The sequence below is a fragment of the Drosophila miranda genome, chromosome 4 (genome assembly GCF_003369915.1).
Source record: "Drosophila miranda strain MSH22 chromosome 4, D.miranda_PacBio2.1, whole genome shotgun sequence".
Taxonomy (NCBI): Eukaryota; Metazoa; Arthropoda; class Insecta; order Diptera; family Drosophilidae; genus Drosophila; species Drosophila miranda.
In genome coordinates this window covers 1,777,222-2,065,579 of record NC_046677.1, presented here as the reverse complement: position 1 = coordinate 2,065,579, position 288,358 = coordinate 1,777,222, and the positions used below count along the sequence as shown (strand labels likewise).

The following is a 288,358-nucleotide window of genomic DNA, read 5'->3' as shown; positions in this document are numbered from 1 at the left end:
TCGATTAGTAATTGATCTCTGAAGAGTGGCGTGATTCTGGTGCGGCTGGATTCTAGTGCGGCTGGATTCTAGTGCGGCATCTATTGTTTTATGTTCAACTTCCAGTTTAGGGTGTTTGTTTACATTGCCTGCAATCGGCTACGCGTGGTCCATTTCGAGCGTGAGATTGTTTATGAGGGTTCGAAGCTGAGGGTGTCGTATTGTTTATAGTATTGTGGGTGCAGGGTAATAGACATAGACAAGGGTATGCGGAGCATGGACTATAGATATGTCAATATATATATATATAAATATATTCATATTTTATTGTAGTAATTTTATATAAATAATAATATTTTATATTTTAATATAATACTTTAGTTCATAGCTGCCTTTTTTACCATTTACTATACAATTCGATCAATTTAATTTTGTATTTGTAAGCCTCTATATACCTTCAATTAGGAAAGTTTAACACAAAGTCTGAAAATAACATTAAGAACGATTTTTGAATGTATAGAATGTACGGAGCACCATGATTTACACCGTTATTTTTATTAGAATAAAGGAGAAGGATATCTCTAACTGAACTTATGCTGGCACCCGCTCAACCGAAGGAAAAAGGGGCCACTGGGATACCCTGAAAGGATTCCAAGGAAGTGGTCGTTGGTAGGGGGGCTCAAGAGGGACACAAGGACATCTGTGATCCCAACTATTTATCAGCCTCAGCCCCGTTTCGCGTGGAATAGTACTCTAGTACCTACTGATTCAGTTGTCTAGCGTTTTCTTGTCGACCGCACGCTCAAATCTTAGTATTTAATATCTTATCCATGACGATGCAGCAGCGGTTATCGAACGGTTCGCGCAAGACCACTACCCCCAATACCGACGAGCTATAGCCAAAAAAAAACGTGCCGCCATAGCCGTTCATCCATCAGCTTGCTAAATTAATAACTTCTGAACAAATATAGATATTTTCATGAAACAAACTGCATTTGAAAGAAAAATCTTTCAAAATTTAATCTGCTTCACAATAATGTGATAAAGTTGAACTTTGTTGCCGGTGCATAATTAAAATGCTCTATTTTTTTTTTTTTTTTTTTATCGATAAAGTACTTTTTATGCTGGTTTTTACTATAAAATATTATTTTTTATTTAATTTTCAACTTAACCTAATTTAAATAAATTTAATACAAGAAAACTATTTTTTTTTTTAATGCTTGGTTTTTTGTATTTTTGTAAAATAATCCTCTACTTCCTGTTTAGTGGGAGGAATATCTAATAAACTTATCATTTCTGAAGAATAACTGCTTGCCGATTTAATTTGTGATCTCACATATCTAATGAATGAAATATGTATATGGATCTGAAGAGGCTGAAAACCTTTTGAAAAGGTCTTGGTTTTGCTTAATTCGTGATGTCTTGCAAAGATTACAAAAAATACAGGAATATGAATATTCCTGTATTTTTTGTAATCTTTGTTTCTCGTTTCCTGGGCTTCCTCTGACGCCCAGAGTCTCCAATTGGTAGACTCTGATGTTCAATTAAAATTTGACCATGTGACAGAATATTATGATGCGTGGGAGTTAGCTTCTTTTCAGGATATTTTTCCAGTAACAGCTTTGCAGTCGAGGTATATTCACCAAACTTGCGGGTATTTATTATACCCGATACTCAAAATGAGTATTGGGGTATATTAGATTTGTGGTAAAAGTGGATGTGTGTAACGTCCAGAAGGAATCGTTTCCGACCCCATAAAGTATATATATTCTTGATCAGCATCAATAGCCGAGTCGATTGAGCCCTGTCTGTCTGTCCGTCCGTCCGTCTGTCCGTCCCCTTCAGCGCCTAGTGCTCAAAGACTATAAGAGCTAGAGCAACGATGTTTTGGACCCAGACTTCTGTGATATGTCACTGCTACAAAAATATTTCAAAACTTCGCCCCGCCCACTTCCGCCCCCACAAAGGACGAAAATCTGTGGCATCCACAATTTTAAAGATATGAGAAAACCAAAAACGTAGAATTGTAGAGAATGACCATATCTTTAGGACTGCGGAATCTGAATTGGATCGTATTATTATTATAGCCAGCATCAAGAAAACAATTTCATTTTTTCTCGCCCTGTCTCTCTCTAACACACACGTAGCATAGGCGGCTTTGCTTAGAGTAAAACATTAGCGCCTAGATCTCAGAGACTACAAAAGCTAGAGCAACCAAATTTGGTATCCACACTCCTAATATATCGGACCGAGACGAGTTTGTTTCAAAATTTCGCCACACCCCCTTCCGCCCCCGCAAAGGACGAAAATCTGGGGATATTCAAAAATCTCAGAGACTATTAAGGCTAGAGTAACCAAATTTGGTATACGCACTTCTGTTAGATCTCACTATAAAGCGTACATCTCAGAATTTCGCCCCACCCCCTTCCGCCCACACAAAGGACGAAAATCTGTTGCATCCACAATATTGCACATTCGAGAAAACTAAAGACGCAGAATCATAGATAATGACCATATCTATCAGATTGCTGAATCTGGATCAGATCAGATCATTTTCATAGCCAATAGGAACAAATCAATTTGCAGTGGCTACGCAGCGCCCGACGTCACGCTCAGACTGATTTTCTGTCTCTCTCGCACGCACTCTTTGTCGTGTCGTTTAATATTAGCGGCGTCTGCCGGAGGAGAGCCATACTGACTTAGTATCGGGTATAACTGTAGAGTTGCGGTGTCCGCAGCAGCTCACAACGTTCCGCCTCGTTTTTTCTTTGCAGTTTAAAATATTTAAAATGACACCCAATCTTTTGATAATGTCAATATCCACCCCAGTAATTTCTGCAGAAATTTCGTTTTTCCCAAAGAATGTCCGTGATGAGTTTCCATTGTTTGTGTTTCCAAATCCTTTTTTGGGGCAGTCCACCTCCAGTGATAGTTTGTCTAGAATTTTTCTTGAATAATTTTTTCCTAGTCTTTTGTATTTCGTTGGCTGGCGTGCTGTTGTCACAAGATTCCTCGGATTCTCTCTCTCGCGGATTGGTACATACAAGTTTTAAAGTTAACTCCATACATCTAATTCTTGCTTGCAAAATCTGGTCAGAGAGATAGGTAAAGGGCGAAATACTAGCCTGCATATTCATTCATAACCAACAACACAATAGAGGCAGCGCGAAATGGAAAATTACTCTAATACTGAGTGTACCTGAGCATATGGATTCATTAGTACCTAACTTTTGACCAGTTTTTCAACTTTGACTGCACTTTACAAAAATATATCCCTAAATTTTCCCAAGATTTTTTTCGTATATGTTCTTTGATCTATTTATTACTTAAGTCTAAAAGCCCTGTGACGGCCCATATTTGGATTGACTTATTTGTGTGCACAGTGCGGTAGCTTATCTGCATGCAAGGGAATAAATGGGAATAAAGAGAAAGTTTTCGACGGGAGAGCGAGCTTTGGGTTATCTTGGTGGGTTATCTAGCCCTTGTGCTTTAGAATGGGATGAAGAGACAAAATCAAAGCTCAAGCGCTGGATCATTCGATCCATGGAACTAAATTGTGGAATGTCAGTTTGGTGGTACGGCGAGATAAAAGAAAAGAAAAGAATAAAAGGTTATACAAGTTAACCACCGACACTGGGCGTGTGCTGACCTAGCATATCAGCGAGGTCCACGACCAGAGTCATAGGTTTGGCGGATGCAGCTGCAGTAATTCAACACCACCCACAAGGCGAAAGTCAGCGGTTCCCACGGGTGCCGAACATCTGCCAGCGACGTTGAAGTTCTTGGAACGGCGGCGATCGCTCTGCAGCGAAGGCAGCGCCGCGGCAGCACTGTCCGCGAAGCCGGCTGCAATCATAGCTTTTAATTTCATTAATAATTAGTCTTAAGTTTGAATCCGAATAAAGCGCAGCGTATCGCTCGCCTCGATCAATTAATTCTCATTCATAATATTCGGTCAGCTACCGCTACCGAATTCAATAACTATCATAACTCCAATATTTGATACCACTCAGCTAGCTAACGCTTCTGAGGAATTGTTCACTTAAAATAATCAATAAATACCTAATAACAGCATACTCGTCGTGTTTCGGTGTAATTTAATAATTGGCGCCCAACGTAAAAAGAACCAAAGAAAAATTTTTTTTGTGTGTGAAAACTCAAACAGAAAGTGAAAAAAAAAAAAAATAACAATAATAATTTTTCTTTTTGTGTGTGTGGGTAAAACAACAAAGAACACAATAAAAAAAGAGACGAGAGAAAGAGAATCTTGCATAAAAAAAAAAAAAAAAAACAACAACAGCACAAAGACTGCGGCGAGAGACAAATATACTCTCCACTGTCCCCTGCACCTCCAACGCGACGACCGCGGCGAGGGATACCTACACGACCGAATATAAACACGACTGCTGCGCTGGATATATCTAAGTTAAAAAACATGTAAGTGATTTGAAAAGTGAGAATTCCAGTAATAAAGTAAATTTCAAATAAAGTAAAAATAAAACTAAAACGAGTGAGTTAGAGAATTTTCATTTCGGTGACCATTCATGCCGTAGTCCTACAATAATTCTGTTTAAAACCGAATGGACAGAAATAGACTAAACAAAAAACAGAAACGACACGAACTTGGTGCCAGAACGTTAGCAAGTTTGCTTGGGGGATTCATTGACCTACAAGTACCTGACCAAGTTGACCAACCCGCTGCGTGCAGCCAAACCGAAAAAACAGATATGGACGCTGAACATCTCAGAGCTATAATTGACACGGCCGTGCAAAGCGCACTCACAGTGCAGGCGCGAGAGAACACTAGGAGGGAGGACGCCCTTAAACAGGAGTTTCAGCAACAGATAGCATTAGTAAACTCTAAAATAAAAAACTCACCTCCCGCGGTACCCTAGGTGAAAGTCTATAAGGATGTAGAAATAACCGACGGGGTCCTTTGCGATGAGCCTCTCGACGCAGTGAAGTGCGTCCCTGAGTTCCACGGAACTCAGGAAACATACGTAGCATGGAGACAGGCGGCCCGTGCCGCATACAAAATTTTCAAAAGGTATGACGGAAGCTCCCGTCATTACCAGGCCATACTCATAATCCGGAGTAAGATTAGGGGCCCAGCAGATGCGGTCTTGGCATAATTCAACACACCGTTGAATTTCGAGGCCGTCATCGCAAGACTAGACTTCACATACAGCGATAAGAGACCCATACATGTCATTGAACAAGAAATGGGCACGCTGAGGCAAGGTGGGATGTCGATTCTACAGTACTATGATGAGGTAGAAAAGAAACTTACCTTGTTGACCAACAAGGCCCACATGACCTACGACATTAGCTTGGCAAAGGGCATGTGCGAAAAGTTCAGAGGCGACGCACTCCGTGTATTCATCTCTGGGCTGAAGCGTAGCTTGACAGACGTACTGTTCTCCGCTCACCCCCCCGATTTGCCAACAGCCCTCGCATTGGCACAGGAGGTGGAAGCAAACCACGAAAGATACGCTTTCGCAACAAGCTATGCTAGGGGTGTGGAAGAAAAGGGACGCTCTGACCAACGGCAACAAGGCCGTCAGAATCAGCAATCCCAAGGCACGAACCAGTCCAACCAGAACCACCAGGGTAAAAATCCCCATTATAAAAAGCAAAACGGCAACTATAACGCCGATAGAGCTCAGGCCGGTGGCGAAAAAGCCCCAGAACCTATGGACGTAGACCCCTCGTCCTCGAAATACAGACAACCAACGAACTGGCAGAAATTTCAAAATCAGGGTCAAGGCCAAGGCAGCAAACGCCCCGCCGGTTCCGATCGTGCAACTGGCCAAAGGCGGCAAAAGATAAATCTCCTAAAGGCAGTTGCTGAACAAGAGGCGAACTACGCACAAGTAGCACAGGAAGCGGTAGCCGAAATAGACGACGGCAACGACTCTGACATAGATAGCGACAACGCCAATTTTTTAGGGGAAGGTCCCTGCTGCCGTTCATTCGGCGCAGAATAGCAGGGATAGACATGTCTTTTCTAATCGACCCGGGTTCGGCCAAAAATTATATCAGACCAAACGAACGCCTAAAGAACGTTACCCCTGTCGAATCCCCTTTCGCCGTGCACTCCATTCATGGCTCAAACAACATCACGCAGAAATGCAAGGTACCCATGTTTGGACACGACACCTTCTTCTTCCTATTAGATTCCATGACTACATTCGATGGGATCATAGGTCTTGACCTACTAAAACAAGTAGGGGCAGTATTGTGTCTTGATGAAGGCACAATAAAAACGAGGTGGAACGTTGTGAGTTGCTGCGGACACGCAACTCTACAGTTATACCCGATACTAAGTCAGTATGGCTCTCCTCCGGCAGACGCTGCTAATATTAAACGACACGACAAAGAGTGCGTGCGAGAGAGACAGAAAATCAGTCTGAGCGTGACGTCGGGCGCTGCGTAGCCAGTGCAAATTGATTTGTTCCTTTTGGCTATAAAAATTATTTGATCTGGTCCAGATTCAGCAATCTGATAGATATGGTTGTTATCTATGATTCTGCGTTTTTAGTTTTCTCGAATGTGCAATATTGTGGATGCAACAGATTTTCGTCTTTTGTGGGGGCGGAAGGGGGTGGGGCGATATTCTGAGATATACGTTTTATAGTGAGATCTAACAGAAGTGCGGATACCAAATTTGGTTACTCTAGCCTTAATAGTTTCTGAGATTTGTGGATGCCCCAGACTTTCGTCCTTTGCGGGGGTGGAAGGAGGTGTGGCGAAATTTGGACACGAAACGGTCAAGGTCCGATATCACAGGAGTGTGGATACCAAATTTGGTTGCTCTGGCTCTTATAGGTTCTGAGATCCTTGAACTCATATTTTGCAATTGACAAAACCGACCATGAAACCTGTGTGTTAGAGAGAGACAGAGCGAGAAAGAATGAAATTGTTTTCTTGATTCTGGCTATAATCATTATACGATCTGGTTCAGATTTTGCACTGTAGAAGATATGGTCATCCTCATCGATTCTGCGTTTTTGGTTTTATCGTATCTTTAAAAATGTGGATGCCACAGATTTTCGTCCTTTGTGGGGGCGGAAGTGGGCGGGGCGAAGTTTTGAAATATTTTTGTAGCAGTGACATATCACCGAAGTCTGGATCCAAAACATCGTTGCTCTAGCTCTTATAGTCTTTGAGCACTAGGCGCTGAAGGGGACGGACGGACGGACGGACAGACGGACAGACAGACAGGGCTCAATCGACTCGGCTATTGATGCTGATCAAGAATTTATATACTTTATGGGGTCGGAAACGATTCCTTCTGGACGTTACACACATCCACTTTTACCACAAATCTAATATACCCCAATACTCATTTTGAGTATCGGGTATAATAGGTGCAACTTTGGAGGCGCTGCAGTACCTCAAATGTACTAACGTCAACCACACTAAAAACGAAGATATTCAAGCACCACCTGCGGTGAAAGCGGATTTCCTAAAAATGCTTGACCGCTACCAAAAGGCTTTCGCGGACTCTAACGAGTCGCCGCCTTATAACACAGCCGTAGTGGCTACAATCCGTACGACCGACGAAAACGCGGTCTACTCAAAGCTGTACCCATATCCCAAAGGTGTCGAAGATTTCGTAACTTCAGAGGTCAACGATCTCTTACGAAATGGCATCATCAGGAAGTCCAGATCCCCATACAACAATCCAGTATGGGTAGTGGACAAAAAAGGGACGGACGAGAAGGGCAATAGGAAGAAACGCCTAGTAATCGATTTCAGGAAACTGAATCTAAAAACCATCTCCGACACATACCCTATGCCGAGCATCACCATGATACTGGCAAACTTAGGTAAAGCTAAGTACTTCACTACTCTCGATCTCAAATCAGGATACCACCAGATCACTCTGGCAGAATCTGATCGGGAGAAAACGGCATTCTCAGTTAACGGGGGGAAGTACGAATTTTGTCGACTCCCCTTCGGTTTAAAAAATGCCTGAGGTATTTTTCAGCGCACGATCGATGATGTTCTACGGGAACAAATCGGTAAGTCGTGCTACGTGTACGTTGACGATGTCATCGTCTTCTCTGAAAACGAGGCGGATCACGTCAAACACGTTGGCTGGGTATTAAAGAACCTTCATAGTGCAAACATGAGGGTGGCCCGCGAAAATTCACAATTTTTTAAAGAGAGCGTCGAGTACCTCGGCTTTATCGTGACTAAACACCGCGCAAAAACGGACCCTGAAAAGGTGAGAGCCATTCAGCACTACGTTGAGCCCAAAACTGTATTTAGCGTCAGATCATTCATGGGTCTAGCCAGCTATTACCGTTGTTTCATTAAGGATTTCGCAGCAATCGCGAAACCAATCTCCGACATTCTGAAAGGAGAAAACGGATCCGTCAGCAAGTACAGGTCAAAAAAGATCCAGGTACAGTTTAATGAGGCCCAACGCAACGCGTTTGAAAAGTTAAAAAACATTTTAGCCTCGGAGGACGTTGCCCTCATGTACCCTGACTACCAAAAGCCATTCGATCTGAACACAGACGCCTCGGCTTACGGCATCGGAGCCGTTCTGTCTCAGAACGGCCGCCCAATAACAATGATATCTCGATCATTGAAGGATAGAGCGAGAACTGCTAGCTATCGTCTGGGCCTTAGCCAAACTGCGGCACTTCCTCTATGGTGCGAAAAATATTAACATATTTACCGACCATCAGCCACTCACGTTCTCGGTATCCGAGAGCAACCCAAATGCCAAAATAAAGCGCTGGAAAGCGCGTATAGACGAAACAGGGGCCAAGCTATACAAACCAGGCAAAGAAAACCACGTGGCCGATGTTCTATCGCGCCAAAACGTTAACGCCCTACAAAACAACCACGAGGAGCCGGAGTCCGATGCGGCCACGATCCACAGTGAGTTGTCCCTGACCTACACAATCGACACGACTGACAAACCGTTGAATTGCTTCCGTAACCAAATAGTGTTGGAAGAGGCTCGGTATCCGCTAAAAAAGAACTTTATCTTATTCGGCGAAAAAACTCGCCACTTGATAAACTTCACCGACAGGGAGACCTTAGTGGAGACAGTCAAGTCTGTCATCAACCGAGGCGTAGTGAACGCGATTCACTGCAGCCTGCCAACACTGGGCAAAATCCAGCACGAAGTGATAAAGGCCTTCCCAGCCACAAAATTCTGGCACTGCAAGAATTTCGTAGCTGACGTGTTCAACGTTAGTGACAGGAGAGAAATAATCACCAAAGAGCATAACCGAGCCCACAGGGCAGCGCAGGAAAATGTCAAGCAAATAATGACAGGGTACTATTTCCCTAAAATGTCCAAACTAGCCAACGAGGTGGTCCTAAATTGTAAGGTTTGCGCAAGGGCAAAGTACGATAGGCACCCAAAAAACCAAGAGCTCGGCCAAACGCCGATTCCCTCACAGGCTGGAGAGATGTTGCACGTTGACATCTTCTCCACAGACAAAAAATTCTTCCTAACCTGCGTAGACAAACTATCCAAGTTCGCAATGGTGCAACCCATTGCATCCAGGACAATAGAGGACTTACGACCCCCTCTACTGATACTAATGAACGTCTTCCCCAGGGCAAAGCAAGTCTATTGCGATAATGAGCCCGCTCTTAAGTCCGAGACCATAAGGTCTCTTCTTCTGAACAATTACGATGTAAACATCGTAAACGCACCGCCACTCCACAGCGTATCGAACGGCCAGGTGGAACGGTTCCACAGCACCTTATTAGAAATAGCCAGGTGCCTGAAAATCCAAAGAGGAATCGTAGACACGGTTGACCTCATCTTGCAGGCTACTGTCGAATACAACAGTTCCATTCATTCGGTAACCGAGCAAAGGCCCAAGGATGTCGTAACCACCGCTTCGCCGGAATGCATCCAGGGCATTGTAAAAAAGATAGAGGAAGCACAGGTTGAGCAGAATGCTAGGCTAAATAAAAACCGGCAAAACAGGGTCTTCGAAGTAGGCGAAGGAGTCCTAGTAAAAACCAACCGCAGGCTAGGAAACAAACTTTCGCCCCTCTGCGATGAAAGAACGGTTGAAGCGGACTTGGGGACAACGGTCCTCATCAAGGGGAGGGTGGTCCACAAGGACAACCTCCGTCGGTAATTTATAGTTTTAATCCCTTTTTCCATTTTCCATTTTAGGCTTATAATACTGACACTTTCACTATTGACCACTTCGACTGCACGGGTAACGGACTACACGCACGCGAACTACATTCCCATCATGGACGGCGACATACTGCTTTGGGACCAGTACGGATACTTACGACACTCGACTAACCTCACCGACTACAGATCCATGACCGACGAGACAATGAAGTTGACAGACTTGTTTCCACAATCTCACATGAGGAAGTTGTTGGAGATAGACACAGGACACGTACAAGACATGCTAACTGCCCTCGACATTCACCATAGAAGGGTAAGAAGCCTTGACTTCCTGGGGACAGCCCTTAAGGCTGTAGCGGGTACGCCGGACTCACACGACCTTAGGAACATAGAACAAATACAGACGCAGCTAGTCACTGCAAATAATAGACAAATCGACATTAACACCAGGACGCAAGAAAAAATTAATCAACTCACGGACACAGTCAACAAAATTCTGAAGACCGCAAAAGACCAACAGGTGGACACGGGTCACCTGTTCGAAACCCTCACTACGCGCAATAGAATGCTAATAACCGAAATGGGGGCTCTCATGCTCACCTTAACTCTTGAAAAAGTTAACGTAATTAACAGACTTAATGAAGGTGTCTAATATTAAGATAGATCGTAAAGAAAATATCATAAATTTTGTAATCCAATTCCCTATTGTAAGCAAGCTGTGCAGGAAAATCACCATCTACCCAGTCGCGCACGACGGGCTGGTACTCCAGCTACAGGACAACCTGGTAGCCGAATGCAACGGGAAGGTCATGGCCGCGACAAATTGCACCCAAACAGCGACAGCCACATTCTGCAAGGGGTCAGAGAACGTTACCTGTGCGCAAGGTCTCCATTCAGGGGACATCGCTCACTGTCAGACGCAACCAAGCCACCTCGACCCTGTCACTGTGGTTGACGACGGCATCATCATCATAAACGATCATAGCGCCACCATCAGCTACGACGACTGCGCTGCAATAAGGGTCCATGGAACAAACCTCCTCACGTTTCGTTCATATGCCACCGTCGACAACGCTCGATTCCTAAACCGAAACAGCATTCGGAATCGAGCCCCTGCCGTAGCGGCGGCCGCTCGCCTAAACATTAGCGGCCACGACACAACGCTTAGCCTGCCCAACATCCACCGGCTGAGCGCAGAGAATCTGAACTTTATCAATGAAGTCAGGGGCAGCGTTGCCATCAATACCACCTCAACGATATCACTCGGCCTAGTGATAGTGGTATTCGCCTTGAGCTCGGGAACATACTACTTCGCAAGAAGACGTCGCATCGCTCTACAAGTCTCCGAAATAGTTCAGAGCTATGACGCGACCGAGGGCGGTCGATCTTGAGAGGGGGAGCCCACCGACACTGGGCGTGTGCTGACCTAGCATATCAGCGAGGTCCACGACCAGAGTCATAGGTTTGGCGGATGCAGCTGCAGTAATTCAACACCATCCACAAGGCGAAAGTCAGCGGTTCCCACGGGTACCGAACATCTGCCAGCGACGTTGAAGTTCTTGGAACGGCGGCGATCGCTCTGCAGCGAAGGCAGCGCCGCGGCAGCACTGTCCGCGAAGCCGGCTGCAATCATAGCTTTTAATTTCATTAATAATTAGTCTTAAGTTTGAATCCGAATAAAGCGCAGCGTATCGCTCGCCTCGATCAATTAATTCTCATTCATAATATTCGGTCAGCTACCGCTACCGAATTCAATAACTATCATAACTCCAATGTTTGATACCACTCAGCTAGCTAACGCTTCTGAGGAATTGTTCACTTAAAATAATCAATAAATACCTAATAACAGCATACTCGTCGTGTTCCGGTGTAATTTAATAATTTACACGTGTCTGAAAAAAGAAAAAATTGAGATCAAGAACTCGTCGAAAGTAGGGTGCATATGCCAGGCTGCCCAAGAAATTAAGCTCAGTGTGCCGAAAAGCCGAAAGATCAGTGATTCTCCAAAGATAAACCCGGTTTCAAGCCCCAAAAGGTAATTACATAACCCCCCCGCTTTGACATGTGGCTGATACAATTTTTCTTCGCCAAAAGAGGTCTGAGCTTTGCCAGTCGATGTCGGCCTTTCTTCAGTGTAATTCAATATTGACGAAAGTTATCCAACGGAGGTCAAACTTCTGCCGCACAACGAAAATTTGCGATCAACCTTTTTTATACCCGATACTCAAAATGAGTATTGGGGTATATTAGATTTGTGGTGAAAGTGGATGTGTGTAACGTCCAGAAGGAATCGTTTCCGACCCCATAAAGTATATGTATTCTTGATCAGCATCAATAGCCGAGTCGATTGAGCCCTGTCTGTCTGTCCGTCTGTCCGTCCGTCCGTCTGTCCGTCCCCTTCAGCGCCTAGTGCTCAAAGACTATAAGAGCTAGAGCAACGATGTTTTGGACCCAGACTTCTGTGATATGTCACTGCTACAAAAATATTTCAAAACTTCGCCCCGCCCACTTCCGCCCCCACAAAGAACGAAAATCTGTGGCATCCACATTTTTAAAGATACGATAAAACCAAAAACGCAGAATCGTAGAGGATGACTATATGTTTTAGAATGTAAGATCTCAACCAGATCGTATAATTATTATAGCCAGAATCAAGAAAACAATTTCATTCTTTCTCGCTCTGTCTCTCTCTAACACACAGGTTTCATGGTCGGTTTTGCCAATTGCAAAATATGAGTTCAAGGATCTCAGAACCTATAAGAGCCAGAGCAATCAAATTTGGTATCCACACTCCTAATACATCGGACCTTGACCGTTTCGTGTCCAAATTTCGCCACACCTCCTTCCACCCCCGCAAAGGAAGAAAATCTGGGGCATCCACAAATCTCAGAAACTATTAAGGCTAGAGTAACCAAATTTGGTATCCGCACTCCTGTTAGATTCCACTATAAAACGTATATCTCAGAATCTCGCCCCACCCCTTTCCGCCTCCACAAAGAACGAAAATCTGTTGCATCCACAATATTGCACATTCGAGAAAACTAAAAACGCACAATCATAGAAAATGACCATATCTATCCGGTTGCGGAATCTGGATCAGATCGGATAATTTGTATGGCCAAAGGGAACAAATCAATTTGCAGTGGCAACGCAAATGTCTCTCTCGCACGCACTCTTTGTCGCGTCGCTTAATATTAGCAGCGTCTGCCGGAGGAGAGCCATACTGACTTAGTATCGGGTATAGCTGTAGAGTTGCGGTGTCCGCAGCAACTCACAACGTTCCACCTCATTTTTACCTTGGCAGAGGACATACAGTTGCATCTAAAATTCAATGTCGTGGCCTGGATAGGCACAGACATAACCATATCGGATGTCTTCAAGGAAAAATGATTGACACCCACACACCCACACACACACACACACACACACACCGCAGTCTGCGCCGCGGATACGCGGAGTCCCAGCTGGCGGTGGTCAGCTTGCCCTTCTCCCTGGGCCAAGCGGTCCTGAAAGGCGGCAAGGTGAGGATCGGCTGGACCATATGTAGGATCCGGGAAAGAGATGGACTCCCAAGGTGCTACCGATGCCTGGAACCCGGGCATATCGCTCGGAACTGCAAGAGTACAGTGGACAGGAGTGGCTGCTGCATCAAATGCGGGGAGAAAGAGCACAAAGTTGCCGAATGCAAAAAAGAGCCTGCGTGCTTCATCTGCTCAGCAGCTGGAAAGAAAGAGGTCACGCACCAGGCAGGCACTAAAAACTACCCAGCCACGCGAAGCGGGGTCGGCAAAACCAGGACGACATGCAGTTGATTTAACTCAATCTGAATCACTGCAGGGCCGCACAGGATCTCCTGACGCAGACGGTGCGCGAGCTTGGCTCTGAGGTGGCACTCCTCAGCGAACCACATAAGGTGGGCAGCAGCAGCGATTGGGCCACGGACCTTACTGGCAAAGTGGCCCTGTGGCTCTGTGGCGTCGACGCGCCACAATTGCGCGACACCAAGTCGGCAGACGGGTTCGTCCGAGGGTATGTAGGCGGCATATGGTTCTACAGCTGCTACCTGGCACCGAGCCTCTCACTGGAGACTTTCAGCCGCATTATGGACGAGCTGAGCTGCGATCTGCGAGGACGGAACAACGTCGTAGTCGGAGGCGACTTCAACGCCTGGGCCCTGGAATGGGGGTCCTCCCGTACAAACGCCAGAAGCCGCACGGTGTTGCAGGCTTTTGCCTCTCTGGACGTCGTCCTTCTGAACGAAGGGTCCCAACACACGTTCAGCAGGGCCTGCCCTGCTGTCGATCATCGATCTCACCTATGCCAGCAGCACGCTGGCCCGGCACGCCCGATGGAGGATCAGCGACGTATACACTGCCAGCGACCACGAGGCCATACTATGCACCCTGGGCACCCTTGCCCGATCGAGAGGTACCCCGTTCCGGCATGGGAAGGCGTACCGCCAGGACACGCTGAGGGCCCAAGCCTTCGAAAGCGCCCTTGAGAGCTACTCTGCAAACGATGCAGACGGAGCCAACGATATGGCGACCAAATTGGCGGACGCACTTGAAGGCGCCTGCGACCAGAGCATGCTACCGAGAGGGACGTTCCGGAAGCACAAGGATCCTGTTTTCTGGTGGAGCGAAGCGATTGCGGTTCTCCGTAGAACCTGCCACCGGGCCAGAAGGCTGCTCCAGCGAGCCAGAGGCACACCGCGCTTGGCCCGATGCAGCGAGACCTACAAAGCGGCGAGGAAGGATCTGAAGACCGCCATAAGGAACAGCAAGAGGGAATACTTCCTTAAGCTGTGTGATGCCGCCGAAGAGGACCCCTGGGGAGGCGCGTACAGGATGGTGGTGAAGAGGCTGAACGCGGGCAGCAAAGCCCCAACAGATCCAGAGGCACTGGAGGGAATAGTCAGCGCACTGTTTCCTCGAGGACGGCAGATCCCTAGCTCCCTGCGGTTCGAGCATAGCCCGAGCGACATCTGCGAGGTTACGGAAGCCGAGGTGTTGCAGGCAGGCAGAAACCTGATACCTAGGAAGGCTCCGGGTCCGGATGCGATCCCCAACAGCGCGCTGAAACTGGCACTTCTTCTACTCCCGAGGGAAGTTGCGGGCCTTTTCAACAAATGCCTCCAGGAGGGGACGTTCCCCGAGAGGTGGAAAAGGCAACGGCTGCTACTATTAACCAAGCCGGGCAAGCCGCCAGGGGTGGCCTCTTCCTACAGGCCCATCTGCCTTCTGGACTCCATGGGAAAGGTCTTCGAAAGGGTGATCGGTGCGAGGCTGAGCGCAGCCATCGAAGCAGCAGGCGGTCTCTCCCAGAACCAAAACGGGTTCAGGAAAGGGAGGTCGACGCTGGACGTCATCTTGAGGGTCGTACAAACGGCGGAGGAAGCCATTGCTGGGACTAGGTGGAGAGGCGGAACCAAGTTCTATTGTCTGGTGGTGACACTGGACATAAGGAACGCCTTCAACTCGGCCGACTGGACCCGGACGCTGTAGGCACTGAGGTCCTTCAACATCCCGGGCTACCTACTGAATATAGCGCGCAGCTATTTCAGCAATAGGGTGCTGACAATGGACACGTGTCAGGGCTCTAGGGCATACGAAGTCTCAGCCGGAGTCCCACAGGGCTCCGTTTTGGGACCTCTGCTCTGGAACGCCATGTACGACGGGGTCCTACGGCTCCCGATGCCAGCCAGCACTAACCTGGTGGGTTTCGCTGACGACGTCGCAATAGTGGCGGTAGCGAAGGAACTTGCCGCAGTGGAGGAGCTTGCCAACGTCACCATACAAGCCGTTGAGGCGTGGCTAGCCGCCGCGGGGCTGGAGCTGGAAGCCCAAAAAACGGAGGCGGTCCTGATATCCAGCCGTAAAATGGTCGAGACCGCCAGAGTGCAGGTTGGTGGGACCGCGATCCAATCGCAGAGGTCCATCAAGTACCTAGGAGTCCTCATCGACACGCGCCTGTCCTTCAAAGAGCATCTGGAATACGTCCACACGAAGGCCGGTGGGACCGCGGGAGCGCTATCCAGGATGCTGCTAAACACCAGAGGGTTAAAGGAGGGAAACTGCTGACGAGCGTCGTGACGTCGCAGATGCTCTACGCTGCACCGGTGTGGGCAGAAGCCGCGAAGGTGAGGAGCTACATGCGAGGAGTGGAGGCAACGTACAGACTGTGCGCCATTAGGATCGCGTGCTCGTTCCGGACCATCTCAGACGAAGCTGCGTTAGTCATTGCCGGGCAAGTTCCGTCCAGGGAGCTGATAAGGGAGAGGAAGGAGATCCATGATGCACATGGTGGACAGTGCAGCCGAGGTACGCTCCAAAGCAGAAATTAAGGACGCCGCCAGAAGGACCAGCATAGACAGATGGCAGACTCGATGGGACCACTCACCCAAAGGCCGATGGACCCACACCCTCATCCCAAGCATAGCATGCTGGGTTGAAAGGAAGCACGGCCAGGTGTATTTCTACCTTACCCAGGCACTGAGCGGACATGGCTGCTTCCGCGGCTACCTCAAGCGCTTCGGCCACGAGACAGAGGACTGGTGCCCCGAGTGTGGCACAGGCATAGAGGAGGACGCTCGCCACGTCCTCTTCGACTGCCACAGGTTTGACCTCGAGCGTCAGACATTGGAGACAGCAGCAGGGTCTAGGGTCAGCACCGAGACTCTGGTGCCGCTGATGCTGGCAGACCCGAAGGTGTGGGAAGCGGCCGCGGAGTTCGCCTCTAGCGTGATGCGAACGCTTAGGTCCTTGGAGAGAAGGCGGAAGGAGCAGACGGAGTAGGTGCCCACGCCACTGCGAAGCAATGCTTTGCGGCAGTACCGCAGTCCGCGGGGCCCCTAGTCCCAACAGTACTCTTGCCCGTTAAATTAAGTTAAATATAAATTGTATAGTATATATTATAGAGCAAATAAATAAGTATATGAATATAAAAAAAAAAAAAAAAAACACACACACACACACACTGGGATGGGATCGTTTGAGCGTTTTTCAAGTGCGGTTGTGTTTATCACGAGCTCCAAGTTTTCCGGCAAAAAAATCCGCGCCACGCCTGGCAACTGAAAGGAAAGCTGTTAAGAGCAGGTCACTGAAGCTTCGGTACGTACTGCGTATGAAATCCGCCCTCGCCGACAACCCGTTCTGTTGCAGGGGCATATCCAGTGCGCTCCGTGCAGGAGGGGGAGAGGGGTGAACTCTTGTTTGGCGCCTTCCGCTATACACATTGTTGGTGGAGTTGAAGCAAAACAATTTTCTCACTCAAATTTTTCTTTCTTTTTCTGTTTACGGTTCTCGCCGGGAGCCTCCCACTCAGCAGCTGATCACTGAGCTGCCAGTAAGGTGATCGCGCAGGGTGGCAACTCGGACGGTGTTGCCGGACAGCCTCGTACGGAACAGGGCTGCCGGAGTGCCGGAGCAGAGTTACGCGCCAAACGAAATTTGAAATTTCAAATTAAAATCGACCCCAGAATTAACTGGAACATCGAGCAAGTGGAATGGAGGAGGACGAAAACCTGGGTTTCATGAAGGGCAGCAAGCTCGCCCGATCGCCGGCAGCTGCGTCAGCTCCAGGAGCAGAGTTACAGAGCATGGACCCGGACGCCCGGGAGACCCCTAAGAGGGTACGGGACCCAGCCAGCCCAAAGAGTTTGCAAAGAAAAACGCCGCCTAAAAAAAGCAAGGCCTGTCAGGAGGCAACCTGCCTCGAAAACCTCCAAGAGCTGGGAAATATCTTGGATGAAGTCCATAGCAGAATGATGGATAAGAATACGCGCCACATCAACATGGCAACGAGAAACATGTTCGTGCGAATGAAGGAGCTTCACACGAGCATCAATGAAGCAAGCCAAGCATCAGCAGCGGGCAGAAGCGTCAGGCAGGAAGCCCTCGACGCCGCAGTCCTGTGCTCAAAATGCTCACAGAGCACTAAGAGCATGAGCATGGACAAAGAGCAGCAGACAGCGACAGTCTGGAAGAAGGATGCCGAGGCGCAAACGGAGCCGTGGCGTAGGCTAAGCCAGCCACTGGTGGATCCGGGGTCCCCCCCCCCTCCCCCCACGCGCCCAAGGCAGCCAAAAGGCGCCAAAGCAACCAGGAGGCCGCAGAAGAAAGCCCCGTTGCCGCCACAAGAAGACGTGGCGACGCCCAGCGTTATGAGCCAGACTAAGAGCCCCGAGATTCCGGTCAGCGGATGGAGGGTGGTGGCCAAGAAGACGAGGGCAGCTAAGAAGCCGACATGGAAACCTCACCGCCCGGACGCCGTGGTCGTCGAGGCGAAAGGAAAAACCTACAGCGAGGTGCTGGCCCTGGTCACCCGGAGAGAAGACGGTCAGCTTCAGGACCTGAGTACGAGCGTCAACAAGGTCCGCCGTACCGCAAATGGTAACCTGCTCCTTGAGCTGAACAGAGGCGATACAGAAAGCGCAACAAAGATAAAGGAGAGCCTCGAATCGGTACTGGATGGAGTAGCGGAGGTACGAGCCCTTTCCGAAGACACGAGGACGAGGGTGCTAGCGATCAGCGACCTGGACCCGCTAGTAACCACGGAGGACCTTGTCAAGGCCTTAGCGGAACAATTTGCCATCGAAGCCGACTCGGTGAATGTGAGAAGCCTACGCCCATCATACCGGGACACCCAGACTGCCGTAATTGGACTGCCGAGCAAGGATGCTCAAGTGGTCCTCGGCAAGGGCAAGGTCAAGGTGGGATGGACGGTATGTAAGATCAAGGAGAACGACTCGCAGCCTAGGTGATACAAGTGCTTGGAGATTGGGCACATTGCGCCAAACTGCCATAGTGCAGTGGACCGAACTGGGTGCTGCATTCGCTGCGGCGTCAATGGGCACAATATAGCAGACTGTCCAAACAAGGCAACCTGCTTCGTCTGCGCCGGGAGAGGCCGAGAGGACAGAGGCCATCAATCGGGAAGCCGGCAGTGTCCCTTCTCGAAGCTAGGAGAGGTAGCCGGAACAAGAGGATGGAAGTGATCCAGCTCAATCTGAATCACTGTAGGGCCGCACAGGACCTGCTCCTGCAGTGAGAGAGCTCAAATCGGACCTGGCCATACTCAGCGAGCCGTACAAATCAGGTGACAACGAATCCTGGGCGACCGACAGAACAGGGAAGGCATCCCTTTGGGCGTGTGGAGGCGATCCCTGCAAACTCAGCAATGTGCTGGCAGGAGACGGATTTGTGCGCGCGAGAGCTGGCAACCTATGGGTATACAGCTGCTACCTAGCGCCCAGTCTACCCCTCGAGTCCTTCGCCCGAATCATTGAGGATCTAGCTGAAGACGCAAGAAACCGCGGGGCAATCCTAATCGCCGGGGACTTCAACGCGTGGGCACACGAGTGGGGCTTCCAAGTCACCAACGCAAGAGGCCGAATCCTGCTAGAAACTTTAGCATCGCTAGACCTAGCGCTGCTGAACTAGGGCTCCCAGCAAACCTTCTGCAGGGGTGGCGCTGGGTCAATCATTGACCTAACGTTCGCGAGCCTTTCGCAGCTGCGCAATGCAAGGTGGCGAATAGGAGACGTGTACACCGGAAGCGACCACGAAGCCATAGTATGCACCATTGGCGAACGCCCCAGATCCAGCAGGTCAAGCGCGAGGAGCAAAGCCTACATCGTGGACACGCTCAACACCAGCGCTCTGGCCAGAAGCCTCGAGACGTGGGAGGCCCTCGGCGACACAAGCGCCAACGAATCGGCCAACCAGCTCGCCTTGCGAATGGAGGAGGCCTGTGACAGGAGCATGAGACAGCGGAAGCCATTCATGCGGCACCACGAGCCAATCGTGTGGTGGAACGCCGACATCGACAGGCTCCGGACAAGGTCTAAGGGCCAGACGAGCCATGCAGAGAGCGCGACGCACGACTCGGTTCGACACATCGCATGAGGAGTATAGGACCGCCAGGAAGGCACTGAAGCATGCAATTCGGAGCAGCAAGCGGGAATGCTTTCTCCAGCTCTGCGAAACAGCGGAACAAGACCCCTGGGGAAGGGCTTACAAAATCGTTATGAAGAGGCTAAGTGCCGGGAGCAAGGCGCCAACGGATCCCAGCACCCTCGAGGACATAGTGCACACCCTGTTCCCAAGCGAGCAACAGAGGCGTCCAGGCCCCTTAGAAAGCGACGCACCGATCACGGGCATCGAAATGATCACGGAAGCGGAGATCCTGGAAGCCGGTAGGAGCCTGCCCAGCAAAAAAGCCGCAGGCCCGGATGCAATCCCAAATAGGGCTTTAAAACTGACATTGGCACTACAGCCATCCGCCTTCGCCGAGGTTTTTAATAAGTGTCTGCTAGAAGGTACCTTCCCCGATAGGTGGAAGATTCAAAAGCTACTGCTGCTCAACAAGCCAGGGAAACCACCAGGTGAGCCTTCCTCGAACAGACCAATTTGTCTCCTAGATAACGCGGGGAAGGTATGCGAAAAGCTCATTGCACGTAGGCTCAGCCGTGCCATTGAAGATGCCGGCGGCTTGTCGCCCAACCAGTATGGCTTCCGGAAAGGCAGATCAACCCTGGATGCCATTGGCATAGTCACCAACATAGCGGAGAATGCAATAAGTGGGACTCGCTGGAGAGCGGGCCAAAAGCAGTACTGCCTGTTGGTTACCCTAGATATAAAAAACGCGTTCAACTCTGCGGACTGGGGTAAAACGATGGAAGCCCTACGGAGGCTACGGATCCCGGAATACCTCCTGAGAATAGTGGACAGCTACCTCAGCGAGAGGGTGCTGCTGTACGAGACGAGCGGAGGGATAAGATCATATAAAGTAACTGCTGGAGTCCCGCAGGGGTCGGTGCTGGGGCCGCTCCTGTGGAATACGATGTATGATGGAGTTCTGCGACTGATCCTTCCTGAGGGCACGACGGTCGTGGGGTTTGCCGATGACGTCGCCATCGTAGTGGTAGCCAAGGACCTTGCAGCAGTTGAAGCAGCTGCAAACGGGGCAATCCGTGCCGTGGAGACGTGGCTCGCCATAGCGGGATTACAGCTGGCGGCTCACAAGACCGAGGCTGTTCTGATTAGCAGCAGGAAGAAGGTGGAGACGGCCCGAGTGTCGGTCGGCGGACACGACATTACATCGCAAAGGGCGCTTAAATACCTAGGAGTTATGCTGGACACTAGGCTTTCATTTAGAGAGCACTTGGAGTACGCCAACACAAAGGCCGCACAGACTTGCCGAGCACTCTCGCGAATCCTGCTCAACACCAGGAGGCCAAAGCAAGCAAGGAGGAAGCTGATCACCAGCGTCGTCTCCTCTCAGCTCCTGTATGCTGCCGCAGTGTGGTCCAAAGCGACGAAGGTGCCGAGCTATATGCGAGGAGTCGAAGCAACGCACCGCTTATGTGCCATCAGGATCGCCTGCGCGTTTAGAACCATATCCGACGACGCAGCACTGGTCATCGCGGGACTAGTAACAATAGCAGAGCAAGCGAGGGAAAGGGCCGAGGTGTACGAGCTATCTCGCAGGGACACCCACAATCCTCCCACCGGAGTCGAGAGAGAATCACCCAGGCACGAGACCGTCAGGAGGTGGCAGATGAAGTGGGATTCCTCGACTAAAGGTCGCTGGACCCACCGGCTTATTCCGGATATCAAGCTGTGGTTGGAGAGGAAGCACGGACAGGTGGACTTCCACCTCACTCAGATGCTGAGCGGTCACGGATGCTTCAGATCGTACCTGAAGCGATTTGGACACGAAACGGAGGACTGGTGCCCATCATGTGGTCGAGGTATCGTGGAGGACGCTCTCCACGTCTTCTTTGAATGCCACCCTTTCGAGTACGAGAGGCGCCAGCTAGAGGATGAGCTAGCCACCAGCATTAGCGTCGGAGGGATCGTGCCGCTCATGGTAGCGAATCTCAAGGCGTGGGATGCCACCACTAGGTTCGCCGCCACTATAATGCGGGAACTACGGAGAGCAGAGAGGGAAAGGAAAGTGTCGGAGGAGTAAGGAGGAACGGCTGTGCGAAGCAATGCTTTGCGGCCGTACCGCATAGCTACGCCCCATTACCCCACCAACAAACCACAGTCCCAGACCCTCACAACTAGTTGCTAACCTTATATAAGTACTAGTATTAAAGCAGAATAAAAGTAATTGAATACAAAAAAAAAACACACACACACACACTGAATATAACCGTAGCTACTATTGTTATTATTATTTTTTTTTTGCATTTAAATTTTGTACATTATAATCCAGCTAAGCGGACACATCAATGCATGCAGGCCTGTTGCAGCGATGGAAAACCAACCGTAAGCTACCACTAAAGGTAAGAAAAACACCGATTTGCTTATAATTTTATTTGTTCCTCTAATATGTTCTCCTCTTTATATATATATAAAAAAAACTCCTAGAATTAACTTGCTGTAACTTTAGATAAATAAGATGTTACGAAGATTTGAGGTGACGCTGAGGATGGTTGTTAGTTGGAGTGGAGTTAAGATATGAAAATATACTGAAGATTGGTCAACATTAAATTGGAGTAGAATAACTATACAGGGGTATTGGGAAAGGGGGAACATATAGGGGTTTAAGGGTTAACACAAGAAATAGGTGAGCAGAGTTAACATGGTAGGGTGGGTAAACGCGGAGATTACAAGACCTAACTCCGTGCCGCGATGCATATGGCACTATTGATTTGATTTTTATAACACCTTACGGCCAGGTTAGCACCAGAATCTCTTGTATGTGTTTAGCTGGAATAACTGAAAGATCCCCCCATCCGACAATCCCTAGCCGAAAGATCCCACACAGTGCTAACCATAACATCTATGCAAGTTGTCTAGTTTGTGGAATGCGTCTCAAAAGTTACCACACCAGAACACCGGGACACATTACAGCCTTTTCTGCGCTTTGGAGCCGTTTGGCTTCAATACCGATTTACCTGTCATAACCTCGCACGAAAAACGGTCAAAATATGATTTTGTATGGGACATACACCTTCGACATATACACCTTTATCGTGACCGAGCTCAAGCCTCTATCAGGGTTAGCGATTCTTTGTTGAGTACGAGCACAGCCTGGTTAGTCCGCCCTTGTATCGTCTCTACTTTCGGTAGGCTTAGATTGCACCTCTGCAACATCTTGAGGATGCGCTTGAAGGAAGCTGCCACCCAAACTCTGGCCATAGTTGTGCAGGGCACTTCGCTTACAGTTATGTGCACTTACAGTTATGTTTACGGCATATATGTTAGTGTTTGCATGTATCAAATGATAAGGATGAGCCTGAAAACGAACACCATTCGTCCATTTTTTGGAATATAGATATACATTTTCTTGGGGTTTTTTTTTTTTAATTTTGATGATTATGTATAGGGTGTGAATATGAGATTTTGTTGCATATTGTTTTGCCTACTCGGCAACCTAATCCACCGTGGTTTTCAAATTGGTTTGAAGACGGATGTAGTTTTTACGGACTTCAGCAAGGCATTCGATTCTGTGAACCATGCTCTGCTTATTCAAAAGCTCTCTTTATTAGGGTTCCCAACGAATCTTCTAGATTGGATTTTGTCCTATCTCTCTAACCGTACTCAACGTGTTTTGTTTTCTAACGTGTTGTCAAATACTGTTAATGTTACTTCAGGTGTGCCACAGGGAAGTCATCTGGGCCCGCTTCTGTTTATTTTATTTGTGAACGACCTTCCTCAAGTTATAACATACTCTACTACACTAATGTATGCTGATGATGTCAAAATCTGTCTTTCTTACTCTGATTGGTATTTGCACACACGCCTTCAACTTGATCTAAGTGAACTACTATTGTGGTGTTCAACTAATCTTCTTTTTCTGAACCTTTCCAAATGCAAACTTATGACATTTTACCGTCGCGCTCCTCATTTTGTCTCATATGTTCTAGGAAATCATGTCCTTGAGCGAATTTCGAGTTCAAATGACCTCGGAGTCCTTTTTGATCATAAGATGTGTTTCAACACCCATATAGCTGCAACTGTAAATAAAGCTAAGGGTGTTTTAGCGTTCATCAAGCGTTGGTCCAAGGAGTTTGACGACCCGTACGTTACGAAACAACTGTACATCTCGTTAGTACGTCCTATATTGGAGTATTGTTCTTGTGTGTGGAGCCCGCAGTATAAAGAGCAGCAGGCTGTTATTGAATCCGTGCAAAAGCAATTTTTAATTTTTGCCCTTCGGAACTTTAACTGGGACTCGGGTAGAATCTTGCCACCCTACCGGTCTAGGCTAAATCTTATTGACCTGCCGTCGTTGCACCATCGCAGAATATGCAATGGCGTAATGTTCGTGCACAAGCTCCTTCTTGGGACTGTTGACTCCCAAACTCTCTTGGGTCAGATTGACTTGGCCGTTCCATCTAGACCTACCCGTACTTTTAGGCCTATCCGTCTACCCATATGTAGGTCTAATTATGCTGATCATGAACCTTTTAGGGTTTTATGCCATAATTATAACTCCCTCTGTCAAACCCTATCCCCTGAACTGTCTCTTAAACTAATTGCATGCAATATTTATAATCATTTAAATTTAGCTAACTTTTAACTTATCTTTTTCCGCCTTTAGTAACTAAGCACCATTATTAACAGATAATTTGTTAATTTAATAAATAAATAAATAGTAATGAGGTTTGCTAATTATTATATTAAGAATATGATAACTGATATCGGAGATCTCTAAGCGACTCCGTTATGCAGAAGAAAAGTGTTATTGCATGTAGTCCAATTTTGTCAAAGGCTTTATTGAAGTCTAATGTTATTATTGACATATGTTGTCTGTGTCAGTTATCAGATGATATACGTACGCTAGATTGTCTGTAACTGATTTGCCACGTTTGAAACCTACTTGATTTGTGTGTATATGTTTGTTTGTAGTAACAAACCACCATAACCTTTTGGTTATGATTTTATCTATAACTTTTGCGAAGCAAGAGTTTAGAGAAATCGGGCTGTCGCTTGCTCTGCCCGAGGCAGTGCAGTGTATAGCTAAGGCAATATTCTAGTTTACTAGCGTCTTCCCAATCTAAAGTCGGGGGAACTAAGCCAGGGCCATGGCTAGAGGTGCCTGGCGGTCGGGACCCACGTGACAAATATAGAGGCAGAGAAAGAGCAAACACGGGTTGGAATTTCAGCCCAAATTCCGGTGGAAAGCGTGACTGCTACCACCGGCGGGTACGGGGAGGAGCAATTCTCTCTGCTTGTCGCCAACACCTAGGACATGGCGGGAGCAGGCCACAACTGACGTAATACGCTATCGCTGTCGATGCAGACTCGGACCTGGAGGGCGTGCTATCTTTTTTTTTATTTTATTTTTTTTTTATTAAGCGTTGAATCCGTACATTGCATATAACGTATCCTAACATCACTGGTAAATAATATTGGGGTAGCCAAACCTAATGCTAAATGCGAGAGGAATTACAAAAAATATAATATTATAATATTGGGAGGGAAACTTAGAGTTGGCCAATAGTTTTGGCAAAACCCAATCTCTTCAACCGCCTCACAGGCCTGGCAGGTAGTAATCGTCTGGCGAGCATACTATGGTGTCTAATTAGCCTGTCACTGTATGGTGTGGCTGGTGTGCCTTCCAATCTGCTCCTCTACTGTATGCAGATTCAAATCCCGATGTAGGGTGGAGCCGCGCACGTACCAAGGGCAGTTCGTTATTTGCCTCATGGCGCGATTCTGCAAGACCTGTATCCGTTTATAGTTCGATTTGGCAGCTATACCCCAAATCTGCACACCGTAGAGCCAGATCGGGGCTACACAGTGAACATAAACTGCTCTTTTGGCTCTCAGTGACATGGTGCTTCTTCTTTGCCCACATTTACGAGCCGTAGCTTTCAAGTGTGGACCAAAAGTAAGACGCTTATCAAGGGTGATACCGAGATACTTTGCTTGCTCTGGTTGGGCCAAAGTTACGCCTTCAAACTTTATGGGTGGGGTGTGGTCTATGAGCGCTTTCAGGGTGAAGCATGGATTGGTGGTCTTCAGTGGGTTGACTTTTAAATTCCATCTTTTGCACCAAGCTGCCAAAGAGTAGAGGTACTCTTGGAGACCATCTGCTGCCTCAAGGCGGCACTTGGAGCTGTAGAGCAGTGCTATATCGTCCGCGTAGGTAGCAAGCAGAGCCTTATGGGGGGCCTCCATATGTTGCTCGCTTGGGAAGGGTAGATCTGCAGTACAGATAGAGTAAAGCAGCGGGCCAAGGACGCTGCCCTGTGGAACTCCAGCTCTCATTTGGCAAGGTGTTGAATGTGTGTTCCTGAACCTGACCATAAACTGACGTCCTTCCAAGTATGATCGTAGGACACCGTAGTATGGTGCTGGGAACAGTTTTTTAATTTTGCTCAGTAGGCCGATATGCCAAACTCTATCGAAGGCTTGCTGCATATCAATGAAGACTGCATTGCAGTATTCTAGATCATCATAGGCCTGTAGGATGTGTCCTGCCAATCTGTGGACTTGCTCCACTGTGCCGTGTCCCTCCCGAAAGCCAAACTGGTGATCCGGCAAGATACGGCATTCCTTGTTAATACTACCAAGACGATGGGCAAGAAGCCTCTCCCATACCTTAGATAAGGAAGACAAAAGACTTATTGGCCGATACGACTCAGGGTCGTCCTTCGGTTTTCCAGGCTTATGGATTGTTGCTATCTTCCACTGCTTAGGGAAAAACTGCATCCTTAACATGGCGTTAAAAATGAGCACTATGTAGAGTATCGCCCGAGTAGGCAATGCTTTCAGTGTGGAATTGCACACTCTGTCAATGCCAGGAGCCTTCTTCCTCGGTAGGGACTTGATGACTTCAACAATCTCCTCAGCCCTGGCTGGTTTAATGGGTAAGGCCATTTGTAGAGGTGTTTGCAGACTATCGTTTGTCTCTTTGTACTGCGCCTCCGTGGCGAATTGGTAATGGGTGAACCTGTCCCCTAAATGATGTGCAAACGAATTGGCCTGCTCTTCTTCGTTTCTAGCAAGTTCACCGTTGGGACACCGGATGGGAATCTGTCTGAACGGTTGTCTCTTAAGAGACTTAGTGGTCTTCCAAAGCGAATATCCAGCATCCACGGTGTAATCCATGGAAGCAAGCTTTTGTTCAAAGAAGTTGCTTCGAAGTTCTCTCAGGGTGTTTCGAAGTTGCTTGGCAGCCCGGTTCCATAGAATTCGGTCCCATGGGTCTTGAGATCGGATTGCGCGTCTTCGAAGTCTCCTTTTTTGTGACAAAAGCTCTCTGGCCTCTCTTGTAAGAACTATTCCATAGGCGGCGCTTGTCGGAGGATGCGAGGGCGTTGAGGCAGCAGCAGCCATGTGTATACTCTCTGTGATGTTATCTACAGCCATCTCGATATCTTCCTCAGAGTTTAGCGTGACGTTCAGTTGAATCGACCTCTCCAAATGTTGCCTAAATGCGAGCAGATCAGTGTGCTTGGTGACTAGATGAGGGCTTGGATTTTTAATCTGTTTTAATGCTGATGACTAAGGCCAGATGGTCGGAGTCCAGATCCCAGCTCTGACTTATTGTTGCTCGAGAATCCGGAGGGACGGCGTGTGATTGAGTACATATGGGTACCTGGTTGGTGATCCAGTTGCAAGGATCTTAGCGCCAGTAGCAGAGATGGCTTCCGCTAGCTCTCGCCCCCTAGGGGAATTGTAAGTGTCTCCCCACAGCCAGTGTCGGGCATTCCAGTCACCACCAACCAAATACCTTTGCCCGCAAGCACGGAGTGCATCGATGTAATGTCTTTCCTCAATCCTGACTCTGGGAGGGCAGTAAATGGCGCTGAACTCCACATCGCCCAGTCCTGTGGCTACTTTTACTGCTGACATTTGCATGCTGCGTGTCTCAATGACCCTTTGTGGAAAATGACGAAGCGAAGTCTTAACTAAAACCGCAACTCCACCAACGCTATTATTATTCCGCGATGGCTTGAAGGCTGGATAGAAGGCATATCCATGTATTTTTACAGCTGCCCCTCTTTTAATTCTGATCTCCGTCAAAAGAAGAATGTCAACGCTATTCTTTTGCTTTCCCTGAAATGCCGTTAGCATTCCAGATGAGAACCTTTAGTGGGTTCATTGAGATGCTGAAACCTTGTTCTGGAGCTGAAGATTAGATCCAGCCCATTGCTTAATCGTGTTGCTGTTCTTGCTGCTGTTGCTGTAGCCACATAAGAAATTGCTGCTGCTGTTGGAGCTGTTGTTGCCATTGTTGAAATTGTGTCTGCTGATGTTGTAGCAGTGCCTGAACTTCATATGAATTCTGGCTATTCAATCCTTTTGGCTGATGCGCTTGTAGACTATGAAAACGACGCTGAGCAGGTGTAGCAGGTATTGCATTTGAATTACCATTTGCTACGGCAGCGTAGGAGGCTCCTGTATTACTTCTAGTGCCTACCAAAGGTTGGTGCTGAACAATATTTCGCTGGTGCTGCTGTATTGTTGGTCTATTAGCCCCCTTTTTGTGACTAGACTGCAAGGTAGGAAACTGTTGCTGGTCTCCAGGAAGTGTGGTAGAGTAAGCATATGCCACTTGATTATTTAAGGGGACATGACCCGTCCTGTTCCTTTGTAATTGGCATCCTTTGTAACTGGCCATATGGCTTCCAGAGCAGTGAATGCAGGTTGGCTGTGCATCTAGGGGGCGTGTGCATTGTGAGGTTTGGTGATTTTCACCGCATCTGGCACAGTTCTCGGCGGCAGTATTTGGCTGTGTGGCCGAAATCCTGGCATCGACGACATTGAGCAATCTCTGTGGATTTTCGCATCCTTTCAATCCTTATTTTTTGGCGGCAAAGGGTCTTGACTTGGTAAATTTCGTTAATTTTTGCACAAGGCTTAATATTAATGAAAAAAATATTAAGTTTTTCGTCCTTGTTAGTCCTTGAGCTTGGATTATGGATGTGAAGGACCTCGAAGCCCAACATTTTAAAATCGGCGGTAATATCATTGTTTAGGGTGCTATGATGTAGGTCTCTTACAACAATTCTATGAGGCTTTTCAGTCTGCAATTGGTATGTGTGGAATTCTATTCCAATGGCATCGAAACAATCCACAATTGCTCTATAGGTATCACTGTCTTTGGGGAGGATTCTGACCGTTTCCCCCTGGTTAGCTTCGACGACAACGTTATTCAAATTTGCAACGTCCTTTATGACATCAAATAAGTCATTTAAGTTGCTAATATTGACAAATATTTGCGGTGGTTTTGGAGGGCCTTTAAGCTGATTACCAGAGCTCGTTGATTCTCCTTGAAGACACTGGTCTGTATTAACTGCTTCATAAAGGTGTTCATCCATTTGGTCATTTCCAGCGTCTGCATCTACATTCATCCGAACTTCCTCATTATTACTATCACTTGGGATGTTCGTGTCAAGAATGGCAAATCTGTTGTTGGTGTTTGCCTGTTGGCTTGTAGTGGGGGCAAGCCCAGGTCCCGGCCGCCGCTCCCTCGTTTAGATTTAGAATAGGATGACAAAGTCTGATCGTTTCTTCTTTTGCCCGTTCTCCGTTTTTGAGCATCCAGAAGTCGTTCGGCAGCAGTGCGAAGTGTTTTTGCCTCAGTGTCGTCGGGGCATGTGGATATGGAGTTTTCTTGGCTATCAAAGCTTAGTGCAGGGCAGATACTGCTTATTGTAGCAGTTGCCATGGTGTAGGTGGTGTTGTTGGTGGCACTAGTGAATGTTACTGTTGTTGTGGTTTCTGTGCATGTAGAGCGTTCAGGTAATTTGCCTGATATTAGAAGCATTCTCTCATGATCAGTCCGCTTATTTCTAAGCCGAGAGTCAGATGAACTATTCGCATTCATTATACCGTAGCTGATAAGCGAAGTTTTTATTGCCCCTCTTGTGCGGCTGTGCGCAGACTGAGGGGAATGTCTTGCCCGAAGGGCAGTGAATACAGTTGTAAAACGTTCACAAATGTGTTTTTTGTTTTTGTCCAATTGCCGACACCGCACAAAGCAGCACCCGAATTTATGATGTATGCTATTTTTAGCACACAAGAGAATGCTCCGCTAAAGCAGAATAAAGAAAACAACTTTGCACAAGCGCGACACAACCGATCTCTATGAAAGTTGATTCGAGACTCCGGCGTGCTATCTATTAGCAAAACCAAAGAGGAAAGCCTTCTCCGCTCGCCGGAACTAGGTACCAGCTCCTTGCCTAGTGAAGGGCCGAAGCGTTCCAAGTAGGGATGAAGGCGAAAGCTTAGTACAAGACTGCCTTCAAGTCTCCCAAGAGGAGAAATCCAAGCTAGCCTGGGCTGAGCAAGAGACACCTCATTGTGGCTTTGATTGACCGCAATGACCAGAACGGGAAGATGACGGCGGCGCAGTGGAAGCTAGTCCATGCGCAGCCTATCGAATCGCTCTTCTCGCGAATATAGGACGACCCCAGCGCTCCCATGCCAACGTAAGCGAGGAAAAGCCCCTTATGGCAGCTTCCTGCTACATGGCACGCGACAGGTCCGCTCCACCGGAAGAACTTTGTAGTCTGGTGACAGAAGCCGGCTCCAAAAATCTCCAACTTCTCGTTGGCGCCAACGCCCATCACAATGTGTGTGGAGGCCCCGATATCAATGACTTTAGTCCCTCCTAAACTTTATCTTATCCACTAACTTTGACGTAGCAAACGTGAGGGAGGAACACACCTTCGAAGGTCCCACCTCGTCAAACGTGCTAGACCTAACTCTCGTCACGGGAAAGAGTACTTTGATTTCTGATTGGAGAGTCCTCGAAAGACCATAAGTACATTCAGTTTAAGTGGGGATTCGAACACTCTTCGAAAATAACAGTCTATTGAAACCACCGGAACACAAACTGGGTAAAGTTTAAAAAGACAGTTACTTCGAAGCTCGCGAAACCGGGCTCATTGAAATCCGCGGAGGATATAGAAAAGTTCTTAAAGAGCCTATCCAACGAGTTACTGATCGCCTAAAACGCATCGTGCAAACCCTCGAGAACGAAGAAGAGCTCCAAGCCACTCTGTTGAAACCGAGATCTCTCTCTCCAAAGGAACAACCTCACGGAATTCTTCAAGATCGCCAAACAAGAGAACGAAGATATTGTCAATGAGGAATATAAAATCCTACTTAGGAGCTACAAAAGTAAATACGTAAGGAACAAAGGAACTCGTGGAGGAACTTCTGCTCCAACATCGAGAAAGTGCCTAAAACTACTATGTAACGACCCAATATTACGATACCCAGATTTTACAAAGCCCTTTATTCTTAGGACAGACGCTAGTAATGTAGCCATAGGAGCAGTCATATCACAGGAAACGCCAGGGTCAGACAAACCGGTGTTATTCGCCAGCAGAACCTTATCGGACACGGAATATAACTAGTCCACGGTTGAAAAATAAAGCTCGAGATCATTTGGACAACAAAATACTTCAGGCCATATCTATTCGGTCAAAGATTCACGATCCGTACAGATCACATGGTTAATGAATTTCAAAGAATACAACTACGACGTAGAATACACAAAGGGCTCTCAAAACATAGAAGCGGGTGCACTAGGCCGAGTAGCCATAGAAGCGAACAAAATTAACGTCAGCATGACAAACCCAAACGAAGAAAACTATATCAAAGTATCGTAAAATCCCTTGTACACCTTTAACATAAAAATAATATTTGTGACAGGGGAAAATTCCTCCACAAAAATACAAATGACCTTCGGAAATAAGATAAGAAGAATAATTACGGAAGTAGCATACACCACAGAGTAGTTTGAAGAAATATTAAGGAATATACTAAAACCACATAAATCATATGCAATACAAATTTCGGACGGAAACTATGTACTACTTAAAGTAGCCTACACTAACTATTTCACGAACAAGGGATTATATAATTAATCCGCTGCAAGACAAACATTAGAGACATACCATCAATAGAAGAACTAGACGCAGAAATACACGAATATCACACTCAATCTAACCATAGGGGCATCGAAGAAACCTATCAACACCTCAAAAGGTCGATTTACTTCCCTCAAATGAGACAAAAAATCTCAAAACTCATCAACAACTGCGACATTTGCCAGACTTTAAAGTATGACAGAAGCACACAAAAAATTAAATACATAGAAACAGAATCTCCTCAATGCCCACTAACGATAATACCTACCGATATCTATAACATAAATGGCAAAACCATACTGATAATAATAGACAAATTCTCGAGATTCGCGGCAGGATATACAATCCCTGCCAGAGATTGCCTAAACACAACTAGAGCCCTGAGAACATTCATTAATACAAGCGGAATCCCAAAATAATTGGTATTCGATCAAGGTGCGGAATTCTCAGGAAAAATCTTTAGAGACTTTCAATTCAATATACAAATGCACGTAACTTCCTTCCATCAATCCTTGAGTAATTCCCCAGTAGGAAGACTCCACTCGTCCTTAACGGAAATTTACCGAATCATACTAAACAAAAATACTACGTAGAAGTTACCCATAGACCATGACGACATACTCTCCGAAGCCCTGATCACATACAACAACGCGATCCACTAAGCTACTAAACTATTACCGTACGAACTTTTGACTGGACGGACTCAATAACGAACACGAGTGGCTCAGAGAGCTCAACGCGTACAGAGAAAGATTATATACACAAGTACAGGAAAAAACCCAGAACCAAAAAAGGACCAGAAACATTAAACTAAATGAAGACCGCCAAGAACCAGTACCGACCCAAACAGATGACATAATATTTAGAAAAGAAAACGGACGAATCAAATTAACACCTAGATTCACAAAACACGTGGTGCTAGGAGAACTCGGACTAACACTGATCACTAACAGAAATCAAAAATTTCACAAATCAAAAGTTAAAAGACTTAAGAAGAGACCATCATAATAACCTAATCATTTCATCTGACAGATTTCATGTCTGCTGGATAGTAGCACAACCCTTCACCATAACCCAACCCAATCCCGGTACTCCATTTGCGAAGCTAGAATTAGGGGAAGCTAGAGTGATACAAACTTATAAAATTTTAAACCATGAAATCGAGTGAAATCGAAAGAATGCATCCAACGATACTTGACATTGATCCCTAAAAGAAGAGAAAAAAGGGGATTGATCAATGGATGAGGCAGCATTGTTAAAATAGTTACAGGGAACTTGGACGCAAGCGACGAAGAGAAAGTAATAAACAAATTTGATACAATAAATAGAGCCGAGGAGGAGATTACAGCTAACATTAAACAACAAAACCAAGTAAATAGGGAAACGACAATTAGGCTCAAAAACATATTCAAAGAGCAGGAAACAATCAATAGATTTATAAATAATTATAAAAACGATGTTTATTCGAAGCTCTCACAAGAGCACACCGAAATACACTTGTTACAATGCATAAGTCGCATCAACTTCAATATCGACGTGTTGTGAAATCCTCGATACGAGATTTCAATGTTGAGCAGAAAATGCTCTGGGGAATCTTTGCGTTTAATAATGTACTACACGATATAGACAATTCGAGATTTATTCATTTGTACTCCAATCAACTTAAACTTTAATCGTAATCGCGTATAGGGTACAATTTACAATTTCACTCTCTCTGTAGGTTTAACCCTTAGAAAACCGTCCATGCCGCCCCCAATACTGGGACCAGTATTAGAAACCAAAGGATGTCACATGTTAATGCTTGTGAATAAATAAAGTGTTCGTTATGGTACATGTATGGTCGAAAGGAGCTAGCAACGGTGGTAGGATTATTCTGAGGTCTGTGGCAAAGGTAGCCGACATAGTTTAGAGACCGATCGTTTGTATACGCCTGATGCTGTTTTCACGGTTGCGACTCTGACTAAACTGTCAGCTCCAGGGCGAACTTCTATTATCCTTCCCAGTTTCCACTCGTTGGGTGGCAGTCGGTCATCCTTGACAATTACTAGATCGCTGACTTGTAGATTGTCGGTTTCATGTTGCCACTTTGAACGGGCTTGAAGATGTGATAGCCAATCCGAACTCCAACGCTTCCAAAATTGCCGGATCATTTTCTGTCCTTCCAGAAATTGGACTGAGTGGTACATCCCTTGTCGTTACATCCGGCGGAGCTAATAATGAATCTCCAATAAGAAAATGTGCCGGGGTGAGGACAGATAGGTCCTCCGGCTCAGCGCTTAGTGGACATAATGGCCTGGAATTTAAACAGGCTTCAATTTGTGTAAGCACGGTAGCAAGTTGTTCGTAGGTCATTTTATATCCTGAAAAGGCTCGATAGAGATGTGTTTTGACAGACTTTACATTTGCCTCCCAAAGGCCTCCGAAATTAGGACTATGCGGTGGATTAAAATGCCATTGGACGTTTCGGGCCGCTAAAGCAGGTATAACAGTTGTGGGTAGCTCTCGTTTAAAATGTATTTGCCAGGTTTGAAGAGCCCGGTCGGCACCAATGAAGTTCGTGCCGCAGTCGCTAAACATGTGTTGACAGTAGCCCCGACGCGCGATGAAACGTTGTAGAGCCATGAGAAAGTGTTCGGTGGTTAAGCCCGTGACCGCTTCCAGATGAATTGCCTTTGTAGCCAAACAGATGAAAACTGCGATATACGCCTTGTAGTTTGTGTGTCCACGGAATCTGGATGCTTGAATTTCGAACGCGCCTGTATAGTCCACTCCGGTGGCGATGAATGCACGAGTTGGCGGATTGACTCTATGTAGGGGAAGATCGGCCATCAATTGTGCTGCTGGTTTCGGTCGGTGACGAAAACATCGGACGCATTGTCGAAGAATGCGTTTGACAGTTTGTTTTCCGTTGACTATGCAGAATTTGTGTCGAATAGTGGCCAGCGTTAATTCGGTGCTGCCGTGGAGTGCGAGGCGATGGGCATTACGCACGACGAGATCGGTAAAATGATGATGATTGGAAATGATCATTGGTTGTCGCTGGCTTATTGAAACGTGCATTGCATTTCGCAGTCGACCTCTGACTCGTAGAATTTGTTGGTCATCTAGAAATGGGGATAATTGACACAGTTTGTGTGTGCCCGATAGTGCCTTGTTTCCCTTCAACCTCAAGATTTCTGTCGCGTAGACCTCCTGTGGAATGCTGCGAACGAGAATTAAAGCGTTGTCGAGCTCCTGCACACTCAGTGGTCCAGACAGTTTGTCACCTTTGGCTTGCACGTTATGTATAAACCGTAGAACATATGCCATGACTGATATTAACCTGTCGTATGAGGAAGAGTTTTGGATGAAGGTTTCTGGAGCCTCCGAGACTTGCACAGCATTTTGGAACAAGACTGATGGCTTCTCCTCGATTATAGTCCTGTCGATGTCCTGACTGGGAACTCCGTTTGCCGGCCATTGGCTTTCCGGCTGCTGTAGCCATGATGGTCCAGACCACCACAATGGATGTACTGCTAACTCTTGTGGTGTTAAGCCACGAGTTGCGCAGTCCACTGGGTTTACCGCATTAGGTACATGTCTCCACTGAGTCGATGTACTATGCTCCAAAATCTGTCCAACGCGGTTTGACACAAAGGTTTGCCATCGGTGGGGATCTCCATTTATCCAAAACAATACGATAGTAGCATCTGACCAATAGAAGGTTGACATAGGTGGTCCTGCTGTGCGAAGTTGGTCCCGGATCCATTTTTCCAGTTTAACTGCCAGCAGCGCACCCGAAAGTTCGACTCGTGGAATTGTGATCGGTTTCGTGAGTGTGAGTCGACTGCGTGCAGCTAGCAAATGAGTTTGAATCTTTCCGTTTGGTAGTTCTGCACGAATATATGCACATGCTGCATACGCCAGTGATGATCCATCGCAGAAAACATGTAGCTGTAATGACGCAAGCTCGTGGATGTTGAAGCGCAGCCATCGTGATACTTGAATATGCTCGACATATGGCAAGTTCTTTATGAATCCCTGCCATCTATCAAGCAGTTCGGTTGGCAGCGGTACATCCCAGTCCAGTTGTGCTAGGCTGCCATCGTTGCGTTTGATGCGGGCCATCCATGAGTCCTTGAGTATCGCCTTCTCGGTCATGACACAGGGCGTGATGAAACCTAAGGGGTCGTACAGTCGGGCGACTGTGGAAAGTAAAGAACGTTTAGTATGTGCGTGACTGATTTCAAAATTTACCTTGAACCCAAAATAGTCCTGATGTGGATGCCAATAGAGACCTAAGGTTTTAACGGGATCTTGGTACTCAAACTCTAATAATGTCTTAGGAGATAAATGGTCTGGAGGTATGTCTTGTAGCAGAGAAGCGTCATTCGCAGACCACTTTCGAAGTTCCATTCCTGCTGATCGTAAGGCTCCGATCAATTGATTTTGAATTTCTAATGCTCCTTCGCGAATGGAAGATCCGCTTTGTACGTCATCAACGTATATTTCATGTCGAAGAACCCTTTCCGCGAGTGGGTATCGGTCGCGTTCATCCTGTGCCAGTTGATGTATGACGCGAATGGATGTGTAAGGAGCTGAAGCGGTTCCAAACGTAATTGTGTTGAGAAAATACTCAGCTACCTGGTTGTGTTCGTCATGCCAAAAGATGCGTTGATATTGCGAATCCTCTGCATTCATGTCAATGCATCTATACATCTTCTGAATGTCGGCAGCAAAAACAAAACAATGGAAACGCCAATTCAGGACCACGCCGGCTAGATCGTTTTGGAGCGCTGGTCTGGTGCATAGGACGTCATTGAGCGACTTTCCGTTTGTCGTTTTACAGGAGGCGTCATATACTACTCTAACCTTAGTAGTGACACTTTCCTCCTTGAATACTGCGTGATGAGGCAAGGTGCAACATGTGGACTCGATTCCATTCTCCTTGCTAATGAAGCAATGCTGCTGCTCCTTGGTTGTTACTTTGGTCACCTGGCCTAGTTGAAAGTACTCATCCATGACCTCCGAATATTTGGCTTGCAGCTCCGGCTGCCGTTGGAATCTTCGTTGATGCATTTGGAATCGATTAATTGCGAATTGACGTGATTTGCCGAGCACCTGCGAAGGGTCAAACAAACGCTTAAGTGGTAACCGTACCAAATACTTGCCGTTCAGTTGACGGATGTGAGTTCGTTTAAAATGCTCCTCGCACCATCGCTCTTCTGGTGTGAGCTGTTTTGCAGAACCGAGATGCTCCATTTCGAAGAATTTCTGAACGAGATTCTCTAGTCTGTTGTGGTGACATCTAATGGTGACAGCGTGTGAGCGTGTGGAAGTGGCTCGACCAAAGACTATCCAGCCAAGCTGGGTGTGCTGTGCAATTGGTTGGTTCTCCTTTCCTCTGCGGATATCTGAAAGCAGGATCTGTGGGATTACGTCCGCTCCCAGCAGAAGATCAATCCGTTGTGATTTGTAGAACCTGGGATCGGCGAGTTCTATTCCGTTCAAATGAGGACATTGCTGCAATTTGATGGATTGTGAAGGTAATTGCGATGTAAGCGTTTTAAGTATAAACGCAGTATCAATGGTAGTACAAAACTGTGAAGTACAAGAACTTAATGACAATTCTGTAGTGTAGGTACACCTGTTCTTGGAGATGGTCTCAACTCCAGCAATTTCTGCCGAAATTGGATGCCACTTGAGGTTAAGAGCCTGCACTGTGTGCTCTGTAATGAGGGTTCCTTCCGAGCCGGAATCCACTAACGCACGTACCAAAGCTGATTGGCCAGTGTGGGGGTTGTGGATTGTGACCAGGGCCGTGGCCAGAAGGACAGTGCTGGGACCGTGATGCGTTGCCGTAGCGGAGACTAGTTGCGCAGAGTGTGTTCTCACAGACGAGTTGGTCGCTGCAGACTGTGGATGACCACCGGAACTTGTGTTGGGAACCACTGGGAGAGGCCCTGCAGTGCTCTGAGTAGGAAGTGGGGTCCTAGCGTAGAGTTGCGTAGGTGTAGCCCTGCCAGACGAGTCGCTCGTTGTATACTGCCAGGAGTTACCGGAACGAGCGCTATGGAAGGCTGCGTGGGGGTGTGTAGCCACCAGAGCAGGAGATGGGAAGTGTATCAGTGTATGGTGTCTTTGACTACACTGCGTGCAGTTCCTTTTACTGGTACATTTTGAAAGTCCATGGGAACGGCTCAGACAGTTGAGGCATGCCTTTGCATGATCGACGATGGCTTTCCTTGCAAAGCAGTCCTTGGACAAAAAGTCCGGGCACTGCCGAAGATTGTGACTGTCGCTACAGAGCGGGCAGCGAGTGTGCTCGGCAGCCGCAGTCGTGGCGTGGAAACTGTTGCCCTTGTATGTTACGTTGCCAACTGACTTCTTCGGGGGCCTTTGGTTGACAGGCTGCGGCACAGGTGTCCGCGTCGTGGAGTGGCCTCGATTTTCGAACACATCGATGCTGACGAGACGGTCGTTGAGAAATGATTGCAGCTGAGAAAATGTGGCAAGTTCGGCAGAGCTACCGAGATGGACTCCCAAGCTTGCAGTGTCGCGCTTGACAGTCTGGAAGCGAGATTATGAGCCATCCAATGCTGAATATCTAGGTTCTTGAAAGCATTGAGACAAACCGTCGCAACATTAAGCATATGTTTTATATCAGCAGACTGCTCCTTTGTCAACTGTGGCAAGTCATACAAACCGTTCATATGGTACATAAACTGCAGCCGTTTGTTGTCGTATCGCTTGAGGACGAGACTCCAAGCTGTTGCATAGTTATTTCCCGCAAGCGCCATCTGCTGAATATCCTCGTTGCGATCCGAGGGAAGAGCTTGCTTCAGAAAATGAAACCTTTGGACGTCGGACAGTTTCTGGTTGTTATGGATGAGTTGAAGAAATGCATCGTGAAATGCCGGCCAATCCACAAACTTGCCTGTAAATGTCGGTACAGGTAGCTTGGGCAATTGCACTGATGATACAGATGGATTTGCTGCCTCTGAATTCTGCTGTACCGGTGGTGCTCTTGGACATACATTTTCGTAGGCCTCTGATATGATGCTGAATGCCGTTGTATAGTCTTCATCAAAGCGAAAGGCCACTTCGCTGGACACATAACTATCCGTACTTGGACATCGAAGTATTAGTAAACGGTGGTGATTTTGCTCAAATTCACCTTAGAACCGTTGCAAATTTTGTAAGCGCGTTTGAAAATAAGCTTTTATTTTCCGATCTGCGCCATCCTTTCCGAAATTACGCACCGTTTGATTAACCTTCGCAATGAGGGCTCCTCAGCGAACCACATAAGGTGGGCAGCAGCAGCGATTGGGCCACGGACCTTACTGGCAAAGCGGCCCTGTGGCACTGTGGCGTCGACGCGCCACAATTGCGCGACACCAAGTCGGCAGACGGGTTCGTCCGAGGGTATGTAGGCGGCATATGGTTCTACAGCTGCTACCTGGCACCCAGCCTCTCACTGGAGACTTTCAGCCGCATTATGGACGAGCTGAGCTGCGAGCCAAGTACCACGGTAGTCGACACTATATCGAGGCCCCACGGTGTTACATAAACACATGAAGGGTAACTATGTTGCCTCAGAATAAACCAACGGATGTGTTTACCCCAACGCTCAGCAATACGACACCACCGAAGACCAGCAACAAGAATGCAGACTCAGCTTTCTTGACCGACCATCGCTCCCAAGTAGGCAGGGTAAAATAAACTTGCAGAATAAAGACCACTCTTTAAACTTAAACAAAAGCGGACGTTTATTTCAACCAATTTTAATATAGCTACCACGGATTTAAACTCCACTGGAAAAGGACCACCACGGCACACGGATATGGACATATACATAACTCGCGCGGCCGACATTGAGATGCGGTACCGGTTCCCCCGCTCGCTGACCATCTTCTTCACCCTTCTTCCCACGAGCCGGATTTGGGTTTGCGCGCGGGCCACCACCGCCTGCCACTCCTCCCGTGGGATCGGCACCCTCTGTACCGCCGCCGGTGCCGAGCTCTGCCGCTGCAGGGCCGGCCGCTTCGGTCCTGCTCGGGGCATGATGCCTGTCATTTCAAGGCCGTGCGCTCGGTCGTCATAGGCATCTCTGCTGCGGGCCACATCCACGGTCCGCGCTCTCATGTCTCGTGCTCTTCGTATGACCGGGGCTCCGTCGTCGGGTTCGTCGCGTCCGCCTCCACCATCGCCATCGTCGTCGCCGCTGCCTTGGCTGCCTTGGCTGACCCTGCTGCTGCCCGGGCGTCCGGCGCTGCTGTTCGTGGGGTGATGGGATCTCACCATCCTCAGACTGTGGAGTTGGCTGCCACATCCGCTCTTCTTCAGCCTCTGCCTGCTGCAGCCGTCGCTACTATTCAGACTCTGGTTCCGCGGGCTGGGATTGGATCGGCCCAGGCAACTCGCCTGCGGCCGGGGTTTGCACCCCCACGGCCTCCGGGTCTGGCGGTGGCTGCCAACTGCTTTCTTCGTGGATGCTGCTGCCACTCCACCTCCGGCTCCGCGCGCTGGGACTGCATCGGCCGCAGCACCGTGCGAAATGGTGGGGGTAGCGGAGCCTCGTCGCTCTCCTCGCTGGACTCCTTTGTGCTGGACTCCTCTCCTGCATCCTGCGCCGCATCGCCAGCGCCGCCTCCAGCAACCGACGGATACTCTGCTTCTCCTTGGGGGTTCCCTGAATGAATCTCCGCCGCACCGTCGCGAATCTATCGCGTAGGGTCACGGGCTTCTTCACGCTCACCCTCGTGCTAGGCTCTGCGCTTTGGTGCTGCCGCCACTTGGCGCGTTTCGGTCTCTCTCGCATGGTTATAACGGTTGTTCCGCTCCGACTCACTGCCCACAGCATCGTCTCTCTGCCGGCTGCGCTCTGTATCGGCACCTTGCCCCTTGTTGTGTGATCCCCTCTCGTGATGGGTGCATTCGTGATCTCTTCTCTCTCCGCTCGCTATCCGTTTACGCCGTGCTCTATCGTCTGTTCTTATCCATTCTGTTGGATATTGTTGTATTCTCGCCGTGTTTCTTGACTTCTTCTATTGATTCGCTGTATCAATTTTCCATCTTTGATGGACCCACCCCTATCCCGTTTATATTTATGTTTTTTTTTTTGTATTTATGTCAATATATATATTTTTTTTTTATTTTCTTTTTTGTTAGTTTATTTTGTATCTTATGTTTTTTTTTGTATCCTGTACTCATATATATATATATTTTTTTTTTATGGGTATCGGTTTATTTTCAATAATTTTTTCTTGGACGTTGACATGCAATGACTGGATCTTGCAAGAGGCGATGCAAGTGTTCAAGTGGTCCGTCTGACACCAGGAGAAAGCTGTTACGCGAGCATGCAGGAAATATAGCTGTTAGACTAATGTTCGAGGAAAATTAGCACTAAACTTACTAAGAGAACTAGGCATGCATTCAAAATACAAACACCACTACAATCACTTATTACTAGAAAGGTGTGTAATGATTAGTAATTTAATTAAAGGAAGTGAATTAGTGGTGGAGGGAATTATAATCCGAGCATAAGACCCCAAACGGTTCATGCAAGGAATAATTCGATCTACAAAGTGGAAGGAACAACGGTATAAAACTTATAGTAAGTCTAATAGGAACCGTGAAGTTTATGCGGCTCAACAGATCAGGGCTGTCTATGTCACCCCTGATCAAGTTGTGCATAAAAATCACACCAAGCATTTTTCTACGGTTAACTAAGGATGGGAGGTTTACTAATAGCAGTCTACTAGAGTAAGATGGGAGTCTCACACCTTCATCCCAGTTAAGGCCCCGCAGAGCAAAGAGTAAAAAGTTTTTCTGTACTGATTTTATACGGTCCTGGTGTACTTTGTACTGAGGGCAACATACACAGGAGCCGTATTCTAGGATCGGACGAACAAGCGAGGTATATTCATTTGACCACCTCTTTATAAACCCAAGCACGCCCATGGCCTTATTTACCATGGTAGAAATGTGTTCGGAAATATTTAACTTGGGGTCTAACATAACACCCAGATCATCCACCAGGGTAATTCTCTCAAGAGAACCACCAAATAGGGTATAGGGAGCCAACAAAGGGCTAGAACGATGAAATGTCATAACTTTGCATTTCGAGGCATTAAGGTGTAACAAGTTTGCACAACACCATGACTGAAAGTTATTGAGATCGGATTGCAAGCGAGAATGAAATGAAATGTCCTTGTACTGGACACAGAGTTTAACATCATCCGCATACATAAGTACTCGAGAGTATGTTAATACTGAAGGCAAGTCATTAATAAAGAGTGTGAAGAGAAAGGGGCCTAGATGGCTGCCCTGTGGTACTCCCGAAGAAACCTTTACTGGTAAAGAGAGGGAGTTTTTGAAGAGGACTCTTTGAGACCTGGAACAAAGATAGCTAGAAATCCATCTCAGGAGGTTGGGCGGAAACCCTAAAAGATCAAGTTTATGCGCTAAAAGGGAATGGTTTACAGAGTCGAATGCTTTACTAAAGTCGGTGTAAATAACATCCGTCTGTAATTTACCTTCAAAGCCTTTAATAATGAAAGAGGTAAACTCTAACAAGTTCGTGGTGGTTGATCGCCGCCTTATAAATCCATGCTGAGTTGGAGATGTAAGTGACTTGCAAAGATGTTGCAAGTGCGGAGTTAAAACCTTCTCAAACATTTGGGAATAGCGGATAACTTTGATATACCTCTATAATTTTTTGCATCAGACTTGCTGCCATTTTTATGGAGGGGAATCATAAACGATTCTTTCCAGATCGGGCGGAAGCAAGAAGACTCGATGGACAGGGTGAATAGCTTAAGCAAGGGTCCACACAGCGCCTCGGAGCAGTACCTGAGTACACAACTTGGAACCCTGTCTGGACACGGTGAAAACACCGGCTTAACTAGTCGAAGATCATGAAGTAAAGAACATTCATTTATTAAGGGACTGAAAATTACGGTCGCCCTCGGTAAACCGTATGGGTACGGATGACCAGAGTAGCTTTCCTCAGAATAGGTGGTTTGAAAAAAATTTTGCAAAAAGATCGGCAATTGCCTGATCATTATTTGCCGACGTATTACAAAATGATAGCGAGGATGGGTGTGTGGACGTTCTACGCTTACTGTTTACGAAGCAGTAAAACTGTTTAGTGTCCTGAGAAAAACGTATCCTGCATCGAAATAGGTAGTTCTTATAGCATTGAGCATTAAGAACTGAAAAGTTTGACCGAGCTATTACATAGCGAGAGTGAGAAGTAGGAGAACCCACTTCTTGAAATTTTTTATAAAGTCTTGATTTTAAGTTTTTTAGACTGGATAACTCTTTGGTAAGCCAAGGGGTTTTTCCAGATCTAATCGGACAAAAAAGCGGGACACAAGAGTCAAAAAACGTGCCAAGAGCATTCTAAAAAATGTTTGTGCCTTTTATGACATCAGTGCACAAGTACAAAGCGGACCAATCAAAATCCCTAATGCGGTCATTAAGCTTCGCAAACTCGGCTTTACGAAAGCAGCGGACACGTTCAGGTAGTCTACTCGACCGATCCAATAAAGTTGGTCCTATATCTAGCGACACTTCGAAAGTAGGATCGTAGGCGTCTTCAGGTATAGTGAGCGGAAGGGCTCGGGCTAACAACACTATGTTCAGATCCGATACAAAGCACAGATAAAGCAATCGACCCAAGGAATTTTTCACATGATTGACTTGAGACAGGGACAGGTCAAGCAAGCCGTCAACAAAGTCATGTCGTGACATGGGCACTAGGATACTAGACTCGCTTACCGAAGACCAAACAGTTCCTGGCAAGTTGAAGTCACCAAGAACTATCATACGATCTTTATCAGACAGCGAGGAAGAAACAGCGGTTAAAGCGAACAAGTGCTGCTCATAGATTGAAATATCCGAAGAAGGTGGGATATACGAGCAAGTAATGAATATAGCGAAAGCGGGAAGAATCAGTTTTACGCACAGGAATTCCAGTTCCTGTTGAACTTGGACTGTGAAGTGTTCCGACGTGAAGTCAGAGTCCACTGCAATTAGAACCCCTCCTGCACGTCGAGACGAACGGTCCTTTCTAAAAGTTGTGTACCGACCTGCCAAAACCTCGGAACTAAGATTGTCCGGCTTTAACCAGGTTGCAGTAAAGACAATAACGTGGGAAGCAAATGCAACACTATCCCGGAAAAGAATGCTGAGCTTTCTACGCAAGCCTCTTACATTCTGATAGGTTACTAAGAGGTTATTAAGAGAAGTTCGTTTTTTGAAAGGGTGGAAGCAGGACGGGAAGATGAGGATGGCGCATTGGGATGATTTGTAAGTGTTATGGGGGGCCTTTTTTTTCGTCTTAGCCTTTCTCCACCTTTAAACCCACGGCTTTTATTTTGCTTTGAATAAAAGCAATTACATCATTAGATGTGAGGTCAGGGGCCAGCCGTGAAACAAAAACTTGTCGTTTTGGTGGGACTCCCACCAGTGGTTTAGTCACCACAGGCCTAGTAGTGGCAACATCCGGAGGTCCGGAACGTCTATTTACTGGTGGGATCGGGATAGACGGGACAACTAGCGAACTTGCGGACACTACGGACACGGACGCTGCAGACGTACTTGGCTGCACGTTCTCCGAAGCGATGAATTCGGCTACCGAATCTGCACCGCCAGTAGCTTTCGTTGACCTTGGAGTGGCAAACGAGATCAACTGCTGCACACTTGGAGTGGTCGGAATCAGTTTTTCGGCCTCGAACGGCTGGCACTTGCAGATCCCGCGGAGTGACCCTTTTACGCCTCGGAGACTCATTCAGCAGTTGCAGACTACCAAATTGAGACTCCATGGCTAGGAGCCGATCGTACTGCTTTTTAAAGCCAACGGTCAGCTTCTTCAAGCCCTTCCGCGTCTGCCTCATAAATATGACCATGTCAGTCTCAACCGCACGGCATGCCTCACAACTAAAGTGCAAGCCATTACGTTTTTATATGGCATCGCCCACGAGGCCCGTAAACCCAGCGCATTTTGCGTGCACTACGCTATCGCAGATCAGCAGGGGATACTCGGCTGATCATGGGTTCATGATCCTCTTTCCGACAGGATTTTTAGGCACATACCACAGAAAACTCCATAATACAAAATTTGAACACAATTTAAATCAAATAATATTCCAAAACAAATGGCTATCAAACCAGTGTGCCAGACAACGCTAATAGGAGGAGAGGAGAACAGTTTCAGCAGCAGCTTATGAGAGAGAAAGAGCTACTGAACAGAAAGTTACGAGAGCGAGAGAGACAGAACAGTTATTGAAGTTGAGGTGATAGCAAGAGAGTGATAATACAACAATAGCTACAAGACGAGAGACGAGAGCTGTAATGCAATGTAATGCGTACTCACAGCAACAACACAAACACGACAAGCCAACGCCGAAAAATTAAAATTTAAATAAATAATAAATTTAATAAATAGTGTTTTAACACAAATAAAAGGGCATGCACTCGCGGAATAGAATATATTTCCAGATTGGAAGCTGGTTAGCAAGTTAATTAAAGCCTATTTATGAAAACACCGGTTGTTTATGCAAAACAAAGGGAAAACATGCGGAGCGTAAAACAAAAACGCGTCTGATTGTTACATAGTCTGATACATATTGTTGTTTGCTAATACTTTTGGAGCAACTTATACAACAGTCAACAGTCAGGAAAAAATTTGATGATTTAAAGAAAAAAAATTAGATAGAATTTGGAGGGGGATATTATTTGGTTCAAATATCTGTTCAGGTTTCTAGGGTAGAGGTCCTCTTAGATCATCCTGTAGGGCAGGTTGACTGGGTGTATGCTTGCCAGCCTACGGTATCTTGTTCTTGCAAGACGTCTCGCCAGAATTTTAGGGAGGTTTCTGAGCTTACACATATGGTTCTTGACTTGATTATTGATAACATCACCAACAAGTGGTACGTTAAGGTCCTTGGCAATGTCCCGGTTACGGATATATCACTCAGCTCCGGAGATCCTACACAGAAATATACTCTGGAACGTCATGATCCTAGCAAGGGTAGTTTTGGCGGCAATCCCATACACCTGAATGTCGTACTTCCAGGCAGGTGCTAGAATGGCTTTGTATATCATAACTTTGTTTTTTAAACTGCTTTGTTTAAGTAGCCAGAACATTTTCTGGGCCTTACCCATCAAATTGCTTCTCATGTGACTGCCGAAAGTTAAGCGTGCATGCAGTGTAACTCTGAGGTATGTGTGATTCCTACGCTGCTCCACGAGTTTCCCAAGCAAGAAGACACCAGGGATAGAGCCCATTCTTAAAGTGTGCGTCACTATTGCACACTTATCAGGGTTTATGGAGATGTTCCATTGGCAGGGCCAGTTTTCAAATAGCTTGAGGTATTGCTGTAGATTGCCTTTGGCATCATCAACACAGCTAGCCCTCGATAGTACTGCTGTGTCGTCAGCAAATGTTGCTACCTTGAGGGTCTGTCCTGGTTGCCTTCGGACTGTAGAGGGATTTGACATGTCGTGGGTGAATAAGCAGTATAGTGTCGGCCCAAGCACATTGACCTGCGGTACTCCTGCCTTGATGGTCTTGGTCAAAGATGCTACACCATCCTGGACTACACGGAAGGTCCTCCCTTCAGAAAGCTTTTGATAACTTCATCGTACCTTGGTGCCAGCTTCGCGGCAAATCCATCCGCTGCGTTGGAAAGGTTTGGCCCATAAGGGGTTTCCATGGTCTTCTTCGCAGATTATAATGCCTGGCCCTTACATTTTCGTCCAGTATATCCGTGCCTTGTCCCGAACCTATCGTCTCTTCGTCGTATAGGGCCCTTGGCAGTCAGGGCTCCCTTGCTCCCTGCACCATGAACGCCGGTGAATATCCTGTTGAATCCGACACTCCCGAATACATTGCCAGCATTAGCTCCGGCCAATTTTCGTCCCAGCACCTTTGATCGCCCTTGGCGAACTGGACTATCATGGTTTTTACCATCCTATCCGTTCGCTCTGTCGGATTCTCCTGCGGAGTGTAGGGCTCAGTGTATTGGTGGCGAACTCCCAGCTGCTCCAGGAATCTTTTAAATGTCCTGCTCGTGAGCTGCACTCCATTGTCCGTAATGAAGACTTTGGGCGCCCCAAAACGGGCCACTCTGCGCTCTAGACAGGCCTTTATCGATGCCTCGGCTGTGGCCTTCCTCAGCGGAACCAACTCAGTCCATTTTGAGAATCCCATGCTTCGACCTCGGCAAAAGACTCACAAAGTCAGCGTATACCGTCGCCCACGGCTTTTCCGGCCGTGTCAACATTTCCCCTGCTGCTTGTAGCTGGCTTGGCTTGAAACGAAGGCATAGTTCGCTTTTCCGCACGTAGGCCCTAAAATCCCTATGCACTACTGGCCAGTAATATCTTGCCGCCACCCGTGCCGTGGTCCTCCTTCCGCCGGCGTGGCCTGCCTCTTATCCACAACTGCGGATAGTGTCGCTTCTTCGCTGGTCATCCTGCCGACTAGGCTTGAGGGACAGCCTCTTGCGACCCTGGCACGGACCTCCGCGGCGTGGGTTGCGGGGCGTTTCCCGTCTTCCGGCAGCACTGCCACGCCGAGATGCCCAATTTTCGTCATCTCCAGCAGTAGCTGAGGGGTCGGGCGTTGCACTCCCGGCTCCAATGCTCCGCGATCCCACACCTCCGGCATGCCTGGCCAGATTCTTGACCTATCTATTTTCGATATTGCTCGCACTGGTCCGTCCACTGGTCTTTGCACCGTCGACACACCGTCGTCTCGGCCGGCTTCTTGAAGGTATTCGCTGACCGGGCTTTGACGGTTGGATTCTCTCTTTGGAACTCTAGGCGGTCCCTTTCCAGCGCCTCGAACTCGTCTGCCAACTCCATCATGGTGTCCAGATCCCTGCACCTGTGTGGCCTCATGTACGCCCTCAAGTCTGGCATGCTATTCTCCCGGATCAGCTCCATAAGCGTCTGCATCTCCACCATGTAATCCTTGAAGGCCTCTCCCAATTTCTGGTTCCTCGTCCTCACTTCCTGCAGCAACTTCTCAAAGTATCACCGCGGCACAAAATAGGCCTGGAAGCTGGTTGAGAACTCTTTCCACGTTCTCCACTGCCGGTTGTTTGCCACAAACCACATCAGCGCCCGTCCCTTCAGCAACTCTGGCATCGCCCTTGGGATTAGATCAGGATCCAGACCTTATGTCTCGGCGGAACACTCGATCTCCTCCAAGAACTCGAGAGGCTTCGTCGTTACGTCGAAACGGAACGCCCACTCTCTCACCTGTATAGCCACTCTGGCATAGTCCAGGTGTGCCGGCCGTATGGTTGCTGGTTCGGTCCTCCCCCTTTCGCCTCTCGGCTTCGATCCCTACCCGCATGGCGGGGCCTGCTAGGCGTCACCGTGTGCGAGCGATCTGGTACCGGCACCGACAGACTCGCGACCAATTCTTGTTGTATTTCGGCCGGGGACCTCCATAGCGCCGCCGCGGCAGCGCTGGTCGGGGGTGCCAGGTGTTCGTATGCGGCCTGTTTGTCGTCCGCACGGGGTGTCGGCGAGGACCTGTCCGCCCGACACTCCCACACCTCAAGCAGGTCAGCCCACTCGGGCTCGTCCTCGTGTACCTTAATTCACTCCTTCAATGATCTCCTCATCTCGTCCAATGTGCCCTCCAGCCGCACGTTGAAGGCGTGGCCGCACTGGACTAGCTCCTCTGTTCTCAACCGGTGGATCCAATGTCCCTTTCCCATGCGTCTATACCTATCCTCTTTTTGTTTTGTTATTTGTCGCTGTAGGCCCCATTTTGGACGCCTGTTGTAACGAACCTTCTTTTTGGGCCGCTCGAGTTAGCTGGGCTCGCTCAGCGGTTAGCAGGCTCGATGCAACGAATTTGTATTGTTGTCACAACGACAAATTACAACAACTCTTACTTCGGTAATATAAGTGCGCTTTATTTATATTATATTATATTTATGTACTAAGACTTAGGTCTAGATTTGAAAATGGCCCTTAACTATGGGTTTTCACCACACGCGGGGCTCTCGCACGCTACGGCTCGCACTTCCCACCTAGATTCCGCCGGTGGATGTGGATCACCACTTAGACTCACTCTGATGGGCAGGCGGGGCGCGGCAACCACCCCTCTCTATCTCCCGCAGCAGTACGTTCACTGCCGCTGGTATACGTGGGCAGTGATGAATCAACCGTCCTTTGTAGCAGAGCGGCTACTGTCAGATGAAGATAGCCGAGCTGTCTAGGCCCAAGACTGCCTTTGCCTGTGGCTGTGGATTGTTCGAGTTTAACGTAATGCCGTTAGGATTGAATAACGCTGCCACTTTCGAGAGACTAATGGCCTGATTGTTCGCTGGCCTAACCCAGAGATCGCCGCTGGTAAACTTAAATGACATCATTCTACATTCACGCACTGCGGAAGAGCATCTGAAGTATTTTGAAAAGGTGTTCGAACGAGTGAAATCAGCGGGACTAGGACTGATGGAGATCCTTTCGAATGGGGCACCGATTGCGCTGAGATAGAGCCCGGCGGCCGTTCGCCTGGTGGGACCGCTTCGAGCATGAAACGCCAAGCAATGGGTGCAAAATATTGACAGCGCTTAGTTCGATCCACTAAAACCGTTTCTTAGCCTTAGCCAGAGTTTTCTCTACGCCGAAGTGGCCTGGAGGATTGGTGGACGCTTTGTAGGATTGCCGGCTGTACTGCGGACGGAATGACAGGAACCTGATCGCCGTCTTGGCTTGTGATCATAAGCACTCTGTCTTTCATGTGTCCTGTGTCGTCATGTGCTACTTTACAAAGTAGGCAGAATTCTTAGCTCTACCGGATCAGATGGCAGAGATGGTTGCCAATATGGTATTCCCTTCCTGTTTCATTCGGAATTTTTAATCTGAAACACGCACCACCCCTTAATGGGACGGAATGGTTGAACTTTTTAACCGCACGCTGCTCAGTTACCTTGCTAAATTCGTAGCCAACAATCAACGGAATTGTGGCAAACGATTGCCATGGGCGCTGTGGGCTTATCGGACCGCCCCTCATGAGGCATTCTCTCCTGCGAAGCTAACCCTAACCCGATTGCCGTACGAGCTATTGAATGGCAGGCCAAAAGCCGACGTGGAAGGCTACCTGGACTTTGTGGATAAATCTCAATTGCGGGACAGGCACCACGCGACAAGGGAACATCTAAAGGCGATCTTGTATGGCTGTATGCACCTGTCCGGAAAGTGGGCCAATGTCCGAAACTCCAATCAGACTGGATGGGCAATTCGCAATCATTCCGACCTAGTCTACGAAATATGCTTTTCCGGAAAGCGCACCACCTAGACTTTAACGGACTCGTTGCATATAAATGATCCGTTTTGAAATACGTCGGCCAGGAGGCTCGACTCTATGGAGAGTGCAATGTAACAAAAAGTCGTTTTTAAAGTTTAGTGCCCTTAGAGTCTCGATCCGGTCCATCGATAGTTATATACCATCTCGATTGGGTGGGCTCGAGCGGAAGAAGAAGATGAAGTTACATTTAGGAAGAAAAAGTAGTAAGCAAGAGGTTAAGTGCAAAAATAAATATTAAGTGTTATTATTACGGAATCGGGGGTCTACTATAACTTAGCGGCTGCATTCCTCAGCATTGTACCATCTCCCAACCTGAAAGGAACATGCGCTCGGCCCGCCTACTAGCACCTCCCAGCACCCGCAAGACACACATATTCAGTTAGTTTTGTTTATTGTGAATTTAAATAAATAAAATTGTTTGCTAATAGCTGCTAACCTTGAATTAGTGCTATTTTTCAATGTCCGTCCCAAGGCAATCTTTATTTTCCGTATGGTATAAAGAAAGAATACAAAAATGTATTCCCGTTAAAAACACATATTTTAGAGCTTGTCGTTATTCAAAGTAAATGTAGAAACATAGCAAATAAACATAGCAACTTCAATTTGTACAGCGACAATAATCTCTCTAAATATTTTGTTTGTATTACTTGACTATAACTTAATTAAAAAATAGAAAATACCATTTTTTTTTGGTTTTTAAAATTAAAATTAAAAAAATTATAATAAAAAAATATTTTTTTTTGTTAAAAAAAGGCTTTAGTTTTTTCTCTACATTCTGTCCTTTTTCTGTACGCTCCAATTTATGTTTTATTAAACAATAAAATAAAATATTTATTTAATAAATAAAAATATATATTTATTATTATAAATTCCGTCTAGATTGGTTATTTTAGGCACTGTGAATTAGTCCGAATGCAGGTTAGTGTAAACTTAAATAATTCGCTTTATTCAGGACGATTTTCAATTTAAAAAATATTCAAGCCGTGTTCGTGGCAAAAAAGTAAATCATGTAATTGGATGCATCTCTTCCCGACAGCTGACAGAATTTAATGCTTCTACTGAGACAGCCGTACAGTCCCACAGTCCGCCAACGCTATGCCCTGGAGTTATGCTCGGACAGCAAGGAGCTTCGTAAAAAATCTAGACCTTAAGTCTCAGAGTATTAGGCGACAAGACAGTGTGACAGAATTGGCTATAACGACTAATAATGTTTATCAAGATATTAGTATATAGACTGTATGGGGTCGGTAACGTGTCCTCATGCTTATTACATAAATCTACACGGATTTAATATCCCCCTGTACTCGTTCAGTACAAGGAATAAATAAAATTTCAACTATAGAACCAGAACCGGATAGTGTGGATGATGAGTAGCACGGACTAATAGGATAACATTGAGATTTTGGGTTTTTACTATGAGTTTTATTTAGACTCCATTTGGCTTTTAAAATTATCAGAGTCGTTATAAATATTATTTGTAAATTGGTTTGGCGTTATGTCCTGATGAGTGGAAATTAATTGGACTAAAATAGAGTTGTCAGTTATAATGTTCCTTACTAATTCTTCAATTTTTGAGGACGTGTTCCCCAGATTAGCCAGGGTCGTATTTTCTAAGTTTACAAGATATAGTGGGTTATCAGAGCTCATTGCCATATCCATTCCATTTTTATTAAAAAGATCCATTATCCAGGAAACCACAAAAAAGCAAGCAGCGTTCATTGGAAAAGCTCTTATCAGAGTAGAGTTCAATCCTCTAAAGAAAAAGAGAGTACCCTCTTTTTCAAAGCCCTTTTTCGCACAGTCTATGAATCCATTGTATTTAGCATTTTTTCCTAGGGCGTCCGCTTGCATATGCGTTTTAATTACATCAATTGGATAGCAAGCTAGCCATGACGCTATTCCAGCACAGCCTCCGGCCATAAGAGTATATGGGATATTAGGACTTTCCCTTTGCCGCATCAAATACTCATAAGATACAAAGTAGCTGGAAAATCCTAAGATAATATGAAAAAAGACAAAAAATAGTATAAGTGCCATATTTAGAACCAACTATCACATTGATATTTAATCCAAGAGGAACTATGTATTTTATCTTTCAAAACATTTCTTAAAGTTAAAAAAAATATATATTGTTCATAACTTTTTTTTTTTTGTTATATCTAGATTAAAAGCTCTGTAAGTTTATGAATACAGCTATCAATCCGTCTGTTGCGTGACCTTCATCTAATCGTCATACTACTTGAATTGTTTATTTTTATCGTAATTATGAAGTCTAGTATAAGTTAGGCTATTGCAAATCGGGAGCGCAATAAAAGCTCGCTCTCTCGCTCTTGGCGATTTCGTCCCGCTTTGCCACCGTAGGTTAGCTAGAGTAAGAGATTTGAATTGTGAAGAAAATATAGTTGTTCGCTAATATTGAAGGAGATCGAGCGTATTCATTTTCGCCCCGCCAATAAATAATTAAATTACAGCCACCCAAATTTCTCGGTGATTTTCATTTAGAAAAACTCCTCTAATTTTTCAAGGCTCCCACGGATGGACTGTAAAGTTAATTGTAGGCAACAACAAAGTGTGACAGTAACACAAAAAATTGCAGTATATGCAAACACAATCGTTGCCCGCGTCGTGGTGTTTGTGTCCTACCAATCCATTTGCATAATATCATCGCGTCGGTCGGGCCAATATTAATTTTTGTGCATTTTGTCGATAATCGATACTGTTTCGTCGATTTACGGATCGTTACTGTCGATCGGAGACGATACAAAAATTTCGAATGCAATGCTCATTCATCTCGTTTTGAACAGAGTCGACCACAGTGACGAAACAAAAGTGGGATGAACAGCTTACTTATGAGAAGTTGCCGCTTTGGGCCGACTTCGAGAAAGTCTCGAATCGTCGATACCAGCATCTGTCTGCTGAAGAATCGACGAAGCCAAGGCAGGACAAAGTCAAGCAACATAATTGCAGTTCATTTGCTTGTTCTTCCACTTCCACCAACAGTAGAACTCAGCAAACTTGTAGCTACTGCAATTCAGGAGACCATGTAGTGTCAAATTGCCCTCCATTTTCGCGTCTCTCGGTGTTGCAAAGGTTTGAGCTTGCCAAGTCGGCATCCTTATGCATTAATTGTCTGCGAAAAGGCCACGCTGTTGTAAAATGCAAAGCCAATAAATGTCGAGTGTGCAGCCGCTCACATCATACATTATTGCATCGATACACAGTGTCGGCTAATAGTCTCGCGTTGCCTCCACCCCAAGAGAGTCCTTCTCCTCCATCAAATCAGAATCAACCTTCCACGTCCCATGTTCTGCATGCGACAGCGTTGGACAGGGTAATTCTGGCTACGTCGATTGTAAGCGTCCGAACTAAGAGCGGTGAACAGATTCTGGCCAGAGCTCTGCTTGACTCTGTATCACAAACAAATTTGATTACCGAGGACCTCGCTAACCGCTTACAGATCCGTAGAGAGGAGTCCTGTATTAACTTGTTTGGAATTGGTGAATCTAATTCTCAAGTAAAGGATAAAATACGCACAGTGGTGAAGTCGCCAATAAATGGTAGTGAGTTCTCCTTTGGTTTTTGGATCCTGAAATCAATTTCAGGTTATCACCCTGACCAGTCAGTGAATGTGACTGACTGGCGAATCCCAGAGAACCTACCACTGACAGACCCTTATTTCTACAAGCCACAAAGAATAGATATGTTAATTGGAGCAGAATCGTTCTTTGAATTATTAGCTGTTGGTCAAATTAACCAAGGTCCTGACTTTCTAAGTCTTCAGAAAACCCTTCTTGGTTGGGTTGTGTCGGGAAAATATGTTTCCCGGAGTTCTGCTCCTCAAATTACAAACAGTTTGAGTTGCAGTGAAGAGTTGCTAGTATCCATCGATAGGACCTTGAAAAAGTTTTGGTCACTGGAAGAAATGCCATCTACCAAGAAAATTGCCACACCTGAGCACAAGCTATGTGAAGCTCGGTTCGAAGTAAGGCTCCCGTTTAAGTCAGATCCAAATTGTTTAGGCAACTCCTTTGAGGTTGCTAAACGGCGGTTTTTGTCGCTTGAAAGACGATTGCATCGTGACCCTGAGTTGAAGAAAATGTACTTGGAATTCATGGAAGAGTACCTCTCCTTAGGTCATATGTCTCCTACTGACAATACGATTCCTTCTACTCCACACTACGTAATCAGTGTTCTGAGGCCCCAAAGTACGTCTACCAAGCTCCGAGTCGTGTTCGATGCTTCGTCCAAGACGTCCTCACAGGTGGCCTTGAATGATATTCTGATGGTGGGACCTACCATTCAAGAGGTGCTCGACAGTGCTCCGATTCCGTCTGCACAGGTTTGCCCCGACTGCCGATGTTAAAAAGATGTATCGCCAAGTGATGGTGAGCGAAGCGGATCGTTAGTTTCAGCTCATAGTGTGGAGAAGAGACCCTTCTGAATCCTTGAGATTATACAAGCTCAACACTGTAACATATGCGACTGGACCAGCCCCATTCTTAGCCATCCGGTGTTTGAAAAGGTTGAGTGAGTCTGCAAAGCTCTCATTCCCCAGAGCTGCTAACGTTATTGGGTCCAACTTTTACGTCGATGACTTGATGACTGGTGCTGCATGAGTAGAGGAGCTAGGGGCAATTAAGTCCAAAGCGTCTCAAGTTCTTCAGGCCGCAGGGTTTGAGTTGACTAAGTGGTTTTCAAACTCACCCGAGATCACCGCGTCTGAGAGCACAGCCAAACCCATAACAATTTCGGATTCAGAGTGACCCCCTTGGTTTGTTAAGTCCTATCGTCATAAAAGGCAAGATCCTATTGCAGGAGCTCCCGCTGCATTTGGAAACAGCGTGGAATATGTTGAAAAATACACTATCTCAATTGGAAGACATATCCGTATCTCGGCTTGTGTATTCCGATCCGATGTCACCGGTTCAAATACATGCCTTTGCTGACGCCTCCATTAGAGCCTATGGAGCGGGCGTCTATATACATAGTAGAATTGGAGAAGATTAAAAAATATCATTGTTGACTTCTAAATCCATAGTAGCGCCGCTCAAGACCAAAACCCTCCAAAGGCTTGAGTTATATGCCGCTCACCTTCTCGCAGATCTCTGTCACAGAATCAAGCCCTTATTAAACGTGCCCATTGAACGAGTCGTTTATTGGTCGGATTTAGAGGTAACTATTCATTGGATCTGGTCTCATCCATCGTCGTTGTCGACTTTCGTTTGGAATAGAGTGGCTGTTATTCAAGAGTGGTCAGATGATGCTACGTGGCGTCATGTACCCACGAAACAGAACCCAGCAGATATTGTCTCAAGAGGTTGTGACGTCGACGAAATCGTTCAGTCAATTTGGTTCGAAGGACCATCATTTCTGAAAGAGGAAGCAGAAAACTGGCCCACGAACGCTCATTTCGAACCCCCCGAAGATCTTCAACTGGAAAAGAGGAAGACTGCGGTTGGACTGACCACTGCTGCGTCAGACAGTTCGATCGTCTATGCGCTGTTTTAAATGCAAACCTCGATTGCTGACGCAACTTATGGAGAATTTACCCACAGATCGACTCCGTGCTCTCCGCTCATTTTCAATTCACGGGGTTGATTTTTGTGGACCAATGCACACGACATTGAAAACTCGCGGAAGGCCCGCATACAAGTCATACATTGCGCTTTTTGTTTGTTTTGCGTCCAAGGCGGTTCACATAGAAATAGTTTCAGATCTAACCACTGATAGTTTTTTATTGGCTTGCCAAAGGTTCGTCGGGCGCCAAGGATATACCCAAGTCGTCTATTCCAACAACGAACTGACGAACTTTGTCAGAGCGAGCCGCCACCTCAGCGATCTGCGGATCAGGCTCAGGGAGCAAGGGGACGCAATTCGCGACTTCGCGTCAAAGAACGGATGCGAATTTGCGTTCATACCGCCGCGAACAGGTGTAAAAGCTGCCAGAAGCCTACTCCTACGGGCGGTAGACAGCGCGCTCGTAACCGCCGAAGAGCTCGCCACAGTCCTTGTCGGCATCGAGGCAATAATGAACTCGAAGCCGCTGGGAGCCATCAGCCAAGATCCAAGCGACGGCGAGGCCCTAACACCAAGGCACCTGCTGACAGGCGGGTCGCTCATCGCCCCCCAGCACTGTGGGCTCCGTACCAGGAGAATCTCAGTTGCTTGCGGCGATGGTGACTTGTCTCGTCAGTCAGGCAAGTGTTTTAGTAGCTATGGTCCCGCGAGTATGTCCTGGGGTTGCAAATTCGGGGCAAATGGCACCAGCGGCAACCGAACCTCGAGGAAGGAGACCTGGTCATCGTGACCAAGGACAATCTGCCGCCTCAGGAGTGGCTCGTGGGAAGGGTCATCGCACGAAGGATAGGACGCCATGGTCAGGGTCGTCGAAATAAGAACTAGCACTGGAGGGGTTTTTCGGCGGGCCATACACAAGTTTGCGCCGCTCCCAATGCCGTGCAGGCTTTCAACGAGGGCGGTGTTGCGTGACCTTCATCTAATCGTTTGAATTGTTTATTTATATCGTAATTATGAAGTCTAGTGTAAGTTAGGCTAGGGCAAAGCGGGAGCGCAATTAAAGCTCGCTCTCTCGCTCTTGATACCGTAGATTAGCTAGAATAAGAAATTTAATTGTGAAGGAAATAATATTCTTAATATTGAAAGAGATCGAGCGCAATAATTTTCGCCCCGCCAAATACACATAATTAAATTACAGTCACCCAAAGTTTTCGGTGATTTTAATTAATAATTTAATAATTATAATTATAATTATAATTTTGTTGCCCAAGCTTACAGACTGGGAAATATTACGTTTTTATACGCAAAGTTTATGATTTGTTGTGTTACTCCTTGCAGAAACCTGGCGGTCAGGCCTAAAACGCTAGGGGGTGGTCCCCCCGAAAAATATGAACCAGTATGGACCCTCGGGCCAAATATGGAGGCGAAGATGGATAAAGCACGGGTTGGGATGTCAACCCAAACGTCGGTGGAAAGCGTGACTGTTACCACCGGCGGGCACGGGGAGGAGCAATCCTCTCTGCGTGTCGCCAGCGGTCACACCTCAGACTTGGCGGGAGCAGGCCAAGTCAGTTGTAAAGCTACTGCCACAACAACAACAACAAAAACAACTCACTCGGCAGCCTGCAAGTTGAGCCGCACAGATGCCGTAGTCGACACAGACACGGATCTGGAGAGCGTGCTCTCTCTGAGCAGGACGGAGGAAGAGAGCCTTCTCCGCTCGCCGGAACCAGGCACCAGCTCCCTGCGTAGGGAAGGGCCGAAGCGTTCCAAGGAGGGGATGAAGGCCAAAGCACGATACAAAGCGGCCCTCAATATCAAAAGCCGGCTGCAAGGTAAAGCAGACATCTCCCAGGAGGAGAAGGTCAAGCCAGCCTGGGCCGAGCAGCGAGTAGAGGAGGGCCGACTACAGAGTGCCATTAAAGACACTCCGGCGAGCAAGCGGCAACGCGGGCCCAAGAGTGCAGCCCCTCCACCGAAAGTGGCCAAGAAGCCATCGAAACCGAAAGCGAAGGTCAGCGATGTGACCAAATGACATTTGATCGTGGCACTCATCGACCGGAGCGAGGAAAACGGCAAGATGTCAGCGGCACAGTGGAAGCTTGTGTACGCGCGTCTCGTCGACGCACTGTTTGCACACATGGAGGAAGACCCCGCGGCCCCTATGCCCACGTTCGATGGTGCTGGGTGGCTAAATGGGGTTAAGATCCTAAAGTGCAACGACGATCCAACCCTAAGGTGGCTGACGCGTACGGTCTGCCAACTGGAGGCGATGTGGGAGGGGGCCAAGCTGGAGGTTGTGGACCGGGAGCTTATCCCGTCCAAGCCCAAGGCGAAGGTACTCTTCCCCATCACAATCCAGGGGGACCGAGCGCTGAAGCTCCATCAGCGGCAAAACGCGGACGTGCCAACGACCGATTGGAGGATCCTACACATTGGTAGCCCACTACCCAACGAGGGGGGCCAATGTGTGATCCTCCAAATAAACAAGGAAGCAGAGGATCTGCTATACCCCAAGTTCGGGAAGATGGCGTGGGGCATGGGTAGCGTCTACCTGTGCCTCAAAAAGCGCCACCCTGAGGACAAGGACGCGCATACCCTGCAGTTCAATTGGAAGGGAAATGAACAGATCAACTGATTACATGACCCCCCAAACATGCCTCGACGTAAAAACAACTGCATCTTTGGGACCTGAAGACTGGAAAATCGGAAGAGACCAAACGGAGCACCTCAATATATATACGGACGGCTCCAAGATGGACGGAGGAGTAGGAGCGGGCCTATACTGTACAGACCCTGAGATAAGGCTGTCATATAAGCTACCGGACCATTGTTGCATATTCCAGGCAGAGGTTTTTGCCATCAGGAAAGCACTTTCTCACTGAAAGAGCACACGATGCGGTCAACCTATTCGTCGACAGCCAAGCGCCGATAAGATCCATGCAGTCGTCCGCAGTCAGTTCCAGAAATGTCTTGGCGAGCAGGGAGGCACTAGATACCCTAAGCACGACAAAGTCAGTGCGGATCTACTGGATTCCCAGCCACCAGGGCATCGAAGGAAACGAGACAGCGGACGTACTAGCTAAGGAAGGCATCGGGCTGGCGAATACGAGAACCGAGAACGTGCCTGTCTCCCTTAGAACGCTGCAAAGCGATCTAGAAAAGCAGGCCGGATCACAAACCGAAAGTAGGTGGAGGAGTACCACCGCCTGCAGAACCTCGAAAATCATGTGCAAGGACCGCAATGACAAACTCAGCCACTACCTGCTGCACCTACCACGGAAGGACTGCAGATTATTAGTGGGAATATTAACGGGCCATTGCCTGGCTGCGGCGCATGCAACATAGCTAGGCATCACAAACAGAGACAGTTGTAGGAAATGTGACGAGCCTGGGGCAACCGAAACCCTAGAACATCTCATCTGCAACTGTCCTGCTCTTTTAAGGGCAAGGAGGAAGTACTTGGGCGCGCCAGTGCTGGCATCACTGGAAGATGCCTCCAAGAGGACGCCACAGCAACTACTGGACTATGCGAAAAATACCTCGATCCTCGAGGACTTCAAAACCCCCTAAACAGTGCCGCGACGGTTCATACCCCCCCCCCCCCCCCCCCCCCCCCCCCCCCCCTATCCGGACAACTAAGGGCCATACTGGCCTATGTGGGGTCCCCTCTGAGGGCCGTCCGGGTCAACCTAACCTAACCTAACCTTGCAGAAATCCTTGCAACGCAGGAGTTAGGGTGTTATGGATCACAATACTGTTTCGAAAACGAGCTAGAACATTTTTAATGGCAAGGCCCGTAGCTCTTCTTTTTAACCCGATACGCATTTATTCGTACGCGCAAGAATTGGTATCGGAGACGATGATTGCCGCATGGTCTTTCTCTCTCAAACTTTTGGTATCGCTGTTCAGAAAACGGAAGAATTTTGTAACAGTGAGATCTAACAGAAGTTTGGATACCAAATTTGGTTGCTCTAGCGCTCACTTTTAGCAATAGGCAAGGCCGACCATGAAACGTGTGTGTTAGAGGGAGACAGAGCCAGAAATAATGAAATTCTTTTCTTCATTCTGGCTATAATATTAATACGATCTGGTTCCGATTCTGCAGTCTAGAAGGTATGGTCATTCTTTACGATTTTGCGTTTTTGGCTTTCTCGTCTCTTTGAAATTGTGGATGCCACAGATTTTCGTCCGTTGTGGGGGCGGGGCGAAGTTTTGAAAAACACTTGTAACAGTGACATATCACAGAAGTCTGGATACAAAATGTCGTTGCTCTAGTTCGTATAGTCTCTGAGCAATAGGCGCTCATAGGGACGGACGGACGGACGGACGGACGGACGGACGGACGGACGGACGGACGGACGGACGGACAGACAGACATGGCACTATCGACTCGGCTATTGATGCTGATCAAAAATATGCTGATCAACTCTATGGGGTCGAAAAAGCTTCCTTCTGAAGATTACACACATCCATTTTATCAATAAATCTAATATACCCCTATACTCATTTTGAGTATCGGGTATAAAATGAGGTCCTTGACGAACTAAAGTGTTCAAGACGCGTCTTTGGAGATACTCGATACTGACATGTACTGAGATTCCTGATCACGAAGCCGATCTAGACCTAGATGATGTCGTAATTGCAAATATGATTCACAGACCGTGGGGCGTCAACAATCCCCAATCATCTAGCTTGGTCGACGACCAATTTTCCAAACGATATCCGCGGAGATTAATGGCGGAGACCTTCACTGGGAACGACGGTTATCCACTGCATCGGCGTAGATAACCCGACGATAACGGTCGAACTATCGCTTTACTCGGAGATGTCACGCTATTACACATGGAATGCTGCATCGAATATATTTAAACGACGGAAGTATGGCGATGCAGTTCCTGGTTATCCGAATGTGCGTTCTACTGATGCTCTTGGTCGTATGTATACATTTGCTTCTACAGCTTCTATTTTGCGGTTGTTGCTGGTTAATGTGCGTGGGTCAACGTAATTTGAGTCACTACGCACTGGGAATGGAACAATATTCCCAACAAATTAAAATCTCCCTCTCTTCACCAGTCAAGGTTTCTTCGGGAGTACTACAGGGCAGCCATCTAAGCCATATGAGAGCCCTTACACTATTTATTAATTACTTGCCTTCGGTGTTAAAATACTCTCGTATTCGGATGCGGATGACATTTCACTTCATTCTCGTTTTAAATCCGATCTCAATAACTTTCAGTACAAGGAATTTGACGACCAGGAATTTTAACAAAGACTCTCTATACCTCGCTAGTTCGTTCGATCATAGATTACGGCTCCTGTGTACGGCCCTCAGTACAAAATACACCAGGACCGTATAGAATCAGTCCAGAAAAACTTTTTACTCTTCTCTCTACGGAGCCTTAACTGGGATGCGGGTGTCAGACTACCATCTTACTCTAGTAGACTGCTATAAGTAAACATGCCATCTTAAGTTAACCGTAGAAAAATGCTTGCTGTGGTTTTTATGCACAACTTGATCAAGGGTGGTCTGATGAGCTCGTGAGGTGGCTCAAAGGGGGCCTAGCTGAGGCCACCGGACGGGTCGCAGGTTGCGGATAGCGAACGACCTACCTATATACAGGTCATATAGGTAGGTCAGCTGCGAATAATCGGACATCCCTAGGGAGAGTACCGAAAATAAGCAGCCCCGGACAGCCAGCGGGTGTTCGCGAAGTAGCAACACTGACGATGCGCTTGTGGTGCCGCCTCGCAAAAGTAGCTCACACACTCCCCTATCCCTACACACTACCTACCCACATCCCAACCCCCCACATTCAGCTCACACCGGGCCGGACTAAGAGTGTTATTCGACCCGTGCCGAGAGTCAGCCTGGCTGGGGGCCCGGTATATAAAACTAGCCCAGTCGTTAACGGAGAGCTCAGGGACTTGGCAGCCCCCTGTTCTAAGTATGCCTTATCCGGGCAACGTGGATCTCTGCCCGGACGGACCGTACCCCTTCTCTGCAGCTCGTGGGAAAAGAATGGAAGAATTTAAAAACAAAAAAAAATGAGTCCGGCACTCCCCAAATGCCAACAGGGAGCAATCCCAAACAGGGGAAGGCAGCGGCCCAAAGCCCTGGCCCGACCCGCAAATCAGCAGGGAAAACCTGCGCGGCGGAAGATGCTAGGGAGAGCCCAAAGGGGTCCCATCCCGGTGTCGGGGTGGGTGGTGAATTGGCTCCCAAAACCGATACCTTGGCAGAGTGGCTATGCAATCCTGCGGCTGCTCTGCCTGCTGGTAAAGTGGCGGGTGATGAGTCACCATCTACTAGTGTCCAAGCCAAATCTTTTACATATGCCGATAGAAGGAGTGCTGGCAATATACTCCGTCGGCAGAACGCAAGCCAGATGTCCAGCCCGACGGACAAATGGATAAAGAAGGTTGAGTGGGCCTCGAAGGTGCTGCCGAACTTTGGCAAGGAAGCACCGAAGAAGGAAGCCCCTCAGCCAAAAAGGCAGCGCTCACAAGAGACTCCGGGGCCGACACCGAAGCGCTCCAGAGTGCTGCCTAACACATCATTCGCGCAGATTGCCAGAGAAAGGACGCTGATTGGCGTCCTGGACAAAGGCAGCGCGGACTCCCGGATACCTAGAAACCAGTGGAAGTGGGTGGAAGCGGCACTGGCCGACCGCAGCTTCGAGCTGCTGGAAAAGCAGCCTGGACCCCCCCCCCCCCCCCCCCCCGTCTGCAAAGACATGGGCTGGTACCAGGGCTGCATAAAAATCGTAGCCTGTGAAGACGAGCGCTCCGTACAGCTGTACAAAGCAGCGGTAGCGCAAGTCGGGGAAGTCTACCCAGGGGCGAAGCACGTCGCTGTAGACTGGAGCGGAGTGCCCAGTAGACCAAGGGCGAGAGTCTGGGTGCCCGCCTCCATGAAGGAGCCGGAGCGCATCCTAAAAATGTTGCAAAGATGCAACCCCCACCTCCCAACAGCGGATTGGAAGGTGGTCAAAGTTGAGACGACACAGGGCCCCACAAACCAGGCGGTGGTCGTCCTCAACAAAGAGTCGCTGGCCCCGATTGAGGCTGCCAAAGGCGAGCTCAATTTTGGGTTCAGCTCTGTGACCGTAAAGGTCTACAAGTCGGATGCGGCGGCCGAGGCACGTCCTGTCGACAAGCCAGTTGAGCAGGACGCTGCCTCGGAGATCGAAGCACCCGACGATCACACAGAGATAGACCCAGAGGGCTACTCCACCGATGGCACGCTGAGATGCGACTTCGAGGCGATGTGTTACCACGAGGAAGTCGAGGACGATCCGGATGCCGACATTACAGTGGTGGAGAACACTAAGGATGTCCTTGAGGCTCCTTCAGATCAATCTCCACCACTGTAAAGCAGCATCCGCTGCTCTTATTCTCCGCCTCGAAGAGAGCGGAGCAGACGTAGCCCTGATCCAGGAACCTTGGATAGTGGGAGACAAGGTTTGTGGACTAGGGTCGAAGGAGTACAAGATAATTTTAGCTCAACATGAAGGTAAGACCCGCACCTGCATTCTCGCCAGAAAGCACCTTAATATCTTTCTGCTCCAGAACTATAGCGATAGCGACAACACGGCGGCAAGCCTAGAGCTGAAAGGGACACATCTAAGGCTGATGTCGTCCTACATGGCCCATGAGGGAAACGATCCTCCCAACGACCTGGTTCGCAAACTAGCCAGCGACAGCGAGAGGTCGGACATAGACCTATTAAAAGGTTGCGATGCCAACGCTCACCACACTCAATGGGGGAGCTCGAATACAAATGTAAGGGGTGAGTCACTTTTCAGCTTCATCCTCAACTCAAATCTATTTATTTGTAATCGGGGAAACGACCCCACTTTTATAATTAAAAATCGACAGGAGGTTATTGACATCACCCTAGTGTCTTCCAACCTGTTAGACATAGTCAAGAGTTGGCAAGTCCTTGATGACCACTCTTTCTCTGACCACAGATACATCGAGACCACACTATCCCTCGAGTGTCCGAAACCTAAGCACTATACTAATCCCAGGAAAGCCAACTGGGAAAACTATAGCTCAGCCCTGGAGGACTTACTCCCCTCCAAAGCACCATCATGCCCTGACACAAAAGACGACCTAGATCGCCTAGTGAACAGGTTCACATAGGCATGCAACAAAGCCTTCGCCGCAGCATGCCCCTCTAGCAAACCTAGGGGGAAAAAGAAACCCTCCTGGTGGTCAAAACAAATAGACATCCTACGTAAAAGCTGCAGGACCCTCTTCAACAGGGCCAAAAGCGCGAACGAGGAGAGCCACTGGGCAGACTACAAAATCAGTCTGTCACTATATAAAAAGGAAACAAGGAAAGCAAAAAGGGCCTCTTGGCAAAAATTTTGCTCGGAAATTGAGGAAACGTCAGAGGCCGCAAGGCTTCGCAAGATTCTCTCAAAAACTAACCCCTCGGTAGGGTATCTTAAAAGGAATGACGGCACGTGGACTAACTCCAGTGAGGAGTCCCTGCACATTCTACTAGACACACATTTTCCAGGGTGCACAACCATCGAGACGGCACATCTTCCAGGAGAGGGACCGGTAACCTCGATGGATCACATCCTCACAAAACGTAACATAAGCTGGGCAATAAACAGCTTCAACCCGTTCAAATCGCCAGGCCCAGACCAGGTAATCCCGGCCCAACTTCAGAAGGCCGGGGATACGGCCATCAACTGGCTACAAGGTATCTTCAGGAAGATACTGGCTGTGGGTACAATCCCGCGAGCATGGCTTAAGGCAAAGATAGTCTTCATTCCCAAAGCTGGGAAAGCCTCGCACTCAGCTGCAAAAGACTTTAGACCAATCAGCCTATCGTCCTTCCTTCTCAAAACCTTTGAGAGACTCGTCGGGCTGCAACTGAGGACAACTATACACCCTCAGTTGCTGTCAGGCGCACAGCATGCCTACCGGAAAGGAAAATCCACGGAAACGGCTCTTCATGAAGTGATCTCAGCGGTAGAGAAATCTCTGCATCACAAAGAGTACTCACTCATAGCCTTTCTCGATATTGAGGGAGCTTTCAACAACGTTGTACCGGGCGCCATTACAGAAGCCCTGACTGACCTGGGGGTGGACCGTCACCTGGTGATGCTCATTGATCAATTGCTCACATGCAGGACGGTGACATCATCGATGGGATCGTCCGCCCAGTCAAGGTATGTCAACAGAGGCACCCCGCAAGGTGGTGTCCTGTCTCCTCTTCTGTGGAACATAGCAGTCAACAAGATTATATGTGACCTAGAAGGGAGGGGCTGCAATGTCGTGGCCTATGCGGACGACGTTGCGATTATCTTCTCGGGGAAATACCCCCAAACACTGTGCGACTTAATGTCCACAAAGCTAGCGCAACTGTCGGAATGGACAGAATCGCGCGGCCTGGAAGTAAATCCCTCAAAAACGGAACTCGTATTATTCACAAATAAATACAAGGTCCCGCCCTTCAACCCACCAATACTACATGAATGCAGGCTCTCCTTTAGCGACAGTGCCAGTTACTTAGGGTTGGTAATTGACAAGAAGCTTAGCCTGAACCTGAATGTCAAAGACAGAGTGAAGAAGGCAATGACTGCACTCTACACATGCAAAAAAGCTATTGGGTTAAGATGGGGTATGATCCCAAGCATAGTCCAATGGATATATCAAGCTATAGTTAGACCAATACTACTCTACGGAGTTACGGTGTGGTGGCCGGCCCTATCAAAAAGGGCGATCACCAAGCAACTGGGCAAAGTCCAGCGGACTGCCGCCCTATGCATCAGCGGAGCTCTTCGCACCACCCCAAATGATGCGCTAAATGCCATCCTATGCCTACAGAGCCTTGACCTCGCAGGAAAGGAACGGGCAGAAGCAGCAGCAATACGTCTAAGAGACTCAGATCAATGGGTGACACAGTGCATAGGTCACTCAGCCATATTAAATAATAGCAGTACCGTCCCCTCAAAAACAGACTACCAAGTTCCAAGAGAGTACACAGACACTCCCTTCGACACAATCATCCCTCACAGAGACGAATGGCTCGAGGGACTCCCAGGCCCAGATGGGGCCATAAACATCTTCACAGATGGATCAAAGCTGGACGACAGAGTCGGAGGGGGAATCTACTCTGAACAGCTAAGCATAAGGCATTCCTTCAGACTCCCAGATCATTGCAGTGTCTTTCAAGCGGAAGTCATAGCAATCAGGGAGGCTCTAGACTGCCTACAAGCGGCTGCCGTCACGGCAACCAAGCTAATCATTTATAGCGACAGCCAGGCTGCGATCAAATCGCTAAGCGCGATTTCCTCGAACTCGGCCACCGTGGCAGACTGCCGCAAATCTCTGCACGAGATGGCTCAGCAATTTGCTATTAGCCTGATTTGGGTCCCGGGCCACCGGGACATCGAGGGCAACTGTATAGCGGACGAGCTGGCCAGATCTGGCACTACAATCCCCCTTCTCCAAGACAAGGAGGATACCTGTAAGCTCATTATAAGGGAGCAATACAAGCGACTAAAAAACGATATGTGGCAAACAGTGCCACGATGTCGCACAACTCGGCAAACATGGCCGACCATGGACATGAAGCGCACCTCCGAGCTCCTCAAGTTAAGCAGGAAAAGGTGCAGCGTAGTCACACGTTCCCTCACGGGACACTGGCTAATAGGCACCCACGCTAACAGGCTGGGGGCCCCACATAACGATTTTTGTCGCAGCTGTAGAGACGAGGAAGAGGAGGAGACAGTGGAACATCTGTTCTGCTCCTGCCCAGCTCTCAGCAGAAGAAGGCTACAGCACCTGGGCTCAGCCTTTCTACACGACATCTCAGAGATGTCCAAACTATGTCCCAGGAGGATAGCGAACTTTGTGAGAGCATCTGGATGGGATAATTGCTGACAGGAAGTCTCACAACGGAGGAAGGAAATGATCCTATGCGGTATCACAACGGGCCGAAACCGGCCTAAGTGTGACGGGTTCCGAGCGAGCCCGGCAGCCGCCTCAACCTAACCTAACCTAACCTGATCAAGGGTGACGCATAATCGTCGCAATTTCTATTAGATTCATTAGAAACTATATATTGTTGTCCCTTCCACTTTGTAGATCGAATTATTCCTTGCATGAACCGTTTAGGGTCTTATGCTCGGATTATAATTCCGTCTACCAGATTATATCCACCACTTATTCCCTTCCTCTTATTAATTTACTAATACTCACATACCTTTCTCGTAATAATTAATTGTAGTGGTATTTGTATTTAAAATGCATGCTTAGTTCTCTTAGCAAGTTTAGTGCTTGCGCCCCTCGGTCGGTTGGCCGGGAGGAGGGCTGCGTTTTGCCTGGGACCGGCGCGTCACACGGGCCACTTGATGGTGCAGTAAATGCATCGCATCTTGAAAGATGCAGTTATGGAAAGATACGTCCAAGATCGTGCAGCATGTGAAGAACTCAATTTACTAGAAAACGATACACATTGGGATACGACATTAAAACTGCCGTTAAATCTTTAAAATATTCAAGACCGTATTTATAATATTGCAAAAAACTCCGCAGGGGCAAAAGTTTTGTCAGCATCGAAAATCATCAACTGCGACGAATGCATAATGGCGCGTTCAAAAGCACTTAACGGCGCATTAGAAGATCTACGCAATAGCTCGAGATATTTTGCAGGCACTATGATTCTACTGTCTGGCGATTTCCGCTAAACACACATTACAAGATCAACGCCTACCAATGAAATAAACGCATGCCTAAAATCATCGAATCTATGGCGCTATGTGAAGAAACTTCAGTCGACAACAAAAATGAGAGTTGCATTGCAAAATTATACATCTGCTGAAGATTTCTGGGTACCCGTCGATGAATCGAGCGGATTGATTTCATTTCCTCAGAATTTCTCAAACTTTGTCAAAAGACGAGCTTATCATCTTAGCAGCTAAGAATAAAGATGTAACTACATAATTACTACAATGTAATGTGATGTAATTACTACGATGTAGTATTCATCGTCATTGGAACAATGCATTCATTCAATATCTTCAATTCATGCATATCTTTAATATTGTGGATGCAACAGATTTTCGTCCTTTTGGGAAGGGGGTAGGGGGTAGGGAAGGGGGTATAAGTTTTATAGTGAGATCTAACAGAAGTGTGGATACCAAATTAGGTTACGCTAGCCTTAATAGTCTCTGAGATTTGTGGATGCCCCAGATTTTCGTCCTTTGCGGGGGCGGAAGGGGGTGTGGCGAAATTTTAAAACTAGCTCGTTAAGGTCCGATATAACATGGGTGTCGATCAAAATTTTGGTTGCTCTAGCTCTTATAGTCTCTGAGATCTAGAAACTCATATTTTGCAAATAGGCAAAGCCGACCATGAAACCTGTGTGTTAGAGAATAAAATTGTTTTCTTGATTCTGGCTATTATAATTATACAATCTGGTTCAGATTTTGCATCTTAGAACATATATACATTTTCTACGATTTGGCGTTTTCTGTTTTCTCGTATCTTTGAAATTGTGGATGCCACAGATTTTCGCCCTTTGTGGAGGCGGAAGTGGGCGGAGCAAAGTTTTCAATTATACTTGTAGCAGTAACATATCACAGAAGTCCGGATATAAAATTTCGTTGCTCTAGCTCTTATAGTCTTTGAGCACTAGGCGCTAATAGGGACGGACAGACAGACAGGGCTGAATCGACTCGGCTATTGATGCTGATCAAGAATATATATACTTTATGGATAACGCTTCCTTCTGTACGTTACACACATCTAATTTCACCACAAATCTAATATATCTATACTTTTTAATACCGTGTATAAAAGTACAAACCGACAAAACATGACAATGCTTGTTGTAATAATTATCCGACTTAAAAAATGTTCTTGTGCTTGTTAAATACATACATCTCTCAATCTACGAGTAACTGGTACACAGTCTTACCTGGAATATCTCTGAAAATGGTGGCCGTTAAGCCCTTAAACGCTCCACGTACACCTTCTGTTTTTATTATATATCTAATGCAGTTTATGGGCCCAGTGAATTTAATTCCACTGTCAATCTGTGACGATAATTGAAGCCTTGTTTTCGCCAGCTCCATCGGTGCACATACAAAGCTTTGCGCTAGTCCGGCAATGGAACCAGCATAAAAGTGTGAAAGGAGTGAATTGGGTTCATCTGACAAACGTTGAATATTTCCATATACTCCGAAAACGATTGAGTTTACTAATCCAATTCCTGACATTGGACTGCTTATTCCTCTGTATAAACCTTGAATATTATCTTTTTGTATTATTTTTTTTAAGCAATGAAATGTTCCTTTATATTTCGGATTCTTAGGGTCATCAGTTTGCAAATGAACTTTCACAGTATCTAATGGGTGGCCAACAAGTACTCCAGCAGCACCTTTAAAGAAAAAAATGCAAGTTGTAGTTAGTCCTACACTATAAAGTCCCAATCAATAAATAAACTATGCATATAAATAAACCATATTAACTCTGAGTGTGGATACAAAATTTCGTTGGCCTAGCTCTTATAGTCTTTGGGAATTAGGCGCTCATAGCGACAGACGGACGGACGGACAGAAGGACAGACAGACATGGCACTATCGACTCGGCTATTGATGCTGATTAAGAATATATATACTTTATGGGGTCGGAAACGCTTCCTTTTGGTCGTTACACTCATCCATATATATTCTTGATCAGCATCAATAGCCGAGTCGATTGAGCCCTGTCTGTCTGTCCGTCTGTCCGTCCCTATTAGCGCCTAGTGCTCAAAGACTATAAGAGCTAGAGCAACGATGTTTTGGATCCAGACTTCTGTGATATGTCACTGCTACAAAAATATTTCAAAACTTCGCCCCGCCCACTTCCGCTCCCACAAAGAACGAAAATCTGTGGCATCCACAATTTTAAAGATATGAGAAAACCAAAACCGCAGAATCGTAGAGAATGACCATATCTTTTAGACTGCAGAATCTGAATTGGATCATATTATTATTATAGCCAGCATCAAGAAAACAATTTCATTTTTTCTCGCCCTGTCTCTCTCTAACACACACGTAGCATAGGTGGCTTTGCTTAGAGTAAAACATTAGCGCCTAGATCTCAGAGACTATAAAAGCTAGAGCAACCAAATTTGGTATCCATACTCCTAAGATATCGGACCGAGACGAGTTTGTTTCAATATTTCGCCACACCCCCTTCCACCCCCGCAAAGGACGAAAATCTGGGGATATTCACAAATCTCAGAGACTATTAACGCTAGAGTAACCAAATTTGGTATCCGCACTCCTGTTAGATCTCACTATAAAACGTATATCTCAAAATTTCGCCCCACTCCCTTCCGCCCACACAAAGAACGAAAATCTGTTGCATCCACAATATTGCAGATTCGAGAAAACTAACAACGCAGAATCATAGATAACGACCATATCTATCAGATTGATTTTCTGTCTCTCTCGCACGTACTCTTTGTATAAATGTAGAGTTGCGGTGTACGCAGCAGCTCACAACGTTCCCCCTCGTTAATACTGTGCTTGTTGCTTTGATAAGTAGCCAAAACGCTTTCTGTAGCTGCTGAAAGTTAAACGTGCATACAGTGTAAATCCGAGGTAGGTGTGATTCCTACGCTGCTCCACGAGTTTCCCAAGCAGGAAGACACCAGAGCTAGAGCCCATTCTTAAAGTGTGCGTCACCACTGCACACTTATCAGGGCTTATGGAGATGTTCCATCGACAGGCCCAGTTCTCAAACAGCTTGATGTATTGCTGTAGGTTGTCTGTGGCATCATAGACACAGCTATGCAATAAACTCAAACTTTTTTAAACAAAACCGACTTAAAAATTTTTTTTAGTTATGATTTTATTTGAAAATTTAAAAACAAACAATTTTGTTGCTTTGTAATGTCATTGCTTTACAAAAATTTTATTATTTGAATAATTGCAGACGTAAGCTTCCATTTTTCCATATAACATAAGAATTCTGGTGAAATACTGAGCTTCTTCAGCAGCGTGGATTTAGATCGCGAACTATTTTCTGTCTGAACAGGGGAACCCGATTACGGCCTGTGGTTAAGCGATAAGAAACCGAGTTTTAATTTAGTTTATGACCGTTTGGATTATGAGACAGACAGGCCACTATTCCAGACGGCGAAACATGTAATTCCGGTGATGATCGATCTTGATGTGTTTTCTGCAGACGATCCTCCCTCGCAGCTTTTGTCGGACAACGAACGTCGAGAAAGGACAACAACTAAAATCTGAGGCAGAAGCAAACAAGCAAAAAAATGCTACACCATCTAGGTGCTTAAGAACTTCAATTCTGTAGAGCTAATGAGCCGGCCCTCAAAGCGTTGTAGCTTAGGTTTTAGCGTTGTAGGTTACCATCTGAGAAAACTCTAAGCTTTCAAATCCAAGCCGATACCTTTTGACTATTTTATTTCACGTAATTTACATTAGTGTCTTGTCGTTTTATATTTTATTCATACATCTATATCTATTTTAATTTTATTTGCCTCGTTCAATGTATTTTACCGTTACCGATTTATCGTTACATACTGTTAGATACATACGTTGGAAATACAAAATTTCTAGTATTTTTATACCCGATAGATTTTTGGTGAAAATGGATGTGTGTAACGTCCATAAGGAAGCTTTTCCGACCCCTTAAAGTAGATATATGCTTGATCAGCATCAGTAGCATCAGTAGATATATGCTTGATCAGCATCGATTGATCAGCCGAATGCATTAAGCCATGTCTCTCTGTCCGTCCCTATGAACGCCTAGTGCTCAGACCCTATAAGAGCTAGAACAACGATGTTTTGTATCCAGAGTTCTGTGATATATCACTGTTACAAGTGTATTTCAAAACTTTGCCCGCCCACTTCCGCGAAAATCTGTGGCATCTACAATTTTAAAGATACGAGAAAACAAAAAACGCAGAATCGTAAAGAATGAATATATCTTTTAGACTGAACCAGATCGGACCATTATTATAGCCAGAATAAAGAACACATTTTCTCTCACTCTGTCTCTCTATAACACACACGTTTCATGGTCGGCTTTGCCTATCGCTAAAAATAGGCGCCTAGATCTCAGAGACTATAAAAGCTAGAGCAACCAAATTTGGTATCCACACTCCTGTAATATCGAACCTACACAAGTATATTTTTAAAATTTCGCCCCATCCCGCAAAGTACGAAAATCTGTGGCATCCGCAGATCTCAGGGACTATTAAAGCTAGAGCAACCAATTTCTGTATCCACACTCCTGTTAGATCTTACTATTACAAGTGTATTTTTAAATTAGCAAAGCCCCCTTTCGCCCCCACAAGGGACAAAAACCTGTGGTATCCACAATTTAGAAGATACGAAAAAATTAAAAACGCACAACTTTATAAAATGACCATATCTATCTTGATTGCCGAGTCTGAATCCGATCGGATCATTATTGTAATGATCGACGCACGACTCGAACATGCAGGAAAGACAGCTGTTTCAATATCATTCGAGGAATATTAGAACAACACTTGCTAAAAGAACTAAGCATGAATTCAAAAAGTATAAATACTGATTCAAACTACGGGAAAGGCATGCTACGGGACAACGGTATATAGTTTCTAGTGAATCTAAAAGGAATCGTGAAGTTGTGCATAAAAATCATACCAAACATTTTTCAACGGTTGACTAAGAATGGGGGGTTTACTAATAGCAGTCTACTAGAGTAAGATGGGAGTCTCACGACCGCATCACAGAGCAAAGAGTAAAAAGTTTTTCTGTACTGATTCTATGCGGTCCTGTTATACTTTGTACTGAGGGCACCATACACAGGATCCGTATTCTAAGATCAGACGAACAAGCGAGGTATAGAGATATAGGTATTTCGAGGTATTAAGGTGTAACAAGTTTGCACAACACCATGACTGAAAGTTATTGAGATCGGAATGCAAAAGAATGAAATAAAATGTCCTTATACTGGACACGGAGTTTAAAATCATCCGCATATATGAGTACTTGAGAGTACAATAATACCGAAGGCAAGTCTTTAATAAAGAGCTTGAAAAGGAAGGGGCATAGATTGCTGCCCTGTGGTACTCCCGAAGAAACCTTTACTGGTGAAGAGAGGGAGTTTTTGAAGAGGACTCTTTGAGACCTGGAACAAAGATAGCTATAAATCCAACTCAGGAGGTTGGGCGAAAACCCTAATAGGTCAAGTTTATGCGCTAAAAGGGAATGGTTTACAGAGTCGAATCCGTCTGTAAATTACCTTGAAAACCTTTAATTAGGAAAGTAGAATCTAACAAATTAAAACTTTTTCAAACATTTTAGGAATATCGGATAACTTTTATATACCTCTATAATTTTTTGCATCAGACTTGCTACCTCTTTTATGGAGATAAGCGATTCCTTCCAGATTGGGGGGCAACAAGAAGAATCAATGGATCCACACAGAGCCTCGGTGCAAATACTGATTATACAGACGGAGGCTTCGTCAGGAACTGGTGAAAGCACCGGATTAAGAAGATGACAAACATAGAGCTTTCATCTACGCTTACTGTTTACGAAGCTGTAAAACTGCTTGGAATCAAAATCAAAGAATCAAAAATGTGCCAAGTGCATACTAAAAAATGTTTGTGCATTTTATAACAGCAGTGCACAAGTACAAGGCCGACCAATCAAAATCCCTAATGAAGCTATAAAGATTCGCAAGCTTGGCTTTACGAAAGCAGCGGACACATTAAGATAATCTTCTCGACCGATCCAATACAGTTGATCTTATATCTAGCGACACTTCGAAAGTAGGACGGTACGCGTCTTCAGGTATAGTGAGCAGAAGGGCTCGGGTTAACAATATAATGGTCGGATCCGATAAAAAGCACAGATCCAGCAATCGACCCAAGGAATTTTTCACATAATTGACTTGAGACAGGGACAGGACAAGCAAGCCGTCAACAAGGTCATTTTGTGACAAGGGCACTAGGTTACTAGACTCGTTTACCGAAGATCAAACAGTTCCTGGCAAGTTGAAGTCCCCAAGAACTATCATATGATCTTTATCTGATAGTGAGGAAAAAACAGCGGTTAATGCGAACAAGTGCTGCTCATAACTTGAGATATCCGAAGATGGTGGAATATACGAATATACCCAGGCATATCCTGGGCCCTCCATATTTTCCTATTGTTGAAACATGAACATATTAACGTCAAAACCATGCCTTTTTCGGCCCTCTTGCAGAATGTACACATTTACTCATGCAACCAAAAAACAAAGGTTTAAAGAAACCACATAAAGTAGACAAGTTATTACTGCTCGGGTGTAAACAGCGATCTGTAAAGATAATTATAGATTGGAAAAATTTGGAAAAATACGAGCTAAACATGCTGAAGAAAAGAAAAATATGTTCGTGACGGTGGCGTTTTCGAGTCCGAAAAATCGAAAGAAAAATATATATAACTCGCAATACTACTATAACTAGCCGGCAATTGATGAAAATTAAATCGGCAATAACTGTGACTGTGAAAAAAAAAAAATAATGGTTTGTAGTGTGCCCACTATGCCAGCGACAATATTTGCAGCGACCCCAGCAGCAGCGACAATAATTGCAGCGACCCCAGCGACGGCATCGATATCAGTAGCATCGACAATAGCAGCAGCGATATAAGCAGCAGCAACCCCAGCAGCAGAAGCAGCAGCGGTAACAACTACAGAAGGAGAATTCAGTCAGATATTTCAAATTGTTTTTTAAGCTTAATTAAATAAACGGCTGGCAAAAACCCTCCAGCTGAACCCTCCAAGAGAATGCCGGCTGGGCAATGGACACTGCATTATCCCGGTTGAGGGTAATGCACTGTCGCTTGCCCTGTCCGGGGTAATGCAGTGTCCAGCTAAGGTAATGATGCATCGTCTTCCCGATCTAAAGTCGGGGGAACTGAACCAGGGCCATGGCTAGAGGTCCCAAACGGTGGATTCGCCAACAAGGTGGAGGAGATGTTGGCCACCAAGAGGCAACGCTCCATCGAGAACGCGGGCCCAAGGTGCCACAGCCTAAGAAGAGGCAGCATAGGAAGAAGGCCATTAGCGAGGAGTCCAAGAGACACCTCATTGTGGCTTTGATTGACCGCAATGACCAGAACGGAAAGATGACGGCGGGCGGAAGCTAGTCCACGCGCAGCTTGTCGAATCGCTCTTCTCGCGAATATAGGACGACCCCAGCGCTCCCATGCCAACGTTTGATGGAGCGGTATGGCTGAACGGGGTCAAGATCCTTAAATCCAACGACGACCCAACGCGGCAGTGTCTGGTGCAGAAGGTGCCCCTACTGGAAGCTCTGTGGGAGGGGGCCAAGCTGGAGGAGGTAAACAGGGAGCTGATCCCGTCCATACCAAAGGCGAAGGTGCTCTTCCCCATTGCTGTCCAGGGGGAGCAAGCACTGAAGCTGTTGCAGAGGCAAAATCCGGACGTGCCAACGGCTGACTGGAAGGTGTTTTATGCGTAGCCCACTACCCAACGAGGGGGGCCAGCATGTTATCCTCCAGATCAGCAAGGAGGCAGAGGATATCTTGTATCCCAAGTTCGGGAAGATGGCGTGGGGCGTAGGTAGCGTATACCTACGACTGAAAAAGCGCCACACCGAGGAAAAAGATGCGCACACCCTCCTGGCAGGCGAAGTCGAAAAAGACCTAGGTCTCGAGACCATAGTGGAGGCCGCCCAGGGTCTTGCGCTGGACGACTCGGAGGAGGAGGAGGACGGTGACCTGACAATCATAGTCAACCTGTCGTGTGAGGTTGAGTTACCCACCCATAAGAGCAGAATAGCGTCGGCGGAGCTCCTCATTGCCATGAAGCAAGGGACCGCTGACATAGCTTTAGTCCAGAAGCCGTGGTCCTCAAATTACAACCTTTTCTACTCAACATCGGTAAGCAGGAACAGAACCGCCGTACTCACTTGGAAGGAAATCCATGCTCATCTTATGTCTCATTACAGCACGGATGACCTGACGGTAGTGATGCTGGAGAGCGAGGAAAAGCGCCTTATGGTATCTTCCTGCTACATGGCACACGACAGGCCCGCTCCACCGGAAGAACTTAGGAGTCTGGTTACAGAAGCCGGTTCCAAAAATCTCCAACTCCTCATTGGCGCAGACGCCAACGTCCATCACAATGTGTGGGGAAGCCCCGACATCAATGATAGAGGTGAGTCACTCCTAGACTTCATCTTATCCACTAACTTAGACGTAACAAATGTGGGGGAGGAACACACCTTCGTAGGTTCCACCTCGTCAAACGTGCTAGACATAAACCTCGTCCCGGGAAAGAGTACTTTGGTATCTGACTGGAGAGTCCTCGAAAGACCATCCTTCTCAGACCATAAGTACATTCAGTTCAAGTGCGAATTCAAACCCTCTTCGAAGATAACAGTCTATAGAAACTCCCGGAACACAAACTGGGCAGAGTTTAAAAAGACAGCTACTTCAAAGCTCGCGAATCCGGGCTCAGTGAAATCCGCGGAGGATATAGAGAAGTCCCTAAAAACCCTATCCAACGAGTTTCTGAACGCCTACCATGCATCGTGCAAACCCTCGAGATCGAAGAGGAGGTCCAAGCCACTTTGGTGGAACCGAGATCTCTCTCTCCAAAGAAACAACCTCAAGGAATTCTTCATGATCGCCAAACAAGCTAACGAAGAGATTGTCAATGAGGAATATATAATCCTACTTAGGAGCTACAAGAAGGAAATACGTAAGGCACAACGGAACTCGTGGAGAAACTTCTGCTCCAACATCGAGAAAGTGCCCGAAATCGCTAGGCTCCGGAAGCTGCTTTCAAAGCAGCCCACAGTACAGAGCCAACTAAAACTAGACAACGGACAGTGGACAGAGGGCAGTAAAGAGGCCCTAACAGCACTAATGGAGGCGCACTTCCCTGGATGCACCGAGGTCACTGATGCCAAGGAGCATCAGGACCTAGCAACCGAGGAACAGCACCCCCCAATAGGTCTGTTAACCACTAAGAGAATCCACTGGGCCATAGACTCCTTCGCGGGCATAAAAGCACCAGGACTGGACGGGATATTCCCAGCCATGATGCAGTTGACCAAAGAGGTTATTACCCCATGGCTCTTCGCAATATACTCAGCATGCCTAAGTACGGGCTATATCCCCATCCAATGGAGAACCTTGAGAGTTGCACGAAAGTGCAGCCACGTGAGTCCCAAGGATTACAGACCGATAAGCCTTACCTCCTTTATACTAAAAACACTAGAAAAGCTGTTGGATTTGCACATCAGGAATGAGGTAGGCGGACTGATGTCAACAAACCAACACGCCTACACCAAAGGGAAATCAGTGGAGACGGCACTACACTCGCTAGTAGCCACCATCGAGAGCGCCCTTCACAACAAAAAGTATGCTTTGGGAGCATTTGTGGACATCTCAGGAGCATTCAACAACGTGGCCACAACCGCAATAACAAGTCGCCTAGAAGCGAATAACATACACCCTGCAATCAACGTCTGGATCAAAAACCTCCTAAGTTGTAGACGGGTGCAATCGGAGTGGGGCACTGTTTCCATGGTAAAGGGGGCACACAGAGGCACACCTCAGGGTGGAGTCCTGTCGCCACTACTGTGGAATTTGGTGGTCGACGACCTCATTAAGAGATTTGAAAGGAAGGCCCCAAAGATAACAGCCTATGCAGATGACATAAGCATATTTATTACGGGTGTTTGTCCATCGACCCTCAGCTCCTTAATGGAACGTACACTCAGGGAGATACGTGAGTGGGCGGAAGAGGTAGGAATCAGTACCAACGCCGACAAGACGGACCTCATCTTCTTTCACAAGAGGTACAAGGTACCGATATGGACCCCCTCAAAAATTGACCAAGCTAGGCTGACTCCACAAGTGAAATACCTAGACGCAGTACTGGACAGCAAGCTGGCATGGAGGCCCAATTTAGTGGAATTGGTGAAGAAGGCCACCATTGCGCTTTATGCATAAAAGAAGATGCTCAGCAGCACATGGGGCTTGTCAGCTGCTCTAATGCACTGGATCTACATCTCGGTGGTGCGACCAACTCTGCTGTATGGAGCCGTAGTGTGGTGGCAAGCTACTGAAAAGAAGACATACCATAAGCTTATGAAAAAGACAGTCTCTGATCTGTATTACAGGGGCGCTGAGGTCAACCCCAACAAAAGCACTCGAAACTGTACTCGGAATCGATCCCCTGGACATTCACGCTGGCCTGATTGCGGGAAGGCAGCACAGCGCCTAATCGCACCAGGAAATATGTCGCCAGAGGTATACGGGCACAGTTCAATTGGCAGGGACATGAGCAGATCGACTGATTACATGATCCCCCAAACTTGCCTCGACATCAAAACTATCTCATCTCTGGGACCCGACGACTGGAAAAAGGGAAGGGACCAAGTTAAACACCTCAGCATATATACGGACGGCTCCAAGATCGACGAAGGAGTAGGAGCGGGCTTATTCTGCACAGACCCTGAGATATGGCTGTCATATAAGCTACCGGACCGATGCAGCATATTTCAGGCAGAAGTTTTCGCCATGAGGAAAGCAGCAGATGTCGCTCAGCTTATAGAGCGAGCACACGATGCGGTCAATCTATTCGTCGACAGCCAAGCGGCAATCAGATCTATGCAAGCGTCCGCGGTCAGTTCCAGAAGTGTCTTGACGAGGAGGGAGCCACTAGATACCCTAAGCACGACAAAGTCAGTGCGGACCTATTGGGTTCCCAGCCACCAAAGCATCGAAGGAAACGAGGCGGTGGACGTACTAGCTAAGGAAGGCGTCGGGCTGGAGAATAGGAAAACCGAGAACGTGCCTGTCTTCCTTAGAACGCTGCAAAGCGCTCTAGAGAAGCAGGGTAGATCGCAAATCGAAAGCAGGTGGAGGAGTAGCACCACCTGAAGAACCTCGAAAATAATGTGCAAGGAACGCAACGAGAAACTTAGCCACTACCTACTGCACCTACCACGAAAGGAGTGTAGATTAATAGTGGGAATACTAACAGGTCACTGTCTGGCTGCTGCACATGCAACAAAGCTAGGCATCACCAACAGAGACAGTTGTTGGAAATGTGATGAACTTGGGGCTATCGAAACCCTGGAACATCTCATCTGCAACTGTCCGGCTCTCCTGCCTCCAAGAGTACGCCATAGGAACTGCTGGTCTATGCTAAAAGCACCTTGATTTTCGGGGACTTTAAAACCACATAAACACTCCAGCGATGGTTCATACCCCCCCTACCCGGATAGCTAAGGGCTATATTAGCCTATGCGTGGCCCCGCTGAGGGCCGTCCGGGTTAACCTAACCTAATTAAATAAATAATTAAGGCAACATGAACTGGGTTTCTGGATGTCCGGAAACAATTTGTGGCTCTCAACGAGAAATTTCTTGCCCTTGAATCACAGTTTCTTGGGCTCAAACTCTTGAGCGAATCGCCTAGACGGAAAATTCCGCATATTGTTACCAATCTCCTGCAACCTAATCCGAATGGTACGCCTGCCTCCCACCTTCATCCATCGGAAGCATTTCCGTGTAGTCATGCCACGCCGTTGTCTGTAAATCCGCCAACGGTGGCTCCGGAGTTCTTTACACCGAGCAATGTGCTTCCTTCGAGCACCCAACTCCCCAACAGCATCAATCCCATCCCTGCAGTTTCTGTGGCCGTCACTTCTGACGCGGTGAGTACTCCTAGTGCGGGTGTGCTGGTTGCTGACGACGTCTTGCCAATTCCTGCTCCAATTCCTGCTCCAATTCCTGCTCCATTTCCTACTCCAATTCCTTGGAGTAGATCTCTGTTAGGAGTGGCTCCACCATATCGATCTCGCTCGGGACTTCAACTTAAAGCAGTGGTCCCTCGGAAAGCAATATTTGTTTCTCGTCTTATTCCTGAGGCTACAACGGAGGATGTTAAACAACATCTTGCCGCTAATCTTAACACTTCGCCTGTTGATATAGTTGTGACTAAATTTACATTTAAACATAAGCGCAACATATCATCCTTTAAAATTCTTCTCCCTGATTCTTTACTATCCTGTTCTCTAGAACCGTCAATATGGCCTGAGCATACAATTGTGCATGAGTTCCTTCTCAAAGATTCGAACTCGATCCAAAAAACTGATGTACTATTTTTCCATGCACTATCAGAACGTTCGCAGTTTGCTGGGAAAATTGCGTCAAATTCATACTAATAGCGCGTCCTTTGATTTCGATGCCATCGCGTTTACCGAAACCTGGCTTAACTCCTCTGTCAATGATCATGAAATTTTCATTGATAGTTACACTATTTATAGAATGGACCGCCCATCTTTTGCAGGTGGGGTTCTGATTGCAGTTAAATCTGTTTTCTCATCTGAGTTATTCCCATTCAATAACATTCATGGAATTGAATTTGTTGCAGTCAAAGTTCGTGTTGGCTCCGCATTTTTCTATTTAACCTGCTCTTACATTCCTCCCAGGTCTGATGCTGAGCTTTACTTACACCACCTCTCAGCAATTAATACTGTTGTTTCAGCATTAGGGTGCAATGATCGAATTATTGTCATGGGGGACTTTAACCTCCCATTTCTTTCTTGGCTGCCTTGTGATGACGCTAACCTGTTGTTTCCCAATTGCCATAATGACTTTATCAATGGGCTAACGGATATTTCCCTTGTCCAAAATAATGCCGTTAAAAACATTAGGGACAGACTTCTTGACCTCGTTTTTGTTAACGATGGTTCTCTTGCTACGGTATCTAGAGCAAGCCCAATATCTCTCCCTGAAGATCCTTACCATCCAACTTTGTTGATATCACTGGAGTGTTCACAATCTGGAGGTGCTGATAGTTCCATGGCTCCTTGTCACATAAAGTGTTTTCGCAAAACAAACTTGATTGATTTAGATCTACATCTCTCGCGTGTTGATTGGTCGTTTCTTTATTCATTACCGAACATAGATGCAACTGTTAACTCGTTTTATAGTTCTATTTACTCCGCCCTTAATACGTTTGTTCCAGATATCACTGTACCTGTATCGTCCAAGCCTCCCTGGTTCTCCAAGTATTTGTCATACTTAAAAAATAATAAATCCCGGCTCTATAAAAAGTACCAGAAGTCGGGCTCCACGTTGGCCTTAGCTCTATACTCCTCCGCTCGCTCTCTGTTCCTTGCCGTCAATAGTCAGTGTTATAATCATTACCTTTCACAATGTAGTAGTAACTTTCGTAGTGATCCTAAAAAATTCTATTCGTTCGTTAATTCTAAGCGCAAGTCAAACGTTTTTCCTCCTTCCCTTCATTACCAGAACAAAACAGAAGCTTCTGCTGTTGGTATTGCAAATTTATTCGCTAACTTTTTCCAAACAACGTACTCGTCTCATATTTACAACGCATCCACTCCGTATCCGTACCAGCTACCTCAAGCTAACAGCATTTTTCTGCCCTTTTTCGAGGAAAGCGTTGTTCTGGAAGGTTTGTCATTTATGGACATATCGTTTTCTGCGGGTCCAGATAAGGTACCAAGTTGCATCATAAAACACTGTGCCCAGTCCCTTTGCAAACCCTTGACCTTTCTCTTCAACCTCTCCTTGGAACAGTCTTGTCTCCCAGTAATTTGGAATGAGTCCTACATCATTCCGCTTCACAAAAAAGGTTCAAGATCAAACATTGAAAACTATCGTGGTATCGCAAAGCTTTCCGCCATCCCGAAGCTTCTTGAGTTCCTGGTCACCCGGCAACTGCAACATCTTTGTTGCAGCTTGATATCTCCGTCGCAACACGGTTTTTTCAGACATCGTTCAACATCGACTAACCTTCTTGAGTTTTCTAACCTAATCCACCGGGGTTTTCAAATTGGTTTGCAGACGGATGTAGTTTTTACGGACTTCAGCAAGGCATTCGATTCTGTGAACCATGCTCTGCTTATTCAAAAGCTCTCTTTATTAGGGTTCCCAACGAATCTTCTAGATTGGATTTTGTCCTATCTCTCTAACCGTACTCAACGTGTTTTGTTTTCTAACGTGTTGTCAAATACTGTTAATGTTATTTCAGGTGTGCCACAGGGAAGTCATCTGGGCCCGCTTCTGTTTATTTTATTTGTGAACGACCTTCCTCAAGTTATAACATACTCTACTACACTAATGTATGCTGATGATGTCAAAATCTGTCTTTCTTACTCTGATTGGTATTTGCACACACGCCTTCAACTTGATCTAAGTGAACTACTATTGTGGTGTTCAACTAATCTTCTTTTTCTGAACCTTTCCAAATGCAAACTTATGACATTTTACCGTCGCGCTCCTCATTTTGTCTCATATGTTCTAGGAAATCATGTCCTTGAGCGAATTTCGAGTTCAAATGACCTCGGAGTCCTTTTTGATCATAAGATGTGTTTCAACACCCATATAGCTGCAACTGTAAATAAAGCTAAGGGTGTTTTAGCGTTCATCAAGCGTTGGTCCAAGGAGTTTGACGACCCGTACGTTACGAAACAACTGTACATCTCGTTAGTACGTCCTATATTGGAGTATTGTTCTTGTGTGTGGAGCCCGCAGTATAAAGAGCAGCAGGCTGTTATTGAATCCGTGCAAAAGCAATTTTTAATTTTTGCCCTTCGGAACTTTAACTGGGACTCGGGTAGAATCTTGCCACCCTACCGGTCTAGGCTTAATCTTATCGACCTGCCGTCGTTGCACCATCGCAGAATATGTAATGGCGTAATGTTCGTGCACAAGCTCCTTCTTGGGACTGTTAACTCCCAAACTCTCTTGGGTCAGATTGACTTGGCCGTTCCATCCAGACCTACCCGTACTTTTAGGCCTATCCGTCTACCCATATGTAGGTGTAATTATGCTGATCATGAACCTTTTAGGGTTTTATGCCATAATTATAACTCCCTCTGTCAAACCCTATCCCCTGAACTGTCTCTTAAACTAGTTGCACGCAATATTTATAATCATTTAAATTTAGCTAACTTTTAACTTACTTTTCCGCCTTTAATCTAAGTACCATTATTAACAGATAATTTGTTAATTTAAAATTTAATAAATAAATGTTATCGGAAAAACCATTAAGCTATTAAAAGCTCAAGCCACGATAGCAAAAGAAATTAAGAAGATTAAAGCTGATCATTTGACGGGGTTAATCCAAAGGTGATTAAGAGACCTTAAGAAAAATGTTGCAGGCAAAAATTCTGCACTGGTAGCATATGGAGTATTCAATCTACGATCAGAATCAGCAGTACGAAAAAAAATATAGAGGACACACAAAATCTGGGTCTTATGTTAGACCCCAAGTTAAAGTTTTCCGAACACATTTCTACCATGGTAAATAAGGCCATGGGCGTGCTTGGGTTTATAAAGAGGTGGTCAAAGGAATTTGACGACCCCTATATAACAAAGACTCTCAATACCTCGCTTGTTCGTCCGAGCTTAGAATACGGCTCCTGTGTATGGTGCCCTCAGTACAGAATACACCAGGACCGTATAGAATCAGTACAGAAAAACTTTTTCCTCTTGCTCTGCGGGGCCTTAACTGGGATGAAGGTGTGAGTCTCCCATCTTACCCTAGTAGACTGCTATTAGTAAACCTCCCATCCTTAGTTAACCGTAGAAAAATGCTTGGTGTGATTTTTATGCACAACTTGATCAGGGGTGACATAGACAGCCCTGATCTGTTGAGCCGCATAAACTTACTATAAATTTTATACAGTTGTTCCTTCCACTGTGTAGATCGAATTATTCCTTGCATGAACCCTTTAGGGTCTTATGCTAAGATTATAATTCGCTATACCATATCATATCCACCACTAATTCTCTTCCTCTTATTAAATGACTAATCTTTACACACCGTTCTAGTAATTAGTAATTGTAGTGGTATTTTTATTTTTATGTTTATTTTGAATGCATGTCAAGTTCTCTTAGAAACTTTCGTGCTAATCTTCCTCGAATATTAGTCTAACAGCTATCTTTCCTGCACAGTACTGGACAGCAAGCTGGCATGGAGGCCCAATGTAGTGGAAAGGGTGAAGAAGGCTACCATTGCGCTTTATGCATCCAAAAAGATGCTCAGCAGCACATGGGGCCTGTCACCTGCTCTAATGCACTGGATCTACATCTCGGTGGTGCGACCAACTCTGCTGTATGGAGCCTTAGTGTGGTGGCAGGCTATTGAAAAGAAGACATACCATAAGCTTATGAAAAGACTCAGCGACAGGCTCTGCTCTATATTACAGGGGCGCTGAGGTCAACCCCAACAAAAGCACTCGAAACTATACTCGGAATCGACCCCCTGGACATTCACGCTCGCCTGATTGCGGGAAAGACAGCACAACGCCTTATAGCATCAGGAAACCTATCCATACAAGGATACGGGCACAGTTCAATTGGCAGGGACATGACCAGATCAACTGATTACATGACCCCCCAAACTTGCCTTGACGTCAAAACAACCACATCTTTGGGACCTGAAGACTGGAAAATTGGAAGGGACCAAACTGAGCACCTCAACATATACACAGACGGCTCCAAGATGGAAGGAGAAGTAGGAGCGGGCCTATACTGTACAGACCCTGAGATAAGGCTGTCGTATAAGCTACCGGACCAATGCAGCATATTCCAGGCAGAAGTTTTTGCCATCGGGAAGGCAGCGGAGGTCGCTCTCCTAACAGAACGAGCACACGATGCGGTCAACCTATTCGTCGACAGCCAAGCGGCGATAAGATCCATGCAGTCGTCCGCGGTCAGTTCCAGAAGTGTCTTGGCGAGCAGGGAGGCATTAGACATCCTAAGCACGACAAAGACAGTGCGGATCTATTGGGTTCCCAGCCACCAGGGCATCGAAGGAAACGAAGCGGCGGACGTACTAGCTAAGGAAGTCGTCGGGCTGGAGAATAGGAGAACCGAGAACGTGCCTGTCTCCCTCAGAACGCTGCAAGGCGATCTAGAGAAGCAGGCTAGAGCACAGACTGATAGCAGGTGGAGGAGTACCACCATTTGCAGAACCTCGAAGATAATGTGCAAGGAGCGCAACGGGAAACTTAGCCACTACCTACTGCACCTACCACGAAAGGACTGTAGATTGCTAGTGGGGATACTAACAGGTCACTGTCTGGCTGCTGCACATGCAGCAAAGCTAGGCATCACCAACAGAGACAGTTGTAGAAAATGTGAGGAACCTGGGGCTATCGAAACCCTGGAACATCTCATCTGCAACTGTCCGGCTCTCTCAAGGGCAAGGAGGAGATACCTGGGCGCCCCAGTGTTGGCATCACTGGAAGATGCCTCCAAAAGGACGCCACAGGAACTGCTGGCCTATGCTAAAAACACCTCGATTCTCGGGGACTTTTTAAAACCACATTAACACTCCCGCGACGGTTCATACACACCCCCATCCGGATAACTAAGGGCCATATTGGCCTATGCGTGGCCCCGCTGAGGGCCGTCCGGGTTAACCTAACCTAACCTATCTTTCCTGCATGCTCGCGTAACAGCCTTCTGCTGGTTTCAGACGGGCCACTTGACGGTGCAGTAATTGCATCGCCTCTTGAAAGATGCAGTCATTGCATGTCAACGTCCACAGAAAGAGAAGGTAGAAATAGCAAAGTTACAAGCAGTGGAGACTGGAACTTTAAAGGAAGACATAGAACCTAAAATTGAACAAAGCTTGGAAAAAGTATCTGAAGGAATCGGCAGAATAGTGGAAAACCTGAAGAAGTATTTAGAGCAAATCATGCAGAGTTTAGATCATGCTAAACTAGGAGAGTGTAGAATGAGAAAGGGAAAAATTGAGTTCATCACCCATCAGTAAGCTCAAAAATTGAGGAGTTTTATCATAGCTATGAGACAAACGACAGCTTCGATGACCAGATCGGCGAGTTGGAATTTGATATTCATAGGATGCAAACCGTAGCTGAGAAAAACAGCGAGGATAGTAAAGCGGAAACGATAAAAAAGAAGTAAGCACATTCTCGGAAGAAGGAAAATAGTGGGAAGGCTTTTCACAAATATTTTGTGAATTAATTCATAACAGAGATAGTCTGAGTACATCTCTAAGATTCAATTATTTGAAAATCGCAATAAAAGGTGAGGCACGGAGTATGGTAGCGCTCGCGGCCGAAAAATTGACTCCGACCACTCCATGTGTGCAGCAGTTGATCTCGTTTGCCACTCCAAGGGCAACGACATCTGCTGGCGATGCAGATTCGGTAGCCGAATTCCTTGGAGAACGCGCAGCCAGGTACGTTTGCAGCGTCCGTGTCCGTGGTGTCCGCAAGCTCACACTAGCTGCCCCGTCTATTCCGATCCCACCAGTAAATAGAAGTTCCGCACCTCCGGATATTACCACCACAGATACTTGGCCTGTGGTGCCCAAACCACTGGTGTGGATCCTACCAAATCGACAAGTTTGTGTCTCACAGCTGGCCCCAGACCTCACATCTAATGATGTAACTGCTTTTATACAAAGCTAAATAAAAGTCGTCAGGGTAAAGGTGGAGAAGATTAATTCCTCTTATGCCAGGGAGATAGCTTTTAGCATTTAAAATAAGTGTCTCTCCAACTCTCTAAAACCATTTGCTCTGCCAAATTTTGGCCAGAGTATTTGGTAGTGAAAGAGTTCAAGGCTAAGAAGAAGAATAGGCCCTCCATAAATCTTAGAAATCATCCCAATGTGCCACCCTCAATCTCAACTTCCTCATCTTCCCGTCCTGCTTCCACCCTTCTAAAAAAAAACTAACTTCTCATTTAGTTAGAGAAGAATGTTAAAGGCTTACGTAGTAAGCTCAGTATTATTTTCCGGGATAGTTTTGCACGTTATCCTGTTTACTGAAACTCGGTTAAAGACGGATATTTTTAGTTCCGAGGTTTTAACAGGTCGGTACACAACTTTTAGAAAGGACTGTTCGTCTCAAAGTGCAGGAGGGGTTCTGATTGCAGTGGACTCTAATTTCACGCTGGAACACTTCACAGTCCAAGTTCTGTGGAATTTCTGTGTGTAAAACTGATTCTTCCCGCTTTCGCTACATTCATTACTTGCTCGTATATCCCACCTTCTTCGGATATTTCAATCTATGAGCAGCACTTGTTCGCTTTAACCGCTGTTTCTTTCTCACTATCAGATAAAGATCATATGATAGTTCTTGGTGACTTCAACTTGCCAGGAACTGTTTGGTCTTCGGTAAACGAGTCTAGTAATCTAGTGCCCATGTCACGATATTTCTTTGTTGACGGCATGCTTGACCTGTCCCTGTCATGTGAAAAATTCTTTGGGTCGATTGCTTGATCTGTACTTTGTATCGGATCCGACCATAGTTAACCCGTGCCCTTCCGCTCACTATATCTGAAGACACCTACCATCCTACTTTTGAAATGTCGCTAGATTGTCTAACTGTATTCAATCGGTCAAGTAGGCTATCTGAAAGTGTCCGCTGCTGTCGTAAAGACGAGCTTGCGAATCTTTTTAACCTCATTAGGGACTTTGATTGGTCCGCTTTGTACTTGTGCACTGATGTCATAAAAGGCATACACATTTTTCACAATGCTCTCGTCTAATTTTTTGATTCTTGTTTTCCGCTTTCTTGTGCGATTATATCTGTAAAACCCCTTTGGTTTACCAAAAAGCTATCCAGTCTTAAAAACTTAAAATCAAGACTTTATAAAAAATTTCAAGAAGTTGGAATTTGGAAGTTGGAAAATTTGTCTACTCTATGTTCAGTTTCTAATCGAGCTTTCTGTCGAGGATTAGGCCAATGCACTTCAGCCTTTAACCTTTTCTATTCCGTTGCAGTCTTATGAGTGCTGATGTCGCCTCGTGCATCTCTCCTCTCTCGAGGTTCGAAGGACTATTGCGGCTCAGATCTTTATTAATGAGTAGTAGGTATCGATTGTCCCGACCTGCCAAGTAGGATTAGCTTCAGTGCGCCTAACAGGTGCCTAAGGACCCAAGCACCCTTTAAAGGGTGATCTCCATCGGACCAATTATGGCGTTGACGACCCCATTTGTAGGACGCTTCGGCAGCACAATGCGCTGCCAGCTGGGATGCCAAGGAAAGGGAGCCGTCAGACGGTTGCTTATAGATTTCTTCCTTTTCCTTAATTAATTTTGTTCTTTTCTGTTACTTAAGTTCTCTGTTTTCTCTTCTCTTAAGTTAGAAATAAGTTAGTCTAGCCAGATAAGGATTTTTTGATGCCGTTGGCGCCAGAGGACAAGCGAAGTGGTCAATCGAAAACGTGAACAGTTTCACTTCGATATATTTAGATCCGATGGGCGACGTTGAGGTAGTCGTGTCTCATCTTGGGATCTAATTGTTTATTATAACATGGCCCCGTGTTTTTAAATGATAAGAAAGGGAAAGCATATCGTTTGGGATAATGGAAAGTATTTCAAATTGCGTTAATAGAAATTAGAAAGGCAGGGTAGTTAGGCCTTCAAAGTTCTTCTAAACACTATCGCTAGAATTCAATGTAGTAACTCAAATAAAGAACTAATTGATTTTCCGCAACAAGGAATTTTAACAATAATACATGGTTTACTGTGCGAACCGATGATACAATACTAGAACCTCATCACAGCATTCAAATAGAAAGCTACCAGAAAATTGTATCCTACCCGAACAGTCACTTGCCTACTTTATGTGATTACTGTAGAGCTCGGTTTAGAGCTTTTGCTTACAGCAGTTTCTTCCTTAATTTTTCTCCAATGTGATTTCTTCCTCTTCTTCGCCGGTCTAAGCTCAGCCGATCGCAACACATGAACGCATATTTAACGCTCCAACAATAGATGAAGTTGCCATCCTGACTGTTGGTGAAAACATGGAAAGACGCGATATTGTAATTGCACGTCGTGATAATGGGCCACTGAAAAAATATCTTCGTTTTCGCTTCTCTTTCGCCGACTGTTTCGTTGCTGCGCAAAACACTGTCAAGACCGACAGCATAGAGTTCCGTTAGTTAGTGGTCCGTTAGTTTTCTTCGCCTCCTCTTTAGTCGTTTTGCTTCAGCCAGCTCTCGAGACCGGCTGCACATACATATCTCCCTCTCGAATTCGAACTTGAAACAGTGCAAATCATCTCGGTCGTTCTCTTGTGCATAACTGTTGGTTCTTGTTCGGTCGTCGCTTCGTTGCTTTGCCGGCGCATACATTTTGGACATACACAAATAAAAAGTGCCGCAAAAGTGATCGCAAAAACATTTTGAACTTCTCTGAACTCTCGCGTTGCATCATTTTTATTAAACTGTGATCGACTCACACACTCCGCGTCAACAATATATAGCCAAAACCATGGGCAAAACGAAAAATAATAGAAGGAATGGAACGTTGGCTATGACAGGTCTTTTTTGAGCGGAGCGGCGTTGGACACAATTAGTTCGTTGGAGACGAGCGAGGCTAATTACAATACCGCATTAGATATTCTCAAAAATCGATTTGCTTATAAACGTCTCATTCTACAGGCACACATTAGATAAATATTTGGGCTGGCGCGTGGGGACTCATCTGTTGTTTCGCTGCGGGCGTTTACGGACGCCGCCACCTCACATCTTCGCGCCTGATTGCATCATCGTCCACGCACTCTGGAAGAATTTGGACAGGCAGACTCAAGCTAAATGGGAAGCAGCGTCGTCGAATCACGATCTTCCATCCTGGGAGAAATTATCTGCCTTTCTGAAACAAAGATGTCGTACCCTTGAAGGCATTCACCACTCCATGTAAGGGCAAGATGGTCAGGTTGGCAAGTCAGGGAAAACCGTGAGTACGCATCATCGAAAATCGTTTGTAGCATCGTGCGCTCCTGTTTCCTGTGTGTTCTGTGAGGGCACGAACCTTATGATTGCCAATTGTCAACGGTTCAAAACTCTATCGCTGAATGTTCGTCACAAGGAAGCAAAGAGGCTCTTGTTAATTGCCTCGTCAATTGCCTACGAAAATGGTCATCACTTGAAAGATTGTAAATCAAGTCCCTGCCGTTCTAGCCAATCGAAGCACCACACTCTTCTGCATTTCCTTCGTCCAACAGAGCCCTTCCATACTATATCTTCAATTGAACCGCAGCCAAATCATACCGCCATGGTCGCCCTCCTCGACGCAAGCTCATATATCCCAGCGTCCGTCTGAGCCTGTTCTATTAGACACCGTCGTCGTTCCCGTCAAAAAGAGCGCTGGAACTTTCATGCCATGCCGCGCATTGTTGGACTCGTGCTCGCAATTGCATTTCGTAACTACTCGTCTAGCTAATCAGCTGCAGTCTCTGGCATAGGAGCTTCTCAACTGAAGGTATCTCGGTGGATCTCGTTCTGAAATCGCGGATTTCTGATTTCACCACTAGCATCACAGCCGTCGTTGCCTAGAAGGTTACGGACAGTCAACCTCGCGTCTCAATTAGCACTACTAATTGGCCTATATCTTTGAATATCCAGCTTGCTGACCCGTCGTTCCATAAGCCGCAGCGGATAGATTTGCTCATCGGAGCCGGACTTTTCTTTGAGTTGCTGTGTGTGGGTCAAATTCAGCTGGCGCCTGGATTACCTTTGCTGCAGAAGACACATCTCGGATGGATTCTATTTGGTGGCGGGCACTCGGCCCCCAACTCCTCGTCGTTTATCGCAACCCAATCTTCGGATGACACCAATCGATGACTTGGCTCGTCAATTTTGGGAAGTGGAGCACATCTTTGAGCCGATCGCTAGGGCAACAAGGGAGGAACTTCACTGCGAGGAACACTTCGTCAACCATCACACTCGCTTACCCTCAGGGGAATACTCTGTCCGCTTGCCATTGAAGCGAAGTTTAAAGTCCTTGGGAGATTCCTATTTGCAAGCAAAGCGGCGCTTGGAAAACTTGGAGCGCAAGTTCCTGCGGAATCCAGCTCTTCATGAAAAATATTCGGCATTCATGAAGGAGTACCTGTCCCTCGATCATATGTCTCTGGTGCCCTAGAAAGATAGGCACAAGTGAAAATATTTCTTGCGACATCATTGCGTCATCAAAGAGGAGCTCCACAACAAATCTGAGGGTTGTATTCGACGGATCTGCAGCAACCTCATCTGGTCTTTCGTTAGACCAAATCAATCTTCCAGAAATTCGACATAGGGTATTGCTTTCGTATGAGCGTGTCCACATCTCGCTTTCGTTTAAGCACATCAACTCATTTGGAGTCATGATGCACATTTTTGGTTACGTTCAGAAGTTCATCAGTAGGACGAAGTCACCGTTTTTCTCAACTGAGGACCTTCGCAAAGGATCGCACTTGTTATGTCGCATCGTTCAACGGGCCCACCTGTATCCTGAGTACCTTGCTCTGCGGAAAAGGAACTGCGTAGAAGCTTCCAGCAGAATCATTTCGCTCTCGCAATTCATAGATGACTTTGGACTTATTCGTGTTGGTGGCCGCCTACGGCACTCAACTCTCGGCTTCGGTGCACGCCACCCAATAATTTTGGCCAAGGATCATCCATTGACGTTCGCCATCATTACGCACTTTCATCGAAATTATCACCATACTGGTCCGCAGTCGCTATTTGGAGCGATTCCCTTACAGTTTTGGCCCATCGGCGGCTTGAAAACTGTGGCTCGCACCTTGCGAAAATGCGTCATCTGCTGCCGGTCCAGACCTCGTCTTGTGGAACACATCATTGCTGACCTACCGAAGGATCGAGTACAGGATTCGCCTGCATTCAGCGTCACTGGAATTGACTACTGCGGTCCCTTCTACTATAAGCCAGATGGGCGCAGTCGAGCACCGATGAAATCTTACATCTGCGTGCTCATCTGTTTTGCCACAAAGGCCGTCTGGTTGAAATTGGTGAATTGAATTGACCCACTGCTGCTTTTTTGAGTGCCCTCAAACGCTTCGTTGCCACGCGCGGAATTGCATTTGGTCGGATAATGCTGAGCGAGAAGCTCGTGCTGAAGTTCATAATCATTGCATCAACAACGGCTTCGACTGGAGATTAATACCGCTTCGCTCGCCGCATTCCGGCGGCTTGTGGGAGGCAGCGGTGAAAACGGCCAAGCAGCATTTCTATCGCGCCTTGGGATCGTCACTTTTTGGATTCGACGAGCTGCGGACATTCGTCTGCCAAATCCAGGCTGTAACGAATTCTCGTCCTCTTATCTCGATTTCAGAAAACATTTTTTAATTGGTCGTCCGCTGATGGAGTTTCCTGAGCCAGACGTTACGGGTCTCAACTTCAATCGACTTGATCGCTGGCAGCGAGTCTCCTGTACCCAGCAGATCTTTTAGAAGCGTTGGAGTGAGGAGTACCTGACTCTGCTTCAACAACGTGCCAAGTGGCGCACACCACAACCCCCGATCCAGGTCAACGATGTCACTTGCATACAAATTGAAAACTTGCCACCGTTGAAGTGGCCCTTAGCGCGGGTGATCGAGGTTATCACTGCAGCTGATGGCGCTGTGAGAGCTGCCATCCTAAAGACCCCCTCTGGAACCACTCGTCGAGCCGTCAACAAGCTGTGCGTCCTTCCAGTTGAGGATCCTGTTAAAAGCCATGGTCTTTCAACGGGGGGAGTATGTTCGGAGCAGCAGCCGTTAATAGCTCTTAAGTCACGTCTCTCTTAAGTTTTCTGTTATCGCGCTCATCCTATGTACGCTCTCAGTGCATGCACACACACAACTATGTAAAGTTATTTCTTGTTATAAGCCACTGCTTCGACCATTCCTTCTCTCTAGTCGGTCGTTCCTCTTCGACGCAGTCAGTCAGCAGTACTCTTTGTCGCCCAAAACGCCTAACACCTAAATCTAAGTCCACGGCCACGGCCTCGAACAAAAAACACACAAACAATATCAAACAATAAACACCAAATTGTAACCTTAAAATCGGAGCAATTTTTATACCCGATACTCCAAATAAGTATTGGGGTATAGTAGAATTGTGGTAAAAGTGCATGTGTGTAACGTCCAGACGGAATCGTTTCCGTCGTTATGGGGTCGGAAACGATTCCTTCCGGACGTTACACACATCAACTTTTACCACATATTTAATATACCCGATACTCAAAATGAGTATCGGGGTATATTAAATTTGTGGTAAAAGTTGATGTGTGTAACGTCCAGAAGGAATCGTTTCCGACCCCATAAAGTATATATATTCTTGATCAGCATCAATAGCCGAGTTTATTGAGCTCTGTCTGTCTGTCCGTCCGTCCGTTACACTGTTACGAGAATATTTCAAAACTTTGCCCCGCCCACTTCCGCCTCCACAAAGAGCGAAATTCTGTGGCATCCACAAATTTAAAGATACGAAAAAACTGAGAGGAACAGAATCGTAGAGGATGACTATATGTTCTAAAGTGTTAAATCTGAACCATATCGAATAATTATTATTATAACCAGAATCAAGAAAACAATTTCATTCTTTCTCGCTCTGTCTCTCTCTAACACACAGGTTTCATGGTCGGTTTTGCCAATTGTAAAATGTGAGTTCAAGGATCTCAGAACCTATAAAAGCCAGAGCAACCAAATTTGGTATGCACACTCCTGTGATATCGGACCTGCACAAGTGTATTTCAAATGACCAAAAACTAGACTTAGACGAATCGGATAACATTTGGAGAAACTCCGATCAGAAAACTTTACATACTCAAAAAGACAGCTATCGGATGTTTCATATTACCGTTGTGTTTCCAACATTCCCATTCCTAAACTTTTTGAAAAAATTATTACTTCTAATCTCCATAACTCCATAACGTAGTTCCTTCTTTTCGCAATTTTAGCCCGTATTTGTGAAACGTCCCTCTGTTTCTACACACCTGGTTGACTTTTCCATCCTTTTAACTTCTGGATTCCTAAAACAGTGTCAACCTGATGTAGTAAATTTTTTAGATTTTAGTAAAGCTTAACCCATAATCATCATATCCATAAACTATCTCTTCTTGAGTTTCCGACTAAACTACTTTTTTTGATTAATGCTTATCTATGCAATTGTTCTCAGGGTGTCTGCTTTAATTCCTCTCTCTCTCTCTACACCGGCCTTTTTTTCTCGAATTTTTATACCCGATACTCAAAATGAGTATACCCCTATATTAGATTTGTGGTGAACGTGGATGTGTATAAAGTCCAGAAGGAATCGTTTCCGACCCCATAAAGTGTATATATTCTTGATCAGCATCAATAGCCGAGTCGATTGAGCCCTGTCTGTCTGTCCGTCCCTATGAGCGCCTAGTGCTCAAAATCTATAAGAGCTAGAGCAACGACATTTTGTATCCAGACTTCTGTGATATGTCACTGTTACAAGTGTATTTCCAAACTGTGTATTTCGCCCCTCCCCTTTCCGCCCCCGCAAAGGACTTAAATCTGGGGCATCCAAAAATCTCAGAGACTATTAGGCTAGAGCAACCAAATTTGGTATCCACACTCCTGTTAGATCTCACTATAAAACGTATACCTCACCCCCTACCGCCTCCACAAACGACGAAAATCTGTTGCATCCACAATATTGCAGATTCGAGAAAACTAAAAACGCACAATCATAGAGAATGATCATATCTATCCGGTTGCTGATTCTGGATCAGATCGGTTAATTTTTATAGCCAAAAGGAACAAATCAATTTGCAGTGGCTACGCAGCGCCCGACGTCACGATCAGACTGATTTTCTGTCTCTCTCGCACGCATTTTTTGTCGTGTCGAGGAGAGCCATACTGACTAAGTATCGGGTATAAATGTAGAGTTGCGGTCTCCGCAGCAACTCACAACGTTCCCCCTCGTTTTCTTGTAAATTTTGGAGTCAGAGTTGCCGAAAAAGCTCGGCAGCTTCCAACACAAATCTTACATATGACACGTTGCAGTACCCGCTCATTTTTTGGCAAGGAGAAGATTATTATACCCTATACTCAAAATGAGTAATGGGTTATATTAGACATGTGGTGAAAGTAGACGTGTGTAACGTCCAGAAGAAAGCGTTTCCGACCTCAAAATGTATATATAGTGACATATCCATAATCCTCCATTTCAAATACACATTATGTTTTCTTCCAATTCACCCACCCTATCCAAAAGTAACAAGACACCGCTCAGAATCAATATTATATATTAGACATGTGGTGAAAGTAGACGTGTGTAACGTCCAGAAGGAAGCGTTTCCGACCCCAAAATGTATATATAGTGACATATCCATAATCCTCCATTTCAAATACACATTATATTTACTTCCAATTCACCCACCCTATCCAAAAGTAACAAGACACCGCTCAGAATCAATAAATGATTCTTCCCACACTCCAAGCTAGAGTCATCAAATATAAACAATACACCCCATTGACGCCAGAATTACGCCACCCTCAAGAGATCGATTCCCTATAATCACGCCACTCATGAGGACCAATCAGAGCTAAGCTTAAAAACATGGAGTCTCACATTCCTAGCTCTCTCATGTAATGCAACACCGATCGCCAGCAGCAGACACCTTTCATCAAAGCCGACGCATCCCCAAATATCGGTTTAGGCACGTACACAATCGCCACGAAGATGCAGCCGAGGAAAGCGACGCCCGAAGCGAGAGTCGAGAGCTCCAAAAGAAGGGCTCATGAAAACTAGCCAACAGCTTAGAAGATCATTCCGTTTCAGACGAGAAAGACTGCGGTTTAGTCAGGGAACACAGCTACATCCTATAACATTAAGATATTAAGTCCTTTGAAAATAAAATCTTTTTTAAAAAACCTAATTTCGAGATGCGGATATTTAACTATATATTCTTAATCAGCATCAATTGCCGAATCGATTAAGCCATGTCTGTCTGTCCGTCTGTTCGTCCGTCAGTTTGTCTTCCCTATGAGTTATTATTGCTCAGAGACTAAAAGAGCTAGAGCAACGATTTTTTTTTATCCAGACTTCTGTGATATGTCACTGTTACAAGTGTATTTCCAAACTTCGCCCGCACCCTTCCGCAAAGGACGAATTCTTTCTCCAGAATTCTGAGAATCTAAAGTATATTAGTACTGGTTATTGTTAGTAAAATGTCCATATCAAATGAGTTTTATCACAACCAAGTTTAGTAAGGGAAGTCAAGGGCAAATCAAGGGCAAGTCAAGGGCCCAATTAATAATAGAATATCGGACAACAGTAACAGTAACTTTAAGTATTTTAATATAAAAATACTTAAAGCTAAAGTGAAAAAATTAGTTATACTTTTGATATTGACGAAACTAATAATTCTCGCCTCCAGCTGCAAGACTCACGGTGTCGGTTTGCATCTCTCGCAGTTTCTTACACTTAGGAACTTCACAGATAATGTATTCTGGTGCTGGTGAATTTAGGCCGAGTAACTGAAAAGAGATGCGTCTTTTTGTTTTTGGCTGGCGAAAATCCTCTAGCTGAACCCTCCACGAGGGTGACGGCTGGGCAATGGACACTGCATTACCCCGGACAAGGGTAATGCACTGTCGCTTGCTCTGTCCGGGGTAATGCAGTGTCTAGCTAAGGCTATGGTCCGGCGTCTTCCCGATTCAAAGTCGGGGGAACCGAACCAGGGCCATGGCTAGAGGTGCCTGGCGGTCAGGCCTAAAACGCTAGGGGGTGGTCCCCCCGAAAAATATTAACCAGTATGGACCCTCGGGCCAAATATGGAGGCGAAGATGGATAAAGCACGGGTTGGGATGTCAACCCAAACGTCGGTGGAAAGCGTGACTGCTACCACCGGCGGGCACGGGGAGGAGCAATCCTCTCTGCGTGTCGCCAGCGGTCACACCTCAGACTTGGCGGGAGCAGGCCAAGTCAGTTGTAAAGCTACTGCCACAACAACAACAACAAAAACAACTCACTCCGCAGCCTGCAAGTTGAGCCGCACAGAAGCCGTAGTCGACACAGACACGGATCTGGAGAGCGTGCTCTCTATGAGCAGGACGGAGGAAGAGAGCCTTCTCCGCTCACCGGAACCAGGCACCAGCTCCCTGCGTAGGGAAGGGCCGAAGCGTTCCAAGGAGGGGATGAAGGCCAAAGCACAATACAAAGCGGCTCTCAATATCAAAAGCCGGCTGCAAGGTAAAGTAGACATCTCCCAGGAGGAGAAGGTCAAGCTAGCCTGGGCCGAGCAGCGAGTAGAGGAGGGCCGACTACATTACGCCCAGATGCCACAGATGAGGGCGTCGAATGGCGAATATGCCAATAAGGTGGAGGATATGATGGCCACCAAGAGGCAACGCTCGACTGAGAGTGCCATTAAAGACACTCCGGCGAGCAAGCGGTAACGCGGGCCCAAGAGTGAGGCCCCTCCACCGAAAGTGGCCAAGAAGCCATCGAAATCGAACGCGAAGGTCAGCGATGTGACCAAACGACATTTGATCGTGGCACTCATCGACCAGAGCGAGGAAAACGGCAAGATGTCAGCGGCACAGTGGAAGCTTCTGCACGCGCGTCTCGTCGACGCACTGTTTGCACACATGGAAGAAGACCCCGCGGCCCCTATGCCCACGTTCGATGGTGCTGGGTGGCTAAATGGGGTTAAGATCCTAAAGTGCAACGACGATCCAACCCTAAGGTGGCTGACGCGTACGGTCTGCAAACTGGAGGCGATGTGGGAGGGGGCCAAGCTGGAGGTTGTGGACCGGGAGCTTATCCCGTCCAAGCCTAAGGCGAAGGTACTCTTCCCCATCACAATCTAGGGAGACCGAGCGCTGAAGCTCCTTCAGCGGCAAAACGCGGACGTGCCAACGACCGACTAGAGGATCCTACACATTGGTAGCCCACTACCCAACGAGGGGGGCCAATGTGTGATCCTCCAAATAAACAAGGAGGCAGAGGATCTGCTGTATCCCAAGTTCGGGAAGATGGCGTGGGGCATGGGTAGCGTCTACCTGCGCCTCAAAAAGCGCCACCCTGAGGACAAGGACGCGCATACCCTGCAGGTAGGCGAGGTGGAAGAGGACTTAGGTCTCGAGTCCATCGTGGAGGCCGCCCAGGGTCTTGCGCTTGAGGACGAAGACGAGGAAGACGGTGACCTGACGCTAGTAGTCAACCCGTCGGATGCAAGTGAGCTAGCCACCCATGCTGAGTGTGCTGCAGCTCAACTTGCATAAAAGCAAGGTAGCGTCGGCGGAGCTCCTCATCGCCATGGAGCAAGGGCTCGCCGACATAGCTCTAATCCAGGAGCCCTGGATTGCGACAGGCAATTCAGTGGCCGGACTAAAGTCCTCAAATCACAACCTGTTCTACAAAACATCGGTAAGCAGGAACAGAACCGTCGTACTCGTACGAAAGGGAATCCATGCTTACCTTATGTCTCATTACAGCACGGACGACCTGACGGTTGTGATGCTGGAAAGCGAGGAAAAGCGCCTTCTGGTGGCTTCCTGCTACATGGCTCACGACAGACCCGCACCACCCGACGAACTCAGGAGCCTGGTGACAGAAGCCGGCACCAAAAACTATCAACTCGTCATCGGGACAGATGCCAATGCCCACCACAATGTGTGGGAAAGCACCGACATCAATGATAGAGGTGAGTCACTCTTAGACTTTATACTAGCAACTAATCTATATATAGCAAACGTCGGGGAGGAGCACACCTTCGTATGTTCGACTTCATCCAACGTGCTAGACCTAACACTTGCAACGGGAAACAGTACTACGGTATCTAGCTGGAGGGTCCTTGAAAGACCCTCCTTCTCAGATCACAAGTACATTCAGTTTAAGTGCGACTTCAAACATTCTTCGAAGGTAATAGTCTATAGAAACCCCCGGAATACAAACTGGGAAAAGTTTAAAAAGACAGTTACTTTGAAGCTCGCGAGTCCGGGCACAGTGAAATCCGCGGAGGACATAGAGAAGTCTCTAGAGACCCTATCCAACGCGTTGCTGGACGCCTACCACACATCGTGCAAGCCCTCGAGGACGAAGAAGAGGTCCAAGCCACTCTGGTGGAGCCGGGATCTCTCTCTTCAAAGGGACAACCTCAAGGAATTCTTTAAGATCGCCAAACAAGCGAACGAAGGGATCGTCTATGAGCAATACAGACTCCTACTCAGGAGCTACAAGAAGGAAATACGTAAAGCACAACGGAACTCGTGGAGGACCTTCTGCTCCATCATCGAGAAAGTACCAGAAACCGCACGGCTACGGAAGCTGCTCTCTAAGCAGCCTACCATACAAAGCCAATTAAAGCTAGATGACGGACAGTGGACAGTGACGAAGCCCTAACAGCACTAATGGAGGAACATTTCCCTGGTTGCACCGAGGTCGCTGATGCCAAAGAGCACCAGGACCTAGCAACCGAGGAACAACACCCCCCAACAGATCTGTTAACCACCAAGCGAATCCACTGGGCAATAGACTCCTTTGCGGGCACAAAAGCACCAGGACTTGAGTACCACCGCCTGCAGAACCTCGAAAATCATGTGCAAGGAACGCAATGACAAACTCAGCCACTACCTGCTGCACCTACCACGGAAGGACTGCAGATTATTAGTGGGAATTTTAACGGGACACTGCCTGGCTGCGGCGCATGCGACAAAGCTAGGAATCACAAACAGAGACAGTTGTAGGAAATGTGACGAACCTGGGGCAACCGAAACCCTAGAACATCTCATCTGCAACTGTCCTGCTCTCTTAAGGGCAAGGAGGAGATACCTGGGCGCCCCAGTGCTGGCATCACTGGAAGATGCCTCCAAGAGGACGCCACAGCAACTACTGGCCTATGCGAAAAATACCTCGATCCTCGAGGACTTCAAAACCCACTAAACACTGCCGCGACGGTTCATAACGAAATTCCAATGACCAGTGATCAAAACAGGGTATCTCTTTTGAAGCCAACGGAATTATGCGAGAAAATGAAAAGGTTAGTTACCGCCTGGCAGAATGAGTCGTCGGACTGTGACTACTACATGCTCGTGGTAAAGCAAGAGCAAGTCGAGAAGTTGATCGGCAAATTTGAGATGTTTCACGACGAGCTTGAGGAATTGGATCAAAGCGAAATTGTGTGACATTTTTGAGTCACTTGCCAGCTCGCAATTTCTACCTTACCGTAGACAAGTACCATCCCTGCCTCCTATATAATTGCCGACGTTTATCGGCGCGTATGCGAACTGGACGGACTTTTATTCAATGTTTGCCACCATCATCGACAGCCATCCGGACTGTGGTATTAGATTTGTTGGAAAACAGGTTCAATAATCGGCGATTGGTCTTTCAGGCACACATCAATCAGATCTTGGCGCTCCAGACTGTGGAACCTGGGTCAGTGGTCATGCTTCGGGAACTTTCGGACAGATTTAATTCTCATATGCGTGCGCTCCAGAGTTTGTTCACTACTGAGCAGATCGCAGGATGCATCGTCGTGCAGGAGCTTCTCCGAAAACTGGATCCAGCGAGCCAAGAGAAGTGGGAGGAGCGATTCAACGACCTCGCATTCGAAAACTTAATTCCGTCGTGGGAATCTATGGCCTCGTTCTTAGAGCAGCGATGCAGATCATTGAAGACGATGGACTTTTCTATGGCAAGCTATGCGTCGAGCAGTCAGGTGGACAGAAGTAGAAAGCATAATAATTCTAGATCCGCATTGGTTACAACGAACCAAACCGTAGCACGCTGCGCGCTGTGCAACGATAGTGCTCACGAGGTCCAGCACTGTCAGAAGTTTAAAGCGCTGTCCCCCACAAATCGCCATAAAGAAGCCAAGCGGCTTTCGTTGTGTATAAATTGTCTAAGAACAGGGCATCGATTAATTCAGTGCACCCCGAGCAACTGTCGTACCTGCGGGGGTAGGCACCATACCCTCCTGCATTTCGGTAGTCGTGAAGTTACCTCAGTTCAAGGAAAATCAGCAACGTAACTCCATCTCAGTCTGCGCTGTCTGAGTCTACGCCGGCTGAGCACACCACTGAGCCCTCTACTTCATCGTCTACCTCGTCTGACCTTATTGTCCAAGAGCTCAGTAATGACGTTGTTTTACTTGCCACGGCCACGGTCTTCGTCAAAAATCGTTCCGGAGTTTTAGTTCCCTGCCGAGCGTTGCCGGCTCCCAGTTGCATCTAATAACTTCTCGTTTCGCAAATCAGCTTCAGCTTCGAAAAATGAAATCAGCGACTGCAGTCTCGGGAATAGCTCTAGCTTCGTCACGGATTGATTTTCGGTCAACGTTAACCTGCACTCTCGCTCATCGGATTACTCAACTCTCATCACTAGTCTCTAGCATAACCGATCAACAGGCCAACTTTGGAATTGACACTCAAAACTGGAATATTCCATCGAACATACCACTAGCAGATCCGGAGTTTAATAAGCCGCAGTGCGTCGATCTGCTAATTGGCCTGACCTGTTGGTCAGGTCAAGCTACTGCCAGGATTGCCTTCAATTCAGAAAACGCGCTTGGGTTGGGTCGTTTCTGGAGGTTGTTCCCGATTAAAAGGTTATTTTTTGATGGTCTCTCGCGCTCGGGTCGTAGCAGCTGAGGATAATAGTTCAGAGGATCGGCTTGAGGTGCTTCTTCGGAGGTTGTGCGAGGTAGAAAATTGCATGGAACCAATAGTAAAGTCTACCAGAGAAGAGCTAGATTGTGAAGCACACTTTGTTCAGCATTTCCGTCGATTACATAAAGGCGATTGTTGTGTTCGTCGGCCAGCTAAATATAATTTGGATCTCCTGGGAGAATCTTACAATCAAGCGCTTCGTAGATTCCTGACACTTGAAAGAAAGTTAGATCTTCGCCTTATGTTAAATCTTAGTAGGCAGCATTCATAAAGGAATACCTTGATTTGGGCCATATGTCACAGGTTCCTGCCCAGTCAATCAGCAACTGCCGTTATTTTTTGCCTCACCATTGCATCATGAAGGAAGATAGTTCTACGACCAAGCTCCGCGTCGTTTTTGATGGATCCGCTTCAAAATCATCTGGATATTCCCTGAACGACGTTTTGTAAGCCAGTGCCGTAATCCAACCCAAACTTTTTTATATTTTTGCTCGATTTCGGTCATACGCCGTTGCGATTAAGGGAGATATCTGTAAGATGTATCGGTGTGTAAGTCTCGACCGAGGATAGCAACTTGCAGTGTATTCTGTGAAGAAACTCCAGGGAAATGGACTTGCATGTGTTTCAATTGGACACCGTTACTTATGGGACGAAGCCTGCCTCTTATTTATCTGTGCGAGCGATGCATCAGTTGGCAATGGAAGAGCAGAGGGCGTTTACAGTTGGAGCTGAAATCCTTCCCCGTGACTTCTACGTGGACGACTTAATATCTGGAGCCAGCTCTCAGGAAAAGGCTGTCCGAATTCGGGAGCAAACTGCTGGAATTTTGTCTAGAGGTCAGTTTAGATTGAGGAAATGGTGTTCGAACGTGCCTGCTGTGTTGGATGGAGTTCCGGAAGAGGACAAGGAAACCTTTTTGAAGTTCGATGATGGCAGCCATGTGACTAAAACTTTAGGACTTGCTCGGGATCCGGTTTCTGATCAACTGTTATTTGCGTTCTCGGCCCTACAATCTTCTTCGAGTTCCTGAAGGCGCTCTGTTTTGTCATCCAAAGCGCGATTCTACGATCCTCTCGGACTAGCTGGTCCCGTAATTACTAAATCCAAAATCTTTCTCCAGCGTTTGTGCCAAGATAAGTTGTCCTGGGATAAGAGCCTTCCAGTCGCACTGAACACCGAGTGGCAGGAAATATGCACCAGTTTTGGTCAGATTCGTCGACTTGAATTTCCTTGGCTTGTACTCCTTCCAGACTCTACGCTGGAAATTCACGCTTATGTTACTTTGTGCCAAATCTCATGTGGATCCTTTGAAGACACTCACGGTACCAAAATTGGAGCTTTGTGGAGCAGAGTTGCTGGCTAGGCTCATATCTGAGATAGCTGGAATGAATGTATTCAAGGGAAGGTGTTACTGTTGGTGCGATTCTGCCGTTGCGCTCTCTTGGTTTCGGGACGAGCCGTCAAGATGTAATATATTTGTTGCAAATAGAGTGGCAGCAATTCAGGAAATGACCGAAGAAATGGAATGGCGTTATGTCCCCACAGCTTTAAACCCAGCCGACATTCTGTATCGAGGGGGTCATCCGACTGAGCTGAATGAGTCACTTCTTTGGGCTCATGGTCCTCCATTTTTTTGCGGCTCCTCAGATGACTGGCCACCCACCTTGCTACCTGATAAGCCAGCTCTTGAACTTCGCCGGAAGGATCTTCTGGTTAAATCGCCTTATATGGACATTGTTGCTGATTCCAAGTATGCGAATTCATTTGCTTCCTTGCAACGCGTTTCCGGACACATTGCAACCGAATTCGGCGCCCCGGACTCACTGTCTCAGACATTGAACATGGAACCCAGGTATTGCTGTGACTAGTCCAGCGTACTCAGCTATGGGAGGAAATGAAGTCACTGCGGGCAAGGGGAGCAGTCTCCTCATCGAGCTCAATTGCATCGTTGTCGCCATTCATGCATCAGTTTGGACCTCTCAGGGTAGATGGTCGACTGAAAAACTCTTCGTTGGATTTTGATGGCCGTCATCCCATCATCTTGCCCAGCAGCCATCCACTGACTCTTGCAATAATCTCCCATTTTCATGAGCGGAATCTGCACGCTGGTCCTCGAGCTTTGCTTGGACTAATTCGACCCAAATATTGGCCTATTGGGGGGAGGAAGACGGTAAACAAGGCAGTAAACAACTGCGAAAGATGCTTTCGACTGAAGCCCAGGGTATTGGAGCATATTATGGCGGATCTTCCAAAGGAGCGGCTCGATGGTTCTCATGCCTTTGAGATCACAGGCGTGGACTTTTGTGGGCCGTTTTTCTACAAACCGGAGGCACGCAACAAGGCTCCAATCAAGTGCTACGTCTGCGTCTTCATTTGTTTCGCTACCAAGGCTGTTCATCTGGAGCTTATAAAGGACTTATCCACAGTTGCTTTTCTACATGGACTAAAGCGCTTCATATGTACCAGACGGAAGCCGCGGCAAATTTGGTCAGACAACGCAACCAATTTTGTCGGCGCTAAGAATGAGCTGATGGAATTAAAGCGCCTGGTCCTCAGCGATGACCATCAGAAGGCGCTGCTGGATTTTAGCTTGGTCGAGGCTATAGACTGGCATTTCATTCCTCCGCGCTCCCCTCATTTTGGTGGTCTATGGGAGGCTGCAGTGAAGACGGCCAAGTACCACTTCTACCGTGCGATAGGCAACTCGGTTCTTGGATTTGACGAGCTGCGACGCTGTTGTGCCACATCACGGCAGTGATTAATTCAAGACCTTTAGTTTCAATTTCAGAGAGCCCTGCCGATCTAGATGTTCTAACTCCAGCGCATTTCTTGAATGGTGGCCCTCCTGCTTCGTTCGCTGAGCCTGACGTCACGCAGCTAAGCTTCGATCGCCTGGACGGCTGGCAGCGCGTTTCGTACCTGCAGCAGCTCTTTTGGTCCCGGTGGAAGGAGGATTACATAACGTCACTGCAGCAGCGCTCAAAGTGGCGCACTGCGAAGCCTAGTTTAGCAGTCGCAGATTTGGTTCTTGTCAAGGATGAGAATCTTCCTCCCATGAAGTGGCCACTGGCGAGAGTGGTCGAGCTTTTGCCTGGACGAGATGGCGTTGCCCGAGTTGCTGTGCTGAAGACGTCATCTGGAATCACCAAGCGCGTCGTCAACAAGCTGTGCCTGCTGCCCCTTAAAGATGCTGTTGAAAGTCAGGCTTCCAACGGGGGGAGTATGTCGGGTCAAGCAGCCCAAACTAATTGCATTTTGTTGTTGTCGTTTCCAACGCGCACTGCAAAGATCATTTGTTACCGCATATGCATATGCAGCAGAATTCGTTCGTCTCCTTATATCTGAATCTCTCGTACTCGGCTTAGCAGCGGCCCCGAGCAGCTCTAACGCTCTCCGGCTATCCTACTCTCTCGCTCGCGTCTAAGCTTGCTGCATAGGGCCCGGCAATTTGGCCCGTCAACCCTTGCATTTTTAGTCTTGAACTAATCGTCGCAGCTATTAGATTAACATCCTCGCATCAATCGTTCGCCCAATTATCCCATTTGTACATACGCGATAAGTTTATTATCGGGTGTGGGAAGAGAAATGTGCAGACGTGAGAGTGCTAGCCATGGACAGGGTCGGGAAACGAATCCCAAACCCACTCTGGACAGAGCCAGGTGGAGGCATAAGAAAGGCGGACCGGGGAAGCGAGGATTGATTGATGGTCGAAGGGGGCTGGATCGGGGCGGAAGTGGAGATCGGTGGCCGCCACTAGCATTCGTTGTGGAGATGGTGGCCTTTAGGATGCGTAAACGACTAGCAAACAATTCTTGTGTGGACACCAACCGATCGCATCAACCGGATATAAGGGCTTGAGGTCAGGTGATGAGCTTATCGTTGTTGGTAATGCTATCGATGATTGAACTGTGATCCTTGGCATGGATTGCGAGGTGCGGTGGGGAAACACATGCAGTGTGGTTCTCAGAGGTTCACGATGCGGTAGCTTTGGCTCTGGTGGAAAAGGAAGCGCCAGAGGCAATGGAAGCGTGATTCGGGTGGGATAGAGTCAGGAGAAACGGGGGCCGGACGCTTAATTTTATACCCCGCCCCCAATAAGGCAATCCGCAAAGATGCCAGCGAGGCCCAGAAGGCCTAGTGCCGGCGAGGAACGGCCGATGGCGAAGAATTCAGGCAAAGCAGCCGTTAGATAGAATTACCTTCGGAATGGACGACAGCGACTAGGTGCCGAAATCGGAGTAAATGGAGGAGGACGACGAGGTCAGAGTCAAGAATCTGGAACTCGAGCTGCAGGCAATCCTCGATTTCGACGTGGAATCGTTTGAGGGTGAAGGATAACAAGCAGCTGAAGCTCGATACCTATGAATACGGCCAAGTAACGGATGAGTTGTTGCAGGCAGGTACGGTGGAGCCGTTGCGCAGTCCCCAAAGCTCTCGCATAGTCCTGGTGCAGAAGTAGGCCGGTAAATGGCGTATTTGCGTGGATTATAGACAGATCAACGCACAACCCGTTCCAGACGGGTTGCTAGTGCTGCACCCGGCCAGCACCACTAGGCAGGTGAACGAGCCGTAAATTCGGCCCTACTACCTTTTCTCGCCACTGACCCGTAACGGTAAGGGGTCTCTTCTCTTATCTGAACACAAAGGTGGAGCTGCCAACCTAAGGGGGATCGGCATACATAATTAAGTGAAAAGCGCGCTCAAGAAACCCCTCATCGTCTCCATGTCTCACAGAGATAATACATTTCTTGTGATCTGGACCTTGCCGGACTGAGTTCTATTTCCCTGGCCAAGGCCATGATCCCGAAATTTTGTATAGCAGTAGCCGTGCGATCGAAACTAGAAAGCTTAAAGCGCAATATACAAATCTTACTTAACGGATTGTACTAAGCTCTGTAATGTAATTTTATTATTCTACGTTATCTATGACTTTATTGTATATTCATATCTATTACTAATAATGACGATTTGCAAATCTTTTCTCTCTAACTCTGTTTCGAAATTCTACGTAACTACGTTAATTCGAAACTGATATTATTTCCCTTACAATTCCCTGTTGTGAGAAAACAAAGACCTGTCCAAATGTTTGGGCGACAGCGAGGCAGTCTAGGGCTTCGGAGGCAAAAAAAACGCTAGCAGAGGTGTTAGAGGAGACAGCGAGCATAGGCGCGACGCCAGCAACGACGCTTAGCGACGATTACCGATGAGAGGATTGCGGATGCTCTTACTAGAAGAAGTGGGACGACCTGATTGGGTTGGCCATGATCCAGCGCGAATATGGAAATATACTGTACATGAGATCACGACACCGGCCAAGAACCGTTAGTCCAGTGTAGCAAAGAGGAATTGAACAGAGCAAAGAAGAGACGGTAATGAAACGGAGCAGTCGGCAGCAGGCAGAAGAGAAGTAGTCCAGAGAGAAGTATTTGAAGTTCGCGAAGGAGTCGGAAGTGTGTGAACCTGAGTGAGTGCGCCTTGGGCAGAGCATGGATAGGGGAAAAATGTAAAGGCGCGGAGAAGGACCGGAGTCTCAAGGAAAGTGACATGGACTGGAGACTCACAGATAACGGGCCAGTCCGCATGAGGTCTCAGCAGAGCTGAGACAGCATTGGGTAGTCCGAATCATGAGTCGTGGGAAGGTAGTGGAACTGGCAACGGATGCGTTTCGTGAGGAATCAGCCAGGACCAGTTTCGGTCAAAAGCAAGGAGTGTCGACGGGTCATAGGTCTGATGAGCGGTCAAGTCCGTGAAAGCGTGTGGGCGGGTCTAGTCGGCGGAATCCTGAGCGTTTGCTCGAAGTTCCGAAGGCATGGAAGGCTAGCGCAGCGCTAAGGTATTGAAAGGAGCAGCAAAAGCCCATCGATCAACCCATTCTAGGACACTAATTGGGTGAGCCTTTCCAAGTTTGGCAAGTTTGGATCAAGGCAAGCGACACGATCAATGGATCCTTAGCGATCCGATGACACGAATAAATGTGCAGTTAACCACGACCGTGTGTTTAATTGTCGCCAAGGAAACATTATAAATTGATTGAATCGAGCCGAAAAGGGCCGCACATAAAATTTCCATAACATTTAGAATTACATTTATACAAACAAGTGAATACTTACCTCCCATGAGGCCAGCAATAAAATCCACAAACATTCTTTGTGTCCAGACTTCAACCAAAGATTGAATTTATTATCAGTCCTCGGGGGTTTTTTTGTTAAATATATTCTGAAAATTTGTTGAAAAATATGTTGTTTTAATCAGCCCAATAAATAATGTAACGAATGACATAATAATAAGTATTCAGATTACGACACCAAGACGAGTTGGTACGTTGTGTGGTATAGTAATCAGATAAGAAAAATCATCATATTTTTAACTACTGGCTATTGTGAAGAGGTGTACATAATCGATTCCTCTGATTTGTCTGATAATGTGTTTTGTTTAAAATTAATTTCGTCCTAGGCAAAAACGCCGCACTCCTCCCGCCCAACCGACCGAGTGGCGCTCTGCATGACGCGCCACGCATTAAGCGAATCAAATGCGAACATGCAGGAAAGATAGGTGCTAGACTAATATTCGAGCACTCGAAACCCTACTTGGAATCGAACCCCTAGACATCCACGCCCGTCTGACTGCAGGAAAGGCAGCACAACGCCTCATCGCTTCAGGAAATATGTCGCCACAAGAATACGGGCATAGTTCAATTGGAAGGGAAATGAACAGATCAACTGATTACATGACCCCCCAAACATGCCTTGACGTAAAAACAACTGCATCCTTGGGACCTGAAGACTGGAAAATCGGAAGAGACCAAACGGAGCACCTCAATATATATACGGACGGCTCCAAGATGGACGGAGGAGTAGGAGCGGGCCTATACTGTACAGACCCTGAGATAAGGCTGTCATATAAGCTACCGGACCATTGTAGCATATTCCAGGCAGAGGTTTTTGCCATCAGGAAAGCAGCGGAAGTCGCTCTTCTCACTGAAAGAGCACACGATGCGGTCAACCTATTCGTCGACAGCCAAGCGGCGATAAGATCCATGCAGTCGTCCGCAGTCAGTTCCAGAAATGTCTTGGCGAGCAGGGAGGCACTAGATACCCTAAGCACGACAAAGTCAGTGCGGATCTACTGGATTCCCAGCCACCAGGGCATCGAAGGGAACGAGACGGCGGACGTACTAGCTAAGGAAGGCGTCGGGCTGGCGAATACGAGAACCGAGAACGTGCCTGTCTCCCTCAGAACGCTGCAAAGCGATCTAGAAAAGCAGGCCGGCTCACAAACCGAATGTAGGTGGAGGAGTACCACCGCCTGCAGAACCTCGAAAATCATGTGCAAGGAACGCAATGACAAACTCAGCCACTACCTGCTGCACCTACCACGGAAGGACTGCAGATTATTAGTGGGAATATTAACGGGCCATTGCCTGGCTGCGGCGCATGCAACAAAGCTAGGCATCACAAACAGAGACAGTTGTAGGAAATGTGACGAACCTGGGGCAACCGAAACCCTGGAACATCTCATCTGCAACTGTCCTGCTCTCTTAAGGGCAAGGAGGAAGTACCTGGGCGCCCCAGTGCTGGCATCACTGGAAGATGCCTCCAAGAGGACGCCACAGCAACTACTGGCCTATGCGAAAAATACCTCGATCCTCGAGGACTTCAACACCCACTAAACACTGCCGCGACGGTTCATACCCCCCCCCCCCCCCCCCCCCCCCCCCCTATCCGGACAACTAAGGGCCATACTGGCCTATGTGGGGCCCCCTCTGAGGGCCGTCCGGGTCAACCTAACCTAATATTCGAGTAAAGTTAAAACTAACATTTGAGTATTAGGAATTTAAGAAAAGGAATGGAATTAGTGGTGGATATAATATGGCAGAGAGAATTATAACCTGATCATAAGACCCTAAAGGTTCATGCAAGGAATAATTCGATCTACAAAGAGGAAGTGATAGTAATATGTATTTTCAATCGTATCTAAATGAAATCGATTCGTTAATGCGGATCAAGAAACTAAGGCTATCGTTAGTTTGATAAAGTTTTGCACAAAAATTACACCAAGAATTTTAATATTTAATTTACGATTAACTAAGGATGGAAGGTTTATTAATAGCAATCTACTAGAGTAAGATGTCAATCTCACACATGCATCACAGTTAAGTCCCCGCATCCGGTCTGATGAGCTGCTGAGGTGGCTCAAAGGGGGCCTAGCTGAGGCCACCGGACGGGTCGCAGGTTGCGGATAGCGAACGACCTACCTATATATAGATCATATAGGTAGGTCAGCTGCGAATAAGCGGACATCCCTAGGAAGAGTATCGAAAACAAGCAGCCCCGGACAGCCAGCGGGTGTTCGCGAAGTAGCAACACTGACGATGCGCTTGTGGTGCCGCCTACACACTACCTTGTAGTATGCCGTATGCCAAATAAGCATATGCCCACAGCATTGTAGTGTATACAATATGTCAAGTGGTCATATGCCCAAAGTTAATGTAGAGTATCACGCTCATAAACATAAAGACACTTTGTCGCAATGTTTACGTAACACAGCCGCACTCAAGAGCTGTAATACGATCAGTCTTTTGTATGTGGACTGGCCTGCAGCGTGAGAACTGCAGTGTCGGCAATATATTCGAAGTGCCCAAAGGAGCATTCCAATGTATATGCCTTCTGCATATACATTCTTACAAACATAAATATCTACATCTAATAAAATACAAATAATAAACTCATTCGTATCCCAAGCGACCACAAAGGAGAAGCACATAATAACAAAACCGGAACCAAGATGCCCAACAGACTGCCCTGGACCACTGGAGTCAGCGCACTGCAAATACACATGTTGCAAGGAGACCAGCACCAGCGCCCCAACCGCCTGTAAGAAGACCAGCACCGGCGCCCCAACCGCCTGTAAGATGACCAGCACCGGCGCCCCAACCGCCTGCAAGAAGACCGGCACAAGCACCTCCGAACCCGCAATTTAAAAATATAATAATACAAAAAAAAATTGTAACAAAAAAAACCAATGAAATGTAAAAGAACCCTTTGTAATACTGAGCGATAATTGCGTTGCTCGTAATAGAGTATGGCCTGTGAAGCCATACGAAACATTAGACAGGAGATCACAGCGTTGATCAAATAGGAATAAACTGATATAAAATGAAAAGAAAACTTTTTAAGTAATTACTAATAAAAACAAATTTAAAAAAAAAATATTTCCTTCTCTAAAAAAAAAATAGTAAATAAAAACATTTAATACAATATATATATAGATTCTTTTTAAAAAAAAAAAAAAAAAAAAACAAGAATTAAATGCGTTCAAATTCTATCTCAAAAGAGGATAATATATCAGAAGTAGGAAAGATGTTGGACCACGAGTCTAAAGTAGCGGACTCAACCGCAAACGTAATTAACAATGTCGAAACTGCATCAGTCGACTTAAAGGTAGTAACAGTTATGCTAATAATAATTGTTGTTTTGTTGCTAGCAAATGCACTAACTAAGCTATATAAGTTGCACAATAAGTGCATAAAGAAAAAATATGCAAGTAGAGCAGTTAATTTAGATATGGTTTAAAATTATGGACAAAACAAATGAAATCTATAATAACGAACCAAATTTTAGAGTAAATGCATTGCGAATATTGCAAAAACATCGCGAATTCATCAAAATAGTTTAATTCGAGAATGAATATATAGAAACCTTCCAAAGAATCGCAGGCCCTTTAATCAATTGTTCAAAAACTGAAAAGGCCATGGTATTGAGTACATTACCTTACGTAATGATCAGAATAATCAGTGAAACACATGCAATACTAGGTACCACAACCATATTGATGCTGCGCTTACACCGCTAAAAACTCCAGTATCCATCGAACAATGGAATGGAATGCATTAGCGAGAAAAATAAATGATTATAAAGACAAATTCGAGAAATCATACAAATGTATCAATTCTGACAAAACAATAAGATCAGATACGTTGATACATCACGCGCAAATACTAACAGCTCAATACAATAACATAGTAATAACAATAAACCAAGTCAATGCTAAATTGACACAGGAGCATAAAAATCAATGTCAGAAAATTATAACATCTTTAAAAACTAGATTACATAACATTGGTATTAGACGGAGTATTGTAATAACAATCCCAGAAAATCAAAATCTGCTAGCTGAATTCGGCGAGAACCAGTTACAAGATTTAGATGAATCTAAACCAATAATCAATTCAGATAGTGATAGTGATATTGAAAAGCTCGAGGAAAATACAGAAATTACGATGACTAACCAAGTAACCTTAGATAGGGAATATGTGAAGCAGGTTTCCTCTTCCGTCCCTGAATTTGATGGTAAAAAACTATCACTAAACAGATTCCTAACTGCTTTGCGCATTGTGGAAAGAACCAAAGGCAACCAAGAAGATATAGCAGTTGAGGTTATTAAATCAAAAATAACCGGCACAATTTTGTACAAAGTACAAGACGAAACTACTATATCCGGAATCATTACCAAGCTGAAAAGTAACGCAAAAGGAGAATCTTCTGACGTACTCAAAGCTAAATTGGCAAATACTAAACAAAAGGGCAAAACAGCATCACAATATACAACGGAAATCGACAATTTGCGAAAGCAATTGGAAGCATCATATATTGATGATGGCTTAGACCCAGAAAATGCAGAAAAATTCTCCACAAAAGAATCAATAACTGCAATGACACGAAATTGCGAGCAAGAAAAGTTGAAAATGATATTGGGAGCAGGTAACTTCGTTACTTTCAATGATGTAATGGGTAAATACATCCATTGTAGCACAGAAATGACTGGAAGCTCTAGTGCAATATTATTTCAACGAGGCCGTAACAATAGAGGAGGTAGTTACCCACCGCACAGAGGTAGAGGCAATGGCCGCGGTAACTACAATTCCTATAACAATAACAATAGTTACAACAATAACAGAAACAACTATAGAGGTGGACGAAGTTATAACAGAGGTAGGAATAATTACAACCGAGGCAATAACCAAAATAGAAACAATTATAACAACAACAATAATGTTCGAATTGCCCAAAATACTTCGGGAAACTCTCAGACACCTCCAGATACTCAAAAGTAAATAATAAAATATATACTGTAAACTTAAGTCTCAACAATTTCGTATCATTCAAAAATGTAGCAACAAATAAAAAATTAATTTTTTTATCGATACAGGTGCAGATATTTCAATTACAAAAGAAAATTCTGATGTCTTTCACGACATCCAAATCAATAGAATTATAGACATTCGAGGCATAGGTGAAGGAGTAATAAACTCCAAAGGACTAGCCTCAATTGAACTCCAAACAGACAAATACATTATTCCATACAAATTTCATCTACTTCATCCAAACTTCGCAATCCCTTGCGATGGAATAATAGGATTAGATTTCATAAAAACATTTAATTGCCAATTAGATTACAATAGTTCCGAGGATTGGTTTATAATTAGACCTCAAAACCTAAAGTATCCTATCTATGTTCCAATTACATTTAGTTCTGGTACTAATTCAGCACTTCTACCAGCAAGATCCCAAGTGATACGCAAAATAGAGTTGTCTTCGGCAGAAGAAAACATTTTAATTCCGAATCAGGAAATTAAATCGGGCGTTTATGTTGCAAACACGATTGCAACAGCCCAGAATGCCTTCGTCCGATTCTTAAATACAACAGATACATGCCAAATAGTAAGCATTAATAATTTAAAATTTGAATCACTTTCGAACTACGAGGTAGTTCAAAATCTCGAAGACAATAGAAAAGAGTCTGTAATTAATACATTAAAGAAAAATTTTCCAACTTTGTTTAAGAAACAAATTGAAGAAATATGCACCCAGTATAGCGATGTGTTCGGACTTGAAATCGAACCATTCACAACCAACAATTTCTATAAGCAAAAACTGAGACTTAAGGATGATGAACCAGTATATGTAAAAAATTATCGATGTCCGCAAAGCCAAATAGAAGAAATCCAGCATCAAGTTGGAAAGTTAATTGAACAAAATATTGTTGAACCGTCTCTTTCACCCTATAATAGCCCACTTTTATTAGTCCCAAAGAAAGCCCTTCCGGGTTCAACAGAGAAAAAATGGCGATTAAAAATTGACTATCGCCAAATAAATAAAAAATTGCTGTCCGATAAATTTCCACTCCCCAGAATTGAAGATATTCTTGATCAATTGGGTCGAGCTAAATATTTTTCATGCCTTGATCTAATGTCAGGCTTCCACCAAATCGAACTTGAGGAAAACTCAAGAAATACAACGTCTTTTTCAACTAGCAATTGTACGGTGAGGCTTGTAGCTGCTGTGAGGAGGCCTAGGGTTTTTGGGGTCCGCCGAAAATTAGGCACCATCTAACGAGAGGCAAGAGAGATTCTCTTTAACAGTCGGCAAAGAGGGCCTGGGATCAGAGAGTGGGTCAGAGCCAGGTCAGACTTCCTCGTCGAAAGGAGAGCGGGTTCGAAGTCGAAGTTCGGCAAGAAGAGAGGCTACAAATAGATGTCATTGGACGCCATTGCAGCATTCCAAGCCTGGTCGACAGCATTGGATGGTGTTCATTTTCTAAAGTGGCAGCCCGATTTTAAATATTCGAAAAAAAAAGAGAGAGAAACCTTTTAAATTAAATAACGACAAAGAAATATATCTCAGGCAGTGAGGCGTTATATAGTGATACCCTTGCAATACACCCTTTCGACGGGGCACCCGTTTGGGTAAGTTGAAAAGAAAAACAGCCGAGTGAAGTGTATAAAGGTGTTCTGTGTGTGCAAATTTCCCTAGGTTGGAAATTGGAGGAGGCTCGTCTTCCACGACAACCAGCTGCAGGTCATAGAAATTCGCCGGAGCTTTGGGACGTCGCCTTGGAGCAATTCGGCGAGCCAGAGAGGAGAGGCCAACTAGTGCCCGGCAGACGGCAGCCGCGTCGGCTTGTTTCATCGCTCCGCGTATGCGTCCATACCCCGCGCGTAGGGGAGGAGGCAGAGAGGAAAAAGTGTTCGGCAGTTAGTGGCTGATCGAAGTTGGAATTGTCACAGAGATCGAGCCTGGTCCAAAAGAAACAAAAAAAATAGCAAGAATAAGACAAAAAAAAATAACGTAACACAGTCATATGCTCTAAGCATTTTTACCCGGGTTATTTCATTGTCCCTCCTCATTTAGGCTTTTTGATCTCTCTATCCCTTTCCCTTTTTCTCCACCTAACTTTGCCGCTGAGGGCGAGCCCCCGGTGCTCGATAAGCGCCGGTGATCCGCAAAGAGGAATGCGAGACTGAGCGCAGAGGAATGCGGAAGGGGCGTGAGGGACGGGAAGAAGAGAGATAGAAATTCACAGTAAAATTGGCTCGACCTGCCTTAGCCACTCGGTCGTCGTCTCACTTTTTTTTGTGTGTGCGAATTGTGTGTGTTTTCTTTTTTTATAAACTTTTCAGAAACCCAAGTCGGAAGCGCTTCGTCGATGGAGGTTCCTGTAAGTGGTTTTAATTAAACAGATAAATTATCTTCCATTTTTTTGTGTGGCGAATGCTCTGAAGGTTCGTCACGGGAGCACACCCAATTAGTGGGATGAAAAGAGAGGGCATCAGAAAGTCGTGAATAATTGCTCTCCTCTTTATTCTTTTCCCTACGTCTCTCGCGCATTACACCTTCCCTTTTGATGGATCGATATGCCCAGCGAATGCTCAGATCAAAATTTCTTACATTTCTTTTGTTTTCATTCCTATTCAAATTATCTGTTCTCAAACATATCTAATCTAAGCTTCTTACTTATTTACATTACTTCACTCTATTTTATTTAAAATTAAGTCGTAGCCAATACTCGGGGAAGGAAGAAACTAATGAATAAACTTAATTACAAGGGATCAAGAATTTTAGTCATAAGCAATGAATAAATGTTTATAATGTGTGAGTAGAAGCTATAGTGTTTGATCTCCTGCAGCAAGCCCCTGTAGGTCCCCCATAATATAAGGGGTCTTGTAGCAAATCATGTGTTATTGGGCACAACAAGACCAAGGTAGGGTGGGCGAACATCACTCCTCATGAACAGCTGAGGAATTCTTGTCGTTGTCCGTTCACCAGTGCAGTTATTGTCTTTCGTTTTAGGTGTTGTGCTTTCCGTCCGGTTTCAAATGGCTTAGTGACACGCATTAAATGTAAAATAATAATAGGGTAGGCCTCAGCTTAGGAGCAAAATACATAAGAACACCACACTCGTGGCCGACGAGCCAGTAGCCGGAAAATTGACAGCGTGCCGCTCCAAGCTGAGAGGACCATCTCGCCTACATCGTGGTTGCACGTTACATTTATTATTATTTTTACGCGCCCAAATAGCCTGACTGTCCTGATTAATAGGAACACTACTAGAATAGCTTTAGGAAGCTATCTGTTGTCCATGTCATTTCAGTCTGCGCTGTGAGTGCTACTCAACTTTATGCCTGAGGGACCAAAGGATAACTGAACCGTCATGGATTCACTGGTGATGCATTTAGCTTAAGTGCACTCCTGTCCACGGCTCATTTTATTAAGTGCCTCAGTTTGCATTGTCTTATCTTTGTTTGGCAGTTTGGATCACTGTTTCTTTAAGCGCTGTTGGACGCAGGTGCGCAGAACGTAGAATTACCACTGCCCACGGCTTAGGTGTTCTAACTTGCCAGAAAGTATTTTCCTCTTTAGCTGTACATGGTGAATTAATTCGGACAATTTAGAGAGGCTCTGCAGGGAGGGAGGCGGGCCAGCTGGGAGATCAAACCATTAGGATTTTTTTTTTGTAATATTTTTTGTTTTAAACTGTTGAGTTAAGGATATTTTTTTAATTAATATTCAAATTTTATTTCACTTTTAATTTTTCTTCATTACATATATATAAGAAAACATACATACATATCATTTCAGAGTTAAGCAGATAGTTTTTTTAGTAAACACCTATAACAAGAGAGATGGGCTTGGATCGGTCTGATGATGAAGGGGCAAGCGCCTCAGCAATCTGTTGCAGGCTGTGCAAAGACACAATGGCCCCCGAAGATGTTTATAGAACTCCTTGTCAGCATGAATTCCATAAAACATGCATGCGAACATACCTTAAGACCCAAACAACCTGTCCAGTTTGCAATGCGGTTTGTATTGCCCCAACGGTTGGTCAGCCTCCTCTGGTGCCTGGCAAGACTAGACAGCAGACAAAGTCAGTTCTCGCGGGAGGCAGTAAGCAATCCCAAGCGGGGTCGGAGGGTCAAGCGTCTACTTCAAATCAAGCGTTTAGTTCAAATCAAGTGTCTAGGGAGATCACGGCGGCTATTAGGGGTATGCAGAATGAATTACTTATCAACCTGACGGAGAAGATGTCTCAAATGATAAGTAACACTGTCGAAGCTCGGTTAGCTTCTAATGCGCAAATTCCGCAGCCGTCAGTAGGGAGCCTGAATAGGAACGCTTCTTTGGACCAATTGCTAGAAATTCCCGAGGGGAACCAGGGCGCAGTTTACACCCCTCCACTCCGAACTTCGCTCTCTAGATCAGCAGTATCTGACTTAGCTCAGAGACCTGACAAGGTTGCTCATATAATGAATAATTGGAAGCTTCGCTTTTCGGGAGCCTCAGACTCCTTAAGCGTGGATTCATTTATATACCGAGTAGAGGCCCTTACCCATCAAACGTTGGAAGGGAACTTTATGCTGTTGTGCAGCAATGCAAACACTCTGTTTGAAGGGAAAGCATCTGATTTTTATTGGAGGTATCACAAGACAGTTGGCTCAGTGCGGTGGATGGATCTGTGTGAAGCGTTGAGGAAGCAGTTTAGGGATTCCCGGACGGACGTAGACATCAGACAGATGAATCGCGATAGGAAACAAAGAGAAAAAGAGACTTTCGAGGTATTTTTTGACGCAATCCAAAAGCTCACTGACAGGTTAGAGCAGCCTCTTTCTCATAAAACTCTGGTCGAGATCGTTCGTCGAAATTTGCGGCCGGAAATACAGCATGAGTTCCTGAATCAGAAAATAGACTCAATAGAAGCACTACGGGATATATGACGGAGGCGAGAATGTTTTATGGAAGAGGTGCGTCGGACTCATGGCTATCAAAAACCTGCTCCATTTCGAAAGCAAATCTCGGAGCTAGTGGACGAAGCCTTGGGAGAGGATGCGGAAGAATTCTCGGAATCGAAGTTTGGGGAGGAGATAGCAGCTTTATCCTTGGTGTGTTGGAATTGTCGAAAAGAAGGACACCGTTACCACGACTGCGTTTCTAAACGGAAAATATTCTGCTTTGGCTGCGGAGCGCCGAACACGTATAAGCCATCTTGCAAAAAGTGTCAAAAAAACACCAAGGAGAACACGGCAGAGTCTCGTCGGCTGACCATTGTTCCACAGAGGGGGTCGGCGAAACAAAACTAGATGTAGCAAGTGGCAAAACGCAAGAAGAGCCTCCTCGGGATTTTTGGGAGGCGGAGCCACCGATAGTGGGATGGCATATAAATGTGATAGAGGGTAAGAAGTTAGCACCTCCAGTGGAAATTGTTAAGTCAAGGAGATTAACTAGAAATGAACGTAGAATTAAGGCCCATTTTAAATCTCTCAAATGTATTAATGAAATAAGGAAAAAGGAAGGAGATAAAAGGCCGTATGCCAAGGATAGAACCGTAGTAGGATTGCTAGATACTGGCGCCGGAATGAGTTGCGTGGGTGGTCAATTGGCAAAGGAGGTAGTATGCAGTAAGAAACCATTTAAATTGGTGTCGTCCAATGCTTTTACGGCAGATGGAAAGAAGCATCAAATAGTAGGCAAGATAACAACCAAGATAGAGTACCGCGGGAAGTCGAAAACGATAGAGCTATTCATAATTCCTAATTTAAGTCAAGATTTATATTTAGGTATTGATTTTTGGTCCCTTTTCAAATTATTACCGTCCGAATGGAAGATTTCCGAAATTTGCGAGAGTTCAGATGTTCATACACTTACTTCTGCTCAGGAGGCAGCGTTAAACCAGGTGATTTCCCTATTTCCATCTTTCGCTGTGTCGGGTCTGGGAAGGACAGATATGCTTTGTCATACCATCGATGTGGGGAATGCGAAGCCCGTAAAGCAGAGACTTTTCTCAGTCTCACCGGTCGTTGAGAAATTGCTGTACGGGGAAGTTGATAGGATGCTGAGATTAGGGGTGATTGAGGAGTCAGGAAGCGCTTGGTCTTCTCCGGTGGTTCTGGTCCAAAAGCCTGGGAAAGCTCGTCTTTGTCTAGACAGTCGAAAAGTAAACGCGGTGACAGAAAAAGATGCGTACCCGTTGCCCCAAATTGATGGCATCTTGAGTAGATTGCCCAAGGCAGAATATGTAACTAGCCTGGACTTGAAAGATGCAATTTGGCAAATACCTTTGGAGGTGGCGTCGAGAGACAAGACTGCATTCACCATACCAGGGAGGCCGTTGTACCAATACAAGGTAATGCCTTTTGGTTTATGCAACGCCTCACAAACTATGTCCAGACTCATGGATAAGGTAATACCCGCAGCTCTTCGAAATCAAGTGTTTGTCTACTTAGATGACCTGCTGGTCATTTCAGACACATTTCCCTCGCATCTTGAGGTACTGCGTTCGGTGGCAGAACACATCCGTCACGCAGGGCTGACCATAAATATAGAGAAGAGCAGATTCTGTAGGAGATCCGTAAAATATCTAGGTCACGTAATTGGCGAATGGCCGGGTGGTATAGGAAATTTATACATGATTTTGCTTCGCTATTCGCCCCTTTAACAGATTGCTAAAACAAAACGAGGGGGAACGTTGTGAGTTGCTGCGGACACCGCAACTCTTCAGTTATACCCGATACTAAGTCAGTATGGCTCTCCTCCGGCAGACGCTGCTAATATTAAACGACACGACAAAGAGTGCGTGCGAGAGAGACAGAAAATCAGTCTGAGCGTGACGTCGGGCGCTGCGTAGCCAGTGCAAATTGATTTGTTCCTTTTGGCTATAAAAATTATTTGATCTGGTCCAGATTCAGCAATCTGATAGATATGGTTGTTATCTATGATTCTGCGTTTTTAGTTTTCTCGAACGTGCAATATTGTGGATGCAACAGATTTTCGTCCTTTGTGGGGGCGGAAGGGGGTGGGGCGAAATTCTGAGATATACGTTTTATAGTGAGATCTAACAGAAGTGTGGATACCAAATTTGGTTACTCTAGCCTTAATAGTCTCTGAGATTTGTGGATGCCTCAGATTTTCGTCCTTTGCGGGGGCGGAAGGGGGTGTGGCGAAATTTGGACACGAAACGGTCAAGGTCCGATATCACAGGAGTGTGCATACCAAATTTGGTTGCTCTGGCTCTTATAGGTTCTGAGATCCTTGAACTCATATTTTGCAATTGGCAAAACCGACCATGAAACCTGTGTGTTAGAGAGAGACAGAGCGAGAAAGAATGAAATTGTTTTCTTGATTCTGCCTATAATAATTATACGATCTGGTTGAGATCTTACATTCTAAAACATATAGTCATCCTCTACGATTCTGCGTTTTTGGTTTAATCGTATCTTTAAAAATGTGGATGCCACAGATTTTCGTCCTTTGTGGGGGCGGAAGTGGGCGGGGCGAGGTTTTGAAATATACTTGTAACAGTGACATATCACGGAACTCTGGATACAAAATTTCGTTGCTCGGCTATTGATGCTGATCAAGAATATATATACTTTATGGGGTCGGAAACGATTCCTTCTGGACGTTACACACATCCACTTTTACCACAAATCTAATATACCCCAATACTCATCTTGAGTATCGGGTATAAAAAAAAATTCGTCATGTCCCAGGGTGGAATAGAGGCCTTTGCAAAATTGAAAGAAACGCTGTGCAAGGCTCCAGTTTTAAGAAGTCCTGACTTTGGGAAGCCCTTCTATATACATTGCGATGCGAGCAATACGGGAGTAGGGGGTGTACTAGTCCAGAAGACGGAGGAAGGGGATGAAATGCCGATAGCTTTCGTGTCTAAAAAGCTGAATAAAGCCCAGCGCAATTATACAGTGACCGAGCTAGAGTGCCTGGCGGCCTTAGTGTGCATAAAAAAGTTCAGAGCTTATGTCGAAGGTCATCAATTCACCGTGATAACGGATCATGCATCACTGATGTGGTTGATGTCCCAAAATGATCTGCACTCGAGGTTAGCTCGATGGGCACTAAAATTGCAAGGTTTCCGATTTAGCATCGAGCACCGAAAGGAAACCCAGAACATAGTCCCAGATGCATTGTCAAGGGTTCACCAGGATGAGATCGCAGCGATAGACAAGAGTAATGGGCTTCTGGTGGATCTAGAATCTCCTCACTTCAGAGCGGCAGGGTATCGTGAATTGGTGAAGCGTGTAAAGAGCAACCAGGAACGATTGCCAGACGTAAAAGTGGTCGACAACTTAGTTTACCGAAGAGCTGAGCATGCGAATGGCGACTTACTTCATGACTCGTTTGCCTGGAAATTATGGGTGCCTAAGGATTTGATCAGCGAGATCTTAAAACAGTCACATGATGATCCGTTAGCCTCGCATGGGGGTATTCATAAGACCTTGGAGCGCGTCCGTAGGTACTACTTTTGGCCAGGATTGGTTAACGACGTCAAAGCTTATGTGAACAATTGCAGTGAATGTAAGACCACAAAAGCGCCGAACTTTACTTTGCGGCCACCCATGGGAAAGCCGGCCGAATCACAAAGATTCTTTCAGCGACTTTACATTGATTTTCTTGGTCCATATCCTAGGTCTCGAAGTGGTCACGTCGCTATTTTTATCGTGTTAGACCATTATTCTAAATTTGTTTTCCTCAAAGCCGTTAAGAAGTTGACAGCTGATGTAGTTATCAAATACTTGCGGGAGGATCTCTTTCATACTTTCGGGGTGCCCGAAACCATAGTGTCCGACAATGGATCCCAATTATGGGCTGAAAAATTCCAAAGCCTTTTAAAAAGCCACCATGTCTCACATACCTTGACAGCGGTACACGCGCCACAGGCAAATGCCTCCGAGAGAGTCAATCGCTCAGTGATTGCCGCCATCAGAGCGTATGTGCGTCCGGATCAAAAAGATTGGGACGAGAATTTAAGCAGCATTTGTTGCGCGCTGAGATCGTCCAGCCACTCGGGAGTAGGCACTACGCCATATTACATGGTGTTTGGTCAGCAGATGATCACTTCTGGTGGCACTTACTCTTTGCTGAGATCGCTGGAGATGTTGAAAGACAGGACGGTAGCTCTCGAAAAAGAGGATTCCTTGGAGTTGGTCAGAAAGAAAGCACGTGAAGTAATGGATAAGCAAAATGCTCGTAATGAAAAGCAGTATAATCTAAGATCAAAAGAGGTAGTATACCAGGTTGGGCAGGAAGTTTATAGAAGGAATTTTAAGCAAAGCAACTTCCAAGCTGGATACAACGCTAAGCTTGACCACGCTTTCGTGAAGGCTAGAGTTCGGAGAAAGCTCGGAAATTCACTTTATGAGTTGGAAGATCTGCAGGGCCGAATCATTGGGAAATACCACGGGAAAGATATCCGCCAATAACAGCGACAAGCGGTTCATCCTTGTGAGCCTTCTGCACCCCAAGTCTGATCTTGGCAGGGGGGAGTTGTGCGGTGAGGCTTGTAGCTGCTATGAGGAGGCCTAGGGTTTTTGGGGTCCGCCGAAAATTAGGCACCATCTAACGAGAGGCAAGAGAGATTCTCTTTAACAGTCGGCAAAGAGGGCCTGGGATCAGAGAGTGGGTCAGAGCCAGGTCAGACTTCCTCGTCGAAAGGAGAGCGGGTTCGAAGTCGAAGTTCGGCAAGAAGAGAGGCTACAAATAGATGTCATTGGACGCCATTGCAGCATTCCAAGCCTGGTCGACAGCATTGGATGGTGTTCATTTTCTAAAGTGGCAGCCCGATTTTAAATACTCGAAAAAAAAGAGAGAGAAACCTTTTAAATTAAATAACGACAAGGAAATATATCTCAGGCAGTGAGGCGTTATATAGTGATACCCTTGCAATACACCCTTTCGACGGGGCACCCGTTTGGGTAAGTTGAAAAGAAAAACAGCCGAGTGAAGTGTATAAACGTGTTATGTGTGTGCAAATTTCCCTAGGTTGGAAATTGGAGGAGGCTCGTCTTCGACGACAACCAGCTGCAGGTCATAGAAATTCGCCGGAGCTTTGGGACGTCGCCTTGGAGCAATTCGGCGAGCCAGAGAGGAGAGGCCAACTAGTGCCCGGCAGACGGCAGCCGCGTCGGCTTGTTTCATCGCTCCGCGTATGCGTCCATACCCCGCGCGTAGAGGAGGAGGCAGAAAGGAAAAAGTGTTCGGCAGTTAGTGGCTGATCGAAGTTGGAATTGTCACAGAGATCGAGCCTGGTCCAAAAGAAACAAAAAAAATAGCAAGAATAAGACAAAAAAAAACGAGGGGGAACGTTGTGAGTTGCTGCGGAGACCGCAACTCTACAGTTATACCCGATACTAAGTCAGTATGGCTCTCCTCCGGCAGACGCCGCTAATATTAAACGACACGACAAGGAGTGCGTGCGAGAGAGACAGAAAATCAGTCTGAGCGTGACGTCGGGGGCTGCGTAGCCAGTGCAAATTGATTTGTTCCTTTTGGCTATAAAAATGATCTGATCTGGTCCAGATTTAGCAATCTGATAGATATAGTCATTATCTATGATTCTGCGTTTTTAGTTTTCTCGAATGTGCAATATTGTGGATGCAACAGATTTTCGTCCTTTGTGGGGGCGGAAAAGGGTGGGGCGAAATTCTGAGATAAACGTTTTATAGTGAGATCTAACAGAAGTGCGGATACCAAATTTGGTTACTCTAGCCTTAATAGTCTCTGAGATTTGTGGATGCCTCAGATTTTCGTCCTTTGCGGGGGCGGAAGGGGGTGTGGCGAAATTTGGACACGAAACGGTCAAGGTCCGATATCACAGGAGTGTGGATACCAAATTTGGTTGCTCTGGCTCTTATAGGTTCTGAGATCTTTGAACTCATATTTTGCAATTGGAAAACCGACCATGAAACCTGTGTGTTAGAGAGAGACAGAGCGAGAAAGAATGAAATTGTTTTCTTGATTCTGGCTATAATAATTATACGATCTGGTTGAGATTTCACATTCAAGAACATATAGTCATTTTCTACGACTCTGCGTTTTTGGTTTTATCGTATCTTTAAAAATGTGGATGCCACAGATTTTCGTCCTTTGTGGGGGCGGAAGTGGGCGGGGCGAAGTTTTGAAAAATTTTTGTAGTAGTGACATATCACAGAAGTCTGGATCCAAAACATCGTTGCTCTAGATCTTATAGTCTTTGAGCACTAGGCGCTGAAGGGGACGGACGGACGGACGGACGGACGGACGGACGTACGGACGGACAGACGGACAGACAGACAGGGCTCAATCGACTCGGCTATTGATGCTGATCAGGAAACGATTCCTTCTGGACGTTACACACATCCACTTTTACCACAAATCTAATATACCCCAATACTCATTTTGAGTATCAAGTATAATAACGTAACACAGTCATATGCTCTAAGCATTTTTACCCGGGTTATTTCATGGTCCCTCCTCATTTAGGCTTTTTGATCTCTCTATCCCTTTCCCTTTTTCTCCACCTAACTTTGCCGCTGAGGGCGAGCCCCCGGTGCTCGATAAGCGCCGGTGATCCGCAAAGAGGAATGCGAGACTGAGCGCAGAGGAATGCGGAAGGGGCGTGAGGGACGGGAAGAAGAGAGATAGAAATTCACAGTAAAATTGGCTCGACCTGCCTGAGCCACTCGGTCGTCGTCTCACTTTTTTTTGTGTGTGCGAATTGTGTGTGTTTTCTTTTTTTATAAACTTTTCAGAAACCCAAGTCGGAAGCGCTTCGTCGATGGAGGTTCCTGTAAGTGGTTTTAATTAAACAGATATATTATCTTCCATTTTTTTTGTGTGGCGAATGCTCTGAAGGTTCGTCACGGGAGCACACCCAATTAGTGGGATGAAAAGAGAGGGCATCAGAAAGTCGTGAATAATTGCTCTCCTCTTTATTCTTTTCCCTACGTCTCTCGCGCATTACACCTTCCCTTTTGATGGATCGATATGCCCAGCGAATGCTCAGATCAAAATTTCTTACATTTCTTTTGTTTTCATTCCTATTCAAATTATCTGTTCTCAAACATATCTAATCTAAGCTTCTTACTTATTTACATTACTTCACTCTATTTTATTTAAAATTAAGTCGTAGCCAATACTCGGGGAAGGAAGAAACTAATGAATAAACTTAATTACAAGGGATCAAGAATTTTAGTCATAAGCAATGAATAAATGTTTATAATGTGTGAGTAGAAGCTATAGTGTTTGATCTCCTGCAGCAAGCCCCTGTAGGTCCCCCATAATATAAGGGGTCTTGTAGCAAATCATGTGTTATTGGGCACAACAAGACCAAGGTAGGGTGGGCGAACATCACTCCTCATGAACAGCTGAGGAATTCTTGTCGTTGTCCGTTCACCAGTGCAGTTATTGTCTTTCGTTTTAGGTGTTGTGCTTTCCGTCCGGTTTCAAAAGGCTTAGTGACACGCATTAAATGTAAAATAATAATAGGGTAGGCCTCAGCTTAGGAGCAAAATACATAAGAACACCACACTCGTGGCCGACGAGCCAGTAGCCGGAAAATTGACAGCGTGCCGCTCCAAGCTGAGAGGACCATCTCGCCTACATCGTGGTTGCACGTTACACAATGGCTCATATCGCTTCACGCGATTACCATTTGGTTTAAAAATAGCGCCTAATTGATTTCAGAGAATGATGACAATAGCTTTCTAAGGCCTTGAGCCTACACAAGCTTTCCTTTACATGAATGATTTAATCGTTATTGGTTGTTCTGAACAGCATATGATTAAAAATGTAACAGATGTTTTCAAACTTTGTAGAAAACACAATCTAAAATTACATCCAGAAAAATGTTCATTTTTTATGCACGAGGTGACGTTTCTAGGTCACAGATGCACAGATAAAGGAATCTTACCAGATGACAAAAAATTTGACGTCATCAATAATTATCCTGTCCCTACAGACGCAGACAGCTCTAGAAGATTCGTTGCATTTTGCAATTATTATAGACGTTTTATAAAAAACTTCGCCGAATATTCACGGCACATAACAAGATTATGTAAAAAGAATGTCCCATTTGAATGGACAACAGAGTGTGAAAAAGCATTCCAGTACCTAAAAAACTTGTTCAGCCAAATTTATTACAGTACCCAGATTTTATCAAAGTATTTTGCATAATCACAGATGCAAGCAAGCAAGCATGTGGAGCAGCTTTAACTCAAAACTATAATGGACTCCAACTCCCAGTTGCATATGCATCAAGAGCATTCACTAAAGGTGAAAGCAATAAGAGTACTACAGAACAAGAACTAGCAGCAATACATTGGGCAATAACACATTTTCGACCATATATATATGGCAAACATTTTACAGTTAAAACAGATCACAGACCTTTAACATATTTATTTTCTATGGTAAACCCAAGTTCAAAATTAACACGCATGCGACTCGAATTAGAAGAATATGATTTTACAGTAGAGTATCTGAGAGGGAAAGACAATTTTGTGGCAGATGCCTTGTCAAGGATAACAATATCCGACCTAATTGACATGAATAGAAAAGTCCTGAAAGTCACTACCAGGCAACAAAGTAGACAAAACAATTCCTGCGCAGGAAATAAACAAGAACTATTGCCAAAGCAAAGTCTTGAAAAAGCTTCTAAGCCCAACGTATACGAAGTCATCACAAATGACGAGGTACGAAATGTAGTGACCTTGCGAATAACAGATTCCACATGTTTATTGAAACATGGAAAAACAGTTGTAGTAAGAATTAATGTTAGCGATTTGTACTCCAATGGAATTCTCGATTTAGGTCAGTTTTTCCAAAGGCTTGAATGGCAAGCCGGTGTATCTAAAATCAGCCAACTAAAAGTGGCACCGAGCGAAAAGATCTTTGAATCAATTTCAATAGATACTTTCAAACAATTGGGCAATGAAAATTTAAAATCATTAGGAGTAGCGCTACTCAAGTCGGTGACCCAAATAAATAATGAAAAAGAAAAAGAAGCAATATTGTCTACATTCCATGACGATCCAATTCAAGGAGGTCATACAGGCATAAATAAAACGCTAGCAAAAATAAAGAGACAATACTATTGGAAAAACATGACTAAACATGTAAAAGAGTACATAAATAAATGTTCAAAATGCCTGACGTCAAAAACGACGAAACACAACAGATCACCTATGATACTAACCGGAACACCACAATATGCTTTTGACAGAGTGATAGTAGACACAATTGGTCCACTACCACGTTCAGAAAACGGAAATGAATACGCAATCACTTTAATATGTGATTTGACAAAGTACTTAGTAGCAATTCCAGTTGCAAACAAAAGTGCAACAACTGTCGCAAAAGCCATATTCGAATCTTTTATTCTGAAGTACGGTCCAATGAAGACGTTCATTACGGACATGGGAACAGAATACAAAAATTCCATTATAACTGACTTGTGCAAATATTTAAAAATAGACAACATAACGTCTACAGCACACCACCACCAGACATTAGGTACCGTTGAGAGAAGTCATAGGACATTCAATGAGTACATTCGTTCATATATGTATGTATATCAGTAGATAAAACCGACTCGGACGTATGGTTACAATATTTCGTGTATTGTTTTAACACAACACATAATTATTGTCCATATGAACTAGTATTTGGAAGGCAAAATAATTTACCAATACAATTTAACAGCGTAGATATCATAGAGCCTATATATAATATAGAAGATTATTCTAAAGAAGCTAAGTTTAGACAAGAAAACGCGTATAAAAGAGCGCGAATACTTTTAGAAAAACATAAAATCAATCAAAAAGAAATATATGATAAGAAAGTATCAGATCTTAAAATAGAAATAGGAGACCAAGTTTACTTAAAAAATGAAACAGGTCATAAATTAGAACCCTCTTATATAGGACCTTTTGAGGTCGTTGGTATAGAAAACAATAATAATATAATTATAAAGAATAAGAAAAATAAGGAACAAAAAGTTCATAAGGATAGGCTAAAAAAGATTAATAGATAAAAATAAAAAACAGAATATATATATATTTCAAAATACCAAAATTTGTAAATAGAACATAGTATATAAAGATATAAAAAAAAAAAATACCAATAAAAAAAAAAAATTATTTTTTTAAAATAACTACAAAATTATATTACGTTATTTCTCTAAAAAGGGAGGTGTAGTATGTCGTATGCCAAATAAGCATATGCCCACAGCATTGTAGTGTATACAATATGTATACAATATACAATATACAAAAGACACTTTGTCGCAATGTTTACGTAACACAGCCGCATTCAAGAGCTGTAATACGATCAGTCCTTTGTATGTGGACTGTCCTGCAGCGTGAGAACTGCAGTGTCGGCAATATATTCCAAGTGCCCAAGGGAGCATTCCAATGTATATGCCTTCTGCATATACATTCTTACAAACATAAATATACACATACATATGGCATGCCACATGATCCCGTTCTGCCGCTGCTCTTAGCGACAGAAAATTATGTACTTTTAGGCTAAAGAAATTTATGAAGATCAAATTGGATTCATTCCGAACAAAACCAAACGACAGAAAAGAAGTGTTCTCTCTGTTTAAATTCTATTTCAATTCTCTTTCTACAACCTACCCACATCCCAACCCCCACATTCAGCTCACACCGGGCCGGACTAATAGTGTTATTCGACCCGTGCCGAGAGTCAGCCTGGCTGGGGGCCCGGTATATAAAACTAGCCCAGTTGTTAACGGAGAGCTCAGGGACTTGGCAGCCACCTGTTCTAAGTATGCCCTTTCCGGGCAACGTGGATCTCTGCCCGGACGGACCGTACCCCTTCTCTGCAGCTCGTGGGAAAGAATGGAAGATTTTAAAAACAAAACAAAAAACCAAAATGAGTCTGGCACTCCCCAAATGCCAACAGGGAGCAATCCCAAACAGGGGAAGGCAGCGGCCCAAAGGCCTGGCCCAACCCGCAAATCAGCAGGGAAATCCTGCGCTACGGAAGACGCTAGTGAGAGCCCAAAAAGGTCCCATCCCGGATCCGGGGTGGGTGGTGAATCAGCTCCCAAAACCGATACCTTGGCAGAGTTGCTATACATTCCTGCGGCTGCTCTGCCTGCTGGTAAAGTGGCGGGGGACGAGTTACCATCTACAAGCGTCCAAGCCAAGACATTCACATATGCCGACAGAAGGAGTGCTGGCAACATACTCCGTCGGCAGAACGCAAGCCAGATGTCCAACCCTACGGACAAATGGCTAAAGAAGGTGGAGTGGGCCTCGAAGGTGCTGCCGAACTTTGGCAAGAGCGCACCGAAAAAGGAAGCCCCTCAGCCAAAGAGGCAGCGCTCGCAGAAGACTCCTGGACCAACACCGAAGCGCTCCAAAGTACTGCCGAATACATCGTTCGCGCAGATTGCCAGAGAAAGGACGCTGATTGGCGTCCTGGACAAAGGCAGCACGGACTCCCGAATTCCCAAGAACCGGTGGAAGTGGGTGGAAGCGGCATTGGCCGACCGCTGCTTCGAGCTGCTGGAAAATCAGCCTGGAAACCCGCACCTGCATTCTTGCCAGAAAGCACCTTAATATCTTTCCGCTCCATAATTATAGCGATAGCGACACGGCGGCAAGCCTAGAGCTGAAAGGGATACATCTAAGGCTGGTGTCGCTCTACATGGCCCATGAGGAAAACGATCCTTCCAACGACCTTGTTCGTAAACTAGTCAGCGACAGCGAGAGGTCGGACATAGACCTACTAATAGATTGCGACGCCAACGCTCACCACACTCAATGGGGGAGCTCGAACACAAATGTAAGGGGTGAGTAACTTTTCAGCTTCATCCTTAACTCAAATCTAATTATTTGTAAGCGGGGCAACGATCAGATCCTTATATGTGATTTGACAGTGAGACATGCGATACAATTTCGCATTCTATTATTATCGTTAGACCTGCATAAAGGATACATTTGTACTGCGGGCGGCCATTTGAGTGCATGTTTATATTAGTGCTGTTTTAGGACTGCACTGGTTAAGTATTTTTATACCCGATACTCAAAATGAGTATTGGGGTATGTTAGATTTGTGGTAAAAGTGGATGTGTGTAACGTCCAGAAGGAATCGTTTCCGACCCCATAAAGTATATATATTCTTGATCAGCATCAATAGCCGAGTCGATTGAGCCCTGTCTGTCTGTCCGTCCGTCCGTCCATCCGTCTGTCCGTCCCTATCAGCGCCTAGTGCTCAAAGACTATAAGAGCTAGAGCAACGACGTTTTATATCCGGACTTCTGTGATATGTCACTGCTGCAAGTATATTTCAAAACTTTGCCCCACCCACTTCCACTCCCACAAAGGGCGAAAATCTGTGGCATCCACATTTTCAAAGATACAAAAAAACTGAAAACGCAGAATCGTAGAAGATAACTATATCTTCTAGAATGCAAAATCTGAACCAGATCGTATAGTTATTATATCCAGAATCAAGAAAACAATTTTATTCTTTCTCGCTCTGTCTCTCTCTAACACACAGGTTTCATGGTCGGTTTTGCCAATTGCAAAATATGAGTTCAAGGATCTCAGAACCTAGAAGAGCCAGAGCAACCAAATTTGGTATCCACACTCCTGTGATATCGGACCTTGACCGTTTTGTGTCAAAACTTCGCCACACCCCCTTCCGCCCCCACAAGAACGAAAATCTGGTGCATCCCCAAATCTCAGAGACTATTAAGGCTAGAGCAACCAAATTTGGTATCCGCACTCCTGTTAGATTCCACTATAAAACGTATATCTCAAAATTTCACCCCACCCCCTTCCGCCCCACAAAAGACGAAAATCGTTGCATCCACAATATTGAAGATACGAGAAAACTAAAAGCGCACAATCCTAGAGAATGACCATATCTATTCGGTTGCGGAATCTGGATCAGATCGGATAATTTGTATGGCCAAAGGGAACAAATCAATTTGCAGTGGCTACGCAGCGCCCGACGTCACGCTCAGACTGATTTTGTGTCTCTCTCGCACGCACTCTTTGTCGTGTCGCTTAATATTAGCGGCGTCTGCCGGAGGAGAGCCAAACTGACTAAGTATCGGGTATAAATGTAGAGTTGAGGTGTCCGCAGCAACTCACAACGTTCCCCCTCGTTTCCACTTGTATTTGTTGACGTATTTTGTAATGCTCTTTAAGATCTCTGCTTAAGGCTGAGCAGTCATAGCTTATCTACTTTATTTGAATACTTAAGAGATCGGTTTTTTTTTGGTTCCATGAGATTCCATGGTTCGTGTACAATAATATGTTCATGTTCGAACATTCTGGAAGGGGGCCGAAAGTAGCATGGTTTTGACGATAATATGTTCATGTTTGAACATTCTGCAAGGGGCCGAAAGTGGCATGGTTTCGACGATAATATGTTCATGTTTGAACACTCTGCAAGGGGCCGAAAGTGGCATGGTTTTGTATTTAGAATATTCTGAATCTTTTTATGTACATTTTCTTATAGTTATAATTACAAGTACGGAAAATCATTTACAGTCAATTACAGTGGGTAGGAAAGCTACGAGCTACTTTTATTATTCCTGTAGCGCCATTTGGCGTCCGATCTGGATTATAATTTTTATTAGGGTCGAATATTATGAAGTCTAGTTTAAGTTAGGCTAGGGAAAAGCGGGAGCGCAATAAAAGCTCGCTCTCTCGCTTTTGGCGAATTCGCCCCGCTTTCCCAGTGTAGGTAAGCTAGGCTAAGAAGAAATTGTTTGAATACATTGGAGAGAGTCAAAAAAATCTATTGAAAACGAACGCACGCACCATTCTTTTTTCGTCGTTAAATACAATAATTTGCAGCCACCCAAGATTTCGGTCTTTTCATATTTAGAAAAACTATTCTAAAATTTCAATTCCTATGGCATAGATTATTAATATTATTATTATTATTATGATTCCGATAATAAAGGCCTCATGTCCAGATATATTATGGAACTAAAGTCCTTTTAAATAATGATGACCTTATTTAAATAATTTGAAATCGTTTCATAATTATTGGTAGAGTTAAATTACTAATTTAAATTAAATTAGTAATTTACTTATATAAAAGGATGAAATTGGCTCGTGGCTTTGTTTTGGAATACTGTGATGAGGTACTAGTATTTTACCATCGGTTTGCACAGTAAAACAGTGTATTATTGTTAAAATTCCTTGTTGAACATGAACTTTGAAGAGCTAACTGGTAGTTATTTTCTATTTCGAAACAAACTGACCTTGTCTCTGATATCTTTCTATAAACGCTTTTTGAATGACTACTTGGTTTGAAAGGAGCTATCTCACAAGCATTATCATTGGCTTTGCTCCAAGGCCAAGGATTATTCCAAGGAATATTTAACGTTCACTCTACCACTGATGTTTGTTTCTTAATTAAGTCGTCTAGATTATGTTGGTTCTCTAAGAAATTTTTTTAATTTCCTTCCAAAGTTTCGCTCCCGTCGGCGTTCATTATCCTAAACACCATATGATAAAGTGATAAACTCAAATGGTGTTCGTTTCTTTCTTTTATTATCCTGAGTCATAACAAAATTATTATTTTCCTCCAGATCTGCAATTTGGCTTTCCGTGTTATCTAAAAAATTATTGCATTGATCTTTAAAAGTATTAAGGTAAACACACAACTCTCATTATATAATTATAAAAAATTAGATCCCAAGATTAGGCGCCTATATCAACGACCGCCATCGGGTCCTATTCATTTTTTCGATTGACTGATGGCAGAAATGTTTGCATTTTATAATTGCAAAATAGCACAAGCATCGTTCGATCTCTTTCGTAGTGCCCAGATATATATATCTTTCTTTTTTTTACACTCCTACTTACTTTACTTACTACTTCTTTTTATTCTGTCGTCAGTTAATCGTGTGTTGCTTTCTGTGAGTCCGCTAACGTTTAATTTAGACCGCTATTATCCTGCTGCCATCTCCCGTTTGCCTTTTGCTCGAATATTTCATGCGTAAGAAGCCCACTTGTAGCCAAAGGCATCGCTACCTGTTCCCACACTGTGCCCTGCCTGGCTAGCTCGACAGCGGCATCATTCACCTCGATGTCTCTATGCGATCTCGTGCAGAGATCTGCGGCTGTTGTTAACAGTCACTGACGATATTGAAAATAGCGCTTTGATAGCTGCTTGGCTGTCCGAGAAAACGCTCACCACGTTGTCTAGGGGTAGTTTGGAGGCAATAGAAATGGCGTCTTTGATTGCCTCAATCTCTGCTTGGGACACACTACAGTGATCCTATAGCCTGAAGCAATGACTGATGTTCAGCTTTCTACAGTCCTACAGTACTCCGCCTCCCACGCGGCCTTCTAATTTTGAGCCATCAGTGTAGAAGTGGACCCAATCCTCCCTAGATGGGATTGATACCTGGAAAGGCGACGTGATGTGATCACTAGTGATACAGTATTCTGTCCTCTCCGGTAACAGCGGGAGTCTCGTCAGGATTCCCGAGTGCCCAAACGCAGATGCTTTCCATAGTTTGGCTTCCCTCATTCTGAGGGCGGAAAGTGTTGCAACCTTCTTTCCCACGAGGTGTACGAAAAGGAGGTCCAGTATCGGTATCGAGGTCTTAACCTGGGGTAGTGCGTAGCCCACCAGTTATGCATAGCTCTGCCATGCGTTGAACTCTGCTGAGTTTGTTGAGACATGTTCTTTTATCTAAGGCTTGTCATGATGGTCGTATGATGTCGGTGTATAGCCACCGAACTATAAACGGGGTCCTTCCCCAATTTAGTCCGATTGCTTTCCTGCATCTATAGAGGGCCATTGTGGCCTTTTTTATTCTATCCTATATGCTCAGTTTCCAATCGATCTTTCTGTCGTACTTCTTAGCGAAAAGCACAAGTTCTAGGTTGACTAGTAGCTCGCATTTGTCTGCCCATCTCGACATCTTCGTGAGAGTACTTGTCATGCACTCACACAACGTCTGCGGAAATTTACCGGAGAATGCTATAGCAACCACCCCCCTCTATCTCCCGCAGCAGTACGTTCATTGCCACGTTCCATAGGAGGGTCGAGAGGACTCCGCTCTGCGGTGTTCCTCTGCTGACTAATCTGGTAGATGTTGACGTCCCCAGTGATGCCTCAACCGTCCAACATTGTAGCATCTGATCGATTACGATCACCGTCCGGGAGTGAACTCCTACGTTAAAGGCGCTTACTATGCTACTAGGCTACTAGGGTGTGATCGAGTGTAGGGCCATTTCCATCGTCTTCAGAAAGAAAGACGATAGGCTTATGGGTCTGAAATCTTTGAGGGCAGTATGCGAGGGCTTGCCTGCCTTGGGAATGAAAACGACCTTGGTATGAAGCCAGGTTTCCTGGATGTATCCATGGGAGAAGACTCCCTCGTATATCCTTTTCAGCTAATTAGTGGCATTTTGTCTAGAGATAATCAGTTGGGCAGGGAGAGACCTGGCTAAACCAGACAACTTTCAGATAGGATAAAGATGCAGAAGGGGGTTCTGATTGCAGTGGACTCTTACTTCACGTCAGAACACTTCACAGTCCATGTTCAACAAGAACTGGAATTCCTGCGTGTAAAACTGATTCTTCCCGCTTTCGCTATATTCATTACTTGCTCGTATATTCCACCATCTTCGGATATCTCATTTTATGAGCAGCACTTGTCCGCTTTAACCGCTGTTTATTCCATATCCACATTAAGATCATATGATAGTTCTTGGTGACTTTAACTGGCCCGGAACTGTTTGGTCTTCGGTAAACGAGTCTAGTAACCTAGTGCCTTGTCACAACATGACTTTGTTGACGGCTTGCTTGACCTGTCCCTGTCTCAAGTCAATCATGTGAAAAATTCCTTGGGTCGATTGCTTGATTTGTACTTTGTATCCCTTCTAACCCGAGCCCTTCCTCTTACTATACCATCCTACATTCGAAGTGTCGCTAGATATAGGACCAACTGTATTGGATCGGTCGAGTAGGCTATCTGAACGTGTCCGCTGCTTTCGTTAAGCGGATTTTGTGAAGCTTACTTACCTCATTAGGGATTTTGATTGGTCCGCTTTGTACTTGTGAACTAATGTTATAAAAGGCATAAACATTTTTACAATGCTCTTGGCACATTTTTGTATTCTTGTGTCCCACTTCTAAATCTGGAAAACCTCCTTAGGTTACCAAAGAGTTATCCAGTCTAAAAATTTAAAATCAAGATTTATACAAAATTTTAAGAAGTTGGTTCTCCTACTTCTCAATCTCGCTATGTAATAGCTCGGCCAAACTTTTCAGTTCTTAATGCTGAATCCAACTTTGCATGGACTTATAAGGCGGCGATCAACCACCAAGAACTTGTTAGAGTTTACCTCTTTCATTATTAAAAGCTTTTAAGGTAACTTACAGACGGATGTTATTTACACAGACTTCAGTAAAGCATTCGACTCTGTAAACCATTCCCTTCTAGCACATAAACTTGACCTTTTAGGGTTACCGCCCAACCTCCTGAGATGGATTTCTAAGTACCTTTGCTCCAGGTCTCAATGAGGCCTCTTCAAAAACTCCCTCTGCTCGCCAGTAAATGTTTCTTCGGGAGTACTACAGGGCAGCCACCTAGGCCCCTTGATTTTCACACTCTATATTAATGACTTGCCTTCGGTATTAACATACTCTCGAGTACTTATGTTTGCGGATGATATTAAACTCTGTATCCAGTATAAGGACATTTCATTTCATTCTCGCTTGCAATCCGATCTCAAAAACTTTCAGTCATGATGTTGTGCAAACTTGTTAGACCTTAATACCTCGAAATTAAAAGTTATGACATTTCATCGTTCTAGCCCCTTGTTGGCTCCATATACACTATTTGATGGTTCTCTTGAGAGATGGGTGGATGATCTGGGTGTTATGTTAGACCCCAAGTTAAAGTTTTTCGAACACATTTCTACCATGGTAAATAAGGCCATGGGCGTGCTTGGGTTTATAAAGAGGTGGTCAAAGGAATTTGTCGACCCCTATATAACAAAGACTCTCTTTACCTCGCTAATTCGTCCGATCTTAGATAATTCCTTGCATGAACCGTTTAGGGTCTTATGCTCGGATTATAATTCCCTCTACCATATTATATACACCACTAATTCCCTTCCTCTTATTAAATTACTAATACTCACATACCTTTCTCGTAATTAGTAATTGTAGTGGTGTTTGTATTTGGAGTGCATGCTAAGTTCTCTTAGTAAGTTTTGTGTAAATTTTCCTCGCATATCAGACTAATAGCTATCTTTCCTGCATGTTCGCGCTGGTTCGGTTTGGTTTGGCTACGAGCCGCCCGTCATGCAGCAGCGCTCCTTGGTCGGCTGAGCGGGAGGAGGGCTGCGTTTTGCCTGGGATCCACGCTTAACAGCCTTCTACTGGTGTCACATGGGCCACTTGATGGTGCAGTAATTTCATCGCCACTTGGAAGATGCAGTCACTGCAGTCATTGTATCTTTTGGAGTCATTTCTGAGTCTTGCTCTTCTGACTCAATTCCAGCTAATGGACTAATTTTAGTTATAGGTCGTTTTATCACCCCCTTTTGATGTTTTTTGGTTACTACTCGGACTCTATCGTCCCTACCTTTATGTATTTCTAATATTTTTCCCGTGGGCCATCTAGCTGGGTGACAGGTTTCATCTTTTATTAATACAATCTGTCGCTTTTTAATATTCTGCATTCCTATTATCCATTTATTTCGTTGTTTCAGAGTGTGTAATTAATCTTTCCACTTGATCCAAAATTCTCTTTTTGTTTTCTGAATTAATCTTCAACTATCCAGATTCTCCATTTGTTCCTCTGAAACTGTCTCAATCGGGCCAAATAGTGGCCATCCAATAATAAAATTACCTGGTGTTAATACATCCAGGGCTGGCAAAAACCCTCTAGCTGAACCCTCCACGAGGGTGCCGGCGGGGCAATGGACCCTGCATTATCCCGGGCGAGGATAATGCACTGTCGCTTGCCCTGCCCGGGGTAATGCAGTGTCTAGCTAAGGCTATGGTCCACTGTCTTCCCGATCTAAAGTCGGGGGAACTGAACCAAGGCCATGGCTAGGGGTGCCTGGCGGCCAGGCATAAAACGCTAGGGGGTGGTCCCCCCGAAAAACATTAGCCGGTATGGACCTTCGGGCCAAATATGGTGGCTGATGAGGAGCAAGCACGGGTTGGGATGTCAACCCAAACGTCGGTGGAAAGCGTGACTGCTACCACCGGCGGGCACGGGGAGGAGCAATCCTCTCTGCGTGTCGCCAGCGGTCACACCTAGGGCATGGCGGGAGCAGGCCATGTCAGTTGTAATACTACTGCCACAAAAACGACGCGTTGCAGGGTGAGCCGCGCGGGTGCCGTTGTCGACGCAGACTCGGACCCGGAGAGCGTGCTATCCATTAGCAAGACCGAAGAGGTAAGCCTTTTCCGCTCGCCGGAACCAGGTACCAGCTCCCTGCGTAGGGAAGGGCCGAAGCGTTCCAGGGAGGGGATAAAGGCAAAAGCTCAGGCGGCCCTCAAGTTACTGAGCCGGCTCCAGGGCAAGGCGGATATCTCCCAAGAGGAGAAGTCCAAGCTAGCCTGGGCTGAGCAACGGGTACAGGAGGGCCGCGAACACTACGCGCAGTTGCCCCAGATGAAGGCAACAAACGGTGGATTCGCCAACAATGTGGAGGAGATGTTGGCCACCAAGAGGCAACGCTCGATCGAGAGTGCTGCCAAAGACACTCCGGCAAGCAAGCCGCAACGCGGGCCCAAGGTGGCCACCCCCCAGCCGAAGACGAGGAAGCCGAGGCAGAAGGCCATGAGCGAGGTGTCCAAGAGACATCTCATTGTGGCCTTGATCGATCGCAGCGATGAGAACGGTAAGATGACGTCGGCGCAGTGGAAGTTAGTCCACGCGCAGCTCGTCGAGGCATTGTTCTCGCGAATGGAGGACGACCCCAGCGCTCCCATGCCAACGTTTGATGGAGCGGTATGGCTGAACGGGGTCAAAATCCTCAAGTGCAATGACGACCCAACGCGGCAGTGGCTGGTGCAGAAGGTGCCCCTACTGGAAGCTCTGTGGGAGGGGGCCAAGCTGGAGGTGGTAGACAGGGAGCTGATCCCGTCCATACCAAAGGCGAAGGTGCTCTTCCCCATTGCTGTCCAGGGGGAGCGAGCACTGAAGCTGCTGCAGAGGAAAAATCCGGACGTACCAACGGCTGACTGGAAGGTTCTGCATGCCGGTAGCCCACTACCCAACGAGGGGGCCAGCACGTGATCCTCCAGATCAGCAAGGTGGCGGAGGACATCCTGTATCCCAAGTTCGGGAAGATGGCGTGGTGCGTAGGTAGCGTATACCTACGGCTGAAAAAGCGCCACCCCGAGGATAAAGATGCGCACACCCTCCAGGCAGGCGAGGTCGAGAAGGACCTAGGTCTGGAGACCATAGTGGAGGCCGCCCAGGGTCTTGCGCTGGACGACTCGGAGGAGGAGGAGGACGGTGACCTGACAATCATAGTCAACCCGTCGTGCGAGGTTGAGTTAGCCACCCATGACACAAAGGGTGCTGCAACTCAATCTTCATAAAAGCATGGTAGCGTCGGCGGAGCTCCTCATTGCCATGGAGCAAGGGCCCGCCGACATAGCTTTAGTCCAGGAGCCGTGGATTGCGTCAGGCAACTCTGTGGCCGGACTAAAGTCCTCAAATTACAACCTTCTCTACTCAACATCGGTAAGCAGGAACAAAACCGCCCTACTCGTACGAAAGAGAATCCATGCTCACCTTATGTCTCATTACAGCACGGATGACCTGACGGTAGTGATGCTGGAGAGCGAGGAAAAGCGCCTTATGGTATCTTCCTGCTACATGGCACACGACAGGCCCGCTCCACCGGAAGAACTTAGGAGTCTGGTTACAGAAGCCGGTTCCAAAAATCTCCAACTCCTCATTGGCGCAGACGCCAACGTCCATCACAATGTGTGGGGAAGCCCCGACATCAACGATAGAGGTGAGTCACTCCTAGACTTTATCTTATCCACTAACTTAGACGTAGCAAACGTGGGGGAGGAACACACCTTCGTGGGTCCCACCTCGTCAAATGTGCTAGACCTAACTCTTGTCACGGGAAAGAGTACTTTGGTATCTGACTGTAGAGTCCTCGAAAGACCATCCTTCTCAGACCATAAGTACATTCAGTTCAAGTGCGAATTCAAACCCTCTTCGAAGATAACAGTCTATAGAAACTCCCGGAACACAAACTGGGTAAAGTTTAAAAAGACAGTTACTTCGAAGCTCGCGAATCCGGGCTCAGTGAAATCCGCGGAGGATATAGAGAAGTCCCTAAAGACCCTATCCAACGAGTTACTGAACGCCTACCATGCATCGTCCAAACCCTCGAGAACGAAGAGGAGGTCCAAACCACTCTGGTGGAACCGAGATCTCTCTCTCCAAAGGAACAACCTCAAGGAATTCTTCAAGATCGCCAAACAAGCGAACGAAGAGATTGTCAATGAGGAATATAAAATCCTACTTAAGAGCTATAAGAAGGAAATACGTAAGGCACAATGTAACTCGTGGAGAAACTTCTGCTCCAACATCGAGAAAGTGCCCGAAACCGCTAGGCTCCGGAAGCTGCTTTCAAAGCAGCCCACAGTACAGAGCCGTAAAGAGGGCAGAGGGCAGTAAAGAAGCCCTAACAGCACTAATGGAGGCGCACTTCCCTGGATGCACCGAGGTCACTGACGCCAAGGAGCATCAGGACCTAGCAACCGAGGAACAGCACCCCCCAATAGGTCTGTTAACCACTAAGAGAATCCACTGGGCCATAGACTCCTTCGCGGGCATAAAAGCACCAGGACTGGACGGGATATTCCCAGCCATGATGCAGTTGACCAAAGAGGTTATTACCCCATGGCTCTTCGCAATATACTCAGCATGCCTAAGTACGGGCTATATCGCCATCCAATGGAGAACCTCGAGAGTTGCACGAAAGTGCAGCCACGTGAGTCCCAAGGATTACAGACCGATAAGCCTTACCTCCTTTATACTAGGTTAAGGTTAAGGCGGTAGCCGGGAGGGGGGGGATACGAGCCTCCCGCCCCCAAGCTCACTTGGACCTATAAAAGATCCGTTGTGTTTCCTTTATACTAAAAAAAAAAAATAAAAAAAAACCCTAGAAAAGCTGTTGGATTTGCACATCAGGAATGAGGTAGGGGGACTGATGTCAACAAACCAACACGCCTACACCAAAGGGAAATCAGTGGAGACGGCACTACACTCGCTAGCCACCATCGAGAGCGCCCTTCACAACAAAAAGTATGCTTTGGGAGCATTTGTGGACATCTCAGGAGCATTCAACAACGTGGCCACAACCGCAATAACAAGTCGCCTAGAAGCGAATAACATACACCCTGCAATCAACGTCTGGATCAAAAACCTCCTAAGTTGTAGACGGGTGCAATCGGAGTGGGGCACTGTTTCCATGGTAAAGGGGGAACACAGAGGCACACCTCAGGGTGGAGTCCTGTCGCCACTACTGTGGAATTTGGTGGTCGACGACCTCATTAAGAGATTTGAAAGGAAGGCCCCAAAGATAACAGCCTATGCAGATGACATAAGCATATTTATTACGGGTGTTTGTCCATCGACCCTCAGCTCCTTAATGGAACGTACACTCAGGGAGATACGTGAGTGGGCGGAAGAGGTAGGAATCAGTACCAACGCCGACAAGACGGACCTCATCTTCTTTCACAAGAGGTACAAGGTACCGATATGGACCCCCTCAAAAATTGACCAAGCTAGGCTGACTCCACAAGTGAAATACCTAGACGCAGTACTGGACAGCAAGCTGGCATGGAGGCCCAATTTAGTGGAATTGGTGAAGAAGGCCACCATTGCGCTTTATGCATAAAAGAAGATGCTCAGCAGCACATGGGGCTTGTCAGCTGCTCTAATGCACTGGATCTACATCTCGGTGGTGCGACCAACTCTGCTGTATGGAGCCGTAGTGTGGTGGCAAGCTACTGAAAAGAAGACATACCATAAGCTTATGAAAAAGACAGTCTCTGATCTGTATTACAGGGGCGCTGAGGTCAACCCCAACAAAAGCACTCGAAACTGTACTCGGAATCGATCCCCTGGACATTCACGCTGGCCTGATTGCGGGAAGGCAGCACAGCGCCTAATCGCACCAGGAAATATGTCGCCAGAGGTATACGGGCACAGTTCAATTGGCAGGGACATGAGCAGATCGACTGATTACATGATCCCCCAAACTTGCCTCGACATCAAAACTATCTCATCTCTGGGACCCGACGACTGGAAAAAGGGAAGGGACCAAGTTAAACACCTCAGCATATATACGGACGGCTCCAAGATCGACGAAGGAGTAGGAGCGGGCTTATTCTGCACAGACCCTGAGATATGGCTGTCATATAAGCTACCGGACCGATGCAGCATATTTCAGGCAGAAGTTTTCGCCATGAGGAAAGCAGCAGATGTCGCTCAGCTTATAGAGCGAGCACACGATGCGGTCAATCTATTCGTCGACAGCCAAGCGGCAATCAGATCTATGCAAGCGTCCGCGGTCAGTTCCAGAAGTGTCTTGACGAGGAGGGAGCCACTAGATACCCTAAGCACGACAAAGTCAGTGCGGACCTATTGGGTTCCCAGCCACCAAAGCATCGAAGGAAACGAGGCGGTGGACGTACTAGCTAAGGAAGGCGTCGGGCTGGAGAATAGGAAAACCGAGAACGTGCCTGTCTTCCTTAGAACGCTGCAAAGCGCTCTAGAGAAGCAGGGTAGATCGCAAATCGAAAGCAGGTGGAGGAGTAGCACCACCTGAAGAACCTCGAAAATAATGTGCAAGGAACGCAACGAGAAACTTAGCCACTACCTACTGCACCTACCACGAAAGGAGTGTAGATTAATAGTGGGAATACTAACAGGTCACTGTCTGGCTGCTGCACATGCAACAAAGCTAGGCATCACCAACAGAGACAGTTGTTGGAAATGTGATGAACTTGGGGCTATCGAAACCCTGGAACATCTCATCTGCAACTGTCCGGCTCTCCTGCCTCCAAGAGTACGCCATAGGAACTGCTGGTCTATGCTAAAAGCACCTTGATTTTCGGGGACTTTAAAACCACATAAACACTCCAGCGATGGTTCATACCCCCCCTACCCGGATAGCTAAGGGCTATATTAGCCTATGCGTGGCCCCGCTGAGGGCCGTCCGGGTTAACCTAACCTAATTAAATAAATAATTAAGGCAACATGAACTGGGTTTCTGGATGTCCGGAAACAATTTGTGGCTCTCAACGAGAAATTTCTTGCCCTTGAATCACAGTTTCTTGGGCTCAAACTCTTGAGCGAATCGCCTAGACGGAAAATTCCGCATATTGTTACCAATCTCCTGCAACCTAATCCGAATGGTACGCCTGCCTCCCACCTTCATCCATCGGAAGCATTTCCGTGTAGTCATGCCACGCCGTTGTCTGTAAATCCGCCAACGGTGGCTCCGGAGTTCTTTACACCGAGCAATGTGCTTCCTTCGAGCACCCAACTCCCCAACAGCATCAATCCCATCCCTGCAGTTTCTGTGGCCGTCACTTCTGACGCGGTGAGTACTCCTAGTGCGGGTGTGCTGGTTGCTGACGACGTCTTGCCAATTCCTGCTCCAATTCCTGCTCCAATTCCTGCTCCATTTCCTACTCCAATTCCTGCTACAGCCATTGCTGCCAATTCCTCTGCCCTTGTACCGAGATCTCTGTTAGGAGTGGCTCCACCATATCGATCTCGCTCGGGACTTCAACTTAAAGCAGTGGTCCCTCGGAAAGCAATATTTGTTTCTCGTCTTATTCCTGAGGCTACAACGGAGGATGTTAAACAACATCTTGCCGCTAATCTTAACACTTCGCCTGTTGATATAGTTGTGACTAAATTTACATTTAAACATAAGCGCAACATATCATCCTTTAAAATTCTTCTCCCTGATTCTTTACTATCCTGTTCTCTAGAACCGTCAATATGGCCTGAGCATACAATTGTGCATGAGTTCCTTCTCAAAGATTCGAACTCGAATCCAAGAATTACCGAACATGCTCCAAAAAACTGATGTACTATTTTTCCATGCACTATCAGAACGTTCGCAGTTTGCTGGGAAAATTGCGTCAAATTCATACTAATAGCGCGTCCTTTGATTTCGATGCCATCGCGTTTACCGAAACCTGGCTTAACTCCTCTGTCAATGATCATGAAATTTTCATTGATAGTTACACTATTTATAGAATGGACCGCCCATCTTTTGCAGGTGGGGTTCTGATTGCAGTTAAATCTGTTTTCTCATCTGAGTTATTCCCATTCAATAACATTCATGGAATTGAATTTGTTGCAGTCAAAGTTCGTGTTGGCTCCGCATTTTTCTATTTAACCTGCTCTTACATTCCTCCCAGGTCTGATGCTGAGCTTTACTTACACCACCTTTCAGCAATTAATACTGTCCTATCTGCATTAGGGTGCAATGATCGAATTATTGTCATGGGCGACTTTAACCTCCCATTTCTCTCTTGGCTGCCTTGCGATGACGCTAACCTGTTGTTTCCCAATTGCCACAATGTCTTTATCAATGGGCTAACGGATATTTCCCTTGTCCAAAATAATGCCGTTAAAAACATTAGGGACAGACTTCTTGACCTCGTTTTTGTTAACGATGGTTCTCTTGCTACTGTATCTAGAGCAAGCCCAATATCTCTCCCTGAAGATCCTTACCATCCAACTTTGTTGATATCACTGGAGGTTACACAATCTGGAGGTGCTGACAGTTCATGGCTCCTTGTCACATAAAGTGTTTTCGCAAAACAAACTTGATTGATTTAGATCTACATCTCTCGCGTGTTGATTGGTCGTTTCTTTATTCATTACCGAACATAGATGCAACTGTTAACTCGTTTTATAGTTCTATTTACTCCGCCCTTAATACGTTTGTTCCAGATATCACTGTACCTGTATCGTCCAAGTCTCCCTGGTTCTCCAAGTATTTGTCATACTTAAAAAATAATAAATCCCGGCTCTATAAAAAGTACCAGAAGTCGGGCTCCACGTTGGCCTTAGCTCTATACTCCTCCGCTCGCTCTCTGTTCCTTGCCGTCAATAGTCAGTGTTATAATCATTACCTTTCACAATGTAGTAGTAACTTTCGTAGTGATCCTAAAAAATTCTATTCGTTCGTTAATTCTAAGCGCAAGTCAAACGTTTTTCCTCCTTCCCTTCATTACCAGAACAAAACAGAAGCTTCTGCTGTTGGTATTGCAAATTTATTCGCTAACTTTTTCCAAACAACGTACTCGTCTCATATTTACAACGCATCCACTCCGTATCCGTACCAGCTACCTCAAGCTAACAGCATTTTTCTGCCCTTTTTCGAGGAAAGCGTTGTTCTGGAAGGTTTGTCATTTATGGACATATCGTTTTCTGCGGGTCCAGATAAGGTACCAAGTTGCATCATAAAACACTGTGCCCAGTCCCTTTGCAAACCCTTGACCTTTCTCTTCAACCTCTCCTTGGAACAGTCTTGTCTCCCAGTAATTTGGAATGAGTCCTACATCATTCCGCTTCACAAAAAAGGTTCAAGATCAAACATTGAAAACTATCGTGGTATCGCAAAGCTTTCCGCCATCCCGAAGCTTCTTGAGTTCCTGGTCACCCGGCAACTGCAACATCTTTGTTGCAGCTTGATATCTCCGTCGCAACACGGTTTTTTCAGACATCGTTCAACATCGACTAACCTTCTTGAGTTTTCTAACCTAATCCACCGGGGTTTTCAAATTGGTTTGCAGACGGATGTAGTTTTTACGGACTTCAGCAAGGCATTCGATTCTGTGAACCATGCTCTGCTTATTCAAAAGCTCTCTTTATTAGGGTTCCCAACGAATCTTCTAGATTGGATTTTGTCCTATCTCTCTAACCGTACTCAACGTGTTTTGTTTTCTAACGTGTTGTCAAATACTGTTAATGTTATTTCAGGTGTGCCACAGGGAAGTCATCTGGGCCCGCTTCTGTTTATTTTATTTGTGAACGACCTTCCTCAAGTTATAACATACTCTACTACACTAATGTATGCTGATGATGTCAAAATCTGTCTTTCTTACTCTGATTGGTATTTGCACACACGCCTTCAACTTGATCTAAGTGAACTACTATTGTGGTGTTCAACTAATCTTCTTTTTCTGAACCTTTCCAAATGCAAACTTATGACATTTTACCGTCGCGCTCCTCATTTTGTCTCATATGTTCTAGGAAATCATGTCCTTGAGCGAATTTCGAGTTCAAATGACCTCGGAGTCCTTTTTGATCATAAGATGTGTTTCAACACCCATATAGCTGCAACTGTAAATAAAGCTAAGGGTGTTTTAGCGTTCATCAAGCGTTGGTCCAAGGAGTTTGACGACCCGTACGTTACGAAACAACTGTACATCTCGTTAGTACGTCCTATATTGGAGTATTGTTCTTGTGTGTGGAGCCCGCAGTATAAAGAGCAGCAGGCTGTTATTGAATCCGTGCAAAAGCAATTTTTAATTTTTGCCCTTCGGAACTTTAACTGGGACTCGGGTAGAATCTTGCCACCCTACCGGTCTAGGCTTAATCTTATCGACCTGCCGTCGTTGCACCATCGCAGAATATGTAATGGCGTAATGTTCGTGCACAAGCTCCTTCTTGGGACTGTTAACTCCCAAACTCTCTTGGGTCAGATTGACTTGGCCGTTCCATCCAGACCTACCCGTACTTTTAGGCCTATCCGTCTACCCATATGTAGGTGTAATTATGCTGATCATGAACCTTTTAGGGTTTTATGCCATAATTATAACTCCCTCTGTCAAACCCTATCCCCTGAACTGTCTCTTAAACTAGTTGCACGCAATATTTATAATCATTTAAATTTAGCTAACTTTTAACTTACTTTTCCGCCTTTAATCTAAGTACCATTATTAACAGATAATTTGTTAATTTAAAATTTAATAAATAAATGTTATCGGAAAAACCATTAAGCTATTAAAAGCTCAAGCCACGATAGCAAAAGAAATTAAGAAGATTAAAGCTGATCATTTGACGGGGTTAATCCAAAGGTGATTAAGAGACCTTAAGAAAAATGTTGCAGGCAAAAATTCTGCACTGGTAGCATATGGAGTATTCAATCTACGATCAGAATCAGCAGTACGAAAAAAAATATAGAGGACACACAAAATCTGGGTCTTATGTTAGACCCCAAGTTAAAGTTTTCCGAACACATTTCTACCATGGTAAATAAGGCCATGGGCGTGCTTGGGTTTATAAAGAGGTGGTCAAAGGAATTTGACGACCCCTATATAACAAAGACTCTCAATACCTCGCTTGTTCGTCCGAGCTTAGAATACGGCTCCTGTGTATGGTGCCCTCAGTACAGAATACACCAGGACCGTATAGAATCAGTACAGAAAAACTTTTTCCTCTTGCTCTGCGGGGCCTTAACTGGGATGAAGGTGTGAGTCTCCCATCTTACCCTAGTAGACTGCTATTAGTAAACCTCCCATCCTTAGTTAACCGTAGAAAAATGCTTGGTGTGATTTTTATGCACAACTTGATCAGGGGTGACATAGACAGCCCTGATCTGTTGAGCCGCATAAACTTACTATAAATTTTATACAGTTGTTCCTTCCACTGTGTAGATCGAATTATTCCTTGCATGAACCCTTTAGGGTCTTATGCTAAGATTATAATTCGCTATACCATATCATATCCACCACTAATTCTCTTCCTCTTATTAAATGACTAATCTTTACACACCGTTCTAGTAATTAGTAATTGTAGTGGTATTTTTATTTTTATGTTTATTTTGAATGCATGTCAAGTTCTCTTAGAAACTTTCGTGCTAATCTTCCTCGAATATTAGTCTAACAGCTATCTTTCCTGCACAGTACTGGACAGCAAGCTGGCATGGAGGCCCAATGTAGTGGAAAGGGTGAAGAAGGCTACCATTGCGCTTTATGCATCCAAAAAGATGCTCAGCAGCACATGGGGCCTGTCACCTGCTCTAATGCACTGGATCTACATCTCGGTGGTGCGACCAACTCTGCTGTATGGAGCCTTAGTGTGGTGGCAGGCTATTGAAAAGAAGACATACCATAAGCTTATGAAAAGACTCAGCGACAGGCTCTGCTCTATATTACAGGGGCGCTGAGGTCAACCCCAACAAAAGCACTCGAAACTATACTCGGAATCGACCCCCTGGACATTCACGCTCGCCTGATTGCGGGAAAGACAGCACAACGCCTTATAGCATCAGGAAACCTATCCATACAAGGATACGGGCACAGTTCAATTGGCAGGGACATGACCAGATCAACTGATTACATGACCCCCCAAACTTGCCTTGACGTCAAAACAACCACATCTTTGGGACCTGAAGACTGGAAAATTGGAAGGGACCAAACTGAGCACCTCAACATATACACAGACGGCTCCAAGATGGAAGGAGAAGTAGGAGCGGGCCTATACTGTACAGACCCTGAGATAAGGCTGTCGTATAAGCTACCGGACCAATGCAGCATATTCCAGGCAGAAGTTTTTGCCATCGGGAAGGCAGCGGAGGTCGCTCTCCTAACAGAACGAGCACACGATGCGGTCAACCTATTCGTCGACAGCCAAGCGGCGATAAGATCCATGCAGTCGTCCGCGGTCAGTTCCAGAAGTGTCTTGGCGAGCAGGGAGGCATTAGACATCCTAAGCACGACAAAGACAGTGCGGATCTATTGGGTTCCCAGCCACCAGGGCATCGAAGGAAACGAAGCGGCGGACGTACTAGCTAAGGAAGGCGTCGGGCTGGAGAATAGGAGAACCGAGAACGTGCCTGTCTTCCTTTAGAACGCTGCAAGGCGATCTAGAGAAGCAGGCTAGAGCACAGACTGATAGCAGGTGGAGGAGTACCACCATTTGCAGAACCTCGAAGATAATGTGCAAGGAGCGCAACGGGAAACTTAGCCACTACCTACTGCACCTACCACGAAAGGACTGTAGATTGCTAGTGGGGATACTAACAGGTCACTGTCTGGCTGCTGCACATGCAGCAAAGCTAGGCATCACCAACAGAGACAGTTGTAGAAAATGTGAGGAACCTGGGGCTATCGAAACCCTGGAACATCTCATCTGCAACTGTCCGGCTCTCTCAAGGGCAAGGAGGAGATACCTGGGCGCCCCAGTGCTGGCATCTTTGGAACATGCCTCCAAAAGGACGCCACAGGAACTGCTGGCCTATGCTAAAAACACCTCGATTCTCGGGGACTTTAAAACCACATAAACACTCCCGCGACGGTTCATACACCCCCCTATCCGGATAACTAAGGGCCAGATTGGCCTATACGTGGCCCCGATGAGGGCCGTCCGGGTTAACCTAACCTAACCTAATACATCCAGATCGTCAATATCTTCAACTGTTTACAAAGGCCGTGAATTTAGTACCGCTTCAATTTGACATAATAGAGTTGCCATTTCTTCATATGTTAAATTATTGTCCCCAATTACTCTTTTTAAGTGGTAATTTACTGATTTTACCCCAGCTTCCCAAATACCTACGGATAAGATTTTTGCACATTTTCTTCTTCTTGAGCCAAATCTTCTAAGTGCAGGTGGAAATGCATTTGAAGTAATATCGTTGACGACTTCCAAATGAATAGCCTTTGTCGCCATGCACACGAATACGGCAATATATCCCTTATAGGATTTCTGCCCCCAGATTTTAGAGCATCGGATATGGTAAGGCCCGGCGAAGTCTACCCCTATATCTATAAACGGGTGCGACATTGTAGCTCTGTGTTTCGGCAGATTTCCCATAATTTGTACTGCAGTATTCTGACGATGCCTAGCACAGGTGACACACTCTTTAAGTTTTTTCTTTAAGCAATTTCTTAGCCCAAATATCCAAAATTTTTGCTGGATATAGTTTCGCATCAGGTTAATTCCACCGTGAAGTGTTTCTTTATGTGCGTTCTTGATAATTAAAGACGTCAAGTGACACTTATCTAAAATCAAAGGATGTTTAACCTCAAATTCAGCGTTGGAGTTTTGCAATCTACCTCCAACTCGTAACAATCCATCTTTATCTAAGAACGGATTTAAGCTTAATAGTTTATTTTTTGTTTCTATTTCCTTTTTATTAATTAGGCTAGCTATTTGGGAGCTGAATTGGATAGCTTGTTCTTTTTTTACATGTAATACTTTGGCGTTCTTAATCTCCTTCACTCTCAAAAATGGGGGAAACTCTATCTTTTTGGTTTTGATTTCGAATAAACCTCAATACACATTCAATGACACTTTCTAGTTTATGCATGCACGAATATTTTCATAATAATTCATGGAAAATTATTTTTATACCCGATGCTCAAAATCAGTATAGGGGTAGAATTAGAATTGTGGTGAAAGTGGATGTGTGTAACGTCCAGAAGGTAGCGTCTTCGACCCCATAAAGTATATATATTTTTGATCAGCATCAATAGCCGAGTCGATTGAGCCATGTCTGTCTGTCCGTCCGACCGTCCGTCCGGCCGTCTGTCCGTCCGTCCGTCTCTCCGTCCAAATCAGCGCCTATTTCTCAGAGACTATAAAAGCTAGAGCAACGACATTTTGTATTCAAGCTTCTGTAATATGTCACTGTCACAAATGTATTTCAAAATTTCGCCACGCCCCCTTCCGCCCCCACAAAGAACGAAAATCTGTGGCATACACAATTTTGAAGATACAAGAAAATTAACAACGCACAATCATAGAGAATAATCAACCAAAAGGAAGAAATCAATTTTTGGTGGCTGAGCAGCGCCCGACGACACGTTCAGACTGATTTTCTGTCTCTCTCGCACGCACTCGTTTTCGTTCAATACCAGCGCCGTCTGCCGGAGGAGAGCCATAGTGACAAGCAGTTGCGGAGACAGACTTTAGACTTAGCCATCTTTAAATCATTTAGCTTATCTGCTTTAATGCCCCTTGATGATACATCTGCTGGATTGTCTTCAGCTCTAACATGTCCCCATTTAATTTCTTTAATATTTCTTACTTCGTCAGCTCGACGCCTGCTAAACTTATCAGTGTTGTCTTCATTCTTCATCCAGGCTAGAGTAGTCATAGAATCATTCTACATTACTTCCAACCGCTGTTTTCACCCGTCGAATTAATTTTTCCAGCAGATGGACTGCACGAAGTGCTAATTTTGCTTATGCTGGCTATTAAAAGATGTAGAACCTTGGCATACAATGCGGCACCATTAGCCTTTTCGGATGCATCGGCAAAACCATGAATTTGAATAGAATTATTGTGCTGAGAATTAAGCCATCTTGGTATTCGAATGGTTTCTAGTTCTGTTTAACTGTCTTTAAAGGAATTCCATTCCCCAGTATCCTGCTCTTATAATTATTTACTCCAATTTTAGTCTGATTGCCAAAGTTTGTGAAAAAACAATTTTCCGATAAGTGTCACTGAACACAACCAGCCTAAGGGCTCATACACACATACATAAATAATACTATCTTTTTATTTTTCTTAATTGGTTCAATATGAAAATTGAATCTAACCTAGTCTCTAACCGGTTCCCATTGGAGTCCTAATGCTTTGACGGATTCATTCTCCTCAATGGTTAATTCTTTAGTTTCTTGGTCTCTAACGCCTTCTATAATTTCTGGCATATTTGTTATCCACTTTTTTAGGTTAAACCCAACTGTTGAGAAATTTATTCTTGGACGTTGACATGCAATGACTGCATCTTTCAGAGGCGATGGAGTTACTGCACCGTCAAGTGGCCCGTGTGAAACCAGCAAAACGCAGCCCTCCTCCCGCCGAGGGGCGCTGCCGCATGACGCACGGCGCGTAGCCGAACCGAACGCGAACATTCAAGAAAGATAGTTGTTAGACTAACATTCGAGGAAAATTAGCACTAAACTTACTAAGAAACTAAGCATGCAATCAAAATACAAATACTGTGGAGATAATGTTTTTTATCCCCAATCGGCCGACTAATTATTTCGAATTAAATAAAACTCGGCGCAGAAATAAAATTACGATATGTTCTTTAATGAGTGACATCCAAATTGCAAGTGTGGCTTGATTCTTGCCCTTTACATTGCGGCTCAGATCGCTAAGCGCAGCTTCGCTCGGCCGACGTCGGTAGGCAGACGCAAAGCGGAGATAGCGAAGAGCGAGCTGGCAGAGAGCGTTTAGCAGGGCAAGCAAGCGCAAAGCTTTAACAAACAAATGAGTGACATAGACATAAGTAACAAACAAAATAAGCGGCTGAGGGCCAAGAATTAGGTGCTATTTGGCAAGCAGCTAATCGGCTGGGTTCTGCTCCGAACAAATACCACTACAATTACTAATTACTAGAAAGGTGTGTAAGGATTAGTAATTTAATAAGAGGAAGAGAATTAGTGGTGGATATAATATGGTAGAGGGAATTATAATCCGAGCATAAGACCCTAAACGGTTCATGCAAGGAATAATTCGATCTACAAAGTGGAAGGAACAACGGTATAAAATTTAAAGTAAGTCTAATAGGAATCGTGATGTTTATGCGGCTCAACAGATCAGGGCTGTCTATGTCACCCCCAATCAAGTTGTGCATAAATATCACACCAAGCATTTTTCTACGGTTATCTAAGGATGCGAGGTTTACTAATAGTAGTCTACTAGAGTAAGATGGGAGTCTTACACCCGAATCCCAGTTAAGGCCCCGCAGAGCAAAGAGTAAAAAGTTTTTTGTACTGATTCTATACGGTCCTGGTCTACTTGGTACTGAGGGCACCATACACAGGAGCCGTATTCTAAAATCGAACGAACAAGCGAGGTATAGAGAGTCTTTGTTATATAGGGGTCGTCAAACTCTTTTGACCACCTCTTTATAAACCCAAGCACGCCCATGGCCTTATTTACCGTGGTAGAAATGTGTTCGGAAAACTTTAACTTTGTGTCTAATAAGACACCAAGATCATTCACCAGGGTAATTCTCTCAAGAGAACAGCCACATAAGGTATAGGTAGCCAAAAAGGGGCTAGAACGATGAAATGTCATTACTTTGCATTTCGAGGCATTAAGGTGTAACAAGTTTGCACAACACCATGACTGAAAGTTATTGAGATCGGATTGCAAGCGAGAATGAAATGAAATGTCCTTATACTGGACACAGAGTTTAACATCATCCGCATATATAAGTACTCGAGAGTATGCTAATACCGTAGGCAAGTCATTAATAAAGAGTGTGAAGAGCAAGGGGCCTAGATGGCTGCCCTGTGGTACTCCCGAAGAAACCTTTACTGGTAAAGAGAGTGAGCTTTTGGAGAGGACTCTTTGAGACCTGAAACAAAGATCGTTAGAAATCCATCTCAGGAGGTTGGGTGGAAACCCTAAAAGGTCAAGTTTATGTGCTAGAAGGGAATGGCTTACAGAGTCGAATGCTTTACTAAAGTCTGTGTAAATAACATCCGTCTGTAAGGTACCTTGAAAGCTTTTAATAATGAAAGAGGTAAACTCTAACAAGTTCTTGGTGGCTGATCGCCGCCTTATAAGTCCATGCTGAGTTGGAGATATAAGTGACTTGCAGAGATGTTGCAAGTGCGGCGCTAGGATATTCTTAAACATTTTAGGAATAGCGCATAACTTTGATATACCTCTATAATTTTTTGCATCAGACTTGCTGCCATTTTTATGGAGGGGAATCATAAACGATTCTTTCCAGATCGGGCGGAAGCAAGAAGAATCAATGGACAGGGTGAATAGCTTAAGAAAAGGTCCACTCAGAGCCTCGGCGCAGTACCTGAGTACACAACCTGGAACCCCGTCTGGACCCGGTGAAAGCACCGGCTTTACTAGTCGAAGATCATGAAGTAGGGAACATTCATTTAACAAGGGACTGAAAATGCCGTTCGACCTCGGTAAACCGTATGGGTACGGATGACCAGAGTAGCTTTCCTCAGAATACGTGGTTTGGAAAAATTGGGCAAAAAGATAGGCAATTGCCTGATCATTATTTGCCGACGTATTACAAAATGATAGCGAGGATGGGTGTGCGGACAATCTACGCTTACTGTTTACGAAGCAGTAAAACTGTTAGAGTCCTGAGAAAAACGTATCCTGCATCGAGATACGTAGTTCCTATAGCATTGAGCATTAAGAACTGAAAAGTTTGACCGAGCTATTACATAGCGAGAGTGAGAAGCAGGAGAACCCACTTCTTGAAATTTTTTATAAAGTCTTGATTTTAAGTTTTTTAGACTGGATAACTCTTTGGTAAACCAAGAGGTTTTTCCAGATCTAATCAGACAAGAAAGCGGGACACAAGATTAAACGAGGGGGAACGTTGTGAGTTGCTGCGGAGACCGCAACTCTACAGTTATACCCGATACTAAGTCAGTATGGCTCTCCTCCGGCAGACGCCGCTAATATTAAACGACACGACAAGGAGTGCGTGCGAGAGAGACAGAAAATCAGTCTGAGCGTGACGTCGGGCGCTGCGTAGCCAGTGGAAATTGATTTGTTCCTTTTGGCTATTAAAATGATCTGATCTGATCCAGATTCAGAATCTGATAGATATGGTCATTATCTATGATTCTGCGTTTTTAGTTTTCTCGAATGTGCAATATTGTGGATGCAATAGATTTTCGTCCTTTGTGGGGGCGGAAAAGGGTGGGGAGAAATTCTGAGATATACGTTTTATAGTGAGATCTAACAGAAGTGCGGATACCAAATTTGGTTACTCTAGCCTTAATAGTCTCTGAGATTTGTGGATGCCCCAGATTTTCGTCCTTTGCGGGGGCGGAAGGGGGTGTGGCGAAATTTGGACACGAAACGGTCAAGGTCCGATATCACAGGAGTGTGGATACCAAATTTGGTTGCTCTGGCTCTTATAGGTTCTGAGATCTTTGAACTCATATTTTGCAATTGGCAAAGCCGACCATGAAACCTGTGTGTTAGAGAGAGACAGAGCGAGAAAGAATGAAATTGTTTTCTTGATTCTGGCTATAATAATTATACGATCTGGTTGAGATCGTACACTCTAGAACATATAGTCATCCTGTACGATTCTGCGTTTTTGGTTTTATCGTATCTTTAAAATTGTGGATGCCACAGATTTTCGTCCTTTGTGGGGGCGGAAGTGGGCGGGGCGAAGTTTTGAAATATTTTTGTAGCAGTGACATATCACAGAAGTCTGGATCCAAAACATCGTTGCTCTAGATCTTATAGTCTTTGAGCACTAGGCGCTGAAGGGGACGGACGGACGGACGGACGGACGGAAGGACGGACAGACGGACAGACAGACAGGGCTCAATCGACTCGGCTATTGATGCTGATCAAGAATATATATACTTTATGGGGTCGAGACGATACCTTCTGGACGTTACACACATCCACTTTTACCACAAATCTAATATACCCCAATACTCATTTTGAGTATCGGGTATAAAAAATGTGCCAAGAGCATTGTAAAAAATGTTTGTGCCTTTTATGACATCAGTGCACAAGTACAAAGCAGACCAATCAAAATCCCTAATGAGGTTATTAAGCTTCGCAAACTCGGCTTTACGAAAGCAGCGGACACGTTCAGGTAGTCTACTCGACCGATCGAATACAGTTGGTCCTATATCTAGCGACACTTCGAAAGTAGGATGGTAGTCGTCTTCAGGTATAGTGAGCGGAAGGGCTCGGGCTAACAACACTATGGTCGGATCCGATACAAAGCACAGATCAAGCAATCGACCCAAGGAATTTTTCACATGATTGACTTGAGACAGGGACAGGTCAAGCAAGCCGTCAACAATGTCATGTCGTGACATGGGCACTAGGATACTAGACTCGTTTACCGAAGACCAAACAGTTCCTGGCAAGTTGAAGTCACCAAGAACACCAAGAAGTCATACGATCTTTATCTGATAGCGAGGAAGAAACAGCGGTTAAAGCGGACAAGTGCTGCTCATAAATTGAAATATCCGAAGAAGGTGGGATATACGAGCAAGTAATGAATATAGAGAAAGCGGGAAGAATCAGTTTTACACACAGGAATTCCAGTTCCTGTTGAACTTGGACTGTAAAGTGTTCCGACGTGAAGCAAGAGTCCACTGCAATTAGAAGCAGGAGGGGCCTGCACGTCGAGACGAACGGTCCTTTCTAAAAGTTGTGTACCGACCTGCCAAAACCTCGGAACTAAGAATGTCCGGCTTTAACCAGGTTTCAGTAAAGACAATAACGTGGGAAGCAAATGCAACACTATCCCGGAAAGAATGCTGAGCTTACTACGCAAGCCTCTTACATTCTGATAGGTTACTAAGAGGTTACTTAGAGAAGTAAGTTTTTTGGAAGGGTGGAAGCAGGACGGGAAGATGAGGATGGCGCATTGGGATGATTTGTAAGTGTTATGGGGGGCCTATTTTTCTTTTTAGCCTTGATCTCCTTCACCACCAAATGCTGCGGCCGAAATTTGGCAGAGCAAATGGTGTCAAAGTGAGTTGGGGAGACACTTATCTTGAACGAAAATATCTCCCTGGCATAAGAGAAATTAAACTTCTCCACCTTTAAACCCACGGCTTTTATTCAGCTTTGAATAAAAGCAATTACATCATTCGATGTGAGGTCAGGGGCCAGCCGTGAGACAAAAACTTGTCGTTTTGGTGGGACTCCCACCAGTGGTTAGTCACCACAGGCCTAGTACCTGTTGTGGCAATATCCGGAGGTCCGGAACGTCTATTTACTGGTGTGATCGGGATGGACGGGACAACTAGTGAGCTTACGGACACTACGGACACGGACGCTGCAGACGTACTTGGCTGCACATCGCAGCTGCATCGCCAGCAGCTGTCGTTGCTCTTGGGGTGGCAAACGAAATCAGCTGCTGTACACTTTGAGCGGTCGGAGTCCGATTTTCGGCAACGAGCGGCTGAGCGACTATTGGCACTTGCAGATCCCACGGAGGGTCGTTTTTGTGCCTCGGAGACTTATTCAGCAGTTTTAAACCGCTAAACTGAGCCTCCATGGCTAGGAGCCGATCGTATTGGTTTTTAAAACCAACGGTCAGCTCCTTAAAGCCACTACGCGTCTGCCCCATAAAAGCTACCATGTCTTTCTCCACCGCTCGTCATGCCTTAAGGACCACCCACAAGGCCAGAAAATCCAGCGAATTTGCCGTTCACTAAGCTGTCGCAGAGCCTGCAGGGGATAATCGGCTGATCGTGGGTGATCTGCTTATTGCATGATATTTTGGCACCTACAACAGAAAACTCCATAATACAAAATTTTAACAAAATGAAGAAAAAATAATGTTTGAAAACAAAAGGCGTTCAAACCAGTGTGCCAGAAAAACGCTATTAGGAGGAGCGGAGAACAGTTGCAGCAGCAGCTAATGAGAGAGAGAGAGAGAGAGCTACTGAACAGAAAGTTACGAGAGCGAGAGAGAAAGAACAGTTATTTAAGTTTAGGTGATAGGGAGAGAGTGATAATACAACAAAAGCTACAAGACGAGAGCGGACTGTAATGCAATGTAGTGCGTACTCACTCACAAATCAAAAGGCATGCACTCGCGGAATAGAATAGGTTTCCAGATTGTAGGTTGGTTAGGAAGTTAATTAAAGTTTATTTAGGAAAACACCGGCTGTTTATTCAAAACAAAAGGAAAAAATGCGGAGCGCAAAACAAAATCGCGTCTGATCACTACGAAAGAGAACGAACGAGAACGAGCCGTGTTGTTTTAGTTCAATGTTCATTTATATTACAGCTGCCCCCTTCATATGCTCATGATTATTGCACCGCTTAAGTAACTATTTTTACGCGTATAGCTGTGTTGTTATTGCTTGTGTCCAAAACATAGCTGTAACGTTCTCATACGTTTTGAATTGGACCGTCGCATCGCATGATCTTTCAATTCCCTTTTGGTTGACTTCTTTTGTGGAGTGGAAGTTAGTAGGAAAATAGAATCATAATCAACCCCCGCTATTCACACATAACTAATCGCCGATATTATATAATCATCAAATATATTAAATGAAACCTAGTAAAATGTATACAGTCCACTCATTCATACCCATACAAATTTTGGTCCTTCGAGCCGGATCATACGCGTCTGATTTTATTTCATATATTGAGTGATATCGTTGACCGCTGATTGCCATGAAGGCCTCGTCTGCATCGTCTAATTTAGCAAATTGGTGCCTGCAAATCCAAGATAACTCGCGTGGCTACGGAGGCTCAAGAGTTTTGACAGTCATATACTTCTTTGCAAACATTAGAGCACAAGTTGGACCGACTGGTTGCCACTTTAAACCGCTTTATGGAGCTCTCTGAAGAAGCTGGTCCAAAATAATGATGAAGATGAATACGTGGATCCGGATTTGGATATCCCGGAATATGAGAAAAAGTTCCTTAGTGCGCATAGTATTTTCAGTGAAGCCATACGTGACCGGAGCAGTCACGATAATGAGCACGACAACTCATATCTACTGCTATCAAACACTGTAGAACGTTTATTTGAGGGACAAACTCAACTTCTGGAGAAAATTCGGGACTTATCGGGGACCACAGAGCTGCAATTCGAAAAAATAAGCACTCCGACGTTTTCGACCAGATACGAGGATTGGTGTCAGTTTTATTGACTTGTTCTTAGGCTCAGACGACAAGAGAGTAGTCTTTCCAAGTGCAAAAGTTTCATTTTTTGAAATCCTATCTTGATGGTGAAGAGTTGTCTCTGATAAAACGTACTCCCATTTCGGTTGCCAATTACCAGGAAGCATGGGAGACGCTCGAAAGTCCTTATAAAAAAATCACTGATTGCTCGTTCGTTCATTCAAAATATTCTTTCGATGCCAACCGCAATTTTACCATAAATGACCTGTTCGGCTTTGTCTTTGCCCGTTGCGATGCCCTTGAGTCTTGTCAAGTTCCATAGCTAATCCATGATACACACACGGTTCTAAATAAACGTCGTGCAGTTTCTCATCATGTTGACGTGCCAAATACGCCTGTTCATGATTGTGTATATTGTCACGAGCAACACAGTCTTTATGCGTGTACTCAATGCATTCAAGGCTCTAGATGTAGTGAATCGCCGCAAGTTCGCAATGGATGGTAATTTTTTATTCAATTGTCTAAGCCGATCTCATCAAGTAAAGGAGTGTAATTCCACTACACACTTGTTCTTCCAGAGGATATACGCTCTGTCACGGTTTCCGCTGCTGTCAATACATCCGCTGACTCAACCATCCGCTCGTCCAATTTCTCTGCTAATGCTGATACTGCCGTGGTCAGCCATCACACATTGGAGAGGAAATTCGTGGCCAAGAGTCAGGCCATATTGCCAACGATATTGGCCACTAAAGTCGACTCCTGGGGCAACAAGACAACCTGCAGGATACTGCTGGATACTGGTTCAACTAATACGATGGTCGCCGAATCATTTATTCAACGAATTGGATTGCCGCGAAAATTCTGCTGGGGTTACTAGAGGTCGCGCCACATTCGCACACGCTGCTCTCCCGCACAAGCTCAGCCTCAGTAGTGGTAAGACCGGTTATTGTGAACAATTTAACCTCCTCGATTCCAGCCCAGAGGATCGAGTCTAACACACCGATGTGGAAAAAGATTCGTGATCTACACTTAGCGGACCCTTCATTTGGTAAACCAGGCGAAATCGACGTGAGTGTAGAAGCTGATCAGCTTTGGAACATTTACATTGAACAACGCAAAGAGTTTGGTTTTGAATATTTTATTGCACTTCATACTAATTTTGGTTGGGTCATTACGTTACCATTGGTGCCATCTTAACCAATGCAGGGTGGTCGAAGACCCTCTCACCCAATCCGTTACAGATCTCAGCACGGACCTGGCACTGCTGAGCGAGCCCTACAAGACCGTGAGATCCAGCACTTTGGTCACGGATCAATCGAGGAAAGCGGCAATCTGGATGTGCGGCAAACCGGCACGGCACCTAGACGTAATAAAAAGAACCAAAGTATACGTACGAGGGAGGCTGAAAGACCTATGGGTATACAGCTGCTACCTACCACCCAGCTGGTCACTCCAAGAGTTCAGCGACACAATCGACAAATTGGCAGAAGAGCACACTCGCCGTCGCTAGTAGCTGGGGACTTCAACGCCTGGGCAACGGAATGGCAGTCAACAACAACAAATGGTGGAAGGCGAAGACGATCTAGTGGCACAAGTCATGGAACAACTCGAAAGGGCGTGCAAAGCTAGCATGGAGCGCAGCAAACCGTTTTAAGAGCATAGGCCAGTATACTGGTGGAACCGGGCAATCGAGGAGGCCCGCCACGCATGCATAGGCGCCAGAAGGGCATACCATAGATCCCGCTGAACAGCAGACTTCCAGTCTCTCAAGGAAAGCTATACCCGAAGAAGGAAGGTACTGAAGAAGGAAATTAAAAGTAGTAAACAACGATGCTTCTTAGATCTTTGCGACGAAGCCGAAAACGATATCTGAGGTAAGGCCTACAAGGTGGTCATGAAGAAGACCGGCGCATTAAAGCACGCGGCACCAACAGGAGCTGACAAAATTAAGGCGATTGTCGAGCACCTATTCCCAGCGCAGGACACGGCGGTTGACAGGGTCACGAGTACGGGACACCAAGTACCCCCAGAGTTGGCAAAACTAGTAAAGAGAGTGCCAAACTGCAAGGCACCAGGACCAGACCGCATCCCAAATCGTGCCCACAAACTGGCTATTAGCCTGGACCCGACGACCTTTGCGCAGGCCTACACCAAATGCCTCACAGATGGGTGCTTTCCTGGAAGATGGAAAAAGCAAAAGCTAGTGCTGATACCAAAATCTGGGAAAGACACTGAGGATCCATCGGCCTATCTGCGTCCTGGACGGTGCAGGCAAGATGCTGGAAAGCATAATCAGCGCAAGGTTAACGGAGGCAATTGAGTCCGCTGGTGGACTCTCCGACAGCCAGTACGGCTTTAGGAAGGCCCGCTTCACCCTGGATGCTCTAGATAAAGTGTGCGTCACTGCCAAAAAGGCCTTGGAAGGCACACGATGGCTCGGCAGGGCCAAAAAATACTGTCTGGTGGCAGCACTGGACGTGAAAAATGCCTTTAACTCAGCATCGTGAAGCAAGATAATGTCCACCCTGCGCATACTCGAAATCCCCGGATACCTGCAGGCAATGGTCAGTGACTGATCCATGAATGATGCTGATCCATAGAGGCCCAAAGTCGGCGAGCAGGACACTCTTGTTTAACGTGGCCAAGTCATTGATACTATACTATGCCCTGCGGGTCAGCTCGGCGTTCCGTACAGTCACCACAGAGGCCATAATGGTCATAAGCGGCATACCACCTGTCGAGATTGCCGCGAAGGAAGCCAGCGAAATCCACAAGGGAAGAAAGGCCGCCAACACACAGGCAGACGCTAGAACGGCTAAGACCAGGGCGAGGGCTGAATGTCTCGAGAGCTGGCAACTCAGATGGGATAATGCTGTAACTGGCCGTTGGACCTACCGACTAATCCCCAACATTGCAGCATGGATGAATCGGCGGCATGGAGAACTTACGTTCGAACTGACACAAGTTCTTAGCCTAGGCATCCTAGGGGTGCCCATAACGGTGGAAGGTTCCAAGGATGCTGGAAAACCAAACAAAGTGGACGGCGACATGCAGTCATGCAAGAGAGATCGCTTCGGAATTAAGTCGGCTGGAACGCACACGAAATGAGCGGCCGTAACAGGCTAGCCAGCCTTTCAAGCAATGCTTCACGGCAGTCCAAGTCTGGTCCATATATGAATATGTTATATATTTTTAATTTAACTTTTATATTACTATATTTTATAAACATGTATGTATCAAATTTTTGCTATGAATAAAAATAAAAAAAAACCATTGGTGCCAGTGATCCCGCTAAGCAACACCTCGTTCATACGCACACCCGCACCCGCACCCGTCCAATATCCGTTCAAGGATTCTGCTCCTCCGATGGGGTCCACAGTGCCACAAGCACTACGCCGCTTTTCTTCTCTCTAGCGGAAATTTCGAAAATTTCCTGCTCTCAAACAACAGTATGTCGACTTTATGGAGGATTATATACAACGAGGACACATGGAGGTGATTCCTTTTACTACCCGCCACTCAAAATTACCCCCCAAGCAGTATTTAAAACAAATAGAACCACCACGCGATGCCGAGTTGTATTCGATGGCTCCGCGGACGACAGCAATGGATCTTCACTTAATTCACAACTACACATCGGAACACCTATTCAAAGGGATTTACTTTGAGTATGTTTACGTTTCTGTCAGCATCGCTATGTGTTTTGTACGGACATTGAGAAAATGGTTCTACATTGGCTTTCATCACCCCCACGGATTTTTTTTTCTATCTGGACGTTGACATGCAATGACTGCATCTTGTAAGAGGCGATGCAATTACTGCACCGTCAAGTGGCCCGTCTCAAACCAGCAGAAGGCTGTTACGCGAGCATGCAGGCAAGATAGCTGTTAGACTAATTTTCGAGGAAAATTAGCACTAAACTTGGCATGCATTTAAAATACAAATGCCACTAAAATTACTAATTGCTAGAAAAGTGTGTAAGGATTAGTAATTTAATAAGAGGAAGAAAATTAGTGGTGGATATAATATGGTAGAGGGAATTATAATCTGAGCATAAGACCCTAAACGGTTCATGCAAGGAATAATTCGATCTACAAAGTGGAAGGAACAACGGTATAAAATTTCTAGTCAGTCTAATAGGAATCGTGAAGTTTATGCGGCTCAACAGATCAGGGCTGTCTATGTCACCCCTGATCAAGTTGTGCATAAAAATCACACCAAGCATTTTTCTACGGTTAACTAAGGATGGGAGGTTTACTAATAGCAGTCTACTAGAGTAAGATGGGAGTCTCACACTTTCATCCCAGTAAAGGCCCCGCAGAGCAAAGAGTAAAAAGTTTTTCTGTACTGATTCTAGACGGTCCTGGTGTACTTTGTACTGAGGGCACCATACACAGGAGCCGTATTCTAAGATCGGACGAACAAGCGAGGTATAGCGAGTCTTTGTTATATAGGGGTCGTCAAATTCATTTGACCACCTATTTATAAACCCAAGCACACCCATGGCTTTATTTACCATGGTAGAAATGTGTTCGGAAAGCTTTAACTTGGGGTCTAATATAACACCCAGATCATCCACCAGGGTAGTTCTCTCAAGAGAACCACCAAATAGGGTATAGGGAGCCAACAAGGGGCTAGAACGATGAAATGTCAGAACTTTGCATTTCGAGGCATTAAGCAGTAACAAGTTTGCACAACACCATGACTGAAAGTTATTGAGATCGGATTGCAAGCGAGAATGAAATGAAATGTCCTTATACTGGAGACAGAGTTTAACATCATCCGCATACATAAGTACTCGAGAGTATGTTAATACCGAAGGTAAGTCATTAATAACGTGTGAAGAGTAAGGGGCCTAGATGGCTGCCCTGTGGTACTCCCGAAGAAACCTTAACTTGTAAAGAGAGGGAGTTTTTGAAGAAGACTCTTTGAGACCTAGAACAAAGATAGCTAGAAATCCATCTCAGGAGGTTGGGCGGAAACACTAAAAGGTTTTACAGAGTCGAATACTTTACTAAAGTTGGTGTAAATAACATCCGTCTGTAAGTTACCTCGAAAGCCTTTAATCATGAAAGAGGTAAACTCTAACAAGTTCTTGGTGGTTGATCGCCGCCTTATAAATCCATGCTGGTTGGAGGTATAAGTGACTTGCAGAGATGTTGTAAGTGCGGAGTTAAAACCTTCTCAAACATTAACTTTGCTATACCTCTATAATTTTTTACATCAGAGTTGCTACCTTTTTTATGGGGAGGATTTATAAACGATTCCTTCCAGATCGAGGGGAAGCAAGAAGAATCAATGAGCAGGGTGAATAGTTTAAGCAAGGGTCCACACAGCACCTCGGCGCAGAACCTGAGTACACAACCTGAAACCCCGTCTGGACCCGGTGAAAGCACCGGCTTTACTAGTCGAAGATCATGAAGTAGGGAACATTCATTTAACAAGGGACTGAAAATGCCGTTCGACCTCGGTAAACCGTATGGGTACGGATGACCAGAGTAGCTTTCCTCAGAATACGTGGTTTGGAAAAATTGGGCAAAAAGATAGGCAATTGCCTGATCATTATTTGCCAACGTATTACAGAATGATAGGATGGGTGCGGACGTTCTACGCTTAATGTTTACGAAGCAGTAAAACGGTTTAGGGTTCTGAGAAAAATGTATCCTGCGTCGAGATACGTAGTTCTTATAGCATTGAGCATTAAGAACTGAAAAGTTTGACCGAGCCATTAAATAGCGAGAGTGAGAAGTAGGAGATCCAACTTCTTGAAATTTTTTATAAAGTCTTGATTTTAAGTTTTTTAGGCTGGATAACTCTTTGGTAAACCAAGGGGGTTTTCCAGATCTAATCGGACAAGAAAGCGGGACACAAGAATCAAAAAATGTCCCAAAGCCATTGTAAACGAGGGGGAACGTTGTGAGTTGCTGCGGTTATACCCCATACATAGTCAGTATGGCAACATTGAGCGACAATGTTTGCGTGCGGGAGAGACAGAAAACGTGTCTGAACATGTCGTCGGGCGCTGCGTAGCCACTGCAAATTAAATTGTTCCTTTTGGCTTCAAAAATGATCCGATCTGATCCAGATTCAGCAATCTCATAGATAAGGTCATTCTTTACGATTGTACGTTTTTGGTTTTCTCGTATCTTAAAAATTGTGGATGCCACAGATTTTCGTCCTTTGTGGGAGCGAAAGTGGGCGTGGCGAAGTTCTGAAATATTCTTGTAACAGCGACATATCACAGAAGTCTGGATCCAAAACATTTATCTAAAAGCGCGGAAGAAACAGCGGTTAAGGCGGACAAGTGCTGCTCATAAGTACAGACATCCGAAGAAGGTGGAATATACGAGCAAGTAATGAATATAGCGAAAGCGGGAAGAATCAGATTTACACACAGGAATTCCAGCTCCTGTTGAACTTGGACTGTGAAGTGTTCCGACGTGAAGTTATAATCCACTGCAATTAGAGCCCCTCCTGCACGTCGAGATGAACGGTCCTTTCTAAAATTTGTGTACCGACCTGCCAAAATCTCGGAACTAAGAATGCCCGGCTTTAACCAGGTTTCAGTAAAGACAGTAACGTGGGAAGCAATTGCAACACTATCCCGGAAAAGAATGCTGAGCTTACTACGTAAGCCTCTAACATTCTGATAAGTTACTAAAAGAGAAGTTAATATTTTGGAAGAGTGGAAGCAGGACGGGAAGAGGAAGTTCAGGTTGAGGGTGGCACAATGGAATGATTTGTTGGAGTTATGGGGGCCTATTCTTCCACTTAGCCTTAAAATCCTTCACCACCAAGTGCTCCGGCCAAAATTTGGCGGAGCAAATGATGTCAAATTGAGTTGGGGAGATGCATATATTAAACGAGCCAATCTCCCTGTCATAAGAGAAGTTAAATTTCTCCACCTCTAAACCCACAGCTTTTGTTGTCGTTTTGGTGGGACTCCCACCATTGGTTTAGGCACCACAGGCCTAGTACCTGTGGTGGCAATATCCGGATGTCCGGACCTTCTGATCACTTGTGGAATCGGAATAGACGGGACAGCTAGCGAGCTTGCGGACACCACGGAAGCGGACACTGACGCTGCATACGTACTTGGCTGAACGTTCTCCGAAGCGATGAGTTCGGCTACCGAATCTGCATTGCCAGCAGCTGTCGTTGCCCTTGGAGTGGCAAACGAGATCAACTGCTATACACCGGGAGTGGTCGGAGTCAGTTTTTCGGCGGCGAACGGCTTAGTGACGGTTGGCACTTTCAGATCCCGCGGAGTGACCTTTTTACGCCTCGGAGACTCATTCAGCAGTTGCAGACTGCCAAATTGAGACTCCATGGCTAAAAGCCGATCGTATTGCTTTTAAAGCCAACGGTCAGCTTCTTAAAGACCTTCCGCGTCTGCCTCATAAAAGCCACCATGTCACTCTCCACCGCACGGCATGCCTCGCAACTGTAATGCAACCCATTACGTTTAGCTATAGCATCACTCACGAGGCCAGAAAATCCAGCGCATTTTGCGTGCACTACGCTATCGCAGAGCCAGCAGGGGACATTAGGCTGATCGTGGGTGATCTGCTTCTTACAAGTTTTTTTTGGCGCAGACCAAAGCGTATTCCATTTTTATTATTTATTTACTTAAAAATTTGCAACAAAAAATTTCAAACAAATTGGTATCAGACCAATGTGCCAGACAACGCTCAAAGCGGAATTAGTAAAAAAAAGAGAGCAGGTTGGAGAGCGGTTATAGCGAGAGCTACTAAACAGAGAGCGCTATTGCTCAGAAAGTTTGAAGAGCGAGAGAGAAAGAACAGTTGTTTGAGTTAGGGAGAGAGTGATAGCAACAGCAAAAGCTACGGGATAAGAGCGGGCTAAACTCAGCTTGAGCGTACTTACAGAAAGCAACACACAAACAAACGATTAACAAACGCACAGAATTTATATCAAAAATTAAGTTTTTATGCAAAACAACTAACTGTAGGTTAAGTGGGGATTTTATCAAGGTTTATTTGGAAAAACACCGGCTGTATTTGCAAATACTTGGAACACTTATGTTTATAGTCGCACTGCTGAGATTCTGCTTGTGGAAGCTCCAACTTAATTTACACATTTCCGATGAAGGAAATTATCTTTATTGTATGATCAAGAAGGCTTTCCCCTGGTCACATCTTTTGCGGACAATTAGCTTTTGCTTTCGCTTTGTACATCGACTTCGTTGGAAAGACCGCCTGTCATCGTTTTTATCGTCATGGGAGCTTTAAATTGCCCGCTCTAGGGTAATCAATCATGTCCAGATGGAGTTCTATTCTAAGTGGAGTACAAGCAGCTGAGCACTGGACAACCACTTTCAAAAAATCCAAGTGGATTCGCTACACTCCATTTGTTGACGACCAGGATTTATGCGCGTAGGAGGACGCATGGGCAATTCCCAAACTCCTTCCAAAGGAATCACCAGTCGCCATTTTACTAGCTAGACACCAGCACGTCACATCGCTACACGCTGAGACAGAAGTATTGGATCCTTGGAGTCCGTTACATAGTCCGCAAAATTGTATTCAACCGCAAGATGCTTCCTCCAGCGCAAAGTTACGAGCACACAACTCATAGCTGATCTTCCCGCCTTTCGCGCACCTTTTGCCCACCCGCTGGTTTCTACATACTGGATTAGCTTACGCTTGACCAGTTACCATCAAGACATCAGCATGTCGGACACCGAAGTTTGGCAAAGCTTGGTTTGCCATCTTTGTTTGTCTGTCCACAAAAGGAATTCATATCGAGCTCGTCAGTGATTTGACGACTCCTGCATTAATCACAGCTTTCAAACGGTTCTGGTCTCGACGTGGCCCTATATCCAATTTGTACTCAGACAATGGCACAACATTCCATGGATCCAGAAAGGAACTAACGGAGAAGCAACGGAGAGCTGTATCTCAAAGTCAGGACGAGGAAATTGCTAATTTTCTTTACGAGTCAGGAAATCAACTGGCACTTCATTCCGCCGTCTGCCCCGCATGTTGGAAGTATTTGGGAGACCGGCGTATGATCTATCAAGCTCCACCTTGCCAAGTAATTGGTAGCAGTGCGTTGACTTTCGAGGAATATTTAACAATTTTAACTCAGATTGAAGGTTTACTCAACTCTCGCCCACTGTGCGCGAACAGCGGTCACAGCTTGGATCCCCTTACCCCCGCTCATTTTCTTACAGGTCATTGTTAGACGTCAACATTTACAGACTGCAGCGTTGGAGAAAATTGCAAGCCAAGGTTCAAGGATACTGGAAACGTTGGAGTCTTGAATACCTTGCTTCCTTGCAACCTCGCACGAAATGACAGCAGGAGTCAAATAACATAACTGTGGACACTCTTGTGGTGAAGGAGCCGAATCAACCGCCTAGCAAGTGGCTGCTTGGACGTATCACCGAAGTTTATCCTGGTCAAGACGAGAGGGTTCGAGTGGTCACCATAAAAACAGCCCGAGGAGTTTGCAGGAGACCTATTACCAAACTTTCTGTGCTTCCCTTGTTCTGAACAGTCGTTCAGGGGGGTCGGTATGTTGAGAAATTAGCCGCGTTTTAGTTCAATGTTCATTTATATTACATCTGCCCTATTCATATGCTCATGATTGTATTGCACCGCTTAAGTAACTATTTTTACGCGCATAGCTGTGTTGTTATTGCTTGTGTCCAAAACATAGCTGTAACGTTTTCACACGTATAGCTAAAGCCCGCAGCTGCACACGCATACATCGATGTGTACCATTTTGCATTGGACTGTCGCATCGCATGATCTTTCAATTCCCTTTTGCTCGACTTCTTTTGTGGAGTGGAAGTTAGTAGGAAAATAAAATCATAATCAACTGCCCGCATATCGCTGTACCGCCGCAAATCAATCCCCGCTATTCACACATAACTAATCGCCGACATTATATAATCATCAAATATATTAAATAAAACCTAGTAAAATGTATACCTCATCCTTTACATGCTCATGTACGTCCATATAAAAATCATTCTTTATGATTTTCATAATTGCTTGATTTTTGCTAAGTAGAGGGCTGAAGCTGGCTGTGCCGTACGCAATAGTTGTGAGTTTATACTCTTATGCAAATATTGTTGATCGTCTTTATCAATATTAATTTGCGGGTACATTTTTTCAATGTCCGCAGATATTGCAAATGGCCGAAGATATCTTTTTGGACTCTTGGTCCAACCCACATGATATCATTTTAAATTTTGTTTGCTCTGTAGTTTTAGCTGAAGCATCGAAAACCACCCTCAGCTTTGTCGTTAGACTGGAATCTTTTATGACTCCTTGATTGGGCAATAATCTTTCCTATTTTCTTTGGACTCTACCATATGTCCTAAATTTTTATATTCAAACTTTATGTACTTTTCTTTTAAAATGTTATTATTGCTGAGCTTTCTTTCTAAGCTGTAAAATCGCGCCATAGCTTGTGGTTTTGAATCTCCTAGATCCTTTTCTTATTTAAATGGTATTTCAACCACTTACCTGCCATTCTCATCTCTTCTTGTTGTTTCCAAGAAATGCTTTTCGCAAACATCTTCTTCTACGTCATTCTTTTTACCTTCCAATTCGCAGAACCGCTCTAGGTACCAAATTTCAACTGTTTTCGCCACATTCAATATATCACCTTTTAGCTTGTTGCAACCGGATAAAATCAATCTGAATTGTGTATTTTGATCAAGTAGTCCGTCTATTTTTACTACTCCATCTTTTAAAATACGGACGTACAAATCTATCCCAATTGTCACGTCTAACCTATTTGGTTTCACGAGTTTTTACCTATAAAAAATTACCAATGAAGTGTAAGCGTCTGTAGATGACACTCACCTTACCTCGGTGTTCGCTCTTTTTCGTACTAAGTTTAATATTTGCGCAGATTCCTCTGAAATTGTGGTACATTGTGACACACAATCAATTAGAGCTCTAAGCCACCATTCCTTGCCCTTACTTTAATAAGTGCCGTGGCTTTTCTTTTGTCAAGCAAGTATTCACATTTTCCCTCTTTTTGTAGGGAATCCATATGAGGTTTTTTACAAATCCCACAAAAAATTTTAGTTAAGCATTTCTAATACATATCATGCCTACAGCATTTTTTGCAAACTGGCCTTTATCTATCGGACTTGTTCTCTTAAACTTATAGCAGTGAATTATGGTATGTCCTGCCATTTTATATACCGGAAAATTTTCTTTTATGCCGCCATATTTCACTACTTTTTTCTACGGTTTCCCCTCTTTATCCTGCGAGGTGTAAAGAGAAGTACTGTTATTCTTAAAATTCCATTACATCTGGTAGTACTTGGATCTCTTTTGTCCTTTTTATATGACTTTTACACAAATGTAAGGCATCTTTATTAAATTTTTCCAACACTACATGCGCGACATTTGACTTTAATTTGATTAAATGTATTGCCTCATTTATTTTTTTCCTCAGCTACGGCTTGCATCCTAACTTCTAGGTTACTTAACATGTCAAAGGTGTCGTTTGTTTCATAGCTCCTCAATCTTTGAGCTCAGTTTTTTACTGAGGAACTCAATTTTTCCCTTTCTCATTCTACACTCTCCTAGATTAGCCTGATCTAAACAATTGTTACCAAATTTACATTTAGACATTAGCGCAACATCTCCTCCTTTAAGATTTGAACCGAAAACGATCATCAACAGCAGACTTGTTATACCCGATACTCAAAATGAGTATAGAGGTATATAAGATTTGTGGTGAAAGTGCTTTTGTGTAACTTCCAGAAAGAAGCGTTTCCGACCCCATACAGTATATATATTCTTGATATAGCCGAGTCGATTGAGCCATGTCTGTCTGTTCATCCGTCCGTCTGTCCGTCCCTATGAGCGCCTAGTGCTCAGAGACTATAAGAGCTAGACCAACGAAATTTTGTATACAGACTTCTATGATATGTTCGCCCCGCCCCCACAAAGGAAGAAAATCTGTGGCATCCACAATTTCAAAGATACAAGAAAACCAAAAACGCTGAATCGTAGAAAATGACTATATCTTCTAGATTGCAGAATCCGAACCAGAGTATATTATTATTATAGCCGAAATGAAGGAAACAATTCCATTATCTCTCGCTCTGTCTCTCTCTAACACACACGTTGCGTTGCCTGCGGGGATGTACGTCTTACTGAGTGTTGTCTCGTAAATAAGGAGGACCGATCAGCCAAAAAATGTAGCCATTTTGGGGAAAACCACACTGTCAACTGTAGAGATTTCCCTGTCTATAAAGTGGTTAAAAAACGCCTAAACCAACAGTCTTATAACAAAACTTGCCGTATATACCATCAACTACGACCCCAGGAGTTTCTTCTGCTAAGACGTTAAGCTATACAAGCGAGCCTACGCCTCAGTCTATTAACCAAAACTTAAAAAACCCCTGAAGGAATAATGCAGCAATAGTGGCCAATTGGAATTGAATCAATGCTGGTGACTATAACAAATAAAATGGGTAGCAATACAACAAACGATGCAGGAACTTATGCGCAATCAAAATCTTTTCTTGGAGCTCCTAATCAAAAAGAAATCTGCTTAAATGGTTTTTCGCATAACATCTTTCTGAAATGCCATCCGCATTTCACAGTTGCAGTTCCTCAATCGACATGACATTGACGTCATATACGAGACTCACCTCAAAAACAAAAATTAAATGCCAAGCAGACCCATTGGTGATCTCGACTCCGCAACCCAAAAGGAGGAAAATTATGGACCTATTTCAGGCTGAGATAAGCTTAGTCACGTCCAGAGGTCAATCCACAAGAAATTTGTAGAAGTAGATGGAACTTTGAGGGAGACGTCGGGGTTGGCTTATCGTAGAGAGGGTGGTTCGGGGCTAGGGCGAGTGCTTCTCGTCGTGTGTATTAAATGGTGTGTGTAGACGTGGAGCGAAGTAGTGTCGGTGTCTCGGCTAATTTTAATGAACTTACGCAGTTTGATATTGTTCTGATGATTAGACACTTTATTACGAATATTTTAGCACTTTTTAATTCATAGATTAGTACGATGGTTTTTGGTACAACGTCTGCACTCGAGGCCGAGTTTCTGCGCAAGCTACTCTTCTGGTTCTGGCTGGCACCTATTTATATGCCTGTCGTTGCTGTGTCAGCGGAGGTCACGAAAATGCATTTCCGCGTAGGGCTTGCTTTTTGCCAGTTCGGCGATCGTGGTTTGACCCGGTTTCGCTTCTTGTGTTGGCGTTCGTCGCTAGCTTCCGCGGTGTCATCTTTTCGTGGCCGATGGCGCCGGATCGGTCACTTGGACCAGAGTGTGAGAAGTCTGCGTGACCTGGTGTATTTGGTCAGCGATGTTGGAATCGGCGCGTGTCGAGTAGCTATGTGTGGAGGGGCGGTGTTCGTGTAGTATATAATACATGCATTCAATTCACGTTTGGCGGGGCGCTGTAATTTAGTAGCAGGTTTTATGCATATAATACGTCGGGGGAAGGATTGTATCGAACCTTTTTAGGTTCGTTACAATATATTATGCTATAATCACATCATAATCACACAAGCTATACTTTTTTCCCGATTAAGCCTACATGTTGGCCCACAGATTCAAAGAATCAACGACTTGATTTATTTTTCTGTTAAAAGAAGAGTGCCGCAGGCACCAATTTCCTAACTTCTTGCAAAAGCCCAATATGGTATTGTTCTTTACGATTCCGCGTTTTTTGTTTTCTCTTATCTTCAAAATTGTGGGTGACACAGTTAAACGGTTTTTGTGGGGTAAGCGGGTGGGGCGAAATTTCGAAATATACTTACATACACGTATAAGACAGGAGTCTGGATATAAAATTTGGTTGTTCTTGTAGTCTCTGAGATCTAATGCTCATCGGGATGGACGGCCGGGCAGGCGGACAGACAGACGTTGCTATATCTTGATGCTGGTCAAGAATATATATACTTTACGGGGTTGGAAGCGCTTCCTTCTGGGTTTTACACAGATCCCCTTTCACCACAAATCTAATCTACCTAATATACTAAAATGAAAATTTTTGATTGCAAGTTGAGCACCACGGACGCCATCGTCGACTTAGCCTTAGACTTGACTTAAATAAATAAATCAAATAAACGGCAGATTCGCCAATAAGGTGGAAGAAATGCTGGCCACCAAAAGGAAAGTCTCGACCGAGAGTGCTGCAAAAGATTCTCAAGCGAGCAAGCGGCAACGCGGGCCATATTTGGCAGCCTGTCAGGCGAAGACGACGAATACACGAAAGATATATAGACTTCCTTAGAGACTCTATCTAAAGAAATACAGGACGCTTACCACGCATCTTATTCACCCACGAGATCAAAAAAGAAGATAAACACACTCTGATTGATCCGGGACCTATATATCTCTCTAAATTAAAAACCTCAAGGAATTCTTTAAGATCGCCAAGCAAGCGATGGAAGAGATTATCAACGAGGAATAAAAAGTCCTACTCAGGAGATTCAAGACGTAATACAGAAAGTGGAGTGAAGCAAAAAGTCCTAAGAGTCCTAACCTAGATATCAAGAAAGAGCATCGACAAACAGATCTGATAACCTCTGTGAGAATCCACTGGCTTATATACTCCATCGTGGGTGTGAGAGCAACTGGATTAGACGTGCCTAAGCACACGGTAATTTTCTCGCCCACAACAAAAACAAAAAAAAAAGGTACAATCACATGTTTTTGTGAGAACAAACACATGCAAAACGGGCTGGCTGGCCCATGATGACGCGGCGGCCCATGATGACGAACGCCTGAGCCGATTACCCTCGGATCTAATCGAGAAAGTTCGTTTGAGACATGTTCGCTGTATGAACTGGCACACTTATATACTGTATGGTTAGTGCTAAGACTCATAATTTAAATATGCACACACCTGCAACGAGTCCATCCGCGCTTATCGTCGTATCTTTATGTCGTCTCCTTTTTTTACCCTTTTTTTAAATTTTTGAATCTTCTTCCTAACATTTGTCTCACTGCTAGTTTTTGTACCACGTTCAACGTGTCCAGCAGTGTTTATTCAATAGCTGATTTTGTATCAAATCAGTAAGCTTTTTCCGTAAAATTAAACTAGTGGTAGTTTTTCCATGATATTTCATGACATTCCAATAAATTTCCAATGTTTATACATACATCTAAAAATTAAGTAATAATAAATGAACCTTAAAATTTTGAAATCAGCTATTTGCTATTTCTAAAACTCACAATCCTTACATAAAATTCATGGGAGAATAAACAATAAGAATACGATACAAGCAAGGTTACAAAAAATCATATTTTGTAGTTAGTTACACCATATATAACTCAAGAGCGGCTAAACCGATTTGGCTGAAAATTGGTGGGTAACTAGATTAGATTCAGTAGACTGCTTTTTATCACATTCGAACACGTTCCTGTGTGACATGACATAAACGTCAGCACAGTAGGCTGTGTGTCACAAGTCACAGATACGGAACCATCTCAAAAATTCATAAAATTGTTTTGAATTGATTTTGAATTAAAACTAAAACTTGTGCGCGTGGAATAAATATACGTGTCATTTGTTGTTTTTATTTTTTGACACTGAGACGTGTACGCGTTAAATAAATATACCTTTTTTTTTAGCTGTGGAAGTAATTTGTATTTTTTTTAAATTCATCTTTAAAAATGTCACTACCAAGACGATCAAATCTTTACCGAAAAGGCCGTAATTCAAGAAGGTTACGAAATATAGCGAATGAAACTACTGAAGAAAAACAACAAATTGGCCGTGAAGAGCGCAGAGTTGGTATGGCTCGACATCGTGCTTCTCAAACACAAGAGCAAAGGGAGGCAGCCCTTGAAACGCCTTTGTTGGCAATGCGAAATCGTCGAGCGAAGAAGAGAAATCAACAAGTAGATAATTTTCGACGCATAAGAAGCGATTTATCATGGGCTGATTTGAAACGAACAGCGTTTCGATACAATTGCAGCAATTGCAACAATTGCTGCTATTGCTTGCATCCTAACGTTTGCATTGGGAAAATGGACGTTGTTTGGGAATTGTTTGACTTCGCCACCTGAGCCACTGCGTTCATTGCTTTCAGGCGAAACAGCACTCAAAACACTCGAAATACTGAAAAATACAATGGTAGTTTACAAGGACATTCACTATCGAATTGGATCATTGCAATATACTTCATGAGAAACATGGAAGAAAAACTTAATCGATGTCAAGAGATAAATGCAGCAATGAAAAGATAAATTTTAAAAGATCTGCAGCAACTACTTCATGAACATCATGCTTTGGTCAGGCTGTTCAAGAGTGCATTGGAGCGTATGCCAAATGATGACTACAAAGCAGTGATCGAAGCGGATAAATGACCATCTGAAACACACGAACGCACATTTAACTCTCCAACAATAGATGAAGTTGCGTGAAGTTCCATGAAAAAATGGGAAGACGTGATATAGTGATTGCACGTCGCGATACTTGTCAACTTCAAATAATATCTGAAACATATCGTTTATATAACACGTTACAGTTCCCGCTGTTTTGGCAAGGAGAAGATGGATATTTTTATACTCGATACTCAAAATAAGTAAAGGGGTATATAAGATATGTGGTGAAAATGGATGTGTGTAACGTCAAAAAAGGCCGTCAGCCGTCGGGTGCTACAGGGGGATAAACGGATGTCGGGTCGGCTCGTCACAACTGTAGACTCGGAACGGGGCACAGGCGCCTCTGGTTCATGGCTTGCCCTGGATCCAAGGCGACTGTGCTCCGCGTCATAGGATACAGGTGGGCACGAGCGAACCGGCACCCGCCGTAACTGTACACACCGGCGGAAGTGCGACTATACTCTCCCCGTGAGGGCGGCTGGAAACAGGTCCTGGTACGGTCATGTCTCTGCCAGGATGCTGGCTAATTGTAGTCGGGCGGAGAGAAGAAAACTCTCAGTGAAATAACCCCAATCCAAGGTGACACTGTCATATGCCGAGGGATGCAAGGCCGAGGGGGTGCTCGGTCGCTTATATGCGGACTCCGGATACCTGCCGACCTCCAGTTTTAATAAGGCTTCCCGGGGCACGCGGGCTATGCCCCGGGCGACTAACCCCTTCCCGCCTACTCGTGGGATCAAATATGCCAAATTTAAATATTAAAACAAAAAACACCGCAAAGGAGCACGGCACTCCTCCTAAAGTGCCGGAGGGAAAAGACCATCCCTCTACAAACGCATCTGGGAAACCAGTGCCCAAAAAGACGGGGAAGGAGACTAAGTCGGTCCACCGTCTCGAGGCAGCAGGCGCTGTGAGGAGAGGACCGAAAAGCCAATCGGGCCTATCCATGTCGGGGGGCCCCAAGGGCGACCCGGTTACCGGGGGGGCGACCATGCAGAGCGATATCGCGGCTGGCGGACCCCTTGGGACCGGGAACCCCTTGACAACCCCGGCAGGCGGCACCTCTGCCTCGAAAGATAGGCCCAAGTTCCAGGACAAAAGACGTGCGGCCTTCATCCTGGGCAACGACGACCCGGTGTTCCTGGCGTCTGCCCAGGAAATCGAATCGCGGCGATGGGCCAAGACAGTCCTGCCCGACTACCAGCCAGCCAAAGCTGGCAAGGCCACAGCCAAGGCCCCAAGCAAGCGGCAACGCTCGGCGGAGGACACCGCCACACAAGTCCAACAGGCCAAGAGGACGAAGACACAGCAACCGCTCGTTTGCCGAGGTGGCGAGGGGAAAAACCCTGATTGGAGTCCTAGACAGGGGCTCTAAAGACGGGCAGATCCCTTGGACAAGTGGCACCTCGTGGAAAACGAGCTTCAAGTCCGTTTCCTCCAGGAGTTGGAGGAGAATGGAGGACCACCGCCCAAGTGTGAGGACGCCGGGTGACACCAAGGCAGGGTGAAAGCCATCGGCTGCCAAGATGCTCGCTCGGCGGCCCTCTACGCGAAGGCGGTAGCGTCGCTCAAGGAGGTCTACCCAGGAGCCCAGCTGGAGGTCGTGAAGTGGGAGGACATCCCCAGCAAGCCGAGGGCCAGAGCGTGGGTCTCGGCGAAGCCTGCAGAGCCGGATGAGATTCTCCGGATTCTGCAGGTCTGCAACCCCCACCTTCCCACAGCCGATTGGAAGGTGGCCAAGGTAGAGGAGAGCAACGGGCAGAGGCGCCAAATCATCCTCGTCCTGAACGAGGAGTCGGTCAGACTTCTCCACGACACGGAGGGCGCTGTGGACTACGGCTACAAGAAGGTAGTCGTAGTACCGTACAAGTCCGACTCCAAAGGCATGCAACCGACGGTCGAGCCAGACCTGGAGCCCCCGGAGATCCCTATTATGGAGATCAAGCCTGCGATGTCAGACGTGGCATCAGTGGTGTCGTATGACATCCTAGATGGTTACGTGTCAGACGTGAGCGATTTCACTAGGGATCTCAAGCACATCGGGGTCGCGGAGGAGTTGGACTCTTCGGAGAGCGACCACGACAGGACAATGGTGGAGGTGAACCTCAGGAATGTCTCTGATACTCCTGCAGATAAACCTCCACCATTGTAAGGCAGCATGCGCTGCTCTCTTGCTCCACCTAGCCAAGGGTGGAGCCGACATAGTCCTCATTCAGGAACCCTGGATCCTCGGAAACAGGGTCTCTGGTCTGAGGACTCCTGACTATAAGCTATACGTAGCTGACTCCGCAGGTAAAACTCGCACCTGCATCCTTGCAAAAAGAGATTTGCACTTATTTTTGCTCCCAAATTTCAGCAATGAAGACCAAACAGCAGTGAGCCTCGAAGGCCAGGGGTGCTCACTGAGAATCTGCTCCACGTAAATGGGTCACGACCAACCAGACCCCCCTCCACAGGCGCTCAGGGCGCTAATCACAGACTGCGAGGCCAATGACACCGGCCTAATCCTAGGGTGCGACGCCAATGCACACCACTGCCAGTGGGGAAGCACTGACACTAACGAAAGGGGTGAGTACCTTTTCAACTATTTACTGACCACTCAGATGGTCCTTTTAAATAGGGGGAGTGATCCCACCTTCATTATTAAAAACCGCAAGGAGGTCCTGGACCTCACACTTGCCTCTCATGAGTTACACGGGAACATCGTATCCTGGAGGGTCCTGGAAGAGCACTCCTTCTCGGACCACAGGTACGTGGAAACCGTATTCTCTTTTTCACTACCGAGACCAGCTCAATTTCGGAACCTTAGGCGGACAAACTGGGCCCGGTACTCAGACCACCTCTGTCGTGTTCTTCCTGAGACTCCACCTGAGGAGGAGATCTCCAGGGAAGCCACGACTCATCTTGTTAAACTATTTACCGACGCCTGCAATGAGGCGCTCGATAAATCCTGCCCCTCTAGCAAGAGCAGAGGCCGGAAGAAACCTGAATGGTGGAATCCGAAACTGAGGGAACTCCGGAAAGCCTCCCGAAGACTCTTCAATAAAGCTAAGGCTGAAAACGCTGAGCAGAACTGGGCCGATTACAAGGCCAGTCTGTCAGCTTACAATAAAAAACTGAGGAAAGCCAAACGCGCCTCATGGCGTAAGTTCTGTAGCGACATTGAGAATAACTCGGAAGCCTCGCGCTTGCGCAAAGTTCTCTCGAAGACTACACCCACTCTGGGCTACCTGAAGAACGCCGACCAATCATGGACAACGTCCAGCAATGAGTCGCTAAATCTTCTCCTTAACACCCACTTTCCCGGCTTCGATGAAAACAGACCACACTACATCGTGGCTCCCTCCGTTGCCTCAAGTGTTATCATGAACCTGCTAAGCCAGGAGAACATTTCCTGGGCAATAAAATCTATCAAACCATAAAAAACCGCGGGACCAGATGGCATCATCCCTGCCCAACTGATTCACGCTGGACAGAAAGCCACAAATTGGCTCAAAAGGATATACGAGGGAATCTTCTCCCATGGATATATCCCGGAAACCTGGCTTCATACCAAAGTCGTCTTCATCCCCAAGGCAGGCAAGCCCTCGCACACTGCCCCCAAAGATTTCAGACCCATAAGTCTATCGTCCTTCCTTCTGAAGACGATGGAACGGCTTTTGGGGATGCATCTCACGGTAAATATTCCGCCTAGTCTATTCTCAGACTCCCAGCATGCCTATCGGAAAGGAAGATCCACCGAAACGGCCCTACACACGATCACATCGATCATAGAAGCGTCCCTCAACTGTAAGGAGTACACCCTGGTAGCCTTTCTCGACATAGAAGGCGCCTTTAATAACATCCTCCCGACCGCCATCACGGGTGCACTGACGGACCTGGGGGTTGACTCCCGGACGGTGAGCCTGATCGATCAGATGCTACAATGCAGGACGGTTGAGGCATCACTGGGGACGTCAACGTCCACCAGATTTGTCAGTAGAGGCACCCCGCAGGGCGGAGTCCTCTCGCCCCTTCTATGGAACGTGGCAGTGAACGAACTGCTGCGGGAGATAGAGGGGGGTGGCTGCCGCGTGGTGGCGTATGCGGACGATGTTGCTATAGCATTCTCGGGTAAATTCCCGCAGACGCTGTGTGAGTGCCTGACAAGCACTCTCATGAAGATGTCAAAATGGGCAGACAAATGCGGTCTAGGCGTCAACCCGTCTAAAACGGAACTGGTGCTCTTCACTAGGAAGTACAAAGTTCCGGCACTGATTCCCCCAAGACTATGTGGGGAAGCGCTAATCTTCAGCAACAACGCCAATTATCTTGGTCTAATCCTCGATAGAAAGCTCGATTGGAAATTGAGCATAGAGGATAGAGTAAAGAAGGCCACAGTAGCCCTCTATACTTGCAGGAAAGCCATAGGACTAAAATGGGGAATGACCCCCTATATAGTTCGGTGGCTCTACACCGCCATCATACGACCAATCATGCTCTATGGAGTGGTGGTATGGTGGCCAGCCTTAGACAGAAGGACATGCCTCAATAAACTCAGCAGAGTTCAACGCATGGCAGAGCTATGCATAACTGGCGGGCTACGCACTACTCCAGGGGAAGCCCTGGATACTGTGCTGGACCTCCTCCCCATAGATCTCATGGGAAAGAAAGTGGCAACACTTTCCGCACTCAGAATGAGAGAAGCCAGACTGTGGAAAGCGTCCGCGGTTGGGCACTCGGGAATCCTGACGAGACACCCGCAATAACCAGAGAGGACAGATTATTGTGTCCCTAGTGATCACCTCTCGACGCCTTTCCAGGTATCAATCCCACTTAGGGAGGACTGGGAGATGGGCGAACCAGGACCCGCAAATGCGGTTCACTTCTACACTGATGGCTCAAAGTTAGACGGCCGCGTGGGAGGCGGAGTCTACTGCAGCGAGCTGAACATCAGTCATTGCTTAAGGCTCCCGGACCACTGCAGTGTGTTCCAAGCGGAGGTTGTAGCCATCAAGGAGGCCATTTCCATCGTCTCCAAACTACTTCTAGACACGCACTTAGTGTGCGTTTTCTCGGACAGCCAAGCAGCTATTAAAGCTCTAGGCTCAATATTGTCGAACTCAGCGACTGTAAATGACTGCCGCAGGTCTCTGCACGAGATCGCAGATCAGTTGGACCTCTTCCTTATATGGGTCCCAGGCCACAGGGACATCGAGGGGATGTCCCTCCTCACGCACGAATTGTTCGAGCAAAATGCAAATAGGAGATGGCAGCAAACCGTTTAGGGTAAAATCTCAAGATTGATATGGCCATATCGATCGAAGAAGCGCTCAGCCGAGCTGTATAGGCTCAGCAGAGCACAGTGCTCTGCAGTTACTCGAGCCATTACGGGACACTGGCAGATTGGCACTCATGCCTCTAGACTGTCAATCCCTCATAACGACTTCTGCAGGAGTTGTCGCGACGAGGAAGAGAAGGAATCGGTCCCCCACTTCTTCTGCCACTGCCCGGCCCTTGGAAATCATCGTCTTCGTATTCTCGGGGCCGCTTTCCTCACAGACATTTCGGACCTGTCTGAAATCAAACCGGGGACCTTGTCCAGATTCATCCAAACCTCCGGATGGGACTGCCCTTAATTTGCAACAGCCTGTTTCTCCACGGTTTTTTAGGCACTGGGAAGGGGCACACGCCCATGCGGCACCACAACGGACCTTCTACAGGTCCAAGTGAGCTTGGGAGGGTTTCATCACTCCCCCAGGCTACCGCCTGAACCTAACCTAACCTAACGTCAAAAAAAAAGCGTTTCCGACCCCATAATGTATATAGTTAAATATGCGACACTTCAGCTTAAGTTTTAAAAAAGGTTTTATTCTTTCACTTAAACTTAGCGTACATTGGTTAGTTATTTCCCCGACGATGACTGAGGTCCGATGTCTTGAATGGAATTAACTTTGGTTGAATTCTCCGACGGTGTCGCCATTGACGTTTGTCTTGAACAGAACTGACCTGGCTTCTTAGATGTAGACTATTTATATTATGATGCTCGGTTTGGGATTCGGATTTGGATTCGGAGGCGTTGGCTTCGACTTCGGCTTCGGAGATGGAGTACGTGACTCGATCGATATGTGGGTAAGACGGCTTTTGATGAAAGGCTTCCGCTGCGTATGATCGGTGTTGCATTACTTGGGGGAGGCTGAGAATAGGGCCTCTGATTGGTCAGCTAGGATGGCGCGGTTCTTGATAATCGATTAGTAATTGATCTCTGAAGAGTGGCGTGATTCTAGTGCGGCTGGATTCTAGTGCGGCTGGATTCTAGTGCGGCATCTTTTGTTTTATGTTCAACTTCTAGCTTATGGTGTTTGTTTACATTGCCTGCAATCGGCTACGCGTGGTCCATTTCGAGCGTGAGATTGTTTATGGGGGTTCGAAGCTGAGGGTGTCGGATTGTTTATAGTATTGTGGGTGCAGGGTAATAGACATAGATAAGGGTATGCGGAGCATGGACTGTAGATATATCACTCCCCCATCGTTAGATTTAAGCCTGTCCTCAGGCGATTATCCTTGGATATAGTTCAGGTGCATCTAAAACTGTGCCTGCTGGGGATTCCTCGTCTTCGTCTAAGGATGTTTTTATGTGCGGGTCGGTTTTAGGCTTATTGCTTTTACTTAGATTAAACAATTTGTAGCTTAATCCTATTATGATTATGACAAATAGTAGTATTAAGCTTACATGTAATACATTATTTAATCGCGTATTTTCTATTACGATTTCTTTGGTATGCAAATAAGACAGTGGTTTAATTTTTGTTACGTTATTGTTGATGTATATGCTTTGTGCAAATTCTGGTATTGAGTTGGATATTAAGAATTAATTTAATTGTACGCTGCAATTATGTATTTTTATTAATGCGTTACCTTCTACTTTTATTTCTTGGTTTAGGCAATCTTGGTTTAATATGGTTTTTGGTAATTTCCAAGTTAACAATATATTGTGTTCTATGAAACTTATTTGAAAGTTTTGGTGTGCTTTGGTGTATGGACATTTTGTTGCTATTTGTTTGACTATTCCTGATATACATTCGTCATTTATTTTTCGTTTTGATTCTTTCTCATATACCTCGTTTTCTAGAACGTAATAATTGTTTTGCGTTAGGTCAGTGAGAATGTTATTATTTTCATCTGGATATGGGACAATTTTAAGTATAAGAATATTTCTGATCTCTCGTGGGATGTTGGAAATTATTAGTATTTCGTTAGTGTCTGATTTCAACCAGGTAGATGTTTTGATATTTAATAATTTCTCTGAATCGATGTGTTTCAGGCAATCCTGCCTCAATAATTTTGGATTAAAGATCCCTAATCTTGTTAGCTGCATGCCTAATTCAATATCCTCTATGTACTCTGTAAAATGTTGAAGGTTAAATATTAATATCTCTAGTTGCTTATTTCTATCATTATCCTTGTTTAATTTATTGACAACTTCTATGCCAGAATTTACTGCTTGAATTACTAAGTTTAATTCGTTAGCTTGAACACTGTGGCTAGCCAGATTGTTTATTTTCCCTTCTAATTCGACTTTATCATCTTGATCTAATGTTCCAAATAGATATTTATATACTATGCCTACTGCATTTATAAGGCCTCTTTTGTTTCTTTTGGCTATTTTGATGCCGTTGAATTCACGTTGCAATTTCTCGATTAAATATTGAACTTGGATTACGTTATTAAATTGGGTTGCCTGTTCTAGTAAACTCTGATATGTTTCATCTGTTCTTGTTATATTAATTGTTAGATAATGGTATTCATAATTAATGGGTATGTTAATGGTATTTGTTTTGAATATGAGATATCCATTCCTTGAGTTGATGGGATCTATCTCTATATTCTGTCCGGAAAACTGTAGGACGGTGAACATTAGTAAGATTATAATCTTAATCATGTTGTAGCTCCGGATTCCCAGTACTCTCTTCGGGTACTCTGCAATTATCGTATTTACTTTTATTAGATTTTTTCTTTCTTTTTTAATTTCGTTTTATAGTGGGTGATTTTCCTCCCTCTATTTTTCTCTTCAAAGTGCTTTTCGTCTACCTGCCTAATTTCCCCTGTTCTTTTGAACGGGTTGGTTGTTTTTGTTTTAACTAGGGGTGCATTCTTGTAGCGTGTGTCTACTTCAAAGTTGATTCTATCGTTATTCAAATGATTGATCTTCCTAACTTTATTCAGTTGGGTGTTGTGATCTGGTAGTCCGGCGTACAGGAAGATATCGGCTGGGGATCTTTTTGTAGTATTATGAACCGTTTTATGGTTATAAGTGTATAGAATTAACTCGAATTTTGTGAGCTTGTTTTCTATGTTATCCTCGCTTGAAATGATTCTTAATTTTTCATTGATCGTTTTATGTAGCCGTTCTACATCAGAAACTCCGTTCTTACTGGTAGTGATTTCGATTTTCACATTTTCCGCATTCAACCATGCTTGCAATCTTTGTCGGCTTTAATTCCCTGTGGCTTGCCCATTTCGTTAAAGACTTTTATGATGGCTCTCTTGGTTTCTAACCAGTCACGACTCTTAACTTCTACAAGGGTAGCGAATTTAGAATATACATCAATGCATGATAGGAATTGTTGATTGCCTACCAAATAGAAATCCATGACATACTTTTCTCTGATATTTTGTATTTCAGGGGTGATTTCAAAGGTTAGATTGGTGTTACGATGCTCTGTTTTAGCAACGTTGCACGTAGAACATTCATTGATGATATTTTGGATTAGCTTTTGATAATCGGGGTAGTAGAATTTTCCTTTAAACCAATTAGTGGTCTTTTCGATACCTGGGTGAAGTAGCTCTTTATGATTCTTCAATATTTGTTCTTTGAATTCGGAGTAGTTCGGAATATTTATGAGTTTGGTACTGGATTTAATCAGTTTAGTGAAGTGATTTGGACTGATTATCTCCAGGAATGCCCTTTGGAACAGTGGGAAGTCCGCTTCGTTATGGAAATATAGTGCACTCTTTTTGATACACACATATTCCTTTATTATATCTTTTGCTAATGATTCTGTCATTTCGGTATATGTTTTTTTTATCAGTATCTTGTGGAAATAGTAGGATGTTTCTACCTTATCCTCATTACCTTTAATCAGTTCTATTTGCCTATTATAGTAATTGATTGGTCCCTCTGTAAGTGGAATATAATTTGTATTATCTTCTTGAGCGCTATGGACCGTTGCACAATCACTATTAATGGTTTCCCCAAGTAGGTTTTCGTTAATCTTTACTCTTGATAGCGCATCGGCTACGTGGTTCTCCTTTCCTGGTAAATATTTTATTTTGAAGTCAAATTCATTTAATTTGATCTTCCATCGTTGTAGCTTCATATTTGGTTCCTTGAGGTTATTCAACCAAATCAAGGGTTTGTGATCACTTAATATCTCAAACGTTCTACCAAACAGGTGTGATCTGAAATACTTAGTTGCCCAAACTATAGCTAAATAATTGATTTCGTGTTCGTTTAAGGTTCTACTTGCATAGCAGATTGGTTTGTGGTCTTGCGACAACACTGCCCCTAATGCAATGTTACTTGCATCGGTTGTTACCGTGAACATTCTGTTGAAATCTGGGAATGCGAGGATGGGGTCTGAGGTGATAAGTACTTTCAATTTTTCGAAGGCCTCGACGTATTTTTCCTCTGTTGGGTCTATGACTGCTCGTTTCTTTAATTTGAGTGTCATAGGTTTTGCTATATTAGCGAAGTTGGGAATGAATTTCCTATAGAATCCACATAAACCTATGAATGATTTTATTTTTGTGGTTGTATTGGGTATTGGGAAGTTTATTATGGCAGATATTTTCTTTGGATTAGGAACTATGCCGTTAGTTGTTACTACATGGCCTAGGAATTCCGTTTCTTTCTTCAGGAATTCACACTTATCCATTTGTAGCTTTAAGTTGGCGTCTCTCAACTTTCCAAATACTCTCCTTAGTGACAACAGGTGTTCTTCCAATGAAGTGGAAAATATAATGATGTCGTCTAAGTATACGAGGCAATCTTTGAAGATTAACTCTTCTAGCAGATTGTTCATACATCTTTGGAAGGTAGCGGGGGCAGTGGTTAGCCCAAAGGGCATACGAGTGAACTCGTAATGACCATGCTTAGTGGAGAAAGCTGTTTTTGGGATTGAGCTAGGTTCCATAGGAATTTGATGGAATCCCTTAGCTAAATCGGTTGTTGTGAAATATTGGCACCTACCTAGTTTATCTAGTATTTCGTCCATTCTGGGTGTAGGAAATTTATCCTTGATTGTCACCTCGTTTAGACTTCTATAATCTACTACCATACGATATTTCTGCTTTCCTGAAGCATCTATTTTCTTTGGTATCATAGCGATGGGTGCACAATAGGGAGAGTTCGACTTACGAATGATTCCCTGTCTAATCATATCTTTGATTTGTTGAGTCACTTCTTGATCGTGTATTTGAGCATAGTTATATGGTCGACGATATACAGGATCTTCGTGATGGGTTTTAATTTCGTGCTTTATAGTACTAGAGAAGGTCAAAATGTCACCTTCTTTACTGCACGTCCTTAAATTCATAGAGAACTTTCTTTAGTTTCTCCTTTTCTTCGTCATTTAAATGTTCCAACCTTAGCTGGTTGCATTCCCTTAATTCATTCTCTAATGCGGAAGCGAAGTATTGCTCTCCTTCAGGAGATGGGTCAAGGCACTTAGGTGTAGTTATATCTTCCTTTGAAGATGGCTTAACACCTTTGTGTGCGGTCTTGCCGACGGCAATTGCTTCTCCACTTTGGATGATTGGGTATGACCTTTCTCCTAACGTTACCGTTTCATTTCGGTAATCGATGACGGCTTTGCTGGCCATCAAATATTCTCTGCCTAAGAGTATGTCATAATTTTCAGAAAAATTATGAATATAAAATTTTTGTTTTGTCGGACAGTTTTTGGTTGCATTACGTGTAATGCTCTGAGTCAGACGGACGGGTCCATTGATGGTATGGACGGTGAGGTTGTCGCTATCGACTTTGGAATCTGTATAGTTTTCTTTTATTATATTTATTGACGATCCCGAGTCCGCGATACCTCTTAATTTTTTATTATTTACGATTATTTCTATATATGGTCTTCCTCGATTTCTTCCGAGGCACTCTGCTGAAAATGTACATCCATTTTCATTTGTCCGCTTTGGCTTTCCCTAGATCGTTTGACTGGCTGATTTGGTGCACTGCTACCTGCCTGAGCCTGATTGATTTGATAGTTTGTGGGATTCTGTACTCTGCCCTGGTTTAAGGAATTTCTAAATTCGTTAAATAATCCTTTATTATTTACGGCATTATTTCCTGAATTATTTCGATTCGATCCATGATTATTTCTGGAAGTACTTGGGTTTTGATTGTTATAATCGTTACTACTATAGCGAGGGTAATAAGTTCCAACATTCCTACGATTGTTATTTCCGTTTCTTGAGTGTTCGTGATTCTTGTTATCAGTTACGAAATTTTCGTAGATTCCTAACTCTAGAGCTGATTTTTCTAGATTAGCCATAGTAGAAATGTCTTTCTTTGCTAAAATGATGAACAGTTTATTGGGTAGAGCATCTTCTATGGTATGTCTGGTGGCATTTGCCAGAGCGTTTTTAAAGATTATCTTATTTTCTGGGCTAGTCTCCGGATTTAGTTTACTTACTATAACATTTGACTTAATTTCTAGTTCCTCTACGAACTTACGAATATTCCCATTGAATTTGGTGTCGTGTAATTGTTGTAGCAGCGTTTCGTATGGAGTGTGGTTGTTGAATTTGCTGATTAGGGCTGCTTTTAGATCGGTCCAGGTGTTGGGTTGAAGGGTTTGTGATAAAAGTTGTGCTCGTCCGCACAGTTGACCCTCAGTGGCTCCGTACATGATGCTTTGTTGCCGGATGTCTTCTGTTGGGTACAATTCGGAGATGTACTCGATCCTGCTTATGAACGAGCTTAGGCGTTCTTGGCATCCGTCGTATGGTGGAATTTGCCTGATTGACTTCAAGGCTTGGTTCAGGTGTATTTCTGTTAGCGGCATGTTGATTTCTTTTTATTTATTAATTTTTTCCTAATATTAATTGAGTTCAATCGTGTGTAGATTCTTTGGCGGATCTCTTTAGTATTAGCGTTACTTTTTCTCTGATCACTGTAGGTTATTACGCACTGTAACTGTCACTACGCCAATTGATCGTCTTAAAAAAAGGATTCACTTTTAGCTGAGATCCTACCGACTGCGCCAGTTAAATATGCGACACTTCAGTTTAAGTTTTAAAAAATGTTTTATTCTTTCACTTAAACTTAGCGTACATTGGTTAGTTATTTCCCCGACGATGACTGAGGCCTGATGTCTTGAACGGAATTAACTTTGGTTGAATTCTCCGACGGTGTCGCGATTGACGTTTGTCTTGAACAGAACTGAGTTGGCTTCTTAGATGTAGACTATTTATATTATGATGCTCGGTTTGGGATTCGGATTTGGTTTCGTAGGCGTTGGCTTCGACTTCGGCTTCGGAGATGGAGTACGTGACTCGATCGATATGTGGGAAAGGCGGCTTTTGATGAAAGGCTTCCGCTGCGTATGAGCGGTGTTGCATTACTTGGGGGTGGCTGAGAATAGGGCCTCTGATTGGTCAGCTAGGATGGTGTGATTCTTGAGAATCGATTAGTAATTGATCTCTGAAGAGTGGCGTGATTCTGGTGCGGCTGGATTCTAGTGCGGCTGGATTCTAGTGCGGCATCTATTGTTTTATGTTCAACTTCCAGTTTAGATTGAGAGAGAGATTGTTTATGAGGGTTCGAAGCTGAGGGTGTCGTATTGTTTATAGTATTGTGGGTGCAGGGTAACGGACATAGACAAGGGTATGCGGAGCATGGACTATAGACATGTCACTATATATATGTCTACTTTGTACTGAGGGCACCATACACAGGAGCCGATTTCTAAGATCGGACGAACTAGCGAGGTAAAGAGAGTCTTTGTTATATAGAGGTCGTCAAGTTTCTTTGGCTACTACTTTATTAACCCAAGCACGCCCATGACGTTTTTTACCATGGTTGAAATGTGCTCAGAAAACTTTATCTTGGCGTCTAATATAACACCAAGATCATCCACCAGGGTAATCCTCTCAAGAGAACCACCACATTTGGAACCAATAAGGGGCTAGAACGATGAAATGACATTACTTTGCATTTTGAGGCAAAAAGTTCGCACTTTGTGTTACAAAATCGTTCGTTCTCTTTCGTAGATCAGACGCGTTTTTGTTTTGCGCTCCGCATATTTTTGTTTTACATAAACAACCTGTGTTTTCTTAAATAAACATTAAATACCTTCCTAATCCACCTACTATCTGGAAACCTATTCTATTCCGCGAGTGCATGCCTTTTGATATGTGTTTAATTATTATTTATTGAACTTAAAATTGTTCGGCGTCGGGTTTTTGTGTTTGTGTTGTTGACGTGAGTAAATAACATTGCATTACAGCTCTCGTCTCTCGTCTTGTAGCTTTTGTTGTTTTATCACTCTCTCGCTATCACCTCAACTTCAATAACTGTTCTTTCTCTCTCTTTTTCAACTTTCTGAGCGATAGCGCTCTCTACTCAGTACCGCTCGCTATAACCGCTCTCCACTCTGCTCTCATTTTTTACCAATTCCACTTTGAGCGTTGTCTGGCACATTGGTCTGATACCAATTTGTTTTGGAAATTTTTTTTTTTTTCGTAAATTTTCTTGAGCAAATAAATAAATAATAATAAAAATGGAATACGCTGTGGTCTGCGCCAAAAAAACCCTGTAAGAAGCAGATCACTCACGATCAGCCGAATGTCCCCTGCTGTCTCTGCGACAGCGTAGTGCACGCACAATGCGCTGGATTTTCTGGCCTCGTCAGTGATGCTATAGCTAAACGTAATGGGATGCATTACAGTTGCGAGGCATGCCGTGCGTTGGAGAGTGACATGGTGGCTTTTATGAGGCAGACGCGAAAGGGCTTTAGGGAGCTGACCGTTGGCTTTAAAAAGCAATACGATCGGCTCCTAGCCATGGAGTCTCAATGTGGCAGTCTGCAACTGCTGAAGGAGTCTCCGAGGCGTAAAAAGGTCACTCCGCGAGATCTGCAAGTGCCAACCGTCACTAAGCCGTGCGCCGCCGAAAAACTGACTCCGACCACTCCAAGTGTGCAGCAGTTGATCTCGTTTGCCACTCCAAGGGCAACGACAGCTGCTGACGATGCAGATGCGGTAGCCGAATTCATCGCCTCGGAGAATGTGCAGCCAAGTACGTCTGCGGCGTTCGTGTCCGTGGTGTCCGCAAGTTCGCTAGTTGTCCCGTCTATCCCGATCCCACCAGTAAATAGACGTTCCGGACCTCCGGATATTGCCACAACAGGTACTAGGCCTGTGGTGACTAAACCAGTGGTGGAGTCCCACCAAAACGACAAGTTTTTGTTTCACGGCTGGCCCCTGACCTCACATCTAATGATGGAATTGCTTTCATTCAAAGCAAAATAAAAGCCGTGGGCCTAAAGGTGGAGAAATTCAACTTCTCTTATGCCAGGGAGATAGCCTCGTTTAAGATAAGCATCTCCCCAACTCAATTTGACACCATTTGCTACGCCAAATTTTGGCCAGAGCATTTGGTGGTGAAGAAGATCAAGGCCAAGAAGAAAAATAGGCCCCCATAACACTTACAAATCATCCCAAAGCGCCATCCTCATCTTCCCGTCCTGCTTCCACCCTTCCAAGAAACTAACTTCTCTTAGTAACCTCTTAGTAACCTATCAGAATGTAAGAGGCTTGCGTAGTAAGCTCAGCATTCTTTACCGGGATAGTGTTGCATTTGCTTCCCACGTTATTGTCTTTACTGAAACCTGGTTAAAGCCGGACATTCTTAGTTCCGAGGTTTTGGCAGGTCGGAACACAACTTTTAGAAAGGACCGTTCGTCTCGACGTGCAGGCCCCTCCTGCTTCTAATTGCAGTGGACTCTTACTTCACGTCGGAACACTTCACAGTCCAAGTTCAACAGGAACTGGAATTCCTGTGTGTAAAACTGATTCTTCCCGCTTTCGCTATATTCATTACTTGCTCGTATATTCCACCTTCTTCGGATGTCTGTACTTATGAGCAGCACTTGTCCGCTTTAGCCGCTGTATCTTCCTCGCTATGAGATAAAGATCGTATGATAGTTCTTGGTGACTTAAACTTGCCAGGAACTGTTTGGTCTTCGGTAAAAGAGTCTAGTATCCTAGTGCCCATGTCACGACATGACATTGTTGACGGCTTGCTTGACCTGTCCCTGTCTCAAGTCAATCATGTGAAAAATTCCTTGGGTCGATTGCTTGATCTGTGCTTTGTATATCGTATGTCGGATCCGACAATTGTGTTGTTAGCCCGAGTCCTTCCGCTCACTATACCTGAAGACGCCTACCACCCTACTTTCGAGGTGTCGCTAGATATAGGACCAACGGTATTGGATCGGTCGAGTAGACTACCTGAACGTGTCCGCTGCTTTCGTAAAGCCGAGTTTGCGAAGCTTAATAACCTCACTAGCGATTTTGATTGGTCCGCTTTGTACTTGTGCACTGATGTCATAAAAGGCACAAACATTTTTTACAATGCTCTTGGCACATTTTTTGATTCTTGTGTCCCGCTTTCTTGTCCGACTAGATCTGGAAAACCCCCTTGGTTTACCAAAGAGTTATCCAGTCTAAAAAACTTAAAATCAAGACTTTATAAAAAATGTCAAGAAGTGGGTTCTCCTACTTCTCACTCTCGCTATGTAATAGCTCGGTCAAACTTTTCAGTTCTTAATGCTCAATGCTATAAGATACGTTTTTCTCAGGACCCTAAACAGTTTTACTGCTTCGTAAACAGTAAGCGTAGAACGTCCGCACACCCATCCTCGCTATTATTCTGTAATACGTTGGCAAATAATGATCAGGCAATTGCCGATCTTTTTGCCCAATTTTTCCAAATCACCTAGTCTGAGGAAAGCTACTCTGGTCATCCGTACCCATTCGGTTTACCGAGGTCGAACGGCATTTTCAGTCTTGTTAAATGAATGTTCCCTACTTCATGATCTTCGACTAGTTAAGCCGGTGTTTTCACCGGGTCCAGACGGGGTTCCAGGTTATAATACCTCTCCATAAAAAAGGTAGCAAGTCTGATGCAAAAATTATAGAGGTATAGCAAAGTTATCCGCTATTCCTAAACTGTTTGAGAAGATTTTAACTCCGCACTTGCAACATCTCTGCAAGTCACTTGTATCTCCAACTCAGCATGGATTTATAAGGCGGCGATCAACCACCACGAACTTGTTAGAGTTTACCTCTTTCATTATTAAAGGCTTTCAAGGTAACTTGCAGACAGATGTTATTTACACCGACTTTAGTAAAGCATTAGACTCTGTAAACCATTTCCATTTAGCGCACAAACTTGACCTTTTAGAGTTTCCGCCCAACCTCCTGAGATGGATTTCTAGCTATATTTATTCCAGGTCTCAAAGAGTCCTCTCCAAAAACTCACTCTCTTTACCAGTAAAGGTTTCTTCGGGAGTACCACAGGGCAGCCATCTAGGCCCCTTGCTCTTCACACTTTTTATTAATGACTTGCCTACGGTATTAGCATACTCTCGAGTACTTTATATGCGGATGATGTTAAACTCTGTGTCCAGTATAAGGACATTTCATTTCATTCTCGCTTGCAATCCGATCTCAATAACTTTCAGTCATGGTGTTGTGCAAACTTGTTACTCCTTAATGCCTCAAAATGCAAAGTTATGACATTTCATCGTTCATGGTTAACCTCTTGTTGGCTCCCTATACCCTATTTGGTGGTCCTATTGAGAGAATCTCCCTGGTGGATGATCTTGAGGTCATGTTAGACCCCAAGTTAAAGTTTTCTGAACACATTTCTACCATGGTAAATAAGGCCATGGGCGTGCTTGGGTTTATAAAGAGGTGGTCAAGGGAATTTGACGACCCCTATATAACAAAGACTCTCAATACCTCGCTTGTTCGTCCGATCTTAGAATACGGCTCCTGTGTATGGTGCCGTCAGTACAAAGTACACCAGGACCGTATACAATCACTACAGAAAAACTTTTTACTCTTTGCTCTGCGGGGCCTTAACTGGGATGGGGGTGTAAGACTCCCATCTTACTCTAGTAGACTACTGTTAGTAAACCTCCCATCCTTAGTTAACCGCAGAAAAATGCTTGGTGTGATATTTATGCACAACTTGATCAGGGGTGACATAGACAGCCCTGATCTGTTGAGCCGCATAAACTTCACGATTCCTATTAGACTGACTAGAAATTTTATACCGTTGTTCCTTCCACTTTGTAGATCGAATTATTCCTTGCATGAACCGTTTAGGGTCTTATGCTCGGATTATAATTCCCTCTACCATATTATATCCACCACTAATTCACTTCCTCTTATTAAATTACTAATCCTTACACACCTTTCTAGTAATTAGTAATTGTAGTGGTATTTGTATTTTGATTGCATGCTTAGTTTCTTAGTAAGTTTAGTGCTAATTTTCCTCGAATGTTAGTCTAATAGCTATCTTTCTTGCATGTCCGCGTTCGGTTCGGCTTTGCTCCGTGCGTCATGCGGCAGAGCCCCTCGGTCGGTTGGGCGGGAGGAGGGCTGCGTTTTGCCTGGGATCCGCGCGTAACAGCCTTCTGCTGGTTTCACACGGGCCACTTGACGGTGCAGTAACTGCATCGCCTCTTGAAAGACGCAGTCATTGCATGTCAACGTCCAAGAAAAGAAAAAAGGTGTAACAAGTTCGCACAACACCATGACTGAAAGTTATTGAGATCGGATTGAAAGCGAGAATGTAATAAAATGGCCTTTACTGGACACAGAGCTTAACAACATCCAAAGTCAAGGCATTCCAGTCCAAATGGCATCCCAGTTTGCTTCTAGCTCTTGCTTAAGCCGGATGTGTTTTTTCTTGGTCCTGCATTCTCCGCCCTTTGCTTAAATATCATACAACATTGCCGTCAGTTGGTTTTGATATATCATCGAATCTTTTTACTTTGATTTTACCTTGTGTTAATCTCCAGTGTTTCGATTGTAAACATGTGTTTAATATAAATTCAATATTCGCAACGTAACGCATCGGACTCGTGCTGGCAATTTGTTATTGTTTTTACCCAGTCTGCTTTTCGTTATCGTTTCTTCGGTGTGCACTGTTTTCGCGCATCAGCGTTTGCGTTTGCTGCTCGCATTGTTGCTCTCACTCTCTCTGGATTGCCTATACTCTCCCTCTTTGTGGACTATTGTTTTGTGTCTCTGCTTTGGTGAGTTTACTGCTCGTTTCCTGCACTTCGTTGAATCATCTGCTCTGAATTATTGCCGCTGCTGCTGATTGTCGGGCTCGCTCTCCTGTCTGCTCTCCCATTTTACCTGCGCTCTCACTCTGTACTTTTATTATTCGTGCACAGTGATTCTACTGCTGTCAATAATGGCAATTGTTTAGAGTGCGAAGAAATGCGAATTCGGTGGTGTAATCATTTGTGATCCATTCCTTAGCTGCTGGCTGTGCGACAATTTTGCCCACTTAAAATGTGCTGGTGGTGGAAATTTCAGCCGGCTAAACGATCTGACCTCGAAACGTATGGGCCTGTCTTGGTCTTGTCTGGCTTGTCGGGAGATTGAGGCCAAAATGCGCACATTCATGAGACAGACTCGCACTGGGTTTCTGGATGTCCGGAAAAAATTTGCGGCTCTCAATGAGAAATGTCTAGCCCTTGAATCGCAGTTGCTTGGGTTCCAACTCTTGAGCGAATCGCCTAGACGGAAAATAGCTTATAATGATACCAATCTCTTGCAACCTAATCCGATTGGTACGCCTGCCTCCCACCTTCATCCATCCGAAGTATTTGTTACTCCGTGTGGTCATGCCTTGCCGTTATCTGTAAATCCGCCAACGGTGGCTCCGGTCTTCTTTACACCGAGCAATGTGCTTCCTTCAAGCATCCAAGTTCCCAACAGCATCAATCCCATCCTTGCAGTTTCTGCTGCCGTCACTTCTGACGTGGTGAGTGCTCCTAGTGCGGGTGTGTTGGTTGCTGGTGATGTCTTGCCAATTCCTTCTCCAGCCGTTGTTGCCAAGTCTTCTGCCCCAGGACCGAGATCTCTTTTAGGAGTGGCTCCACCATCTCGATCTCGCTCGGGACTTCAACTTATAGCAATGGTCCCTCGGAAAGCAATATTTGTTTCTCGTCTTATTCCTGAGGCTTCAACGAAGGACGTTAAATAACATATTTCCTCTAAACTTAACACTTCGCCTGATGATATAGTTGTGACTAAATTTACTTTAAAACATAAGCGCAACATATCATCCTTTAAAATTCTTCTCCCTGATTCTTTACTATCAAATCCTCTCGAACCGTCAATATGGCCTGAGCATACAATTATGCATGAGTTCCTTCCAAAAGATTCGAGCCCGAGTCCCAGAATTACCGAACCTGCTGCTCCAAAAATCTGATGTACCATATTTCTATTCACTATCAGAACGTTCACAGTTTGTTAGGAAAATTGCGTCAAATTCATACAAAAAGTGCGTCTTTTGATTTCGATGCCATCGTTTTTACCGAAACCTGGCTTAACTCTTCTATCAATGATCATGAAATTTTCATTGACGGTTACACTATTTATATAATGGACTTTTGCAGGTGGGGTTCTGATTGCAGTCAAATCTGATTTCTCATCTGAGTTATTCCCATTCAATAACATCCATGGAATTGAATTTGTTGCAGTCAAAGTTCGTGTTGGCTCCGCATTTTTCTATTTAACCTGCTCTTACATTCCTCCCAGGTCTGATGCTGAGCTTTACTTACACCACCTCTCAGCAATTAATACTGTTGTTTCAGCATTAGGGTGCAATGATCAAATTTTTGTCATGGGGGACTCTAACCTCCCATTTCTTTCTTGGATGCCTTGCGATGACGCTAACGTGTTGTTTCCCAATTGCCACAATGACTTTGTCAATGGGCTAACGGATATTTCCCTTATCCAAATTAATGCCGTTAAAAACATTAGGGACAGACTTCTTGACCTCGTGTTTGTTAACGGTGCTTCTCTTGCTACGGTATCTAGAGCAAGCCCAATATCACTCCCTGAAGATCATTACCATCCAACTTTGTCGATATCCCTTGAGTGTACCCGATCTGGTTGTGCTGACAGTTCCATGGCTCCTTGCCACATAAAGTGTTTTCGCAGATATCACTGTACCCGTATCGTCCAAGCCTCCCTGGTATTTGTCATACTTAAAAAATAATAAATCCAGGCTCTATAAAAAGTAGCAGAAGTCGGGCTCCACGTCGGCCTTAGCTCTATACTCCTCCGCTCGCTCTCTGTTCCTTGCCGTTATTAGTCAGTGTTATAATCATTAAATTTCACAATGTAGTAGCAACTTTCGTAGTGATCCAAAAAAATTCTATTCGTTCGTTAACTCTAAGCGTAAGTCAAACGCTTTACCTCCGTCCCTTCATTACCAGAACCAAACAGAAGCTTCTGCTGTTGGTATTGCAAATTTATTCGCTACCTTTTTCCAAACAACTTACTCGTCTCATATTTACAACGCATCCACTCCGCTAACAGCATTTATCTGCCTATTTTCAAGGAAAGCGTTGTTCTGGAAGGTTTGTCATCTATGGACATATCGTTTTCTGCGGGTCCAGATAAGGTACCAAGTTGCATTTTAAAACACCCAGTCCCTTTGCAAACCCTTGACCTTTCTCTTCAACCTCTCTTTGGAACAGTCTTGTCTCCCAGTAATTTGGAATGAGTCCTACATCATTCCGCTTCACAAAAAAGGTTCAAGATCAAATATTGAAAACTATCGTGGTATCGCAAAGCTTTCCGCCATCCCGAAGCTTCTTGAGTTCCTGGTCACCCGGCAATTGCAACATCTTTGTTGCAGCTTGATATCTCCATCGCAGCACGGTTTTTTCAGACATCGTTCAACATCGACTAACCTTCTTGAGTTTTCTAACCAAATCCACCGTGGTTTTCAAATTGGTTTGCAGACGGATGTAGTTTTTACGGACTTCATCAAGGCATTCGAGTCTGTGAACCATTCTCTGCTTATTCACAAGCTCTCTTTATTAGGGTTCACAACGAATCTTCTAGATTGGATTTTGTCCTATCTCTCTAACCGTACTCAACCTGTTTTACTGGTGAAGAATGAGTTTTTGAAGAGGACTCTTTGAGACCTGGATCAAAGATAGAAATCCATCTCAGGATGTTGGGCGGAAACTCTAAAAGGTCAAGTTTAAGTCGGTGTTAATAACATCCGTCTGTAAATTACCTTGAAAGTCTTTAATAATGAAAGAGATATACTCGAACCAGTTCGTGGTGGCTGATCGCCGCCTTATAAATCCATGCTGAGTTGGAGATATAAGTGACTTGCAGAGATGTTGCAAGTGCGGAGTTAATACCTTCTCAAACATTTTGGGAATAGCGGATAACTTTGCTATACCTCTATAATTTTTTGCTTTAGACTTGCTACCTTTTTTATGGCGAGGAATTATAAACGATTCCTTCCAGATTGGGGGGAAGCAAGAGAATCAATGAACAGGGTGAATAGTTTGAGCAAGGGTCCAGACAGCGCCTTGGCGCAGTACCTTAGTACACAACCTGGAACCTGGTCTGGACCCGATGAAAACACCGGCCTTACTAGTCGAAGATCATGAAGTAGGGAACATTCATTTAACAAGGGACTGAAAATGCCGTTCGACCTCGGTAAACCGTATGGGTACGGATAACCAGAGTAGCTTTCCGCAGAATAGGTGGTTTGAAAGAATTGGGGAAAAAGATCGGCAATTGCCTGATCATTATTTGCCAACGTATTACAGAATAATAGCGAGGATGGGTGTGCGGACGTTCTACGCTTACTGTTTACGAAGCAGTAAAACTGTTTAGGGTCCTGAGAAAAACGTATCCTGCATCGAGATAGGTAGTTCTTATAGCATTGAGCATTAAGAACTGAAAAGTTTGACCAAGCTATTACGAACCCACTTCTTGAAATTTTTTATAAAGTCTTGATTTTAAGTTTTTTAGACTGGATAACTCTTTGGTAAACCAAGGGGGTTTTCCAGATCTAGTCGGACAAGAAAGCGGGACACAAGAATCGAAAAATGTGCCAAGAGCATTGTAAAAAATTGTTGTGCCTTTTATGATATCAGTGCACAAATACAAAGCGGACCAATCAATATCCCTAATGAGGTTATTAAGCAGGGACAGGTCAAGCAAGCCGTCAAAAAAGTCATGTCGTGACAAGGGCACTAGGTTACTAGACTCGTTTACCGAAAATCAAGCAGTTCCTGGCAAGTTGTAGTCACCAAGAGATATCCGAAGAAGGTGGAATATACGAGCATGTAATGAATATAGCGAAAGCGGGAAGAATTCCAGTTCCTGTTGAGCCTGAACTGTGAAGTGTTTCAACGTGAAGTTAGAGTCCACTGCAATCAGAACCCCTCCTGCACGTCGAGGCGAAGGGTCTTTTCTAAGAGTTGTGGCACAGCAAATGGTATGAAATTGAGTTGTGGAGACACTTAGGCACAGGCCCAGTACCTGTGGTGGCAATATCTGGAGGTCCGGAACCTTTATTTACTGGTGGGATCGGAACGGACGGGACAGCTAGTGAGCTTGCGGACACCATGGAAACGGACGCTATATACGTTATTGGCTGCACATTCTCCGAAGATTCGGTTACCGAATCGATAGCAGCTGTCTTTGCCGTTTGAGTGGCAAACGAGAGTGGACGGAGTCACGGTTGGCACTTGCAGGTCCCGCGGAGTGACCCTTTTGCGCCGCGGAAACTAATTAAGTAGTTGCAGACTGCCAAACTAAGTCTCCATGGTTAGATGTGAGGTCAGGGGCCAGCCGTGAAACAAAAACTTGTCGTTTTGGTGGGACTTCCACCAGTGGCTTAGGCACCACAGGCCTAGTACCTGTGGTGGCAATATCCGGAGGGCCGGAACGTCTGGTGGGATTCGGATAGACGGGACAACTAGCGAACTTGCGGACCCCACGGACACGGACGCTGCAGACGTACTTGGCTGCACGTTCTCCGAAGCGATGAATTCGGCTGCTGAATCTGCATCGCCAGTAGTTGTCGTTGCCTTTGGAGTGGCAAACGAGATCAACTGCTGCACTCTTGTAGTGGTCGGAGTCAGTTTTTCGGCAGCGAACGGCTGAGTGACGGGTAGCACTTGCAGATCCCGCGGAGTGACCCTTTTAAATTGAGCCAAATCGAGACTACATGGCTAGGAGCAGATCGTACTGCTTTTTAAAGCAAAGGTCAGCTTCTTAAAGCCCTTCCGTGTATGCCTCATAAATATTACCATGTCATTCTCAACCGCACGGCTTGCGTCACAAGTGTAGTTCAAGCCATTACGTTTTGAGATAGCATCACCCACGAGAGCCCCGTAAACCCAGCGCATTTGGCGAGCGCTACGCTGTCACTGAGCCAGCAGGGAAAACTCGGCTGATATTAGGTGTTCTCTTTCCGACAGGTTTTTTGGCCCAGACCACAGAAAACTCCATAAAAAAATAAAAAAATTGTTAACAAAAATAAAATCAAATAAATTTCAAAACAAATAGCTAACAGACCAGTGTGCTAGACATATGCACTTATTTAAGTTTAGGTGATAGGCAGAGAGAGTAAAACAAGAAAAGCTACAAAACGAAAGCGGGCTGTAATGCAATGTAATACGTACTCACTGCAGCAAAAAAAAACACGACAAGCCGACGCAGAAATTTTACTTTTGCTTTCTTTCTAAATAATTTTCTTTTAACCCAACCTCAAATTTGGCTCAGACAAAATTGGCCAGGGCAACAACAATGCTCGTTTTGGTGTAAACAGCAAAAATATGTGAAAACTGGAGAACCTTAAAACGAAAACGAAACGTTTTGGCTTAAAAAGTAATCCGCAAAAGTAAAAGAAAAACGTAGCCTAATGTTTTATTTCAGATCAAAAGGCATGCACCCGCGGAATAGAATAGATTTCCAGATATTAGGCTGGTTAGGAAGTTAATTAAAGTTTATTTACGAAAACACCGGTTGTTTATGCAAAACAAAAGGAAAAAAACGGAGCGCAAAGCAAAAACTCTTCTGGTCATTACGGAAGAGACCACGTCAGCTTTAATAGCCTAGTCGATATAGTCAAGTGTGTTTGTCCGATCTCCAAAATTATAAGGCAAGTGCAAGCAATTTTTTTTTCCATACTCCTGTTATACCACACTGTTACAAGTGTTTCAAAATATGAGAAAACAAAAAACGCGGAATCGGTGTGAGAATAAGAAAGAAAAATCAGCAGAAATATACAAACAGATAAAATCTAATCATTTATAAAAATCTCTCAAACCATATACCGATTATAATAGGCTATTCACACTGACGATCATCCACCATTCATTTCTGGGACGCTCCGTAATAGGTTATTCACACTGACGACCATCCAACATCCATTTCGGGGATGGTCCGTAAGGTTTTGCCGCTCCGAAAATTTCCCAGTTAGTCCACCATCCATCTGTTCCTAAGCCACACATTGGTATGCGATAGTTTGCTGATGGTTTTCAAATGCAACCCTAAGAAGAAATAAATGGCAATAAAAAACAGTTCGCGCCTAGACATATTTCAAATAGTAATTCAAATTTCAAGTCATTAATATGTACTTGCTCTATTATATTAAATAAGCAAACAATATACGCAAGTCAAAATGGACTGCATTTATTGAAAATCTCGCTATAAACTGTGGATTAGCGGGGGTCCCGGAATAATTCCGTTAATGTCGACCGGGACAGATCCAAATACAGCTCTAGTATTTTTTCTGCAACCAAAGTGCCCCACCAAAGCGGATTAAACTGGAAAATATAGAGGATATTGTTCGGAACGGTAAAATCTTACAGACAATCCCCGAAATGGATGGTGGATGGTCGTCAGTGTGACTACCTATTACGAAAATCCCAGATGATGGTGGAATTGGAGCCCCAAAAATGGATCTTGAATGGTGGGAATAGGCTATGAGAGCTGGCTGAAGCAAGACAGAGGAGGCGAAGTAAACTGCCGGACCACGCTTAGAAATTTATGCAGCCGATCTCGATAGTGCGTTGCCCAGGCTGAAGCAGACGCCAAAAGAGAAAAGGAAAGCGAAGAGTGGGTCGCCAAAACTGCCACAGCAATTTTTGGTTCGCTACTTTTTCGACAAATGTCACGTGCTTGAAGTCCAGAAGGAGCAGCAGAAAATACAGGATAAGCACCAGGAAGAAAAGTGAGAAAAACTCCAGCAAATTGCGAGCAGCTAAGGCCAAACCAACTTCCAAACAGAACTGCTGCAATTTTTACGGAAGCTCAGAGAGTAACGTTTATTGTACATATATATATGGATTGTTTTGGAATAGCCAATAAAATAGCCAATTTATTAATCTAAAACTGTGAAAAATTTCACAATTCAGACCAAAGCTTTGTAACTTTATGCTCATCAGCTGATTTTTGACGGATGGTGCCAGTGTGAATCGGGGTTTCACATCTGTCGAAAAATCCCACCGTTCCTCCGGGATGAACTAAGTGCGGAGCCAATGAAGCGACATAGAAAATATATATAGAGCACAAATTATAATGATCATTTATTTACAATAGAATAAATGAAAATACAACAACAAAAAATAGTAAACATACACATTGTTTGGTATTTTATGATATTTGGTATTGTTTGGAGCAGACAGCCTTCAAAAGCTCTTAATATATTTCAATTATCTCGTCTATATGTATCCGAATGCACATCTAACAACGGAGAAATATTCGTGGTAAATGTGGAGTCAGAGTCGCCGAAAAAGCTCAACATCTTCCAACATTGTTGTGGCCCCGATGTGATCGCCGTGGATTTTTTGCTTATTAAAAGTGATTAAAGCAGTTAGTTAAATAAGTTTCAAAGGTTCAACGTGACATATGTCGAAAAAGTAGCGAAAATAAGGTTGTGGTAGTTCTAGCGACCCGCTATTCACTTTCGTTTTCTCGTTTGCCGTCTGCTTCAGCCTGCGGAACGCTCTGTCGACACCGGCTGCATAGAGCTCTAAGCGTGGTCCGGTTTACTTCGCCTCGTCTTTCGTCATTTGCTTCAGCCAGCTCTTATAGCCTATTCCCACTATTTCTCATCCATTCCTGGGGTTCCAATTATTCCACCATCCATCTGGGATTTTCATAATAGGCTAGTCACACTGACGACCATCCCCGATGATCTGTTAGGTTTTGCCGTTCCGAAAATTTCCCAGTTAGTCCACCATCCATTTTGGATTTTCCTAAGCCGCACGTTTGTATGCGATATTTAGCCGATGATTTTTAAATGCAACATTAAAAGCAATGAATGGCAATAAAAAATAGTTCGCGGATAGACATATTTTGAATCCTATTTGAGATTTAAAATTGTTAAAAAAAGACAAAAATACACTACTAACAATACAAAATGGAGGGAGCAGAAACAGGTGGTGGTGAGTTTAATTAAACTCTGTATATTTTTTAAATTTTATTTCAGTATTTTGGAACCTTATAAAAAACAAATACACGCAGGTTAAATTGGAGTGCAGAGATAGAAAATTTTGTTATACAAATTTAAAGGAATTCCGTTGATGACGACCAGGACAAATCCAATGAAGCAACAAAACTGGACAACCTTCTGGAGATTGATCGGGAAATGCTGGAAGTCCAGAAGGAGCAGCAGAAATTACAGGAGGAGCATCAGAAAACAAAGCAATAGATACTCCAGTAAAATTCGAGCAATTCGAGGCCAAGCCAACTTCCAATCAGAGCTGCTGCAATTTTTAAGGGAGTCCAAAGAGAAATGTTATCAAGATCTTATATGTATAGTTTTATTGTAACCAATAAAATCGCCAATTTATTCATGTGAACTTGTAAAATATCACAACTCAGACGATAAAATTGTTATTGTTCTGTTTTGTTGTTTTATTGATGGATGGTAGAGGGTGCCAGTGGTAATCTAAGTTCCAAATACGTATGTGTTACCGTTTGTAAGATCAGCGCAGCTGGCTCAAAAAACTCTGCTGTTTCGTAAAAAGCTTAGCGTGAAATAAAACAAAAAACATAAAATAAAATGACGCTTTGGATTACACACTGTCGAGGAGCGCTCCAGTTTCTGAAGTATTGTCCAGTGCTGTGAAACTGTAAGACCACCTTCGATCGACTTAAAAGTTCTCGTTTCCGAATTGGTTGTTGAAAAGATACGAAGCTTGGATGAATACGGCTGAAAGAATTTCTATTGTTGCTGGAAGAATTTGAATCTAACTTCTATATAGAATTCGACCGATTACAGAAGAAGGGTTTGCAAGCTATTAGTAAAAAATTGCCTGGGGAGCTCGTCTCCGCCGTGCTAAAATTGAGAACTACAACAGCGTGAATTGGCAAGCTTTCTCAGCGCACGCAGCGGAGTCTCCCTTAGTTCGTTGGAGATAACTACAAATACAGCTTTAAATGTTCTCAGAAAACGATTCGCTAATATTCATTGCTTGCTAAGCTGCAGGCGTTTACGGACGCCACCACCTCAGGAAACCTGGACCACAAATAGGAAATTGCAAAATCGTTCACGCAATCTGGCAGAATATGGACCGGGGGCCGACTAAATCTACATATGTATATAGAAAATCGTTCCCTGCCACACTTGCAAATAGAAAAAGCACACTGTTGTGCTACTGAGCTTCTTCAGCAGCGTAGATTCGATCGAACTATTTCAAATTGTATTGTATTATATTGTATATTGTATTGAATTTTGCTTTATTATACGAGAATTATAACAGTCGGACCCAAATTATCGAAAGCGATAACGACGCCTTCAATAGTTCGATTTATGTGGTAGCAATGAAATCGTTTTCTTGCCTTGACGATCGATTTTTATGAGTCTACTGCTTTGCAAACGAGCCTCCCTCACAGCTCTCGTTGGTTACGAACAGAAAGCTCTATACAGCGATTAGGAGCGTTGGGAGAAGCAACCAAACAATAACAATACATATATGTAGTTGCGCTACATTTAGAGTTCTGTTCTCTGTACTACCTTTTGTGCTGCCATGGGCCGTCGCACAGTGGGACATTACTCCGTTTCAGCTTGCTATATTAATAACTTCTGAACAAATAGATATCTTCATGAAACAAGCTGCATTTGAAGGAAAAGTGCTTTTAATGGTAAGTTCTAATATATACAATTCTCGTGTCACAAATTTTGTTGCTGAGCTCCTCCGAAATGACTCAACAGATTTTCGTGAAATATTTTGCACTTATCACTTATGTCTGCGCATCGGCCAACATCTATTTTACATCCCGATCAGACAACTCCATCGGGTACCTCCCAAACACCTAAGTCCTTTTTTTTGGGAGTTACCCGAAGTGGTCTGATCGGGTCAATATTTGGTATGCAAAGTTTGATTCAGATTGATCAGTTTTAAGGCAAAGCATCGTGGGAAGCGCCCATCGCCATCTGGAGCTGCAGCACCTGTTAAACCCAGAAATTTTTTGCTACGATTACCGAGGTAATCTCGCCAATGTGAACCAATATCATTTAATGTAAATGTGGCGTCATGAAGTTCAAAGAAAATCTTATGAAAAATATTAAATTGAATAAAATATTTCATACACATATGAAATCCCAGTATGCCGAAATAAAAATTCGATCCTGGGGTTTGAATATTCTGTATGAAATCATTATTCGTTTCATATCGGAAGCTAGGCACATACAATTTCAAGGAAATCGGTCGAGCCATTTAGGAGAAGTTCAATAACAAACATTGTAACGTGGGAATTTAATATATTTGAGCAATGCCAACAAGACGCAGATGGGACAATTTGAGTCGTCAAACGATCAAGTCTAGAACCATGCGAAATATAAGAGTACCAATTTTAGGTGAACAAATCCAAGAAAACAATGCCGATGAACAAAATCAACAAAGACAACTAGAACGGAGAGTAATGCGCAGGTATATAGTCAAAAGACGTAGAGGAATTGACCTAAAAAATCTAAAAAAATTTACCCAGTAACAGCTCTGCAGTCTTCGAGGCATATTCACCAAACTTGCGGGTATTTATGTTTTCTTTGCAGTGTAAAACATTAAAAATTACACTTTGATACCCTGGTTATCTCTGCACTAATTTAGTTTTTTTCGAAGAATGTCCGTGATGAGTTTCCATCGATTGTGTTTCCAAATACTTATTTAGGGCAGTCCACCTTCAGTAATAGTTTGCTTACGAATTTTTCTTGAACGATTTTTTTCCTAGTCTTTTGCATTTCCTTGACTGGCGTGCTCAAAAGTTTCTGCCTCTCGTGGAATGGTATATGGTTTAAAATGAACTCCATACATCTAATTCTTGCATGCAAAACCTGGTCAAAAAGACAGGTTAAGGTACAAATACTAGCCTGCATATTCATCCATAACCAACAACATAGTTGAGGTAGTGCGAAATTGATTCATTAGTACCTAACTTTTGTGCAGTTTTTCAATTTTGACTGGACTTTAAAAAATATATCCCTAAATTTTTCCGAGATTTTTTTTCTATATGTTCTTTGAACTATTTAATACCAAAGTCTAAAAGCGCATTCTGCGCTCCGAGCCGTTTGGCCTCTATACTGATTTATCTGCTACAATCTCGCTCGAAAAACGGTTTGCGTAATTGTATCCAAAGCGCTAAAAAAAATCTTCGACTTTTGCCACCTCTTTTCATCTGATTCGCCACTGTGCGGCTCTTGGCCGAGCACTCTGTTGCATTTCTTTCGTTCAGCAGAGGCATTTCAATCTGTTTCTGATGCCTCACAAGCGCAATAAAGTTCATCTGATGTGCTATTAGCTACCGTCGTCGTTGTCGTCAAAAATAGCGCTGGGACTTTTACGACTCGTATACCATGTCACGCACTATTGGTCCCCGGACCGTAATTTCACTTTCGTAACTCATCGTCTAGCTGATCAGCTTCAACTACTTTAAACAAAATATCTTCTAAGCTGAAAGTTTCTCAGTGGTTCTCGTTCTAAAATCGCGGATTTCAGATTTCAGCACTAGCATCAGTGCCGTCGTTTCCCAGAGATTACAGACAATCTATCGTGCGTCTTGAATAGCTTGCTGACCCTTCGTACCATAAGCCGCGTCGGAAGTTTGGAGTCGTTGGGCGATTCTTACTTGCCAGCTAAGTAGCACTTGAAAAATTTTCTGTCCAAGTTCACGCAAAATCCAGTCCCTCCTATTCAAAATTTTTGACATTTATGAAGAAAAAAAATTAGACTGAGAATGTCAAAAAGGCATGTTCAAGTTTTCACTTTCACAAAAATGTTCCGATTTATTTTTGATATTAGATGTTTTGGTGCTCCCGTTTTCACAAACCTTTTCCTCGCCAAAACAATTTTTATACAACAAAACGAATCTTAAGTGCAAATACAAAAATATATAAGTGAAATTCAGATTGTGCCTTCCTGATAAATAAGGAAGCTGTTTCCCGCCACATTTAATTCAAAATGTTGGTGCAGCATATTCATTTTTTGACCATTTGCAATTTAATTTTTAATATACATACTGTTATTCACAGTTGGTTAGACATGTTAAATACACAGGTGTTGCATCTAAAAGGTCTTGATCTTCTTAAATCGCGTATTAGAAAAAAATAAAAAATAAATTAAGCTGAATAAAGAAAAGGTTTTATCATGAGAAAATACAACATATCAATACAAAAATTTTGTCATAACGGGAGAACCTAAAAACGAAAACGAAACATTTTGGCTGAAACGTAGTCCGTAAAAGTAAAGAAAACCCGGAGCCTGCCTGAATAACTTATCAAATCTTCTAATATAGATAAAATTACCTTTAAAATTACCTGGCAACGCCTCCAAATCTGGGGCCGTACGTTTGTCAAGCCTCCCACTTTTAATAGGCCTGCCGTGGTTTGTTCTTCAAGTTTTGCTTTTATTCAGGTGTTTTCAGTTACAAAGATCGGGGCAGGGTATTCGATTAAGGGGCTAAAAAACTTTCTCCGCTTCAGTTTTACTTTTCGTTGTTGTTCTTCCTTGCTCTTCTGATGTCTGCCATTCACCCTGATTAACCCTTTTCTGAGTGCTGTTAATGTCTGTGCTCTTAGGCGCAGTGATATTTAGAGCTGCCTATGCGGTTTCTGCCGTAACAGCCTTACTATGTTTGTCAATGTTGCTTTGTACGCTTTATTTTTAATTAAAATTTGATTTGTCAGGCTTATGTATATGAACTTTACACTGAATAAACTTATATTCGGTGGCCGAATTTGTTCAGGCTATGACAAATATTTTTATTAATATTATTAAAAAATAATACATATTTAATTAAAATAGGCGTAACTAAAATAAAAAAAATAATAAATAACTTTTTTAGTTTTAATTATATAATCTTTCGAAAGAAAAATTTTGTTCAAAACTCCCTCATGAATCTGATGGATAAATATTCTAGAATCAAAAATATATGTATATATTAGGATTTGGATTTTTTCTTGGCTCGAAAGTAGTATAAAATAATAAAATATAAAGTTATATATTTGAGCTGAAAGTTAAAAATACAATTTTTCGATGATTGTCCTATTATAGTAGAGCTCACTCTGTTCCGATAAAATTTATTTTATGTTCTCAAATATTAAAAAATACAAAGACCAGTCAAATTTAATTTTGTCACACAAACACAATAATGTTTATTTGTCATATTATATTAAGAATCATTAATGAAATATATTGACGGTCATGGTAATATTTAATAGGCATTACTAACTGGTAAAATTAACATTGGTTAAAATAAAGTATTCTATTTAATTTAATATAATTCATAATTCTAATTGGCTACGCAATTGCGTATAATAATAATAATCCAATCTGATTTTGTTTCGGCAATCTGGTGCATATTGTAATTTTCTATGATTCTGGATGTTTTGTATCTTCCAAATTGTGGATGCCACAGATTTTCGTCTTTTGTGGAGGCGGAGTGGGCAGGGCATAATTCTGAAATACTCTTGTAACAGTGTGATGTCAGAAGAGTTCGGAAACAAAATTTGTTTTCTCTAGCTATTATAGTCCGTAACATCTAGGAGCTCATCGAGACGGACGGACAGACAGATAGGGCTATATCGACTCGGCTATTGATGCTGATCACGAATATATATACACTATGGGATCGTAAACGCTTCCTTCTGGGTGTTACATACTTACAACTTTTACCGCAAACCTAATATAACCCTATAGTCTTCGAGTACCGGGTATAAAAAATTTTAAGAAAAATGGAAATTTATGTGGTCTCTGCCTGGGGTCACAAAGTTCCCACGCGATATTGGGAATAGTTCTCAATAGTTCAATTTTAATTAGCTGTTATTAAATTTTGATTAAGAATATTGTCAATTTAAAGCTTACAGTAAAATAAAAAGGAATCGTACTTCAAATTTATTGTAATAAAACTGATTCTTCCCGCTTTTGCTGATTCATTACTTGCTCGTATATTCCACCTTCTTCGGAAATCTCAATTTATGAGCAGAATTTGTCCGCTTTAACCGCTGTTTATTCCTCGCTATCAGATAAAGATCGTATGATCCAAGAACTAGGTGACTTGCCAGGAACTGTTTGGTCTTCGGTAAACGAGTCTAGTATCCTAGTGCCCATGTCAGGACATGACTTTGTTGACGGCTTGCTTGAGCTATCCCTGTCTCAAGTCAATCATGGGAAAAATTCCTTGGGTCCATTGCTTGATCTGTGCTTTTTATCGGATCCGACCATAGTGTTGTTAACCCGAGCCCTTCCGCTCACTATACCTGAACACGCCATCCTACTGTCGCTAGATATAGGACCAACGGTATTGGATCGGTCGAATAGTACCTGAACGTGACCGCTACTTTCGTAAAGCCGAGTTTGCGAAGCTTAATAACCTCATTGGGGATTTTGATTGGTTCGCCTTGTACTTGTGCACTGATGTTATAAGAGGCACAAACGTTTTGTAAAATGCACTTTGCCAACTGGAACTGGAAAACCCCCTTGGTTTACCAAAGAGTTATCCAGTCTTCATAATTTAAAATCAAGACTCTGTAAAGATGTTTAAGAAGTTCGTTTTTCTACTTCTCTCTCTCGCTATATAATAGCTCGGTCAAACTTTTCAGTTCTTAATGCTCAATGCTATAAGAACTACCTATCTCGATGCAGGATACGTTTTTCTCAGGACCCTAAACAGTTTTACTGCTTCATAAACAGTAAGCGTAGAACGAGCGCACACACATCCTCCCCATGATTTTGTAATACGCCGGAAAATAATGATCAGGCAATTGCCGATCATTTTGCCCAATTTTTCCAAACCACCCATTTTGAGGAAACCTACTCTGGTCATCCGTACCCATACGGTTTACCGAGGTCGAACGCCATTTCAGTCCCTTGTTAAATGTTTGTTTTTTACTTCATAATCTTCGACTAGTTAAGCCGGTGTTTTCACCGGGTCCAGACGGGGTTCCAGGTTGTGTACTCAGGTACTGCGCCGAGGTGCTGTGTGGACCCTTGCTTAAACTATTCACCCTGTCCATTGATTCTTCTTGCTTCCCCCCGATCTGGAAGGAATCGTTTATAATTCCTCTCCATAAAAAAGGTAGCAAGTCTGATGCAAAAAATTATAGAGGTATAGCAAAGTTATCCGCTATTTCTAAACTGTTTGAGAAGATTTTAACTCCGCACTTGCAACATCTCTGCAAGTCACTTATATCTCCAACTCAGCATGGATTTATAAGGCGGCGATCAACCACCACGAACTTGTTAGAGTTTTCCTCTTTCATTATTAAAGGCTTTCAAGGTAACTTGCAGACAGATTTTATTTACACCGACTTTAGTAAAGCATTAGACTCTGTAAACCATTTCCAAACTTGACCTTTTAGAGTTTCCGCCCAACCTCCTGAGATGGATTTCTAGCTATATTTATTCTAGGTCTCAAAGAGTCCTCTCCAAAAACTCACTCTCTTTACCAGTAAAGGTTTCTTCGGGAGTACCACAGGGCAGCCCCTTGCTCTTCACACTCTTTATTAATGACTTGCCTACGGTATTAGCATACTCTCGAGTACTTATATATGCGGATGATGTTAAACTCTGTGTCCAGTATAAGGACATTTCATTTCATTCTCGCTTGCAATCCGATCTCAATAACTTTCAGTCATGGTGTTGTGCAAACTTGTTACTCCTTAATGCCTCGAAATGCAAAGTTATGACATTTCATCGTTCATAGTTAACCTCTTGTTGGCTCCCTATACCCTATTTGGTGGTCCTATTGAGAGAATCACCCTGGTGGATGATCTTGAGGTTATGTTAGACCCCAAGTTAAAGTTTTCTGAACACATTTCTACCATGGTAAATAAGGTCATAGGTGTGCTTGGGTTTATAAATAGGTGGTCAAATGAATTTGACAAACAAAGACTCGCTATACCTCGCTTGTTCGTCCGATCTTAGAATACGGCTCCTGTGTATGGTGCCCTCAGTACAAAGTACACCAGGACCGTATACAATCACTACAGAAAAACTTTTTACTCTTTGCTCTGCGGGGCCTTAACTGGGATGGGGGTGTAAGACTCCCTTCTTACTCTAGTAGACTACTGTTAGTAAACCTCCCATCCTTAGTTAACCGTAGAAAAATGCTTGGTGTGATATTTATGCACAACTTGATCAGGGGTGACATAGACAGCCCTGATCTGTTGAGCCGCATAAACTTCACGATTCCTATTAGACTGACTAGAAATTTTATACCGTTGTTCCTTCCACTTTGTAGATCGAATTATTCCTTGCATGAACCGTTTAGGGTCTTATGCTCGGATTATAATTCCCTCTACCATATTATATCCACCACTAATTTTCTTCCTCTTATTAAATTACTAATCCTTACACACTTTTCTAGCAATTAGTAATTTTAGTGGCATTTGTATTTTAAATGCATGCCAAGTTTAGTGCTAATTTTCCTCGAAAATTAGTCTAACAGCTATCTTGCCTGCATGCTCGCGTAACAGCCTTCTGCTGGCTTGAGACGGGCCACTTGACGGTGCAGTAATTGCATCGCCTCTTGCAAGATGCAGTCATTGCATGTCAACGTCCAAGAAAATTCAAAACATTTTAAGCGCTGATAGGCTCTATATTTATGACAACATTATGACCCTAGAACGCAAGGGCTAGATTTTAAGTCGAGTAATTTGTATATGTAAATCAATCTTATGTACTTACATTTGTAAATATGTGCATCCAAATCACCATCTGGCGTTTATACCCGTCTGTCAAATAGTTCGTCCTATGGGCCAGATTTAATTAGAATGATGTAATATAACAACTAATCTTATCTTTCAATTTTGATATATATACATTATATAAAACAGGGGTATATTAGTTATGTGGGGAAAGTGGATGTTTGTAACGCCCAGAAGGAAGCGTTTCCGACCCCATAGTGTATGTCTATTCTAGATCAGCATCAATAGCCAAGTCGGTGTAGCCATGTCTGTCTCTCCGTCTGTCGTCCGTCCAAATGAGCGCCTAGATGTCGGAGACCATAGGAGCAAGAGAAAACAAGTATTTTATTCAGATTCCTGTGATATCACACTGTTACAAGTAACATGTAACCCTTCAACCTCCACAAAAGATGAAAATCTGGGACCACTTTGAAGGTACGAAAAATCTATAAACGCAGAAATATAGAGAATGCGAATGTCTATCAAGTTGCTTGATCTAGATAATATCGGATTATTATTATAGCCAGGAGGAACCATTTAATCTGCAGTGGTTACGCAACGCCTTCCACGCGATTACTTATACTCTATCTTTCTATCTCTCACACACACTCTACTTCGTTCAGTGTGCGCACTCTGACGGAGGAGAAGCATACTGACTGAGTATCGGGTATAAATGTAGAGCCCCGACCGTAGCGGCGACTTACGACGTTCTCCCTCGTTTTGTAACTTTTTTCGTACAAAGAAAGGGCGGAAGGGCCGCGGCTCTACATTTATTCCCGATACTCAGCTATTATTGATTGAATCTCACTCCCCTCCGCCAGTGGGCCTGTGTCAGAGAGATAGAATGAGTAAACGTAGCCACTGAAGTTTAATTTGTTCCTTCTGGCTATAATAATAAGCTGATCTAAACCAGATTCTGCATTCTGGCAGATATAATATTTTTCCAGTGATCTGTGTTTTCGATTTTCTTGTATCTTTAAAACTGTGGGTGCAACAGGTTTTCGTCTTTTGTGGGGGCGGAAGGGTCGTGGCAAAATTTTGAACAAACTTGATTCAGTGTGATACCACAGGAATCTCTACACCTAATTTGGTTGCTCTAGTTCTTATAGTTTCTGAGAACTAGGTGTCAAACAAGACGTCAATAAAAAAAATTTGTGAAAACTGGAGCACCTTGAAACGATGTTTTTTGGCTGAAAACGTAAATCGCAAAAAGTAAGCGACCCGGAGCCTGCTTGTATATACAACATTTGGTTGCTCTAGCTCTATAGTCTCTCTCATCGGGATGGGCAGACAAACATGGCTATATCGACACGGCTATTGATGCTGATCAAGAATATGTATACTTTATGGGGTCGAAAAACCTTCATTGTGGGTGTTTTACACATCCAGTTCCACCACAAGTCTAACGAGGGGGAACGTTGTGAGTTGCTGCGGAGACCGCAACTCTACATTTATACCCGAAACTTAGTCAGTATGGCTCTCCTCCGACAAACGCCGCTAATATTGAACGACACGACAAACAGTGCGTGCGAGAGAGACAGAAAATCAGTCTGAGCGTGACGTCGGGCGCTGCGTAGCCACTGCAAATTGATTTCTTGCTTTTGGCTACAAAAATGATCCGATCTGATCCAGATTCAGCAATCTGATAGATATGGTCATTATCTATGATTCTGCGTTTTTAGTTTTCTCGAATGTGCAATATTGTGGATGCAACAGATTTTCGTCCTTTGTGGGGGCGGAAGGGGGTGGGGCGAAATTCTGAGACATACGTTTTATAGTGAGATCTAACAGAAGTGCGGATACCAAATTTGGTTACTCTAGCCTTAATAGTCTCTGAGTTTTGTGGATGCACCAGATTTTCGCCCTTTGCGGGGGCGGAAGGGGGTGTGGCGAAATTTGGACACGAAACGGTCAAGGTCCGATATCACAGGAGTGTGGATACCAAATTTGGTTGCTCTGGCTCTTATAGGTTCTGAGATCCTTGAACTCATATTTTGCAATTGGCAAAACCGACCATGAAACCTGTGTGTTAAAGAGAGACAGAGCGAGAAAGAATGAAATTGTTTTCTTGACTCTAGAACATATAGCCATCCTCTACGACTCTGCGTTTTTGGTTTTATCGTATCTTTAAAAATGTGGATTCCACAGATTTTCGTCCTTTGTGGGGGCGGAAGTGGGCGGGGCGAGGTTTTGAAATATTTTTGTAGCAGTGACATATCACAGAAGTCTGGATCCAAAACATCGTTGCTCTAGCTCTTATAGTCTTTGAGCACTAGGCGCTGAAGGGGACGGACGGACGGACGGACGGACGGACGGACGGACGGACGGACGGACGGACGGACAGACGGACAGACAGACAGGGCTCAATCGACTCGGCTATTGATGCTGATCAAGAATATATATACTTTATGGGGTCGGAAACGATTCCTTCTGGACGTTACACACATCCACTTTTACCACAAATCTAATATACCCCAATACTCATTTTGAGTATCGGGTATAAAAAAAAGCCATATAACAGAAAATTATTTAGTTTATCGGAAAACATTATCTTCCCTTTAAAAATCGCGATGAAAAAGCTTTTAAGTCAGAAGATTACTGAAAAGTTGTTGCTGTGCTAACACTTTTGTCTGGCACGGAATGTATTTACTATGTACGTATTAAATTACAAAATTTCAAGTGCAATTTTATGACCTGACGCACGATATTATCGTCTTTTTCGATAAAGATCGATGACACTTAAACGTCTTCTATACAATAAAGAAGAGAAATGCAATATTGACTATTATTTTACTTTACTTCACTTATCGCTTCTTTAACTTCTTTTCACTTTTTTAAAAAACATTCCCGTCGTTGCAAAGCCACATTCAATGTCTATATTTAAAACGATTTCGTAAGCGCTGATAAGCGTCTATGTACTGGTTTACATATGTACATATGTATCAAAGCCTACGATTTATCAATTAATGAGCGAGAAAATATAGTTGAGGAGTAGCCGAGGAGTTCATACCCTGTTAACTATTTTTGCTATGAAAACATTTAAAACACATGTTGCACATTGTCAGTTCGATGGGTTTAACTTTGGGCTGAACTAAAGCGCACTATTCTCCTCTTCTTAATTTTAGTTAGTCTTAATTAATTTTGTCTCCTTAAATATGACATTATTAGTGATACCGAGCTAAGTTTGTCAAAAATATACCGTTGTTTGTTATTCGTCAACGTTAAAATTAATCCTCGAATCTAAAATGTTTTAATATACACAGTATGCATTATTTTCGAAATATATATATTTTTCTTTGATACCAAAGGGTATTTGTATTTTATATAAAAAAAGGAAGAAAATTCTATCTTTTTGATCAGCAAAAGCTGACCTAGCCATTTATTCCGTCTGGTGCGAATCATTAATTGAATATAAATACTATACTTTCTTGTTAAGGCAATGTCTAACAAACGATCTTGGATTAAAGATTCTACCAATTCGAGACGCAAAATACTGATTACACCCGATACTCAAAATGAGTATTGGGGTATATTAGATTTCTGGTGAAATTGGATGTGTGTAACGTCCAGAGGGAAGTGTTTTCGACTCCATAAAGTATATATATTCTTGATCAGCATCAATAGCCGTGCCATAGGGCGAAAATCTGTGGCATCCACAATATTGAAGATACGAGAAAACTAAAAACGCACAATCATAGAAAATATCATATCATATCTACCAGATTGCCGAATCTGGATCAGATCGGATCATTTTTATAGCCAAAAGGAACAAATCAATTTTCTACGCAGTCTACGTGTCTCTCCCGCACGAACTCTTTATCGCTCAATGTAGCTATACTACCTATGTATCGGGTATAAATGTAGAGCATAACATTCCCCCTCGTTTTTATACCCTGTACTCAAAAAGTATAGGGGTATATTAGATTTGTGGTGAAAATGGATGTGTGTAACGTCCAGAAGGAATCGTTTTCGACCCCATAAAGTATATATATTCTTGATCAGCATCAATAGCCGAGTTGATTGAGCCCTGTCTGTCTGTCTGTCTGTCCGTCCTTATGAAAGCCTAGTGCTCAAAGACTATAAGAGCTAGAGCAACGACATTTTATGTCCGGAGTTCTTTGATATGTTACTGTTACAAGTATGTTTCAAAACTTTGCCCCGCCCACTTTCGCCCCCACAAAGTGCGCAAGTCTGTGACATCCACAATTTCAAAGATACGAGAAAACAGAAAACGCTGAATCGTAGAGGATGATTAAATCTTTTAGAATGCAAAATCTGATCTAGATCGTATAGCTATTATAGCCAGAATCAAGAAAACAATTTCGTTCTCTCTCGCTCTGTCTCTCTCTAACGCACATGAAGCCATGGTCAGTTTTGCCTATTGCAAAATATGAGTTGAAGGATCTCAGAGACTATAAAAGCTAGAGCAACCAAATTTGGTATCCACACTCCTGTTAGATCTCACTATAAAATGTATATTTAAAAATTTCGCCTCACCCCCTTCCGCCCCACAAAGGACGAAATTCTGTGGCATCCACAATTTGGAGATACAAGAAAACTAAAAACGCACAATCATAGTTGAATGACTGTATCTATGAGATTGCTGAATCTGGATCAGATCGGATCATTTTTATAGCCAAAAGGAGCAAAACAATTGGCAGTGGCTGCGCAGCTATGCGTTCGCGCTTTCTATCTCCCTCTCTCTCTATCTCTCTGCCCTGCAAAAAATAAAAGCAATCCCCGGCAGTTCAAGCCCTACACTGGCTGCTGGCAGGCGGTCTCATTTTCTTTGTTTTACCCTCAACATTCTGACCAAGACCCCTTTATCCAAAAAAGAGGGATACCCGATGACCCGATGCCCCTCTCTCTTCAAACAAGCGTACCGCGTTGTCTGCTTGTCCATGTCTTAGATCAATCACCCCCTCCCACATTAACAAATCAATCTGTCCCTTTGTCTACAAAGAGACTAAATAGAGAGAGAGAGACTCAGCATGCCCAGCAATATCACTTGTCCAAAACAAAATGATTACCGCACACCGCCCGTCACGGCAAGAGCTATGTGCATACATATATATGGATGTAAATGTAAGATAATGATCATAAATATGTAAATAAATAAACATTATATAGTATGTATGTGTATAATATACACATATACATATATGTACATGTGTATATGTATATATGTTTCTGACAACCTGTTTGTTACTCGCGTCAAATTTAATTTGTATGCCTTATTTGACTAAATAAAATATATAAAACATATAGATATATACATTTAAAAGTATATGTTTTAAATATATATAACATACATATATAAAAAAAAGGTTAAACTTGGGTTTTATAAAGCGATGTGGCATCTCTGTTCGCTGTTCATTAAACATATGGCAGACCCCGTTACTTTTGTGTTTTTGGCGGCAAAGCGTTTACCAAGTAATAAAACACAATATAATATTTTTAACAATGGCTCAAGTGTTATGCAGCTCCAAACCGCAAATTTTTCTAGTTGGTGATATAAATCATCAAATAGTTGGCGCAAAACTTCCGTCGAATCGCCAAGTGCTTGCGGTTCTGTTTTATAATACGCGTGAAGTAAAAATGACAACAAATGAAAGTGCTAATCTGGCGCTTCGCAAATGCATTATCTTTTGGGAAAAAGCAAGAATACCCACAAAATCTTTGCCTAACTGTGTAAAACAGCTATAATGCTTACATCAAGCTTGGAGAGACCTTCAAAAAGATGCTAAAAAAGTATCAGAAAATTATAGATCCCGTAGAGAGAATTTGGTTCAAACTTTGGACAATTTGTTTGATATTGCCCATTCCGAAGCAACGGAAATAATCAAAATTTAAGAGGATAAAAAGTTTCTGCAGTGCCAAAGAAAAGCAGGGAGACCCGGCTGCTTGGGTGGAGTGAATAAAGAATTGGCCAATAAGGAAGAACGCTCTCAAACAAGGCGTTTGAAAGTATAAACCCGGCAAAGAAAGCATGATTCTTCATTGAGTGCGCCTTCTTCGAATTTTGATCTTCACACACAGGTAATTTATATGAAATTATTCTTCATGATTTTTAGAACTTTACTATTTAACTTGGAAGATATAGCAGAAAGCTCCCATAACTCCATGATAACCGAAAGTGGTCAGCCTCAAAACATAAAAACACGTGGTAGCAAAAACATAATCACTCCGAAGCTCGCGGCTGCCTTAGATAGGTGCCAGCTTAGTGTAAGGTAATCTGTTTAAGTGTAAAGGCACTTGGTTACAATTTTGATGAGCTTATTATTAACAAGTCTACCATTCAACGAATTCGTACTGAAAGTCGGAAGAAACGCACGTTAGCGATAAAAGAGGATTTCAACAATAATATTCCACAAGTTGTAAGTCTGCACTGGGATGGAAAGCTCTTACCAGCTCTAAATGCTCGAAGCTGTAAGGAGAAACGTCTTCCAATTGTAATCGCATATGAAAGTAACGAACAACTCATTGCAGTGCCACATCTGCAAAATTCGACAGGTAAAGATCAAGCACAAGCTGTTTGGAATGCGGTTCTCAAATGGAATCTTGAAGATTGCGTACAAATTCTTTGTTTTGATACAACAGCTTCAAACACATGTCGGTTTAACGGCACGTGCTTATTGTTACAGCAAAAATTTGATAGAGATTTGCTATATTTTGCATGTTGCTATCACATCAACGAGCTTGTACAAAAAAGAGTATTGCGTAAATAGCAAGAAGTCCAGATATTCCCCTTTTTAAAAAGCGTAAGGATACTTGGAAAAATCTGTGGAAGCGCACTTTAGCCGTTCTAAATATAATGAGTGGTTGGAGTTTTTTCAAACGAAACTGAAAAAAATTATGCTAGAGGAGACTTTCGGGAGTTAATTGAACTCTTCATAATATTCCTAGGTGGCGACATTGGACGGGAACAGAAAGTAAGACCTCCTGGCGCGATGCCTCAAGCTCGTTGGATGGCACGAGCCATTTACACCTTAAAAATGGCAATTTTAAGCACTCTGCTGAAGCTCACTAAAAAAGAAATCGCAGCAATATACGACCTGTCATTGTTCATAGTCTCTACCTATGTGAAACCATGGCTTGAAAGTTCCTCTGCTGTGAAAGCACCGTATCAGGATTTATAAATAAATAAAATCCTTTAAAGATATTTTGTCATCATTTATGGTATCTATGTACATGATGAAATATCGGTACTCTCACTTTTTGATGACGATGTTACATTTGGAAAGAATGGTCACAAATTTGACTAAACAAAATAGAACCAGCTTAGAAAAACGATATGTACCATCGATGGAAGATCTTAACGGTGCACTTTTTGGAAAGTAATATTAGAAACTTCAATTATTAACTCAAATATGCAATTTCTTGTTTTCTTTCCATTTTAGAAAAACTTATGGACGATTTTATATCTAAACAAAGTAGGACATCATTTAATCGCCTTAAAATTGATGACAGTTTTTTGAATCTGCGCCCTTCATCATGGAACAGTAACCCATCTTACTTAAAAAGCAAGAAGAGTCTTTCATTATTTAAGGCAGTAAATGATACAGCAGAAAGAGCTGTGAAATTGATGCAAGACTTTCACGGTCGTCTAACAGTGGTTGAGGAACAAAAACAGTTTTTGTTACGTTGCGTTCAGGAACATAGAAAAATGTACCCGGATTGTAAAAAGGAGACTTAAAAAAGAAAATATTCCCAATAAAATGTTAAAATTGCGTACATTGATTAAAATTGTACCTATAATTTATTTTATATGAAAAATCGGTGACTAAGTAAGATATCTCAAAAGACTTTTACATATGTAAATTTTTGAGTGCGATTCGGCATGGGTTAATGACAAAATTTTCAAATAATATTTAAGACACACATACTTTAAGGCAAAAAGAAAAAAATAAGAGGGTATGTGTGATTAAATTCGAAAAAAAAATTTGCCCCCATATAAGGGACACTCTAGTGTATATGCAGCTGTTTGAATAAGCCGTTAGGTGTGTGTTAAAGTGTTATAAATGCCTATAGAAAGAATGAGAATTGTCTGTAAAAAAAAAAGCGAAATCTAAAACCAGGGGCTCTCTCTCTCTCTCCGCATTCCAAAAAGAGGGAGAGAGCATCAGTAAGGGGAGAGCATCGTTACAGTAAGGGGAGGGGGACACGCAAATGTTTTCACTCAAAATATGCGTATGGAAGAAAAGAGTAAAATAGCCGCTCCATTTTATTCTCTCAATTCTCTGTCCTACTCAGACAAGTGTTCTCTCAACAGAGCAAATGTCCATACATACTTCATTTGCAAATGTCTAACAAGGTGACGTCGTCACCACAGCTGCTCTCTTTCAACGATTATCATACGGCACCTTATTGGTGAATTCACCTTGTATGTCTATTTTGAGAACATGAATTGAATTGTCCGTTTGTTCCGCATGCTTCTCTGCCCCACTCAGACAAGAGTTCTCTCAACTGTCTGTTTACATCCTTACACATTTACAAATGGTTACAAATGGCTTTATTAACAAGGTGACGTCATCACCACACTTGCTGTCTTTCGGCGATTATCATACGCAACCTTATTGGTGAATTCACCTTGTAAGTCTCCTTCCGCATGCTTTGACTTCGTTCGTTCTCCCTTGCACTAAATTCTTTCGTAAAAAAAACCGCCAAATCTCAGTAGGCTGCGTTTTGGTGGGACCAGTCGATTTCTAGCCAGCGAGAGCGATAGAGACTTTTCGATAAGCGATTTATATTAATCCCATTCAAACTAGTTTAGCTTTTAACTTATTAAATAAAAGTAGTGCTTGCTTATTAAGGTATAGTGCTTTAGTTTTTCTGCGCCGATCGTTAGTTAGAAACTAATAACAGTTGCTAACTTTCGTCGTTGCTTCGCGCGGTTTTCGATGCCTCTGCTGGCGTCACTGGAGGCTGAGGCCGGACGTCGCTGCTGCGCTCGGCAGGGACGTCGCTGCCTGCATAGCGGCTGAGGACGGACGTCGCTACTGCTCTCGCTCTCGTCGTTGTCACCGATTGCTGACGCTTTGGGGAGTAATAATTTAATTTACTTTAATATTATAATATTATTATATAATATTATATTATTATATTATATACATATGTATATATAGTGACATATCTATAGTCCATGCTCCGCATACCCTTGTCTATGTCTATTACCCTGCACCCACAGGTAGTGTAGTGTGTCGGTCTAGTGTATCTTGGGCCGGGCCGAGGGGCAGTGGGAGCAGTGGGGTTATTCCGCTCTTGGATGGATTCGAACTCCGTAGCCAACATCGTTAGTTGGGCCAAACTTCGCAGTTCGTGTCTTCGCACGTACAGTTGATATGCCGGCAGAGTATTATCATAAATCCTGTTGAGCTCTCGGGCATCATCGTACCCGGCGTGGTGCATGAGCAACCTGAGCTCGATTATGAAGTCCTTGAATGACTCGCCCGTCGCTTGCTTGCGGGCTCGGATCTGATCCTGTAACTGTTCGAAATACCGCGGCGGGAGGAAAAAGGCCAAAAATTCTTGCCGGAAGTTGGCCCACGAGGCGCCTTGCAGCCTGCTGGTGCGGAACCAGCGGTTGGCTCGGTCGATAAGGATTTCCGCCATAGCTCGAGGCAAGTGGTTGGTGTCTATCCCGTACGAAAGCGCGCGCTCTTCCAACAGCTCGATGAAAGACAACGGATCATCCTGTCCGTCGAATTGGATCCCCCACCTCCTAATCCGTTCCGCCATCTGGGCAGCTTGACTGTATCGATGGGCTTCCAACGCGTCGTTACCTCCCCGGGGTCTATCGCTTTCAGGGAGGAGCCTCCTCATGGGAGAGGGGCGGACCTCTGGGGACGGGGGTCTTGGGGGGGCGGCTGCGGTCACCACGATGGGCGGGCCGGTTGGTCTGCCTTCGGGGGCCCCAGGGATCTGCAGACCGCTTTTGGGGTCTGCCTTCCGTCTCTCCGCCTGCCCGGAAGTAGAGGGTTGCGGCGACTTTGCGCCTCCCGGTGGTTTGGCGTATTGCCGTTCGAGTTCCGCCAGTCGAATCCAGGCCTCTTGTTCGAGGGGTCCTTCGACCAGCGTGGCGAACCTTTTCCGTAGGTCCTCAACTGTCCCTTCGCGGTCGAACCCGAATTCTTCCGCGAAGGCTTCCAGTTCTTCCCGGCGGCGTTTGTGGATCCAGCCGGTGCTGACCCCCGGATTAACGGTCAATTCGTCCCCGTCGTATTCACCTGATTGTTCCCCCGTATAGGGCTCCATGCTTCTCTTGGTCGTTGCGTCGCTGTTCCTACGGACTGGTTGAGCGTCCGGGATCTTGAGGTACTGTGTTCCCTTTTCTTTTCACTGTCACTTAGTACACGTACGTAGACTCGTTCGCGATCCTCACCGTTAGAATTGTGGGGATTTGAGCACGGTTACGCGCCGCGGTAGTGGGGTGGTTTTTTTTTCTGCGGTCGAGCGATCGGCCGCGTATGCACGTAGGCGTACACGCGGGGGGGTTATCTTTCCCCTTTTTTTTTTTTGGTCTGTCTCTTGCACTCCCGACTGCCGTAGGTTTTTAATCCACGAACCCCTCGTTAGAGTTTCCTTCGGGTCCCTGCTCGGGCGCCACTTGTAATGTCTCCTCTTCCAGGCTGAGGTAAGCTCAGTCCTGTCCAGGGGTCTTCCTACAAGAAATTTGTAGTTCGCAGGAACTCCGAAAGGGGGGGGTCGGCTCGTCTTACTGGGCGGACGTGAGGGTCGAGAAGAAAGGCGCGGAGCGAGGCACGCCCGCGTGGGTCGAGAGAGAGGCGGACGCAGGGCGAGGCACACCTGCGTGGGTCGGGAAAGAGGGGTCACAGGGCGAGTCACACCTGTGGGGGTCGAGAGATGGGCGCAGGGCGTGTCACACCTGCGTGAGGGGGGGGTTTCGTCCCCGGAAGGATTCTTAACTTGTATCCTAGTTGTCACGCGGGACAACGTCTATACTCGGCCCGGGTCTCCGCGTAAGTGAAGTCTGCTCGGCGCTTGCGCGCTCGGGAAAACTTCGCTGCCGCCGATCTCTAACTTATCAGTATCTACGTGTCTTCGTCTTCGTCGGCTTCGGATTGGCTGCCGCTTCGCGGAGCGTCCCGAAGCCGCGAAGGGAAGGGGCGGGGGTTCTTATCGGCTAGTCTGTGCTTCGGGAGCTTAAGTTTAGAGGTGGGGGTAATGTGTTGGCCCGGTGGGGAGTTGTCACCGGCTAACGGTTCGTGTCTCGGGAGCTTATGGCTAAACGCGGGGTAATGTGTTGGTGTGGGGGGCGTTCTTACCGGCTAATTGTCAGTGCTTCGGGAGCTTTTCGTTAGAGGTGGGGGCAATGTGTTGGTACGAGAATGTGGGATTGGCTGTCGTGCAACGGTAGGCGAAACGATATGGGGAATGAGTTTCTTTATTGGTGGTACATTTATTGTATGCATTCTCTGTTCTTAAGGCTAAGTAACGATATATTTAAGGGAAACTGGAGATATAAAAAGGGGAAAAATGAGGCGGTGACGATCCCGCGATGTAGCGCGCTGTGACGAACCTTCCTAAGGTTCGTTACACTATAAACAATCCGACACCTTCAGCTTCGAACCCCCATAAACAATCTCACGCTCGAAATGGACCACGCGTAGCCGATTGCAGGCAATGTAAACAAACACCCTAAACTAGAAGTTGAACATAAAACAATAGAGGCCGCACTAGAATCCAGCCGCACCAGAATCACGCCACTCTTCAGAGATCAATTACTAATCGATTCTCAAGAACCGCGCCATCCTAGCTGACCAATCAGAGGCCCTATTCTCAGCCACCCCCAAGTAATGCAACACCGATCATACGCAGCGGAAGCCTTTCATCAAAAGCCGCCTTTCCCACATATCGATCGAGTCACGTACTCCATCTCCGAAGCCGAAGTCGAAGCCAACGCCTCCGAATCCAAATCCGAATCCCAAACCGAGCATCATAATATAAATAGTCTACATCTAAGAGGCCAAGTCAGTTCTGTTCAAGACAAACGTCAATCGCGACACCGTCGGAGAATTCAACCAAAGTTAATTCCGTTCAAGACATCAGACCTCAGTCATCGTCAGGGAAATAACTAACCAATGTACGCTAAGTTTAAGTGAAAGAATAAAACCTTTTTTAAAACTTAAACTGAAGTGTCGCATATTTAACTGGCGCAGTCGGTAGGATCTCAGTTAAAAGTGAATCCTTTTTTTAAGACGATAAATTGGCGTAGTGACGTAACCTACAGTGATCAGAGAAAAAGTAACGCTAATACTAAAGAGATCCGCCAAAGAATCTACACACGATTCAAACTCAATTAATATTAGAAAAAAATAAATAAATAAAAAGAAATCAACATGCCGCTAACAGAAATACACCTGAACCAAGCCTTGAAGTCAATCAGGCAAATTCCACCATACGACGGATGCCAAGAACGCCTAAGCTCGTTTATAAGCAGGATTGAGTACATCTCCGAATTGTACTTAACAGAAGACATCCGGCAACAAAGCATCATGTACGGAGCCACTGAGGGTCAACTGTGCGGACGAGCACAACTTTTATCACAAAGCCTTCAACCCAACACCTGGACCGATCTAAAAGCAGCCCTAATCAGCAAATTCAACAACCACACTCCATACGAGACGCTGCTACAATAATTACACGACACCAAATTCAATGGGAATATTCGTAAGTTCGTAGAGGAACTAGAAATTAAGTCAAATGTTATAGTAAGAAAACTAAATCTGGAGACTAGCCCAGAAAATAAGATAATCTTTAAAAACGCTCTGGCAAATGCCACCAGACATACCATAGAAGATGCTCTACCCAATAAACTGTTCATCATTTTAGCAAAGAAAGACATTTCTACTATGGCTAATCTAGAAAAATCAGCTCAAGAGTTAGGAATCTACGAAAATTTCGTAACTGATAACAAGAATCACGAACACTCAAGAAACGGAAATAACAATCGTAGGAATGTTGGAACTTATTACCCTCGCTATAGTAGTAACGATTATAACAATCAAAACCCAAGTACTTCCAGAAATAATCATGGATCGAATCGAAATAATTCAGGAAATAATGCCGTAAATAATAAAGGATTATTTAACGAATTTAGAAATTCCTTAAACCAGGGCAGAGTACAGAATCCCACTAACTATCAAATCAATCAGACTCAGGCAGGTAGCAGTGCACCAAATCAGCCAGTCAAACGATCTAGGGAAAGCCAAAGTGGACAAATGAAAATGGATGTAAATTTTCAGCAGAGTGCCTCGGAAGAAATCGAGGAAGACCATATATAGAAATAATCGTAAATAATAAAAAATTAAGAGGTATCGCGGACTCGGGATCGTCAATAAATATAATAAAAGAAAACTATACAGATTCCAAAGTCGATAGCGACAACCTCACCGTCCATACCATCAATGGACCCGTCCTTCTGACTCAGAGCATTACACGTAATGCAACCAAAAATTGTCCGACAAAACAAAAATTTTATATTCATAATTTTTCTGAAAATTATGATATACTCTTAGGCAGAGAATATTTGATGGCCAGCAAAGCCGTCATCGATTACCGAAATGAAACGGTAACGTTAGGAGAAAGGTCATACCCAATCATCCAAAGTGGAGAAGCAATTGCCGTCGGCAAGACCGCACACAAAGGTGTTAAGCCATCTTCAAAGGAAGATATAACTACACCTAAGTGCCTTGACCCATTTCCTGAAGGAGAGCAATACTTCGCTTCCGCATTAGAGAATGAATTAAGGGAATGCAACCAGCTAAGGTTGGAACATTTAAATGACGAAGAAAAGGAGAAACTAAAGAAAGTTCTCTATGAATTTAAGGACGTGCAGTATAAAGAAGGTGAGAATGAATGAAGGTCTAAGTAAGAGGTGATCCACAGTTGCCGGCGGAAGCTAAGAGGGGAGTGCGAGACGTAGTGTGCGGATTTGCGTGGCGGGCCAAAGCAATAGCGGAGGTCAAATTGCCCCAATCATTAGCCTCAACGTTGCCACACCCGACGAGAGCCCACGCGTGGTGGAGATCCATAGATAAGTTAAATTTTAACATCTAGCCCTAAGTCCTAATATAATTACGAATAAAGAGAAATTCGACTAAAGAAAAGGAAGGTCTTATCATTTGTCGTTGGGGGCAACAATAAAAATACGTTGCGACGAATCGGCCGACCGCTGAGCGAGCCCAGCAAACTCAAGCGAACCAAGAAGCTGGTTCGTTACAACTGGCGCCCAACGTGGGGCCTACAACGACAAATAGTAGGACAAAGGGAGGAGAAATATAGACGAGAGAATGGGGAAGGGACAATGGATCCACCGGTTGAGAAAGGAGGAGCTTGTCCAATGCGGCCACGCCTTCGGCGTGCGGCTGGAGGGCACAGTGGACGAAATGAGAAGAACATTTAAGGAGTGGATGAGGGAACATGAGGATGACTCGGAGTAGGCCGATCTGATTGAGGTATGGGAGTGTCGGGCGGACAGGTCCTCGCCGACACCCCGGGCGGACGACAAACAAGCCGCGTACGAGCACCTGGCACCCCCACCCGGCGCAGCCGCGGCGGCGCTGTGGAGGTCCCCAGTCGACATACAGAGAGAATTGATCGCGAGTCTCTCAGTGCCAATACCGGAACGCTCGCACACAGGGACGCCTAGCAGGCCCCGCCACCAAGGAAGGGATCGAAGCCGAGAGACCGAAAGAGGGAGAGCCGAACCAGCCACTAGAGTGGCGAAACAGGTGAGAGAGTGGTCGTTCCGGTTCGACGGGACGACGAAGCCTCTCGAGTTCTTGGAGCAGGTCGAGTGGTCCGCCGAGACGTACGGTCTGGATCCGGATCTGATCCCAAGGGCGATGCCGGAGCTGCTAAAAGGGCGGGCGCTGATGTGGTTCGTGGCGAACAATCAACAGTGGAGAACGTGGAAAGAGTTCTCGTCCAGCTTCCAGGCTTACTTTCTGCCGCGGCGATATTTTGAGAAGTTGCTGCAGGAAGTGAGGATGCGGAAACAGAAATGGGGCGAGCCATTCAAAGAGTATATGGTAGAGATGCAGACACTTATGCGACCCCTGAAATGTCCCCAAGAGGAGCAAACGGAGCTGATTCGTGAGAATAGCATGCCCGATCTGAGAGCGTATATGAGGCCGCACCGGTGCAAGGACCTCGACACCATGATGGAACTGGCAGACGAGTTCGAGGCGTTGGAGAGGGACCGCCTAGAGTTCCAACGGGAGAATCCAACCGTGAAAGCCCGGGCAGCGAATCCCTTCCACAAGCCAGCCGAGACGACGGCATGTCGGCGATGCAAAGACGGCCCGCTGGACGGAGCAGCACGGGAGGAAAGGGGAGCGCGTGTCCTTATGCCGACACCGACCAACGGCAATATCGAGAACGGATATGTCAAGAATCCGGCCCAGGCGTGCCGAAGGTGTGGGAGCGCGGATCATTGGAGCCGGGAGTGCAACGGCCGACCTCTCACCTACTGCTGGAGATGCGGAAAAGTGGGCATCTCGGCATGGCAGTGCTGCAGGAAGACGGGAAACGCCCCGCGACCCACGCCGCGGAGGGCCGTGCCAGGGTCGCAATAAACGGTCCCTCAAGCCTAGTCGGCAGGCTGACCGAGGAGCGAGGAGGAATAGTTATCCGCAGTAGTGGAGGTCGCGGGCATGGAGCTGCAAGGAAAAGGGTGAGGTTGGCGGATGGCCATAGCCAGGAGGTCACGTGCCAGATTGAAACGAAGGTATGCTTTGGGAACAAGGAGATCCCAATGGTGCTACTCGTATTGCCGGGTGTGATTGATGAGTTAGTGTTGGGATGGGATTTTCTCCGCGCGGTCAGGGCAGTGGTGACCTGTGCAGGGCACAGGGTGGTGATCCCTGCCCAAGATTGGGAACGAGGAGACCAGGAGGAAAGACTGTCCGTGGCGAAGGCCGAAGCTGGAGACACGGCTCCGGAGTCCGACAACGAAACGGACACGACCCTAAGAGTGGCCGCCAGAGGGGTGTCAGCGGGCATGAGGCAGAATGAGGGGGCGAGGGAAGAGCCAGTGGAGGAATTCTTAGCCCGAGAGTTAGAGGCATTTTCCAAGATCGAGGGGGTGTCTAATGTGGCGGTGCACACAATCACCATGAGTGACCCGCAACCGATTAAGCAAAGATATTACCCGAAGAACCCCAAAATGCAGGCCGAGATTAACCAGAAAGTGGACGAACTATTAGAAATGGGATGCATAGAGCCGTCAAAGAGCCCCTACAGTTCGCCTATAGTGATGGTAAAGAAGAAAAATGGCAAATGGAGATTGTGCGTGGACTTTCGTCAAGTTAACGTGAGATCAGTAAAGGACAATGCCCAGGATCGATTACATCCTCGATCAACTGCGGGAAGCGAAATTCATAAGTAGCCTAGATCTGAAGGATGGATATTGGCAGATCCCCCTGGCCGAGAGCAGCCGGCCGATCACGGCGTTCACGGTGCCCGGAAAGGGGCTATACCAATGGAAGGTGATGCCGTTTGGGTTACACTCCGCGTCGGCCACCTTTCAACGGGCGTTAGACCAAGTGATTGGGCCAGAAATGATGCCGCACGCCTTCGCGTACCAGGATGACATAGTGGTCATCGGGCGAACAGAGGAAGAACACCGAAGAAACCTGAAAGAGGTGTTTCGACGGCTGCGCTTGGCTTACCTGCGGCTGAACGCAGACAAGTGCGAGTTCTTTAGGAAAGAGCTGCGGTATCTGGGCCACAAGGTGACCGGCGAGGGGATATGTACAGACCCCGAGAAAGTCGCAGCCATAGCCGAACTGAAACCGCCGACAAATGTCAAGGAGCTGAGACAGTACTTGGGAGTGGCCTCATGGTACCGGAGGTTCGTGCCCGACTTCGCCACCCTCGTGCAGCCCCTGACCGGGCTCCTCAAGAAGAAGACGAAATGGGTCTGGACACAAGAACTGCAAGAAGCGTTCGAGGAGGTGAAAAGACGACTAGTGGCGGACCCCGTGCTGGCGTGCCCCGACTTCTCGAAGAAGTTCATTCTGCAGACAGACGCCAGTGATTACGGGCTGGGTGCGATTCTCACGCAGGAGACGGAAAGGGGCGAACGGGTAATATCATATGCTAGCAGGACGTTAAATGGACCCGAAAGGAACTATTCGGCGACCGAGAAAGAATGTCTGGCCATTGTATGGGCCATCCGCCGGTTGAGGCCATACTTGGAAGGATATCGCTTCAAGGTGGTCACGGACCACATGGCTCTGAAATGGCTAAATAGCATAGAAAGTCCGTCGGGAAGAGTGGTGAGATGGGCCTTAGGGCTACAGCAGTACGACTTTGAAGTCGCGTACAGGAAAGGACAGCTCAACGTGGTAGCCGACGCACTCTCCCGACAACCGGTGGAGGAGCGAGGCCGTCGGATAAGAAATGAGGAGGGAACACAACCAGTAGGCGAGCCCCCCTGCAAGTGGTTAGAGGGCATGGTAGAAAAGATCAGAAAAGAATCCCCGAAGTACCCCGACTATGTGGAGAAGGGGGGAAACTTGTACCGGCACATTCCTCACCGGGCAGGGAGCGAAGAAGTCGCCTCGTGGAAGTTATGTGTGCCGAAATATGCCCGAGAAAGGGTTTTAAAGGAAAGCCACGATAGCCCGGAAGCAGGCCACGCCGGCGGAAGGAGAACCGCGGCACGGGTGGCGGCAAGATATTACTGGCCAGGGATGTACAGGGACGTGAGGGCCTACGTGCGGAATTGCGAACTATGTCTTCGTTTTAAGCCAAGTCAGCTACAAGCGGCAGGAGAAATGTTGACACAGGTGCCGGAAGAACCATGGGCAACGGTATGCGCGGACTTTGTGTGTCCTCAGCCGAGGTCGAAACATGGGAACTCGATGCTGTTGGTGCTGGTGGATCGATTCTCCAAGTGGACCGAGTTGGTGCCGCTGAGGAAGGCCACAGCCGAGGCGTTAATAAAGGCCTGTCGAGAGCGCATAATAGACCGTTTTGGGGCGCCCAAAGTCTTCATTACGGACAATGGAGTACAGTTCACAAGCAGGACATTTAAAAGATTCCTGGAGCAGCTAGGAGTTCGCCACCAGTTTACGGCGCCATATACGCCGCAGGAGAATCCGACAGAGCGAACAAACAGAACGGTAAAGACCATGATAGCCCAGTTCCCCGAGGGTGATCAAAGGTGTTGGGACGAAAAATGGCCAGAGCTAATGCTGGCCATGAATTCGGGAGTGTCAGATACAACAGGATATTCACCGGCGTTCGTGGTGCAAGGAAGGGAACCCCGGCTGCCAAAGGCCCTATACGACGAGGAGACGGTAGGCACGGTACAAGGCACGGAGACGCCGGATGAAAATGCGAAGAAATTGAAGGAGCTGTTCCAGTTAGTTCGACGCAACTTGGAAAGGGCGGCCCAGGATCAAGCTAGGCATTATAATCTGCGAATAAGGCCGTGGAAGCCCAAAGTGGGAGAGGTCGTATGGGCCAAACAGCACCACCTTTCCAATGCAGCGGAGGTATTTGCCGCGAAGCTGGCACCAAGGTACGATGGGCCATACCGGATAGAGGACTTTATATCTCCAGTCTAGTGTTGTGTTGCTCATGAGTGAGTGAACAAAAAAGAGTTGTTCACTTAAGTGAGCAACTGAACATGTTCCTTCCAAGTTGTTCTTTTTTGTTCACTTGTTCTTTTTTGTTCACTTGTTCCTTTTTGTTCACTTGTTCTTTTTTGTTCACTTGTTCTTTTTTGTTCACTTGTTCTTTGTTGTTCACTTGTTCTTTTTTGTTCACTTGTTCTTTGTTATTCACTTGTTCATTTTTACTCACTTGTTCATTTTTACTCACTTGTTCTCTACTCACTTTTTGCGCAATTTTGCTCCTCAAAGGGCATTTTGCGATCTGGCAGCTTTGCTCATATTTGCGTTTACTTCACACTTTTTATATTACGGGCAAAGCTGTTTACAATTTTGAAAAATTCACTATGTCGCTTATTCGGAAGTATAGTGAGATTTGGAACCATTTCGAGGAAGTTGGACGCCAGGAAGCCAAGTGCAAGTATTGCAAATCTATTTTGAGTTGCAAATCTCAAAGCAACTTAAGCCGCCATTTAAAGAGCAAGCACCCGGCGTCTATGGAGCCCGTTATCCGGCAAAACACCGATGGCCCGATTTTTGTGCAAAGTGCGCAACCAAAAATAACAAGCTTTGCCGAAAGGCCTGTACCAGCGAGCAAAGCGCAGCAGATTGATCTGCAACATGTACGGATGATCGCCAAGGGTCATCACGCCTTGCGCTTGGTCGAAGAACCAGAATTTAAAAAATTTATTCACGATGTGTCGCACGCCCCAAACTATAAGCTTCCGACGAGGAAAACATTAACCAGCTCCTTGATTCCCAAAATTCGTGACGAGTACACTGGGACGATAATAGAAGAACTACGTGCGGCCACAGCGGTGTGCTTAACTACAGACGGTTGGACATCTATAACCAACGAAAGTTATCTGGCTGTCACAGTACATTTTATCGATGAGGAATCAACGATGCTGACCTCCTATACAATTGCTTGTCAGGCCTTTGAAGCGTCGCACACTGCTGCGAATCTGTGCAGCTTTTTGAAAAAAATTGTGATTGAATGGGATCTCAAAAACAAAGTCGCAGCAATAGCATCCGATAATGCACACAACATTGCTCTTGCTATTAGAACCGGCAATTGGAGTCATATACGGTGTTTTGCTCATACCCTAAATCTAATTGTCCAAAAAGCTCTAGATAAAATGAGCAGTGTGCGCAGAAAAGCTAAAGCTATAAGCGAATATTTTCATCGCAGCTCATCAGGCTTAAAAAAGCTTAAAGATATGCAAGCGCTGCTTAAGTTGGCTGACCTCAAACTAACACAGGATGTGCCAACACGTTGGAACTCAACGTACAAAATGTTTGAACGGCTGTCTATCCTGAAGGAGGCAGTCGTGGCAGCTCTGTCAACAAGGACAGATTTAATTTTGTCACCAGAAGACTGGGATGTCATTGATGGAGTGCTTCCCGTATTAAAGCCATTTTATGAAGTTACAGAAGAGATCTCAGCTGAAAAAAACGTAACATTGTCAAAAATAATTGCTTTGACTGGATTACTTCAAAGAAAAATGGCTCAAATATATCCAACAGTTAAAAATAACCTAGTTGCCGAAGTAATCAATGAAATCATAAACGAGATGGACGGCAGGTTTAACGATTTCAAGGCTAATATTTTGTATGCGGAGAGCACTGTTCTGGATCCCAGGTTCAAAGGACGCGCATTTAAATCTGCGGAGGCCTTTAAAAAGTCAGTAGCGGATATCAACAAAAAATTGGCTCAAACGATACGGTCACTCCCTGAACCTCCACAAGAAGCTATAAGCAACAAAAAACAAGAAGAGGACACAATATGGGCTGAATTTGATACCACTTTTCAGCAAGTAAGCCAACCCACCAACAATACGGCAGCATCCATAAGAGAAATGGATAAGTACCTGGCTGAGGAGTACATCAGCCGAAAAGATGATCCATTGGTATGTGGAATCAGCGGAAAGCGCAATACCCGCTACTTTATAACTATATGCTGAAGCGCCTCTGATTAGTCGCCACCTCAGTGCCATGCGAGCGCATATTTTAAAGTGCAGGCGAAACCATACGTAAAAGGCGCTCCCTTTTAAAGTCAACAGCCGTTGAAAATTTAATTTTTTGCATAACAACATGTAAATCGGAAGTGAGTTCAACCTAATATGTACTTGATTGCTTGTTTGCTTGATTAACATTTTTTTCTCTTATAGCGCTAAAATGAAGACAACGAAAAGTATAAGAATTCCTATGAAAGGATCTCCTTTTTTTTAAGTTAGTATAAGAGTTCCTATGAAAGGATCTCCTTATTTTTAAGTTAGTATAAGAATTCCTATGAAAGGATCTCCTTATTTTTATGTTAGTATAAGAATTCCTATGAAAGGATCTCCTTATTTTTATGTTAGTATAAGAATTCCTATGAAAGGATCTCCTTATTTTTATGTTAGTATAAGAATTCCTATGAAAGGAAATAAAAAGTTTGTTTTTTTGTTATATACATTTTTTTTTTTTTAGCTATAAATGTTTGATTAATATTGAAATGTAACGTATTTTATTTGTGTAAAAGTCTGTGGTGCTTAGGGTTCTGTGCATGAATAGTGAATAACTGAGCAAGTCAGCAACTGAGCAAGTGAGCAGCTGAGCAAGTGAGCAACTGAGCAAGTGAACAACTGAGAAAGTGAACAAGTGAGTAACTGAGCAATCTAAGAGAGCAAGTGAGCAAGTGAGCAATATGAGTGAGTTGACTCACTTACTCAAAAAGAACAAGTGAACATGTTCACCAAAATGAGCAATGTTTACCCAACACTACTCCAGTCATATGCCGCCTAAGAAAGGAGGGCGACAAGAAGAAGAGAACGGCACACATACGAGATCTGAAACCCCAACCCGTAGAGCGAGAGACACAGGGGTAAAGGGGAATGGCTATAATGGGCCGTGCTAAGGGGTCACGCAGGACCACTAACGGTAAAGGTGCCACGCAGGACACTGGGGAAGGGTGCCGCGCAGGACACGCACGAGACTCGTCAGCACGCAGGGCGACGGACTCGTGCACTTAGATTTAAAAAAAAAAAAGGGAACAGGAAGACCGCGGTTGGAGTAATCTGGAAAAAAAAGGGAGAAAATTAGTTAAAATAAAAATAAAACAAGAAAAAAAAAACAAAACAAAAACACAGCAAACCTAACAGGAAACTCGTCACCCAAGCCTGGGAAGCGGATCCTTGGTCGGGGAGGGGGATATCAGCCAGTGGATGAACAAAAAAAACCGAGGGCCAGGCTCACGCCTCAACGCGGACTCACAGGGCAACTACGAGCGTCGGGCCGGAACGACGGGTGCCGCTCATGCGTGGACTACCGGGCGAGGAGTCGGATGATCCTCGGGTCCGAGCCACTGTGTGAGGGAGACACCCGCCAAATGAGTCCGCCCGAAGGCGCATAGGAGTTGCCCTGGAGTGTAAGCCAAAGATTCCAGACCGGGCGGAGGGTCGGACGACCTGTTGTTCACGAGCGGAATCGCGGCATACGGCCCGCATTGAGGGCAGAGGGCGAGCTGGAAAGGGAGAATGGTTTGAATAAAGTCATCCGGGGCGGGAGAACTCACCCAGGCCAAGGAGTGTCCAATCAGCACGGGACGACGAAGACGGGTCAACGTTAGCGTGTATGAAATAAATACAAGTTAAAATAACCTGATTAAAGGGTTAAATAAAAACTAAAATAAGCAAAAATAAAGTGTTAAATGAAAATTAGAATAAGCAAAAATAAAGGGTTTGAATAAAAATCAAAATAAACATAAACGGGAAGGGGGTGGGTCCATCAAAGATGGAAAATTGTTATATCCAATATACAACAAAGAAACGCGGCGAGAACACAACAATATCAAAACAAAAAAAAGAAGACGGCCAGACGCGCCAACGGTCGGTAGAGGACGGCGAAATCGGATAGAGAGCGGAGAGCGCGAAGGCACTCAAAACGTGAGGGGACCACACAACAAGGGGAAAGATGCCGTTAGAGAGCGCGGCCGGCAGAGAGACGGAGCTGCGGGCTATGAGTACAAACGCAACAACCGTTATAACCAGGCAAAAGAGACCGAAACACGGAGCACTGTCACAGTTAGGGGGAACGATTGGCAATGCAACGCATGTATATGGGCGGGTGGAAAATGGACCAACGAACACTTTGAGGTTATTATCACCAGAAAGAGCACACGCACAAAAAAAAAAATAATAAAAATCATGGAGATGAAGCGCGGATTCGACCACGAGGAGAGCGAGAAAAAAATGGAGGATCTCCTGGCCTTCCTCGAGGAGTAGAAGGCAATCATAGGAGAAGGGGGCTATCGCGCCGATTCTCCTCGTCAGCGATGGGCGTCCTTGCTCTCGCGTAGCGTCGACGAGGATTGGTGCGATGGCTCCCAGTTCCTACAGCTGCTGGCCTCGCCACTGGTGTCGCCTGCACCCTCGGGAGGCGACTCGGTGTCGCCGACGGTGTCGTCGGAGGATAGCGCCGATGACGATAGCGGAGAAGAGGTGGAACTGACTGACGGTCCGCGCGCGCCAACCGCTGCAGAGAAGGCCAGATGGCGGCAGCAGCGAAGGGCGGAGCCGGAAGTAGGAGCCAAAAAGCCACTGACCCTACGCGACAGATTCGCGGAAGGAGGCGCTGCGACGACAGGCGGAAGAGGGCACCTGCACAAAGAAGTCCGGCGAGGAGAGGGACGAGGCCCCACCACCCCCACCATTCCGGGTGGTGCTGCCGCCGATGCAGCCCCGGGCCGAGGAGGCGGAGACCAAGGGGGCGCAGTCCCAGGCCACGGGCGAGCTGCCCACGGACCCCGAGGCCGAGTGGCAGCGGCGGCTGTAGCAGACCGAGGAGGAGGAAGACGAACTTTGGCAGCCTACGCCACCGGCCGAGGACGACGAGGGCCCAGCGCGGCGGCAACAGCAGGCCGAAGAAGAAGAGTTCTGGCAGCGCCGTGCACCTGAGCAGCAGCAGCAGCAGCACCAGCAGCAGCATCATCAGCAGCAGGGGCAGTGGCAGCAGCATCAGCAGCAGGGGCAGTGGCAGCAGCAACAACAGTGGAGGGGACCCGAGGCGGCAGTGATGGGCCCGTATGTGTTTCAGGAGGTGCGGACCGCCGTGCGCCAGGGGATAGTGTGGCACCACCAGACCCTGCACATCACGTGGGCCTCGGGCCCGCCCCATTTGAAGACCAGCCAAAGGCCGGCGCTCGGGTATGGGAGGAGCCGCCACGCGGCAGCAACAGCAGGGACCCGCGGAGGAGGGACCCTGGACCCGCCCCCACGACCGGGACGTGGCGGCGGACAGCGTTGGCGGCGGCCGAAACAGCGGCGACGGCCGAAACAGCGGCGACGGCCGAAACAGCGGCAACGGAGGCAGCGATGGCAGAGCCCACCGGTCCGGCAGCGACCGAGACGCCGGTCGCGGAGACGGAGAGGGCCGAGGTGGCGGCGGCCGAAGCAGCGGCGACGGCGACGGCAGGGCCAACGGCAGCGGAGCCCGCGGAACACGAAACGTGGGAGCGCGGACCGTGGGTGTGGCCCCCACCGGTGAGGTCAACGGCGGCCGAGCGCCCGGCCCTGCAGCGGCAGGCCTCGTGCCCCGAGCCCCGTGCAGGACCGAAACGGCCGGCCCTGCAGCGGCAGAGCTCGGCACCAGCCGTCCACTAGATAGCGATCCCGCGGGAAGAATGGCCAGTGGCGGTGATCCACGCGCAAACCCAAATCCGGCTCATGGGGAGGAGGGTGAAGAAGTTGAGCGGCGCACCCGATACCGCATCGCGATGTCGGCCACGCGCACGGAGGTGTTCCGGGAGCACAAACAGTGAAAAAAGAAAGAAAACACAAAAAACAAAAAACAGGCAAGTAAAAAAAAAAGGAAAGAAAAGGAAAAAAATTAGAAGAAAAGAAAGTGAATAAACGCCCAGAGAAGGGCGCAAAGAAAAAGAAACTGAATACTTACTTGGGGGAAGACAGGGGGGCGAGGAGGATCGCCGCAAGAAAAGGAACCGACCGGCGGCCCAGAAAACCGGACCGAGGGCGGAATCGAGGGGCAGCGAGGGCTGCCGGCGTAGAAAAAGAAAAAAGGAAGGAAGCGCTAGAAAAAGTTCGAATGAAAACGGGATAAGAGTCAATACACACCTGAGGCCATTCATAAAACCATGATGCGGAAGGGAAATACGCACACGCCGGCACGGAATATCGAGTAGATCGCATAAACGTCTCTACGCTTTATCGATAGGCAGGGAATCAACCCGGGCCAGCAAACCACAAGGTCTGGCAGCGCCGCCTCAGCAAAGACGCCACAGCGCGCCAGGGCGGGCCTGATCGCAGAGACAATAAAGAGCGCGCGCAAAATGGGGCAGCTCGAATTGGGAATGCACACTACGCCGCAAGTTCGCGGAACCGCGGTTCCCGCAGGCCGAATTCGGCCGAAGCACAGCCGGATAAGGCTGAAGAACGGCCGGATAAGGCTGACTGCTGGCCGGATAAGGCGAACGTCAGTCCGGATACCCGCGGATATCCGGATGCGGCGAAGGGGCCAAGGGCCCTCAGAGAGGAGAAGTGTCTCGCTCTCGGAGAGGAAGAGATGGGATCGGGCCGGCAGTGGTCCGACCCATGACCAAATAAGGTCATGGGATCACGCCACCGACCTGGTCCCGTTACGAATGCCGTGGAAACCAGGAGACGGCAATGGAAAGTTACCGACGCCGAGCCGGGGTCCCGTTAAGGCGGAGTTATAAAAGGAGGCTGCGGCGACGGAGCGAGATCTTTCGCAGATGAGTGGTCGCGCGCGCACATTGAACCCCGCTAAAACGTAGAAGTGATCCCCGGTACGGTTCGAAGAAGTGTAGTGAAGTGCATACAGAAGCAGAGAAACAGGCCCCGCCTGCCCCCAGAGTGAATCTAAGATAAGTGGTGATCATCATCCACCTGCGGAATCTAGGAGGGGAGTGCGAGACGTGGAGTGCGGATTTGAGTGGCGGGCCAAAGCAATCGCTGAGGTCAACTTGCCCCAATCATTAGCCTCAACGCTGCCACACTCGACGAGAGCCCGCGCGTGGTGGAGATCCGTAGCTAAGTAAAATTGTCATATCTAGGCCTAAGTCCTAATATAACGCCATACGAATAACACAAAATTAGATTACCGAAGAGAAAGTCTTTATTATTTGTCGTTGGGGGCAACAATAAAAATACGTTGCATCGAATCTGCCGACTGCTGAGCGAGCCCAGCGAACTCAAGCGACCCAAAAAGTAGGTCCGTTACACTACAAAGTGGAAGGAACAACGGTATAACATTTATAGTAAGTCTTAGAGGATTCGTGAAGTTTATGCGGCTCAACAGATCAGGGCTGTCTATGTCATCCCTGATCAAGTTGTGCATAAAAATCACACCAAGAATTTTTCTACGGTTAACTAAGGATTGTAGGATCACTAATAGCGGTCTACTAGAGTAAGATGGGAGTCTCACACCCGCTCCCCAGATAAGGCCCCGCAGAGCAAAGAGTAAAAAGTTTTTCTGTACTGATTCTATACGGTCCTGGTGTACTTTGTACTGAGGGCACCATACACAGGAGCCGTATTCTAAGATCGGACGAACAAGCGAGGTATAGAGAGTCTTTGTTATATAGGGGTCGTCAAATTCCTTTGACCACCTCTTTATAAACCTTTATAAGAACACCGGAGCCACCGTTGGCGGATTTACAGATAACGGCGAGGCATGACCACACGGAGTAACAAATGCTTCCGATGGATGAAGGTGGGAGGCAGGCGTACCAATCGGATTAGGTTGCAAGAGATTGGTATCATTATGCGGAATTTTCCGTCTAGGCGATTCGCTCAAGAGTTTGAGCCCAAGAAACTGTGATTCAAGGCAAAAAAATTTCTCGTTGAGAGCCACAAATTGTTTCCGGACATCCAGAAACCCAGTTCGAGTCTGTCTCATAAATGTGCGCATTTCGGCCTCCATCTCCCGACAAGCCAGACATGACCAAGACAGTCCCATGCGTTTCGAGATCAGATCATTTAGCCGGCCGAAATTTCCGCCACCAGCACATTTTATGTGGGCAAAATTGTCGCACAGCCAGCAGCTAAGGAATGAATCACCAATGATTACACCACCGAATTCACATTTCTTTTCACTACAAACGATTGTCATTATTGACAGCAGTAGAATCACTGTGCACGAATAATAAATGAACAGAGTGAGAGCGCAGGTAAAATGGGAGAGCAGACAATCAGCTGCAGCGGCAATAATTCAGAGCAGATGATCCAATGAAGTGCAGGAAACGAGCAGTAAACTCACCAAAGCAGAGACACAAAAGAAAAGTCCACAAAGAGGGAGAGTATAGGCAATCCAGAGAGAGTGAGAGCAAAAATGCGAGCAGCAGGCCCGCTTATGCTCACGAGAGAGTGTGGGCGATGCAAACGTTGATGCGCGAGAACAGTGCACACCGAAGAAGAGATAACGAAAAGCAGACTGGACAAAAAACAATAACAGATTGCCTGCACGAGTCCGATGCGTGACGTTGCGAATATTGAATTTATATTAAACACTTGTTTACAAACGAAACACTGGTGATTAACACAAAGTAAAATCAAATTAAAGAGATGCGATGATATATCAAAAAAAAGTCACAACAATGTTGTATGATATTTAAGCAAAAGGCGGAGAATGCAGGAGCAAGAAAAAAACACAACCGGTTTAAGCAAGAGCTAGAAGCGAAAAAAAAACGAGGCTATCTCCCTGGCGTAAGAGAAGTTGAATTTCTCCACCTTTAATCCCACCGGCTTTTATTTTGGTTTGAATTAAAAGCAATTACATCATTAGATGTGAGGTCAGGGGCCAGCCGTGAAACAAAAACTTATCGTTTTGGTGGGACTCCCACCAGTTGTTTAGTCACCACAGTCCTAGTACCTGTGGTGGCAATATCCGGAGGTCCGGAACGTCTATTTACTGGTGGGATCGGGATAGACGGGACAACTAGCAAACTTGCGGACACCACGGACACGGACGCTGCAGACGTACTTGGCTGCACATTCTCCGAGGCGATGAATTCGGCTACCGAATCTGCATCGCCAGCAGCTGTCGTTGCCCTTGGAGTGGCAAACGAGATCAACTGCTGCACACTTGGAGTGGTCGGAGTCAGTTTTTCGGCGGCGCACGGCTGAGTGACGGTTGGCAATTGCAGATCCCGCGGAGTGACCTTTTTGCGCCTCGGAGACTCATTCAGCAGTTTTAAACCGCTAAACTGAGCCTCCATGGCTAGGAGCCGATCGTATTGGTTTTTAAAACCAACGGTCAGCTCCTTAAAGCCACTCCGCGTCTGCCTCATGAAAGCCACCATGTCTTTCTCCACCGCACGGCATGCCTCGCAACTGTAATGCAAGCCATTACGTTTGGCTATAGCATCACTCACGAGGCCAGAAAATCCAGCGCATTTTGCGTGCACTACGCTGTCGCAGAGCCAGCAGGGGACATTCGGCTGATCGTGGGTGATCTGCTTCTTACAGCTTTTTTTGGCACAGACCACAGCGTATTCCATTTTATTTTATTATTTATTTATATATATACTATTATTTGCAAAACAAATTGGTATCAGACCAATGTGCCAGACAACGCTCAAAGCGGAATTGGTAAAAAAAAGAGAGCAGAGTGGAGAGCGGTTATAGCGAGAGCTACTAAGCAGAGAGCGCTATTGCTCAGAAAGTTTAAAGAGCGAGAGAGAAAGAACAGTTATTGAAGTTGAGGTGATAGCGAGAGAGTGATAAAACAACAAAAGCTACCAGACGAGAGCGGACTGCAATGCAATGTAATGCGTACTCACTCACTGCAACAACACAAACACAAGCACAAGCACAAGCCGACGCCGAAAAATAAAAAGTTAAATAATGTTTTAACACAAATCAAAAGGCATGCACTCGCGTAATAGAATAGGTTTCCAGATTGTTGTCTGGTTAGGAAGTAAATTTAGAATTTAGTTAGGAAAACACCGGCTGTTTATTCAAAACAAAAGGAAAAAATGCGGAGCGCAAAACAAAAACACGTCTGATCACTACGAAAGATACGAAAGATGGGAAGTTGTGCATAAATATCACACCAAGCATTTTTCTACGGTTAACTAAGGATGGGAGGTTTACTAATAGCAGTCTACTAGAGTAAGCTGGGAGTCTCAGCAAAGGGTAAAAAGTTTTTCTGTACTGATTCTATACAATCCTGGTATACTTTGTACTGAGGGCACCATACACAGGAGCCGTAATCTAAGATTGGACGAACAAGCGAGGTATAGAGAGTCTTTATTATATAGGTGTCGTCAAATTCCTTTGATCACCTCTTTATAAACCCAAGAACGCCCATGGCCTTATTTAACATGGTAGAAATGTGTTCAGAAAACTATAACTTGGGATCTAACATAACACCCAGATCATCCACCAGGTTAATTCTCTCAAAAGAACCACCACATAGGGTACAGGGAGCCAACAAGAGGCCAGAACGGTGAAATGTCGTAACTTTGCATTTCGAGGCATTAAGGTCTTACAAGTTTAGACAACACCATGACTGAAAGTTATTGAGATCGGATTGCAAGCGAAAATGAAATTAGATGATTATGTTGGACACACAGTTTAACATCATCCGCATGCATAAGTACTCGAGAGTATGTTAATAACGAAGGCAAGTCATTAATAAAGAGTGTGAATAGTAAGGGGCCTAAATGGCTGCCCTGTGGTACTCCCGAAGAAAGCTTTAATAATGAAAGAGGTAAACTCTAACAAATTCGTGGTGGTTGATCACCGCCTTATGAATCCATGATGAGTTGGAGATATAAGTGACTTGCAGAGGTGTTTCAAGTGCGGACTTAAAACCTTCTCAAACATTAGAGGAATAGCGGATAACTTTGCTATACCTCTATAATTTTTTGCCTCAGACTTGCTACCTTTTTTATGGAGAGGAATTATTAACGATTCCTTTCAGATCGGGGGGAAGCAGGAAGAGTCAATGGACAGGGTGAATAGTTTAAGCAAGGGTACACACAGCGCCTCAGCGCAGACTGAGTACACAACCTGGAACCCCGTCTGGACCCGGTAAAAACACCGGCTTAACTAGTCGAAGATCATTAAGTAAAAAACAATCATTTAACAAGGGACTGAAAATGCCGTTCGACCTCGGTATGGGTACGGATGACCAGAATAGCTTTCCTCAGAATAGGTGGTTTGGAAGAATTGGGCAAAAAGATCGGCAATAGCCTGATCATTATCTGCCGATGTATTACAAAATGATAGCGAGGATGGGCTACGCTTACTGTTTACGAAGCAGTAAAACTGTTTAGGGTCCTGAGAAAAACGTATCCTGCATCTAGATAGGTAGTTCTTATAGCATTGAGCATTAAGACCTGAAAAGTTTGACCGAGCTATTATACAGCGAGAGTGAGAAGTAGAAGAACCAACTTCTTGAAATTTTTTATAAAGTCTTGATTATAATTTTTTAGGCTGGATAACTCTTTGGTAAACCAAGGGGGTTTTTCAGATTTAATCGGACAAGAAAGCGGGACACAAGAATCAAAAAATGTGCCAAGAGCATTGTAAAAAATATTCGTGCCTTTTATGACATCAGTGCACAAGTACAAAGCGGACCAATCAAAAGCCCTAATTAGATTATTAAGCTTCGTAAACTCGGCTTTACGAAAGCCACGGAAACGTTCAGGTGGCCTACTCGACCGATCGAATACAGTTGGTCCTATATATAGCGACACTTCGAAAGTAGGATGGTAGGCGTCTTCAGGTATAGTGAACGGAAGGGCTCGGGTTAACAACACTAAGGTGGGATCCGATACAAAGCACAGATCAAGCAATCAACCCAAGGAATTTTTCACATGGTTGACTTGAGACAGGGACAGTGTGGAGATAATGTTTTTTATCCCCAATCGGCCGACTAATTATTTCGAATTAAATAAAACTCGGCGCAGAAATAAAATTACGATATGTTCTTTAATGCGTGACATCCAAATTGCAAGTGTGGCTTGCCTGCCCTTTACATTGCCGCTCCGATCGCTAAGCGCAGCTTCGCTCGGCCGACGTCGGTAGGCAGACGCAAAGCGGAGATAGCGAAGAGCGAGCTGGCAGAGAGCGTTTAGCAGGGCAAGCAAGCGCAAAGCTTTAACAAACAAATGAGTGACATAGACATAAGTAACAAACAAAATAAGCGGCTGAGGGCCAAGAATTAGGTGCTATTTGGCAAGCAGCTAATCGGCTGGGTTCTGCTCCGAACATTCACCACCCGTTGGAAGGCAAAGGCTTTCAACAGATCCATCCTGAAGGGGCAGAACCGCTATTTTTCCAACGGCCCTCTTGAAGATGCTTGCTTGGGCGCAGCTGGCGGCTACGCTGGGATGATCGTCGAACGCAGCAATCGGCGCTTCTTTACGAAGGCGGCTTGTCGTGATTACGTCTTGATCATCGGGAACCTCTGTAATTGCATAGAATGGCAGGAAATTTGGCAATGTAGAAACTGTTGAAAGTTGAATTTCATTTGGCGTGGATATGTAGGTTTTTAATATATGGAAAAGTTCGCGCTGCAGTTCCTGATTCTCCGATCGCAGTTTTTCCACTTGCACCTGGCACTCGAGCAGCTGCTTCCTGCATTGCTGCTCTAAGTTTTGGTACTCCAGCGTTGTGGGTCGAAAATCGTCAATAGAGATGCACGAGGAATTTTCAAAAGCGGTTAAAGCTGCACGCTTATTCTCCGAGTTATCAATGCTTCCTGATACTATCCAACCAAGTTTTGTCTCCTGCAATGTTGGCAATTGGGCTGATAGTCGAATCTGTCCGACGCACATTAAATCGAAGAACAAACCAGAACCTATCAACAGATCGATACGTTGGGGCTTGGAGAAATTAGGATCAGCTAGTCTTAGATAATTCGGCATTGGCCAATCCTTTGCGTCTACGCCGAAGTTAGGCTGCATTTCCGTAATTGAGTTGGTGACAATTGCAGCGAAGGAAGCTCGATAGCTTGCGTCCTGGGATTGTACAACTATATGTACAGACTTGCTCGAAGGTAGAATGGAATCTCCGATTCCAGAGATGTGAACATAAGACGAGCGATGATCCAACTGCAACTGATCAGCAAGTCTAGATGTTACAAAGTTTGCCTGTGATGCAGAATCCAAAATGGCACGACATGGGATAAGTGCTCCATAACGATCTGTTACATGGACGAGGGCAGTAGGTAGCAACACGTTCTGGCTAGGCTGAGATTTCTGGATCGAGGGGGGAGGGCTAGAACACCCGCTTGCTAGAAGCACAGTCGCGGCCTCTTGCTGGATCGATTCCTCGGCCGGTGAAGAGGAAGATGAAGCACCAGTTCCCGATGGAATGTGGAGTAGCGTGTGATGTTTGGCCTGGCAATGCCTGCAAAGTCCTGACCTGCACCTCTGCATTCATGGCCTTTGTTGAGGCAGTTCAAACACAAGCGTCTCTTCTTTGCTTCTTTGTATTGTGGTCCAGTTTCGTGCCTATGATGAAGATCAGCAACCCATCCGAAATCTCCTGCGGGGTCGCCAAGGTCTGAAGTGCACGCAAGTGCGAATTGATTTTGTCGCTGAGCGCGCGCAAGCCGATAGCCGAGCCCTTCTCCACCCCTTGCAGCCCGAAAATAGCCTTGACGTGTGCCTGAAAATGTAACAGTTTATTATCGAATCGCAACATTAGCAAATTCAACGCCTTGTCGTAATTCTCCTTAGAAAGTTCCAAGGAACGAATCGTATCCAGCGCAGCACCATCTAGACATCCACGAAGATATTGGAATTTTTCGATGATTGGTATACGATGGTCTTTGTGCACCATTGTCGAGAACATCGAGTGGAATTCTGGCCAATCCATGTAGTTCCCCCCGAATCGCGGAAGCTGCAACTCGGGCATTAGAGAACGGCCTATACTATTATAGGCGAACAACGACGAATTCCCCTCGAGAGTATGCCGAGCCGTTGAATTGGCAACATTTACCGTGCGAGCAGCCATCAACTCCCGCGACAGCCTGGACCTAACCTTCACATAAACATTCGAAAAGTCCAGTCGGGCATCATGGGCTAACTGCAGGAAATCCAGCCTTTCAAGGCTCGTTTGAGCGGCATCGAAATCCGCATTCATTCGCTCGATTTGCTCTAAGCGAGCTTGAAGTTCTGCCTCATCTAACTCGGCAAGCTCTTCCTTGGTGAGAAAGCGATCCATGGCCTTTAGTTGGCGCGCGATGGACTCGGCCTTGTGCTTGTAGAAATCTACATCACTCGGCATTGCTGCGTTCGCGACATTGGTTGGCTCAGGTGCTGCCATGTTGAGGTTTCAAAAGAGTCACTCAGCACGACCGAAAAAGACACCCTGTATACGTATAAACGTGGGAACCGAAAGCAAAGGGATTACAGCTAATGCCTTTAGCTGTGCGGCTGTGCGAGCTGTCCGATTCCGCTTTGTACTCCGCTTGTGTGTATTAGTGAGTTCGCTGCACTGCCTACCGCACTGCACTGACCGAATTGTCGCGACAGAGAAATTAATAGCCAGCAATGCGTGTATGTAGGTGTATGTAAGTGTGTTTTAGCACCGAATTGTGCTTAACCGCCGAAAATTTGCTAGGGCTAACGAATGTCGATCGCGAATGATTATTAATTGACACTGCAACTCAGAGATCACGTCGGGGTCACCAAATTTTATGTGGAGATAATGTTTTTTATCCCCAATCGGCCGACTAATTATTTAGAATTAAATAAAACTCGGCGCAGAAATAAAATTACGATATGTTCTTTAATGCGTGACATCCAAATTGCAAGTGTGGCTTGCCTGCCCTTTACAATGCCGCTCCGATCGCTAAGCGCAGCTTCGCTCGGCCGACGTCGGTAGGCAGACGCAAAGCGGAGATAGCGAAGAGCGAGCTGGCAGAGAGCGTTTAGCAGGGCAAGCAAGCGCAAAGCTTTAACAAACAAATGAGTGACATAGACATAAGTAACAAACAAAATAAGCGGCTGAGGGCCAAGAATTAGGTGCTATTTGGCAAGCAGCTAATCGGCTGGGTTCTGCTCCGAACAGACAGGTTATGCAAGCCGTCAACAAAGTCATGTCGTGATATGGGCACTAGGTTACTAGACTCATTTACCGAAGACCAAACAGTTTCTGGCAAGTTTAAGTCACCAAGAACTATCATATGATCTTTATCTAATAGCGAGGAAGAAACAGCGGTTAAAGCGGACAAGTGCTGCTCATAAATAGAGACATCCGAAGAAGGTGGAATATACGAGCAAGTAATGAATATAGCGAAAGCGGGAGGAATCAGTTTTACACACAGGAGTTCCAGTTCCTGTTGAACTTGGACTGTGAAGTGTTCCAACGTGAAGTTAGAATCTACTGCAATCAGAACCCCTCCTGCACGTCGAGACGAACGGCCTTTCTAAAATTTGTGTACAGACCTGCCAAAACCTCAGAACTAAGAATGTCCGGCTTTAACCAGGTTTCAGTTATTGAAATTGAGGTGATAGCGAGAGAGTGATAAAACAAGAAAAGCTACAAGACGAGAGCTGTAATGCAATGTAATGCGTACTCACAAGCCGACGCCGAAAAATTAGAAGTTAAATAAATAAATTAAATAAATAAATAATAAAAAATAATAAATAAATAAATAAATAATAAATAAAAATAAATAATGTTTACTTACAAATCACTTACACGAGGAGAAGCACCGGGCAGACTAAAATCCCTACACATTCTACACGCTACTCAACACCCCGAGCCTGCACTCCCTCTTTAACTTCGGTGGACTACATCCATACAAAACGGCATACAAACAGCTTTAACCCGTTCAATTCGCCAGGTCCGGACCAGGTAATTCTGGCCAAACATCAAAAGGCCGGTGACATGGCCTTGGTGGCTGTAAAGCTTAGCTTGAGGCAAAGATAGTCTTCTTCCCCAAAGCAGGGACAGCTTCACACTGAGCTCCAAAAGACTTTAGATCAACCAGTCCATCGTCCTTTCTTCTCAAAATTTTTAAGAGACGTGTTGGGCTACAACTGAGGACAACTAAGATCCTCACATGCATTCAGGCACACAACATACCTACCGGAAAGGAAAATCCCCGGAAACGGCACTCCATGAAGTAATCTCCGTATTAGAGAAATCTCTGCGTCTGAAAAAGTTCTCATTAATGGCTCGTAATCAAGGGAGCCTTTAGCAACGTTGACCGGGAGCCGTTACGGAAGCCCTGACTGACCTGGGGTCGGACCGTCACTTGGTTATGCTCATCGCCAAAATGCTCACATGCAGGATGGTGACATCATCAATGGGATAATCTGCCCAGACAATATATGTCAACAAAGGCACACCGCAAGGTGATGTCCTATCTTCGCTTCTGAGGAACATAGAAGTCAACAAGTTTATATTCGACCTGGAAGGGGGGCCGGAAAGTCGTGGAATACCGGGACGACGTTTCGGTTATCTTCTCGGGGAAATACTCTCAAAAACTCTGCGACGTGACCACAAAACATGAGCGACTGTCAGAATGGACAGACTCGCGCGGACTGGAAGAATCCCCCGAAAACGGATCTCGTCTTATTCACAAATAAATACAACTCCGCCTCTCAACCACCCAAATATTAAATGGATGCAGGATGCGAAATTGTTTAATTGGAACATTAACTTCAAAGATAGAGTGAAAAAGGCAAAGACATTTTGCACTGCTAGCATATGGAGTAGTCGATCATGACTACTATAAGAGACGGCAGTGCGAAAAAATTATTAAAAATATGGAGGAAATACATAAGAAGTATGTAGAGTCAAAAAATAATTCAACCCTAACGAGAGGGAAGGTAGAAATAGCAAAGTTACAATCAGTGGAGACTGAAAATTTGAAGGAAGATGGACGGTTTTCGAAGAGAGTGTGAGCTCTCTAACTGCGATTGCCCACTCGGAGAACGGCTTTGTTTCATGCTAGTGCGGCGTAACCTCGTCTCCGATCACCAAGAACATTCTTCGTTTGCGTGTCGATGAAATCACAGCGACAATCAAGCAGTTGCAGCCGGCCGCGCTTAAGCCCGTATTACCCATTAAATTGTACCCTATACGCGATTACGATTAAAATTAAAGTTGATTGAAGTCCAAATGAATAAATCTCGAGTTGTCTATATCGTGTAGTACATTATTAAACGCAAAAATTCCCCAGAGCATTTCTGCTCAACATTGAAATCTCGTATCGAGGATTTCACAACATTTTTGGTGGCTCATGGGGGGAACCGCGTTTAATTCGTACTATCCGCATATGATTCTACCTCGTTCCGCCTTCAGTTAAATGTACAGATAAAATCATATTTTACCGGCTGCAACTGTAAACGGCAAACACAACGCAAACCAACGGTTTATCCAGCGGCCGCTATCTCTCGCACGAAGCAGGGACAAAGAAGATCGGACGATAGCTCTGCGCCTGGACAGTAGCCTCACTGCAGCACACAAAGGGCAACGCAAGCCGACGGTTAGACAGCAGCCTCTCTGCAAAGCAGAGACCAAGAAGACAACGATCGTTCTGTTGCTGCACATCATCGCTAGACACAAGGCCTCAACTCAACGCTCACATCAGCACAGTTTCTGCTCTCCGCTCGGACAACACCAACAACGACTCGCAAGTTCTCTTAAGCTACGCTTTAAGCAAAGAGAAGCACTCCCGAGTACCAGAGTAAGTGTTTCGTTGTGTGTATTTTGTACAAGGTCAAAGTGATTGCAACTAAGGGTGAGAAAGGTACACATATAACAGCAACATGTCAACAGCCGAGTCCCACGACCTCGAAGGCGATCCTCAGGTGGAGATCGACAATCTCAGTGTTATTCAGACAAATCTCATTGCGAGGGTTAATCAAACGGTGCGTTATTTCAGAAAGGATGGCGCAGATCGGAAAACAAAAGCATATTTTCAAACGCGCTTACAAAATTTGCAACGGTTCTTAGGTGAATTTGAGCAAAATCACCACCGTTTACTAATACTTCGATGTCCAAGTACGCATAGTTATGTGTCCAGCGAAGTGGCCTTTAATGAAGACTATACAACAGCATTCAGCATCATATCAGAGGCCTACGAAAATGTATGTCCAAGAGCACCACCGGTACAGCAAAATCCAGAGCCAGCCAAGCTACCTGTACCGACATTTACAGGCAAGTTTGTGGATTGGCCGGCATTTCATGATGCATTTGTTTAACTCATCCATAACAACCAGAAACTGTCCGACGTCCAAAGGTTTCATTTTCTGAAGCAAGCTCTTCCCTCGGATCGCGAAGAGGATATTCAGCAGATGGCGCTTGCGGGAAATAACTATGCAACAGCTTGGAGTCTCGTCCTCAAGCAATACGACAACAAACGGCTGCAGTTTATGTTCCATATGAACGGTTTGTATGACTTGCCACAGTTGACAAAGGAGCAGTCTGCTGATATAAAACATATGCTTAATGTTGCGACGGTTTGTCTCAATGCTTTCAAGAATCTAGATGTTCAGCATTGGATGGCTCATCATCTCACTTCCAGACTGTCAAGCACGACACTGCAAGCTTGGGAGCTCCATCTCGGTAGCTCTGCCGAACTTGCCACATTTTCTCAGCTTCAATCATTTCTCAACGACCGTCTCGTCAGCATCGATGTGTTCGAAAATCGAGGCCACTCCACGACGTGGACACCTGTGCCGCAGCCTGTCAACCAAAGGCACCCGAAGAAGTCAGTTGGCAACGTAACATACAAGGGCAACAGTTTCCACGCCAAGACTGCGGTTGGCGAACACACTCGCTGCCCGCACTGTAGCGACAGTCACAATCTTCGGCATTGCCCGGACTTTTTGTCCAAGGACTGCTTTGCAAGGAAAGCCATCGTCGATCATGCAAAGGCATGCCTCAACTGTCTAAGCCGTTCCCATGGACTTTCAAAATGTACCAGTAAAAGGAACTGCACGCAGTGTGGTCAAAGACACCATACACTGCTGCACTTCCCATCTCCTGCTCAGGTGGCTACACACCCTCACGCAGCCTTCCATAGCGCTCGTTCCGCTAACTCCTGGCAGTATACAACGAGCGACCCGTCTGGCAGAGCTACACCTACGCAACTTTACGCTAGGATCCCACTTCCTATTCAGAGCACTGCACAGCCTCTCCCAGTGGTTCCCAACACTAGTTCCGGTGGTCATCCACAGTCTGCAGCGACCGACTCGTCTGTGAGAACACACTCTGCGCAACTAGTCTCCGCTACGGCAACGCATCACGGACCCAGCACTGTGTACCTACACTACAGAATTGTCATTAAGTTCTTGTACTTCACAGTTTTGTACTACCATTGAGACTGCGTTTATACTTAAAACGCTTACATCACAATAACCTTCACAATCCATCAAATTGCAGCAATGTCCTCATTTGAACGGAATAGAACTCGCCGATCCCAGGTTCTACAAATCACAACGGATTGATCTTCTGCTGGGAGCGGACGTAATCCCACAGATCCTGCTTTCAGATATCCGCAGAGGAAAGGAGAACCAACCAATTGCACAGCACACCCAGCTTGGCTGGATAGTCTTTGGTCGAGCCACTTCCACACGCTCACACGCTGTCACCATTAGATGTCACCACAACAGGCTAGAGAATCTTGTCCAGAAATTCTTCGAAATGGAGCATCTCGGTTCTGCAAAACAGCTCACACCAGAAGAGCGATGGTGCGAGGAGCATTTTAAACGAACTCACATCCGTCAACTGAACGGCAAGTATTTGGTACGGTTACCACTTAAGCGTTTGTTTGACCCTTCGCAGGTGCTAGGCAAATCACGTCAAATCGCAATTAATCGATTCCAAATGCTTCAACGACGATTCCAACGGCAGCCGGAGCTGCAAGTCAAATATTCGGAGGTCATGGATGAGTACTTTAAACTAGGCCAGGTGACCAAAGTGACAACCAAGGAGCAGCAACATTGCATCATTAGCAAGGAGAATGAAATCGAGTCCACATGTTGCACCTTGCCTCATCACGCAGTATTCAAGGAGGAAAGTGTCACTACTAAGGTTAGAGTAGTATATGACGCCTCCTGTAAAACGACAAACGGAAAGTCGCTCAATGACGTCTTATGCACCGAACCAGCAATCCAAAACGATCTAGCCGGCGTGGTCCTGAATTGGCGTTTCCATCGATTTTTTTTTGCTGCCGACATTCAGAAGATGTATAGATGCATTGACATGAATGCAGAGGATTCGCAATATCAACGTATCTTTTGGCATGACGAACACAACCAGGTAGCTGAGTATTTTCTCAACACAGTTACGTTTGGAACCGCTTCAGCTCCTTACACAGCCATTCGCGTCATACATCAACTGGCGCAGGATGAACGCGACCGATACCCACTCGCGGAAAGGGTCCTTCGACATGAAATATACGTTGATGACGTACAAAGCGGATCTTCCACTCGCGAAGGAGCATTAGAAATTCAAAATCAATTGATCGGAGCCTTACGATCAGCAGGAATGGAACTTCGAAAGTGGCCTGCGAATGACGCTTCTCTGCTACAAGACATACCTCCAGACCATTTATCTCGTAAGACATTATTCGAGTTTGAGTACCAAGATCCCGTTAAAACCTTAGGACTCTATTGGCAGCCACATCAAGACTATTTTGGGTTCAAGATAAATTTTGAAATCAGTCACGCACATACTAAACGTTCTTTACTTTCCACAGTCGCCCGACTGTACGACCCCTTAGGTTTCATCACGCCCTGTGTCATGACCGCGAAGGCGATACTCAAGGACTCATGGATGGCCCGCATCAAACGCAACGATGGCAGCCTGGCACAACTGGACTGGGATGAACCGCTGCCAACCGAACTGCTTGATAGATGGCAGGGATTCATACAGAACTTGCCATATGTCGAGCAAATTCAAGTACCACGATGGCTGCGCTTCAACATCCACGAGCTTGCGTCATTACAGCTACATGTTTTCTGCGATGGATCATCACTGGCGTATGCAGCATGTGCATATTTTCGTGCAGAACTACCAAACGGAAAGATTCAAACTCATTTGCTAGCTGCACGCAGTCGAGTCACACCCACGAAACCGATCACTGCGCAACTCGTGACTTAACACCACAAGAATTAGCAGTACATCCATTGTGGTGGTCTGGACCATCATGGCTACAGCAGCCGGAAAGCCAATGGCCGGCAAACGGAGTTCCCAGTCAGGACATCGACAGGACTATAATCGAGGAGAAACTATCAGTTTTGTTCCAAAATGCTGTGCAAGTCTCGGAGGCTCCAGAAACCTTCATCCAAAACTCTTCCTCATACGACAGGTTAATATCAGTCATGGCATATGTTCTACGGTTTATACATAACATTCAAGCCAAAGGTGACAAACTGTCTGGACCACTGAGTGTGCAGGAGCTCGACAACGCTTTAATTCATCTCGTTCGCAGCATTCAACAGGAGGTCTACGCGACAGAAATATTGAGGTTGAAGGGAAACAAGACACTATCGGGCACACACAACTGTGTCAATTATCCCCATTTCTAGATGACCAACAAATTCTACGAGTCAGAGGTCGACTGCGAAATGCAATGCACGTTCCAATAAGCCAGCGACAACCAATGATCATTCCCAATCATCATCATTTTACCGATCTCGTCGTGCGTAATGCCCATCGTCTCGCACTCCACGGCGGCACCGAATTAACGCTGGCCAATATTCGACACAAATTCTGGATAGTCAACGGAAAACAAACTGTCAAACGCATTCTTCGACAATGCGTCCGATGTTTTCGTCACAGACCAAAACCAGCAGCACAATTGATGGCCGATCTTCCCCTACATAGAGTCAATCCGCCAACTCGTGCATTCATCGCCACCGGAGTGGACTATACAGGCGCGTTCGAAATTCAAGCATCCAGATTCCGTGGACACACAAACTACAAGGCGTATATCGCAGTTTTCATCTGTTTGGCTACAAAGGCAATTCATCTGGAAGCGGTCACGGGCTTAACCACCGAACACTTTCTCATGGCCCTACAACGTTTCATCGCGCGTCGGGGCTACTGTCAACACATGTATAGCGACTGCGTCACGAACTTCATTGGTGCCGACCGGGCTCTTCAAACCTGGCAAATACATTTGAAACGAGAGCTACCCACAACTGTAATACCTGCTTTAGCGGCCCGAAACGTCCAATGGCATTTTAATCCACCGCATAGTCCTAGTTTCGGAGGCCTTTGGGAGGCAAATGTAAAGTCTGTCAAAACACATCTCTATCGAGCCTTTTCAGGATATAAAATGACCTACGAACAACTTGCTACCGTGCTAACACAAATTGAAGCCTGTTTAAATTCCAGGCCATTATGTCCACTAAGCGCTGAGCCGGAGAACCTAGCTGTCCTCACCCCGGCACATTTTCTTATTGGAGATTCATTATTAGCTCCGCCGGATGTAACGACAAGGGATGTTCCACTCACAGTCAAATTTCTGGAAGGACAGAAAATGATCCGGCAATTTTGGAAGCGTTGGAGTTCGGATTGGCTATCACATCTTCAAGCCCGTCCAAAGTGGCGACATGAAACCGACAATCTACAAGTCAGCGATCTAGAAATTGTCAAGGATGACCGACTGCCACCCAACGAGTGGAAACTGGGAAGGATAATAGAAGTTCACCCTGGAGCTGACAGTTTAGTCAGAGTCGCAACCGTGAAAACAGCATCAGGCGTATACAAACGATCGGTCTCTAAACTATGTCGGCTACCGTTGCCACAGACCTCAGAATAATCCTACCACCGTTGCTATCTTTATTCGACCATACATGTACCATAACGAACACTTTATTTATTCACAGAGCATTCACATGTGACATCCTTTGGTTTCTAATACTGGTCCCAGTATTGGGGGCGGCATGGACGGTTTTCTAAGGGTTAAACTACAAAGAGAGTGAGAGCTCTCTAACTGCGATTGCCCACTCGGAGAAAGGCTTCGTTTCATGCTAGGGCGGCGTAACCTCGTCTCCGATCACCAAGAACATTCTTCGTTTGCGTGTCGATGAAATCACAGCGACAATCAAGCAGTTGCAGCCGGCCGCGCTTAAACCCGTATTACCCATTAAATTGTACCCTATACGCGATTACGATTAAAATTTAAGTTGATTGAAGTCCAAATGAATAAATCTCGAATTGTCTATATCGTGTAGTACATTATTAAACAAAGATTCCCCAGAGCATTTCTGCTCAACATTGAAATCTCGTATCGAGGATTTCACAACAAAGACATAAAACCCAAAACTGACAATAGCATAGAAAAATTATCTGAGACATTCGACAGCAAATTGGAAAACCTGAAGACGTATTTAGAGCAAACCATGCAGAGGTTTGATCAGGCTAAACTTGGAGAATGAGAAAGGGAAAAATTGAGTTCCTCAGTAAAAAACTGAGCTCCAAAACTGTGGAGTTTTATCATAGCTATGAGACAAACGACAGCTTCGACGACCAAATCGGCATGTTAAGCAACCTAGAAGTTAGGATGCAAACCGTAGCTGACGAAAACAGCGTGGATAATAAAGCGGCAACGATAAAAAAGAAGATATCGGTTTGCCTGATCTTCCGAAAGTAGAAGTACCCATAAAGAAGAAAAAGAGTGCGACGGCTTTTCACAAATAGTTTGTGAATTAATTCATAACAGTAATAGTCTGAGTACGGAGTATGGTAGCTCACCTTTTAACTGGTCCGCTGGAGAATTATAATGCCGCTTGGGAATTGCTGACCAAGCGGTATGAAAATAAACGAACAATTTTTTCGGATCAGATGAATCGTTTACTAGACTTAACAATGCTAGATCACGATTCAGCGAAACATATTAAATGGTTTTCTGATTCTATAAATGAGTCAATACATTTCATCAAATTAAAGTCACAATTAACAGAAGAAGTTAAGGTGTAAGATGCCTTACAATTATATGAAAGTCATATAAAAAGGACAACACAGATCCAAGCAGTGCCAGATGTAATGGAACAACGATAAAGAGTGGAAACAGTTGAAAAAAGTAATGCAATATAGCAGAACAAAAGAAAACTGTCCGCTAAGTAAAATGGCGGGACACTGTTAAAAAAACAAGCGTACTTAGCCACAGTACTTATAAAAAAAGGGCAAGGAATGGTGGCTATCAAAACCTTAGAGCTCTAGTAGTACAATGTACCATCATTTTAGAGGAAGCTGCGCAAATATTAACCTTAGTACGAAAAAGAGCAAACACCGAGGTGAGTTGAGTGTCATCTACAGACTCTTGCACTTAAAAGTTTAAAGTTACTTTATCGGTAAAACTCGTGACTATAATAAAAGTCCTCTAAATATTGAAGCAATAATTCTTCCGAAACCGATGAAAGCTTCACCTATAAAGTCTTTCAATATGGACAAAACGAAGTGGCAAGATTATGTGTTGGCAGACCCTTACTTTAACAAACCAAGTAGGTTAGATGTAATAATTGGGATAGCTTTGTATACCCATATTTTAAAAAACGGAGTAGTAAAAATAGACGGACTACTTGGTCAAAATACAGAATTCGGATGGATTATATCCGGTTGTACCAAATCAAAAGGTGACACATTGATTGTGGCAGCAATAATTAAAGTTGGGGACGATTTCGAGCGGTTCTGGGAATTGGAAAGTGAAAAGAATGACGTAGAAGAAGAGGCTTCCGAGAAGTATTTCTTGGAAACAAGACTTCATCTTCATTTGTAACAAAGTCAATATATTTGAATGAATACATTGTTTCAATGATCTCGCTTTGAATTATGTAGTTAAAGTCATTGTTAAGCTATTAAGCGTTTTTAACAACTGTTGCAATTTGAAGTTAATGAAAGTCGAGAGGCTGTTTATAATTCACAATTTATTTGCATATGTAAACCAACTTATCGCGTATGTACATATGGGGATGATTGGGGCGAACGATTGATGCGAGGATGTTTGTCTAATAGCTGCGACGATTAGCTCAAGACTGCCCATGCAAGGGCTGACGGGCCAAATTGCCGGGCCCTATGCAGCAAGCTTAGACGCGAGCGAGAGCGTATGATAGCCCGAGAGCGTTAGAGCTGCTCGGGGACGCTGTTAAGCCGAGTCCGAGAGATTGCGACATAAGGAGACGAAAGAATTCCGCTGCATGCGCATATGCGGTAGCAAATGATCTTTGCAGTGGGGGCATTGGAAACGACAACACCAAAATGCATTTCCTTTGGGCCGCACCACTGGCAATAATTTAAAATATTTAAGCTGCTTGACCCGACATACTCCCCCCGTTGGAAGCCTGACTTTCAACAGCATCTTTAAGGGGCAGCAGGCACAGCTTGTTGACGGCGCGCTTGGTGATTCCAGATGACGTCTTCAGCACAGCAACTCGGGCAACGCCATATCGTCCAGGCAAAAGCTCGACCACTCTCGCCAGTGGCCACTTCATGGGAGGAAGATTCTCATCCTTGACAAGAACCAAATCTGCGACTGCTAAACTAGGCTTCGCAGTGCGCCACTTTGAGCGCTGCTGCAGTGACGTTATGTACTCCTCCTTCCACCGGGACCAAAAGAGCTGCTGCAGGTACGAAACGCGCTGCCAGCCGTCCAGGCGATCGAAGTTTAGCTGCGTGACGTCAGGCTCAGCGAAGGAAGCAGGAGGGCCACCATTCAAGAAATGCGCTGGAGTTAGAACATCTAGATCGGCAGGGCTCTCTGAAATTGAAACTAAAGGTCTTGAATTAATCACTTTCGTGATGTGGCACAACAGCGTCCGCAGCTCGTCAAATCCAAGAACCGAGCTGCCTATCGCACGGTGGAAGTGGTACTTGGCCGTCTTCACTGCAGCCTCCCATAGACCACCAAAATGAGGGGAGCGCGGAGGAATGAAATGCCAGTCTATAGCCTCGACCAAGCAAAAATCCAGCAGCGCCTTCTGATGGTCATCGCTGAGGACCAGGCGCTTTAATTCCATCAGCTCATTCTTAGCGCCGACAAAATTGGTTGCGTTGTCTGACCAAATTTGCCGCGGCTTCCGTCTGGTACATATGAAGCGCTTTAGTCCATGTAGAAAAGCAACTGTGGATAAGTCCTTTATAAGCTCCAGATGAACAGCCTTGGTAGCGAAACAAATGAAGACGCAGACGTAGCACTTGATTGGAGCCTTGTTGCGTGCCTCCGGTTTGTAGAAAAACGGCCCACAGAAGTCCACGCCTGTGATCTCAAAGGCATGAGAACCATCGAGCCGCTCCTTTGGAAGATCCGCCATAATATGCTCCAATACCCTGGGCTTCAGTCGAAAGCATCTTACGCACTTGTTTGCTGCCTTGTTTACCGTCTTCCTCCCCCCAATAGGCCAATATTGGGATCGAATTAGTCCAAGCAAAGCTCGAGGACCAGCGTGCAGATTCCGCTCATGAAAATGGGAGATTATTGCAAGAGTCAGTGGATGGCTGCTGGGCAAGATGATGGGATGACGGCCATCAAAATCCAACGAAGAGTTTTTCAGTCGACCATCTACCCTGAGAAGTCCAAACTGATCCATGAATGGCGATAACGATGCGATTGAGCTCGATGAGGAGACTGCTCCCCTTGCCCGCAGTGACTTCATGTCCTCCCATAGCTGAGTACGCTGGACTAGTCGCAGCAATACCTGGGTTCCATGTTCAATGTCTGAGACAGTGAGTCCGGGGCGCCGAATTCGGTTGCAAAACTTGTGAATGTATCCGAAAACGCGTTGCAAAGAAGCAAATGAATTCGCATACTTGGAATCAGCAATAATGTCCATGTAGGGCGATTTGACCAGAACTGCCTTCCGACGAAGTTCAGGGGCTGGCTTATCAGGTAGCACAGTGGGTGGCCAGTCATCTGAGGAGCCGCAAAGAAATGGATGACCATGAGCCCAAAGAGGTGACTCATTCAGCTCGGTCGGATGAGCCCCTCGAGACAGAATGTCGGCTGGGTTTAAAGCTGTGGGAACATAGCGCCATTCCATTTTTTCGGTCATTTCCTGAATCGTTGACACTCTATTTGCAACAAAAATATTAAATCTTGACGGCTCGTCCCGAATCCAAGAGAGCGCAACGGCAGAATCACACCAACAGTAACACCTCCCCTTGAATACATTCATTCCAGCTATCTCAGATATGAGCCTAGCCAGCAACTCCGCTCCACAAAGCTCCAACTTTGGTACTGTAAGTGTCTTCAAAGGAGCCACACGAGATTTGGCACAAAGTGAGTGACTGCTGAAATGCTGACCCTTGGACACGACATAAATGCATGCACCATAAGCCTCGATGCTGGCATCGCAAAATCCGTGAATTTCCAGCGTAGAGTCTGGAAGGAGCACAAGCCGAGGAAATTCAAGTCGACGAATCTGACCAAAACTGGTGCATATTTCCTGCCACTCGGTGTTCAGTGCGACTGGAAGGCTTTCATCCCAGGACAACTTCTCTTGGCACAAACGCTGGAGAAAGATTTTGGATTTAGTAATTACGGGACCAGCTTGTCCGAGAGGATCGTAGAATCGCGCTATGGATGACAAAACAGAGCGCCTGCAGGAATTCAAAGAAGATTGAAGGGCCGAGAACGAAAATAATAGTAGATCAGAAACCGGATCCCACGCAAGTCCTAAAGTTTTAGTCACATGGCTGCCATCGTCGAACTTCAAAAATGTTTCCTTGTCCTCTTCCGGAACTCCATCCAGCACAGCAGGGACGTTCGAACACCATTTCCTCAATCTGAACTGACCTCTAGACAAAATTCCAGTAGTTTGCTCCCGAATCCGGATAGCCTCCTCCTGCGAGCTGGCTCCAGATATCAAGTCATCCACGTAGAAGTCACGGCGAAGGATTTCAGCTCCAACTGGAAACGCCATCTGCTCGTCTATTGCCAACTGATGCATCGCTCGCACAGATAGATAGGAGGCAGGCTTCGTCCCATAAGTAACGGTGTCCAATTGAAACACACGCAAGTCTTCTTCCCTGGAGTTTCACCACAGAATACACTGCAAGTTGCTATCCTCGGTCGAGACTCTTACACAACGATACATCTTACAGATATCTCCCGTAATCGCAACGGCGTATGACCGAAATCGAGCAAGAATATGAAACAGTTTGGGTTGGATTACGGGACCAGCCATTAAAACGTCGTTCAGGGAATATCCAGATGAGGTTGAAGCGGATCCATCAAAAACGACGCGAAGCTTGGTCGTAGAACTATCTTCCTTCATGACGCAATGGTGAGGCAAAAAATATCGGCAGTTGCTGATTGACTGGGTAGGAACCTGAGACATATGGCCTAAATCAAGGTACTCCTTTATAAATGCTGCATACTGAGATTTAACATCAGGGCGACGATCTAACTTTCTCTCAAGGGTCAGGAATCTACGAAGCGCTTGATTGTAAGATTCTCCAAGGAGATCCAAATTATATTTTGCTGGCAGCCGAACACAATAATCGCCTTTATTTAGTCGACGAAAATGCTGCACAAAGTGTGCTTCACAATCTAGCTCTTCTTTGGTAGACTTTATTATTGGTTCGATGCAATTTTCTACCTCCCAAAACCTCCGAAGAAGCACCTCAAGCCGATCCTCTGGACTATTATCCTCAGCAGCTACGGCCCGAGCGCGAGAGACCATCAACGAGGAACCTTTTAAACGCGAACAACTTCCAGACACGACCGATCCCAAGCGCGTTTTCTGAATTGAAGGCAATCTTGGCAGTAGCTTGACCTGACCAACACACAGGAGCTCGAAAAACAGACTTGCGCCAATTAGCAGATCGACGCGCTGCGGCTTATAAAACTCCGGATCAGCTAGTGGTATGTTAGATGTTCCAGTTTTGAGTGTCAATTCCAAAGCTTGACTGTCGATCGGTTATGCTAGAGGCTACAATGGCAGTGATGAGAGCTGAGTAATCCGATGAGCGAGAGTGCAGGCTAACGTTGACCGAAAATCCATCCGTGACGAAGCTAGAGTCGCCTATTTCCGAGACTGCAGTCGATGATTTCATTTTTCGAAGCTGAAGCTGATTCGCGAAACGAGAAGTTATTAGATGCAACTGGGAGCCGGAATCCAGCAACGCTCGGCAGGGAACTAAAACTCCGGAACGATTTTTGACTAAGACCGTGGCCGTGGCAAGTAAAACAACACCATTCCTGAGATCTTGGGCAATAAGGGCAGACGAGGTAGCCGCTGAAGTAGAGGGCGCAGTGGTATGCTCAGACGGCGTAGACTCAGACAGTGCAGACTGAGATGGAGTATACGGCGCTGATTTCCCTTGGACTGCGGTATCTTCAGGGCTACCAAAATGAAGGAGGGTATGGTGTCTACCCCCGCAGGTACGACAGTTGCTCGAGGTGCACTGAAGTAATCGATGCCCTGTTCTGAGACAATTTATACACAACGAAAGCCGCTTGGCTTCTTTACGGCGATTTGTGGGGGACAGCGCTTTAAACTTCTGGCAGTGCTGGACCTCGTGAGCACCATCGTTGCACAGCGCGCAGCGTGCTACGGTTTGGTTCGTTGTAACCAATGTGGACCTAGAATTATTATGCTTTCTACTTCTGCCCACCTGATTGCTCAACGCATAGCTTGCCATAGAAAAGTCCATCGTCTCCAATGATCTGCATCGCTGCTCCAAGAACGAGGCCATAGATTCCCACGACGGAATTAAGTTTGCGAATGCGGGGTCGTTGAATCGTTCCTCCCACTTCTCTTGGCTCGCTGGATCCAGTTTTCGGAGAATTTCCTGCACGACGATGCATCCTGCGATCTGCTCAGTGGTGCCCAAACCCTGGAGCGCGCGCATATGTGAATTGAACTTTCCTGAAAGCTCCCGAAGCATGACCACTGACCCAGGTTCCACAGCCTGGAGCGCCAAGATCTCATTGATGTGTGCCTGAAAGACCAATCGCCGATTATTGAATCTGTTTTCCAACAAATCTAATGCCACAGCATAATTGCCATCTGAGATTTCCAGCGACCGAACAGACTCCAATGCCGAATCCCGCAGACAGGAACGCAAATGCTGGAGCTTTTCTATGTTTGTTAAGTCCGGATGGCTGTCGATGATGGTGGCAAACATTGAATAAAAGTCCGTCCAGTTCGCATACCCGCCGCTAAACGTCAGCAATTGTATAGGAGGCAGGGATGGTACTTGTCTACGGTGAGGTAGAAATTGCGAGCCGGCAAACTCAACCGTAGTATTTCCTCCAGCCAAGGTAGAATGAAACGGCATGCAGCCGCTACTCTTAGCCATTTCCCTCATAATCGCCGCCTTCAGCGAGCTTGCAAGTGACTCAAAAATGTCACACAAACCACTGTGAATTTCGCTTCGATCCAATTCCTCAAGCTCGCCGTAAAACATCTCAAATTTGCCGATCAACTTCTCGACTTGCTCTTGCTTTACCACGAGCATGTAGTAGTCACAGTCTGACGACTCATTCTGCCAAGCGGTAGCTAACCTTTTCATTTTCTCGCATAATTCCGTTGACTTAAGCTTCAAAAAAGACACCCTGTTTTGCTCACTGGTCATTGGAATTTCGTTAGCAGCATTAATTTCCATGGTAGCGGCAGCGTTAGCAGAAAGACCAACGTCTCTAGCGGGAAGATGATCGCAAAGAGTAACACGAGCAATAGACGACAAGAACCGAGCCCAGCAAACGAACAGCTATGTACGAACTGCATATACAAAGGCGACCGGTGTAAGAATCGTTTCTTACGGGAAGATGACCGAAAAGAGAAGCGCAAGCCAACAGCTCCGTGCTCTACCGAATATGCAGGGGAGGCCGGTGTATATATGTATGGATAACTTATATGGTCGATGACACTGGTTGAGATGGCAATTAGTTAAGATCTTTGAATGCTATATTAGTTTGTGATTGGACTGATGGATTATTTATTGCACAATCACGTCGGGGTCACCAAATGTTAAGCTATTAAGCGTTTTTAACAACTGTTGCAATTTGAAGTTAATGAAAGTCGAGAGGCTGTTTATAATTCACAATTTATTTGCATATGTAAACCAACTTATCGCGTATGTACATATTGGGATGATTGGGGCGAACGATTGATGCGAGGATGTTAGTCTAATAGCTGCGACGATTAGCTCAAGACTGCCCATGCAAGGGCTGACGGGCCAAATTGCCGGGCCCTATGCAGCAAGCTTAGACGCGAGCGAGAGCGTATGATAGCCCGAGAGCGTTAGAGCTGCTCGGGGACGCTGTTAAGCCGAGTCCGAGAGATTGCGACATAAGCAGACGAAAGAATTCCGCTGCATGCGCATATGCGGTAGCAAATGATCTTTGCAGTGGGGGCATTGGAAACGACAACACCAAAATGCATTTCCTTTGGGCCGCACCACTGGCAATAATTTAAAATATTTAAGCTGCTTGACCCGACAGTCATCTCACTCAACTATTCATTATTTTTTTACCCGATACTCAAAATGAGTATTGGGGTATATTAGATTTGTGGTAAAAGTGGATGTGTGTAACGTCCAGAAGGAATCGTTTCCGACCCCATAAAGTATATATATTCTTGATCAGCATCAATAGCCGAGTCGATTGAGCCCTGTCTGTCTGTCCGTCTGTCCGTCCCTATTAGCGCCTAGTGCTCAAAGACTATAAGAGCTAGAGCAACGATGTTTTGGATCCAGACTTCGGTGATATGTCACTGCTACAAAAATATTTCAAAACTTCGCCCCGCCCACTTCTGCCCCCACAAAAGATGAAAATCTGTGGCATCCACATTTTTAAAGATACGAAAAAACCAAAAACGCAGAATCGTAGAGAATTACCATATCTTTTAGACTGCAGAATCTGAATTGGATCGTATTATTATTATAGCCAGCATCAAGAAAACAATTTCATTTTTTCTCGCCCTGTCTCTCTCTAACACACACGTAGCATAGCCGGCTTTGCTTAGAGTAAAACATTAGCGCCTAGATCTCAGAGACTATAAAAGCTAGAGCAACCAAATTTGGTATCCACACTCCTAATATATCGGACCGAGACGAATTTGTTTCAAAATTTCGCCACACCCCCTTCCGCCCCCGGAAAGGATGAAAATCTGGGGATATTCACAAATCTCAAAGACTATTGAGGCTAGAGTAACCAAATTTGGTATTCGCACTCCTGTTATATCTCAAAATTTCGCTCCACCCCCTTCCGGCCCCACGAAGAACGAAAAACTGTTCCATCCACAATAATGAGGATACGAGAAAACTAAAAACGCACAATCATAGATAATGACCATATCATTCAGGTTGCTGAATCTGGATCAGATCGGATCATTTTTATAGCCGAAAGGAACAAATCAATTTGCAGTGGCTACGCAACGGCCGACGTCACGCTCAGACTGATTTTCTGCCTCTCTCGCACACACTCTATGTCGTGTCGTTTAATATTAGCGGCGTCTGCCGGAGGAGAGCCATACTGACTAAGTATCGGGTATAAATGTAGAGTTGCGGTGTCCGCAGCAACTCACAACGTTTCCCCTCGTTGTAGTTGGAAATGATGTTTGGAAATACTTTGTTGATGAGTTCGTCTTTTTTTGCGACAAAGTTAGAGAAATCAATCAGTTCGATTCGTCGACAGGTACTCGACCATTACCGATAGTCTTCAATTACTCTGAGAAATCTTCAGCAGATGTATCATTTTGCAATGCAACTCTCGTGTTTGTTGTCAGCTGAAAATTCTTCACATAGCCGCAAGCGTTTATTTCGTCGGTAGGCGTTTCTCTTGGAATTACTGGTAGTGTTTGGCGGAAATCGCCAGACAGTAGAATCATAGCGCCTAAAAATATCTCGAGTCTTTGCTTAGATCTTTCAATGTTCGATTAACTGCTTCTAATTCACGTTTATGCACCATTGTACATTCGTCCCAGATGATGATTTTCGATGCTGACAAAACTTTTGCATTGCGGTGTTTTTTGCAATATTACATATAGGTTTTTCAATATTTTGAAGATTTAAATTTAATTTTAATGCTGAATGAGCCGCACGGCATCCTTCTAACAATGTGACTGCTATTCCAGAAGAAGCCACTGCAACCGCAATAATGGATTAATTTTGTGGAAGATTTAACAATTCAAATTAAATTCCAGGTGATCATATTCACTTTCCCGTTTCAATTGTCGATTAAATGCATCATTCATTCCACGATTTGGTGATGGCATGGAATAACCTAACCTATGTAATAAACTAAAGCATATGAGGTAACACATATGATTATATATCTCCTCATTCATTTCAAGAATGCGATTTCTGGGAAATACACGATTTTGATCTGAAATATTTTCTGACTTATTACCCTTGTATTTGTGGCACAGGTTAGATGGAGAGCATGTCGATGGGCAATTTGTCGTTCTTCTTCAGTATTTTTTTTCTCTATACTTCGTATATTTCTTGAAAGATGCATTAAAAAGAACACAAATTACACAATTAAAAAAATTCCAAACAAAAAAACAAGTATTAAACGCGTACACGTTTCCATTTTGATTCAAAATTCATGATTTCATCTTTTGAAAAACGCAGCCGGTTGTAAGCAACCGAAAAATGTTATCTCATGCCTCATTGTCAAATTACATATAAGTCTCTGATTTTAAAAATAAAATTTATTATGAATTTACAACTCAACTCGCAAATTTCTAGACTTTTCTTGTAAGGTCTTAACAGTCACTTTTCAGCTTCATCCTTAACTCAAATTTATTTATTTGTAATCGGGGTAACGACCCCCCTTTTACCATTACAAATCGGCAATAGATTATTGACCTCACCGTAGTGTCACACAAACTGTTAGGCATAATCAATAGTTGGGAAGTCCTAGAGGAGCATTCCTTCTCTGACCACAGAGATGACCAACATAAGATGGTCAAAACAAAGAGACAACCTCCGCAAGAGCTGCAGGACTCCCTTCAACAGAGCTAAAAGCGCGAAGGAGGAGAAGCACTGGGCAGACTGTACAATTAGTCTGGCACTATATAAAAAAGAAACAAGAAAAGCAAAGAGGGCTTCTTGGCAAAAATTTTGCTCGGAAATAGAGGAAATGTCACAGGCAAAAGGCATAACAAGAAAGATGGTACGTGGACCAACTCCAGTGAGGAGTCCCTAGTCGACACGCATTTCCCAGTGTGTACAACCATCGAGCTGGCACACCTCCCAAGAGAGGGATCGGTAATCTCGATGGATCACATCCTTACAAAACATCTTTATAAGCTGGTTAGTAAACAGCTTCAACCCGTTCAAATTGCCAGGCCCGGACCAGGTAATCCCTGGTAATCAACTGGATGCAATGTATCTTCAGGAGATACTCACTGTGGGTACAATAACGCGAGCTTGGATCAAGGTCATCATACCCAAGGCAGGGAAAGCCTCACACTCAACTTCAAAAAACTTTAGATCAACCAGCCTATCGTCCTACCTCCCCAAAACCTTTGAGAGACTTGTCGGGCTGCAACTGAGAATAACTATACACCCTCCGTTGCTGTCCGGCGCAAGCCCTGACTAACCTGGGACTGTCACTTGGTTATGCTCATTGGTCAATTGCTCATATACAGGACGGTGACATCATCGATGGGTCACCGATGATGATCATCATCCGCCCAGTCAAGGTATGTCAACAGAGGTGCCCCGCAAGGTGGTGTCCTGTCTCCTCTTTTGTGGAACATAATTATCACCTGGAATGGAGGGGACGTGGCTTACGCGGACGACGTTGCAATTATGTTCTCGGGGAAATACCCTCAAACACTCTTCGACTTAATGACCGGAAAGCTAAAGTGGGTCATGAACACAAGTATAATCTTAAGGATGCATCTAGCAATAGTTAGTACTACTTTTACTTTACGCAGTTAAAGTGTAGTGACCGGCTCTACAGATCTGGTACTACAATCTCTCTTCTCCAAGACATGGAGGATTTCGTATGCCAATGGCCTGTAAGCTTATCATAAAATAACAATGCTAGCGAAAGTCAAACATGGCGGACCATAGACAGGAAGCGCACCTCCGAGATATGCAAACTAGGAAGAAAAATATTGTGCATTAGGCTAGAGAAGTATTTATGTGTTATTGTGGTGCAAACTTTATAAAAAATAATCTTATTTTTTGTATGTCTGTTCCAGTCCCACCTGAACGATAGGTGGCCAGGGCTGAGGGCGACGCGCCATCTAGCGGAAGTCCAGGGAGGCTCGATGGTGTATGGGGACATCGGGGGGAGCTGGAGCCGTTACTGGGGATATAAGGAAGAGAATAGGATTAGTTATATGTATTAGTAAGGGAAAAAGGGATAAATAGGAGTGAAAATATTAGAAAACGTGGATTGGATTATGGAAATCGTGGAGCGTGGACGGAGTAACGTCGAAATTTGAAATTTTGTGCTTAAAACAGAAAGTTTGAAGTGAGTACAGAAAAGGCGGGCGTTAAAATAGGTTGTAATGCAGAAAATGTTACTAACAGCCGGCAAGGAATATAGCCACCAGAACCGGGCCAGAAGGTTTCCTGGAGAGGGACACTGGAGTTCGAGAAAGTCGACTGCAGAGAAGAAGACTGCCCAACGGAACCTGAGTGAGTTCGTTCCAGTTGCGCGTGTGTGACCCAAGTAGCGCGGGACGTGTGAAGGGGGAGGGTGAAAGAGGGCGATTTAGCTGCCAGGGCGATTCTAGCCACACCGCACGATCGTTGCATCGCCTTCCAGTGCGTGCCACACGTTTGGTCTCATTCACCAAGTAAAAACCCCGAAACCCTATTCACACACACACACACGCGCACACGTATACACGGGGAGTTGACACACCCGCGAATTTTTCGAGTGCGGACGCGCCAAACAGCTGCTCTGCAAGACACAGACAAATCGCGAAAGATACCTGGAAAAAAATACCCGAAGTTAGCTCAAGCTCTTGCTGACACCGCGTGCTCACCTGGGAGGATCGAGTCTCACCCCGACTGGCATCTGATCCGGGCTGCGCGTTGCACTTCCACGGTCACCCAAAGGGGGCAGGGGCGCTGGGGCCCACCGTGAGTGCTTTGGACGGCGCTTTTCACTCGTCACTTGGAGATTCCCACCTTTTTTCATCCTTTTTCTCCTTTGGGCCGGTTCTCCCGTTCTTCTTCTTCACTCCAGGCCTCGCAGCTGATCGACTGGGGTACCAGGGCTGGATAGTGCAGGCCACTAACCAGCTGATCGACTGCAGTGCGGTGAAGGGGCACTAGGTGCCAAAGCATCCAGCCCTCGACAGAGACCGCTGCGGAAGATAACTGCGCCCACAGCAGCTAGCTTCTGTCAGCGACCGCACCTGAGGGAAGGTACTGCCTAACTCCTAGGCGGGATCACTTGCAAACCGCACATACACCTACGCATAAGTTCCATCCCAAATTCACACGCGTGGAGGAATCCCGTGGCCGGGGCGCGGACCCTGGAGGCCCTGAGAGATGTTCCCCCGAATCCTGCTTCGCCGGTGGCACACTTGGCCGACAAGGCAAAATTCGCTACAAGCCAAGGAGCAATGGCTTTCCAAAAAGCCTCAAAGGTGGCCCGAACACCGCCACAAGCAGCTTTAACACCGCCACCGAGCAGAGCTCGTTGCACAGCTTTGCCAGTGGGGCCACGCAGGACGGCGGCAAGGGCACTGATACTCTGAAGAGGCCGAGGGACCCCCCTACACCATCGAGTAGCGGGAGAAAAACCCCCCCAAGCGAAGCAGGAACTGCTTACAGGACATAGACGAGATTGGCGCAATCCTGGACGACCTACTCTACCAGATGAACGAGAAGGGCCAGAGGTCGATCAACATGGCCATCAAGAAGATGGTAGCACGCATGAAGGAGTTGCAAGTGGAAGTCAAATCCCATCTGCAGGCGCCAGAGGATAAAAGGGCAGCGCCAGGAGGATGCCAGTGCCATGATCACACTGCAGGCCCAACTGGCCCCCTACCCAGGCCCAGTGCGACTAAGGCGACGCAAACGGCATCAGGAGCCCACAAGAGCGAAGCAAAACCCCGAACTGAGGAGAAGAGCGCGCGCGGAAGGCCCAGGCAAGGACACCAAGCTGACGCCACTCGACAAGAGGAAACCAAGATGCAGTGCGGCAAGGCGGAAGACACCAACCCTACACAGAAGTGGAGTGAGGTGAGAGGCAGGCGTGCGAAACGCAAGCAGACAGGCCGACCAGACGCAGTGCTGGTCAAATGCACCGAGGAGGCATCATACGCCGACATCCTCAAACTGGTGAAGGCAGCACCAACGCTCCAGAGCCTCAAAAACAAGGTTCAGGGCATCAGGAAGACAGCCTCGGGCGAGCTGCTTCTAAGGATGCAACAATCCTCAGACCCCGCCACCCAGGAGCTGCAGATGGCCATCCAGGCAGCGCTTGGGGACAAGGCAGCCGTGAAGGCCATGCAGGAGACAGTCGCGGTTGAGGTACTCAACATAGACGAGCTCACGACAGGCGACGAGGTATGTGAGGCCATAGCTGCAGCGATCGACGGCGACTTAACACAAGGAGCAGTGCCGTACATGCGGAAAGCATATGGCGCAACGCAGGTAGCTACGCTGAACCTTCAGCCCGCACTCGCAAAGAAGCTCCTGGAGCTCGGAAAAGTTCGAATCGGCTGGGTTGTCTGCCGCGTGCGGCAACGGATTGCGCCAACCCGCTGCTTCAAGTGCATGGCCTATGGACACACTGCAGCCAGGTGCAGATCCAAGCGGCCTGTGTCAAGCAATGCATGCTACAAATGTGGTGGGGAGGGGCACAAGCACAACCAGTGCAACAGCCCGCCAATGTGCATACTATGCGCTGGCAAGCCAGGAGACGTCCGCTTAGCAGCCCACTCGGCCCTCAGCCGCAGCTGCCCTGAGTATAAGAAGGCACTAGCAAAACTGGTTGATGGTTAAGCTCCTGCAGCTAAACCTAAACCACTGCCGAGCTGCTCAGGATCTGTTGGCGCAAACAGTCCTGGAGCAGAAGATCGACATAGCGCTACTCAGCGAGCCGTACGGCAAAAAACACGAAGGAGTCTGGCAGCAAAGCTCAGACGGAGGAGCAGCAATCTGGAGTTGTGGCCCACAACCAGGCCAGCTTACCCACAGAGCATCCAGAGTGGGATATGTGAGAGCTAAGCACAGCGGCACTTTTGTCTACAGCTGATACATAGCACCAAGGTTGACGCAGCAGGAGTATGAGGCGATCATCAGCAACATCGCTAACGACGCACGAGGCAAATCGCCGGTCCTGATAGCGGGCGACTTTAACGCCTGGGCCACGACTTGGGGCAGCGCCAAGAACACACCCCGTGGGACATCGCTCCTGGACGAGTTTGCAAGCCTGAACGTCTGTCTCCTCAACACAGGAACCACACCAACGTTCAGCAAAGCAGGGCGGGAGTCTATTATAGACCTCACCTTTGCAAGCCCAGAGCTCGCACGCCACGCGAAGTGACAAGTGCTGAGTGCTTACACCCATAGCGACCACTTAGCCGTAATGACGGAAACCTTTGCACCCAGGAACACAACAAGGATACAGCGGGCGCTCCAGGCCGGGTACAAGGAGGAAAGCCTGAGCAGAGCCGCGCTCCTCTCGGCAGCAGAAAACCTAAGCGCCGCCGGGGATGCTGAAGCATCCGCGCTTGCCGTTTACAGGACCGTCAAAGCGGCCTGTGATGCAGCCATGAAAAAAAGAAAGATCGGAGGAAGCAGGCACCGGCCAGTACCGTGGTGGAATGAGCACATTGCCAAGGCCAGGAGGGAGTGCTGCGCAGCTCGGCGTGCCTACCAGCGAGCAAGAGGCTCCGCCCAATTTGGCAGAAATGGCGCGGCATTCAAGGCCAAAAGAAAAGAGCTGAAGGAGGCCATCAGAAGCAGCAAACTCAAATGCTTCAAGGAGCTCTGCGATGCGGCCGATGCGGAACCTTTTGGTGGAGCATACAAACTAGTCATGGGGAGATTAAACAGACAGCCTATGCCCAAGGATCCGGTGCATATGAGAGAGATAGTCGGCACCCTATTCCCTAGACAACCACCCTTACAAGAGGAAGCTAAGGTAGAAGGAGCTGGCCTGAGGGACACCACCACCATCATCACTGCCAGAGAAGTACTGGAGGCCACGGGTAAGCTGAAGATCGGGAAAGCGGCAGGTCCAGATGGAGTCCCTAATGCAGCACTAAAATGCATAACTAGAGCCCATCCGGAAGCATTCGCCACAATGTACACCCAGTGCCTAGCGGAGCGGACAGTCCCACGAGCATGGAAACGGCAAAGGCTGGTTCTGATACCCAAGCCAGGCAAAGAGCTCAACGACCCATCGTCATACCGGCCGCTGTGCATGCTGGATACCATGGGCAAGATTTTCGAGAGGATGGTATGTAACCGACTGGAGGCGGAACTGGCTGAGCGTCGCGGACTTTCCGACCTCCAATTCGGGTTCCGCAAGCAGAGGAGCACCACTGACGCCATCGAGATGGTGACAAACCTTGCCAGGGAAGCCATGGCAGGAACGCGATGGGCTGGAGGCGACAAAAAGTACTGCCTAGTATGTACACTAGACGTACGAAACGCCTTCAACTCTGCCAGCTGGAAGAGCATCCTAGAGGCCCTGACCAGGAGGGGTATATCTGAGCAAATCACACGGACTCTGCGAAGCTATTTCACGGACCGCGTCCTGATCTACGACACGGAAGAAGGAGCAGAACATCACCAAATCACCGGAGGCGTCCCACAGGGCTCGGTCCTAGGGCCGATACTGTGGAACGTGATAAATGACGATATCGTGCGGCTTACATTACCGGAAGGGTGCACCCTGGTGGGCTTCGCCGACGACATAGCACTGGTGACAGTGTCGAAACACGTAAGAGACGTAGAGGAGAAAACCAACGTAGCAGTCGGGATGATAGTGGCCTGGCTCGCAGCCAACGGGCTAGCATTGGCGGAGAAGAAGACGGAGGCTGTGCTAATGAGCAGCAGAAAAAGGTCGAGCAGGCGTGAGAGTCGGTAGCACGATCATCAGGACCAAGCCTGCGCTAAAGTACCTAGGGGTAATGATGGACCAGAGGCTGAACTTCAAGGCCCACCTGGAATACGCCAGCGCAAAAGCGACTGCAGCAACGGCGGCCATAAGCAGGATGGTGGCCAATACAGGGGGACCACGGCAGCGTAGCAGGCAGCTCATCGCTGGGGTGGTCACCTCCATAATCTTATATGGATCAGCAGTGTGGGCACCAGCAATGATGGTTTCCACATACAGCAGAGACTGCAGAAGCGCATACCGACGCTGTGCCCTGAGGGTTACATGCTGCTTCCGGACGGTGTCTGAAGACGCCGCACTTATTGTGGCAGGCATGGTCCCACTGGATCTCCTGGCAGCTGAGCGGCAGAGCGGAGTGGAGGTAGCCAGCGAGCGGCGAGAGCGCACTATAGCCCAGTGGCAACGACGCTGGGACCAAGCGGCAAAAGGGAGGTGGACCAGACGTCTCCTTCCCCAGCTTAGCCCATGGCTGCGAAGAAGGCACGGCCAAATGGAGCATTATTTGGGCCAACTGCTGACGGGGCATGGCTGCTTCAAGCAGTACCTGCATCGCTTTAGGCATGCTGACGACCCGTATTGCAGCTGCTGCGGGCCTGGAGTCGACGAGGATGCAGAGCCCGTCTTCTTTGTATGCCCCCGCTTCTCGCAAGAACGAACGAGGCTAGGGGAGACGCTTGCAGAAGTGAGTGTGGACACCCTCACCGACCAGATGCTAGCCGATGAGCAATCTTGGAACGCGGTCGCCTACATGGCAGCAAGCGTGATCAAGGAGCTGCGCAGGCTGGAGCGAAGCCGGACAAACTAAGCCAGAAGGATGACCCCACAGCCCGCACCGCGAAGTAATGCCTAGCGGCAGTCCCGCGGGAGCTTAAACCGTTTAACGTAAAATCTTGGCCATTGAAAAAAAATATGTAAAAACACCAACACCTTTCACGAACCTAAATCTGCGATCAGCTGTTCAGTGCCAGAAGATTAACCCTTAGTGGGTGACGCGGGGGTCCCATCAGTCCACCGTATTTGGTCGAGCGATTTGTGGAAAAATATTGTTTATTGTTTATGTCCCGGGGACCCTTAACAAGAGCTCTTGGTAGGTTAAGTCTCCGTAGGGGCCCGAGTTAAATTAACTCCCGTAAAACTGGATCCACTCATCTACACATATTCCATTACGTATGGGTGAGGGTATCCCTGTTGGTTGAACGAAATTTCAGCAGTTATTTCCTTGTTTGCCTTTGTGTCGAACGTTTTGGTGTTTCTTAGTGGTTAGTGATAATTTTGAGTATAGCTATTTATTAATGAGAAAGATGAAATTGTCAATTTACGATTATTAAAGCTTGGATATATATTGAAGCATGATGCATTAAATTTAAAATAGAGGGAGGACGCGTGGCGTAAGCCATGGATTAGGCCAGCCGTTACCGTACCAGCAGAGGGTGGCCAAAATGAACGTTGTGTTTGGTCACAGGTAGGGCGGGCGCGCGAAGTGATAACACCCTAGCTTCACCCACTTGATAGCCGTCTGTTTATGATTTTCTTTGTTGTTGTTAGTTTGTTGTTAGTTTTGATGTCCCGAGAAGTAGTATGTCTCCTTTTTTGTCTACATTTGGCGGGCAAAGGGAACTTCCCAGCCCTGGGGTCGACAACTAGCCGGCATTGCCCTCTGGGAAACAAGCCAAGTGTAACAAATGGCGCCCAATTTATTTTCGAATTCGCATGCATCTGGACTGACGCAGGTTCGGGTGGTATTACAAGAAATGTCACTCGGGCTGGTAAAGGCAGATGCGGGGAATGAAAAAAAATAATAAATTTAGTGGAGAAGACGACAGCTCGCGAAGTGCAGTTTAGCTGTCCCGGCAGAAGTCGCTGCTGCAAGCTCAAGGTAAGCGTAAAGCTGGTCCTTAATGGCGCGGGGTGATTGATGCTAGGGATGGATAGACGGAGGCAGTTAACGGATATATAAAATATGTGATAGGGACTTACGAATTACAGTTGAACATTTTGTCGCTATTCGATGTCGCAAGTGAACGTAAGTCACTGCCGTTCAACAAAAAAATGGACAGGGAGTTTGCGACGGACACATTGCCTGGTGGACTGTGATATCGAATAAATCTGTGATGGAATGTGATATTGGAATAAGTTAGAGTAAGTCATGTAGGTAAATGTTCATTGTAGTTTCGCACCTGTTTGTTTAAAACAAAGCCGCTTTCGTGCTTTTGAACCTGTTGTCTGTCTGCCGAGAGGTGGTGAGGAGTAGGTGGCCCGGGAGTCGTAAAGACAACCCGCGATGCATCTGTTGTCATGGCAGATCGGTATGATGGATGACAGGAACAAATCACAAGCAAAGTGAGCTCATGCACCGTGAGGCTTCTCGTTTATCGGCCATCGCTTAGAGCGATGACTAGAGTAGATGACAGGCCACACAAAGGTGGTGTTCGTAATTGTAGGATATCCGTAGGGCGACTGTCAAGTGGAGCGCAGAAACTGGAGCGGTTGCTGGTCCCGGCTAGTCACGTGTCCCCCTCTTAATGAATCTTGTAAGAAGAAGAAGAACTGTTAGGAATTTTTGTTGTTAGGTTTTGTGTTGTGTTGAATGTGTTTGAAGTTTGAGTGTCTTAGGTGTCGATCGAATATACATGTATGTTATTATTTATTTATTCAAATATTTAATTGCATATATCTCGTTAACGGCGCTGGTTGGCGCAATATTTATATCGGTATTTATTTATTTATTTATCGGAGTATTTATTGGTCCGAAGCGTGGTGTTATTTATTCTTACTAGTTATTTCTTTGGGTATTTATTTCTTTATTTATATATATTATCTTAGTTTAGGAGTTTCCCTTTTTTTTTTTGTAATATTGGTGTTGCTCGGTGCAGATGCCACAAGAAGGGGGTAGTCGACAGTATCATACGCGATCACGCGTAAACAAAACAGTGGACCAGATAGGAGAAGTGTCAGGGGCGATGTTTGATCAAGATCGGGAGGAACTTGGAGCTGTGGGTGGGTTGCCAAGAACACCGGTCCAGGCCAGGTCAGAAGAATGGCCAATGTCCGATCCTACACCCACGCTTGCTTCCGAACTGGCATCAGCAGTCAACGTATCGTTGGCTCAGGCTCATGCGACACACAGGGCAGCGAACACTGACTCGATTAGTCGGGTGTTGCAGGAGGAGTTGCGTAAGGGGTTTATCGAGATGATGCACCAACTCAACGAGGTACTCCAGCCGGTTAGACAGCTGCAGCAGCAGAAGGAACCGCAGCGGGAGGAGGTTCCCCACGAGCAGGAGTATCGAGGAGCAATTCCGAAAAGGAAGCCGTCTAGCACGACTTATGCGCCGATTCCGCCACCAAAACCATTTGTGGCTCGCTCGGGGCGAGGTGGTATTGGTCCTGAACCGTCTTCAGGAGTAGGACCGACCGCATCCAGTGAGCAGCATCAACGGGGTGGGCATCAAGCGCGAAATTGGCGAAACCCGATAGCACTCAGACACTCGGGTCAGGGTCGTCGCGAGGGTAGGAGAGCTGGTGGGATTCCTCGAGAAGATCCGCATCCAAATCCCCCGGGTTATAGACCTTGGCCACGGTGGGGCCGAGTCGAAAAATGGGACGTGACGTTCGACGTAGACAGCAACAAAATGACAGTCGAGGATTTTGTGTTCCGAATTGAATTCCTACAAGCCCAATGCCGCTGTCCGTGGGATGAAGTTCTAAAGGGATTTCATCACCTGGTTACAGGAAACGCGCGGGAATGGTACTGGCAGTACATCCGTGATCATGGCGGTGGTGTTTGGCAGGAACTAAGGGGCGACTTAATTGCTCGTTTCCGAGGCACGGCGTCCGAGTTCGACCGCATGAGAGAACTGCGAGAAAGAATGCAGCGGTCAAACGAGAGTGTGGAAGACTTTTTCCATGTCATGAGAAAGCTCGCGTCGAGGTTGGAGATGCCACCACCTGAAAAGGAGAATGTAGTGAGGTGTGGGTGTGGCCTACGTTGGGCGCGGCAAAAGAATGCAGGGCACGCCGGCGTGTGCTCAATAGTGTTCCGGAATCCGGTGGGCATGCCCACGCGTATGTTGTCCCTCCTGGGACTGACGACATACTCGTGGTGGTGTTCCAGTCCCACCTGAACGATAGGTGGCCAGGGCTGAGGGCGACGCGCCATCTAGCGGAAGTCCAGGGAGGCTCGATGGTGTATGGGGACATCGGGGGGAGCTGGAGCCGTTACTGGGGATATAAGGAAGAGAATAGGATTAGTTATATGTATTAGTAAGGGAAAAAGGGATAAATAGGAGTGAAAATATTAGAAAACGTGGATTGGATTATGGAAATCGTGGAGCGTGGACGGAGTAACGTCGAAATTTGAAATTTTGTGCTTAAAACAGAAAGTTTGAAGTGAGTACAGAAAAGGCGGGCGATAAAATAGGTTGTAATGCAGAAAATGTTACTAACAGCCGGCAAGGAATATAGCCACCAGAACCGGGCCAGAAGGTTTCCTGGAGAGGGACACTGGAGTTCGAGAAAGTCGACTGCAGAGAAGAAGACTGCCCAACGGAACCTGAGTGAGTTCGTTCCAGTTGCGCGTGTGTGACCCAAGTAGCGCGGGACGTGTGAAGGGGGAGGGTGAAAGAGGGCGATTTAGCTGCCAGGGCGATTCTAGCCACACCGCACGATCGTTGCATCGCCTTCCAGTGCGTGCCACACGTTTGGTCTCATTCACCAAGTAAAAACCCCGAAACCCTATTCACACACACACACACGCGCACACGTATACACGGGGAGTTGACACACCCGCGAATTTTTCGAGTGCGGACGCGCCAAACAGCTGCTCTGCAAGACACAGACAAATCGCGAAAGATACCTGGAAAAAAATACCCGAAGTTAGCTCAAGCTCTTGCTGACACCGCGTGCTCACCTGGGAGGATCGAGTCTCACCCCGACTGGCATCTGATCCGGGCTGCGCGTTGCACTTCCACGGTCACCCAAAGGGGGCAGGGGCGCTGGGGCCCACCGTGAGTGCTTTGGACGGCGCTTTTCACTCGTCACTTGGAGATTCCCACCTTTTTTCATCCTTTTTCTCCTTTGGGCCGGTTCTCCCGTTCTTCTTCTTCACTCCAGGCCTCGCAGCTGATCGACTGGGGTACCAGGGCTGGATAGTGCAGGCCACTAACCAGCTGATCGACTGCAGTGCGGTGAAGGGGCACTAGGTGCCAAAGCATCCAGCCCTCGACAGAGACCGCTGCGGAAGATAACTGCGCCCACAGCAGCTAGCTTCTGTCAGCGACCGCACCTGAGGGAAGGTACTGCCTAACTCCTAGGCGGGATCACTTGCAAACCGCACATACACCTACGCATAAGTTCCATCCCAAATTCACACGCGTGGAGGAATCCCGTGGCCGGGGCGCGGACCCTGGAGGCCCTGAGAGATGTTCCCCCGAATCCTGCTTCGCCGGTGGCACACTTGGCCGACAAGGCAAAATTCGCTACAAGCCAAGGAGCAATGGCTTTCCAAAAAGCCTCAAAGGTGGCCCGAACACCGCCACAAGCAGCTTTAACACCGCCACCGAGCAGAGCTCGTTGCACAGCTTTGCCAGTGGGGCCACGCAGGACGGCGGCAAGGGCACTGATACTCTGAAGAGGCCGAGGGACCCCCCTACACCATCGAGTAGCGGGAGAAAAACCCCCCCAAGCGAAGCAGGAACTGCTTACAGGACATAGACGAGATTGGCGCAATCCTGGACGACCTACTCTACCAGATGAACGAGAAGGGCCAGAGGTCGATCAACATGGCCATCAAGAAGATGGTAGCACGCATGAAGGAGTTGCAAGTGGAAGTCAAATCCCATCTGCAGGCGCCAGAGGATAAAAGGGCAGCGCCAGGAGGATGCCAGTGCCATGATCACACTGCAGGCCCAACTGGCCCCCTACCCAGGCCCAGTGCGACTAAGGCGACGCAAACGGCATCAGGAGCCCACAAGAGCGAAGCAAAACCCCGAACTGAGGAGAAGAGCGCGCGCGGAAGGCCCAGGCAAGGACACCAAGCTGACGCCACTCGACAAGAGGAAACCAAGATGCAGTGCGGCAAGGCGGAAGACACCAACCCTACACAGAAGTGGAGTGAGGTGAGAGGCAGGCGTGCGAAACGCAAGCAGACAGGCCGACCAGACGCAGTGCTGGTCAAATGCACCGAGGAGGCATCATACGCCGACATCCTCAAACTGGTGAAGGCAGCACCAACGCTCCAGAGCCTCAAAAACAAGGTTCAGGGCATCAGGAAGACAGCCTCGGGCGAGCTGCTTCTAAGGATGCAACAATCCTCAGACCCCGCCACCCAGGAGCTGCAGATGGCCATCCAGGCAGCGCTTGGGGACAAGGCAGCCGTGAAGGCCATGCAGGAGACAGTCGCGGTTGAGGTACTCAACATAGACGAGCTCACGACAGGCGACGAGGTATGTGAGGCCATAGCTGCAGCGATCGACGGCGACTTAACACAAGGAGCAGTGCCGTACATGCGGAAAGCATATGGCGCAACGCAGGTAGCTACGCTGAACCTTCAGCCCGCACTCGCAAAGAAGCTCCTGGAGCTCGGAAAAGTTCGAATCGGCTGGGTTGTCTGCCGCGTGCGGCAACGGATTGCGCCAACCCGCTGCTTCAAGTGCATGGCCTATGGACACACTGCAGCCAGGTGCAGATCCAAGCGGCCTGTGTCAAGCAATGCATGCTACAAATGTGGTGGGGAGGGGCACAAGCACAACCAGTGCAACAGCCCGCCAATGTGCATACTATGCGCTGGCAAGCCAGGAGACGTCCGCTTAGCAGCCCACTCGGCCCTCAGCCGCAGCTGCCCTGAGTATAAGAAGGCACTAGCAAAACTGGTTGATGGTTAAGCTCCTGCAGCTAAACCTAAACCACTGCCGAGCTGCTCAGGATCTGTTGGCGCAAACAGTCCTGGAGCAGAAGATCGACATAGCGCTACTCAGCGAGCCGTACGGCAAAAAACACGAAGGAGTCTGGCAGCAAAGCTCAGACGGAGGAGCAGCAATCTGGAGTTGTGGCCCACAAACAGGCCAGCTTACCCACAGAGCATCCAGAGTGGGATATGTGAGAGCTAAGCACAGCGGCACTTTTGTCTACAGCTGATACATAGCACCAAGGTTGACGCAGCAGGAGTATGAGGCGATCATCAGCAACATCGCTAACGACGCACGAGGCAAATCGCCGGTCCTGATAGCGGGCGACTTTAACGCCTGGGCCACGACTTGGGGCAGCGCCAAGAACACACCCCGTGGGACATCGCTCCTGGACGAGTTTGCAAGCCTGAACGTCTGTCTCCTCAACACAGGAACCACACCAACGTTCAGCAAAGCAGGGCGGGAGTCTATTATAGACCTCACCTTTGCAAGCCCAGAGCTCGCACGCCACGCGAAGTGACAAGTGCTGAGTGCTTACACCCATAGCGACCACTTAGCCGTAATGACGGAAACCTTTGCACCCAGGAACACAACAAGGATACAGCGGGCGCTCCAGGCCGGGTACAAGGAGGAAAGCCTGAGCAGAGCCGCGCTCCTCTCGGCAGCAGAAAACCTAAGCGCCGCCGGGGATGCTGAAGCATCCGCGCTTGCCGTTTACAGGACCGTCAAAGCGGCCTGTGATGCAGCCATGAAAAAAAGAAAGATCGGAGGAAGCAGGCACCGGCCAGTACCGTGGTGGAATGAGCACATTGCCAAGGCCAGGAGGGAGTGCTGCGCAGCTCGGCGTGCCTACCAGCGAGCAAGAGGCTCCGCCCAATTTGGCAGAAATGGCGCGGCATTCAAGGCCAAAAGAAAAGAGCTGAAGGAGGCCATCAGAAGCAGCAAACTCAAATGCTTCAAGGAGCTCTGCGATGCGGCCGATGCGGAACCTTTTGGTGGAGCATACAAACTAGTCATGGGGAGATTAAACAGACAGCCTATGCCCAAGGATCCGGTGCATATGAGAGAGATAGTCGGCACCCTATTCCCTAGACAACCACCCTTACAAGAGGAAGCTAAGGTAGAAGGAGCTGGCCTGAGGGACACCACCACCATCATCACTGCCAGAGAAGTACTGGAGGCCACGGGTAAGCTGAAGATCGGGAAAGCGGCAGGTCCAGATGGAGTCCCTAATGCAGCACTAAAATGCATAACTAGAGCCCATCCGGAAGCATTCGCCACAATGTACACCCAGTGCCTAGCGGAGCGGACAGTCCCACGAGCATGGAAACGGCAAAGGCTGGTTCTGATACCCAAGCCAGGCAAAGAGCTCAACGACCCATCGTCATACCGGCCGCTGTGCATGCTGGATACCATGGGCAAGATTTTCGAGAGGATGGTATGTAACCGACTGGAGGCGGAACTGGCTGAGCGTCGCGGACTTTCCGACCTCCAATTCGGGTTCCGCAAGCAGAGGAGCACCACTGACGCCATCGAGATGGTGACAAACCTTGCCAGGGAAGCCATGGCAGGAACGCGATGGGCTGGAGGCGACAAAAAGTACTGCCTAGTATGTACACTAGACGTACGAAACGCCTTCAACTCTGCCAGCTGGAAGAGCATCCTAGAGGCCCTGACCAGGAGGGGTATATCTGAGCAAATCACACGGACTCTGCGAAGCTATTTCACGGACCGCGTCCTGATCTACGACACGGAAGAAGGAGCAGAACATCACCAAATCACCGGAGGCGTCCCACAGGGCTCGGTCCTAGGGCCGATACTGTGGAACGTGATAAATGACGATATCGTGCGGCTTACATTACCGGAAGGGTGCACCCTGGTGGGCTTCGCCGACGACATAGCACTGGTGACAGTGTCGAAACACGTAAGAGACGTAGAGGAGAAAACCAACGTAGCAGTCGGGATGATAGTGGCCTGGCTCGCAGCCAACGGGCTAGCATTGGCGGAGAAGAAGACGGAGGCTGTGCTAATGAGCAGCAGAAAAAGGTCGAGCAGGCGTGAGAGTCGGTAGCACGATCATCAGGACCAAGCCTGCGCTAAAGTACCTAGGGGTAATGATGGACCAGAGGCTGAACTTCAAGGCCCACCTGGAATACGCCAGCGCAAAAGCGACTGCAGCAACGGCGGCCATAAGCAGGATGGTGGCCAATACAGGGGGACCACGGCAGCGTAGCAGGCAGCTCATCGCTGGGGTGGTCACCTCCATAATCTTATATGGATCAGCAGTGTGGGCACCAGCAATGATGGTTTCCACATACAGCAGAGACTGCAGAAGCGCATACCGACGCTGTGCCCTGAGGGTTACATGCTGCTTCCGGACGGTGTCTGAAGACGCCGCACTTATTGTGGCAGGCATGGTCCCACTGGATCTCCTGGCAGCTGAGCGGCAGAGCGGAGTGGAGGTAGCCAGCGAGCGGCGAGAGCGCACTATAGCCCAGTGGCAACGACGCTGGGACCAAGCGGCAAAAGGGAGGTGGACCAGACGTCTCCTTCCCCAGCTTAGCCCATGGCTGCGAAGAAGGCACGGCCAAATGGAGCATTATTTGGGCCAACTGCTGACGGGGCATGGCTGCTTCAAGCAGTACCTGCATCGCTTTAGGCATGCTGACGACCCGTATTGCAGCTGCTGCGGGCCTGGAGTCGACGAGGATGCAGAGCCCGTCTTCTTTGTATGCCCCCGCTTCTCGCAAGAACGAACGAGGCTAGGGGAGACGCTTGCAGAAGTGAGTGTGGACACCCTCACCGACCAGATGCTAGCCGATGAGCAATCTTGGAACGCGGTCGCCTACATGGCAGCAAGCGTGATCAAGGAGCTGCGCAGGCTGGAGCGAAGCCGGACAAACTAAGCCAGAAGGATGACCCCACAGCCCGCACCGCGAAGTAATGCCTAGCGGCAGTCCCGCGGGAGCTTAAACCGTTTAACGTAAAATCTTGGCCATTGAAAAAAAATATGTAAAAACACCAACACCTTTCACGAACCTAAATCTGCGATCAGCTGTTCAGTGCCAGAAGATTAACCCTTAGTGGGTGACGCGGGGGTCCCATCAGTCCACCGTATTTGGTCGAGCGATTTGTGGAAAAATATTGTTTATTGTTTATGTCCCGGGGACCCTTAACAAGAGCTCTTGGTAGGTTAAGTCTCCGTAGGGGCCCGAGTTAAATTAACTCCCGTAAAACTGGATCCACTCATCTACACATATTCCATTACGTATGGGTGAGGGTATCCCTGTTGGTTGAACGAAATTTCAGCAGTTATTTCCTTGTTTGCCTTTGTGTCGAACGTTTTGGTGTTTCTTAGTGGTTAGTGATAATTTTGAGTATAGCTATTTATTAATGAGAAAGATGAAATTGTCAATTTACGATTATTAAAGCTTGGATATATATTGAAGCATGATGCATTAAATTTAAAATAGAGGGAGGACGCGTGGCGTAAGCCATGGATTAGGCCAGCCGTTACCGTACCAGCAGAGGGTGGCCAAAATGAACGTTGTGTTTGGTCACAGGTAGGGCGGGCGCGCGAAGTGATAACACCCTAGCTTCACCCACTTGATAGCCGTCTGTTTATGATTTTCTTTGTTGTTGTTAGTTTGTTGTTAGTTTTGATGTCCCGAGAAGTAGTATGTCTCCTTTTTTGTCTACATTTGGCGGGCAAAGGGAACTTCCCAGCCCTGGGGTCGACAACTAGCCGGCATTGCCCTCTGGGAAACAAGCCAAGTGTAACAAATGGCGCCCAATTTATTTTCGAATTCGCATGCATCTGGACTGACGCAGGTTCGGGTGGTATTACAAGAAATGTCACTCGGGCTGGTAAAGGCAGATGCGGGGAATGAAAAAAAATAATAAATTTAGTGGAGAAGACGACAGCTCGCGAAGTGCAGTTTAGCTGTCCCGGCAGAAGTCGCTGCTGCAAGCTCAAGGTAAGCGTAAAGCTGGTCCTTAATGGCGCGGGGTGATTGATGCTAGGGATGGATAGACGGAGGCAGTTAACGGATATATAAAATATGTGATAGGGACTTACGAATTACAGTTGAACATTTTGTCGCTATTCGATGTCGCAAGTGAACGTAAGTCACTGCCGTTCAACAAAAAAATGGACAGGGAGTTTGCGACGGACACATTGCCTGGTGGACTGTGATATCGAATAAATCTGTGATGGAATGTGATATTGGAATAAGTTAGAGTAAGTCATGTAGGTAAATGTTCATTGTAGTTTCGCACCTGTTTGTTTAAAACAAAGCCGCTTTCGTGCTTTTGAACCTGTTGTCTGTCTGCCGAGAGGTGGTGAGGAGTAGGTGGCCCGGGAGTCGTAAAGACAACCCGCGATGCATCTGTTGTCATGGCAGATCGGTATGATGGATGACAGGAACAAATCACAAGCAAAGTGAGCTCATGCACCGTGAGGCTTCTCGTTTATCGGCCATCGCTTAGAGCGATGACTAGAGTAGATGACAGGCCACACAAAGGTGGTGTTCGTAATTGTAGGATATCCGTAGGGCGACTGTCAAGTGGAGCGCAGAAACTGGAGCGGTTGCTGGTCCCGGCTAGTCACGTGTCCCCCTCTTAATGAATCTTGTAAGAAGAAGAAGAACTGTTAGGAATTTTTGTTGTTAGGTTTTGTGTTGTGTTGAATGTGTTTGAAGTTTGAGTGTCTTAGGTGTCGATCGAATATACATGTATGTTATTATTTATTTATTCAAATATTTAATTGCATATATCTCGTTAACGGCGCTGGTTGGCGCAATATTTATATCGGTATTTATTTATTTATTTATCGGAGTATTTATTGGTCCGAAGCGTGGTGTTATTTATTCTTACTAGTTATTTCTTTGGGTATTTATTTCTTTATTTATATATATTATCTTAGTTTAGGAGTTTCCCTTTTTTTTTTTGTAATATTGGTGTTGCTCGGTGCAGATGCCACAAGAAGGGGGTAGTCGACAGTTGTAAAGTAGTGATCCTAGGCTGGGGTCAGTCTCAGTCTGCCCAGGGTCACCTACAGTTTATTTGTAAGTTGCTGAGACGTTGAGACTGGGGGGGGGAGGCGGGTCGTTGGCGCGGGGATCGCCGAGCCGCCGTCAACGACGGGGTCTTCGGGAGAAATTAGGGAGGGGGGGGGGAAAGCGGCGTTGGGCCGGGCGGCGCGAAACTCACCCGAGACGCTGCACTCCCCGACTTCAGCAGGGTAAAACCCCTGTTGCCAAGGTCGAAGTGGGCCGCGGGTCCGGGGAGGTGAAGGAAAAGGATGGGGGGGGGCGCCTCTGTCGAAACGCGTACCACTTCTCACTCCAGCAGGGTAAAACCCTGTTGCCAGAGTCAGAGCGGGAGCGTAGTGACCGAGAACAGTCAGGAAAACGGGTGGGGAGGTGAAGGAAAAGGATGGGGGGGGGCGCCTCTGTCGAAACGCGTACCACTTCTCACTCCAGCAGGGTAAAACCCTGTTGCCAGAGTCAGAGCGGGAGCGTAGTGACCGAGAACAGTCAGGAAAACGGGTGGGGAGGGGGTGGAGAGATGACCGCAGTCGGTGGTCCGACCAGAGAAAATAAATGGAAGCCAACGCGTTCTTAATTCTATGATCGAAGTTTTATTGGATTGGTTCCCCTCGCACTCCCTCCTACTCCTACTACTACCTTGGCCAGCGGCCAGCTCACCCGCGGATCCGGCGCCTGTGTTCCCGCAGCTCCTCCATGCTCTTCTCTCCTCTCTGGCGCGCGGCCGTTCAACACTTTTTTTTTCTCTTCACTTCGATGTCCGCGACGTTCCGTCTTCGCTCACTTCCCAGAATCGACTCCCTCTCTCGCTACGGTCGCTCGACGTTCTCGCCACGCCTCGCGCTCGTTTTCGGGCCAACGGGACTTTTCCGAAAGAGCTCCGCTCTGCTGCCGGCTGAGCATGGCTCCCTCTCCTCGCCGTCTTCTTTGCGGTTGTTCCGTGTGAGCTGGCCGTTTGGCGGGATTTCGGCTATGCAAAACATAACTAGCTTATTTACTACTATAGCATATGGTTGTGAGTAATCCAATTATTAATATTATTATTATTATTCTTGTTACTATGTGAGGGTCCCAGTATGGGTCCTCACACCCTCTCCTTACTTCGGGGGGCCCGTGAGCGAATAGTCACTTTGCTCGTCTTGCTGATGTGGACCTGGAAGAAGGTGTTGTCCGCCTCTGCCAAGAATCGGACATCTTTACGCCGCGGGTTGACGAGTTGTGCCAGGAGCCGGGCTTTCAGGGTGTCTGGCAGCCAGCCGTCGGGCGTACGTACTCTCCAATCCGCCTCCCCAGTCACCCAACGAACGGCTGGGTTGGGGGTCGACGTTTCTGGTATCTCCGGACGGCCGCCCTCGGGATGTAGGATGGCGTCCAGATCGCAGGCGTCCGGTAGCTCTGCGTCTTCGGTGGCGATGTCTTCGGGACGCAGGATGGCGTCAAAGTTGCTGACGGCCGGTAGTCCTGCATCTTCGGTGGCGATGTCTTCGGGACGCAGGATGGCGTCAAAGTTGCTGACGGCCGGTAGTCCTGCATCTTCGGGGGCGATGTCCAACCCGTCTATCCGTTCGAGAAGGTTGAGCGTATCAAGGGCCCCGAAGAGTGCCGGAAGCGGTGGCTCTTCCCAGCGGAGCACCTCTTTTTCGAACTCCGTCGGCTCGAATTGCTGGCGGTATCCGCGTGCGGTGGCACCTGGCAGCCCGTCAGGGATAGTGATGGCCTCTGCCCCCTCGTCGGGGCTCGGACCCGGAGCGGTGTAGTCGGCTGCTTCTCCTACGGTGGCGTGTCCAGGGCCCTGCGCGTGGTCTTCGGCGACCTGGTCGGGGTTGACCTGGCTGGGGCCCTGAGCATGGGTGAACGTGGCTCTGGCGGCGTTGCCAGGGCTTGGGTCCCTGTACGTCTGGGCCACGTCTCCTGTAATATTGACGTGATCGGGGTCTGAATCGTGCCCCTCGATGATCTGGTCGATGCGGGGCCAGCTTACGACGTCGCCGCATAAATTTTCCCAGCTGAGGACCTCTGGGTGGACTTGGAATTCTCGTGGAGTGGGGCGAAGAATCAGTTCCTCGATGATCTCCCAGTCGACTGGGGGCTCCGGCCTGGCTTTTGTCGTAGTTCTCCGACGGCGGGGGTCTCTCGCATTCGATGAGCTGTGAATAGGCATGGACTTGTTGACTACAGGCAAGAAATACTTTGATACTCTATGAGTGCGGCGGAGCGGTTATAGACTTAATGAGAATCTCCAAAATGTCGGCCTTGGTTGGTCCCTTCGGTACAATCACGGTTGCGGTTTGCCCTTGAAGGAACAGCCACGCCCGCTTCGTTTGGTGCGTCGTTCTTCGAAGGATGTCCGGGTCCCGGAAGCGGATGTGTCCAGGAGAAGCGGCCACGCACGCCTCGTTCGGTGCGTCGTTCCTCGCAGGATATCCGGGTTCCTGAAGCGGATGGGTCCAGGAGAAGCAGCCACGCACGCCTCGTTCGGTGCGTCGTTCCTCGCAGGACATCCGGGTTCCTGAAGCGGATGTGTCCAGGAGGAGCAGCCACGCACGCCTCGTTCGGTGCGTCGTTCCTCGCAAGATATCCGGGTTCCTGATTGGTTTCGTCTCTGTGTATCCGGGGTGTCAGCATCGTCGTGGCGGTTTGAGTAGATCTGCGTTGTAGTCAAGATTGTTGTATATTGGTTCGGTCAGGGTCGTCTTCACTGTCCGTCCTGATCTGGTCGGTCTTTTCGTCATCTTCGTCGATGGTCGGGTAGAACGCCTTCAGGTCGTTCAAACTGGCTGATCGCTGCTTACGTCCGTTTAGAACCTGTAATCGGACGAGATTCGGAGAGAGAAACTTGGTCACCCGGTATGGTCCCTCGAATTTCGTGGCCAACTTGGAGGCGAAGCCTTCGGCTGCTTTGGACAGAGTGTGGCGACGTAACATCACTTGGGATCCAATAGCCGGTTTCCATTCCCTACGGCGGAGGTTGTAATGTCGTTTTTGCTCTTCTGATGCTTTGTCGCAGTTTGTTTTTGCGATTTCGAACACCTCTCTCATCTGTCGTGCCCTGGTCTCCGGGTCGGCGATGCTAGTTCCCGTTCCTGGCGTAACCTCGTCGTACAAGGCGCCTGGCAGTCTTGGCTCGCGACCTTGGATCAAAAACGCGGGGCTGAATCGCGTCGAATCGGACACGCTTGAGTTGATCGCGAGCGTGATTTCTGGCAAGAGCTCGTCCCAAGTGTTCTGTTATCCGTCGATGTATTGCGCCACCATCGTTTTAATTGTTCTGTTCGCGCGTTCTGTTGGATTTTGTTGGGGAGTGTACGGGGCAGTATGCTGAAGTTCCATCCCTAGCCTTTTGCAGAATCCTTTGAACGATCGGCTGGTAAACTGTGCCCCATTGTCGCAAACGAAGGTACGAGGGGTACCAAAGCGGCTTAGGATTCTTTCTCGGAATGATCTTTCCAGGTGTGGCGTAGTTGCCTTGCGTAGAGGCACCAGTTCGACCCACTTACTAAATGCGTCGAAGAAAACCAGGAGGACGGTGTTTCCATGTTTGGAGCGGGGCAACGGCCCAACAAAGTCGGCGCATAACACGCTGAAGGGTTCGTCAACTTGTCTGGTGAACATTTTCCCCGCCGGTTTGAACTGGCTCACCTTGTATTTTTGGCACACTACGCATTGGCGAACGTATCTGGCGACTTCTCGGAACAGGCCTGGCCAGTAGTACTTTTGGGCGACTCGTGTGCTTGTTTTTCGGATTCCTAGATGTCCGGCCGTCGGGTGGTCATGGCATTCTTTTAGTACGCGTCGTCTATGTTCTGCAGCGACGCAGAGTTTCCATGGGGTGGAGTCTTCTTCTTCGGGCACGGTGTGCAGGCGCCGATACAGTTGTCCACTCTCGCTTCGGTAGTCTTCATATTTGCCCGGCTGCTGCCTGATTCTCGCCAACATTTTCCTGATCCACTTGCACTGTGACTCCTCCTCCAGAGCTTGATGTAGTAACTCCAATGGTTGGCGGGAAAGTGCATCTGCTACCACGTTCTGCTTCCCTCGGCGATAGCGAATATCGAATTGATATTGCTGCAGCTCCAAAGCCCAACGTGCTATCCGTCCAGTGGGGTTGTCGATCGAGTTGATCCATTTGAGGGCGAGATGGTCCGTGATCACGTCAAATCGGTATCCTTCCAAGTAACAGCGCAGCTTGCGGATTGACCACACTATTGCCAAGCATTCCTTCTCAGTAACGGAGTAGTTCTCCTCGGCTTTGGACAAGCGTCGACTCGCGTAGGCTATTACTCGTTCCTCGTCCCTTATCTTTTGTGTAAGGACGGCTCCTAATCCTTGTTCGCTAGCGTCGGTTTGCAATGAGAATTTTTCAGAAAAATCAGGGCAGGCGAGGACCGGCGCTTCGGTTAACCTGATCTTCAACTCCTCGAAGGCTTTCTCCTGTTCTTCCGACCATTTCCATTGCCGATCTTTCTTAACAACGCCGTCATGGGTTCTACTATTTCGGAAAAGTTGGGTACAAACCGCCGGTACCAGGAGGCCATACCGATGCATCGGCGAAGTTCCTTGACACCTGCCGGAGGTTTCAGGTTGCGCACTGCGGCGATCTTGTCAGGATCCGTGTGTATGCCGTTCCCGCTGATGACGTGTCCTAAATACTTCAGTCTGCGTTTGAAGAAGCTGCATTTGTCCTTGTTGAGTCGAAGATTAGCCTTGCGCAGCCGCTGTAGAACTGTCCCAAGATGCCGCATGTGGTCCTCCACGGTGTGCCCGATGACGATAATGTCATCAAGATAGGCGAATGCGTGTGGTTCCATGTCGGGGCCAATCACGCTATCCAGTGCTCGCTGGAAGGTCGCGCCGGCGGAGTGAAGGCCAAAAGGCATCACTTTCCAGTGAAACAACCCGCGGCCCGGCACGGTGAACGCCGTGCACTCGCGGCTGGTTGGGGCAAGCGGAATTTGCCAGTAGCCGCTCTTCAGGTCCAGGGTCGATATGTACCTGGCATCTCTCAGCTGTTCCAATATGTGGTGAATCCTGGGGAGGGGATACGCGTCGGGGATTGATCGCGCGTTCAACTGTCGGAAGTCTATGCACATCCTGATGTCACCTGTTTTCTTGCCCACGAGGACAATTGGGGCGCTATGTGGACTCTTCGAAGGTTCAATCTGCCCTTCCTTAAGCAGTTCGTCGACCTGTTTATTAATGACGGCTTGCATAGCGGGGTTTTTTGGATAATAACGTTGTTTTATAGGCTTGTTGTCGCGCATCACGATGGTGTGTTCTGCAATGGGGGACACTCCGCTGAGGCCGTCGAATTGTTTCAGTTCCTGTTGCAACCATTCGGTGATCCGGTGTTCCAGGGGTTCGTCGTCTTCGGGCTCGAATCCAGGGGCCAAAACGTCGGGCAATTGGGATATACTCACGGTGGCCACTGTTGCTCCCTGTGTCCGTTCCCTGGTGCGCCTACGGCGGGGCCCGTTGTCGCCGATGCCGGGCTCGAATCGCACTCGTTTCTTGGATCGCTGCTGTACCTCGTGTACCCGGAAGGGGTTTTTCAGCATGGCTCTGTGGTCGAGGCCGGGGAGCGACGATGTCCATCCGGGTTGGTATCCTGCCGGGGTCGAGACCTCGCCCGAATTCCTAGAATTCCTTGAAGAAACGGCCACGCACGTCTCGTTTGGTACGTCGTCCCTCGTCGGTTCTTGATGCTGGGCGACCCGGTCTCGGCTGAGATTCGTAGGTTGATCCAGGCGGGCTGGGGATCCTATGTCTTGAGTCCTGGTATCATGGCTGTGTTTAAATTGCAGGCGCAAGGGGACTCCTCCACACTGCAGGGTCGCGTCTATTCCGCATAGGAAATCCATCCCGAGGAGGACGTCATCCAGCACGTCTTTCATTACTAGCACCGGCATCTTTACTTGTTGATCTCCTAGTCGTATGTCTGCCATCAGCGCCTGAGTCAATTCCCGGAGGGACCCATCCGCCAATCTGATCGTCGTTCGCACCATCGCTATACTCTGTCCGTTGTCCAGCTCCAGGGCTTTGCGTTCGCTAACGAAGCTCCGTGTGGCGCCTGTGTCCAGAGTAGCGAGTAGGTCCTCTCCTTCCATGGTTACTTGCGCGCGAATTCGTCCTCTCTCCAGCCGCAGGGTCCCCTTTACTGCCTCGGGGTGGGATTGGCGGTCTTCGCCCGGTCCCCTGCCGAGTGAAGCGCCTGTCCGTTTCCCGACGAATTCCTGCGACAGCATTCGATGGTGCGTAGCCCGCGACGGCCGCAGTCCCAGCAGTACAAGACTTGGGGCTGTTTACACTCCCTGGAAAAGTGTCCGGACCCGCCGCAGTTCCTACAAGCATGCTGCACGTCGATTATGGGGTCGGCGTCTTGGAGGATGGTTCCATTCCTGACATCCGGCTGCTGCGAGTCCGTCGACCAATCCCTCACCTGGGTTCTATCGTGCCGGAGATCCTGTGTCCTCGCGGCCGCGTGATTCCTTGGTCCTCGTTGACCAGCCGTTGGCCCTAAAGTTTCCCGCGGATGGGTGTCTCGTGCTTGGTTCGCGTAGCCCGTGAGCTCCGACGGTCCCTTGTTACGCGTCACCTCGAAGTTCACAACCAGTTGCGTTAATTCGGAGAGAGAATCAAAATCTTTTCGTCTCGTAAACAACTGGTATTCCGGGAGCATGTTATCGTATATCCTTTCCAATTCCCGAGCCTCGGTGTATCCCGCGCGCTGCATCATTAGTCGAATGTCCACGAGGTACGTTTTAAACGCTTCTTTTGGTCGTTGAAAATGGGTTCGGATCTCGTCTTTTAGCCGTTGAAAGTACCGGGGAGGCAAAAAAAACTCTGAAAACTCTTTGCGAAAGGTCTCCCATGGTTCTCCACTAAGGCGGCTCGTTCGAAACCAACTCTCGGCCCGACCGGTCAACAACACGAGGATTCCTTGTGATAAGTGGCGTAGATCTATCTTATAAGTGGCTGCCCTCTCTTGCACGTGCTCCAGGAAACTTAACGGATCGCCGGACCCATCAAACACGATTCCCCAGCGGACCATTTTCTCGGTGATCGTAGCGTTAAAATGCTCTTCGTTCCAGGTGGACCCCTTCGTTGGTGGGTCCTTGCTACCGTGCAAGTTTCTCTGCGCGGCACCGACGTCGATGCTATGGAGTAGGCTCTCTGCCGGCACAGCGGATCCCGACGCCACGATACTACGGCTACTGGCGGGTACGACATCATACGCAGCCGGGGGATGGGGTTGTAGGTTAAGAGGCGCGAGTGTAGAAGGGCGGGGAGAAAGTGGTTTAACCTCTGGAGTCACGGCGACTCCGTACTGGGCCTCCAATTCCTCCAACCGAGAACGCGCCGTACTTGGTAAATCGGCCGAGTTTGCGAAGGTCGCGAGTCGACGTCTCAACTCTTCGACAGTTCCAGCGCTGTCCAACCCAAGCTCCGCGGTAATCATCTCCAACTCGTTCTTGCGCCTGACCGAAATCCACTTGACTCCCATGTTGAGTTGGTCCGGGTCACTGTTGCTGCACGTGGTCTACGATCAAATGTCTGGAGCGTCGCCCGAGGAGTCGAAAAACGTAGCTAAGGACGCGGCGAAAGACGGGGCTCTGAATCCTTAAACGGCGAGGACGCGTGCGAGGCTATTCGGTAGTGAATTACCGGTGGGCCGTCTTGGTCGTGGGCCTGGACACGGGGGCTGGCAATTAACACGCGCTTGTTCAGGGGTACTTCAGTCGTTGGTTTCTGCAGGATTGTTCCGGTTAGAATCCGTTGGTTCGTGTTCAGTTTCGGGGGGAGCGCGAGGTGGACAGAAGACGCGGGGATCGCTGTCTTTCGCACGTTGTATGCTGCGGGATAGGGACCACTGTATGCTGCGGGATAAGGACCACTGTATTTTGCGCGTTGTGTACTGATCGAAGGCAGGGGATCACTCTGTTTCACACGTTGTATGTTTGACCGAATGCTGAGGATGACTGTCTCTTGCGTTGTATACAACCCGGCTTATATTGGGTCTGGCTGAACGGCCGAGCCTCTGCCGACGTCGACGTCTCGGAGTCGGCCGAGAACACCACGCGAGAGAGCCGCGGGCGAATGGTTAGGTAAATAGTCGAAGATCGGGGGGTGCGGGTAGTATGAGAAAGGGATAATTTCATGTATTATACTCGTGGGTCGTTCGGCTCATGCCCGCCGCCGACGCCCAGAACTGTTCTCCGGTCTTCACCCCCTCTCTCCCCACTGAGATGTAACAGAGGTCTGGCTGCCCTTGGCTCTTTCCCCACTGTACCGGGCGCTATGATCCCGCATGGTTTTGCCTGAGGATAACGGGGACCACAGAATTTTCGTTCTGCTTTGCGTGCTGCTTCGTCGCTGGTGTTTCGCTTGGATTTTTTTTTTCTCTTTCTGCTGGACATGGGAAGGGCATCACTATGCTTTGCTTGGCTGCGGGCTGTACTTTCATTCTGTCGTTTTCCTCTCTCATTTCCTCTTTCCCGTTCTCTCCTCTTCATTTGCCGACGGCTAACGGGGATTGTACAGCTTTTCAGCCACGCTTTGCTCGCTGCTGGCCTGTACCTTCGTATTGTGTTTTTTTTTTGATACCCTATAAATTTTTCCTCGGTTTGATGCGGCGCTACCTACGCGATCTGCTTGTGGGGCTTTAGGCCACGAAGGGTGAAATCCCCCCCAGAAAACTATCGTTTGAATTGTCTCAACTGTCCCTGTTCGGGCGCCATCTGTAAAGTAGTGATCCTAGGCTGGGGTCAGTCTCAGTCTGCCCAGGGTCACCTACAGTTTATTTGTAAGTTGCTGAGACGTTGAGACTGGGGGGGGAGGCGGGTCGTTGGCGCGGGGATCGCCGAGCCGCCGTCAACGACGGGGTCTTCGGGAGAAATTAGGGAGGGGGGGGGAAAGCGGCGTTGGGCCGGGCGGCGCGAAACTCACCCGAGACGCTGCACTCCCCGACTTCAGCAGGGTAAAACCCCTGTTGCCAAGGTCGAAGTGGGCCGCGGGTCCGGGGAGGTGAAGGAAAAGGATGGGGGGGGGCGCCTCTGTCGAAACGCGTACCACTTCTCACTCCAGCAGGGTAAAACCCTGTTGCCAGAGTCAGAGCGGGAGCGTAGTGACCGAGAACAGTCAGGAAAACGGGTGGGGAGGTGAAGGAAAAGGATGGGGGGGGGCGCCTCTGTCGAAACGCGTACCACTTCTCACTCCAGCA

At 46.0% G+C, this 288,358-nt stretch overlaps 1 protein-coding gene and 1 long non-coding RNA gene across 4 annotated transcripts; one reads left to right on the top strand and one right to left on the bottom strand.

The window, feature by feature from the left end:
• Nucleotides 1–51,204: 51,204 nt before the first annotated feature.
• LOC117188768 (mitochondrial basic amino acids transporter) lies at nt 51,205–211,450 on the bottom strand. Of its 3 annotated transcripts, none has more exons than XM_033393129.1 (5): nt 211,348–211,450; nt 208,550–208,613; nt 107,327–107,432; nt 68,741–69,202; nt 51,205–52,271 (listed from the first exon to the last, which is right to left on the bottom strand). In XM_033393129.1, the coding sequence occupies exons 3-5, from the start codon at nt 107,358–107,360 to the stop codon at nt 51,700–51,702; spliced, it is 1,068 nt and encodes a 355-aa protein (XP_033249020.1). In that variant the 5' UTR covers nt 107,361–107,432; nt 208,550–208,613; nt 211,348–211,450; the 3' UTR covers nt 51,205–51,699. The 3 variants fall into 3 exon arrangements, with proteins under 3 accessions (XP_033249020.1, XP_033249019.1, XP_033249021.1); XM_033393128.1 differs by having other exon boundaries at nt 211,243–211,405; XM_033393130.1 differs by lacking the exons at nt 208,550–208,613; nt 211,348–211,450 and adding an exon at nt 171,808–172,099.
• Nucleotides 199,593–200,236, top strand: LOC117188769. The gene is made up of 2 exons (XR_004472830.1): nt 199,593–199,810; nt 199,890–200,236. It is a non-coding gene; the product is annotated as an uncharacterized LOC117188769 (long non-coding RNA).
• Nucleotides 211,451–288,358: the final 76,908 nt, after the last annotated feature.

Bases quoted from the DNA above. Each gene is read 5' to 3' on its own strand.
- LOC117188768 (XM_033393129.1), bottom strand. From the start codon at position 107,360: ATGTTTGTGGATTTTATTGCTGGCCTCATGGGAG. The intron at 69,203-107,326 runs GTAAGTATTCAC...TTTTCTTTAAAG, and splicing joins TATTGCTGGCCTCATGGGAG to GTGCTGCTGGAGTACTTGTT. The intron at 52,272-68,740 runs GTAAGACTGTGT...ATATTATCTTAG, and splicing joins CATTTTCAGAGATATTCCAG to GATTTTCCAGCTACTTTGTA.